At 38.6% G+C, this 249,097-nt stretch overlaps 14 protein-coding genes across 18 annotated transcripts; 5 read left to right on the forward strand and 9 right to left on the reverse strand.

The window, feature by feature from the left end:
* Window positions 1–273: 273 nt before the first annotated feature.
* On the forward strand, window positions 274–3,799 carry ormdl2 (ORMDL sphingolipid biosynthesis regulator 2). Its single transcript, XM_042491660.1, has 4 exons — window positions 274–341; window positions 1,823–1,996; window positions 2,355–2,506; window positions 3,088–3,799. Exons 2-4 carry the CDS (start codon window positions 1,823–1,825, stop codon window positions 3,221–3,223), a joined length of 462 nt encoding a protein of 153 aa, XP_042347594.1. The 5' UTR covers window positions 274–341; the 3' UTR covers window positions 3,224–3,799.
* Window positions 3,800–8,468: 4,669 nt separating this feature from the next.
* Window positions 8,469–15,173, reverse strand: nemp1 (nuclear envelope integral membrane protein 1). The gene is made up of 9 exons (XM_042491911.1): window positions 15,042–15,173; window positions 13,579–13,700; window positions 13,088–13,304; window positions 12,925–12,997; window positions 12,745–12,838; window positions 12,540–12,654; window positions 11,181–11,406; window positions 10,722–10,898; window positions 8,469–9,254 (listed from the first exon to the last, which is right to left on the reverse strand). The coding sequence occupies exons 1-9, from the start codon at window positions 15,151–15,153 to the stop codon at window positions 9,098–9,100; spliced, it is 1,293 nt and encodes a 430-aa protein (XP_042347845.1). The 5' UTR covers window positions 15,154–15,173; the 3' UTR covers window positions 8,469–9,097.
* A 4,083-nt stretch (window positions 15,174–19,256) lies between these two features.
* Window positions 19,257–32,356, forward strand: cd63 (CD63 molecule). The gene is made up of 8 exons (XM_042491693.1): window positions 19,257–19,365; window positions 20,137–20,222; window positions 27,395–27,583; window positions 27,700–27,774; window positions 28,421–28,519; window positions 28,720–28,863; window positions 31,054–31,137; window positions 31,910–32,356. Exons 2-8 carry the CDS (start codon window positions 20,157–20,159, stop codon window positions 31,973–31,975), a joined length of 723 nt encoding a protein of 240 aa, XP_042347627.1. The 5' UTR covers window positions 19,257–19,365; window positions 20,137–20,156; the 3' UTR covers window positions 31,976–32,356.
* A 677-nt stretch (window positions 32,357–33,033) lies between these two features.
* letmd1 (LETM1 domain containing 1) lies at window positions 33,034–40,640 on the reverse strand. The gene is made up of 9 exons (XM_042492611.1): window positions 40,516–40,640; window positions 38,942–39,084; window positions 38,692–38,807; window positions 38,384–38,466; window positions 37,998–38,178; window positions 36,719–36,820; window positions 36,446–36,598; window positions 36,252–36,348; window positions 33,034–34,520 (listed from the first exon to the last, which is right to left on the reverse strand). Exons 1-9 carry the CDS (start codon window positions 40,629–40,631, stop codon window positions 34,444–34,446), a joined length of 1,068 nt encoding a protein of 355 aa, XP_042348545.1. The 5' UTR covers window positions 40,632–40,640; the 3' UTR covers window positions 33,034–34,443.
* An 852-nt stretch (window positions 40,641–41,492) lies between these two features.
* On the forward strand, window positions 41,493–44,835 carry zgc:56699 (uncharacterized protein LOC405758 homolog). The gene is made up of 7 exons (XM_042492293.1): window positions 41,493–41,587; window positions 42,654–42,767; window positions 43,088–43,194; window positions 43,316–43,442; window positions 43,530–43,613; window positions 44,385–44,442; window positions 44,544–44,835. Exons 2-7 carry the CDS (start codon window positions 42,683–42,685, stop codon window positions 44,623–44,625), a joined length of 543 nt encoding a protein of 180 aa, XP_042348227.1. The 5' UTR covers window positions 41,493–41,587; window positions 42,654–42,682; the 3' UTR covers window positions 44,626–44,835.
* Window positions 44,836–54,661: 9,826 nt separating this feature from the next.
* On the reverse strand, window positions 54,662–61,693 carry nr4a1 (nuclear receptor subfamily 4, group A, member 1). The gene is made up of 7 exons (XM_042492033.1): window positions 61,586–61,693; window positions 59,131–59,908; window positions 58,898–59,027; window positions 58,073–58,236; window positions 57,767–57,969; window positions 57,318–57,496; window positions 54,662–55,850 (listed from the first exon to the last, which is right to left on the reverse strand). Exons 2-7 carry the CDS (start codon window positions 59,896–59,898, stop codon window positions 55,594–55,596), a joined length of 1,701 nt encoding a protein of 566 aa, XP_042347967.1. The 5' UTR covers window positions 59,899–59,908; window positions 61,586–61,693; the 3' UTR covers window positions 54,662–55,593.
* A 23,706-nt stretch (window positions 61,694–85,399) lies between these two features.
* On the reverse strand, window positions 85,400–101,234 carry tamalin (trafficking regulator and scaffold protein tamalin). The gene is made up of 8 exons (XM_042491509.1): window positions 100,860–101,234; window positions 96,844–96,896; window positions 95,813–95,867; window positions 93,640–93,742; window positions 91,395–91,488; window positions 88,190–88,256; window positions 86,590–86,656; window positions 85,400–86,307 (listed from the first exon to the last, which is right to left on the reverse strand). Exons 1-8 carry the CDS (start codon window positions 101,055–101,057, stop codon window positions 85,823–85,825), a joined length of 1,122 nt encoding a protein of 373 aa, XP_042347443.1. The 5' UTR covers window positions 101,058–101,234; the 3' UTR covers window positions 85,400–85,822.
* A 1,355-nt stretch (window positions 101,235–102,589) lies between these two features.
* Window positions 102,590–127,693, reverse strand: dgkaa (diacylglycerol kinase, alpha a). Of its 4 annotated transcripts, none has more exons than XM_042491710.1 (25): window positions 127,542–127,693; window positions 120,444–120,498; window positions 119,271–119,370; window positions 118,846–118,922; window positions 115,980–116,109; window positions 115,713–115,787; window positions 115,577–115,626; window positions 115,348–115,422; window positions 114,959–115,075; window positions 113,705–113,822; window positions 113,427–113,515; window positions 113,216–113,335; window positions 111,441–111,539; window positions 111,123–111,209; window positions 110,937–111,010; window positions 110,781–110,855; window positions 109,639–109,724; window positions 109,436–109,525; window positions 109,098–109,258; window positions 108,937–109,001; window positions 108,452–108,542; window positions 108,148–108,334; window positions 105,739–105,856; window positions 105,494–105,554; window positions 102,590–103,557 (listed from the first exon to the last, which is right to left on the reverse strand). In XM_042491710.1, the coding sequence occupies exons 3-25, from the start codon at window positions 119,344–119,346 to the stop codon at window positions 103,483–103,485; spliced, it is 2,196 nt and encodes a 731-aa protein (XP_042347644.1). In that variant the 5' UTR covers window positions 119,347–119,370; window positions 120,444–120,498; window positions 127,542–127,693; the 3' UTR covers window positions 102,590–103,482. The 4 variants fall into 4 exon arrangements, with proteins under 4 accessions (XP_042347644.1, XP_042347645.1, XP_042347643.1 ...); XM_042491711.1 differs by having other exon boundaries at window positions 120,431–120,498; XM_042491709.1 differs by lacking the exon at window positions 120,444–120,498.
* Window positions 127,694–130,021: 2,328 nt separating this feature from the next.
* Window positions 130,022–136,645, reverse strand: rnf41 (ring finger protein 41). 2 transcript variants are annotated; one of them, XM_042491744.1, is made up of 7 exons: window positions 136,558–136,645; window positions 134,838–134,949; window positions 133,299–133,414; window positions 132,929–133,200; window positions 132,497–132,632; window positions 131,700–131,803; window positions 130,022–131,589 (listed from the first exon to the last, which is right to left on the reverse strand). In XM_042491744.1, exons 3-7 carry the CDS (start codon window positions 133,386–133,388, stop codon window positions 131,235–131,237), a joined length of 957 nt encoding a protein of 318 aa, XP_042347678.1. In that variant the 5' UTR covers window positions 133,389–133,414; window positions 134,838–134,949; window positions 136,558–136,645; the 3' UTR covers window positions 130,022–131,234. The 2 variants fall into 2 exon arrangements, with proteins under 2 accessions (XP_042347678.1, XP_042347680.1); XM_042491746.1 differs by lacking the exon at window positions 134,838–134,949.
* A 6,072-nt stretch (window positions 136,646–142,717) lies between these two features.
* ankrd52a (ankyrin repeat domain 52a) lies at window positions 142,718–166,558 on the reverse strand. The gene is made up of 28 exons (XM_042491088.1): window positions 166,376–166,558; window positions 165,732–165,815; window positions 165,553–165,631; window positions 165,285–165,355; window positions 164,866–165,066; window positions 164,698–164,785; window positions 163,172–163,314; window positions 162,191–162,403; window positions 160,256–160,334; window positions 160,039–160,153; window positions 157,968–158,050; window positions 157,735–157,852; window positions 157,555–157,623; window positions 157,301–157,441; window positions 155,528–155,590; window positions 155,298–155,409; window positions 154,870–154,941; window positions 154,586–154,787; window positions 154,370–154,457; window positions 154,115–154,232; window positions 153,218–153,437; window positions 153,032–153,119; window positions 152,852–152,935; window positions 151,440–151,585; window positions 151,206–151,288; window positions 150,408–150,490; window positions 150,047–150,138; window positions 142,718–149,599 (listed from the first exon to the last, which is right to left on the reverse strand). The coding sequence occupies exons 1-28, from the start codon at window positions 166,400–166,402 to the stop codon at window positions 149,328–149,330; spliced, it is 3,234 nt and encodes a 1,077-aa protein (XP_042347022.1). The 5' UTR covers window positions 166,403–166,558; the 3' UTR covers window positions 142,718–149,327.
* A 3,400-nt stretch (window positions 166,559–169,958) lies between these two features.
* Window positions 169,959–179,129, forward strand: coq10a (coenzyme Q10A). The gene is given in 6 exon segments (XM_042491091.1): window positions 169,959–170,009; window positions 170,012–170,115; window positions 172,547–172,696; window positions 172,778–172,970; window positions 173,951–174,052; window positions 174,506–179,129. Coding segments are annotated over 6 exon segments (753 nt in total). The 5' UTR covers window positions 169,959–169,973; the 3' UTR covers window positions 174,674–179,129.
* Window positions 178,550–194,657, reverse strand: cs (citrate synthase). Its single transcript, XM_042491090.1, has 11 exons — window positions 194,492–194,657; window positions 189,868–189,918; window positions 189,481–189,588; window positions 187,961–188,026; window positions 185,943–186,074; window positions 184,422–184,610; window positions 184,096–184,295; window positions 183,410–183,539; window positions 182,268–182,369; window positions 181,679–181,888; window positions 178,550–180,569 (listed from the first exon to the last, which is right to left on the reverse strand). Exons 1-11 carry the CDS (start codon window positions 194,540–194,542, stop codon window positions 180,399–180,401), a joined length of 1,410 nt encoding a protein of 469 aa, XP_042347024.1. The 5' UTR covers window positions 194,543–194,657; the 3' UTR covers window positions 178,550–180,398.
* A 1,571-nt stretch (window positions 194,658–196,228) lies between these two features.
* Window positions 196,229–230,362, reverse strand: LOC121947204 (inactive dipeptidyl peptidase 10). Its single transcript, XM_042492141.1, has 25 exons — window positions 230,275–230,362; window positions 222,765–222,879; window positions 221,005–221,100; window positions 220,712–220,806; window positions 217,680–217,751; window positions 212,643–212,695; window positions 211,950–212,031; window positions 211,342–211,462; window positions 211,059–211,213; window positions 210,468–210,565; window positions 210,183–210,306; window positions 209,763–209,804; window positions 209,251–209,355; window positions 207,700–207,791; window positions 206,211–206,258; window positions 203,628–203,746; window positions 203,475–203,522; window positions 203,045–203,143; window positions 200,184–200,250; window positions 199,869–200,063; window positions 199,724–199,778; window positions 199,295–199,394; window positions 199,135–199,193; window positions 198,910–198,982; window positions 196,229–198,824 (listed from the first exon to the last, which is right to left on the reverse strand). The coding sequence occupies exons 1-25, from the start codon at window positions 230,311–230,313 to the stop codon at window positions 198,607–198,609; spliced, it is 2,370 nt and encodes a 789-aa protein (XP_042348075.1). The 5' UTR covers window positions 230,314–230,362; the 3' UTR covers window positions 196,229–198,606.
* A 1,843-nt stretch (window positions 230,363–232,205) lies between these two features.
* Window positions 232,206–245,711, forward strand: racgap1 (Rac GTPase activating protein 1). The gene is made up of 17 exons (XM_042492511.1): window positions 232,206–232,317; window positions 232,948–233,049; window positions 233,165–233,367; window positions 233,879–234,024; window positions 234,462–234,531; window positions 234,630–234,683; window positions 234,789–234,866; window positions 235,098–235,215; window positions 236,094–236,236; window positions 236,966–237,130; window positions 237,254–237,349; window positions 239,681–239,879; window positions 240,307–240,412; window positions 240,821–240,953; window positions 244,140–244,266; window positions 244,358–244,457; window positions 244,728–245,711. Exons 2-17 carry the CDS (start codon window positions 232,965–232,967, stop codon window positions 244,801–244,803), a joined length of 1,899 nt encoding a protein of 632 aa, XP_042348445.1. The 5' UTR covers window positions 232,206–232,317; window positions 232,948–232,964; the 3' UTR covers window positions 244,804–245,711.
* Window positions 245,712–249,097: the final 3,386 nt, after the last annotated feature.

A 249,097-nucleotide genomic window follows, 5' to 3' on the forward strand; every position in this document is an offset into this window, starting at 1 on the left:
TGTCAGCTTCTACATCACCAAAACATCCTCATAATGATGCAGTTGTAACGTTACATCTTGGTCAGCATTTAACCTTAAGGGAACATTATTTTAAATGGTATTTTGAACATTAGATTTAAATGTTTTCTTTAAAACGTTATTGCAACTTGTAGGTAACGTTAGCCGATGTTGTGAGGACGCTCCCTGCCAGCTGGGTTGAGCAGCTCACCTGAGTACCTGCAGAGGACAGGAGGAGCCGGAGTTTCTGCATCTGTCCGCCGCTGCAGAGGAACCAGACCTCAGGAGGGCGGGGTTAAAGAAAAAACAAGGAATTTCCTGGTGAGCTACGACAACACAGGAAGGTAAAGTTTGCTCCGTGTAAATGTTAAGTTTTAAACCTCGAAATGACGCACGGGCTGGACTAATTTAACACAATTTAACACGACCTTTCAAACCGTCCTGCGTTACCGTTTACTCCGCCGTTACATCCCGATCAACGTTACTTTGAACTGACGTTAGCATGTCAACCTGTAGATAGCAGCTCAACTGTTAGCTAGCAGGCGGACGTTATGTCAGTTAAAGCCAACTGTTAGGCTCAAAGTTAAATAGTTTAGGTTTTGTGTGAAGGTATTACTGTTGTGCTCTCGTTTAATGTGTAAGAATTAAATGTTATTGTTGTTTTGTGGTTGTTTTAGCGCCGGTTAGTGTGTGAATGTTGCGGCTAGATGTAGCTGAGTGATGAGGGGAGTCCTGAGAGGAAGCGCCTGTTTAGTCACACAGAACATCTCACTCGGGCGGAGTCATTTCATAATGTTGATGTTATGTCAAAAATGCGACTTTTTTCCTCCTTCGATTAATCATTTATATCATACAGGAGTGGAAAATGTCTTCTACAAAGTCCCAAACCCCCAGAATGGTAATAGTGCAATAAGACAAAGTAAGCAAATTTGAAAAAGCTGAACTGGTGATAAAATGTTTGACGAATTAAAAATTAAAAATGTTTGTGATTTTTTAAAAATTAAAAAATTAAAAAATCACAAACATTGTCATTAATTAATTTTCTGTCGATTAACTTATTGATTAATCGACTGATTATTTCAGATCTAGCCCACACAAATGTAGTAGAGTATGTCTAATAAATGAGCACAAAATAAGAGTTTAAAACAGTGAAAACTAGAGAATAAAAATAAATAAATAAAAAAAATATAATTACGCACATGCATTTATTTCAGTACGAAATTATGTATTTTAGCTTCAAGTAAGTAATTAATTAATATTATTTTTAATTATATAGAGGTATATACATATATATAATTTGGCACTAAAATACACGTTAATTTCATATCAAAATAATGCACGTGCATACTTTTATTTATTTATGTCACATTTTGACTGTACAATTTTCTCTTCAACATGTGTTTTTTTTGTTTGCTTGTTTGTTTTATTTTATTTTTTACTATTGCAGTACTTGCTTTTATTTTATTTTCTCTTGGTACGCTTATTGTCATGCACGAAATCAGTAAGGCAGATATTGTATGTGAAAATCTACATGGCAATAAACATTTATCGGTTAGTTACAAATGACAAAACAGTATATTTGTAACTGTAATTGAACTTTAAAAATCTGTAATGGGCATTCTTGACTATTTTTTGACATTATATAGACCAAACGGCTAATTTATTAATAAAAAATAATAGCTGGCAGATTATTTGATAATGTAAATAATACTTAGTTGCAGCATTCTTTGGTTCTTTGGTTCCTATTTCTCCAATGTGAAGATTAAACAACACATGCTTGTTTTCAGTATCCTGACCTCTTACATTTTGTGTCTCTGTGTTGAAGATGAATGTGGGCGTAGCTCACAGCGAGGTGAACCCCAACACGCGGGTGATGAACAGCAGAGGAATATGGCTCACCTACCTGCTGCTGACCGTCGTGTTGCACATCGTCCTGCTCAGCATTCCTTTCTTCACTGTGCCGCTCGTCTGGACCCTCACCAACGTCATCCACAACCTGGTCAGTCAAAGACAGAGATAAACAGCAATTACACAGCATTTATTACATATCTGAAACATACAGATTTTATTTCTAGGTGGTTGGACAGTATGATATTTAACATGAAACAACACAGAGATTTAGCCATAGTGTTTATACTGTAGTGTTTATTGTCCATAATATGATTGACCCTCGTGGGAATTAAACCGGACTGCCATATGTTAAAGGAATAGTTCCACATTTTTTGGAAATATACTTCTTTCATCTTCAACAAGAACCTCTGAGTATCACTTCTTGAAAATGTAGCCTGGATGGACACCTGTCTGTCTTTCTGTCCAACACTAGTTGTGATCTCTTGTGTGTGTGTTGTCCTCTGCAGGTGATGTACCTGTTTCTACACACAGTGAAGGGGACTCCCTTTGAGACACCAGACCAAGGCAAAGCTCGTCTGCTCACACACTGGGAACAGATGGACTACGGTGTCCAGTTCACATCTTCGCGCAAATTCCTCACTATCTCACCAATTGTTCTGTAAGTATGTTTGAAAAGTCCTCTGCTGAGTCAGTTTGCAGTTTCTCTTTCATAATGACGGCTAAATCAGCATGTAGTCAGACACGTATGTGTGTCGTTGGCTGGAATGTTTCTGATGCATTCGGTCGGGCTGTTTAGAATAATTTTGGCCTTGTGAGACCACCTGGGAGGGTAATTTACCTGTGCAGCTAAAGATCATGTAATATAACAATAACAAATGACGTGCAGACAGGTGCAAGTGCCTATACTGTGCTCCCATCCATTGTCTTTTTTTTTGTTGTTGTTGTTTTGATTGTAAAGCAACCTTGAGTTCAAGAAAGGCGCTATATAAATCCAATGTATTATTATTATTATTAATTATTATTATATCAATAGTTTCACACTATTCCACTGACCTACAGGTGACAGTAATTTGCCAACAGTTATTAAAAGTTTGTTACATTCATCACGTTTGTTTAACAGCATTTTGGTGAGAAGCACTGTGTGTTAAAATAAGTTGTTTACAAGACAACTCCACAGAGCCCTTAATCGTACACAACGTACCTGTCAATGCTACATTAACACTTTTTCTCTCTCTGCAGTTATATTCTTGCCAGTTTCTACACAAAATACGACCCCACGCATTTCCTAATCAACACGAGCTCCCTCCTCAGTGTCCTCCTCCCAAAGTTGCCTCAGTTTCATGGAGTACGGATATTTGGGATCAACAAATACTGACAGAACTGACCTAACACTGGATTTTTACCATCAACACTGGACTTCTAGTCGTCTGTTACTGCTGAACGGTTTTATGTTTAGAGGTTGAGGAGAAGAGAACCAGTTGGATTTGTCTTTACTGTACAGACTGTGTGGCGTAATGTATGAAAGCTGCAGTTTGTGCTGCCTCTTGCAGCCTGGAAAAAAAACAAAAACGTGTACGCAATGCTGCTGTTTTATGAAAGTAAATGTTTCTTTACTGACATTCCTGATGTATGTTTGTCAAAAAGCAACACACTTTGGCTTCAAGAAAAGCAATTTTGAACTGCACTGCTTTTGAATGTGACATTTATTCATTAGTTTTGATTTCTGTTACAAACTGCACTGGCTGCACGTCTGTAAAACTATTTCTGGTTGTTGCCATAAATGTGAATGAATTCATTGTGGCAGCGTGGTTAATGTTCCGAATGACAAGTTTCTATTTTCCTTCATGCTTTTTGGCTTAATTTACTATGAAGGATTTACATGCAGCATGCATTTACGCGCCTACAATAAACACTGCAGTCTTGCTATCACACACACAATCATGTAAGTTAATGTTTTCTTTAAAAGCTGTTTTTTTTCCCACGTATAAAATGAGCAGTGAGAACTACACAGTGTTCACATCTTATCTCTGTCCCACAACCCAGATTTCAAAGAAGGTGGGACGCTGTGTAAAAATGAATAAAAACCGAATGCAATAATATGTAACTCCTCTTCAACCTATATCCAATTGAATACAAATATACAAAGATAATATATTTCATAATCAAACTGGTGAACTTTAGTGTTTTTGCCTCCGTGCAGAGACATTATGTTTTCGGTCTCATTCTCATGAACACAGTATATCAAGAACGCCTTGATAGATTTCTTTCAATTCAGCACAAACATCCACTTATACTCAGTGATGAATTGATGAGATTTTGGTGGTCAAAGGTCAAGGTCATTGTTATCTAATATGTCCCTTTCTCAATATCTCAAAATTTCCTTGTGAAGGTCCACTTAGACTCAGTGATAAACTGATTAAATTTTGATGGTTATAGGTCGAAAGTCAAGGTCACCGTGACCCCTTCCATCTCATTCTCGTGAACACATTATCATCTCAAAAACACCGTGACAAATTTCTTCAAATTTGGCACATACATTCACTTGGACTCATCAACGACATGGTCATAGGTCAAAAGTCAAGGTTACTGAAACTTTGTTTGTCTCATTCTCATAATATCTCAAGAACACCTTGAGGGAATTTCTTTAAATTTGGCACAGACGTGACATAGACTTAAGTACAGACATTTTACATGAAGCAAACATTAGTGGCCTGTCCTGGTTGGATTGTGGTGGACAAAGGTCATGGTCAGTCTAACCTATTCTCATTATCTCAAGAACACTTTTGGGAATTTCTTCAAATGTGGCACAAACACCCATTTGGACTCAATGATGAACTGGTTCGATTTTGGTTTGGTTTATTTCTAGTTTGTAAATATACATTCATTCTGAATTTGATGCAACACGTTTAAAAAAAGTTAGGACAGTCATGTTTACCGCTGTGTTACATCACCTATCACCTTTGTTTTAACAATTTAGTATGCATTTGGTACACTAATTGTGAAATTTCTTTCTCAAGATTAACAAGCAGGCCCCCCAAAATCTTAAAGATTTAAAGACTGTGTGGAACACAGAGATTAGTTCATTCATACAGAAAGTGCCTTGAAGCTGTCATTGTAATCAAATAATTTTGTATTGATTGAAATTTTACGTTTTGGTTTTTTTTTGTATGTGTAGGTTGTAAACAATTTTATATGTGTAGGTTTTTTTTATTTTACGTGTGTAGGTTGTAAACAAGGGTTTCATTCCTCTTTAGTGCAGATCATTTTACTTTTATTTCATTTTGTTTTATTTTTAAGGGTAGGTTGATTAACTTAATACCAATGTCTGGTCTAATTTTCATGTGAATAGCTGCATGGGAAATATGTTTAATAAAAAAAATGTGTTGAACACTTATTTCCTCGCTGCATGTTGAAAATGATTCACAAATTTGTGTTTTACACAGCATCCCAACTTTTATTGGAATCAGAGTTGCAGATAAGCAGCGTGCTACTTTTTGTGTATGTTTGTAAGAATCAACTGATTGATTATGAGTCAGTTTATTAGCTGTTGGAAACTCCAAAGAGATACTTTACATGAAGCCACCATGAGGGGAACGTCACTGGTGCAATATCGGGGGGATTCTCCCTTCTTCTGCATGCAACGTGGTCGTGTTTGCATTGTAGTGAGGTTTCCCTGTTAGTGATTCATTTTTTAGGGAAGTAGGTCACAGGAAATGCAGCAGCATGTGAATGTGACTATTGTTGAGTGTGCCAACGTGATCCTGGTAAACACATGCAAATAATGCAAGCTGTTTCATGCATGTTATGACATGTTTGAGTGTTTATCATTTGCAACAACGTTATTGGTGTGCTCCCTGCCTTTAAATGCTGAGGACAGTCACATTACTGTAAAGAAGTCAGCGGTGGGATGCAGATGGGCTAAATGTCATCAGATATGGCTCACTGAAATGGAGAGGGGGGGAAGAAAGGATGAACAAAATGTTTGTTTCCTCTGCCTGATATACCGAAAGCTACCTGATCCAAGATAACACTGTTTCTTTAGAAGAGCAAGTTTTCGATCATCCAATGCATTTTTTTCCCCCAGTTATGCTTCCAGTTTCACTTTACTGTGAAATCAGTAAATCTTGAGAGGTAATAGATATATGCTTAGAATTTAAAATTGAGTGCATTTCGTGGCAGATCAAGTCTGTGCAGGTCATCACTTAGTCATCTATTGTAAGGTGTTTCCTCCGGTTTACATACTTATTTTTGGCTGTTTACATTCAGAAAGGCAAGGGCCCTAAGGACACCAATAATAGCAATGTTTATATTATAACATGACTTTCTGGAGGCCATGCTGAGTCACTTTTTTAGGACCTTCCACGCACGGTTCAACCCTATCAACTCTTTCCACAAAGGTGGTCTTTTTTTTTGAGTAAAGTTTAATTTTTAATTCTTAACGTTCTTTAAAGTTTGCTGAAATATGCTTACAATCATTAATGCAATTATTCCTTTGGGCTGTTCCTTTGGGTATAATGTTGCCTGAGGGTAACAATCAGACAAACTTATAGTAAGAGTTAATTTTTCATATTTTTCCTTTTTCGAATGGCATGAATTTTAAACTTTTTCAATATCTTCCACAAGCATTGTAGAAAATTTCAAACACTAACTGTCTTTTCTCATTTGGTACAGAGTTGCTTTAAGGTAACATACCCAAAAGTGTGCCCATTTTATGACAAACAAAAAAAACTTTGCAGACATTTTTTTTACCAACTGGCATCATCATGCATACCATAGAGGGTTAACATTTGAAAGTCAAGTGAAAAGAAATGCCAAAGGAGATGTAAGGGGTTAAGAGCAGATATGAGAAAGGTCAAATTTCTCCCTTGCAGGTGGAAAAACTTCCAGAGAAAATTCTTAGAAAATAAGATCGTATTTTAACATTAAAGATGCAACACAGATGGGGAAATAAACAAGAAGAGGAGGGGATTAAAGTATCATTTGGGATCTAGATAAGAAAAGGGAAAACAAAACATGTCATACATCATGCTGACTTTGAGTGATTCATTTCCCCAAAACACAGATTTAAACTGCTTGTTGCTTCAGTTACAATCAAATGAAGCATCTGCAAGAACAGTGTTTGATCGTTCAGCACTCAAACACTGCTGTTTGTTAAGAGGAAATTCCACTGATTCATGTTTATTTTCTTCCCACTGGTCATTTAATCAACAGCTTTGTGATGCTACTCTGAGATCACTTGCTGATCAGATAAGACGAAGAGTGTCGCGATATACTGGTATTTACACTAATGTTGATATTTCAAAAATGAAATGTTGACATAAGGGAAATCACATATGATAATTTAAATTATTCAGTGTTTTTCCATCCTCACTTTGGCTCCCTCTCCACCTCCCCACGATCATGTTTTGAGTGTTATTCATCAATCATGAATGAGACAAAATGCACAGCAAAATATCAATTTGATTTTTTTTTTGTCTTCAAATTTTCAGTAGATAAGGCTATAAAACCACTATAATGAGTTCTCTCAGCTATGATAATCGTGTATAGGAATATCGGTCTGAAACATTCATAATGTTAATAATTAATAATATAATATTGGCAATGAATTAATAAGTCAAACAAATGTGCGTCAAATTAGTAGTTTTAATATTTTTAGTGATTATCCAAAGCATACAATTTTACACTGCATACTTTTCTGCAGTTTTTTGGACAGTGTTTGGACAGAAACTGTTTTGAGGACATTATCTTGGGCTGCGGTAACTTCTACTGGGCTTTTTTTTAAAAAAACATTTTCTAGACTAAATAAGAATACAGTAAAACTCTAACTATCCTAAGTTATTCTTAAATCCAAAAACAAACCTTGTGGCGAAAGAGGTAGTAATCAGATCTTTTACTTAAGTGAAAGTAGCAGTACTTTAAGGTAAAATTACACAAGTATTAGCAAAACCTACTTAAATGTGGGTAAGGGGGAGAATGGTGCAGCATGGTATCACACAGTTTTGGCAGGTAATATTGTATCAATACACAGATGCTGAGTATCTATTTTTTCATGTTCCATATATAATTGATTTTGCACATACAAATACAAATTTTGGTAGCCTAGCCTTGTGATTGAGATGAAAAGACTTTATCTTATTAGATAGAACAAATGTGGACGAAGTTTTCTTTTGGGGAAAAAAATTTGCAGTTGAAAAAGGTCATGAATCGTAATATATATTGTCGCAATACATCTAAAATCATCAGTATTGTTATATTAGTGTATCCTGGGGTCTCTGGTGATACCCAGCACCCCTGTACATAAGACTATCAAAAGTAAAAGCAGTCATTAGGCAGCAGTGTGGCGCTCATCTATATAAAGTAGCTACAGCTGTCATAAATGCAGCGCAGTAAAAAGTACAATCCCCTTTGACATGTAATCGAGTAGAATGAAATAAATATGCTCGAGTAAAGAAAAAGTACCTCAAAATTGTACTTTAGCCTGAACTTTGGCTTCAGATCATTACATAATCAACCACAGCCACGTGGTCACTTAATTTCCATCGTCTTGTGTTTAAAACCCGATACAATAATGCTAATGCACGTCAGAGCTCAAATTTATTTTTTATTCAAAATACTTCTGAAACACCTCTGAACATTTATGTCCATTTAAATGAAAAAACTGTCAAATACAAACTTGAACAAATTTTCCTCCCCTAGCGCTTCGTGATGTCGTCATGTCACATGATAAACTGTGCATGTAATCTGGACGCTCTGATTACAGTGAGCTTTTAGCGGCTAAAGGCTGTGAACACGGTTTTGAAAACGTAAAACCTTTATCTAAAATAAAAGACAACACAAACTATCACCACACAGTAGAAAGTTCACTTGTTTTGACCTCCGAAAAAAGGTCCCAATCGAGTATCAACGGATCTGTAACCTCAAATTTAACAGAAGCCTTTGTTCCCTAAAAAAAAGAAGAGATCTGGCTTTAGTGCACAGTCTTTGAAACTACACTGTTTCGCCATTTTTAATGCTGATAACAGAAATGACCACTGTTCTGTCTGTGACTGTCAGTCACTTTTTGTTGTGGTGCCTCTCATGACTGAAATCACAATCCATGTTTTTGACCAAATCCAGCCTCGACAATAATCACTCGAAATCAGACCGGAAGTTTGCACAGAAGCCTCGGAGAGCTGCTCTCCGGACACCTTTCTGAAAGGCAATAATGTAACAGTCTTTGTTTTCATACTTGTTATAACACGGTGGCGTCTCACTCCGGTTTCATCATGGGCTTAATGTCGTCTTCCTCGTCGTCTGTGTCAAAAAATTCATCCTCAAAAAAAGATCCTCCAAAGCCGTATTCCTGCGCGTGGACAGACACCTCATTTGGCATCAGGTGAGGAGACCCCTCAATAAAATCAGCAAACCTGTGGAGTGACAACGTCAGCAACAATATCCGTGTTATACAGAGTTTATAAACCATGTGGTGGCACCTACATACTGAACATAGGACTGACATTTGGCAAAACTTCAGTATATGAGATTTTGAATTTTGGATGTATTTCTATTCATCTACCTGAAATCAAAAATGTGCAGACACAGCTTGCAAAAGATAGTTAATCAATCACTGTTAAAAAAAAATAAAAACACCAAATATTACCTCTTTACAAAGACCTCACATCAGGTAAAATCATCTTATCAATCTATACAAATAAAGCACCAATTATTTGATTATGATGCAAATCTTAACTAATACATCATTATTACATTTTTACCTCAGTTTGTGTGTTTGTCAAACACACACACAAAAACACAGTGGTCCAGTATTTATGACACTTTGAAAGGGTGTAGCATGACTTTTCTTTTTATCTGTTTCTCATTTTTTCAAAACTATTTTAAAGTGCATTAAATTGCACTGCGGAGCATCAACTTGGACATTGCTTCGCTCTGCACCTCCTTGCCCCTCTGTCAAATACGGGAGTGTGAGCGCCACACCGTGGAGTTAACAGTCAGCCCATCTCGCACACACACACACAGTGACAGGGCTAACGAAGGTGAAGGGCTGCAGGTTTAATGACAAACGTCGAGCTGCTTTAAGCAGTGTGAGTTTGTTGGGACCATTGACTGCACGTCCTCGATGTGAGTCGCTGCTTCTGTACTGAACCACAATTGAGTTTATGTGTAACTTTAGAGTACTTTATATTTCAGCTTACATCATCCACACATTTTTACCAATGAATTTTCAAAACTTTTCCAGAACATTTCCAGATTTTTTTAAAGTTGTGGGCCTATATCGCAATGTAGCCATACATTATTAACCACGCACTTCCCAGGCATTTTGTGCATAAGCAAATGCTAATAGTGCATGCTAACTTCACTTGGTCATTTGACATTCCCAAAGCCAAACAGCTGCTTATGCTTATAGACCAAAGTGACACATGCGGGCACTTAGAAAATCTAATATCTTATAGATAGATATTAATTTTAATTTGACGTGTGATTGGATTACAATTTTGACAAGTTTTGTGCATTTATTTCTATTTAAAGAAAACATTTTAATAGCCATGTTGAATAATTGTTTTGTGGCCTTGCCTGAACCTTAAAGTATGAGATACCTCAACAAATTAGGGTTCATCATTGTCCCATTGTGAGGTGTCCAAATGGATCAATGACCCAACATAGTGGCCCCATATAGCTTATCTGGACATCGATACGTCTACAACAGCAGCCAATACAATGTATTTTCAAAACTTTCCCCAAAACTTCTATTAATTCCAAACAATTTCCAGGCCTAGAGAACAGTTTTTCTAATTCTAGAACTTCTACAGGAATTTTATGACTGTGGGAACCCTGAACAAATTAGATTTTTAGGAGCTTAACATCACAACGGGCACCTTTTTGGGGACTGCAGTCTGGACACTGTTTTCCACGGACTGAACTCTGGGCTGTTGCAGAGCTTCCTCAGCTCCTCCAGAGCACGCCGCGTCTCTTCCTCCCCCTCCTTCTGATACTCCTCCTCAGTCAACAGGCGACGTGGCTCCGGCTTCCAGCGTACATACCCTCTGATTTTCCTGCACAATACAGCATGTGCTCAGTAAAATAAATACAAAATGTGAAATATCACACTTTTAAATGTTTGAGCTTTTATAGCTTAAGCTCTTTATCTATTTTGTTCAGACTCAAAAACACAAGTGTTCTTGATAATAAATGTGTGACACTCTTGTTTATAACCACATGGCTACATTACACTGTATGAGATAGAAGGAACATCATAGAGCTATTATAGAAGTCGATATTCTGTGTATATATTACTGTACTCTTACGCCACCTTCTGTCAGACTGTGAACACCCACCTCCATGCAGCCACTGCCAAAAAGACCGGGTACTCCAGATGTTTGGAGAGCAAAGCTGCCACGATGACAGCGAACGCAACTTGCTGAATTTGAATTCCTAAATAAATTAGGAGAAGGCCAAACAGCTGCAGTGTCCATGACAAGATGTTGATGCTCTTCTCATCCACCAGAGGACCGTAACGGTAACACACAGCAAAAGTGATGAATCCCACCACTCCGACATAACCTGACAAAAACACACAGACAGACACACTGACTAACACAGCGTTTAAAAGGAACTAACTAATAAAATATTAACAGTTTCACCGTTTTTTGCACGGCTTTTTTTCTGACCTGCAGCAAGTCATACATGCTGTATTTTGGCTCAAAGTGGAGTATATTGTGTTTTGTATGTAGCTTTAAGCATGCATACTTTGGCATTACAGAAAAAAACAAAGGCAGGACACAAATCTGTTTCCACAACTTTAACAGACAGCTGTTCACTTAAAAAGGTGATTCTGAAAGTGACAAATGTAAGGCACGCAAGACTTTCATGCTTAGTGGTCTTAGAAGTAGCTATTTTATATGCTATGTTTAAGTGAAACTTTGGTGTCTTTCAACCTGGATCCTTTTTTCCCATATTTTTGTGTGGAAGTAACTAATGGAGACACAAAATATTAGCTGTATCAATTTTTCCCCCCACACAGTGACTTATTGCAAGTGAAACAGTGGAAACGTTAGTGAGAGTTGGAGAAAAGTGCCGCTATGAGATGTTGTGTTGGAGTACAGAAAGCACAGCTCTGTGGTATCTTAACGATTTCCAGTGTCATGGCTGAATATTAAGCTGATTTCAACAATGTGGAAAAGCCTGAAAGATTTCAGAGCAAGACTTTTACATAATACCAAATAAACCGCATCAGCGACAGGTAAAGAATAACATTTAATTCTCTGTAAGGTCTTTACCATAATGTTGTCAGACACTTCTAATAACAATCTGAGCCTGTTGGTGACAAAAACAAGCACTTTTGTGATTACATCACAGCCTGTCTCAGTGCTGCGGCTGCAGCGGTCTCTCTCAACAGCACAACAATGTCAAAAATAGAGTCTAGATTAGTCACTTAGACACAAAAACATAGGACTATGGGGTCATGGTTGACAAACACCAGAGTTTCCCTTTGATACAGGAGCATGTCAAGCAGTGAAAATCATGTTTCTCAAAGACTACACACCAAAAACATTTTTTAATGATTACATCTCCCTATCATGGGAAAATAAGGTCCATGTTAAAATATACCAAAGTTTTCCTCTTACAGCTTTTCTCTGTATCTTCATATCTCTCTATCTATCTATAAAAAGTTTGTGTAAATGAAGGGTCCGTACCTAATACCACGTTCCAGTGCTCTCGCAAAATTATGCCAAGGTTCCTAAAGACGAGCTGGATGGCATACACAGAAAACGACCAGCCGCCAACAATCAACGCATAAAACGGGCTTTTCTGTGGTAACAACAGACACAAAAGGTAAGGCAAAAGTTATTTAACATTAAAAAAAAATCTTGGATATTTGAGGAAAAAACAAGTTCTTACCTTTGGCAAAAAGCGTGCCAAAATGAAAACGAGGATGATGAGAGAGGCAATCATGCCTGTGCTCATACCAGCAGAGTAGAAGAAAACTTGACTCCTTCAATCATGGGAGAAACATTTGTTAATAACATATTTTAATCCTGTTAAGTCCCACAAAGAAGAAGCATGTGTGAGAAAAATGACCTGCTTAGTGATCCTGCAAAGAGGAACAACAATGCCCCAGCGAAGAATACCAAAAACAGATAGATATCAAACTCTGCAAGGATAAAAAGACCATAATGTTCATCAAGTAATATCTGTCAACATAACGAACAAATTAATTGTGTTCATTTGTTTTTCCACTTACTGCGCAGGTGCTTGACGGTGTACTTAGTTTTGTCAGCAGGATCGATCTTGAAGCATGTCTTCTTGCTGAACAGATTGATGTTAATAGTGGTTTCATTGTGCCGCTCACGTAACAAACTCTGAAACCAGCCCCAGAAACTGAAGCGATCCAACTCCTGCAGCTCCTCCTCACCCTCCACAGTCGCCACCTTAAATACGTTTGAACTCCAAACTTTGACCTGTCAGAAATGTTTGGTTATTGTGGACCTAACTCACAACAAAGAACTGTTAGAATAAAGTGCCACTGACAATATGTCGCTGACAAAGGATACAGAGGCTTCTTTTTTTTCTTGATGTTTATACCACATTAAATTTGGTGCCAGGATTCAGCAAAATAATTCAAAAACAGTTCTCTTTCATGAATGTTATCTAATTATTTTATGATTAGGGAAGTGCATTAAAGATAAACGTTAACAGTCCTGGATTTTGTTGAGCATCAATCATGTAACTTACCTGAATTCTTGTCCATGTTTGCCTCCATGTTGGCACCAAAGTGCTTTTGTAACAGAACCTGTTGGGCCCTGACATGACGTACTCGTCTCCATCCTGGAGATCAGTTATCGGATATTTGTCACCTGTGTTTGAAAAGCAAAGACAAGCATTTAATAGTGAGATTGCATCACAGGACTTATAATTGGGCTGTTTATTGTAGAAGAAACCTGTGACATATATAACAAACTTAAGCAATGTCTGCTGTCTTAAGTTGCACTTTTTTATTTTTTACACTTCAGTTTTCACATTATTTATTTCAAACATGTGTAAGAAAATAGAGAAATTGTTGGCTCGTACAGATAAAATATTTCCCTGTCCCTGGTTTTAATCTAAGTTAAAGCTGTCAGCAGTTTATAACTACAAATAAATATGTTTTTATCCCTGTGCGTGATGGGACATGCTGGATTGGCACCTACACAATAACTTTTATTAATTTCACAATTTACAATGTGCTTTGAAAAACAAAGCAAAGCCAAGGCAATAAACCCCAGAGTTAATAAAACAATTAAGGTTAGTCACTAATGCCAAACAAAGGCCAGATAAGAGTTAAGGCAGAATTAGACAGGGGATTAAGGGCAGAAATGTACAAAAATATAGTAACAAAAGAAGGGCAGCAAACACAGAACATTTATTATAATTATAAAAATGAGCAGGATCAAGACAATGATTATGTATGTGTAAATAGGACAAACATTTGGGTAATTATTTATAAATCATATCTAATAACACTAAGATAAATAGTCATACTGAGATAACAAAGGTGTTATGTGTCCATTAGAGTTCAATTAATTGTCAACAATTTAATTAATTGCCATCTAATCTGATAATCGTATATTCGACTTGAGTAACTTTTTATGGGAATTAAGTTATCTGATTACTGCTTCTTGAATGTGATTATTTTTGTTGCAGACAAAACAAGACATTTGAGGATGCCATCTTGGGCTTTGATAAACATTTTTCTCCGTTATTTGACGTTTTATAGATAACGAACAGACAGATGAAATATTTTATGCAGGGTATAAATATATCACACAGGTGTTCATATTAATGTTCTCACTTTAAGAATATCGTGCTAATATAAAACAAATTTCTGTTAGTGACGCATTGGTTTTATAATTAGCATGTTAAAAATAACCTGAGCAGGGCGAGTCACAAAGTTTAGACCTCAGTTCTCAGCAAATATACAATGTCTAAGTAAATGATAAATTAAATTAAATGCGTCCATTATAAAGAGACAGTCTACGAAAACAGACAGCAGCGAGCAGGCTAAAAGACAGACTCAACATCAAACAGCCCGTGTTCAGTTTCACTTCATCTGAGAAGACCAATACAAGCTAACATGGGTTAGCCTAAACAGTGACACTTGTTCAAAATACGCGTTATAAAAAACGTTTCTGTTATAAACACCAAACGGTGATTCTTACCCGTATCCCGGTCCCCTGAGGTTTGATGTAAACAGATGAGCAGCACCGTGAAAACTGATAATTTAGCACTTGTGAGGGTAAAACCGTTTATCATTTTCATGCATCCCGCCATGATGAGAGCACCGCATCTCCCTCCTCTTATCCTTTGCCCCGCCTCTTCCGCCTCCGACAGCCCGGTTGAATGGCAGGCCGTCGAGCCAATCACAGAGTCACACTGAACGGCGTCGTCAGTGTGCGTTCACCGTCATCGCTCCACGAGCTAGCATGGGAAATTAAATATACAGATAATTAGTGTATAAATAACCAGCTTTAGGAAGTATGTTTCAAGTTTTACATACAATTTATAGATAAAAGCTTGTGTTAGATAGATTCAAGCTGAATACTGATTATTTTATTTTTATTTTACAATTTGATTTTTAAATTATTTAGCAATTGATTTACCTTTATATCTTATCTCTTTAGTCTTTTATTGTAAATCTATATCCTTTAGTTTATATTGCTCTGTAAAGCACTGCGAATTGCCTCATTGTATAAAATGAGCTATAAAGCTGCCTTGCCAGTCATCTGTGACTGTGATTTTTGTAGACTGGAAACAGAGAGTATTTTTTATTTATTTTTCCAATATACACCAGAATGTTTTGGATTGATGTTGTCAATTTCCTTAGAAAAAAAAATTAAAAAAGAAAAAAGAAACTTAAGATAAAGTTGAAATTAAAAAATATTTAATGTAATGCTATGAATTGTGTATTATTTTTGGAAATGTTAATATTCATAAGAGAAAATGATCAGAAACCAAACCAACTTTCCTAAATTTTACTCATGACTTCCAGCAGTATAGCAACATATTAGCTTACATAAAGAACAAAAAGGCTGTTAAGACATTGAAGTTATTAATATCATGCAAAATATTTAAATCTGATTATATATATTTTTTAAACTTATTTTCAGAGCACATTTTGTGCAGCATAGATGGACTTCTTTTGCCAAACTAGTACAAACATGAGCGCCTGCAGTTTGACATTGGTGGAGTGGGTAAATATGAGAAGCGATGGGGAAGCTGCTCGAGGATAAGCTCCTCTGAGAATTTAAAGTTTGCCATTGGATTTGTCAAAAAAACACACTGATGGATGTAAGTATATGAGATTGTAATAAATGTTAAGGTTCAATGGCAAGAAAAATTAATTTCATCTCCATAATAGCACTATGTGGCAGCTACCAGCCTTTTATAAGTTTCACAGTAGCCTTTTTTGTTTTGTTTAAAAACACAAATTCACAATCATCTAGAAGCCAATGACACCATTTTAATGGGAGCGCCATCAAAATTTTTGATTGGTGGCTATCTAATTTTGGATTTACCTCATTTATGTGCAAAGTAAAAGGGACCTAACACTGACTGAACCCTGTGGTGTCCTCTTGTGGACACTCAGAAGACATTCCATCAATGTGAGACATTGAGAGCTTTGTCAGACAAACAAATAAACATTTTATTTTATCTTATGTTGAGCTTTAAGAACATGAATACTTAAAAAGACAAACAAAAAACTATACACGAACTCCGACCCTAAAAGGCCACTGACACAGAAAAAGAAAACCAATAAACCAATGACAAAGGGGCCATTGTCAGTGCATGCCCATATATCCTAAATATATATAACTGTCCACAGCTGCTGTGACAGAAATGTCTGGGTACTTTTACTTTCAATACTTAAAGTGCATTTTCCTGATTATACATGAAGTTTTACTGAAGTACCATTCTCGATGTGGAGCTATTTCTTGTAACAGAGTATTTCCACAGGGTCGTAGTGGTACATTTACTTAAGTAAAAGATGGGAATACTTCTCACACCACTGCTAGCATGGCTGTAGACTTTCAGTCTCTTTATACAGGGAACCATACGGCTCCATGTGGTGTTCACAGTGTACAAATGTTTTAACCGCATTACGTTGCATTTTAGCTGCGTTATCATTGTGGTCTCACACTTTACAGGAGGATTAAACTGAACCTTCTGCTACATATGAGTCACAGAAACCAACCACAGCACTCACATTTGTCCCTAACTGCTTCATAAACTAGTCAAATGAAAAAGTTATTTCAAATTAATTACCTGAGCATGACTTAAACTATGCCGTGAGATGTTTACAGTAAGCAGATACAACCAGTCCATTATGGTGTGCTCAGGGATGTGGGTCAGTCAGGTGTTTGCTTTTTGATACGCTTGTGAGACCAACTAAGGTCAAAAACTTTGTCCACTGCATTCACCTTATCAGCATTAATGTGAGAGAAAAATGCAGCGTGAGTCAGAGGTCCCTGCTGATATTCTAGAGCATACGCTCTATATAGAGTCAGGATGAAAACACTGCAAACAAAAATAAACATGTTTATTTACATCAATGTGTCTACAAATACCACTTCCGGTGAAGCTGGGACGTTGTGTAAAACATAAATTAAAACAGAATACAATGATTTGCGAATCCTTTTCAACCTATATTCAACTGAATACACTACAAAGACAAGATATTTAATGTTCAAACGGAAACAACATGAATGAACAATTAGTGTCCTGAGTTCCCAAACACTTATTGGGGGTTGTTAAAAGGAAAGGTCATGTAACACAATGTTTACCTTTGTGTTACATGATGCAGGCATCAAATTCAAAATGAGTGAATATTACTTGCAAAAAAAAAAAAAGTTTATCAGTTTGAACATTAAATATCTTGTCTTTGTAGTATATTCAACTGAATAAAGGTTGAAAAGGATACACAAATCATTGTATTCTGTTTTTATTTACGTTTTACACGTCTCAACTTTCGAATTGGGGTTTGTGAATTGGTGGAAAACAGAACGCAGTCGCTCTCACGCCATAAAAATGTGAACTTTGAATAATGAATTCTTCCATAGTTTAGAAAAGACTTGTGACTTTCACCACATGACAACAACTTTGAGCCACAAGTTCACTTCGTTCAGACCTTAACGTACCATACATTATGGAGTAACGATGCCTCAGAGTCAAAATAACTTCTGTCTTAAAAGTGAAGCACACTGTCAATGCAACACTCATTTTAAAGTTTCCTGATTTGTGACAAAAAATTGGGTGTCACACGAATTCTCTGAACATGTTGCTCAAGGAGACAGTTATTCAGCAGTGTGAGGAAGTTACTCAGCCTGTAAAAGAGGAAAAAGTTAAGAAATTGGGTTTCCTATACGTCTTTCACATAGTGTCTCATTTCCCGTGAATGTCAAGGAATCACAATCATTACTAAAAAGTGTCTCCGTTTTAGGGGATGGTGGACTGGATATACAGTAGGTGAAGACTTGTACAAAAAATCACGTTTCACAATGGGATTTTTCATAATCTGGCAATCCAAAATTTGTTCTTATCAAGAGGTTATGACTGAACTGATCTATGAGGCATTTGGAAATTAAGACTTAACCCTTTAATAAAGTCAAATTGCTGGAAAAACTGTAATTATTACTTTAGTGTAATTACTTTGCTGCTAATTATTTCAGTGTAAAATAACAATGAGTTTTTGGTCAAATTTAAGTTCTCTTGTTTTTCATAACTATAACATTACTCAGGATTTTACCCTTGAAGTGATTACATTGTTATTATTATGAAAAAAAGTAAATATTTGAACTACATTGTTATTTTATCTTGAGATGAATATTTCACAAAAATATCAAATTTTGAACAACAAAATGGTCATCTAAACTATATAAATTTAAATCCAAATACATTAAAGATAAAGACAGTAAGAAGAAAGTACTGTTTATAAAAAAAAAAAAATACTTTTGTGCCACAAAAATGAGTCTTGGCAGAAAAACTGAGAAGTATGAGAAATCAGTTTGTTCTTCATCACAGACTATGTGCGTTACGAGTTTCATGATTTTATCTTATTTCTGCATGTTGCATTTTGAGATGTTACAATTGCCCCCGGTCTCCCCTATAAGAGCTCAGCTTCAAATACCAATAGTAAACAAAAATTCACAATCTTATCAAAATGTATGCCATATGCATGAACACGGCCAAAATTATATATAAATATAAAATAAAGAATGAAAAGCGCGAAAAATAAGCCTTGACAGGGTTAAATTGTTTTGCTGACCACCAGAGGAGCCGCAGTGGGAGTTTTTTGGTGGGAGTTGTGTGTTTAACGAGCAGACCCTGAAGGCAGCATAAAGTTATGGACAATAAAGGGAGACGTGAAGGAGGTGGGAGTGAGTGAGCCGAGGGAGGAGGGACTATAACAGCACAAGTCACTCCTAAACTTCAACACATTGTCGTCTTCGCCTCTCATCGGAAGATTTTAAAAACTTCATCTGAAAGGTAAACCCAAAAACAACTTCGAAATATCCTGTTTTATCTGTTGATGCTAACCGTTTTTTTCCGTTTATGGCGTTTGAACCTAGCTTGTTAAAGACCGTTTAAACGATCTTCACAAAGACAAAAGGATGTTTTTCAGCTTCATAGTCATGGTGGAAACGTTTTTTTCTGTGTTTGTGTTTACTCAAGACTAACTTAGTTAGAAACTCTAACAAATTCAATAAGAGAAATGTCGCTCAGGTTGATGTAATTACGCGGACAAAGCCGATATTGTTGTAAACTATTAGCGTTGATTAACGGTCTGGGCTGGGCTCCGCTTCTTCCTCAAAACGGCACTTTCTTCAGGGCCCCGACGATGTGTTTTAACGGCCTAAACAGATTTTTTAAGTAGAATTTAAGGAAAAGCCCTGCCTTTCTTTTAAGGCCTAATTATTGTTTACATAAAGTAATAAAAAAAAATCTGGTGGCTATAAACTTTGATTTGTCTTTTAATTATATTTTGAATGTATGCCATCGCCTTGGGTGTAAATAAATGAGTCAAACAACGGGGACACGTGGGGTCCACTAAAGTTTTTGATAAAAAACATAAAGTCTAAAAAAGTTTCTAACAGCTGTCCAGTTCACAGGTCAAGATTTTCTTTTTTATTGTGAAATGAAATGACTCATGTTTTCCACGCAAATGCTGCTGATCATATTTCAGCTGATGCAATGTTCACAAAACTCTGCCTTAAAATAGTGAATCTAACAAAGTTTGTTCACATTTTTTAAATCCAGGAAACAGATCGCCGTCAGCCATGGGTGTAGAGGGGGGAATGAAATGTGTCAAGTACCTGCTCTTCATTTTCAACTTCATTTTCTGGGTGAGTAGCAGCCAACCACCTCTTTTAATGTTTACTATGGAAAGAAAGCAAAGTGGATGCAGATCTAAGCGTAATGTTACTGAGAAGTGAAGGGAGCACCCAATAATATAAGAATTTCCTGAAAATGTAATAACATTTTAATACACAAGTTTGCACTAAACTTGGTTGAAAATGTCATAAAATCCCAATAACCCAATAATTTATTAAACTGACCAATAATGTAATAAAAAGTCCTAACTGTTATTGTAATAACTTTTTGCACAGTACAAAGCGATGCTAACTAGGGGTCGACAGATTATCGGCCTGGACAATAATCCAGGCCCATATTTGGGGTTTTGCAGATTATTTGTATGGGCATTTAGTTTAATTATCTCTGATTAAATTAATTAGTTAAAAAGGTTTGCCGTATATGTTGTTTAAGTCTCAGTTTTGATTAAACATTTGCAAAGGCATTTAAACAAAGTTTGGTGTCGGAGTTTGTTAGATTCCAGATTCTTGATAATGACAGAAAGATTTCAGTTTTATGTAAATGCATAACAGTTCCAAATATCTGTTATTGGTCTCATTAACTATTAATAATCAGTTTCAGTATCGGCCCTGAAAACCAATATCAGTTGACCCCTAATGCTAACTTTGCCTTATTAAAAAAGAAATCAATAAAGGTGCAAAAAGTCTTTTGGTGAGGCCTTTTTTTATAACCTGTTTAAGTGCAATTGAGTGAAAGTCAGTAAGTTTCTACCTTTAAAGTATCAGGCCAACTTTTTTATTCATTTCAAATTTAATTTGAAACCCTTTTTGAATGCAGAAATGTCATAGGTTCAGGTGAGGTGAGTGTTTTGCCACTATTGCACTTTTTTTAATTTACATTTTATTAAATAATTTGTTTTGAAAAAAAGACCCACCTGAAAGGTATGACATTATTGGTAAATATGTGATAACAGTATCAGTCAGAACAATTTATTACACTTTATTACATTTTCAGTCAAATTAAGTGCACATTTTATTGCATTTTCAGACCTTGAATCATTTTCAGGAAATTATTGCATTATTCGGTGCTGCAGTAGCTTGTTTAGGCCTAAATTGAAGCGACGAAGAAGCGAACAGGAACTAAAGCTAGGTTATTTTGTCTATTGTGATGAGCGTTATCTTTTTGGCAGTCTGAAATATGAACTAGTTATGTGGCATTTCTCCTTTTTGCCAACCCTCGTGACTTTGAGCGGGAACTCTGGTCGTGTTATCCCAACACACACCATGTAATCATCTGTAAAATCAGCTGATGAGCAAACACACAACCTGTGACATCCCCTCTTAATTTATTCCACCTGAACGCTCACTCACGGCCCGCGTTTGTCTGATAGAAGTGTTTGTTTAATAGCCATGAAAGCATGGAAGAACACACACAAGAGGACACTCTTCTCAAATATCCTGGATTAACCTGAACGCTTCCTGGATGTCACCTGTTTGCAGTTGATACATTGTGTGTTTGAGGGCTGTGGAGCGAGACGTGGTGATGATGGAATGTGAATCTTATGACCAGATTTCAAAGTGTAACCGCGTCATGTGACCCGTCGTCCACATCGACACTGTACTTTTTCTACCTCTCCTTCAGTGACACAATGCCACTTAAAGCATTACACAGTGAACTCAGCAGCGCCGAGGGAAACACTGATAATCATCTCACACGAGGGAGGAAGTACAGAGTGACGCGCGTGTTTTATCCGCTCTACTTACTTTGTGCACATTTATAGGACTGAAATTAACTATTAGTTTCACTATTGTTTTTTGTTTGTTGTGTTGCATTAAGCTGAGTATCTGCTTGTTGGACATAACAAGAAATAAGGACATCACTCTGGTGTTTTTTACTGATCTCCAACACTTTATAGACTAATCTAATTGAGCAATAACTGAAATATTAATGCGGTGGCTGGTGCATGACCAGATAATGATTAATAAAAGCGTCGGACGTAGTAATACTAAAAAAATATGTCTCTACAGAGGAACTTATTATTTATTTTAATTATTTACAAATACTGTACATTAATAACATGCAAAAAAAAATATTTGTACAATGCCTTTAAATGAAGGGTTAAAGCAATCTGGTACCTTATTAATTTTTTAATGTATTAATGTAATAATGTAAAATGTTTACAGATTATGAAGTAAAATTATTATAATGTAAAATAATAATTGGCTTTTTTTTAACTATATATTTATTTTATTTTGCTGATATTTGGGTCAACTTTTGGCTTATATAGGATCAGTAAAACTAAATCTTGGGGTTTGGCTTATTCTTTTTTGGTTATTAACTGAGAAAATTTGTGTGAAATAATCTTTGTTTCTCAAGATATATGTAACCAAAAACAGAAATTATTTATTCTTTCAATTAAAAAAAAAATGCCAGAGTGACATCTTCACCTATTTTTTGTCCGTTTAGCACTTTGTAGTGATGAAATGCACATTTTTACACATTATACTGTAGTTTTAAGCAGATAAAAGTTTATTTGTTGTTGTTTATTTATGTTTTTTGGCTGGTAAATAACAGATGATGACTGATAATGCAGTAAAACACAGCTGTATTATTAAAAATGAGAGATCACTGTCACACTGTCAGCGGGGGGGCAACACCTCCGAGCCCTCGACTGCTCCTCTCTTGCTCAGACGACACACCTTCGAGCTTCGCCTTACTTTTGATCTCAGCATAAACAGACCTGTAAAGTTTCGTGACTGCGTCTTGCACAGCTGCAACATTATCATGCTGATAAAAATCTGTCCACTGTCAGACATAAACACCTGACAAAGGAATTAAAACAACTTCTGTGGCAGTTTCTGCTACAGCCGTGATGACACACACACTCAAGGGGAAAACAGTACCAGCCATCGGGATGCTGAGCATAGTGGCTTGATTTTTTTATAAAAAAAAACCATGGGAATAGGGTGATGAGCAACTTAACAAAGAAATGCCCAAAAATGTGCAAGAAATTAGTAAAAAGTTACATGAATAAGCACAAAAAATGCACAAAAAAACATACAAAAAAACAAGAAAATTGCTAGGAAAGAATGTGCTAGACTTTTTTTCCCTATATTTTCTGCAACATAATTTTAAATGTAAGAGAATTATACATTCAGTTTTTTGAATATTTTTCTTGTTTGTGTTTTTTTTAAATCTAATAATCCCCAATTATAATTTTTTTCCTCCCTTTTTTGCTTTTTGCAGGACGTGTCTCGCCAAGTTGTTCATTATGTTTTTCCTTTCCTTTTTTGAAGAAATCAAACTAATTTTCTTAGGTTTCAGAAGTATTAAATACTAATCAAAGGCATCTGAATGCAGCGCAAGAAAGATGTCGATTCAGGTGTTAAAGGGTTAATAAACAAGTAAAAATATACTTATATCTGCTTTGAACTACATTACAAGTCGTTTTGTGAGTCTGTGTCATCACGCCAAAATGTGATCTCTCATTTTGTGAGTATTTTGCAAAGTGTTTATATGTCTGTCTGTGGACGTACTTCGTCACTGCAGTAGTAACTGCGTAAGATGTAGCCACAAAACTTTGCAAATGTGTATTTGAGATCACATTGAAGGCCGAGTTTGAATACTCGGGTGCTGGAAGTAGGAATTAGTAACCCCCCGCCCACATTAGTTTTAAGCAGGTCTGATGGCTTTGATGGATAGTCTCTACTTATTTTATAGTATTCTCTTTTCTCTCTCATGTCTTTTGTCTCTGCCCTGTTTGCCTGAGCTGTTCACTCCTTTTATGTTTTCCTAGCTCAGCCATTAGCCACTTATTTGACTCATGCTCAAATATTTACTTTGGTGTTGCCAAAAAGGAGAGGGCCTCACTGCAGAGAGGGCTTAATATGGATAACACACAACCAACTGGGCTGATAGTCGTCTGACGTTAATAAAGCACTGACAGACTCCAGTGTAAACATTTAGTTTTTTACCTTGTAATTTTACTTGAAATTAGTAATCAGACCAGTTTTGCTGGGAGTTGTTGATCTTAGTGCTGCTGTTGATTTGTTAACAGAAAACTGACTGTACGGCTTTTTAATGTTAATTAAAAACTGCCATAGAGAAGCTAATAACCTTGAGCTGAATTTATGACTTAATCCTGTTCTACGTCCTGTCAGGACGTGTTTGTTTTTGCTTGGTGACATAAAGTTAAAGTGATAAGATCGATAAATGAACTCAGTCTGACCCACAAATGATCATAAAAGCATTAGAAAGGATAAAGCCGCCTCTTCGACTATGTATTAACGAGCTGAAGTAATTTATAAGTCAAACAAGATAATATTAATTTGAAATTATTTAAAGGGAGCTTTGCCCATTTTACAAAATTCACATGATTCCTACGGTCATAAGAGTCGATGCTCCAAAAATATTAGTAAACATGAATCATTTTCTTCCTAACCAAAAACCAGGGTGTCAAAAGTCAAACTTGTGATGTCATTAAGTCTGGAGCTGCTTCATAGACAGTAAATGGTCCAATACGACAGTGAGAGCAGCCAGGGGATGTTCTGAGTTTATGTGTTTTCTGTTTCAGGACTGAGAATACTGCAATACAATAAAGCTCATTTGGGTGTAAAAAAGAGAACAAACAAAGTGTGGGTCAACAAAATTAGTCTCCCATTTGTTATCTATAGACCAGGTCCAGACTTTACACTTCATGACATCACAAATTTGAGTTTTATCCAGGGTTCCCGCGGAGCCTTAAAAAGTCTAAAAACGCAATGAATCCATTAATCTAAAGAAAAAAAGGCTTTAACTGGTATGAAATTGACTTAAACTAATCTTTTAAAAGGCTTAAAAATGTTCAGACATAGGAAGTAGGATTTTGTCACCAGCCTGGCAGATTATTGGGACAGATTTTTGACATTTTGCCAGTTATCTGTATCGGCATTTTATTTTAATTGTCGTTTATAAAATTAATTATTAAAAATTGCAAAGAAAGTCATAGCATGAAAGGAACGTTTACTTTGTGAAATCTCAGGGAGCTTTTATTATTTATTCATTTCTTCTTAAAAATGTCACTTAACTTTTTTTAAAAAGTTGCTGGGAACTTGCTGTATTTGATGTTGAAAGTCTCAGTTTTGACTAAACATTTGCTAAAGGCATTTAAGCAAAGTTTTGTGTTGGATTTAGTTATTTTCTAAATTCTAAATATTGAAAGAAAGATTTTTATTTTCATGGTAAATGCATATCGGTTCCAAATAATGGTTATCTGTCTCATTAATTACTAATAATCGGGTTAATTATCGTCCCTGAAAAAAACGATATTGGTTGATCCCCAATTTTTTACACACTTTTCTAGGCTAAACAGTCAATGGAGAAAATAAGAATGTAATAATTTCCGAACAATAGGGAAAATAAACATTAGTGGAGGCTCTGTTTTAACGAACGTTAAGCTCATTGCAACATTATAGTGAAGTCACAATCAATGACACAAGTTTAACGTCAGAGTCACTTGATTTTCCAAACTGATTAATGTTTTTTTTTGTATTTCCTGCCTTGTGGAAAGTTTTTTTCTTCTCCTTCTGTCTTCATGTGTTAATCGCTGATGTGTCATCACGTAGGATGCTGTTCAAAGCCTCATAGTCAGTGTTTATGTACAAATATGTACAAATTATGAGCCCTTCTGCACTTTGTACAGTTCGGCTTGTTAAAGGGAGTCTTTAAGCTCGTAAATCTGATGTTAGTTTTCCGGCTGCAGATCCAATAAAAAAAAACCAAATGCTCAGACACGGTGGAGTCACGGTGGAGTTGAATGGGGCTGCAATTTAAGATTATTTTCCTATTTAATTAATCTCCCTGTTATTTTCTTAATTAATCATTTGGCCCATAAAATAAATCTTATACATATTTTTTTATTAACTAATAGTTTCAGCTCCAGTAGTTAAACCCTTTCTGTCCTAAGATTGATCCCGCCACAGTCATATCTACACTGAGTGTACCATCTGCAGTCAAACTAAAGGACGCGACGTTAACTTTGGCGAGTTGACCCCAGTTGATGGCGGTCAAATGGTCCATCCGTACGGTATTTGTAAAAGATCTCACGAGGTGCTCTCGTCATCCGACCCACAGCAGTGACTCGTAAATAGCACTTTTTTATCATCTGATCGTTTCACATTGGCTGCATAGGGAAGTGAAAACTGTTGCAATTTCCTTTCATCTGTTTAGAATAAGCGCCTAATCATTTAGACAAAGTGAGGTGTTTATACAGGTTTGAATTTTATTAGCAAGTGAATATTTGTTGTTTCGTGACTAAATAATAGAATAGCAATGTATCAGTTTGACATTCATACAGCTACATTTATGTGGTTTTACTTACCAAGTTTAACATTTCCAATAGTGAGTTTGGCTCAATGGACGGTAAAGCTGGTCACTTATTCAGTTCGCCATTTTGGTGCAGACTGAACTGGACGATGAAATAGCTTGTCATGAAATGTACAAACATTCATGGTCCCCAGAAGATGAATTCTACTTTGGTGATCCCCTGATTTTTAATTTCCATCATCAGGTCCAAATTTCTAAGTAATGGCATTCCTGTCAGCGTACTGTAGTGCTAATTAGCAAATGTTATCATGCTAACTCTTAAAACTGAGATCATAAACATGATGAATATTATACACTCAGCATGTTAGCATTGTTACTGAGAACATATTTGCATGTCCTGATGTTAGTGGTTATCTCAGTAAAGCCTCACAGAGCAACTGGCATCACGACTCCACTTTCGCACACTAGAAACATCTAATGAATAAGCTCAGATTGAGCAGTTTGGGATATAAAATTAAAAATCAATTTAATTCAGACACCAACATTTAAAAAATTTCCTTAGACACCTGCTGGAGGGAGTGTGGACCGGTTTCAGCGGACCATGCACATATTTTTTCCATTAGTTTGGACATTTTGGAAAGAGATTGTGGGCCTAAAATCTAACTTTTCTTTGATTTTGGGAAAAATGGGATTGTAATAATGTAAATAAAATAATCATCTAAACCATGTAACAATTTTTACAGTTGTTCATTTGTAAATTTTTACTCAATGGTATCAGATCGGTACTTGGTATTAGCTCATGCACAAGTTCAGGTATCAAAATCTATATAGGAAAGACAAAACAATAATAATATTTGGAACATTTCTACGTCACACCAACCCTGCCTTTTCTTTCTTGCAGTTATGTGGCCTAGCACTGATTATTGTGGGAATCCTGGTTCAAGTGGGTTTGCACAACACCTTAAAGATCCGTGATGCGTCGGCCTCAGGAGTGCCCATCCTACTCATCGCAGTCGGCGTGGTGATTTTCTTCATCTCTTTCTTCGGTTGCTGCGGTGCCTGGAAGGAGAATTACTGCATGGTTACCACGGTAATTCACATAGTGTAGTATCTGCTGAACTACAGATAAACAAAAAGGTTTAATTGACTTTGCAGGACAGAAAATGTGTTCATGTAAATAACTTAAATATATATTATTTCCCCCAGTTTGCCATCCTTCTCTTTCTGATCATTCTTATTGAGATCGCAGCTGCCATCGCCGGATACATCTACAGAAACAAAGTGAGTGCAGAATTTCACAGATTTTTGTGTCACAGTCAGGGTTCCCACGGATCCTTAAAAAGTCTTAAAAGGCATTGAATTTATTCATCTAATCCTTTAGAAGTCTTAAAAATGCTCAGACATGGAAAGTTTGATTTTATGAATAGTTTTTTTCTGACGTTGTGTAGTGACATCTCTACATATTTGGTAACATCTATGTTTTCATTGAATAATTGAATAAATTCCTCTTCTTAAACTCGTCATGATGGTAATCAAAGCAGTAGAACACAAAATCACCAGAAAAACCATCCAGAAACAGCAGATATTTCCCACTTCTGTTGGTAAATCAACACATACTTTTATGATATTGTTATATGTTGATCATCTTTTGTGTGTTTCACTCTAAGGGGGGTTGGGGTTTTTTCCAGACATTTGACTTACTTTTCACTGGACAAAAAAAATATGTCACAATTAACATTTGGACAAAATAAAATTGTCCGTCTTCAGTTTTGGTTAGTAGAAAATTGGTGTCAAACTTAATTCTGAGTGGCATAAAAAAGTCTTTAAAGGTATTAACTCTACCTTGCCTTCAGCTGCAGGAACCCTGATTACAGCATGTTAGACTCTGCAGGTTTGCTTTAACTTCCATGTTGTGTCTCCCCTCTAGCTCTCAGCTGTCGTCGAGGACAGTCTCACTGACATGATAAACAGCTACAAGAACGGCACAGCTGATTTCCAAAAGAGCGTGGATAAACTGCAGGAGGATGTGAGTTCAGTGTAAATTCTCAGTGTCACTGTTTACTCAGTCCGACAACACCTTCACATAACACTGCTGCATCCTGTTGGTCTGCGCTGCACAGTGTGACACTGTTTTTCTTCGCACCATCTGTTGACACAAGGTACATCCTTTTACTGTGCATTGCTGATGCATCCACATGAAATGTTTTTCATTTGACTCACTTGCAGTTGAAATGCTGCGGTGGGAACAGCTCCTCTGACTGGAGAAACTTTGGCCCTGATGGAAAGACGGTGCCTGACTCATGCTGCATCAAAGTCTCTCCAAAATGTGGAGTCGGAGCCATGACAGACGCCGCCAAAGTGCACCAGAAGGTAAACTGTGACTGCTTAACACAAAACACAGCTGAACGATTTCATGTGAAGCAGCAGCAGGAGGAAATGTTTGCAATAGCAGAAACTTATTACAGCTCCGATTGTGCTGTAGGAGAGTGACACAGGATTAAATACATACATAGATACATACATACCATCCCTATCAAAATAAAGTCACATAATGCAAATGACTGAGCCCAGTCCACACTGATACTTGATGTTTTAAAAGAATCCTTATACATATTTAAATAATGTATGCAGGGCATTTTACAGATGAAAAACGATATGATGACAAACAATGATATAGCAACACTGGGCCTCATCCAGCAATATTTTCTTAAATTTCTCTTCGTACAATCGTCAGCAATCAAAATCTGCTCTTACCCAGATGTACTAAATGATGAATCCCACTTGATCATAAGAAACTTATCAGCATAGGTCACACCTATATAAGAGCAGGGCTGTGTTTAGCTCCGATAAAAAAATTTTTTCAAACAGAAACGGTGGTGCATTGAGCAGGCTGTTGTGTTACATAAGCACTGTGTCTTTTAATACAGCAGGGTTTAATTAAATTCCACTCAAAGGGACTGTATCAACCTTGGAAACATACTTTCACTTTGTCTAAACAAGTGTGAAATTAAAAACGTTGTACAATATGTAAAGATCTACCTATCTATTTGCTTTTTAATACAAAATGCTGCTGATTGGTTGACACCGCTGACGCACAGTTTCACATCATTTAGAGGAAACGTGTCGTTCGTGTTGTGCCATGTGCAAACTCTGGCACATGCCCAGGAATGGGAGAGATGCCACCAAAAAAGGCTGCAAGAAGAGCATCTGCAATGGACATAATGTTACATAAACTTTAACAAAGTAAACATGTGATGGCAAAACATTTGTGATACTTTAAATGTTGTGTCAGCAGCAGTGGGAGAAGAAGTGCTCAGATCCTTTTAACAACTAATAAACTTCTTAAACACTAATACCACACCGTATAAATAATGTGTTACTAGTAAGTTCCTGCAATGAAAACGTTCGTAAAAGTATGTAAGTACAACCGGGGAAATGTATATAAGTATTTAAAGTAAAAGTACTCATGCAGAAATTTTTAAATCAATCTAATAAATTAAAATAATTAAGAGGAAAGCCAACAAATCCTCGTATTTGAGAAACTGGAATCATGAAATGTTTTTGCAGACTTACAATTATTAAATAAAAAGTTAGCTGATGAATTGACCAATTGTTTCAGCTGCGCTTGTGTATTTTCATACAGTCTGTGTGCAGAAATCTTAATTTGTAAAATAACTTTGAGTTTAAAGTAATCAAGTACATCAGATTTGTACTTTAGTACAGTACTTGATTAAATGCACTTAGTTAAATTCCACCACTGCTCAGAAGGACACTGTAATTAAAATTTAAAAAAAAAGTTTTTAAAGCAGTGCTTTTGGCAATCTGAAACAGCTGAGGAGCCTTTCATACGTCTCATCAACACGTTCTCGGCATCAGACCTGCGAAAGCATCAAAGAGCAGTGTGAAGAGAAAGAGGCTGAACATTGTGACAAACATACAGAGAATTATGACCCAACTCTTCATTCCTGCTTTGCAGAGGCAGCAGCAAAAACCTCCGATATGTAAACTCACCATCATCTACACGTTTGACACCAAACAGCCGACAAAGTTTAAGACTCGTTGCTTTAAAAGGTCAAACATCAACTGAGCTACAGAGACAATAGTTAGTTTAGACCAAACCGGAGCTGAACAGAATGTAAATACACACACACACCTACAGTTTGTGTGTTTAGCGAGTCCCCACACAGGTGCTTGTAAAAACATCTCTCACCCTAAACTATAGATAACGAAGACCGTGTAACAAATTATTGATCAAGTATTTCCTTATTTGGTGTGACAACTTCTCTTCAAGGTCATTTTTGTATTTTGTCACCTTAATCAAATATGCATATCGAATTCATGAAACAGGGTTGCCTCCTCAATACTTTTTTACATATTGGGCTTTAAGGTCAAAGAGCTTTCAGGGTGTGTGGGACTTAAGACGAAGAGGAAATGACTCCAAAGTCAACAAAACACGAACGTTAGTAAGAAGTCAGTGTTTGACAAAGAGTCAACAGGTTTCACATAACACTCAACCAGTGAAATGTTCATATGAAATCTAACTTTCTTTTGTTGTCGTAGGGTTGCCATGACTCCTTTGAGGCTTTACTGAAGAAAAACCTCCTTTGGGTGATAGTCGCGGCTCTGGTCATTGCTTTCCTGCAGGTACGTGACATCAATAAAAGAGACGTTACTGTTACCAGACATGAAGAACTCCTTATCAGTTTATCTTTGCTGCTAAAATTAACCTATTAGAATTATTTTACTTTGTCATTTTAAAGTTACAGCTGGTAACTTATAAAAATAACTTTGTCTTATTTGCTGAAAGTGTCACACCGACACAAAAGTGCATGAGACAGACAGACCAATCAGAGCCGAGGAATCTCTTAAGGCCTTTAAACAGTAGCTGCATTTACATGCACATTTTTTTCTCAATCTGATTGAAATCAGTCTGATTGATTTCAGGTCAACTGTTGACATGGGATGTCCTCTAATAGGATCTGGTGTTTACGGAGCAGCGGTGTGACGTGCAAAAAATATGAATATAGTAACTTTGACACTTAAGAGTAACAACTGACACATTTCACACACTCTCACGCCACAAGTACATCTTCTCAAAGTGAAAAATAAATAACGGATAATGACAGCAGCACAGCGCAAGTGAGTTACTATGGTTACGGAGCCGCTCGAGTGTCTTGTCGGCCGCACCCCCCACTGTTGACAAAGTTATTTTCATAAAAGTTACCAACGAAATCTTATTTTTTATTACATTATTTTCATGTGTGGGGTTTTTATCTTGCTTATTAAACTGTTATAGGATGGAAATAAAAGCTATTTTATACATCATTAAAAAAATCTATTTTTATTGCAGGCACGGAAAAAAAATCTGTTATAAACATCCGTTAACCTCTCCCTCTTGTATGTGATTGTTTTACAGATTTTGGGCATCGTGTTCGCCTGCGTGTTGATGAGAGGCATCCGCAGCGGCTACGAAGTCATGTGATTCAGCTCCACACCTGAGTAGCTCGTGTCGCCCCGATTAGGAGCTTCATTTGAAAACTTTTAATATGTTCATCCTATACTTCAGATATAATGCACAGAACAATATATTTTCACTTGTTTTGATTTTGGATTATATTTTCTTAGGTTGATGTCTCTGCTTTGAAACTGTACTTAGGAAACTGTAGGAAAGATGAATGTCCAAATTGTTGTCAGCATTTTTTCTTGCTGGTTGTGAGGGATTCTAACATCTTAAACTTTACTCATGTTAAGAGACTTAAGATCGGTTTTTATGTTTTGCTGGTTCCTAGAGTCTGCTTTTATTAAAGACTCTTTAAATTCTGTCTGAAATTTGAAAATTGTAAATAAAAACAGGGGAAACTAATGCACCGTAAAAGGCATTTATTTCAGACACAGTTCCATTACATCGCGCTTAATATTGGCACAATATTCAAAACCTTTTGAGCAAATAATATCATATATTTATTTAAAAATCTTTAACAGAAAATAGCTTTTGCGACTCATATTTTAGGAGTGTTGTGCCAACCCTTGCAAAAGGCACAGGAAGCAAATGACAGTTCCTATTTTACTCTTTACAATACCAAACGCCAGCATACGTTCCTCTTCGTGCTGTTTGAGTGAAATTCTGCGCTGCTGTTGGTGGTCTGACCAGGATAAGTTATAATGTCATTTTAAGCCTCCAAAGCAAGAAAACATCAAGTAAACAATAAAGTAAAGTGCCGTCACAATTCTTTTCAGACAGCTTGTAAATGCTGCGCTGCACACAAAAAAAGGACATTAATCTACCAGAATAAGTTCAGCTTCTTATGGAGGACCAAATCTTCCATACTTTTTTTAAAATGACTCTAAAAAAATAATTGCAATAAAGAAGAACAAAATGTAGAAATAAAAGTTTCCATTATCTAATAAATATGCAGATTTATTTTTAGAAATAGATAAATAAATGACATTCATTTATTTGACAAATTATTTTGTATGCATTTATTTAGTTTTGTATTTAATTATTTCCCACTTCATTTGTTTCAACATTTATTTCTCTTTTTTATTAATATCTGTATTCATTTATTTCCGTATTTAATTATTTTCTGCTTTATTTATTTCTTCATTTCTGTATATGGTTATAAAGGCGGCATGTCTTCATGTGTCACTCAACAGCCATTGGTTAATCAATAAGAGTTCACAGATCGATTTTACTTGTCTGAGGCAGCAATACAGGCCACTGAGCAGACCTCCTGGTCATAACCAGAAATTGCAAGAAAAGCTTAATACATAATACATACAAACAATTACATAAATAGATAATTTGTCAAATAAATAAATACTTTTTTTTAAGTCTGAGAATTAATTCATTTATTTAGAAAATAAAAGTGCATTATTTATTAGATAATTGAGAATTTATAGATTTCTTTCTTTATTATTTCAATTATTTATTTATTGAGTCATTTATTGATTTAAAAAAAAGTATATAATGGTATATTTGGTCCCCCTTAGCTTATTGACACCCAAACAGACTTAAATGTCTTTGCAAAAACAAACTACAAACTAATTGGGCTTTTTTAATGTAAATTTTGCTTTTAAAGGACCCCATCGTGTAACCAACTGATTGTTTTTGTTTTTCCATATTTGACAAAACTATTTTCTTCTCTTGAGACACAAAATTCCAATTTGACCAGTGTTATTGTAAAACAAAAAGCTTAGCACATATTGAGGTAAATGTATGAGAAGCTACAGGATGCGCTTGCTGTGAATATATAAACACTTAAGACGCCCACATACGAGTGACTTTATGTGTATTTTTATGTGGAATGAGTCCGAACGTTTGTACCATTACACCAGTGAATTATTAACAGGACACAATGTGCTGCTGCACTTTTACTCAACAATATCCTCTTTGTTTCCCTGCGTGTCTTTGTAGCCGTGTAATGATGCATTAGCTTAGAAGTAAACAAATGACAAGCCTGAGCTCAACAGTGGTAACAAGCTGAAAATACAGCGATAAGTAATCAGATTACCTCAACATCACCTTTTGTAATAGTTCAGTGCATCAAAATCAATTTAAGTCCCTCGTGACGGTCTGAAATACATAAGAATTCCACAAAGGAAGATTTTTAAGTCAAAATACGCCTGTCTCATTGTCCTCATTCATGAAATCCAATTCCATACCGCCCCCTCTGATAAAAACATTAATTATTCATTCAATTTTTCAGAAGAATTAACCGGATAATTTGCAGTTCTGTGGCGTCTAGAATTAAAGTGATCGTTTTAACTGCAAACCTGCTGCAAATTTAGACTACAACTTTTTTTTTCTTTAATCTTATAATCTTACCAGGAACACTTTAACCCCCCCCCCCCTTTGGCAAAAAGGAGGTGTTGGCCACCCAACGGGAAGTTGTGCTGCCCAGTGCAAGTAAGAGAACATAATCGCAAAAGCAGCTTGCCTCAGGCTTCCTGTCAGTGTCGGCTGGCTCCGCTCGGGTAATTGGCAGACAGAAATACAATGCTGTGCAAAAGCAGTGACACTTCTGAGTCTGCAGAAAATTAAACAAGAGAGGCATAAAATACAATGACATTTTAGACTACAAAAGACATGTTTAAAGATAAGTGTAAAGGAATAGTTTTGGCATTTTGGCAGAGAGATGAGAAGATTGATTCTCCACATTGATGGTTTTATGGAGTAATGCTACATAACTCAAATAAAGCTTTTTAAAAACACTTTTGCATAAACAGTGAATGTGCATTACTCATCCGTGCATGAGACTGTTTATGCAGAAGTGTTTAAAATGGTAACGTTTTAGTGAAAATGCATGTGTTAGGGAAGTTCAGCGCATACGACTAATACAAACTTATATTCTGTACCGCACAAGCTGTGTGAGAGTTTGTAAACAGATGTTTTGATACCATTTTGCTGTTGTTAAACGTGGACCCCTTTTACTCCATCTGGAATTTTATCCATTTTTGGATTTTTCGTGCACCAGAGGCAAAGTTTTCTTCATGAATTAAAACACAACACAGGGTGAGTAATCTATGTACATATGATTATTTGGGGGGGTGAAGTGTTCTTTCAAGTCAGCATTGGATTGCTCTGAAAACTACAAGTGCATTGTGGGTAATGTAGGCACATTGACAGAGGGGAAAGGAAGCATGTAATAAAAAACACAATATTTCTGATGGTGCTTCATTGATTAAGATCTTTAACTGTTCAACGCGAGACTGACAATTTAGTTGGAGTACGACTCTAAATCGGTGGCATACTCTCTTAAATATGAAGCTGGGCTTGGCTTTGTATAAAGACTAAAAACGGGAAGATAGCCCCAAAAAAATACATAATTCCCCTCATAGGTCCAGTGTTTAGGAAAATACATTTGCAGAAATGGCATATAGTATTCATAACTATGTTTTCTTTACTTTATATTCACCTGAAAATAAGAACTGTTTTGTTTTTGTTACCTTATAATGAGCTGTTTATATCTACATATGGAGCAGGTCCTCTTCCACAGAGTCCGCCATGTTGTTTTCTACAGTAGCCCAGAACGGACAAACCCAAAATGCTGGCTCTAGAAAGCACTGTTCGTATTTTTCGTGTTGGCCAAGGTGTTTTTCTTGCATGTTTGGTGCACAGGAGGAGTTTCAGTTGGTTGCAATCTGCAGCCTCACTGCTAGAAGCCACTTAATCCTACACACTAGACCTTTAAAACCACAAACTGTCATTTAAACTTTGTTCAGATTAAACAAATAAGTCATAATATGTTATTTTGTGAGTTTTAGAGGTGCTAGTAAGCTGACCCAGGCAAGCTGTTTTCCTGTCTCTTAAAGCTACGCTCACTGTAACTTTAAATCTACAGTACAAATATGAGAGTGGCATTAATGTTCTCATCAAGAAAGCAAATAACTCTGAACTATTCCTTTACATACTTGATAAAGCTGAAATGTCAACAGGGTTGCAGGACTAAACGCTGCAGAGACTTTTCTGCCTGCTGCCATGAGACTTTTTTTAAAGAAATTTTATACATTACATAGTATCTGTTATTATTGGATATTTTTTTAAAGTGAGTATTTTTTTATTATTTATTATTTAGTATTTATTTTTAAGATTCTTTTTTTTCCTGTGAATAATAACAGATGTGCTTTTATGTTATTTGTGCTTGTGAGAGGTTAGCTGAATGAACCGGCATAACAAATATAATATCCTGTGAAGGATTATTAAAATATTTATCCTCATCATCATATATGAGATTGAGGGCGCAGTAAAATGGAAATACCTTTGAGTGAGGAGGACACCTGAAGCCACTGGGATAACCACTCGCGACACTGGTTAGTGTTGAGACTGTGAGAACTGAGGCCCCTGACGTAACAAGCCTGAAAACAGAAAAATATTTCTATATTTGTGATGCAGCTCACAGATAAATACATCATATAAATCATATCTGGGCAGCGAACATGAAGTGTGACTGACCTGTCTGAGTTCAGAGTCACTCAGCTGCTGAGGGCCCAGCCTGCTGAGGGCCCGGTCCAGCTGGAGCAGCTCCAGGCCGTGGCTGCTCAGCCGGCGGCCAATCAGGAAACCCGGAAGGTGCGGCGTCAGGAAGAGCAGCGGACTGATGTGTCTCTGATTAGACGGGAGGACAGCCGAAAAATGGTGTCCGGGTTCACCGAGAATTTTGTGTTTCGTGTTAACTGAATGAGTGTTTGTGCAGGAAGTTAGTGGAGAGTGGAGGGTGTTACTCACCATCTGAGCCACGCTCATCCTCTTTATACCCAGAGGAGGTCCAGAAAACAGGCTGCGAACGGCAAGGATTTCAGACACTTTGGGGTTTTCTCCACTTTGCACCTGAAAATGTAGAAACTCAAGTTTATTCCACATAGATGGAATAATGAAAACAGGTTTAACTTGTTGTTTTATTTATACATGCAAACATGGAGAGTTATGTGTGTTTAAGGGTTAGTAGTGTTCATTTAAAATGAGTAACAATATAAATTACCTAAATGACATTATATGGCCGTTTAGTCTTTTTTAATTTCAGATAAATTGTGTATTTTTGTGATTATATAATTAAAAATCTTTGTGGCGGAAAGTAACCAAGTATACTTACATAAATGACATTTTGAAATACTTTAACTTTAATTACACATTTGTACTTAACCCTTTTAAACCTGCACAAATTGGTTTGATTTCTTTAAAAAACATGGGGGTCATGGACAATGACCAACTTGGCAAGAAATGTCCCACAAACTTAAAGAAATTACAAAAAGTTGACAAGAAAATGACCTCAAAATTAGTTGAAAAATAATATTTACAATATTTTAATATTTAAAATTGTGCTGACAAAGTTATACATATATATATATTTTTAATTATTTTTGAGGGGTCAATTTCTTGTTTCTATAGCTATTAGTTACTATGATGAGTTCATAAAATACAAAGAAAGTCTGGTGGTTTCAATGAGCTCCAACAAAGAGAAATTTCTCCTCTAAACTTTACAGATAACTTCATCTCATGACTGTTTGAGGCCACAAGAGGGAAAAAAATTTAGCATTACACAAATACACAAAGATTAGAGAAAAGTCCAAAGAATACAACTTTTTTTCTTTGCTCCCTCATTAATCATCTCACAGCCTCTCAGATGTATCTTATGGTTTTTTGGATGTGCCGACTCTTCCTGGAAAACACTAGATTCACCTTCACAGCTGTATATATATGAGTAGAGACTGATACCATCTCAGCCAGATAAACAGTAAAATGTTTCAAATGATAAAACACATTAATCACGTCTTTTTAAAGTTATAATATTAATATTCAGTCTGATCCCTATTCAGCTTGATCCAGTCACACTAAACTTTTGTACATGTGATTTTATACACTGTGAATTTGTTTCATTCATTTATTTAAACAGTTGTTACACGAGAGCAGATGGTAAAACTGTGCAGAGATACAAACCATTCTGCATGTTATCACATACCTCCTCATCATAATACTGTATTCCTATCGCTAAACATTTCTGACTTACCTTAGCACACAGGTCCTTCAGGCGACTCTGGAGGTGTCCGTCTTTGACCTGTGCGTTCTCGAGCCCTTTGAGGACTGGCTGGTGGTGCTGCACCCTGAGGGAATGGTACAACGCCTGAAACTCCACCCGCTGCTTTGGAGTCCAGAAGTGAGGGATCAGGACCTGCCGGGGGAAAAAGTACCTGGAAGTGAAGAGGAGGGGATGAAAGCAGAGCGAGGAGGGACACATAGAGGGGCGGTAAAATATGTATCAACGAGCCCAAGACATGATGGAACACAGTCATATTTAAGAGGGACGTGAATGAACACGACTACCAATCATTTCCGCATGCTTTGCTGAATGTGAATCAAAAGGTGACGACTGAGTGATTTTTCAAAGTAACTCACATCAAGACAAAAACCAGGTAGTTGGCAAACGGAGGGATGGATATCACCACCAGTGGAATGGCCTTGATCATGTCTCTGCGAAACTGTGAAAGAAATGCAAAGTCAGTGAAGCTGCCGTGAGATGAAAAACATGACAAAGCTGAAATTAAACATTAAAGGCAAAGTATTACATGAAAATGCTGATGAGACGTTTGATTTAATCTGATTTAACTACAGACTGCACGTAAAGATGGACGAGGTGGCAGCTCAACCGCCATAATAAATGTGACAATATTTTGTATGTTTTAATGGTGGTGGAGGAGACCCACCTGTCTGAGCTTCTCCATCTCCCTGTAGGGCAAATCCTTGACCTGCACGCCATCAGAGAACATTTTTGCTTTTATCCTCCGCACCTCTTTGGCATCTCGGAACAGAAGCTTGAATCCTGCAATGATTAAAAAATTATGTTTATGATGACCAGAAATAACAAAACATTTACAAAACGGAAAGTATCTTCAGTATAAAATGTTTGTAATACAGTGCTGAGGACGTCAGAGGTGAGTTAAGAGATGATCTTACCTTCCACAAACGTGTGATAGAGCTGATAGAAGCGAGGAAACCGCCTTTTGAGGAAACCTTCATACTTGGTATTTAGCTTCTGGATATATCGACCAATACCTCGTCTAACTTTGGAGGACGAGTAGTGTCTGCACAGGGGTAGCCTGAAGAGAACAGGTGAACATTAATTATTTCTGTCCAACTAAAAAAAGATCAGCAGGGGACTGTTTGTGATTTATAAGACGGGAGGTATGTCAAATATTTTTTTAAGCACTGTGGAGGCCCTTATGTTTTTTATTTTGGCTTAAGGGAGGGGAAGACAACTTTAAATGGCTTTGTAGAGCCCGACCAATATTAGATTTTTTTTTGTATACAAATATTGGTGAGTAAAAAAAGTTTGATATTGATATATCGATTTATAATATTTTATATAAATGCATCATGCATTGTCATTGCTCCTCAGATATGGTCATCAAATACTAATATTTTACCAGTTAACAGTAGATTTTATTGTCAAAACTAACATCAGTGCACTGAAACAGTAAATTCGATTGGGAATGTGCTAATTTAAAATTACTTTTATTTTTTCAGTATCATTGTCTGTTACAAATGAACTTTATGTATCATGCATACTGCACAACATGTAAGCTGATGGATATATCTGTGATGGGTCAACATCAGCCAATAAAACTGGCTAACCGATAAATCAGTCAGGCTTTAAATTATTTTACAGCCAATATTTAAAGAAAACATGCCACCTGAACCCAAAGACACCAAAATTACACCATTTATCATAGAAAATAAAACAGATTATCACTGGATTTTCAAATTTATGACAGTCTTTGAACACATAATGTGGCATAAACTCATCCATCAGACAAAAAACATCTAATAAACACTAATAAACTAATAAAAACATCAAATCTGAGCTGAAATAGTAATATTTCATTAAAATCACTTTATTCTATGTCTAATTGTTGCCCAAAATATACCATTTGCACTAACTAACTAGTATGCACTGCAAGAGTGAAAGACTGAGTTATTTTCAACTGCGGGCAGGATTTTGTCTTCAACTTTCAACTTTCAATCATCAAAAGGTAAGTTATTAGAATATAACAAATAATTTACGATACTAGGAGAGTCATGCCTTTTTTTCATATTTCCTAAGTCACCGAGAGACGCTCAATGAAACACATATGTAGCCTCGAGGAGGATTAAGAAAAAGAAAGAGAGTGTGGAAAAAAAGGACAAGTCACACACCAGCCACCACCTTCCCTCTCATAAATAAACAACAGTCCCTAATTTGAATGAATTAAAAGGCGGAAATCATCTCCATTCTTGGGTGTTTAAACACATTAACGACATAAAACAAATGTAGTTTTGAGTAAAACACACACCCATGACATTACAGAGTACCACGACTTAATAATAAAATAGATAACTCATTTTAGACCATGAAATGTGTGTCTAAATGTTTATCAGACATTAACGGTTGGGCGCATCCTGATGGGCAGCGAGCTGAAGCTAGCATCGGTTTCAGGGAGATGCTACTGAAAAATAGCGGACATGTGACACATAAAGAGTTTTAAACATACCTGGACTGACAGGACACATAAGGGGAGTAAAGGCCATTTGTTATCCTGTTCGTCCTGAGACCACACAGTCGGGTCAAAGACAAATGGCTACACAGGCTGGAGCAGGACAGCGCCATGTTTGATGCGGTCAAGTTCCGCATACGTTGCCGTAATGACGCTCATACACCGCAAAGCCAAAAGCTGCTCCTTTACCGTAATGTCTGATGTATACGTAATGGACTTGTCCTCATAAAGGAGTATTGCTATTTTAACCCTTGTGCTGAGTTCAGACAACTTCACAAGTATTTAAACCTTCAAAATCTGAACAAATTTTATATGTATATGTGACACATGCAAATGTATGGTCATAATTCAAAAATTACTTTGTGTGTTAATATATGCGTATTTACATATATATTTTTAAAGGGCCACATTGTGTGTATTTATGATGTTTGTAACACTTTTGAAGGTGCGGTTACTCATACCACCTCAGGCGGGCGCAGTCACCATTTGTTGTAGAGTATAATTCAGGGGTTGTTGTTTTTTTCACTTTTTAAAAACGTATTACACAAAACATAAAAGAAGTAGAAAAATATTGTTAATAAAATGTTTTAAAAAGGTGAAACATTTGAAATATTGAATAAAAGGAAAGTGTTAAATGTATACTCTAAACAGGCAATGTGTGTTGGGAGATACAATTTTTACTTTGGAAACTAAAGGTTACGCATTAAAAAAAACACACACACAACCTAAAATCATGTTATTTTAGCCTAGTTACATGAGAAAATGGCAATTAATTAATTTTACATTTATTTGTGCCTGCCTATTTAAGGGTTGAGTGAATTATTTGAGAGTTTCCTCCACCACTTAACACAGAAGATGTAATTTTTCTTTAATGCACATCTTCAGATATTAGTAACGACTAAAGTAACGGGAATGTAACGATGTGACGTCACTTTTAGAATTGTTTGAACCGGAAGTCACGTGACCTCGTGAGATTGACTTAAAGTTGCTCGGGGGCAGGGCAAGAAAGTTATCGATTAGTCTCGCGCTGACCACCAGCTGCAAGAAAAGAAGGAAAAACGACCGTGAGGTGATTTCTCGGTGTAACTCTTTACAACTTTATAAACTTTAACTTTAGTATTTCCGATGATAAACTGAGCTCAGGTAACCTGAATTACCTTTATTACAGTTACTCATTTTATTTGCAAACTTTAGCGACTTGCTAACTTTTGGCTTGCTCTGATTTTCCCAGAAAAGCTTAAATTTAAAGAGCCTCAAACTGTGTATATGAATTTTAAAACGCGGTTATTAGTTTAATACATTTAAGTGACGTTTAATGTTGGCGCCTGATCGCCAAACCTTTATTGCAAACCTGTGGCGTGGTGCACCGTAATTTAGACTACAACTAATATGTACAGGCGCTAAAATTAATCAAATTTAAGGGTTTTTTGGGGTGGGTAAATTGTTACTAACTTAAAATAGCGTTTCCCTGTCCTTTTCTCACTCTCAGAAGAGAAAACACTTTAAATTAGTAGATTGTTAGTAGTAGTATTAGTAGATTTTTTCACCTCATTAGTCACAATTTTAAAAAAAAATAGAAATAAATACCTGCTACCTAGATTCGAGATTTGGTTTGACATTTTTTATATATATCTGAATATGTAAATATATAAAAACAAGATGAAAAACTGTTATCCCACCCCAAAGCAACAGAAAATGACAAAATATATGTTAAAACAACTGTTTATATGTTGTTAAAAACAACCCTACTAAAACTAGAGCTACAGGAAAATTTACAACTTAACATACATATCAGCAACTGAGCATTAAGTAGACCCAATGATCCTGATTGATTTTTTAATTTTACTTTAATTTTTGCATTAAATTCTTAAACCAGATGTTTTTGGTGTAATGTTCAAAACAAACCTACTCCAATAAACAAACACTTTGAGGTGACTGATAAATTTGGAACACCTGTTGGAGAGAATCCTGCAGATGAATCATCTCATTGGCTGCTGTGTTTCCTCATTTTTTTAAATTCTGCATGTGCATCTAGCAACTTGTCACAATTTTTTTTTTCTAAATTCTTGTCAACATTCTTTTGTTTTGTTTTGTGCAATTCATCTTAACCTGACCTGTAGTTTTGATCTCCTCAGTTGCTGTCCTCAGTAAATCCCAGCAAGAAATGGCGACCACCATCAGATTTGGATCCACCAGCGGTCCATGCAAGACAGCCTCTGAGGAGAGAGCACAGTTGACAGAGGAAATAGGTAAAACTAAAGACATTCTTCCACATTTTTAACATTTTAGATTTCTTCTTTTTTAGTAAATATTGGTGGATTAAATGTTGTAGCAGCCCAGTGAATTTTTCTCAGCTTAAAAAATAATAATTCTAAATATCAGAATTATTTTGCAACATCTCTTATTAAGTTACTCATTGCCTTTTTCCCTTGTTTTTCAAAAGAAAACACATCACTTTGCTCAGGGTTCAAAGGTCAAATACTTGTAAAAGGCATCTGAGAGCAGCACGAGAAAAGTGATGTTGCTCCAGGTTTGCAATGTACTTATTTGTTCTTCTCTGATTTTAAAGATGAGAAAGGAAAGTGTGACCCGGATAGACTAATGCAGTGCCCTTTTGACAAGAACCACCAGATCCGGGCCTGCCGCTTCCCTTACCATCTTATTAAGTGCAGGAAGGTGAGCTGACTGTTTGTTTGTTGCAGCTAACACCAGCAGGTGTGGAAAACAGACTGTAGATTTACATGGACATCATACATAATTTAACTTAGATTTTTTTCTCTCTCTCACGCTGATGTAGAATCACCCGAAACTGGCCAGCGAGCTAAGAACCTGCCCCTTTAACGCTCGCCACCTGGTTCCCAAACATGAGCTGGCATACCACACTGAAACCTGTGAGGACAGAATTTCTCTGGAAATTGAAGATGGTAAAATTATCGCTCAGTATCATCTTTTTGCTCCGCAGAGTCGATGCGTGCTTTCTGTGTTTCTGAGTTGAGTTGTGCTGTTTACAGGTGAATATCCAAACGAACACTGCAAATTACAGGTGCCAGTCAGCACTTGGGTGAACCCAAACATGACTGAAGACTGGGATACAGGTATTTAAATAACCACAACAAACTCTACGCGCATCCAGATGACAAAAAGACCAGGTGCTGGACAAGAGATAACACAGGAAAAGAAAAAAACAAAGTACACACACTAGATTATGCTCCAATAATTATTTAATTTAATTTCCACTGAGGTGACGTTTTAAGCTAAATGGTCTTTATTATTTATTTTAAATTTTCATGGGAGCGTAATCTAGTGTGCAGTCTTTTGCAGAAAAGAAAAATTAACAAAAAAGGAAAGGCAAAAACAAGGAAATTAATTGGAAAAAGTGCTTAAAAGTAATTCTGTCATAATTATAATTATAGTTTTCTGGACATTTTTTCCTAGCTTTTAAAATAATTTTCTAAAGGTGTTTATTTTTGTAATTCGCGGGACATTTCTTGCTAAGTTGCCTTTTTCTCATTTTTGAAAGAAAATAAAACCACTTTGCTCAGGGTTATGTAGCATTAAATTAGCTACAGAGCTAACATTAGTTTCAAAATACTGTTGTCATGGAAACAAACTCAAGCGCAGTATATCTGGAAGAGCTTTTTTGTGAAGCACAGGGATGAAGCATTCACCAGCACTCTACCACTGCTTTTCTGCTGAATGCTATATGGAGTGTTTCCCAAAATGTCTTAACTATACCTGAAAGTAACAACCAGTGCTCACATTAGAAATATTGCAATAAAAAATATTTTCTTGCCTTTGTGTACTCTGAATCAGACTTTGAACACATGGAATTTGTGTGCAGAGCTGACAAAGTATTTGTCTTGCAGAGGCTGATGATAATGCTGCTCCATTTGTTTGGGGTGTAACCACGTCCCTGAATCAAAGGTAAGTGGTCGGCTCCACACAGTCAGCACAAGCTCCTGACTCTCATTGGTGCATATATATTTTTTGTTTTTTAACTGTCATTTTGTCTTGTTTCTCTGCAGAGTGGAGACGGCGAAGCCCACCAACAACCTTGGTCCAAGTTTTAGGACTCCTAACAGCCTCCCATGGTCCATGGACATATAAAGGATTTTTACTGTATACTCAATAGAACTGAGTGTAGGCTTATTGCATGCATGCATGTTTTTTTAATTTGTTCTTAAGCGTTTGAAATTTTGAAGTTGTTCTCGGGCATTTTAGTGGCATTTACACATGAGCCTTGTATTCCCCACTGGTTCAAATGGCACTGGTTGAACATTGTGTGCTAGTTCATTAAAAGTGTTTGGTTCAAATAATTTCTGTAGTTCTGATAATAAGAATTTAAATAATCATGTGTAATGCGCAGGACTTAATAATAGCAGTTTGGCAAAATCTTAGGATGGGACTGTGCTTTCCCTTTAATGTGCTTTTAGAAAGATAGTCTATTGAGGCTCAGTGACTTACAAAATTTAAGGGAACTGAAATTGGAAAAGACGTGAAAACCGATACGGAGCTTTCACAAAATAGAAACTAACCAATTAATTTGCACTGGGAGAAGTTGAACTACAGCAGAGCTACACGAGGGAGAAATATAGTTTTGTTAAAGCAAAATAAAAATAAAAAAGGAGTTTAAACTACTTTGTAAAACAAGAAAAAATCAAATGAGTAATATACACATAATGTAAAATTATAACAAAATATAATACAAAATTTGCCACTCAGTTATTTGCATCCATCAGTCGGACAGCTGCCTTTCATAAAGTAGAGTCCAGGATGGGAAGTATTCAGATTCAGAAAACTTTACTGATTTCCAGGCTGAAAAAAAACTGCTTTTATACTATGAACATGGAGAAATTGAGAGTGCACTATGCTACAATATATGACAACTGCGTACAGTACCAACTTGTAATATCTAAATAAGTATATTATAAAAATAAAGTAAGAAATAGCAATAAATGAAGTATGTGAACCATGTAAATATGTGCATTGTACACAAGTGCAACATATAAATGCAAGAGCAGAATAGTGAGTATTGTACAGTTGTTACACTGCACAGCTGAATTATTATTGCACAAAAATGTTGGAGGTTTCAAGTCAGTATTACATTGACTAAATTTGCAGTTGACCAAGCGGTCAACTAACTGACCAGGTTGCACTGAGCAGGATTACCCATTAGTGAGGTATCTTGTTAAATAGCATGCAAAAACTTTTCTGAATATTTGTTAATGAATAGCAATAATCAATGCTTGAGACTAATTGACACCTAATATATTTAAGTTTAGTTTTACTTATTTAGATTATGAACTTTATAAACCATAGCCAAATGATGGTCACAGGTGAGCTTAATTAATTTGTATGCAAATGTATTGAAAATTTTAATAGTTTACGATAGGAAAAAATGTCCTAAGTAAATTAACTACCTGAATGACTGCTGATAGGAATCTGGTTTAACTACCAGCGCCACTGCGAAATTAAGCTCCGAGTTTAATTGCATGAGTTTGCAACTCCCCAACACTGGAAATATATACATACACAGGCCTATTCTACAAAATATTATTTGGTGTTTGACTCACATTTTTTTTTTAAATTTATGCTGAATTATAATAGACTAGAGTCCATCTGTAGGCTTCACTGGAGCATGAAAGCAGCTGTTAAAACACAGTAATGACACTTATTGACCACTGGGAGGCAGTACATGTCAACCCAAACACGTCTTTGAATCTCCTTTTGATTGATGTAGCGCCTATATATTAATGTACATATATATATATATATATATATATATATATATATATATATATATATATATATAAAATAATAATAATTACTTTTTTGTGCAAAATTTGTACATCTTTGAAACGGTAACAACAAAGTGTTGCCAATTAATTTTTCTGTCAATCAGCTTTTTTTTTTCAGCTGTACTTGTATTATTAACTGCTGGGTAACTCAATTTAAGACACAATGTTCTATAAGTAAAAAGAATAGTATTTCCCTCTGAAATGTAGTGGAGTTGAAGTAAAGAGTGTCATGAAAATAAAAGACTTAAGTACAAGTACCTCATGTTAGTACTTAAGTCCCATACTTGTGTGAATGTAATTCTACCACTGGGCAGTTGACAAGAAAATGTCTCCAGGTACAAACTGAGTGACCTGAGTGTTATGGGTGATACGGGATAAGGAGGCCGGCCAGCCAGAGCACTCTGTCATATCTAAGTGGCATTATTGATTTCATGTGATGACTGGCTATTTTAGTTGTGGCTATTATTAGAAGTGTTCAGACGGGCCTCTGTGCCGCCCTGTCACTGTCTGTAAGAATGAGATACGAGTCCTCTGAGCAGAGTACGAGCACGAGTACTGCTCTCCTGAGAGCAGAGGTCCTACATAATTTAAAGGCCCAGCGTGCAGATTTTAAGGGGAAATACTGGCTGAAATTGAATATAATATAATATCTATGTTTTCTTCAATGTATAACTATCTGAAAATAGAATCTAGATGTTTATATCTGCAGAGCATTTCCTAGTCTATGGAGATCGCAAACCAAACACTGGCTCTAGATAGTGACTTTCAGGTTTTCACCATGGCCACTATAGTTCGCAACCCCTCTGCAACAAGCAGCATTGGAAAAACACCAGTTTTTAAAATTTGAAACTGCTTTATTTAGTGTGTTTTTTTTTACCGATTTTAATCATCTGGCCTGTTTGTTTTGAAGAGAAAGAAACCTCTGTGGTATACTTCACCTCACAGTAAAAAAAACCCAGAACAATAAACACTTACGAAATTCTAACTGGAAAAAGTTTCAGCTGGTTGCAATCTACAATCTTCACCACTGGATGCCACTAAATCCCTAAAAATCTTCTACAATGCTCCTTTCAGACAATCAATATTGAAGGTGTTTGGCATGCTTTTAACTTCTTATACATAACGTCAGCATGTGTATGTGTGTCTACAAAACAAAAAATCTGTGATTCTTCCTCAATAATTTTCAGCAAAATCTTTTCTGCCAAACAAATGCTGTTTCCTCAAGTATGTAAAAAAAAAAGTTAAAAATAAAAAAAGGTTCAAAAGAAATGAGACAAAATAAGTCCTACTGTCCCCCAGAAATGACACATTAAAATGTGTATTTTCAAAGACTTAAAGTTAACGTACACTTCTAAAAACTCCATATAAATAAGTAAAACTTGAATAAATAAGAAACAACATATGGAGAACCAAAACAATTTATATATTTCTAATGTTATTCCATGAAATGTGTTTGTCCCCATTTTGTGTTGCTTACACACCTATGTGTGTTACATCACTAAAAAGCCTGTGATATTCTTTACACAGTCCACAAGAACGCAAACAGATCACATGTATGTTGTTTGAGAGAGCGTAAATATGACTTGCATCGTCTCAGGAGGCCACATAAGGCCCTCGTGTATATCGAGGAATGGTTACCTCCTCTAAGATCTGCTGTATATCTGTTACTATCCATCAGCTGAGTGACACAGAGAGGCTCATGTTAGTTTTGAACTCTTTAATATGTCGCTGATGAGGCTTAAATGTCACATTATGCCCCTGTGAACTAAATTTGTGACATTAACTGGTACCCAACTGAACCCACAAGTCATTGTGTCGTACCTGCAGGAAACCAGCAGGAGCTGATTCTGCCAGTAAAATATGATTTAATATCTGATAATGATTGAAAAATAAAAATAAAATGGCACTGGGCCAGATATATAAATAGCTCTTAAGATATTCTTCGATTTCTGCTGTAGGTGTTATCACTGACATGTACTTGTAGAATCTATTTTGAAAGATGTGTGTCTGATGTACATCAAGACTTTAAGTTATAAATGAAACACAAGGCAACATGGAAAAAAACGTAAATAAAAATTAAAAGAATACAATAAAATAAAAGATGATAATGAAATGAGGAGTACTGCTATTAAAATGCCACTACAACATATAACAATCTTACATTTGAAATAAGTACAGAGGTACTACCAACAAGATGTACTTAAAAGTATTAAAACTAAAAGTACTCATTATACAGAATGCCATCTGCCAGTGTTATCTTATTATATACTGCTTTATATACTGTCACATAGTGTAAAATATGATCATACTTTGTCAACTGATCATATGTTTTTTGTGTGAAAACTTATAATCTGAAAAGCAACTTGAGTAAAAAGTAAAATATTTACCCTGAAATACATTAAGTATGAAGTAGCATAAAACAGAAATACTCAAGTACAAGTACAAGTACAAGTACCTCAAAACTTCACATAAGTACAGCTGAGTTACCTTTCACTTCTGGTAATATCGATATTATACATATAAACTTACTGAAATGTTAGTCTAATCTGTAATAAAAAAAAAAAAGGATTTGGGTGTTTGTCCAATGCAAGAGACTGTATTTCCTCTCAAGATGTCTGACCAAACCTTCTTCATCCAAAATTAATGGTGCCAGGGCTATTGATTAGCAATCACTAGCAATTAGCATCACTGACTAAAACTCTTTTTCCCTCTTTGGCTCGAAATCTAATGCCAAATCCGTTTCAGCACTCCTGCCAACCAGCAGCAGAAAATGAAACTAAATATCCTCAGTACATCCTGTCCCAGACTGAGAGCACAAGACAGTCAGAGGGAGCCACACTACTGAAGCAAAGAAAAACTGCATACTGTCAGTTACAATCGAAACTTGATATCCTCTGTTATTTCAATATTTCAAGTTTCACTGTTCACGAGTTTCACAGTTGGTGCATGACTTTGATCAAGACTGAAACTTTGAGGCTGAATCCTGCTGACTTTGATGTTCACCTGACTTTTTCTTTGTGTTAAGATTAAGTTCATATTTGTGATTACGGCGCAGATGTCTTTATAAGTATTAGATGGATGGAACAAAATGTGTTTCAGCCATGCAAACCTCCATCAGAATTAATTTAAATCTGGGTATTCCTTCACTTTTCGTCTGACTCCATTATCAGGTCAAAACGGACTTTGGTTTATAACCAAAGGCTACCTGCAATACCGACGACATTCACATCAGCTTCAAGTCGGTGGCTTGCCGTCTTCAGTCATTTCAATGAGGGAAGGTTTCCAGCACAGTGGTAGGAGTATGAAGCAGTTGCCGCCAACATGCATGTGCAAAGATATTTCTCTGCAGCGCAGATTTCACCATGTTGAACTTTTGGCGGTTGCTGCCTGGGTTTGGCCGATCAAATAGTGTGCATGGAGTTACAGTGCTAGCAATATATAAGGACAACCAGACGAAAAACTGGGCCTGGGATAACAATTCCATCAAACCTCAGATGACTGGTAAACTGTCAAAATATGTAGGAATCATCTGTAATGAATGTGATTTCCACTCCTCTATATGCCATACTACAGTACACAGTACATCTACATATTACATTTTACATATCCCTCTGCTCTTTACGTTCCGGGATGCTGCTACCATGATGTCAACAGATGCACATGTTGGGATGACGCTGCACGTGTTTATGTTCACACAGCACAAGCACATGGCAGCCAACACCGGGCGGTCAACAAACACACATGCTGGGCACTGATGGTTAGAATTAGGGGAAAGAGGCACATGGTAAAATACAAATTCAAACAGTAAGCGAACACCAGACTCCTGCAAGAAAGTCTGGTAAATTGTGTGCCAAACACTGCCAGCTGGGTGTTTTTTTGTCTGAACAGCAAGAGCTGAAAAATGCTCAACTTTAGGTAAAAACACTGCGCTCAATAATGTCATTTCAGCCATCCAGTCACAGCGAAGGAGGGACAGACAACATACCACATCTGAGCAACTGAACAAGAGTGCTGAACAACAACAAGACTGTTAAACTGTTAATATAAAGAATATGTCATATACATGTTTACTTCCGGGGAATATTCTGCATCATAGCAAGCAGACGCAGCGAAAGCTTCTCAGATGAAATAACGCTGTGCCTCCAAAGTGCTCTCAAACGCTCCCAGCCAGGCATTTCTTAACACGTGCCTGGCATTTTTGGCTAAAAAAAAAACAAAAAACACTTTGGCAGACAGAGGGCCTCAGTTTAGTTTTTAGTTTGCAACCTCACCACTAGATGCCACTAAATCCACAAACTGGACCTTTAACCTGAAATTATATTTCAATATGAAATGCATTTCTGGCTGCTTGCCTGGATAATTTACTCTCTTTAAGATTACGGTTAATTTGTTTTTATAGCATTTCTATTCTCATTGAGATGTGACCCTCAAAAGACCCGTCACGCTCTCCAAACAAGTCTGAGGCACGCAGTGTAACCGAAGCCTCTGCGTTGATCTTCTTTTATAAATGTGACATTCTCATATTCTCACAGACACTAGAGTCCTGCACAACGTTCAGCGGGCAGTTTGGTCTCTGGAGCTGCCCTCTAATCCTGTAACTCTGTCTGAAGCTTGTGATCCTCTATTATCACTGGCATTTCATGCCGCACTCAGACAAGCTGCATTCAAGTTGCTCTCACTTTCCTGTGTTTCCACTGAGGCACTATCATAAAAGAGCTGCCCCGCCCACCTTCTCCTTAACAGTGTACCATCACCCACATACACTCTGTAATCAGAGTGATTCTGGGTTCATCCAGCTGCTCTTGTTGCACAAGTTCTACATTTGCAGCGCTATAAAGTCCTCCAACTTGTATATTGAATTACGTAACAACACCAAACAAATGTCAGAATCTGTAACTCAAGAGACGGTGACACTAGCTGGTTGCTGCTTCAGTTAATTTAGCTGTAAGTTACCTCTAAATCCGAGAGCAAAGTCTATTCTCAATGTTTGATATGACATCACAACAACCGCAATAAATCTACAGGAATTCATCTCAGTGACACTGAAGCACACTGATGGACCCACATGTGATGAAATGCAGGCCTACAGCACAGTGTACATTACAGTGTGACTACAGCTGAAGATGGATGCGCACTGAGCGACTCTTGATGGTCCGATGTGCCGGTGGACAGAATGACATGTATGAAGTTAAACACCAGCGAACTATAAACACAATGTTCTGAATGCATATCATCCATACTGGAGCCCTTTCATAATAACACACTGTGAAATCAGAGTTGGGCCAACAACATATTAGGTGTTAGACATACAAACAGACAGAAATATAAGCTATTTATAAACAGTGTGGGCGGCCAGATGGGGCCACTGAAAATCTTGGGGTTGCACACGAAAAACCAAAAGCCATAACTGAATTTCAGGAATTCCCTTATGTTGTTTTAGTATAAAGGCTAGATGAAAACTATGTCAATCTGGAGACTTAAGGAAGCACATACTGATATACTTATTTTTAATTTTACAGATAATGTTACTAATTATCTGATGTGCACAGACTACTGTTAAAATTTTGAGTTCCATAACAACTCTGTTTGGATGTCTTATGTATGTAATTTAAAGGCGTACAATGATTGTACGGAACAACATACTGTATTTACCAGGAACACGCCATCTCAAGCTCAAAGGAGACTTGTGGGTTCAGATTTCTCAGCCCGTTCTGATTTCGAACTTGTAAAATACTGCAGCTTTAACTGTGCTTTTGACGTAAGACCACTGTGATTGCACAGTGCTGCTGGACTGTGTCTGGTAAGAAGAATACAGTCAGTTATTATTTAACACTGGACAGCTGGACAACATCTGCCGCATCACTTGTGATCTGAACATGCCGCTGCCTCTAAAAGACAGTTATATCGGCCTTAAAAATGTTTTCACCAGGGGGGACAGTGGAGCGATTGCAATTGTTTTTAAGGCTTTGCAAGTTTTAACAAATGGCTTTGTTCTGTTTGGGTTTGTTTTTCAGAGCCCCAAATTTGTTCTCATTAATGCCTTCTCACTGATAAGTCAAATGTGTCAAAATGTACGTGACCCTTATGGGAACTTTCTTACTGAGCTGTATTCTGGTTCCAGTCCTCTCTGAGTTGTCTACATTTTTGTATTTTTCAGTGATTAAGTCTGGTGTTGTACTTCACCAACAATTTTGATCTCCTGATTAAGAAACTTATTGACGTATCAGAGCCCAGCAACTGGCATCAAGAAGGTCATGTCTAGATGGTAAATCCATGTTACGAAATAATTTTAACCCAAACTATGATCTTTTCTTAATGCTTACCAAGTGCTTTTTGTTCCTCAACCTTACCAGACCGTAACCACATTGCTGCCACATCACAAAACAACAAGGAAGCAGTTTGTGAGAGTTTCACAAATCTAGATCTGGCCACCACCTGTTCAGACTGTGGACGTCATCCTCCTCCATAGATAGCTAATGACATCCATGATGAAAAAATAGCAAAAGAAAAATGCTAGCAACCATGTTCTAGGATATCAACTGTAAATAACATCAATAGGACGAGCAGTTCACTCATTATTGATGGGTAAGAGTAAACCAAAACTAAAAAAATCTCCTGAAAACACACTGTAACATGTCAGGCTGCCAAGGCGTGAAATACTGCCACTTTGTCACGCCCCTCGTCATGTGATATGAGTGCCAAAGGCAGTCTTTAGCGTGTTTATGAGGTGTACAGGGCTTTTAAGTAACTCTAATGTAAACCCATCCACAGCAATGCTGAGAGCTACTGACATGGTGTGAAGAGCGAGTAAGTCCACGTAAAGCAGAAGGTGGATGCGTCAAACTCAACAAGACTTTTATCCAGAAGACAAAGTTCATGTTCCGTGTGAAACCAAAACTCAATGTTGTTTAATGTAACGTTACACAATTAACGTACAGTCATTGCACACTAACGTCAGTCAAATGATGTATTTACATCACATTACTGCGTACCGTAACAAATGCACATACTTCACCCAAAACATGATCTTTTTTTTTCTAAACCTAACCAAGTAGTTTTGTTGCTGAAACATAACCCTGATCGTTTCCAGTGGCTATCCCTGATTCTGGAGGGCCTTAGGCAAAGACGCCCATAGGGCCGTACACACCCCCCTATACAACTGCATTAAGTCTCTTCAGTCAAAAATGCATTTGGTGAATTTTGCTTGATCAAATTTCATAATCTCACTATTTAGCATCCAGCTAAAGGGGCCCCACTTAGTTTTAGGGGCAGCAGTGGTGCTATGTATAGTGCCTTAAAGGAAGGTTTAAGGAGGTTTAAAGTTGTCATTGCAAAATGTGTCCATATGGCCATCGAGGCCCCTTTTCCTGTTCCTCCAATTATGGCCAAGACATGCACTGACTGGGACATTTTACGGTTAAAATATAGACTTGTAATGGAGACACTGTTTTATGTGACCTCAAATACATCTTTAACATTTCTGTGCTGCACTGCAATATCTTGGTACTTACAGGCCACCATATACGGCGACACTTAAATATTGGCAATAACTTAATGTACTGGCCTGGCTTCTTTATCAGTCTGGCTCTATGGTCCAGACTAAAATATCTCAACAACCATTAGATGTACTATTTTGAAATTTTCTACACACACTCATGGTCTTCAGAGGGTGAAGCTTTATCAATTTGGTGATCCACCTTCCTTTCCTTCCTTTAGCACCACCTTGAGGCTGATCATTTTGTGTTTGACTGAAATGTGATGATTTCCTAAAACCTTGGTGATCTTCTAACTTTCTATTAATGATCCTGTGCCTCTGTATTCCTGCTGACTTTCACAGAAAACCGCAGAGACCCACGTTAACAGGTGCACCTGAGTAATCTATTACTTATCATCTATAAATAGTCTTTTATTGCCCTGACTTTGTCGCAACATTTTCTTCAAGCAGTACAAGGTGTGCAATCATAATGAGGCACAAACACACACACATGCATGTGAGAGTGTGACACTACACAATGATGAAGTAGTCTGAGTCACTTGAGACCGGACTGGGAATTCCACTGGTTTCTAAAAAGAGCCTAGCACATAACTGGGAGGGAGGTGGACGGGAGAACATTTTGCTGGAGTCTGTTTTGATTCGCTGCCAAAAGAAAAAGTTACACTTGACTCAGGCTTAAAGGCTGCTGGACACACAACATATACACACAATGGAAGACTAGACAAAAAATTTTGGTAATTCAGTGTTTGTAATGTGTAAAATCCAAGCACAATAGAGACTCTTTTTTGTCGCATGTTTCAACATGCTTCTCTAGATATTTTAAACAAAAATGACAAAAATGGCTGAAAAGTGAAGTTGTAAATTTTATTTCATGTTCAGCTGCAGTAAAATATAACTTCTTAGTATGTAAAAATAACCCAAAACAACATTACATTTTCCCCAAACTGCAGTTCACGTGGCAACAACACCAGCAGGTTTGAAACAGATTCAAAATAATCTACATACAGGACCAGTGTATAAGACTGTACTGGATGATACACAGTATATTAGCTGCTCAGTTTAATGTCTATTCATGATACATGAATGATACCACTGAATGATTCTGTAGGTTTAACCTACTTTCTGATCACCAAATACAAATGGTGGCATTAGATACAAAGCAAACTGGAGCTCTGAGGGACTTGTGCTTTGCGTATTGATATGTGTGGACATTAAATGTGTATTTGAGTGGTTCTGTGAAATAATTTGTATGTTTAAGGACATCCTGGAGCACCTCAAGTATTTAAACTAAACAGAAGCATAATGCCGATTTTTAACACTTGAGCTAAACATATCACAATAATGCTATGTCTGATGTTTGTGTGCAATTCATAAACAAAAGATTGTTACAAAAAAAGCAAAATTATTGTGCTCATTGCATCCTTGAAATGATGGCGCAGGTATTATTTGTGCAATCGTCTTCCCTTCATCAGAAGTGTTTCCTTTCATGGTACCGTGTTGTATGTAAACAGTCAGCTTTTGGTCCATGAGCTGGCCCATCTGCAGAGTACACAATGTCTTGTAAAAACAAACTATGAAGAGCAATTTGTGACGGCTCCACATACACGCTGCTTTGGCAAGTTTTATAACTCATTCACTTTATAATTCAGAAGTAGCACTTTTCCTCTGGAGCTGCATAATCCCTTCAGATTCTTCTTTGCTTTTTGCAATTTCACTTGTCTGTTTTCTTTGGCTCTCGCATGAACTCCAGATTTTACACATCACAGATCTTCTGTCTCAAACTCAAAATGGAAGTGTATCCATGAAAATTTTCTCCACAATTGGTGGCGGAGGAACAAGATCCTCTAATTTAAGATAAAAGATGCGCTGGAGGCCTTGAGTGCACAGAGTCCTGAGCTCAGGCAGCTTCCCGAGAAGTCTGGACAGATAATTGGGCTGCAGCGAGCCGGAGCCGCAGCCAGAGATGTGATCTTTAAGGCAGGTAATGAGCTGGTTCTGCAGGTCCTCCACACGTTTGGGCTCCTTGAGACCATGTCGGTCTGCAACAGAGATTAAGATGTATGTCAGTCATGAGTAATGCTTAATATTTTGATTTTATATAGCACACAAATAACAAACATTGTTAAAAGAGGCTGCAAACTTTGGAACCATTAGGGGACATTTAATGGTTTTATGTTTTGATCCAATAAATTCCTCTTCACTCATTTGATTTTAATCACCTTTAAAAAGTACACAACTCCAAGTTGAATTGGGAAAATCTTTCTACAAAACATTAACTATATTAAAGATCCGGTGTGTAGGATTTAGGAGAATATATTGTAAGACACTGAATATAATAAGTATTTTTTCTTTGGTATATAATCACCGAAAAGTAAGAGCTGTTTATATCTACATATGGAGCGTGTTTCTACTGTTCTACTGTTTCTACAGTAACCCAGAATGGACAAACCAAACATTGGCTCTAGAGAGGGCCACTCGCATTTGCAACCAGCATCATTGCACATGTCAACTATTGAGGTGACTGGTGTTGTCAGTCGTGTTAATGCAGCTACGCTGGAACAATTCCTTGGCTTTAAATGTAAATCTGCTCCACGGTTATGTTTAGTTTGCTGTCATATACATGTTCTCTGGGCTATACTGTACGTGAGGTCGTTTTACATTCTGTCAAACACCTGTCGTGTCAGTCTTGTGTTGTGTAACAGCTTTGTATTGTTCACACCAATCAAACCTCCTCCTGCTAACTGTCCTCCTCGCTGAATAAAAATAACTCTACCGGGCGTAGAGCGGGTTGAAGCCCATCTCATCATCTAAAGGTAGATGAGTTAAATTGTGCTAAAGAGATACTTGACACACAAAATAACAATTTGCATAGAAATAAGCAACAACAGCAAAACAACATAAAGACATACTTTTATAAAGACTCACACAACTTTTGCAGTTTCACTCAAGTTTCATTTAGCCAGCTGTATAATCAGTATTTCCCAAACACACGCTTTTTCTCTAAAACTGAACTGACAGTAAAAGAAAAGGGTTTTTTGCAAAAATGATGGGTAAATTATAAAACAAAGCCTCTTTTTTTCCTGCCTGCTGTGTTTCTGCTGTGTTTCAATTCATTTGTGTCTCTTCACGGTCATTTTTGAGTCTCTTCCTTGTCAGTATGCATTAATTTGAGTGATATTTTGCAGGTGAAGACCAGGGGGCTCCTGATATTTTGGGCCCCTTGGCTGATCATTAATCCATTCATGATGAGAGTGCATGTGTTTGGAAATAACTGAACATATGACTGGATAAATAAGACTTAGATTATACTGCACAAGTTGCATGAGAGTTTGTAAACTGAGGTTTTGATATAGTTTTGCTGTTGTTAAACGAGGTCTCCTTTTCCATGGAGGTACGCGAGAAAAAGTTTCCTTCAAAAAATTCAGGTAACACAGCATAACTATTTGATGTACAAGCCGTCACTTTGGAGGTGGTGTATTTCTGTAAAGGATGACTAAAGCTCTTACCAGTGATTATGACTAGGGCTGTGAGACAGGAGAAGGAGGAAATGTCCAACTTCATGCGATGAAGGCTTTGAGAAAACTCCAGGATTGAGTCAATCCAGTCGCCAAAGCCTCGGACACACTGCATTTTGTGCAGCACGGCCCCGTTGCAGAAGATGAGCTTGTCCATTTCCGGATTGGAACTTTAAAGAAAAAAAAAACAACATAGTTTGTTGATTTTATCCACGCTGGGTGCATTTATACTGTGTAGCCAACGTCATTAATTTTTTTAATCTTTTTTTTTTTTAAGATTTTTTTTTTGGGGATGGGGGAGGGGGTGACATGCAGCAAAGGGCCTATGTTGGAATCAAACCTGCAGCTGCTGCAGCGAGGACACAGCCTCTGTACATGGGGCGCCCACTCTACCAACTGAGTTACTGGGTGCCCAAACATCATGAAATTTTTGCACTCACCGATATGCAAGACGCAAGATGAAGAGTTCGACAAACGCAGATTCCAGCAGCAGCTCCTGGTCCTCTGAGCAGAACTCAGAGAAACCTGGGATGCTTTGTGCCCACTTCCGGATCACCTCCATGGCGGATGTTAGTAAGTCGTAAAACTGTTTGATGTCATTAGCGTCCTCTTTCTGGTTCAGATTGACATCTGTCTCATCGTACTGAAATTGCAAAGAAGAAGAATTTCAAAACAGATGCCAACACTAAGTGGGTAATCATACATTCCCAAAAGACAAAAAAGAGGGATTATTTTTGTTTTTTTACCTTTGAATAATCCAATTTCCCAACGCCGGGGTTTGAGTCAATGTGGGCCCTCACAAGTGAAGCGATCATGCTCACAGGAGACACAGTGGTCGTGACCTCCTGGGCCACTTTAGGCTTCGAAGGCAGGCGACCTCTTCGTCCTTTCAGGCTGTCCGTTCTCACAACTTGAAAAAGAATTTTAATCTACTGTTACTTTCAGTTCAGCTTCACTGCCTGATCAGAGTTCGGAAAAGTGATGAAATTTGCAAACAGAAATTTCCAGACCTGACAACGTTTTGTAAAATTAAATATGTATAAGTGTTTATGTCTAAATAAAGTTTTGTCATGAAAAGTCAATTCATGGAAATACGTTTCATAAACCTATATGTTAACATGTCCAAAGACTGTTGGAAATGTGAAAATCCAACAATTTCTGTCATTACAGTTTCTGTTTGTGAACTGGATTGCATGTTTTAAAGAACAAAAAATTGCTAAATTGTTTCCTCTAAAAAAATGGCTGAAATGTTTTCTTTAAATATTGCCCAAAATGCCCCAAAAAAGGAAAAAAAGACGTTTTTTTTAAAAACACCACCCAAAAAATTCAAAATGGCCAAAATATTTTCTTTAAAAAAGAAGTTTTGTCAAGAAAAAAAAAGCCACAGTGGCCATGTTTTCTTCAAATACTGGTAGTAAACTAAATATAAAATAGTCCCTCCCCAGTGCTTTTTTTTACATGCCTCCCTCTTTTTGCCTCAAAGGGAAAGAAAAGTTTCTGAAAGGTCATTGAAGTTTATTGGTAAAAGCATGTATGAACCCTGTCTAATTCTGGGTTTGTGCTGAACTCACCTTCTCTCACCATCCCCACAACTAAACACTTCTGGAAACGGCAGAACTGGCATCGATTCCGCCTCCTCTTGTCCACAGGACAGTCTTTGTTGGCAAGGCAGACATACTTGGAATTTTTTTGTACTGTACGCTGTGAAATAAAAGAAAGAATTACAAATACTGGCACAAAACAATTAGTCAGATGGCATGTTTCTCTGTTTAATTGGCTGCACAGACAAGTCAGATCCTATTACCTTGAAAAACCCTTTGCATCCCTCACAGGTGCGAACCCCGTAGTGTTGACAGGAGGCGTTGTCCCCACACACGGCGCAGCAGCCCTCATTTCCACTGGGACTTTTTAACTTAGGTGATAAGCTCCCATCCACCTGCTCAGCACCATCGAGGATTCTGGCTTGCTCCATCAAGGTCAGTGCAGATGGGTGGGGGTGGGTCAGAGTGAAAGGATCCTGCTCTCGTACTTGTTGACCCAAATGAGACATATCCTCCATAGAGCCAAAAGTGAAGAAAGAGGGCTCTTGTGGCATTGAGGTGTCCTCTGCCACCCAGTATCCTGGACTGGGTGAGTACGGCCCGAAGGCTGAGTCCCAGTTGGACGCATGCTGACTCTTGAACCGGGGGGTTGAAGGGGATGAGGCTGATGCGGGGCTACCAAAATAATCTGACCCACCGGGAGACACAGCCTCGTCCGGGTAACTCAGCGTGAACGCTCCAGGGTAGCAGCCGTACACCTGGAGGTCGTCCAGCTTGAAGGGAGTCTCCTGGCCTGACGATGGCGTGACGTGGGCGGGGGCGGCAGTGAACTGGCACGAATATGCGTCAAAGTCGCCCACGTGAGTGTCCACCAGGGAGCTGATGCTTGGCAGGGATGGAGCAGAGAGGTGGTCCTGTGGGCTGCTCATATCCACTGCCAGCCTGGAGATAAAGTCTGTGCTCTGAAGCTCTGCGCTGCCAAGGCTGTTCTCGTAGGGCTGAGATCCATGCTGTGGGTGGATGCAAGTCATGGCTGCAAGACTGAAAAAGACGTAATCAAAGATGTTAGAACTAAACAAACTTGATTTTAATATCTTTAACTAGCTCTGGCAAGTTATTGTGGCTGGGCCCTTTTTTGTCTCTCTCCGTACACAGTGTACTGTAGTCATATGCTGGAATATTACACATTTTAAAAATTAAATTAAAGATCCAGTGTGTAAGATTTAGGAAAATAAATTGGCAAAAATTGAATATTATAATATGCAAGTATTAGTTTTCTGTAGTGTATTATCACCTGGAAATAAGGAACATTAGGATGAGCTTCTTATAAACATAAAGAGCGGGTCCTCGTCTACAGAGATCACCATGTTGCATCGCCACTGATTTTTTTTTTATGTGAAACAGCTTTATTTAGTATTTTTGCTAGTTTAAATTGAAAGGTCTGTTTGTTTTGGAGAGGAGGAGACCTCTGCAGAAGAGGTCCAGATGTTTAGGTCCTCCTAAACATATCTGTGACAAGCTGAATGGTGTCGCAAAAACATTTACTTTTAATGTGAAGCTGCTTTATTTAGGGGGTTTATATGTTTAAATCACCTGTTGCAGCTCCCCATAGAACGTTTTTTTACGTCAGGGGCCTGTTGGGGGGTGCTGGTTGGGGGGGGGGGCGGGGGGGGGCAATGTGTAAATCCTTCACATTGCTCCTTTACATTTTTATTTTTACCTAAATTACCATAAACCAATTACAACACAGTGAACCAGAGATTTCCCCTTAGGGAATCAGCACACTGCTGCATCTGCCCCTTGAGCACAGAACTGCACACAAATGAATTAGCATCCTACACTTAATTAAAAAAAAAAACAACTATAAAGTGATCTGCTGCTCAGCCACAGTGATAAATCTCTGTGGCATATATTACTATGTTGTTAATTCTGTCAGCTGCACATTCCTAGAAAGTAAAGTAAGTTGGGATTGACTTTCAAACAGGGCTTAATGCCAAGAAATGAGAGATATGTTACATGTATAAAGGCTACACTTACAACTTGAACTCTATTTCGGTACAGATGCAACTTATTTTGCATATCCATATCATACCATTCAACCTGTATATAACTTAATACATACCTATCTACACCTTACTGTTTATTCCATACTCCACATGGATTCTTAATATTAGTTTATCATGAATACTACTTTGCACTTAACTGTTTTTTTTTTTTTTTTTTTTTTTGCACCTCTGGTTGAATGTTACACTGCATTTTGTACTAGAGCTCTGTGCAATCGCACTAAAGTTTGATCTAATTAGAATCAGGTTTATTGCCTAGGGGGTTTGCCTTGGTGCTTTCATGCATTAGAATGAACACAGTAAGTGAAAATAATAATAACAAAGTAATCTCGAGCAAAATAAAATAAATAAATAAATCAAATACTTCCAAACATATGCCATACGTCTGCTTTACAGATAAAAAATGCACAGTTGTATGCAAGAATGTGCAAAATGTCCACCTAATCCAAAATGTTAATGCAAGTTTGCACATTTTTCTTGCATATCCCCCGAATATTGACACATACAGGAGCTGTTGAAACAACACCTGTAACTTCGCTTGCTCCCTGATCAATAAATGAGGAAGGTGCGGCAGTAAAATGATGCGTTTCCGCATTTAAATGAAACTTATTTGAAAGAAATTAAATTATATTAAAAAAACACGAATATTTCTTACCTGTTGTGCCCGTCTACACGTGTTTTTAACTGTCTGTACTCCACAAACGACCATCAGTCATCCTCAGTGTCTCCCAGATGAGGAGCGAGTCCCTCCGCGTTCAGGTCTCCGCAACACTTTTATAGGATCCGCGTTGTTGTACCCATGACGTCAGAGAAAGGTTCCATACAAGGCCGGGCAGTGGGCGGGGAGATTTCCAGCCCCCGGCCAATCACAGCGCGCGTTTGAGAGAATAGACGTTCGATGACGCACTCCGGGATTCCGTTGACGCGCGTTGCGAAGAACCGCAGCATTGTTCTCCCAACACACACACACACACACACACACACACACACACACACACACACACACACAGCTAAATAAAACTCAATAAAGCTGAATATAACTGAATATTTTGAGCAATAAGAAGCCCATATATCGACAGTTTGCACAAGAGTCTCTTTGTGGAATAATACAGTGGCTTTTGCTTGCAAACTGGGAGATGATTTTGATATCTATTAACAGGAAGTCACACCATCTTACACTTTTTTTTCTATATATAGGTGGAAAAACTATTTTAATGCCTGTTGTCTTATGGTAAAAGTGAAGATAAATGAGTCGTCAAAACGCCGTAAAACGTCACTTCAAAAACAAGTCTTATCTGATGTGTGATGATAGTATTACCTGTACCTGCTTCAGAGGCAGAGCTGGGTAAAGTGCTTAACTATCCCAAAGCTAGTTGTCAGAAAATATGCAAAAACCGTAATATCTTCTAAAAACGATCCCTTTCTAAACCTAAGCAAACCAGCTTGATTTCTTTGAACCCAAAAATGACCCAAATATTAGCAAAATGTTAGTCAAAAGTACAAGACAATGACATGAAAATTAGCAATAAGTAAATGAAAATAAATCATAAAGAAAGTTTTGAAATTTGAAAACTCAACAGCAATGTCTCTTTCCAGAACTCATGACCTGGTTACTCAAGATAATACACAGGCCTTGCTGTGAGCAGTATTTTTTTCTTTGGAAGTATCATATAAACCACCACCAAATATAGAAGGAAGTGTGCATTCACTGATGGACAGGAGGCTGGTGCTCGTGATGGCGTAAGATGTGAACATCAATTGTGTTCTGCTTGGCTAAGCTGTAAACATGGATTTTGGTACTGGTATTGTGGTATCAGGAGAGACAAAGAGAAAGAGACATAGATTTTGAGTTTTTCAGATGTGTGTTTTTGGCCCTTTAAGTACCATCAAGTTCCATAATATTAGCAAGAGAGCAGACATCTCTACGGCCGATACCTCAAACACTCGGCAACTCACACTAAAACAATCAAGACTGATAAATAGCAAATAACTGATTTGAAGGTGAGCTGTCCTTTTTAGATTGTTCCTGCCATGAAGGCTTGCCTTAAAAGGTCCCTTTGTCAAAATGCAATTGGTTCTTTTCAGCATTTTCCTAAATTAATTCATGTGTAATCAAATGATCGCACAACAGGTATTCTAGCATAGAAAAGCACTGTACTCATTGTGCAGAGAGTGGGAGCAAGAGCAAGGGGATTAAAAGGAGCCCAACTGGGTTATTTAATCCAGCCATGTGCAGAGGTGAAAATGCAATACCACCTGTACGACATAATGCAATCCACTTACTGTATGCCTCATAATAATGAGCTTTCTAAAGCATAACATTAGATTATTTGAGACAGTCAGACCTACTAATACATGGTCGTTTTAAGAGTAATATTTTGTGGTGTATTGTTGCAGCAATGCTCCTTTTCGGACATGTTCCTAAAGCAGTAGAAAGAAACCCACGTTTATTTGCACACATACTCTTTGTAGCTCCCAGACCCCCACTTCTTTTCATTTTGAACCCAGAGGAACTTAATGATCAATGCTCCATCAATGCCATTCATAATAGAAAGAGCTTTTCACACTCTGCTGAAACAGAGAGGCCGCACAACACACACACACACACACACACACACACACACACACACACACACACAAACACACATGTCAAGTAGAAATTGTGATGAAAAAAATGCTGAATATTTCAATAAAGAGAGCAACACTGTGATCCTCGCTCTTTGCTGTCTGTTCAAGGTCATTCTTGCGAGAAGATGAAGAGTTAGTTATGTGGCTGCCATCAGCGCACAGACAAAATTCTTGGATGGTACACATTTTTGGCTCTTGAGCCCGAGTTGCAGACTGCAGTGGAAAATAATCACCCTCCCATTGAAGTTCTCTGTGAATGACTGGCTATCTGTGATGTCATGCCAGCACTGACTGGGCCTCCCTGCTGCATAGAAACTGATTTCACCGCTTATCTGATGTGGGTTACCGGACACAGGGCACATTCTGTGACATCAACATCCTCTGGGCGCAGATTCATATGAAAAAGAACAACTTCCATCTATTTTTCCGGAAGTACAAAATTGTCAAAACCAATACAGTTATTGTTCAATTGTTATTTAGATTTTACTGTGTTTCTGTGTGTTGTTTTTTTTAGCTGATGTGCAATAAATGTGTCCTTTATGTGCAACTGTTCTCACACACATGCACACACACTGTACTTGTTATGTATTAACACGTGCATGGCACCACCGACCACCTGTTGCTCCTCCAGAGAGCTATTTTTGAGTTGAGAAGATGTTTGTCATTGTGGAGAAATCCTTTAGTACAAACTTATTGTGCCCTGAAAACAGGTCCGTGTTTGTTTCTGGTGAGATTTCACCAATCAAATATCTCATTAAAGCAACCAGGAGGACTGTGGGGAGTCCACGAGGAAGATGAGCGTTGTTATGATCATCAGATAGACTGACTTAAGCTCCAAATCCAACAGCCGGAAAAAAATTACAGCTGTTGGAGTCAGTTGTCTGTTGGCTCCCTGGTAGTTTGCATACAGATGTAAATGAGACGGAGATGATGCTATCAGTTGTGCTTTGCATTTTTCCAAACTTTAGAGGATTCCACTGCTTGGGCACGGTTATCAATTTTGGATCTTCATTCACTTGTTATATAGCTAAGGTTAGTTCTTTCATTGTTAAGCCTTTGTACACAGCAGGTTATTGTATGAACACACCTCAGGGATGTGTCGTATCTGCTATATGTGTGAGTGTCATCAAATAAACTCAGAGCATTTTTCACTAAATATGTAGACATATCCGATATAAGGCAATCTGCTAGTGCACTAGCTTGAAACAGAGAGATTTGTGAAATGGTGTGATGAAAATGATCTTTACTATTAAAAATACAAACAAAAACTTGCAGATATCCTAAGAGGTCCATTACTCTGCTTTCTTCTCACACGTACCCCGGCTTTACACTGACTGAAAACACAGTGTGTCAATGTGACATTAGTAACGCAACACCTGCCTCTTTAAGCCAGACATATACTTGCTTTAAACTACATGTTCACATGCACATGATGGTAACCTTGCATATCCTGTGACCATTTTGAGCACTGGTTGTGCATGTCCTCAGAAATGAACTCTTAGGGCCCGCTTTAATATTACACACACTCGTATCGCTCTCCACACAAAATGTGCTTTTCAAAATTAAGCTTTAAATATATTATACATTAATAATATTCTTTACTTTCACTGAGTTATTCTCAAGCAACATCTATCAAATATTCACTAATTTTCAGAAATATAACCCTTTAAATGCCATGGTTTTTTTTATAATACCACTATGTTTTTAGACAACCCCCCCCCCCCCCCCCCCCCCCCCCCCCTTAAATTATTTTCAATATACCACATGCTAAGTAGATTTTTTTTGATTACCACAGCCTAGGATATGTCAGTGATAAGCAGCAACATCGATTTTTAAATCTTCTTTTGTGTAGTGTCAAAGAGTCACACTCATACCGCTCTGCACTGAGTGTTTTCATAGAATGCGCAACAAAAATAATGTATGGCAACAAATAAGTCAGCAGGTTTCCCTGCGAGGTGTTTAGCCAATTCGGTGAATGATTTGCATAAGACATTTGATTTGCTATTCATGTACTGTATTTGTTACACAGCTAGCATGCTACAATGCTTTGTTAAACATGCCATAAAACATCTAACTTTGATAAAACACATAAAAGAGCAGTATTACGTTCATCAGTCTATTAGCTAATTCGTTTTTGTGCTAATTTCCTGTGGCACAGTGCACACAACCTGCTGTAAAAGCCCATCGATCCGGCAATGGGACCTAAACAAATCAGGTTCCCAGTACAGATTGGGTTGTGACATGCCTGACATACTATCTATGATGGCGTTGCTGTCACTATTTCTGGCCTCAGAATCAATAATGTGGTAATTTTCTACATCAGTGGTTCCCAACTGGTGGGTTCTGGTCCAAAAGTGGGTGACTGGTGAATGTGTCAAGATTGTCACAAAAATACTTTATTTTGAAGTGCAGACCTACAGACTTTGTTATGAGCCTCAGTTATCACGACAACCTTTTAATTTCCAGAACAATAATTTATTGAAATTAAATAATTACCCTGTTCTATAATATTTGACCTGCTAACATGCTGTGCCTTTACAGCGTCACTTGTCTTGAAGCAATAATATGCACTTTATTGGTTGCTGTTTTATTTAAGTCAGCAAATTATTATTACATTATTACATTATTTATTCACTAAGTTTCACTAAGTAATTGCATTTTACTCTTGCATTATGTTTTATTTAATTGTGTTCCAAGTCCAGATGTTGTTTATATTTTGTGAAATTAAACTGAATATGGTAATTTATCTTACATGTAGACCTTGAGCTAATGACTGAGGAGAAATCTGGACCCTGAGGCCGAACAAGTTGGGAACCATTTTTCTACGTTACTGCATCTCTGATCGGTTTCACGCAGCTCATCTGCATCCAAGCTATCAACTTCTCCCAGCGGGTAGAACATCGGGAATTCCAGTGGGAGGTGATGGGGTTCAAACATGCCTTTGTGCCCACTGGCGTCTTCATGCTACACAGTCATACGGTTTATAGGGTGTGTAGGGTGTGGATTGTTAGGAGCTTTGCAACATGATATGAAGTCATGTTTGGGTGCAAGTGTGAATCTGTATGTACTTCCTTGTGTGTTTTATTTAGACCTGCACTTGATGTAATATTTAGTTGTTCTTATACGCTGAGCGTTCTGAAATATAGAGACACCTGTATGATGTAATGCAGTGCAACAGCTCTGTAATAAAAAAAGTTCATTTTAAGTGTACTGGACTTGATTCTGTGATGTATTTTGAAGCTGTACTCTGTGGTTGTGCTGGTGTATTGGACAACATTAGATTTAGGGCTATTTCTAATAATTTGCCGACTTAAATTACATGATGGTGCCTTGTTATTGGGATATGTAAACAATATGACAAACTACAGCCTTAAACATTACCAGAAAGCTGAACATATTCAACAACAGTTTAAGAATGAAAAAGTTAAAAGTGTCACAAAGGTGGCATTAACAGGACTGTTTTTTCCAAAATGACCTTAAGATCACCAATTTTCTATTCATTAAGTGTAAATTAACAAGCAGCATGGACTGATGTCAATGAGACAGCCACGTATAAAGTCAAAAAACCTGCTTTGTGAGACTGCCTGAGCACAGGGATTAACTGAATGCTAGCATGCTCAAAATGACACACATGCTGATGCTAATACGCTTTTTCCAAAAAAATAAGCGTGTGCATGCAAGTTTTTAAACACGAAAGAACCTGCTAAAAAATAGGCTCCTTTCGCATTGCCAGTACACCAGAGCCCTGTGCAAGGCTCTGCAGTAGATGAGTATGCCTTTCTGGTTTTGTTTCTTGTGTCACATGTCGACATCACAGATATCATCACACTTAATTATCTTACTGATTCAGTCTTTCTTTTAAACTCAGTGCCTAGTAAATTTGGAACGATGTGCTTAGACAGCAACAGACTGTATTATGTGGCGACCAACCATTGCATCCCAGCAAAGGGGCTAAAATTAGTTCGTCCAACCAGCTGCCGTATATACATCACTGCCGATCAGAGCTGATCTGGAGCCAATAAATACCAGTGACTTCTACAGAGTAATTTGTTCCTGGAACGCATGCCAATAGTAACCTTTCCCATCAAATACAAAAGCCAGATGTTTTCAGTGGGTAGTAGGTTAGATGTTTGTCACAATCGTAGCTAATACGGACTAAACACAAAGTAAGTTACGAAGGTAACTTCAGAGGTCACCAAAGGCATATGTCTGTATCAAAACTGATGGCAATCCACTGAACTGTTGTGAAAATATTTCACTTAGAACCACAAATATCCACCTCATCACGGCGCTAGAGGACACGTCACCAAAGTCATTAGAATACATCATCTGGGCACCATGAATATCTGTACTGAACTTCAGAGCAACTCATCCAACAGTTATTTAGGCATTTCACTAAAACCCAAAAACCCGAACCCTCCGGTGGCACTAGATGAAAGGTCGGGGTATCACCAGACAACGAATGCCTCGATAAAAAAATTTCATGCAAATCCATCAAATATATTTGGTCTAGAGACCAATTTGATGGGCTGATTCGCGTCTTCACGCCAAAATGGAGACAATTAACTTTATTATATTTGTGACTGTGGATTATTGTAGTAAAGTATCATTAACAGTCTGGTATGATCTGTTTTAAATACAAGAATAACAAAACATTTTTGTTAATGCCTCTTTCACAGGAAGCTTTTGACTGTTAAGTAAAAATACAATAAAACTAAATTCTGGCCATCTGCATTCTCATAATAATTTTGTTGTATTTTTACTACACCATAAAATTTAAAAAAATCCATCCATTGTGTTTCTTTTGTACAACAGACATGAAATTTAAGAAAATGTTTTAAGGAAATGTCTGAGATAATCCATATGCCTCCTTAAAAACCACAATATGGAAAATATTGCAAAAGATTTCAAATTAGAGACCGTGTAATTCACACATTTGGAGAAGCCGCAGCACCCATGACGAAAAACATGACTAGGCCTCCCTGTGACTCTTCCTCTTTTTTTTGACCAAACACGTGAGACAGTTTTCTGTTGCTCTCACATTCCTCCGTGTGGCTTAAGTCACCACTGTCCTTATCAGGTTCCACTTTCCAGTCTCAAGTGAAAAGATCAGACATTGCACACAGTAAAGATCTCTTATATTTATCATCACATAAAATATGACCTCCTCCACGTCTCCTCTCTAAGGCCTTCACTGTCCTTTTGTTTGACTCATTGTTGTGTTTAACATCAGAGCTACTGTTTTAATTAGCTGTGACAGACTAATGCAAGATAATTTATTATCAGACACTTAAATACAGCAGCGAGTGACATGTTATCCTTTATGTCTGTTGTCACTCCTAAGTTCTCAACTTCTGCTGAGGTTTGCACAACCAGGAGGATGTTTCATGTGCTCTTTGTGCTCCATCTGGTGGTGCAACACAGGACCATGACACTTAAGCGTAAGGGGGGTTAATATAGTTTGGTTTTGGTCTTGACTTCATACTTGTTTATTTAACAAACAAAAAAACTAGACTAGGAATAAATTAAAGAATGCTAAACCAGAGAGCGTGTTTGATACTGCTGTTTGCGATGGAGGAAGAAAAATTCCTCATGCAAAACACACACCTTCACACACCTCAAGCCAAATTTCAGCCTTCTTGGGCAGAAACTGTGGCTGCCATAGGGTCAAGAAATTTTTGTGAACTAATCAACAAACTAACTGACCAACTGACAGAGCGACCTATAGAGAGGCGAAGTCCCTCCCCTTCTCGTAGACCACCATGAGCTACGTATCTTCTTGCAGCAGTTCTTACGCTTAACGGGTCAAAACACAGGAACAAAAAACAAAAAAGCAGGAAAGGCAGAGCTCAGGTTCACTGACAGCGTGGCAGGGAATGACTGTAAACGGGCTGGTCAAACAGGGCTGAAGCGGGAGAGCAGAAACAGGTGAGCATGTGGATGAGAGAGTTTGGTAAATGGGACAGGTGAGAGAGTCTGAGGACATCTAGTGGATAAATGGAAGCAGTGCAGTGGGACTGGGGACGTGGGAAAGTCTCAGAGGAGAGGCAGAATGGAAGAAACAGCACAGAGGCCGACTGTGACATCGCTTAGGAGTAGAACTAGAAAGTCAAGTAGAGTACTTATAACTCACTTAAGCAAAGTCATAAACTGTTTTCCATCAATGACTACAAAAAGTGGTTCCTGTTTATACGCCTGGAAGATTTGTACTGAACTACAAAACAAAATTATTCACATTAACATGCTTGTAAAGACTTCTTTGCCTCGAACACAGCTCTTGCAGAATAGAATAGAATAGAATAGAATTACAATAGTTAAGAGCCACTAAAATGTTTCTCTGTCTGTTTGACAGCATGCTCATTAACACGCTCAGCCTGTGTTGACTTTCAGGTTTGGTTTGAAATTCAGCAGTTGACATGTCACTGGTGTCAATGCTGCTGGCCACGGGTCTCCTCTCACAGTTCACAGATTAATATTTGTTTAAGCTAAAAAAGTTTGAGCCTGATTAGTTTTATGTCTGTATGTTAGAGACAAAAACGTCTTAACATTGAAGCTTTACTTTAATTTATTCCCTTATGACATTTATGGAAAGACATTAACAATTCTAGTTCCAGGGGAACGTTGATGTTTAATGGTTTTATAATGTTTTTATTCGTTTATGTCTTTAAATGAAAGGGATAAAATGTCAATATTAGTTGTAGATACAAGACAAGGAGAAAGATACCTGACTAATAATGACCCTTTTTTAATAAATATATTTAAATATGTCGCAGTATAGTCCTGGTTATGCATTCTGGCTCACTGTCACACTGGGACCTAGTAAGCCATTGTTAGTGTTATTAGTGACACCTGTGCTTTTCTTAACATTACAAGCCAACAATTCTCTTGAATAAAAAGCTTAAATTTTGCTTGTATCCAACAAAGCCTGTAAACATAACCCCCCAAAGAAAACAGTGGTTTTGTATTGTTTGCAGGCCTACATTTGAAAAGGGGGGCACTAACTGGCAAAGATGGACCAGTTACATAGATCAAGATGCTTAACAGTAACCTAATTATTTAGATACGGAAAATCGAGATATGGTACTTTACTTTTGGTTCTATTTTAATGTATATTCATTATTATACACCTGCCTTTTTAATGACATGATCAGCGCCGCCACTGTGCAGAGAAACCAATGGTTGTGAACTAATTTACCACTGGAGGGCAGCATCCTGACATGACTGAATGACTGCATCTCTGTAAATGTCCTGTTTACTGGATTTACAAAAAAATGCTGCTCTGTCTTGTTGTTGTTGTTGTTGCTGTTGTTGTTGTTATATATAGAAACATTGTGATTTTTTCTCGTTTAATTTTGACTGCATGATTAACAGCTGAGGAACGTCACGTCAGTAATTTTAGAAATATGTTTAGCAGTACTAGTTTTAATAAGGTAGTCAGTTAAGCTAATTGCACTGGTAAGAAGACATACAAAATTAAGTTATTTTAAAAAGGATCATCTTACACAAATGAAAAATACAATGACGACAACTAAAATGATGATGCATCAAGGAAAGGGAAAAACAATAAAATAACATGCAGCTCACATATGATGTAGGCTTATAATAAATAAAATAAACTGCCACAACAATAAACACCAGAAAATGTATGTTGCTGCTAACAGGCCTAAAATACAAGTAGAAAGCGATGACTACAATATACAAAATCAAATTAACTTTAAGCCTGAATTTAAATTTTATGTAAGAAGATGATTATGTTAAAATATGGTATTTATTCCATAATTTAGATCTGTGGGGCTAAGAAATTTGTTTAATATCTTTTGGTATGTAAATAATAACACATCTTATGTTTTACATGTGGATATGTTATTTAAATATATTAAATGTTACAGCCAACACAAACTACAGATGCTGATGTGCGAGTATCAGAACACTAAAATTAAAATAAAACTTTACAAGCTCATGATAAACTCAGCATGCTAGCTGTCAGAGTTGAACTTAACTCTCCATCCAGATTACATTAAGTGAAAGTGACGCAAGTCCCGGCTGTGCTGTCATCAGAGACATTTCATCACAGCACAGTCCGAATAATGAGCTCTGTCTTCATCTTGTCTTTGTCACTAGAGAGGACAAAATCTTTTCTGTCGTCCAATTGTAGGTCACAAGAATGTCCCCCCTTTGAGTCTTCCCACTCTCACATTCCTCCCTCATCTGCTGCCCACATACACACTGGTCCACTGGGCCACACACTGGTGTCCAAGACTGTTTCCCTGTCGATAAGTGTCTCCCTCTCTTTAAACCTGACCGATTAGTTTTTTATGAATTGATACTTACAGCACGCAACACTTAATATGTTTTAATGATTTTATTTTTACTAAACAATTACAAAATTTTATTTAAAAATATTTATGTATTTTTTTTAGCTTTTTAAATCTATTTTTTTTAAAACATATTTGTTATATTATTTAGTCCCACTTTTACTCTTTTTTTAAGAAATATTTATTTTACACATTATATATAATATACTATATTTTAAATTACCTATTTTTTGTTAAATATTTATTTTACATATAATGTATTATATACTTTATTTTATGTTATTTAAACTGTCATTACTACAACTTTGATCAATGTACCCAGACAATGGTAAACAATAGGAGCTTTACAACTGACCTTTCATCTGCCCCTCCTGAGCATGTGGACCAAAGCACGTATTATTTATTTTCTTTATTTAACTACAAAATATGGTTTCCATAAGAAAACGAGGTTTGTTTTTTTTAACTCACCTGGTCCTCGTGCCCTGCCTAAACCTAACGACCAATGGGGGGGGGGGGGGGGCACTACGCAGAAACAACATTTGATGGGGGACACATTTGGACACTGGCTCTTAGTCGCTGGGACACAACCACTGACAGTCTCGTGGCCCCATATACTGTTTTAGTTCAGGACTGTTGACAATTGTTCACATAATAAAACAGTGGTGAAAATGTTTGTTACTCACGTGCGTCCATATGAAGCAGTCAGCAGCCGGTTAGCACAAACAAATGCCAAAAAGTTAGCTTCAGTCTGTCGCTCGGGAAACTCTAAAGCTCACAATACACTTTAAATAAACACTTTATATCTTGTTTGTTCAATTTAAAAAAACCCGAAGAGTTTAAAACGATAACTCGCGTTTTTCGGGGGGTTGTGCGCGGTGATGTATCGGACTATGTATTGGCCGGATTTTAGGTAAACTAACTTCCGCTCTGTCTTGTCTGGTTGCCTGGCAACTCCTCCGAGCCAAGAAATAGTGCCAACTAGTGCACGAGAATAAAAGGCTCTGGTCCCAACCACAGACTGTATATAAATATTGGCTATATCTTAATATATCATAAATATATATCCCTATACATAAATATATGTCTTTATGTATAGTTTATGGTCCCAACACTTATGTTAACTCTTTTAATATGGTGAATTGTAATTTTTACATCACTGTTTTTGTAGTTTACTGATTAATAAAACATAATTTTTTGATTTGTAGAATTTAAAGTTGCATCTTAGCCAAGGGTCGCCAAACTCTGGGTTGATAATTATCACGTTGGCTGATTATCGGGGCCAGTTGTTTGCTATTTTGCTGATTATCTGTATCAGCGTTTTATTTTGATGATTGCTCATAAAATTGACTGATTACAAAGTGCAGCATGGGAGGAACTTTTACTTTGTAAAGCCTCAGGAAGCTATTCCTATTTAAAAGTTTGTCCACTGATAGGCAGATTAAGAAAGTTTAGAGGTGCAGGTAGACAGATTTTTGTTACTTGTTCAGGCTAGTGTTAACTGCTTCCCTGCTCCAGTCTTTGTGCTAAGCTGACCAGCTCTTGACTGTAGCCCATGGGTCTTCAACAGGGGGTCCGTGACCCCTAGGGGTCCTCAGAGTTACTGCAGGGGGCCATCAAATTATTGTTTTGAAAAAAAAAATTCCTCCAAAAATTAAAATATCTGAAAATACACATTAAAGTGTATCCAACATATTATTAGTAAAAAATAATAATAACAGCTTAAGATACTGTATAAAGCCACATTTCCACCTAAAACATTTGGTATTGTACCTTTGGAACCAAAAGTAAGCCCTACAGGGATGTGTCTTGATCGTAGATCTGTGTAGCATTTCCACCGCAGATAGTACTCTTAAATGTACACAGGGTTGTTGTCACATCCAGCATTCGCCATATTTCGTGCTCATTGGCGATGCAGAGGGAAGTCAATGGGATTTTTAAAAATAGTGGTGAACAATATTCCGGCATGTTTTTTTGTTTGTTTTTCTTTTTTATCCAAGTGAGGAGTAGAATATATGCATTTAAAAAAAACAGTCAAATTAGTCATTTCTTTCTTTTCTTTCAATTCTGACAGTGTATCTCATCAATACAGACAAAAAAAAAAGATGTTCAGAGTTGCCATATTTGTATTTAAGGTGTGTTGATGGATTCATGTCATCAACTTTTGCATTAGTGGTAGTAGTCCAAATAATGTCGTCGAAATAAACTGGTTTTTAATGACATATTGGATCATTTTTCCTCTTTTGGTCTTAAACTGTTATATAAATGAAACCATCTGCGAGGTTTAGAGGGGGAATGTCTTTTTGGCTTAACTAATGGACATCTGAAACCAAGTAAATGCTATAGATATGTCCAAATAGGCCATATACTGCTTGCTTGAATGGAATCACAAGTCAAATAGTTTGGAAATTATTGGTTTCTTTACCAATAATCTATATTGTGTTTGCGTTTTAGATTATTTATGTTAAATCTGAGAAGTAGTTTTATAGTAGTAAAATAAATGTAGTGGAATAAAAACGAGCAATATTTTCCTACAAAAGTGACATAAAGTTGAAATACAGTACAGTACTGTTACTATGATTTCTAGAGAAGACAGCGAGTTCACAGGAAGCACTAATGCTTTCATTCAGATTTTCGTGTCTCCTGGTTTTCAGGAAATGTCGTTGTGGTTGCGGTCATCTCTGCTGTCTCCGAGCAGAGGTGTGGACAAGGGTTGGGAATGTTTTCGGAAGAAAACAGTCAGGAAGTATTACATGCGGCCCAAAAACACTTGGTCCAGCCAAAATGCTGGAGACAGCACTGAACACCTCCAGGAACTCCCTATCTCCTCACAGGCCTGCACGGACGCCCCCGTGGGCCACTGGTGCTTTTGTTTTGATTCCTCTCCAGGTCTGGGACAGTCGCCATCTGTGACTCACACATATTGGCTCTTGGCTGACTTTGGCCTCTTTTCATCCGAAACTTTTTTTTCTTCTATGAGTTTCCTCTTGTTTTTCCAGATACAGTCCATGGATGAAATAGCGGCGTTATTGTCTCAAAGTTTCCTGGACCTGTACAAGGTCAGGAGCCGGTTGTTTGAGAGTAAGCAGGGGGACTTTATGAAAGAGTTTGTGCGTGCTCTGGGGTTGATTGCACTGATGCAAGTGAAATCCCAAACAATACAAAACCTGGCTTGTCAGTATTAGACAGGGATTGAAGAAACTTGTAGAGAGTGGAAGAAAAATGTCAGCTGTTACAACCACAGCTGCCATTCAGCTGGAAACAGATAATAGCTTTGCCCCAATGTGCTTATGTTTGGTCTCTTTTCAAATCACAGTGAATTCCCCCGTCTCATCAGCATGCAGAGTACAGTCACTGTCTATTTCTGTGCTGAATTCAGCTCCACAAGCTGCTTTCACATCACACCAAAGAGACCAAATGATGAAACAGGGAGTCATAAAAATTATAAGTCTGAGTGTTAAAGATTAACCCTTTGAAATCTTAGCAAATTGGCTTGATTTCTCTCAAAAACATGGGACGAAGGCAATGAGTAACAAAAAAGGAAATGACTTGAAATGATCAAGAAATGAGTAAACAATTTTAAAAAAAGGCAAAGAAAAAAAAAAAAAAAAGAGGATATGGCCTATAGAAAAAGCTTAAAATGTATAACTCTGTAACACTTTACTTTTAAGATAATAATTATGAATATAGTTTTTTCCCTCACTTTTAAAAAATAATTCTCTAAATATACTAATTTCTTGCCATTTGTGGAACATTTATTACCAAGTTGCATAATGCCTTTCTCCAAGGTCTTTAAAATAAATCACACCAATTTGTTCAGAGTTCAAAGGTATAAATGCTTGTGAAAGGCATCTAAAAGCAGCACAAGACAGTGATGTCGCTCCAAGTTTCAAAAGGTTAACCGCTTGAAATGTGGCTCAACATCAACATTAACATCATCATCATCATCATCATCATCGAAAACATGAGGAAAAAGAATGAGCAACTTGGCAAGAAATGTCCTGCCACTAAAAATTAGTAAAAGGTTACAATAAAATGACCTGAAAAATAATATAAAATTGGTAAAATTTAAAGAATTCCAGGGGAAAATGTCCAGAAAACTATATACTTAATAATTATTTTACATTTATGTTAGAAAAAAAAATTAATGTATATTTTATTTTATTATTTTTTAATTTTCGGGGGGTCTTTTTTTCTTGTTTTTTCTTATTTTCAGGTAATACTCTCATTGCTTTAAAAAAAAAAAAAAAAAAAAAAAAATCTAATTTCCGGCTTATTTTTGGACCATGTTTTGTTAAGGTGATAATTCAACAAAGAAGTCAAACTGACAAAGAAGTCAAACACAAGGGTTAAACACAAGATATTTTTTAGTAACACCGACATGACCTTAGCTCTAAAAAGAAGCATGCTGTGAGATGTATTTTGATAATCATGTGATCTAAAACCAAAAAAGGAGAACAAGCAGCCGACGAACCACGTAGTGACTAGACAGACGCACAAACTTCCTCCTCTCCCATTACGTTTCATAAAAGAAGTGTTGATCAGTTAGGGTGGTTTTAGCAAATGATATCACAACTTGTCTCTTTCGAAGTCGTCATTCGCGTGTCGCCAGCCCCCTCAAAACGTTTTCATTTCAATATGAAATGTGTGTGCGGCTCTTCGTCACCGCAGATGAGTCAGTTCCACCTTCTTGGACTGAGAGTGAAGGACTTTGAGGTGGAGTGCGTGTGGGCAAAAAGTGAGAATATTTTCTACTGCATCAAATATAAAAGCAACTGTATGTACACTCTTACAAATAAATGTTCCAAAAGGGTTCATCCTGACGTGCCGAGAACTAAAACCATGATTAGTAGGAGAGAGGTCTATGAGTAATGTAGTCAATAACTGTTTTAGACCTCCCCCGGATCATTAAATGATTCTGGATAGAACCCCTTGGGTGGGTTCGAGATGACACCCTTGAAATGTGAAAGCAATCTCTAAAGAACCGACAGAACCCTCTGGGTGGGTTTTAGATGAAACTATTGGAATATAAAAAGGTTCTCGGTAGGAACTCCTCTTGTTGTACCCTTAGAAGGTGGAAAGGTTCTGGATAGAAAACCCAGAGAGGGTTCTGGGTACACTATAGAAGGGTTGTCTGTAGAACCTCTCATAGGGGGTTCTGGTTGGAACCTTTCACAGATGCTTCTTGGTATCACCTTTTATGTTGGTTATGAAGATCCCTCTAAAGGGGTTCCAGTTGGAACTGGAAAAAAAAGGTTCTACAAGGAACCAACGAGTTCTCCTGTGGCAGTGATACTCAACTTACGGCCCATGGGCCAAACCTGGCCCCTATAGGGTGACGGGTGGCCCCGCAACCATTTTCTAATTCACAATAAAAATACAATGATTCTCACTGGGAATTATTTTTGTACTGTTAGTGTTAATAAGGTGCTAGAGTGCATAAAAAGCAGGTCCTGGCAAAGCCCCTAATGTCATAAAATCCCAGAAATCTCCTAAAATTGGAGAAACATGTATGGGGCTGCTGCAACTGGCCCCTGGCCTCCAATATTTTGCAAAAGTGGCCTCCAAGCAAAGCAAGTTCAGTATCTGTCACCAGTGGAAACAAGCTGAAGAACCCAATCTGGTTCTAGTTAGCACCTTTTTTTTTATAAGAGTGTAAATGATGTACCAACATACTATATTACTAAGATCTATTATTGAGCTTTATGGATACTCAAAAAATTTTCAGACCACACTGTTTCAGGTGGTTTTCATAATGGACAATGAGCTGTTTGTGACGTTTCTAATAGTGATCGTCAACAAAAAGTATAATGTCATCTTCCTACGAACGATAGTTTCTGTTTTCTGGGAACACGGTACAGTATCTCTGGGCTCCATCCTCTCTACTTTCCTGGAGCTGGCTCTCGAAAAAACCCCGGTGAGTCAACATCCTCTCTACTCTTGACTTGGACAAACACCACAGCTCACAGCATTCCTGCAGCCCAGACGCTCTGCAGCTCTCAGCCGGGCATGCTGCTTTCATTTGCTCCAACGTGGTGGGAGATGAGGACAATATGCTGTTGTCGGCTGTACTGTTCAGTCAGTGTGGATGTGGTGGTTGTGTTTGTTCAGCATCCCCTGGAAAGAAAAAAAAAGACGTTCAGAACAGGGTGATCCCCACCACTTCCTGTCTTTGGAGACAGGAAGAGGTTATTGTCGCCGTTTTCTGTCTTTCAGCCCACGTGTGCATGTCTTCAGGTCCACACGTTGCTCTGACGTTACACACATCTATAGATTCAGGCTTTATTTAAGTGAAAAACGTGATGTCCGTCAAAAATAATTAGCTGTTAAAACTTCTGGGTAACAGATTTCAAACTGAAGCCACACTGTGTTTGAAGATATAACCCCATGACACTTCCTGCCATTGTTTCTGAGGACTTTCTCCGGCACACTCACAGCTGTCAGAGGTTTTATATAACAGCATTTCACAACTTAATCCTTACACGCAGAGAAAGGTTGAAAACAACTTAGCTGCTCTGTTTTCTGTGTTTGTTTGTTTGTTTGTTTGTTCTTTGGGCAATAGTTTTGTGACAGAATTAATTCATATTAAAGCTATTCCTCAAAATCTTTCTTTCTTTCCTTTAATTAAGAAAATATTTTTGTGGTCTATTTATGACCTCAACTTTCTATAAATGGGTTAAAAATGACCAAAGTGCATTCTGTGTTTATTTTATTAGAAGAACAATGCAAGGCATAAAAATCACAGACCACCCAAGCATTCCTCTGTTTATTTCCTGTTTTCTCCCCTAAACCTCCCACCCCCCGTAAACAGAAATAAAGGCAATAACGTAAATCACCCCGATGGCAACAATCATGATTCAAGTGCATTTCTAAGCATAACTTAGAGAGATAGACTATTTGCTAATTTAATAATTTAGGCTGAAATGAGAATTAATGATTAATTAATGAATTAGCAGTTATAAAGAAATAAACTCTTTTTTTGTTATTCTGGTGTGGAATTTAAGAAAAAATATTTTTTTAAAAAAGCCTATAGCATGGATATATCATTTACAAAAACAACTGATTCAAATAGCCTACATGTGGTATTTTGAAATCTAAACACTATAGCCTAAAAGTTGAACAAAGTATTTCTAAAATTTCCAGTGATGTTTTCTGTGTGTGGATGAGTGGTTGGGGCAGAGTGGAAGCAACTGAACACTGGCAGGTGGTTCCTTATCTGACTTTTTGTTCTCAAACATCGTAAAACCATCATGAAAAAGAGGAACCCGTTCAATAACTGAGCGCTTAATCTGAGGCCTATCGTACACCATCTGTCCACCCACTGTGTACAAGTTTCACATCCTGAAGAAAACCATCTCAAATACCCCAAATCAAAGAAAAATAACCTGCAAATGATTATGCTTAATCCAAATTTAACCTTCCAGATTTGTTCCAGATTTGATGCATTACTGATGCTTTTGTAAGCAGGACAAAAAAGACAAAGATGCAGCGCTAAAGCCAAACACGGTCACATGTGTATTGTATTAAGACTAAGTCCAACACTACCTACTGATATACAAATGATTCATTCATTCATTCATTCAACCCTGAATTTACACTGAGATCGGCTGCATGCAGCTGGTGTGTTTTCTGTGTTAGAAATAAAGCGAAATTGTCATGACTGTCTGACAGGTAAATAAAATCATGTTCAGTGACACAGACATTCATACCTGTCACATACTCTTTAAAACCTGAGAAAATTATTGGTTTTTTTTTTAATTGGGAGGAGGTATTGAGCATCTTGACAAGAAATTACTCAAAAATTTGTTGAAAAAAATAAATAAATAAAAATAAAAATAAATAAATAAAAAGAACTGAAAATGAGCACAAAAAATAAGAATAAAATAATGTCATGATTTTATGTAAATTGTTATTATATTTTCTGATTTTTTAAAGAAGGTTTTTAAAACACTCTCTCTCTCTTTAAAACACAAACAACAGATTTTCAGGTAATTTTCTTGGTATCTTTTTCCAGTTTGCCAGGCACCTTGCTTTTTGCCTTTTTTCCCCAAATATCTTCAAAAGAAACCAGTCTCTTTTTTTCAGGTTTCAGAGGCTTACAAAAGGCAACAGTAGGCAGTACAAGAAAACTGATGACGGGTTCACAGGAAATACGTATACAAGTATTTGCATCTATGTGTGTGTGTGTGTGTGTGTGTGTGTGTGTGTGGTTGGAAAGTCATTTAAGGTCTCAGAGATCCCCACATGAAGAGATATGATGAATAGAAAGTTCTGCTACAGTAACTGAACACATTATATACAGTCAGTGTTGTCATTGCAAACAGTTTCACCTTCGTCAACTAAGATGTAAGACAGAAATCTAGCAGATCCTGCAGTGACTTTCCTTTTCCTCAAAACAATTAAAAACAGCTGTGCTTTATAATGAAAGATTTATTCAGTAAAACCCAATTTTAAGTGTCTTTCCCACATAATCCTTTACAAAAAAGCCATTTAGCACTGAACTGTCTTTAGGTTTGGCAGATTAAAACAAATGAATACAGCAAAGGCTGACATATCCCGACTTTTAATGCATATCCTACAATTGATGCTGCAACAAAATGTATAGCATCTATTATAAGACCTCCCATGTCGAGTAAACGCCCATGTCTTTCAAACTGCACCAGCAAGTTTGCAACTATTTGTTAAAAATGTGAAGCAGAGTAGGAATTTCTGGAACAAAGAACAACTTTACTGTATTAGACCTTCATCCAGTCACTATACAACAGAAGTAAGGTCATACAATGCTTAAGCCGTTTTTTCCCCAGGTTATTTACTTTAAAATCAAAGTTAAAAATTTAGGGTTAGGGTTAGGGTTTTTACTTTCATTCTTGCTAGTTTCCAGGCAATTTCTTGTAACTTTTACTTATTTATGGGATCATTTCTTGTAAAGCTGCTTATAACCTTCTTCACATATTTTTGAAAGAAATTAGGTTTATTCAGGTTTCAAGGTGCTAATTTTTTATTAGACCTAAAAAAAACAAAAAAAGGCTTCTATTTTATATAACTGATGTAACTCTGCCTCTAGTTTCCAGTACAGGAGTCCAGCGTACTGCAGTTAATTTTCACGGCAGCCTTGTCCAACCTTTGTTGAATGAGCTTCTCTCAGAAATATTTGTATTTATCCTAACCTTTTCCATGGAAGACATTTTACCATGCCACAGGAGGAAAAGCACAGGTGTATTTGCATGCTCGTTTCTCTCGCTGAGAGACTTCAGCAGCAGAGAGCCCTCGTTAGTGTTATCAGTAACACCTGTGCTTTTCCTGCTATGACTAGTCAAAATGTTTGCTGTGAAAAGACCTATTGTGGTAGATTTAACAGCTGGCCTTCATGTTCCTCAAATACCCTGTGATACAAAGACATTTCATTTCCAAACAATAAAGTCCAACTGATCCAATAACTGGTTTTGTTTTGCAAATTAGTGTATGTAAATCCCTGAAAACTTATATTTCTCCATAATGTTGCATGACTGGATAAGAAACAGTTGAAGTGAAAGTTAGCAAGAAAAACATCCTTATAAATACACTCAAACACTCAGCTTATCTGCCTCATCAGGACTGTGTGGGTGTTTTGTTTGATCAGATTTCACCGATAGCGTCTGGCAATGTGCAAACAAACCACACAGCTGCTGTCAGATATATTCATTCAAATGCTGCTAAACTGTGACCTGTGCATGGAAATATATGTATATATATAAAACACCTTTTATTTCCCATTAAATCCCAATTCACACAAGCAAGAAGACCACAGGAGAAAAATCACAAATGCAGAAAAAATTCATGGAAAATATCAAAATCTGGCTCATATTAAGAAAATAATTGAGAAAATGTGTTTTCAGAGCCTATTTGTAAGCTGTTATTTTATGTCCCGATGAGTCTTACTATATGCTAAAGTGTGTTTTTGGATCTTGCAGCTACTGGAAAATTTTTTATGGACTGTAGCTGAGGGGTTAATAAAACACACATCTGTCCAGTTATTAAATAAGAGGCTCTGACTGTTTGACTGAGCTGTCTATTTACAAGCTGCTGGGTGGAAATTATGAGTAATAGCTTCAGGAAATAAGCTGTTGTAGCCACAAAGACACAATATAACCTTTAAGGTATCAGCTTACTGCTGCTGCCGCAAAACCTAATAAAGAATCTTTATCTGAGATGCAAACTGTGTAGAGCTTTTCTCTATTTGCATTTATTAAAAAGATGCTGTAGCTGTTGAGGGTGACAGCAAATGTCGATTCATCCAATTCATACTGAACAGTTTTGTTTCCTCTAGTTGGTGCTGACGTTTATGGACTCTTTTAGAGGTGAAAGATAGTAACTTTTGACGCTGAACTCTTCATGAATCCACACCTGTCGTCTCCCAAAGCAGATGTCCAGTCTGGTCTTTCTTATTTTACTGCATGTCATCTTTCCTCTCTCTTTGTTAACCTTTTCAAACCTGTGCAAACTGGCTTGATTTCTTACAAAAACATAGCAGTGTGACAAGAAGCAACTTAATCATCATTTTAACAGAACATAATTTTAAATGTTTAAAAGATATATTTTTTGGATACTTAACCTATTTTTTGGATTATTTTCTGATAATCCTCCCTTCTTTTTTAATACTATTTTTTGGTAAAATTTCTTTAAATTTGTGGGACATTTCTTGCCAAGATTTTTTTGTCTTTGTTTCTTTTGTTTTTTCAAAAGAAACCAAACCAATTTGCTTCTAAGCAGCGTCTGAATGTAGCACTAGAAAACTGATGACAGTTCAGGTTTCAGAGGGTTAAGCGACAGACAAACATGGAAATAATCGCAGGCATATGATGCCTGATGTCTTTTTTTAACCGTCTTAATCTCTTATCTTTATGGTGGATTTCCGGGACATTTGTCACCCACATCCTGTGTCTTGACAGCGAGCTCAAGCTCCTATCAGACACAACAAAATGTCATCCACGCTTCATGGCACAAAACTTTCTGAGTGATATTTCTGCTTCAGGAAGGATTGCGTGAGAATAACATTTGTGGGTTTTGTCTGGTGTCTTTTATGTGCACTTGTGTGTTTAAAAAACGCTGCAAGTGTTGAGCACAAACCGCTTCCTTATTTCTAACCAACCAAAGAACATCTGCACTGATCCATTCATTTGACCAGAGGCTCTAACGGCCCATCACAAACTGTGACGCACGCCATGCTTGAGAAAGAGCACGCTGGTCTGAGCAGTTTCACCACACAGTCTCAACCATGTCCTGCAGGCTCTTCTGCTTCCTCTTCTCTGAGCTGCTCGCTTCACATCACTGACAGGCTGTAACAGGAACGGACTGGGAGGTACAGTTTCTTGGCAACTGTGTCTCAAGACTGTAAGTTCAGTGATCAAAACTTCACATTAACCCTTTGAAACCAGTGAAAAGTGATGAGCTACATTACTTTTCTTGTGCTGCTTTCAGACGCCTTTCACTAGTAATTCAATCTCTGTGAGTAAATTGGTGTGTTTCGTTAAAAAAACAGGCATGGAGAAAAAAGGCAATGAGCAACTTGATAATAAATGTTCCTGAATTGATAGAAAATGTGTAGATTTAGAAAAGGATTTTAAAAAAGCTAGAGAGAAAGGAAAAATCTAGGGGAAATCTATACTTAAATGTATCATAAAACATATGTAAAATTCTGATTAATTCTCTGACAAATTATGATACACTTCTCAAGCACTTTTCTTCGGTCATTTCCATGTTTGTTTGTTTGTTTGTTTTTATCCTTTTCTCTTATTTTCAGAACATTTTCTTGCACTTTTGACTAATTTCTTGCAAATTTTTGGGTCATTTCTGCTTTCGTTGCTCTCTGCCTTCTTCCCATGTTTTTGAAATAAAATCAGTTCAAAATAAAGGGACACTGCAGACTGGCACCAGGTGTTTCAGCAGAAAAATGTGAGAAAAAGAGTCACAAATGCAGTTTTGATGCAGCACTGATAGACATAAAGAGAGAGGGTGTGACATGCAGCAAAGGACCGGGGCTGGAATCAAACTTGCGGCGGCTGCAGTGAGGACACAGCTTCTGTACATGGGGCGCCCACTCCATCCACTGAGCCACCAGGCACCCTCCATTTAGCTTTTTTTAAAATAAATTTTATACATCTACTAATTTCTTGCCATTTGTGGAGCATTTCTTACCAAGTTGCTCACTGCTTATTTTCCCATGTTTTCCAATGAAATTGCATCAATTTCTTCAGGTTTCAAAGGTTTAAATACTTAATAACTTTATCATCTCTGGATTTTTTTGCATTGTGCCGTATATTACTCATGTGATGCTTGTCAATTTGAACGATCATTTTAAGGTATGCACCGATTTATCAGCAGAACATCTGTATCGGCCGATATTCGCCTCGTTGACTGTCATCTGCCAATCAGAAAATAAGATGTATTTCTGTTGTCTATTGTCTGCTGTCTAAGATGCAGAGTCAGACCTTCCATCTGCAGTTTGCACTCAAACTGCTGCTGTAAAAAAATCTCCACTTAGTGTTTCAGTCAACACTGGTGTTTTAGCAGTAGGGCGACATCCCAACAGTTGCAACAGTATTATTTACTAGCCGCCCCCCTGTACTAACGGCCCAGTGGGTTAATTGCAGAGCGCCCTCCTTGTTTGGGCCCTCTGTCTCTGGTAAATGGCCCTTTCACACATTGTTTTTAGTGCACTCTCATCTTGAATAATTATCCCCTCGTTATGCATTCAGCCCGTTCGCTCTAAACCCGTGTTTGGAGCACCGGAAAGCTTGCATAACAATCCCTTCTGTCACCCCCCCCCCCCCCCCCCCCCGCCCTCCCCCCCTCCCTAATGTGCCCACAACAGTCAGAGGGCTCGGCTCCAACACATGGCTGCATACCATCGCTCACCATCATCAACACTCCTGACGCATCTGTGAATGAGCGGCGGAGGACAAAAGGGATCAGCTCTGGAGAGAGTGACCACCATGACCTCATGGGTCAGCTGGGAGCCAGGAATGAAAAGACTCCAAACGACCCCCGCCCAACACACACACACACACACACTCAGAGTGAGCAGTTGGACAACTGAAGCTGCCATGGGAATATGGGAGCGTGGAAGAGTAGGAATCAGCATTCGTCTTCAAGAGCTGAAAGAAAGCGGTTGTGTTTGGAATTTTGGGTCATGCCTTTCTCCGCACATTCCTCGCTCTCCTCCCAACAATAAACTGTGTCATAGCCGACACAACAGCCTCCATTCTGGATACCTTGTACCAAAAAAAGGCCTCAAACCATCCGAAGCTAGACGCTAACCTCCAGAACCTGAGATAACACTCTGAGAGAGTTGTAGAAGAATGAAGATCTGCTATATTTAAAAACATCACATGGAGCGGGACACATCTCCAACGGGGAAATTACAAACAGACTGTGTGTGCACTCGAGGTCGGAGCGCTAACTTCAGTTTGGCAGCCACGATTCCCACAAACAGTTGTGGCTTGTGGAGCTTTTTTTTGCAAGTTCTGCACAAAATAAATAAGCGTATAATCTGAAAATGACACATATTTTATTTTTAGGAACCGTGACTTAGGCGGAAAACAAATAAAACAGGATCATTTTGAATCATCTAAAGTAGGTATCAAACTCTTACAAAATGTCGTGGAATCACAAACGGGTTATTTATTCAGCTGTCAAAATAAAAGTGGGTGCATGCAGTAAAAACTCAAAAATCCTTCATTCTGTACATAAAGCAAACATGTCAAAATAAATAAATAACTTAAAGGAAACAACAAGTATGTACAGCTGTGAAACACTGCGGCCTCCAGAACGCAGTCACGTTTCCTGGTCAAATGTGGCGACTGCAGAGCCATCACACTTTGGTCTCTTCACTCTTTGGGGACTTTTTTACTCTTTGGCAGTCTAGTTCAACAGTCAGTGGTGCTTTAAGTCTCAAGTCTGTGAAGTTTCAGTGCTCACAGTTTGCTCTCTTCCTCCTCCAGCGGTCGGTTCAAGCCCGGGATGAATTTTAAGAGACGCCTGCGGAAGCTTTTCGGTTTGGGCTTCCTCTGCAGCGAGTTGAATCCTCCCTGCTTCTCCCCCGAGGCGGACGATGTCGATGAAGATCCCCTCATGTAGCTGCGTGTGCTGGCGCTGCGGGTCAGCTGCGTCTTGGCCGACGTGAAGAGCTCGCTGGCCGGTCGGAGACGTTGCTGCTTCTTCTTCGGCTGCTCTTTGCTTTTCTCTGCGTTGTCCGAGTCCACGCTGCCGTCCACCTGGTACATGCAGGTCTGGTAGAGAGGGTCGTCCTCGGTGGCCGTGCTGAGGAAGCTGGCACTGCTGCTGGTGCTGCCGGTGCAGCGGAGGGCTCTCTGAGCAGCGGGACTGGGAGTGCCGAGGCTGCCGTACACACCGGCTGACTCCAGGGACTCGTACACTGCAGCATCACTCAGCACAATGCCTACAGGGAAGAAGAGAAAGGTTAGGATGGTGGACTACCAGATATTTAGTAGATTGTCTACTTGGTTGTTTGGTTAGTAACCAAACATACTACAGAGATGGCAAAAAGTTAGACCGGAGATTTGTGACACTCACTTTGAAAACAAAGAAAACAATGACAAAAAAATTAAACTGGATGACTGCAAGATTTTAAATGTATAAACTTTGATATGTTTTAAATGTACGAGCATGTAAATTAACACTGGCACTGAGTGAATAAAGTGATCAAACACATTAAACGTACCATGAACAAGCCTCTGCTCCTGCACCATCAGCGACCGATACTCATCCCATTTCTCATGAAGAGTTTGCTACAAAAAGAAGACATGAGATTTGTTAAATGTGTGTAAATCTGTGCCAGAAAACCACAACAAACAGGCTGTAAAACAACTCATGAAAAAGGACTTTTCCCTCTGAAGCAATTTAAAAAAAATGATGCTACAACAATGCCAAATTTTCTGTGTCCACACTGCAGTTGCAATGACCAAAGTTTCTATTTACGTCAAGCCCACAGTATGTGCAAGCCATTGACAAATAACAGGAGTTGCAGGCTCCAGCTAACAGGAAGATGACGTAGCGGAGGGCTTTTCTGTACACCACCAACTGACATGCAACCTGATATGAACATGATTGTATCAGTTGTTGTCGTGGTGATTAAAGTAGTACTTTTTAGTCAGTCTTTTTCTGTCTAATCCAACATAAATGAGTCAACAGCTTATGTCGTATTTAGTGAGAATCAAAAAACAAACAGGACACTGGCACTCACAGCTTAATTGACTTATTTAACCCTTTGAAACCTGGAGCAACATCATTTTATTTGAGCTGCTTTTAGACGGCTTTGACAGTGAGCAAATCGGTGCAATTTCATACACATGTGACAAAAAGCAACTTGGAAGAAATGTTCCTCAAATTGCAAGAAATTACTAGATTTATTTCTAGAAAAAATGTAAAAAGCTTGGGAAAGATTGCATTTATAACTTATCATAATTACATATTTAAAATTATATTACAGAATTATTATAATTTCTATGCAATTTTCCAGGTCATTTCCCTTTAAAAAAACAGATTTAATTATTCATGATTTTTGAAAATTAATTTTTAGGTAATTTTCTTTTTTTTTTTTTTTTTTTTTTTTTTTTACAAATTTCTAGCTAATTTTGGGATATTTTTTCCTTTGTTGCTCACTGACTTGCTCAGGTTTCAAAGGGTTGATATGGGCAAAATAAACAAAAACAGACTCATTTTCATCTATGAAGCCATCATCTGTGTGTGCCATCATCTGGCTGAAACACATCCGTTTCTTTCCGTTTTATCAAAATAAGTTTTATCTGTGACTGCTGGTGTTTGTTTTTACATCCTCCCCAAAACCGTGCACCTCTAGATATTGTTTAAGTTTCTTGGAGTTGTGCACAGTGCTATTTTTCATCATGTTTTAATGAGAAATCAACCAACATTGCACACACAGACACACACACACACACGCTGTGCTGAGAGCAGGTTAATCTTTAAAACGCTGGATTAGAATATCAGAAAGCGCCTGTGCTGCAGCGCTCACACGCTGGTGGATTAGAGCGGGACAGCTGCTGTAATCTTTGGGGGGAAAGCTGGCAGCTTTTTAACAGCCACCAGTTTGAGAATGTCTGCAGCCATCAGTGAACTGCTGATGCAACAGGTGGTGCTGCCGGGGAGACAGGTGTGGAGGGAGGGGAGGGGTGGTGTCTATATCCAGCATGTAACATAATGTGTGTGTGTGTGTGTGTGTGTGTGTGTATGTGTGAGGGTAGTGGACACACAGAAACAGGCTGAGTCACCGCTGACAAACAGTAAAAAAATGAGAAGCTCACCTTCAGATACTGCAGCCGGGCCTCCAGCTCTGCTTTTCGGATGGAGTCACTGTAAACCGTCTCCAGCCTATAAGCGTAAAAGCAGAAGGGAGCAGAGTTAATAAGCGTAACAGGAAGCACACATAAAAACTACAAGGGCAGAAAACAGCGATAAAAAAAGTTTGACCATATGAAAGGCTCTTTTCATCAGGCGTCGGTGGGAACGAGTCTGGAGTCACACGGTTTACAGGAGCGGGGGAAGGATAAGAACATATACAATTTCCACTCAAGACACTTCATCCTTTGAATTACTCGAGTGGGCGAACTGCTTATGGCGCTCATTTTCACTTTAACAGTTTATACAGACTTGTAAGTATAATTTCATGATGTCAGTCTATAAAATCTGTGCCTACTCTGCCCCTCTGATGCGGTTCACCTCACTTTTTTCAGCAGCAGCTCTCCAAGCTTTCAGACAGGGGCCTCGCTAATTGTTCTTTTAATCTTTTACAAGTAGAGGAGGTTCAGATTAAACCTCCCTCAACACTCAACTCTACTGATACTGAATCCTAACAGCGATGTTTGAGATACTAAAGCTATTATTGACTAATCTTACATAATAATCTTGATTATTTATAAAAATTTTAAGCTGCCCGAAACCGGCGATCTGAAATTAACTACATGCACACAAATATTCCACTATTATTCCAAATATCGTCGGGTGCAAACCCCCATCTCCAAAATTGCTTTTTTTTCAGGAATTAGAAGAAAACGCAGTGTTTTTAAAAGGGTCCAATGGAGATAGGAGGTTTAGTCACAAGCTTTTTTAAAAATACATTTTATTGGCTGAGAAATGGTAAAAGAATAAGAAAAAAAGAATAGCAAAATGTGAAGAAACAATGTTTGCGCCCGACTACAATGATATGAAAATATTCTTTGATATGGGTCATGTACACAGCATTATTCTCATTGTCTGATTTTACTATTCCCAGTTAGCGGTCCAGCATTGCCTGTCCATTTCATTGGCGGCATTTATCTTTATTTTTGGGGTTTCTTTTTCTTTGCATTTCTTGAAATCGCCTGATTTAATTTGCCTAAATCCTGCATTGTTTTAAATCTAGGTGCAACCATGTAAAACGCTTTATAAATAAAGTTTATTACAAAGTTAATTTTTCCTTTGGATATTCCAAACCAAGCCTTTTTTCCAAATGAAGCATTTCCCAATAAAGACATGTGGGATATACTGGTATTTTTCGGGGTTTTGGGAGCATTATTTGAATGTAGACACCGCAGTTTGTGACACAGTTTTCTGGTTTACGGTCCGTGCGTTGTCATGGATACATTGTACACAAACTGAGGTGGAGATGCATCCTCAAAAGAAAAGACCACAGTTCTGGTCAAAAAGGAAAAACACAACTTTCCTTATGAAAGACATGATATCAACAGGTTTTTGGATACGCAGAAATATTGCTACACCGAACTTTTTGAGAAAGCGATCAAAGGAATGAGAGAGAGACGATTGTTCATGTGGTTAAACAAGTCAATCACCGTTGGGAAACATAAAAAAAAAAAAATCATATTTTGAGGCAATGAAGCAAAATGACAAGCCAGCTGTTGCAATTGTCCATATTTTGACGTGATAAACTACATGTTAGGGCACATTAAATGTAAAGTATAAATGGCTGTTTGTAAATGGGATTATAAGTGGAATATAGATTTTCATAAGGGATGTAAACAGCTTAGTAGGAATATTGTCTTTTTGCAGAATATGACAAAAAGACAGAATATTTTGTGCATGTAAACATAGTCACACACACCCACTTCACATAGGACCTTAATCAGGGTTTGAACTTCTCTCTTTGGCTCTTTATCTCCACTCTTTACTGTTTCTGTGGTTCTTTCATGAGTGCAACTCTGCTGATGTCCTCCAGGAGAGATGGTGTGAGAATGTGCACCATTATTCCCATATTTTAAACGCTCTCTCTCTCTCTGTTCACCAGCTTTTCAATCCGCCTGTGGCCGTTACTATAAATACTTTTGCCATCCTTCTTTCCAAGCATAAGCCGGCTCTCGGACTATGAAATGTCAATTTTTCACAGCCTGGGGCAACATCTTCCAATTGTTACTTTTGTCCAAACAACAGCCCAAACACAACATATGCAAAATTAAGAAACATTTCAGAAGCTGGAACTAAAATGCTTATTTTTTTGGTAAGTTAATAACTGGTTCTCAAACGTTTTCTCTCACTCTGCCCTTTGGAAGTTGAACTAATTTATGCTCCCATCCATGTAAACTGGATTAAATTTTTATCGACCATTAATAAAGCTTGTAACGCAGACTTGAATTTATTGAAGTCACAATATCTACAACTACGGAAGCCTAGAACAGCCGTGTTTGCATTTTTTTAAACACAATTATCAAGATCACGAGTTAATTATTTTGTAATTTGGAGAAACCAAATTAACTCATTATCACAAGAAAACGATCCTTGTGACCTCATGATAACAGCATTACATAACGAAACATACAGCGACATTATGTTTGGTTGCTCTCAGGCTGACAGCTGTACTCAAACAATATAAAACATTAAATGAAAACTAAATTTAAAACATGAAAGCACGATAAAAGTGACGAAAAACCACAAATAATTAGATGAATCAGTGAAAAACATGAAGCATGGAGCATAAATAATAATAATAATGATATGATGATATAATGTTAATAAGAAATGAAGGGTGAAATATCCATACATAAATGGGAGCAGCAGGTTTAAAGCGCATGTGTTTAAATATTTTAAAAAGTAAAAATGTAAAGCATGGCTGTTCTCTGCTCCTGTGTAGTACATTACATAGTTTTTAGATACAGTAAACACCGGGCTTTCCAGTTTGAATTTGATATGTTGTCACAATAAGCAACACCTGTTTTTAATTTCCTTCCCTTTAAGACAAGCTCTTGTTGTAATTAACATTCGGTTTTCCTCTGAAAACATATTTCTAACATACGTTTTGCTCTGACAGCCTGCTGAGCTTTAGTTTGGTTTTCATTTCCACATGAATCAGATTCTTCAGAATTTCAATAAATAATCAGCTTCCAATTTTCTGTCACATCATCTAATTGTTTCTGCACCAGAATCAGTTGATTATGTTTATTAAATAATAAAAACCAGAGAAGCATTACTGACAACAGAAATGTTTCCAGGGCTCGTGTTGTTTTCTGAGCGTCTGTGTACCTGAGTGAGTTGCCGCAGGCTCTGATGAGCTGAACGATCTCCTTGTGCCGAAATCCCTCCACGGTGGCCTCGTTCACACTTGCGATGGTGTCCCCTGCACACACACACACACATACACAAACATGTGTGTCAACCAGCAGCCATCAGCTCGGGATGCTCTTCAATCTGCTGTGGCTTCAGTTACAACAAGCTGCATCCAACCCTGAGCCTAAATTAAACCTCGACACATGTGCAACACAAATGTGGACGGCGATGCGTGTGCAGTCGTGGCTCCTTAATTAACTGCAGAAAAAAAGTTTATTTAAAACATGAAAAAGTGTGTGTGGTTATCTGCGTGCGTCGGTTCCACTTCAGTGTTATTAGATGTGGTGTGAACTCTCGTGCGTGACAGCAGCCTTTGTGAGGGTTCAGAACAAAGCCTATTTTCCTCTTTTCAAAAACCACCGCCTAATCTGCTTCATGCGATGAAGTCACCGTGTTCGCAGTGAGACGTGGGGAACAATAGGGCGAGCATGTGAGGAATGTAGGAAGTGAAACTGTGTGAGTGACATACGCAGGTCAGATGAACGAAGGAGGCGGAGAATCACCTTCCTTCATTTTTGACACACTGATGGAGACCTGAACGCTGAGAGCGGCCGGTTTGAAAACCAGAAACAATTTATACAAGTAACTGCTGCAGTGCTCTTTAGCACGACATCAAGCACTTCTTATCATCATCATCTAGGGTTGCAATTAATTATCATTTTTAGTGTCAGTTAAAGCTGAAGTAGGCAGTTTAATTTTGGCGTCTTTGGGCCGAAACCTGTTATAAACATTAGGTGCTCTGAGAGAACACGGCACCTCTTCTTTGCTCTGTTCTCAGGCTTCAATAATCTAGACCATGATGGGAGATTTTGGCCAATCACAGGTCACCTCAGAGAGAGGTGATTCCTGTTGACTGTTCTATAAATGCAGATGCATGTGGACGTCTCCTCAGTGAAAGCGTAATTCACAGGCAGAGAAAGTTACTGCCAACACTGCAAAGCAGCCAAAAAAAAGGAAGATGGACTTATCTGGAAGAGAGTCTGAAAGATAATCTGACATTAAACAAAAAACGTGTCAATATCAACAAAGCTTTTCAGGAGGCTGGTTTCTGCTACAGATTTGCGCAAAACTAAAGTAATAATTTTGAAATGTCGATCATACACAATTGCGAGATGACTGCGTTTCCATTGAGTGATGTTATGCGACGTTTCCTCTTATGATAACATTACCAGAAGCCTGGATGATGGATGTTCAAAACATCAGCAGATTTATTTATATTGCAGCCACCGCACTAGCCGTCATTATTTCCAATCGAAGGCAACGTAGGCGTGTTATAGGAGCGATAATGGAAAGGCGAGCCACTTATACTTTGGAGCAGCCACATGTGAGGGATTTCTGGGAGGTGATAGTCCACGATTTCACAGAGGAATTGTGGATTCATAACTTCCAGATGATCCGCTCAACTTTTAAAGAGTTATGCAATACAATAACGCCTCTTGTAGCGCCTGCTGCATCGTGAGGGAGCCAGTTTCTACCAACAAGTGCATAACCATAACATCATGTGACCTATAAGAGTGAAAAAAGTGTTTCCACTGCAGTTTTGCGCCTGACAGCAGTGATATATTAGCTTCTCTGTCACAGCGAAAGAATGAAACCAGAAAATATTCACATTTAACAAGCTGAAATGTTTTTTTCTTAAAACATTACTCAAATTAATGGTTGACTAATTGAAAAATCATTGCACCTCTATTCTCATCTCACTTTGATCAAATATTTTCCTTTATATATTTCCTCTTTTAAAATCCCTGTCATGCACTGTTTCTATCTTTGAGGATTTTTTTTTAAAGGACCCAAAAGGAAACAAGACCTGTTTGCCAAATAAAAATAACACTTCCCTTCAAACTGGCATTGGAGAGGTTGTCTTTGCTCGACACTCTCTGGCACGTTGGTGAGAGGAGATGGCAAATACACGATGGCTGAAACAGCCGTTCACTAAGTTGTTTGCTGACTGGAAAATGAGAAGGCAAACAGTCACATTTGTACTTCCCTAAACAGACGAGTGCTTTTGCTGAGGTACAGTACACGAGTGTCAGCTGGCAAAAAGAGGACAAGCTGAACCTAAGAAAAAAAAACAAAACTCCTGACACACTCACTTCCCCTCAGGTCTATTACGAGTGTTTTCCAGGTTATTTTAGGCTTCAATACAAAAACACACACTCACCAACTTTAAGTCCTGCTTGCTGGGCCGGGCTGTCATCGTGCACTTTGCACACAAACGTGCACATCTCCACAGAGTTTTGGTCTTGATGGTGCAGGCCATAAGTCTGAAAGAGAAAGAACAATGACTCTGAAAAAACTGTAAATACTTCCTCCATCCTTATGTATAGGAATTGTTATACACAATGTGATGGATGTCGGCAGTTTTTAAATAATGTGCCCATACACGACAAAACACAACACAACAATGATAAAGCACTATATGGCGAGCTGAGGGAGTCGTGACAGACGGTGGAGGAACAAAGATCATATCAGTGAACGTGCAGAGTTGTGGCGCCAACATGCAAAGTCAGAGGCTTGTCTCTGTCTGATTGAACAGAAACTGCTGGTAGGGTTTTTAACATTAAAGGACAAAGATGCATTTTTTAAAAAAAAAGTACTAAAATGCCCATATGTGCATTCTGAGTGAAGCTCCATTGTAAGGACACACCAAGAAGACAGCCAAACACTGGCCAGTGGTGTTTTAAAGGTCCATTGTGTTGGATTTAGAGGTACATATTGGCAGAGATGCAATATAAGAGAATAAATATATTTTCTTTAGTGTATAATCACCTGAAAAAAATGTCATGACAAAACCTGGCATTTAAAGGCTTAAATTAATGAATATTTGATATTTTTGATTAGGAATGATTGGGGATAAAGCAGGCGCCCCATATATGAAGGCAGAGTCTTTGCTGCAGAGGCCGTGGGTTCGATTCCAGCTTGCGGCCCTTTGCTGCATGTCATCCCCTCCCTCCCTCCCCCCTTCATGCTAGCAATCTCCTGTCCTATCTAATAAAGGCAAAAATGCCAAAAAAATAATCTTTAAAATTAAAAAAGAATGAAAAAAGGAATGATGTCGATTAAAAGCTTGATTTTGAAAAGCGTATTTTGTGCGCAGAGCGATACTAGTGTGTGTAATATTCAAGTGGGCCCTCAGGGTTAATAAAACCGGAGTATTGTTGTCAGCAAACAAGATATCACCTCCTTATTATGCATCTAATATTTTGTTGTCTTGGTAACTGTTGTTTTGTTACTTCCACATGCATTTGCATGCTCTTCCTAGTTTCAGTAACCAAAGTCTCTCTGCAGAAGGTCAGAAACTCTCCAGGCAACACTCAGACTTCCCCTTGTCACACGAGCGTCTGTCAGTCAGTCGACATGCGGTTGAAACCTTTGAGGGCCTTTCCCTCAACAAACACGTCCACAGACTCACACAACCATCAGAGTGTCATAAAATAAGTTATCAAGCTTTCCATCTGCTGCAGTCAAGTGTTCCCATTAAAACATGGATCTGACTTGGACGAGTGTCTCTTATGGAAAATTTTCAATGATTCAAACGCGCCTGGCTCGCTTCCTCCTCAGCAGAGTGAAAGATAAACACGTAACCACGCAAATGTCGTTCAAACGCAAATATCACATTTGCATTCTGGATCCTCAACTTCACATCCGCGTTGAGCTAACAGGCAGAGAGGGCGGAAAACCAGCAGGAAAACAAACTCATCCCTCTCCACTGAGCTCCAAACTGACCCTCATGATCTCACTTCCTTCTGGTCACAGGCGGGCAGGAAGGGCGGGAACTTACAGCGAAACTGTAAATAGAACAAACTGTCTTTTCCTCCACTTACAGAAACTTGATCGCACAGATCAACATTTAAACATTTCAGAAAACTATTTAAAGAATGAGCTATGCAGCACAGAGCCGACATTGTGAGGCTGCAGCGCTGCAGGGCGACGCAGAGAGAGATCCGGGAGATATCGAGGTCAAATGTGTGAAGCGTCTGTCTGCTGAGAGGGTGAGAGCGAGGCAGGTATTACATGGCAAGCGTGTGAGCAAAACCACACGGCTTAAAATAAAAAAAAAAATGCTGGGAAAAAAAAGCAACATCTCCTCTTCTCTCTCGAGTCATGAGACCAACACTCAACTAGTTATTCGACTGATGCGTGACCTTTCACCCCCGCTGGAGCAGGCAAATGCTCGGATTAAGAGATTTACAGGATAAGAAGTGCACGCTTCAGTCACTCAAGTTTCATCATCTGTTGACAGAGATGCGGACGATCTGGGAAATCCTGTTAAATGGCACTCGAGAGGTTAAGAGATCTCCCCCTCTCTGATGTATCGCTGTTAATCCTCTTACCTGGATCTCAAAACCAAACGTCTCCTCTTCCTTCTTCTCCAGGACCACCACTTTCCTGAAAAAGAAGAATGAGATGTTGTCATTTTTTATTTCTTATTTTATTATTTTATTTATATTCTTACTTTCTTATTTTGCAAGAGATTGTCATGATACATTAACAGTCGCAGAGATATTATGATTTCACGGTTTCCATATTATCAGCTACAATGACTCTTGAAGGGATGAAAACAGACGGTATGTTTGTTTTTTAAAGGAAGTACGTGTAAAAAGTCTGGCAGGCAGTCGGGGAAATACGAATTTGAGATTGTCTGGTTGCTTTATAAATGATAATGTACACGGGATGATAACCATAAATCGAGGTATATTGCTGCAACCCTAATCACATCGACATTTTTATCATTACAGTCCCTCCGAGTCTTCTTGTAAAATGAATGTGAGCTGTGTAATTACGTCACTTCTATCATCTATAGAAGTTACTGCCTATCATCTAACTTCTAACATCTATTTTGACAATCAATCAGTTCCTCTTTAAATCGAATAAATGTTAGATTTTTCAGTCTGTACATCATTTTTTAGTCTCATAGCAATGATGATATTCAAAGATTTATTTATCTAACAGCATTTTTATACATAAAATTCAGGAGGTCAACAAGATGTTTATGTCCAGCTCTGGATTCCTCCTTTCAGTGTGTGTCCTTATCTAAATCACATAACGTGACATCTCCGCTGGCTGCACAGGACTCCCTCTGTGTCCAGCAGCATCTGGACATTAAACGTACAGTAGATGGGTCTGTTGGACTGACAGACGTCAACACAGCGTCTCACAGAGGGACAGTGCAACACATGAAAATTCATGACAAGCCTCAAAGAATCATCATGCATAACAATGAGTGCCAGGATGACTGTCTGAATGAGGGGCTTTCACCATGAGGCTCGTCATCATTGTAGGAGGAAGACGAGAAGATGAAAGTAAAGACAGAAGAGGAGTAAAACAAAAAAAGTCCACAGTGGACGTCAGTGAGTGATTGTACCTTTGTGGTTCTGGTGTCAGAGTTAAGGGTTTCCACTTCTGGAGGCCGCCACCCTGCCAGGAGAAAACGAAACAAGTCACGAAGCGTGTCAGACACCTGGTTAACGTAAGACTGCTCATTATGAGGGTTTTCCCCTCAGTTTCCAGTATAAACCTTCTGTACACATCAACCGGTCCAGCGAGTCCTGAAGCTGCACGCGTGCTCCGTGCTGCTTGTTTGTGTTTTTAAGCTGCTGAGCCATCACGGCGGTATGAAAACATCAGCGGTGAAACCAGAAATGCGTGTCTGGCTGCTCCTTGTTTACTTCACGCAGTCACAACATCACAAGAAAACCTAAATTTAGCTTTTATTTCGCACCAACTCTGCTGCCTTCAGGCACCCAAACTGTTGATCTAAGCGAACATTTAGATCATTCAGAGCACTTTGTGCAAATTCCAGCCCATTAAAGAAACAAATAAGACGCACAGGGCTGGGATAACTGCTACAATAAGTGCTTTGAGTGAAAACTGAAGTCAACAGCAGGTCAGGACTCGGCCCTACCTGACTGTGTAAATAAGGAAGCTATCTGTCCAGCAGGCTCCCCTAAATCACTTACAATCAATCCTCGTCTGTTCCAACTCAATCATTTTCAAATGCTGCTCCTGTGAAAGGCCGCTTTGTGCTACAGTCTCTCTGGGTAGTAAAATGTTGCTTTCTTTATGTCCCAACACTTACAGAATTGTCCCGCTGCCGTCTCAATGAGTGCATTTATTCCCAAAAACCCTCAGAGAGCGACGGGGGAGGCTGGAGCAGGATCTCCGAGCCTCAGGAGGGCACAATGCGCTGTTGTAGCCCGACACTGCAGCCAATGTACACTTGTATGGATGCAGGTTTTGGGATAACTGTGTCTTTCTTTACTGTACACTGTTACATACGTCTGTTTCAGATTGGGATGCCAGAAACCCCAAAAGGAAGTAAGAGCTGAGTCAAGCTTTATGAGAAACACAATAACCAGGAGAATGAGCCGATTGACCCAGGAGCAAACTTCAGCCTCAATTATGCACACCGGCTGAACTGGTGTCACTCTGGATTAAGGGTCCACAGATTATCAGCCTGGGGCCGATATTTGACATTTTGTCAAATATGTGTAGCACGTTTTATTTTAATGATCACTGATAAAATTAATTAATTTTAAAAAAATGCAAAAAAAAGGAAGGGGCAGCATTGGAGGATCTTTTACTTTGTCAATCCTCAGGGAGCTATTTTATGAATTTATTTTTAATTTAACGGTCAGAAATTTGTTACAGTTTTCTTGCTGTGTTCAGACACTTTGCACAAGTGTTTAAAACCTTTGAAACCTGGACCGCTGCTTTGATTTCTTTCAAAAAAGGCAATAAGCATCGTGGCAGGAAATGTCCTGCAAATTGCAAGAAATTACTGAAAGGTGACAGAAAAATTACCTGAAAATTATCTTCAAAATAGTGTGTCAGAAAATTATTAGAAAGTCTAGAAAGTATCAGCCCTGAAAAACCAATATCAGTCGACCTCTACGCTGGATCATTAGTGAAAGAGGACGTCAGTCTTGGGCTTCCTCAATGATGGTTTCACTAATCCAGGCGAACACGCTGTTATCAGCATGAAAATGTTTGATTTGTTTATCTTAGATGATGTTATCTACACAGTGCTCTTATTCTGAAATAAGTGCACACCAAAGATACTCAACTTGCTTTGCTCAGGGGCCACTTTTGCATAATAACAGGAGGCTAGGGGCCAGTTAACAAACAAACATCAATAATATTCATCAGATAAAATGAATAAACGCAGCAAATCTAGTTGGAGCAGCCTCTCACAGGTCACGTGTACACAGGGCCGTTACTGCGATTTGAGGGCGTTCGGGGCCCAGCCTGCGCCTCTGTCAGGGGGACCGGGGGGGATCCTCCCCTCAGACGTTATTTCCATTATAAACAAGCTCTAGTTCAATACTTTTTATATCTCTGGCACTCAGGCCAAAACATTTGATTTGTTTATCTCAGATGGTGTTATCTTCGGGGCATTTTTATTTTGAAAGGAGGCGTGGCTCAGGCGTGGATACTTAGGTTGTTTTACCCCGGGGCAACTTTAGCAAAACAACAAGAGGCCAGCAGCCAGTTAATAAGCAAATATCAACAATATTAATCAGATAATTAATTAAACAAGGCAAATCCAGGATTTAGACACAATACTTAAGTCACAATAGCATTTCGATTTTAAATTTTTTGTGATATGCCGAGTATTACAATAACATTTTTCCATTTATTAACTTTTTTTTCGACTGCAAATTATGTCCTGAGAGGAAAAACCTTTTAAACATCTGTTTTGTCCTCATTTTGTAGCCAATTGTATTTAATAGACTAAAAAAACAGCTGATTGTATTATTCTAGTAGGCTACAAATGTTTACTTTATATTTGTAGTATTTATAATTTATCTGATAAAAAACTCAATACTGGTCATCAGTGTATCATTTCGATATTGACAGGCAAAAATATTGGGATACTATCCCTCCCCCACACTCATTTCAATCCAATTTACAGTCTGCACTCATGATGTAAGTACATTTCAATAATTTCCCATCTTATGACCAAACTTAAATGGCTTTAAATGAGAAATTTTGGTCTTTCCACAGCTAAATAACTTTTTTTTGTCTTTTTCCTCATTCATGTTTAATTATGTTATATATTTTAGCATGACACAGCACCACTTTAACAATTACAATAAAAGCTGCTAAATTAGCTACATGTAAATCATCTTTAAGTTCATGATCATGTCAGCACTTTGAATCATTTCCCCAAAGGAAAGCATTTAAATATAAAAAATAGTTTGTCTTGGGTTCATGCTCCAGCAAACTTTGACAAAACTTGAACTTTTGCAGGTTTTCACTTTAAGGACTTGCTGCTCATTATAAATCTTCACTTTAATTTGCCCACAGATGAAGCTCGGGGCCCTGGTGTACCTGACACACCATAAATCAGACTCAGTGTTTGGGTGGTCCTCACTTGCCCCCTGGATGGGCTACTGTTGACCTCTAGTGAAGATACCCTCTGGAGATACAAACTGTAAACCAGCAAATGTTTTCACATCAAGAATCACCAGACAGACTGAACACAGCGCACCAGAGTGGACTGCATCACATACAAGTAAAGATTTTCTTACTTTTAGATAAAGAAACACAAAGTTAATGAGTTGTCTAGACATACAAGTTCCCTCCTCCTGCTGGAAGGTGAAATTATCATTAAAATCAACAAAAACTGCTCATATAGCTGAGCAGGTCCCTGTATATCATGTAGAGTCCACTTTCCAGAACCAGAATCATGACTGTAAATAAGTAAATTAACACTTTTAAACCTGGCTCTTCATCACTGTTCTTGAGCTGCGTTCACACGCCTTACAAGTTATTAAATCTGTGTATAATGACCAACTTGGCAAGAAATGTCCCACATATTTCAAAAATAATTTTTAAATTTAGAAATTTATTCTGTTTTTTATAAGCTAAGGTAAAATGTCAAGACAACTATATTTAGAATTATCACAATTATTTTGAAATAATAATTATTTTTGGGCACTTTTAAAAAAAAATTTCCTTGATTGTTGATTTTTCAAGTGTTATTATTTATTTTCTTATTTTATTTTATTTATTTTTTTTAACTTCCCTGTGTTGTGTTGTTTGTTTGGTATTTTTTTATTTGTATTTTTTTGCTTATTTCTGGGTCATTTCTTCCTAAGCTGCTCATTACCTTCTGTCCATGTTTTGGAGGGAATTTAGGTTTTAAAAGGTTAAATTATTTTTGCCTCTTTAGTGGAAAACCTTGATAATAAACACGCTCAAGAGTCTTGTATTAAAATCACATCTTAAAAGTTTCTACACAATGAACAAGTTTAAGTGTGAAGTTAATACCAAATACTCACTAATAAATATGTCTAACGTTAGACTGTATGACCCAATGAATGAGGACACAAGAGAGAAACATGGTAACAGTGAGACATTAAATGCACTCCTCACCTTTTTGAAGTTCCTGGGCAGCGTCCCTCCAGAATAAGCCAAAGTCTTGTAGTTGTAAACCTCCGAGGAGTGACTGGGTAACTCCACAGTCCTGCAGCTGTCCGACTTTGACGAGGGGAAATAAATGTCGTTGTCTTGAGATGCGGGTCCAGTCTCCGGCCCGCTGGAGTTCACCTTCTTCAGCCTCCTGAACGTCATGGTGAGGGGGGGTAAAAGTTGTTGAAAATACAGATAACGAAGTGTCCTGTTGTCCTCTGAGAGACAAACCGGCGGGGAGAGATGCTGACCGAGTTGTGAGTCTCAACGTGGAGCCAACTGCAGTTTGACTTGAGTGTCTTCTTGTGAATAGGCTGGAGGCGGGGACTTTTGTTGTGAAGGACACGAATGAGTGCCAATAGAGATGTTGACGTGCATCCTTTGTGCTGCATTCAGGGGCGCCTCGGACATTCCTGTTGCACAAGTGCAGAGCTGCAAATGTTCCTTTTTTGAGGTCGTAAGTGCAGCAAAAAGTACTGGTTTTATTTCAGAAATTAGCAGTATAATCCAGAGGAGAAAAGGTTATCATTGCAGAATGATTAGTCTTCACTAAGTGGCAAAAAATCAGAACTTATTTTAAATATTACTGTTAGTTTATAAAACAATGAATGATCTACAGCTAAATATTTAAAGATTAGTGTTAATTGTCTTTTACTGTATTTTTTACATTTATTTTTTTACACACTTACATACTCAGCATATTTACATACTTTAAATATTTACTATATACAGTGCTAATTGTTTACTTTTAGTGTATTTCTATTTTATATTTGAATAACTTTAGTAATTTATTGTGCCATAAACTACTGAATCTACAAACCATTTTGGACCAACAAAGCAAAGGAATTATATTTTATTTTTATTTCACCATTGCTGCTCTATTACAGAGCCGCTTTGACTCCTGCCCCCCTTACTGACCGCTGTGAGGACATGCCCAGACAATACATTCATCAGGCAGAATTTTTTAAAATACACTTGTATATATTAGGCATCGATTATTCAAAACTATTTGTTAACAAATGTTCAAAGACTTTGTTGCATGCTTTTTATAGATGACCTTGAAATTTTTTGTGAGATGCCCCCAAATAAGATTTTGATTTATTCTTAAAAGTGATGGAATAATATATTGAATAATAGCATATTAATGTATAAAATATTACATTTTATTTTGTTTAAAAGACAAATTATTATTCAAAGCTGAGTAATTTTATGTCCTAAAAAATGTCCTAAAGGGCTCTTAAAGGCTTGAGTGTACATCCATCTGCTTAGACCAGTTGTTTCTTTCCAAGGAACATATGTGACATTATTCTTTAATTTGGTGGCTTATTTTATTGCAACAGTTGTGTAAATCAATCTGACCAGCAGCTGTTGGCAGAGTTTCCAAACATTCAGTATGGAAGTCATGATTTGTCCAACTGCATATGAAGGCAGCATTTGTTTTTGGCAGACCAACCTCTCATTAAAACTTAAGAGTTATATTACTCTAAAAAAATATATTTATACCAAACACAGATTCTCACTTTGACGACAAGGAGATTAAGTTGCACAATGTAGAGAAAAGTTTTAAAGAACCAGAGGAAACAATAATTTTGGGTCAGAGGAGGAGACCATGTTGCACAGATTAAAAAGAGAATGACGCCCCCTTGTGGTAGAAGGAATAATCTACCATATAACAAATAAAATATACCAAACACTGAAGTCCAGATGATTTATTAAAATCTTTACACAGTGTGTATTTCAGGCATATTACATGAACATATTCCAGATATATTGAAATGATATGATAAAAGCATTTAAATAAGAACTACATATATTTAAACTAGTCTGAACCAGTAATTTCAAATTTAACTCGTCGCAATTTATAAGTTATAATCGAACACATCCCAGCTTTCTGCCCTCACACACACACACGCACGCACGCACGCACACACACACACACACACACACATACACGAACAGTAGAGTAGACTGACTGCTGCAGCCCTTTTGGCAATGATTGTCCCGTTACTGTTCCCCAAAACGCTTTCAAGTATCTTCTGAAATGTTACGAAAAAAAAAAGTGAAATAATTTGAAATGTAATCTCATCTAACCTTCGCTTTTGGTTGCAAATTGACAACAACATATATCTGGCTTTAACGGCGTCTTTACAGCCACAAGGAAAACAGCAATACTACGTGGTTTAGTGCACGTCTACACAGAGCTCTGTAAGTCTTCTACCTTTAAGCCGTAACCACAGAGAGCAGCTTGTATAGGCACACGGAGCGGAGTTTTCTTCTTTTAACGTGATATTCACTTAAGTTCCTACAGAGCAGCATTTCCACTAACTGTGAAGCACTGAGATGGAGGCAGCAGGATAGTCGAGTATTGATAAAAACACTGAATACATTTGGTCAAACTCATTTTGCCACGATGCAAACATGTTACCACAGTGCCATGCTTCAGGTTACGTGTTACAGAGATGCAGTTATCCTAACTTTGACAGTTACCATTATTCTACAACATTCAAACTGATTTTATATATATTTTATACATAAAAAAGTGTCAGTCCTCTATTTACAATAAACGAGTGGTTACTTCTAAGCAGTTTTATTTGAAAAAACCAGATGATTTGGCCTGAGGCGCCATCAACATACTGGCTTGATTCTTGTGTGTGATGTGAATCTGAAAAGGAAATAAAAGAAAGAAAAATGCCCAGTAAATTACAATATAATCTCCTTTTTTCAAGTCTAAAATTTCATTCTATTATTCTATTAATTCTATTTTTATTCTACTGATTTTATTCAGGGCTCCCACAGTTAAGATTCACTATATTCTCACTATATTCAGCGTTAACGCGTTTTTAAATCCTGTTCGTGGCCGGCTGACATCCCTGTCTTTAAGAGACTGTACTGGGCAGAGTTTTAAAAACAGAGCGATGATACTGGTAGAAGATCTGAGGAATCCAGTGGTACCGACCATGTCACGCTCCAAAATTAGGCTAAGTGTTGACGATGGAAAGATTTTAGTCATTTCACAGGGGTCCCTTGATCTCTGACCTCCAGATATCCGTATGAAAATGGGTTCTGTGAGTCTCCACTTTACAAACGTGCCCACTTTATGTTTGTCCCATGCAGTTCCTAATCAAGACAATCTAGTAAGAATTACTTTATCTAGTCAATATGACCTTCAAAACTGTTATGTAAAGCAAAATAATGGAATTGTAAACGTGATTAAAAAAAGCAATTAATTGTGATTAACTATTGAAATTCAGCAATTAATCACAATGGAAAAAATAATAGTTTGCCAGCCCTAATTTTAAGATATTACTGACAACCTTAAAGGCCTATTTTGGACACACATGTAAGAGCATCTCAGATCTTTTGACTCCTCATGTGACCAGTCGTAACCTTAGCCAACAATTTAATTTAAAAACCAAGGATCACTGAAACAACCTCATACAGGTAAATCCACTTAACATGGGCGATTGCCTTCATTCCCACTGCCAGTAAACACACCTCTGCACCACACCAGTCGGCCTTTCTGTCAGCTAAGCGTGTGTGTGTGTGTGTGTGTTGTTTTGTTGGTGTGTCCATGCGACATCACAGACAGGTAAACAGGAGACAGCAGCAGGAACAGAGGTCTTTGAAAACTTTTCGGAAGTCTCTTCTATTTCTTACTTATTCAGTCTCTCTCTCTTAAACTCGGTGCAGACTAACTTAGAATAATATTTGAGCGCTGCTTAAGAGGAGACGGACTGTAATCAGTGACGGCACATCATCGCATCTCGCTGGTTTAAGGAGCTGAAATCATCCGGGTGTTGTGTTCCCATCAACGCCGATCAATGCTAGAGGCAATAAAAACCGAGTCTACTGCAGAGTCATTTGATCCGGGTGTGAATGCCGATCAAACGCATTCCCATTGCATCAAAAAGCCAGATGTTAGCTGGTGTTAGCGTGTTTTGTGCAGTGGGAATGAGGCTTCACTGAAGAGCTCAGATGGGCGCGTTCCTTATCCTCTTTAAAATCTCATTAAAAACACATTTTAATAAATGTGCTTTGACAGGGTTTATGGCCTGAACTCACTCTCATATATGAGTCACTTTTTAAAACCTATTCATATACAAAAAAAAGCCTCTTAACTCTTATTTTATTGATTTATTTTTTATTTTATTTTATTTTATGTATTTAACTCTGTCCCGTGTTGTTTAACTTTTAAACTGTTTTTCATGGTTTTTTTTTTAGTTGTTGTTTATAATTTTCTGCTATTTTATATCTTTGCAAATCACTTTGTAAATTTGCTTTTAAAAGTGCATTATAGAGAAAGTTTATTATTGTCATTAGTATTATTATGTGTCAAAACGCAGCGTGAAAGCCTCCAATCACATGATACTTATGATATTTTTGGCCATTAAGGATTTTTATGAACATACTTTAAACAATGTAAAGGTAAAACCTTTTAAAACATCTTAGTAATTACAAATTACCATTTACAGGCAAAAAAACAATTTTCCTAATTTCAAGAAATTCATGACTGTGGGAACCCTGTTGATTTACAATAAGGAAATATCCTAAAACATTTAATTTCTGTTATTTAAGCAGTGTGTTTGTGAGTTATTTACCGTGCAGGGAGGCTGCATCCACGGCTCTCCGTCTATCTGCATCGGTAATGCTTTCTTCGTCCTGGAGGAAAAGTAGAGACAGATCAGAATAAGTGACCATAATGTGTAATTAGAATACTAAAAGGAAAGCCAGCACACATAATAATTGTTATGTAAAGAACCAGAGGATCATCCTCAGAGTCAACCACAAGCCATCAAGACTTAGAGCCCAAAGAGGGACAAGTCTGAACGTGTCTGCTTCTCACCTGATGGTGATCTGTGAGGTTTTCGCCAGCCTCACAGCGCTCTTCAGACCCGTGTATATCTGTCCCATCTCCATGGCTCCCTCGAGGCCGACCACCTCTAATCGGCGGTCACTGAGATCTGACAAGAACACACACACACACACACACTGAGCATCCAACACACAAAGAGGCAAAATCCCTCAGTCTGGGACAGTCATATTTATTCTGCATCAGAAATGCATGGGGATCAATAAAACTAGCAAAATCATGTTGTGCATAACTGATTCCATTACATACATTACTGGACGCTTTTATACGAATATTAACCCTTTGAAATGTGTATCGACATCAGTTTTCTTGTGCCACATGAGATGCCTTTCATAGACATTTAAACCCCTGAAGCCTGAACAAACTGGATGGATTTTTCTGAGCACATAGTAAAAAGACAAAAAGCAAGTTAGTGATAAATGCTACATAAAATAAATAAGAACAAATGATAAAATAATGAAATGTTGAGTAGAAAATATATCTTTAAAAATATGTTACAGAAAATGAATGCATTTTTTTAGCATTTCTTTCCAGGTAATTTTCTTTCAAAATGTACATATGTATTTTACTTTTCTTTTTTGCTTTTTTTTCAGTTGATTTTATTTACTTATTTTTAAATCCCTTTTTTGGCTAATTTTCAGGTAATTTATTTATTTTATTTATTTGACGGAGAAAGTTAGCAACTACATGTTTAACATAGTGGAGCATTACGCAGCTAAAGAGAGACACTTCTGTTGCAGGACGAGGCTGTTCAGCTGAGAGTGAAGGCTCTGTAAATGTAGCTCATGTTCAGGTGTCCTTATGCTGTGAGACTGTTCAATAAGTTTATATCTTCAATAATAAACTAAACTATTAACGATTAACAATTTCATTTAGTCTCCTTCACAAAAATTTACAAAATAATAACAATAATAATGTAGTGCTTTTCTAAGTACTCAAACTCAAAGACGCTTTACATGAAATGTAAAAACAAATTCAAAATACTGACAGAAAACATGAAACAGAAGAACAAATATAAATACAAGAGCAGAATGTAGAGGATATGGCAGTTCAGATTTGGGAGTGGGAGAAATTTTATATTTGAACTTTTTAACATTTTCTTACACCACCAAAACAAGAAGGCCTCACGACCCTGGTGAAGCTTTGGTGACCTCTAGTGGGGGTTGGGACCTCCAGATTGGGAACCCATGAGTGAGACCAATGCTTTCATCACATGAGAGCCGGATTCATTTACTGCATTTAATGATTTGAGCAAATGACCCTCTTAAAGCTGCATTAATTGATTCTGTGGGCACTTGGGAGCTGCAGATCAAACAGAAAATGAAACATCTGACATTTAATCTCCTTCTTAAGTCCTTCAGTGAAGCATTTCAGCAAACAAGTTGCTTAATTACACATCCGGCAGAGTAGAGTTATCATTTATTTTCCATCTTGTATTTGTGGGTCTTGTATTCACTCTCCCTTTAGCATTGTGTGTTTGTGCTGGACAGGTACAGCAGGTGTATTAGAAACTGTGGGCTATAAACAGCTGCCTGCTGCAGAGTTGAAATGAGGTTAATGAAAGTGAAGTTTATGGGCTGTAAAACCAGAATAATGAGCTGAATACAGTTAATAGGCTTCATGCAGCCGAGGAAAACTGCAGACACAAAATATTGATTTGAATTTGGCTTTAAATCGACTACAAGGGGGCTGTTTTAACCCGTTATAAAACAGTCTAACTATAAATATAACTATAAAGAAATAGCCAGTCATCAGTGAGATGACTCGCTATTTTCTTTATAGTTATTCTTACAGAAATTATTCAGGCACGAAGACTGGAAGAGCCTGCGTATACATGTTCAGAGGCAAAGTTCAGCAGTGAGAGGTATGCTGACCAGTTAAAAGGAAGCAAGAGGAGATTTTTCTTTTCATTTTAACAAAATTTCATATTATTCCACAATTTTTATTTTTTATTTTCAGTAATCCGCTTGAATTAAAAAAAAAAAGTCTATTTTATTTCTGAAATACACTGTGAGACGTGGTTTCACATCGAAATGATGCTGGTGGATTAAATTAAGTTTACTTTGTTTCACCGTTGTCATATTACTGTTATTAATCTAACATAGCCACAAACAGATACATTACCCAAGTGTTTTGCATCCTGCAAAAAAGAAAAACTGTATTAAAATCATCCTGATCTTTCTTTCACTCACTTCCAAAACAAATGTGCACTCAAGCCAAATCTATATCTTTATGACACAAGGCGGTGGTGCTAATGGAAACAATACCTAGATGGGGCGCCATTGAAACACTAAAAAAGTTCCTTGTATTTGCTTTAAGTCTTAATTCTAATAATCTCCTCGGCACCCTTGTCTAACATCGTTTTTCTAAGAGAAAAAATACCTTGGGAGGTCACTTTTAGGATTTCTGGGTCGACGATCACCTCGGGCTCCTCCTGACTCGACTGTCCCTTCATGTCTCCTTTTTTGGTCTCACCCCACAGGTTGGACCCACCATGCATGCTGGGAATGTTTAGGACAGCAATCCCTTCTAGAGACAGGCCACTGAGGTCCAGTGGAGTACCAGCGCACTGAAAAAGAAACAGCAGCAGATCACAGAGCGATGTAAAGCAACAGTTCTCTGTCTGTGGGAACAGTTCTTTTGTTTCAAAGACAAAATACAAATGTGCAGAGCTGATAATTCTCACCTCAATTGTTAGACTTTCGCTCAGTTTCTTGCAGGAAGCAGAGATGGTTTCTGAAGTGGCGAATTCAAAATACCACAGCTTGTTCTTCATTCTGCAGTCATAAAAAAAGTGTGGGGTTTTTTTCAGGTTTAAGTGATATTTCATTTTCACAGAACATTTTCTCCTTTCATCACACACAGCTCTTCTGAGGGAGGAGGAGTCAAGCTGCAACGCTTGCTGCAACAGACATCTGCCGCGGCCACCTGCATTTAGTCTTTCTTTTTCAGCCTGAGAAAATCTGTCGCTGCAAACAGGAAAAAATAACAAGCGACAAAAAATTTAAAGTGCTCCCCAGGTCTGCTTTGTTGTCATGTGGAACATCTGTTGGAGGTATGATTTTAAAACGGTTGTGTTTCATTACAGAGCGACATACTGTTGTTTGTTTGCTGTTTCTGCAGAGCTGCCATAGAAACTGAATATGTTCCATCTGAGAGTGTAATGCGTACCTGCTGTTGAATTTCTGGGGATGTTTCTCCCTCATTGTGTGAAACCGGTGGGCAATAGAGGCATCCTGTAAACACAGCACAACACAACACAGACATGATCCAAACACAAAAACTGAAAAAATAAACACTTCTTCTCGTGTGATGTATTTTGAGAAACTCACAACTCCAATGGAGAAGTAGTTGTTGATGATTTCATAGGGCACCGGGTCGCCCTTCTCCTGATTCTCGTCTGTGATGACCTGCACACTCCAGCGGTCCATCAGCACCTCAGAGCTCCCCTCGATGTCTTTAAGAATACGACTCAGATCCTCACCATCATATCCTTCAAAAAGAAAACACACACAAAGACCAACATGACTAATCAAGACAAATAAATAATGAAGCATTTGGAGAACTTCTCCTTTTCTGAATCACAGTCAAACAGACACATAGCAACAGAGCACATGCAGCCAACTGTTTCATTATTTTCATCTTAAGCAAACACTCATTCATTTCTCACCTCCTCCCCATCGCAGACATCGCGCAAGGTCATTTCCTGTACCCAGAGGAAGCACCGCGACAGGTGGCCGTACCAGCAGATTGGCTTTGTCTGATGGCAAGAAAAGGAAAAAGGGAAGGAAACAGGAAGTGCGTTTTAACAGTTTTCACAAGAAGCTCATCATGTTGAAGCTTGCGCATGCCATTTATAGAGCTCTTCTTCACCTATTGCGTCTAGAATCCAGCCAACCGTGCCGTCTCCCCCGCAAACCAAGATCCTGTAATCCTGCAGGTTTCTGAAGAAACTCAGTCTGAAAGAAAGATAACAAGAACGGTAACAGAAGAAAAAAACTGTAGTGCACACATCTCCAAAATATAGCTGACAGCGTAAAAAAGATGTATGGTCGAGGCGAAAATCAGAAGGAGAAATACCACTTTGCTCATTTATTTAGGGCAAACGTGGACACAAAGTCTTTTGAGCTAAAAAGTCATCTTCTTCAGACCACGCTGGTCACGCTGAAGACGGTGTGTACAGGCTAATTATCTTATCATGAAATAAAATGTTAGAATCAACAATGTATGTCATTAGAAGTTAAAAGTTGAACTACATAAATTGCAAAGTATCAAAAGTAGAGCTTTTGGGTTGAGTTCCGTCTCTAGTGAGCGCAACCAAGTCTCCATGGTAACGGAAAATGAGCAAGAGGATCAAAGTTCAGGGTGCAATGCTATGAAGAAGTAGTATGTCCCAACTGTATGCATATTGCATGCAACAGTGCAAACTTCGGAGGGGGCAGCCGCAGGACCAACTTTACGTAAAAAGAAATAGAATGCAATTCGGAGTGCCTCCACTATGTTGAGTAACGCCCAAAAAAAGTGTTTCTGCAAAACAATACGTCACAGTCAAGTCGACCTTTTAGATCTACAATGTCATCACTTCCCCATTTTCATCCTATTAGACATTTGTATTAAATTTTGTCAGAAATAATAGATGGATTTTTGAGTTATGGCTAATTTTTTCTAGTTTTTACCATCAAATTCTAATCAGTTCATCCTTGCATCCAAGTGGACGTTTTTGCCATATTTTAGGGAGTTTCAAGGTGTCACAGTGACCTTCAACTTTGACCTTTGAGCATCAAAGTCTAATCAGATCTTTGCTGAGTCCAAGTGGACATGTGTGCCAAATTTGAAGTAATTCCCTCAAGGCCTTCTTGAGATATCGTGTTCATGAGAATGGGACAGACGGATGGACAACCAAAACACATAATTCCTCCTGCCACAGCTATTGCCGACGCAGAGGCATAATGAAATCAATTTCCATTCATCCATTTATTCCCATTTCATGTAGACCATTATCGGTTTTTACTCACCCTGGTCCAGGTCCGCCGTTGGAAAGGTTGTTTACCTGCCGTGGATTCAGCAAATACTGAAATTTATGCAGGACTCTGAAATAAATAAAACCAGGCTAAACAATGTGCATGTACAAGACATTGTATTTTTCTTGGATATAATATTTTTGGACTGACCTCTCTCCCTGTTTGCCGCCACTTTTAGGGTTGACAAACACTAGAAGAGGATGGGTGTTTGGCACAGGGCTGATCTGTTGAACGATAAACAAATGTTGTAGTTTGCCTGAGTTGTTATTGCAGCAAAATCCAATTATCCCTGTAAATATTCAGCATTGACAAAAGACTTCTTTTAGTGAATAATACCTGAAGCACTTGCCCATCAGGAGTGGTATTGAGCTCGCTGTCATCTGTTGAACCTGAGCAGCCATTCTTTACATTGTTTGGTCTCTCCTTTAGGGACAAAAACAAAAGCAGAGAGTGAATAAACCAGAGAAAATGTAATAGATTTTTTTTGCCTTGTGTGAAAAAAGAAAAATCTCTACAAGCTGTACCTGTCAAAACGCCAACACAGGTGAGAAAGGTTTACCAAAAACAAGAAACACCACTGAGCTGATGCTGAGTTCTGCGTTGGTGTGACAGACACTGTTTATACTGCACAAGTGCCTGAGGATAATTTTGTACCTTTACAACAGGATATATTGCCCACGGAGGCAGGATATGGTCTCTGAGCGGCCCACAGGTACACTCTGTTGGCTCTTGGTCAGCACATTCATCATGACGCTGTAAAACATAAACAATGACACATTCATTAAACTCCCAGCACAACAGTGACGACTACTGACAGGTTCCAAATTAATCATTTTAAAAACTTTTTTCTGCATTTCTGGAAAGTGAGTCTGGGACTCCCTAAAAACTTGGTATTTCACCTGGAGGGACATGGATTTGCAGCATGTAGAAGTGCATGCTTCATGAACTCCCTGACCCTCTCAGCCCATGAGTGCATGTTAAAACTCCATAAAATACCTGTGTGCATCTTTGCAAGAATGCAGATCAAAAATCCTGATTTATCTTGGTTTGATGAAAATAAGAAGTTGGACTGAGTGGCAAAGCATGGGTCGGTTTTATTTCTAAAGCTTGAAAAATTTGGCAAACTAGACTGAATAGTACTCAAGTATGAATGCATATAGGATGTACTATTCATGTTTTCCTATAATTTGTGTATTTGGTCTCACACCCATAATCATGAAAATTGATTGCCTGCCTTGTAAGTCTGATTGACTTTGGCTCTTTGGATGCTTGTTCCTACATTAATACCAAAATCCAGACCCCCCCCCCCCATCTGAGTAGATTTTTGTTGTTGATACAAATTTGGTTCATTTAAATAAAGCTCAGCATGGCTCCAACTTTTTAAGCTTCATTCATTCACACTCCGCTCACTTCCTCTAATAAACTGATCATGGGCGTTTACCTCTCAGGTAATGAATCAAAATGCTGCCACAATCTCTATCATCCAATCATGTTTCTACTGTCAAACTTCAAATCTGTTGCAGTCAAGCTGTCATTTTAGGCATAATTGTAGCACACTCCTCAACACCATTCACCTCCAGTTGCCATGTCCAGAGCCCAGGACGAGCGCATCAAAAGCTCACTCTTTCTAATATCCAGATCCTTATCATCCTCTTCATCTCATCACCAGCACTAGACTCCACAGGAGATTTCCTGTTCTACTACAGCTGCACTACCCTTCTTAAAAACATTACATCACAATGGCATCTAATCGCACAAAAAACTATTTACATCCCTCATGCTTAGATGCCCACGTAATATAAATATTCTTTTCAGTCAGAATGAGTCTCTCCTGATTGAAATGCTCTCAACATCATTGAAAATGAGGGCTTGCCCTCAATGATTCCTCAAGATTTAAGTAAAGGTTGAATGAATGAAAAAAAAGTTGTTCATATTCCCCAGCGTGTTGTTATGATGGCCAATTGGGAATACATCAGCCATCAGATAAATATTTGAAAATCTGCAGGAAAATCTAGTCACTGTTGCAATCATGCCAGCAGTACAAGTAGCAAAAATCTGAGTGTATCTTTGTAAACTGATGATCTAAAAATAATAAAAAGTCATCTCTGTTTAAAGGTACAGTTAGGCATTACGTCTCCTGTAGGATTCATCGATTTATCTTGGGGTAAAGGCAAAGATAAGGGTAATAAACTACTTTTTACATCAAGGATTTGCTGGCTTGTCCAAAAAGTGCTGAGAGCACCAAACTGAGCTGACTTGAACATGCATCACACACACAATACTTTGTGTTACACATGAAGTAACTGCCCCCTGGGTGATATACCAAGTTTTTGGGGAGTCCGATTTGAGCCAGAGAGCCACATTTTCTCCTCACTGCTCATAAACGACACTTTCCTAAAAATCAGTCACACAGTGAGATGTTTCCTCACCATCGTGTGGCACCACACACAGTGTTTCCCAGTTAAGCCTTGATAGCTCTTGATCTTCTTCTGGCATTTTTCACACTTCCTAGAGTCACAGTTCCCACTCACCCAGTCGTGTGCTGGAACCTGTAATGTGGGATGAATGTTTCAATGTCCACGTAAGATATGTTTAATATAGACTTTAAGTATAAAGGTTGTCATGGAGACACTGGCATACCCCTGTTTCTTTTTTTGACATCACGTACGTCCTGGTGCAGGGGGCCGGGTTCCTGTTAGCACAGCGCCCGTGGACTGTGTATTTGCAGCCTACACAACAAGAAGCATAACCAAGCTGTCAAATGATGTTTACATTAATATTAATGACCCTGTCAAATGAAAGACTGACAGATGAGTATTATTCTAAAAAGCATCCTGCAATTCTCAGCTTTGACGCCGCACTGTCAGAGATGGATGTCACTGCAGTGTCGCCCTCTTCTGGCGAGTTCAGGTACTCACAGGTGCAGCACAGTCCTTGTTTCCTCAGACCCAGCAGCAAGCTCTGGCACACGTTGCAGTAAACGGGCTTGTTGAAATGTTTCATCCTCCAAAGGTGCTGCCCATCCTTCTGGGTCATCTGGTTGTCGATCATTGAAGTCAGCGATGCAAGAAAAAGAAGAACATCGTGGAAGATCTTTGTTACTGTGTGAGCTTATTTGCATTGGACTAGAAAAATAAGTGATGACAGAAGGAGCTCACCGGTATATTTTTTTCCTTTGATAAATTTTGGATCAAACTACACAAATCCTTTAATAAAAACACTGTGGGCAAGGCCTGCATTTCACAGTTGTTGTTCACACCCACTCACAACTAACCTTGCCTTAATGAGCTTGCTGATTATGCATTATGTAGTGGCTCTACATATTATGACATACAGTGCAGCACCATGGATATTCAAATCAACACTGACTACAATCTCAAAATCTTAACTAAAGATTATAAGGCTGCTTTCTATCTGTGTATAGAGCGACCAGCACTCTTTTATGTATTACACGCTGAACTGTTTTCCCCGACATGATGCATCAGCCTATCACTTACTGCGTGAGGCATAGCAGGCAGGCCGTGAAAAAAGCTCACAGCAACTGTGAGGGGGCTGAATTCATGCACCCCAGGCTTCAAATGTCCATTGCTGGCTAGAAATAGCCTGGGGGGGGGGGAAGTCCCTGGCATTGTAGTAGAGGCCAAACCCTGTGGCAGAGTCCAGCGCATGGTTTCAGACCGCAGAAGTGAGCATGCAGTCTAACAATAAGTGGCTTTTAAAATCCTGGCAACCCATTAAAACAAAAGCCTAGACACAAAATTGATCTGTCCTTGATTTAAGACAACCACTTCTTGTGAATACAACCAATATTAAAATTTCTTTAGTCAAATATGGTGCATCAGCTTAAAGATTGCTCTTTAATGCAAGTACTTAAATATGGGCACAGATTGTGCAGAGTAAATGGAAAAGACTAGAGCACTCCGATGGTGCAGAGCTTGCATGAGAGGAGATGACATTACCACACCCTGTAACACTGAGTCGGCAAAACGGCCCTTATGGACGGGGAGGAGGCAGAGGACAGAGGAGGGGCACGCAAAGCCAAGCTTTCACAAGAGCAGTAAATGTGGGTTTTACCACTTTGCCTGACATATGCTGTAAAAATGAATCATATCTGAGTTTGGCTTTGGAGGCCAACATTTAATGAAAAGAGAAACATGCTGCTTCTAAAGTACCTTCAGACCCAGCAAGACCAGCAAGGGAACGTTGTTCATGCCTCCCTCCACCCACTCCTCCAGGGACACCGTTCCGCTGCTGTCAGCATCAATTGCTGTCATCATGTCCTTCAGAACCTGATGAAATGACATTTGATTGTTATTATCCAATGAGCACACAAACCTCCGTTATTTATAAAACAGCATATGTTTTCTGGATCCAGTCATGTGTGGGAACTTGTTGATTTCATGCGTGAAGGGAAGCTTATCATTGACCCTAGCAAATGAGTAACAAGCACACCCATATACAGCACTTAATGTTGTAACAGATATCCTGTGCTCACAACTGTGTCTATCTATACGTGCATTTACAATACTGTCAAGGCTGACATTAGCAGTCTAGGACTTACCGGTCTCAGCTCTGACACATCCCATCCGAGGTATTCTGCAGCATGCATCATCTGAGCAATGATCCTATCCACTTCCTGTTTGAAAAACAACAAAAGACTAATTAAAGCATCAATGCTGGTATGACACAGTACTTTTAATTAAATTGAGATTCAACCTTGAAATTAATCAAAGCCAGATTTTTTTATTTGATCTTGACAATCACACCTACAAGATTTTTGAACAACTTACAGAGCTGTCAAGGACTCCGTTGCCATCTCTGTCATAGAGCTTGAAAGCAACTAAAGAGAGAGAGGGGAAATGAAAATGCAAGTGCTGGACCAGGTCACTCAAACTATCTTAGGCTGAAAAGCAACAAAGGACTCACACTCCAGCTTGTCTCTGGGCTGCCCATCCTCCAGCAGAGAGAAGTAACATGAAACATCCTTCAGAAAGACCTCCTCTACAGGGGAGACGGAGGACAGAGAAGGATGGCTGTGAATACTCTGGTTACATATCTGCACAAACGGTAACTCACGGGCATGTGGCGATAAATGAATGTATGCCAAATAGGCCATGGCGTAAATTGATAAGCGCCTGCTGCAAAGTAGCATGGAGGCAGTGTGTTGTGTTAATACTTGGTGTATAATCTCACTGGCACTGTCTTCCTGGGTGGGTTCAGAGTTTTGGAAGGAGCGGAAGAGTCGCTGGCAGAGATCCACAGGGAAGTCCTCCACTTCTAAATATGTCTTCAGGAACAGACGAAAGCCTTCTTCATTGATGCACTGGGAAAAAAAATGAATGGTAGAGTCATGTTTACAGCATTTTGTTTAGAGCAGAGTTGTAGTCAAGAACACCTAAACCCAGACCAAGTCATGACCAAAACCAGAGTGTATCGAGACTGAGACAAGACTGTTAGAGATGGAGTCACGACTAAGACCAGTCCCACACTGCAGGAACCCACTTACGATAAAATGTGAAACATGCAAAACATTGGTGCTCCTCAAACTGATCTGAAGGATCCACATCCCCATGAAAACACCCACAGAAAACAAAAGAAGTTTCCTCTTCATGCACCTCTTTGCATGCATACTGTATATGTGTCTGTGTGTATAAGTGTATCATGAGAAATGTCTTGATAAAATAATCAAAAGCTATTGCAGAGGTGAAGTTATGTGTGGGACTTTTCCATAGACTGAAAAAATAATGGCTGTAGCTACCGTGAAGTCACCCATTGGTTTGTGGACTTCTGTTTTGAAGAATCGAGTTCAGCATTTCAGCCATCGCCATCTTGGTTTTTAGAGCCAGAAGTGACCATATTTGGGTGGGAGGCTGGGACTGTGGAGGAGCGAGGGGTGGATCTGACTGAGAAGCCAAGAATACTATTGGCAGGCAGCTTGTGGCCCGCCCTTAATTATGCATAAGTTTGAGTCTTAATAAAATGCAAAAAGGTGTGTTATATAAAAATACCAGGCTGTAAACATGTTTATTTCAGCTGAAAAGCTGGCATTTTAACATTGGGGTCTGTAGAGTGCCCCTGGAATAAGTGCTAAAACTCAAAAATCTGTTAGCATTTCAGCACATCTGGTTCCCTCATCTAGAAGTCAAAGGGTTTTTTTTAATGGGTTTTTAGTTAGAAGCCCGAAATAAGGTCTGTGGTTAACACAAGCTGAGAAGACTGTCATGTTTTGTTCTATGATGTAAAATATATGAGTACATACCCCACTTCTGAACTTTTAAGCTTGTAAGTGTTAAAAAAGGCAGTTGCTAACGAGTGGCTAAATAAGACAACAGAACATCATTAAGCAACCACGGTGTCATTCGTTTATCGCCTAACTACATCATTACATTTACGCTTCAAAAATCCTGAAAGTGGTGTTCATTTGTGTTGATTATCTGGCTGAACAAAACAATAAGTACCATAAATGTTTGTTTGCCACAGAGATTATTTTCTACAATGATCCAAAACTCAATGAAAAAAATCATAGAGGCTTCATTACCAGGGAACCAGGGCAATGCTATGTACTGTATCGGCATACAGAAAAACAGAACTGGGGAACTCTATGGGGGTAGACCTACTTCTGGAGCCAGCCTGAAATGCCCTTCCTTTTTTTTTATAAGCAAACAAATATTACCGTATCCAAGGAGCTAACATCAACTAATCCATCTCCATCCAACTCTCCTTTGTTGAACAGGCAAGTAAATGATATCCCTGCAGTTGTGATCTTTACTGGTCTTGAACAAAATCCTAAGTCCTTTTTGTCTGAGGCCACGACAAAGACAGTAAAACAGTAAAAATGTGGTCAAGTCTAAGATGAGACCTTCACCAATTTCAAGAACTAAAACATTGGTCTATCGTGCTTCTGTGAAATAAAGAATGAAATGTTTAAAAATGTTGAAATGTTTTCAGTGTGTCTCTGTGAGTGTTAACTTCTGCATTTTCACCTCTTCCAAAAATAAACGACAATGACATTCACCGTGTGAAATCTGTATCTGACATGTTATGTTTTCTCAGTCATGTTAAGCTTGAGAGTCGTACACTGTACGTGCATCCAGTGGGGGCTGAAAGCTTTCAAACGCTGAAGATGTTTCTCTGAGACACATGATTGAGTGGTTGCAGGGTTTTTCACCTCAATGACAGAAAGCAAAAAACAAGCTCCTGAATCAAGATTTCACCCCATCTGTTTGGCCTGGTATCTGTCTTTCTCACATGATAATATGCTGCAGGGGCTAACAAGCAATAGTCCCTCGATAACGGTGAACCACAAACCCAATTCTTGTTGACATTATTCCATTTCCCTGGTTGATACCCTGCAGAGCTGCCCCAGTAATAAATAATGTCCCCGCGAGGCAGCCAGATCCCAATAACAAAAGAAAAAAAAAAAGCTAACAAGAGTCAGACCACTGAAACAGAATCATTTCTCCACACACACAAATCAACATTTACAAATAACTTCATTGTTGTGTGTGTTTTAAAAGCTATCAACTAACACTTTATGGCAGTATTTATGTATTTTCCCATTAAAAAAACACTTCCTTCCAATTATCTAATTAAACTGTATGAAGCCAAATGATCCATCTGAAATTACTGCATTTGCTTCCTGCACAAATTAGTTGGCAGTGTCACCCAGTGACACTATAGTATTGGAAAGATCTTTTTCAATCACATTTGAGCTTACACTGCATGAGGGCAGCCAGCATACTGTTCAGCACGACATTGCTGCGTGGGCAAAACTAAGGAGGTAATTTACATTTGCAACCTCGCTTGAATGCGCTGAAGACATTTCTCTCGGACAGCTTAGTCAACATGACCGATGGCTTTGAATCTAATTAATCAGCTCAGGACGATTAGTAACTGCTCAATGTACATAAATCAAACGCTCATTTCTCATTAAACTGCTCTGCCGAGGGCAATAATTCAGTTCAGTTATGTGCCTATGTTAACTGACAGCATTGTGAGTGAATGTGAGTGAGTGAGTCTTGGATTTGATGGTGAACAGCAGGACACACCGTCCCCTCACCTCTCCATGTCTGTGCCGGGCCAGGCTGCCATCTGCATCAAATTCCCTCAGCACGTCTTTCACCTTCAAACTGCAGTCTGGAAGCAAAGACATGGAGGTCACACTGGGATACACTGTACTTCTGCACATGAGGGCAGCTCTCAAATTTTGATTTTTCACATATTAGTTTACTGTTCCTGAAATGTCTTGGATACATGATTACACAATGAATATAGATCTACTGGTAAAAAAAAGAGAAAAAAAGACCTGCATGCTTTATTTGCAACAAAAAAAGAGAATGTGGCAGACTGCAATCTCTTCTAGATATGAGAAACCATGAGCGGGTGTAAAGGGGGGGGGGGGGGGGGGGAAGGGGGAGGGGGGGGGGGGGTGGCGTTAAGCACTGAGAAAGCTGCCTGCCCGCCCGCCCGCCTGTCTGTACTCACATTCAATGTACTGCTGAAGCTGGATAAAGTCGACAGGGTTCAGTTCCTTCACCTCTGGGTTTGTGGGGGTGGACATGGTGCCTGCTTCTGCACTAACTGCCTGCCTGTGCGTAAGCGAGAGAAACAGTGAGACATAGACGGAGAGAAAAGAGAAGGTGGGTGCACAGTAGCCTGCCTCTTTGTAAAACATAAAAGCATGGCTGCAAGCAAAAGATAGCATCTTCCATCTCGCTCTGTAAAAATCCATGATTGTAGACGGGAGGGAGAATAACACTTAACATCCAAAGTTTGAGTGAAGCAGAAGAGAGGCAGTAACTGCGCAGAACATCTGCTGTCAACACTGTACACATTTGAAAATGTCTTTACCCTTTTGGTGAACACAATGAATAATTATAAAAGGCTTTTAGCTACCATTACATACATCACTGTGGTCCCTGCTCATAAACCCACACTCTTTCCTTGACGTGTGTCTGGATAAAATTATTTCCTTGTATAATCTAAAATGCAGCTTCACTGCCAAGCATGGACAAATTTGTGTTTGCACATCTATATACTGTATTTATTTTAAATCTCATAACACCAGTAACATTTGAAAAGCCACTAAAAAACTGGGCCAAAAGTCTGGTATAAATGATGTCAGGCTAAAGGTACCCATGATACTTCCACTCGAGGGATTTTCTGCACCCAGAATCTCTTTCCATACGCTCACTGGCCCAAATATGGTTTATAAAAAACTAGATATAGAGAGTGTTTGGTTTGGACGATCAGTGGCTCAGTTGGTAGAGCAGGCGCCCTGAGTAAAGAAGCTGTGTCTTTGCTGCAGCGGCCGTGGGTTTGAGTCCGGCCTCTGCTCTTTGCTGCATGTCATCCCCTCTCTCTCTCCCCCTTTCACGCTGCGTCTCTTCTGTCTAGTAAAGGCAATAATGGCCCCCTAATATATATATATATATAAAAAAAAGAGAGTGTTTGGTTTAGTTTAGCACACTGACATGTTGAAATGAGGAAATAAATAATAAAATCTTGCAATGAGGTAAAAAAAAAAAAAAAAAACTGGCTTGACAAGGGACCTCCCCTCCAAACAAAAGGAAGAGACGTAAATGTCACACAAAGCTAAAAGCGAGCATGAAATTTGAATTTGACACAGAAAAAGAGCTTATTACAATAAAAACTGGCCTTGGATGTCTTTCTGAAGGCTGAATCACGAAATGTGGATGAACATTTGGTGGGTCTGTTGAATATACTTTCATCAGAGGCAAACAAGCACAATAAACATGATAAAAGGAGATTCCCTAATGACAGGAAAACAAACAGACAAATATATCCATTAATCATTTCAGAAAGAGAAGTAACTAGTTAATGGAGAGGATATCGTTGCAAACCTGACATCCTGTGTCATGTTAATGTTAGATGCATGCTGATATAATGTTGCAAAAGGTAAACTTGGGAGAGATCGATGCAAAATGTATAGAATGACTAATGCAGCTGATAATCAATATGTAAAGCAATATGTTACCCAGGAAATTTGATCTTTCCGGACAGGTCTGCCGTAATATGCATCAAGAGATAGCACACATGCTTACCTGAGTCAATGATGCATTTTTAAATAAGAAGAGGCATTCTTGTGTTAAAGCAAGACCATGAAACACTACTATACAAAATATCTAGGGATGAGGGAAAAAACAGTACAGTGTGGTTTATGATATTTTGCGTGGCAATAGTGTATTGATACACAGCCACCGAGTATTGATTTTTTAAAAATATAGAAAGTATTAATATTGCAAATAAAAATTAACCTTTTGCTAACCTACTAGAATAATAAAATCTATTGCTTTTTCAGTATAATAACATTTTGCTTTGATAAAAATGATTGATACCATTTCTGCAAATAGATACTCCTAAACACTGCACTGTGAGGCAAAAGTTTGACTTGCTTTTAAGGACAACACTGATCATGCATGATTTAAACCATAAATACTTTACTTAAGTGCAGAATATTTTCCAATCTCTGCTTGAGACTTGTCTGACTTGTGTAATCCATCACAGCAAAATGCATTAGGTTTTGTCTAAAGTACATTCCCATTATCAGGTAATGCAGTGGAGACTTCCCAAATGAATCTGCACTTCACCTACATTACCATGCAATGATAATGGACCTTTCAAAACAATAAATTTGGTTTTTATATTACTCTGTTGGAGTGCACATGTCAAGAAAATTTTAATAGTCTGTTGATTGATTTTAATACTGTATGGAAATGGCACCAGAGGGCTGAAATGTAAGTGGGAAAGGCAGACTGAGAATGAGACACTCTGCAGCATGCTTTGGAACATGGTCAGTATTACTGAATAAACTTAAGGAAGTAAAGCTAAACGTTAACATTGGTATTATCTGTAAAAAGCAGCCTGTTGGCTTGAAACCAAGTGCCCAGTCGCACAGCTGGCAATTCTGCACTTAAAGGAATACTTCACTCACAAAATATTGTTTTATGTCAATTACTTAACACCTTACCTCGAATTGGTAAAGCAAATGTTTTTCTCGCATGCTTTCATGGTGAATGGAGAATCCAAAAAACATTCTTGATTAATTAAGGTTCACAAAGACTGTGTTTAAGAACAGCAAAGCTATATCAAACATCACTTTACAAACTGTCACACAACTTGCACAGTATAATCCAAGTCTTACTGGTATGATCAGTACTTCCCAAGCACATGCGTTTAACAACGTTATTCAAAACACGTCAGTAAAAATGGTCTCTCAGCTGAGCAGCGTGCACACACTTAAAACTCTTCTCAAGAGAAGCTCATAGGCAAGTGTGTGCTCAGTCATGCTCAGGGTGTGCTACTCCTAGGCTGAAGTGTTTTATATTAAAATGTTTTAGCAAAAATCCATGTGTTTGACAAGTATTGAGCATAAGGCTAGAAAAATGACAGTTGGATTTTACTGAACAAGTTGTGTAAGAATTTGTAAAATGAAGTTTAAATATAGTGTTCCTGTTTTTAAATGTGATTCCCAAAAGAGTGCCCCACGAATGTGTCATAATACGTGCAAATTAGTTAGCATTTATGCACTCTGGGTTCCCTTGTCTTGAAGTCAATGGGTATCTTGAATTGGTTTTTGGTTAGATTCCTGAAAGAAGGTCTGTGGTTAACCCAAGCTTAAGAGACTTTCACATTTTATCCTACAACATACATTAAATCAGTAAATACCCCACTCATGCATTTTGAAGCTTTTAGGTCTTAAAAAGGTGATTGCTAATAAGTGGCTAATGCGAATGCATTTTCACTTTAAAAACAAAGTGGAGTTCATTTGTGAAAATTATCTCATTGAACAAAACATAGTAAAATACATGTTTGTTTGCCTCAGAGCTTAATTTCTGTAGTCATCCAAAATCCAAAGGAAAAGCTGAAGTATTCTTTTACCAATGTGATTTTCACGAAAGGAAATATGAGAGGAAGGACTTTAAAACAGCATAAATATGTGAATGCTAATGAGCCTTGCATAACAGTTTTGAAGCATTAAAAACACACAGAGGCCAGTGAAAATCTGATATCATGTCTGATATCAAAGGCCATTCTGGGAACTACACAAAAGTGAAGCGTACAAAAGATTTTCTGGTGGTTTTCAGTCCAGCCTGATGAATAGGACCTCACTGTAAATGTGTTGTTCACACTGTTGTCTGCAGGTGTTATCACACATTAAAGTGCAGCCAGTGCAGGTATCAGTGACGGCTGCCTGCACTTAACAGAAAATCTGACTACTTAAAGGACAAAGACCGTACTGAGAAAAAGAAATAAAATAATCTGAAGTAACACCCACTCTTCACATGTGATTTGTATCCATTTGCTGCTTTTGGACTGTGAAAGGTTCACACTGTCCTCACTTAATTCCCTCGAAAGGTCAGTGGCGTTGCCTAGCAGTTCTGTTTATGCAGCTGATCAGGTGGGCCAGGTCTGTATCAACACCAATGTGACACATGATGGAATCACGAAAAAGACATCTGTTACTGCTCACCTGATTACAGCCTGAAACTCTTCAATCTAAAAATATGCCCTGACTCCATCTTCAAACACTGTCATACAAACAAACTAAAAATAATCATAAAACACACTTCTTGGTTTAGATAACTCCTGCGTCTTGTTTTTCCTCTCCCTGTTTTTATGCTTTCCAGAGTGTGATGTCGTGAGCAGCGTCATGTCTATTTTGTCTCCTTACCAGCTGAGCATCATCATCATTATTGTCTGGTTCAACAAGATCTCAAGCATATCTGAGTAATCTGATTCCTCACTTCCTGATTAGATAATGATTTGCATGCACGACGCAGAGTGGGAATCAGGACTAGTAAGAACAAGGAGCACAAGAAGAGGCATTCCCTGCACTTAGAGGAGGGGAGATGAACACGGTAATATACTTCACTCTCAAACATAGATGGAGTTTTGAAAAACCAAGGCACCGTCTAAATGAGCTTACTGGAACATGTATAAATATTTCAGGTGGTGTGAGGAATGTTTAAAGCTTGTTAAGACTTAATACAGACCATGTGACTAACTGCTTCTGGGCGGGCTCTCAATACACTTTGACGGCTGGGCTAAAGTTAAATGTTAGATGCTTTACGAGGGAACTGTTTACGTTACAGAAATATTTATGCAGTAGAAACTCTGTTGTATAGACACGAGAAAGATTTAAATGTGGAGTAACAGAAGTCACATAACCATCACTCAGTGTGATTTACTTTGGTTCGCTCTACTGACAGACAGTCTGAGGTATAATTCTGTTTGAACAAAATGTCACTCCATATAATCAGCAGAGAATAAATGGTGAAGCACATGTTCTGAGAAAAAAAATCACAAGCGCAACAGCCTCCTGTTTCTACATGGTGCCAGAAGTGCTTCTTGAATGAGCAGCAAAGATCGATTTTAATGTTAAACTGGTTCTCCAAGTAGCAACAGCTTGTTAAGGCAACATCTACTCCCCCACAAACCTCTGAAAAACCGTCTGTTTAAAGCCTGACACTCGCCTTTGCTTCTGACCACTCAACTGAAAAATACCAAAGAAACTGCTTTATAAAAACTCACACGGTGCAATAATCAGAGAATTAGAGTGAACAGTTCAGTTGGCATTTTCCTTCACACATGCCACATGTTTAATCATGATCCCTTGATGTCTTGATGTACAACTGTCAACAACCATAAAGCACTCTCTTCACAAGAACCATTTCAAGGTACACTTGGGGACGACCTTTTTCCATGCAGGCTAATATTTGTGCAAGCTGTCATAACGCCCACGCCTTGTGTCAAGGAAATCTGCTGTTTTGCAACACTTGCAGCCGTGCAACTCATTGACTGCGTCATTCTGTGGTTGGAAAACACTGCGTAGGTTCTCTGAATAAAAAATTGAAGTCTGCATCTAATGCCGGGCATTTGTGTATCTCCTGAAACTACAACAATTTTCTTCAATCAAGTGTGTACAAATTGCATCAGGTTAACAGAAGGGGGAGGACAGACATGCTTGGTTGCTATGGAAAGTGTTTCCCTCCATCAGCTGCTCTCTGTCAGAGCTCTACTGCGGGTGACTAACAGGTAGGAGGAGGCACAAGCAGAGAGGGAGGCAGCCAGGTCAGGGAAGGGGGGAGCCCAGTCAGTGGCTGTGAGTCTTTCCCCCTGCAGCTTCACCTCCTCCCACGCTCTGAGCCTCGTTTGGCCTTCAAAAACCAGAGGCCACACTTGAAATTGCATTCTACATGCAGATGCTACTGTGACTCATTGCATGAACACGGGAATACTCCCTTACTATAAATGGATTGTTTGCTCAGCGGGTCACCTTGCAGACCAAGTCAGAAGTTTCAAACTAGCAGTAATATTTGACTTAGTGGAACTATCAGAGAAAAAAAGGCTACTTTTATATATCCCTATAGCTACAGCCTGTAACCACTACTTCCCCCTGGTTGTTTTACATCTTCACTTTAGTTCAGTATGGTACATAATGCTGTAGTGTGCACTGTAAAATGTGTTGTTGACTGTACTGAAAGCACCCAGGCTAGGATCAAGCTAATATATTTCTTTATTAAATGATGTTATGCATGATCCTAGATAAAAAATACAGTTCTAGCTGGTGTGAGATCTATCAATTGGACACTGTTTTGGAAATAATGCAAAACGCAGGTCAAAAGCAAAGAGCACACTCTGAAAAAGGGGCTTCCCCGTGTGTGAAACGGCATGGTAAAATTTGAAGAACTGAATGGTATGCAAATGACAGCAGGCTCCAGTTAGTAGAAACACTGGAACTTGAACACAATAAACATGGATTATAAATGAGAGAAAAGAAAGACATTCACCACAGTATGAATCACAGATTTCTTGGAAAATGTAGGCGAGGCTTTGCTCGCTCCATGGCTTCAAAGTGAGGACTGCCCATCACTCTGGGTTCAGAAATGAATGTGACTTATATAATAGCTTTTTTGTGGAGGCAGCCTTGTAGAACACCATGCTGTGTTCAGAGAAAAAAAAACCTCGAACCTGCCCAGACTTGTGAGAGTGCACACTGTCATACAGCAGCTACACTGCTTTTATGGTGTAAGTGTTAGCACGTATCAGGGAGTCTCGCCTGGTTCGCCCACAGATCTATACACAACTGAAAATTAAACGTTAAATGTCACTTTTTTTTTCAATGATTCAATCTGAAATGAAATCATGTAGTATTCTCCACTATCATGCCACTAATTCAAGAAACGGTTGTCTTCAGGGAGCACTAACGTATCCGATTTTATAATTGTGAATTATTTTGAAATATAAATGGATGAGCCTAACTTGAAGAAAATTACTGATGTAAGTTAATTATTTGAGACTTGAACTGCGCTGAGGCAAATCACTTCATGACGTGACAATAAAGTATCAACTTATGAGAATTAATTTGTGAAAGCCAGAGGGGTTAAAATCATAGTCATTAGTACAGGATTCAAGCTGACTTGAGGGAAAAATATAATAAGGGAAGTGAAAGCAAAATGGATGATACAACGACTGTATTTAGTCAAGTGAAATAGGCTGTAAACAAAAGCATGCCAACTACGCCATTTATAAACAAAACCACAGATCACAAAAGGGGTTAAACTCTACTTCATTTACAGCCTCTAGCATTTGATGTAAACATTAACAATGGGACAATTGACCTGACTACAGCATTGATTGTGTGTGCCTGAAAACTCTGTTGCAGCTAGAAACTGATGAATACCACTGAGACTCAAAATGAACACACAGCACAACCAGGAAAGTGCCACCCAAAAAAAAAACCTTGGAACTGAAAGTTCAGGCAAAAGAGGGAAAATTGCAAATCTGATAACAAGTATCAAGCCTTTCCTGTATGTTTTGTTTTACCAGTTAGGATGAGGGCTGAATGTCATATTCACCATTTGCAGTCGAATGACAGTGAAAGAGGAGCTCTGCGTAAACAATGACCACACAGCAGTAACAGTGCCCACCAACGCCCACAAGCATCTACTTCACACTGATTTTATCCCACAAGTAACAAAAACACAGTGAAAACCCTCTGAGGTGTTTCATGTCTATCTTGACTGAGGTTTCACTGTCCCCGCTGGAATAACACCATATCCTGCAACAAACATAATCTCAGATGGGTGTAATTCAGATAAGAAGGATCATATCAAACATGGAGCAATAACACTATAAATCTTGCACTTGCTACATGCACTCTGGTTATATTAATCTGTAGCATGTGTTGACTAGTTTAAATAAATCATATAGTGGAGTCCTTTTCCCCAAAGTACTGTCAGACATGACAACCCAAATACTTCAGATACTCCTGAATGGTCACCAGTCTCTGACAGATGAATTGCTCAATCCTCCAAATAGACTAAGGGTTCCCCCGCAGGTAACTTAATCTGTCTGACCTTACCAGTTATGACACACGGCAAAGGGAAGTGAAATGAGGTGGCATAGTTTAAAAAGGAGGCAAAAGATCGTGCATTAAAATACAAACTGTCCCCCCTCCCGGCTGTTGTTTGGCAGAGTAAAATACTCTTGTTATTAACTCACGACTCACTCTCTCTTGAAAAAAAAAAACACATGCACAGAGCAGAGAGCAATCAATTGCCAGATGCGCATTCTAGGATTTTACATTACATTTTTGACAGCAGCACACAAACAACAAACAAAAACGACCCCCTCGCATTTGATTGTCGTTTATCTGCAGCTGAAAGCCGTCCAGGGCTGCACAGAAACTTCGATCAATAGTCATACTGACGTTTTTTAGGAGTAATTTACCTTAATGTCGCCACTCTGGTGCTCGTCTTTTAATGAGATCGTCGTGATGCGGTTCAAACCCCTGCTTTCAGAAGTGGTCGTCAACTTTGAATGGACGCAGCAGGTCCGCGGAGTCGAGACAGTGAATGCAGGGCAGAGACTGAGTGAGCGGATCCCTCCTGTCAAGCACCGCCTCAGCTGCTCTGCGCCCTCTCTGCTAACCAATACACACTCGTTACATCGGCGTGCATCCATCTGCAAAGTTGCAAAGTAATGCTCATTAAAATTTTGCAGCAGCAACTCCTATCAGTACTTCACCCTGTCAAAGAAAATCAATGCAATATACAGTGCTGTGGAAGAAGTCTAAGGGCACCATAGATGTTGTTTTAGCAATGTTCATTCATTTCTCAGTCTCATTATTAAGATACAATATTTTAGTAAAAGTGACAACTAATAAGTAAATATGCATGGTCATAATAACCATGCTAAAATAACGAAGTTTAAGGTGGCCCAAGATATTTGCACAGGACTGCACACTGTGCTGCATTTTTCTGAGTAATGCTTAATTTAGTAGCTCCATTAACATTGTAACTATGGAAAAAGGTTTTAGTGCTAGAAGCAACTTGCTGAAATGTTTGCAATATCATGCTAAAAAAATAAACCTAATCTAGTAACAAAAAATATTTTCTTCGATATGTATGTCCTTTATGCTAGGCTAGGCTAACATTAACCACTAACTTTGAATATTTTTGATAAGATGCCATAAGCTAATTTAACAAAATTAACTGTAATACTGTAGTGCTGGGAAAATAAACTTTAACATTACTACAAATAATCGCAGAAATTAGCTTACTAGGCCTCAAGTTAAGGAAAATAAACAAATAGCCTCACAAAGATGTTAGCTTACTTACTGTAAATACAGTGGTTAGCTTAGCTAATGTTAGTTAGGAGGACTTCCTTCTTTCCCCATTATCAAGACGCCTTGGTTTAGCTGTATTTTTGTGTTTAAAGCTAGTTGCCATTATCACTGAGCAAATTAATAAATGTTTATAATATTTGATGGTATAAACTAAATAATTCAGCTGTTCGTTTTTCCCCACCAGGTGTCATTGATCGCGCATTGATTTATAGTGTGATTAAACTCCTAAGATTAACGGTCACCTGCAGCCAATCAGAAACGAGTATTTTTACTGCGCTATCTTACAGGGAGTGGTTGGATGTAATAAAGTAGGCCAAGTTACAAAAATGCTGCACTGAAGAATAAATTAATGCCATTTTATAGGTTTTACTTTGCTAGCTGTATTTTGCAGCTACGGCTACTAGTTATTTCACAAATCAATAAGATTTTACAAACAAAACATATGATGGGATTGTAAAATGTAATGAATTTTAATGGATTTAACTATACAAGATTGTAATTATATGTTACATTATGCCAAAAATCCTCCTGCTCAAAACGCATTTTCAAAGCAGCATTTGTATGTCATCTACCACCAATGTTGGGACGATTACTTTTAAAATCTATGGATGACAGCTTACTAGTTACCCTGTTCAAAATGTAATCAGTTATGTGACTATTTTAATTACTTCATCAAAGTAGCCAAAAAAAGCATTTATCCTGGCAAAAGATGCAAAGCAACAGAATGACCGTCACATTCTTCATATAAACTTTTTACTGAAAAGAGCATATTTAGATGTAACCCTAGTTTGATTAGTAATTGTGATTTAATTGCATATTATTGCTCAGTACCTGCAGTTACATTTATGTTATTAAGTTTAGTTACACCCCAACACTGTAAACACTGTACTTATACAGTGTGGTATTGCTAATTTTGCCTTATCTAATCTACTTCCTCCACCAGGCAGACAAGCCTAAAGTATTTCTTTTGTATATTTTATATGACTGTGTTGCTTGTAATGTTTTAAGGTCACTGAAACAAATCCTTGCACATATTCTGAAGTATATTTAACATGTGGCACAGTACAGGAACCGCTGAAGACAACGCCTTGCAGCACCCAACCACATCACGTAATAAAGTGTTGCAGACAATAACAGAGCCACAGTATTTGGTAAAGCACATGATTTCACATTCCAGTGACCACAATGGCGAGGGATTAGGCTCCACAATGAGGACGAGGCTGCGAGGGAGGATAACAGACATGGAAAACATGTGGGTGTCTGGGTTAGACAGAGAAAAAAGGAGAGTGAGTCAGGTCAGTGCAGTCACAGTTTTGTGGTCAAACTTTTCCTCCTAATTTTCTTAACCTGAATGGGCAGCATTTCACATCTCTTCCTCACTGCCCTGATTTCTTAAAAGCAGCAATCATGTTCCCTAGCTAGACACAGGTTTTTACATAATGTGTTGAGCTGATGTGCCCTGAAGAAATGTACCTCCCTGCAGATCTCTGATGACATGGTGTGGTTAAAATAAGGAACTGCATTTTTTCCTAATTAAAATGCTAAATATAAAATCTGGTTGTCCCACTGAGATGATACATTCTTTTGGGATGAAGTTTGACATTTTTTATTACTTTCTTGTCTGTACAACACGGTACATAACAGACACAAAACAAACAAAAACATTAACAGGGAAAATAAGAAAGGGCACAATCCAAACTTTTCTGTTTACTGCACTTCCGGACGTTTGAAGTAGTTTTTCTTACTACAGCAATAAGTGACGAATGGTGAAACATTTTACCTCTCAAAAGCCATAAGAGTGACTTTACAATTTTTTAATTTTTTTTTTACAATCTCAAAGCTATGGTTTGTAGTGTTATGTCAGTGAACAGATGTTTGTGCAGGATGAGATCAATGTCTATTTTTTAATAATCAGAAAAGACATTAAAGATCACCTAAATATCAAGTGATCTGTTATGATTTGTCAAATAAAACTCATTATACATAGTTAAATCCCAAATGTTAAACCTTAAATTTAACACGTCACGTGGACCCAACATACAGACTATATTTACAACCGAGGCAACAAAGAAAACACAAAATCAATTTTCTTCCTGCAATGAACTTCAAATGCACCGAAAAAGGCAGATTTCCATACATCAAATGGTAACATCTTCAAGCATGTCTGTGTGAAAGGCAACACAATAAATAAAACAAATGGCACAGGAGGTTTAGACAATCTAAACTCAGAAGCACAATGTCTTGTGAAATATTCACAGGAAAACTAAATACTAAAGCAAGCACGAGAAACAAACAAACAAAAAAAATCATCCAGGGTCGACGTCCCTGCTGACAGTAACACAAGCTGACTGAACAAAACTGAGATAAACAGAACAAAAATCACAATCGAATTACAGTGAGAGGAATAAGAGAATGACATTTATAATTCAATATAGTATTTGTATTTACAAGCATTTATACAACTGAGGGCATTAAACGGGGGTTCAAGCTTTTTACTATATTAGGACACGGAGCAGAACAATCAGATCATATAATGCACCAAATATAAACCTTGTAAACATCACATCTCACCTTTTATCTCAGATATCAGTCACAATAAGTTTCTATTAGCCAGGTTCATAATATATTTGTCCTTACTTTAAGGCATTGGTATCAAGCTTGGGAGTGAGCCTCTTAAAAGATTTTAATTTAAATAAGCCAGATTTAACCAGAAGGTTTTGCTTCAACGAGGAAAACTCTCAACCCCCCCCCAGGCAAAACGTCCCCACTTGTCTCTGGATCGGCTCGTCGTAAAGTTATAAGATCTCCTCCACGCCGTGCGCAAAGATCATGACCAGGCCGGGCTCCAGGATCATATCCTCCCCCATATGCTGATTCTCGCAGGCCATCACCACCACTGCCTGCTTGCCAGGGATACGCTTGGCAACGTAGTTCTCATAGTAGCGCCTGTTCATCTGCCGCGTCTCGAGCGTGGCCAGTCCCTGTGGCCAGTTACGCTCGTGGGCGTTCTCGATCAGGTCGTTCACAATTGAGAGGGGACAGCCGCTGTCGATGAGGGAGCGCTTGATGACCGCCTGGAGCACGGCGTCAGGGGTGGAGATCATGCCGCCCCAGCGTGTCACTCTGGCGGGCTGCATGGAGTTCACCCACCTGGAGGGACGATGACGTAAAAACCACAAGAAAATTACGGACTGAGCTGCAGCTCCCCGATTAAGTTAATATTAGAATAAAGGCAGGAGAGAAGATGAATCATCACTCACTCCAAGATCTCATTGTACTCGATGCTCTCCTCCAGGTTCTGCAGGTTAGGGTTAGCACTGCGGATTGCTCTCATGTAGGCTTTTAGCAGCTGAATGTCCCGTTTCTGGAAATTAAAAGGATTATCTTCAGTGACTCATTTCACAAAATCTCCTGAGGCTAAATCGAAATGTATAACTAGAGTGGTGGACACCTTGAAAAGCTGCTTATATCAGTATATAACACATTTCTATCAGTTTCTTCAGATCCACAGTTCTCCCCTTAACCCTTTCAGCTTTGTGATATCCACTCAAGCTACGAAGGAAATACAGTATTATAATAATAATAATTTATTTTATTTGTAGAGCTCTTTTCAAGTAACTCAAAGACATTTTACAGAAGTATAAATAGAATACATTATAATACATAATAAAAACACACACAACATTACAACTCATATGACATTAATAAGATGTTAAAAGCAGTTTTAACTTCTAATCAAATATAGTGTACTGTAATAGCTAAGTCATGGGTGTCCAAACTATTCTTTTAATGGATTAGATAGTGTGAAAATACCCAGGGCCAACCACTCTAATAATTTTGGCTATTTGTACAAAAAATAAAAATCCTATACTGATAAGAGCAATGGTTTCATCTTTCAGTGAAAAATAATTTGCTGTAGGACTCTTTACTGGCAAGAATCTGGCGATACAATACTCTCGGTTATTTCAAAACCTTTTCCACAGACAAAAATATTTTTCAGGATTAGGCTCAAAATGTTTTTTTGCTTATGCTTTAATGAACAGGCAAATGCTCTTACTTGTTCCCCCAACTGGTGTTTATGCTCTGCCACTGTTTTCTCCAGCTCTGAAATCTTTGTCTGCTGCTGCTGGACGACGCTCCGCAAGTGTTTGATGCAGTTATGGTTGGGCACCTCATCTTTGGGCATCTCAAGCCTGCAGGAGTGGGTGTGATAGAATAACAGGGGAGGAAATAGAGGATTTAATACTATACCATACAGAGTACACGTCGTACATTTTTGCAAATCATATATTTATGATATTTAACTGCACAAACATTAAATGGTGATTATTAATCATTAATTTTTGGTTGAGGGAATGTGGTTTTCTAATTAGCTTCACCTGTTGAGATGCTATGAACCTAGGTGCTGGTTCAAAAAGTTCATGAGAAATTAATAATCGATGCATCCACAGCACAATGTTCATTTCTGGCAGAAAAAAAAGCCACTCACCCACATCCCTCCTCGCAGTTGACAGGCCTTTTGGGATTGTGCTCACAGTCCTTGAGGTGCGACTGCAGCTGATCGAGTCGCAGTGTGGCCGTGCAACCGAAACCCGCATTGTCACAGTTGATTTGAAGCTTGGACAGCATGTTGCGCATGATGCGCGGCACGGGCCGGAGGTGAGCAAGCGTCACTACCGTGCGGTCAACAGGACATATCTGCTGCTGGGCAAACCACTGTGTTATACAGGCATTGCAGAAGGCATGCTCGCAGTGTGGGGCCTGAAATGAAAAGGAGAAATCACAGCCAAAAACATTTAAATATATTTTTAAGACGTAGATCAAATTAAGGGTGGGTAATCTTTGAGACAGCCGCTTGCCTGCACTGGTTCTTCGAGAACTCCACTACATATAGGGCACAGCAGGTCTTCATCCACCTCCCCTTGGAACCTCGTAACGTCGTACCCCATGGTACATTACTGGGATCCACAACCTCCTGAGAAACACACAACCAAGCAAATGAGATTTTCAGCTTCAACTTCACTGCGTCAAGATATGACTGCAGATGTTCCCCAGATAAATACAAACACTGATAATGAAGAAAAAATAAGGGAGTGCTGCACTTGCGTCAAGACACTAGGGGCCAGATGCATAAAGCTCTGAGTAGATTTATAACTATTAACTGTGTCTATGCACAGTGGCAGAAATATGCAAACTTTCCTTAATCAGATTTATAAATCCATGCGTACGTCTGACTGTTTTATAAATCTCAATCATTGCGGCACTAGGCGCACAGGTGTCATTTCCACACCCACACTTCACCACAAATGGACGTAGAAACTCTATTAAATATTGACACGTGTGCCCCTCCACCATTCATTGTACCTGTCAGTGCGAAATACAGAAAAGAAAGTGCAGTTTCACCAACTGTGTTGCATCGGCAGGTTCTCCAACGGTGCCAGAGCAGCTGTCATTATGCACCGCTGTGGATATTTGTAGCATCTGTACCGCTCATTACATTTCAAACCGTTTTCTCTGTGAAATCTCGATCGTCATTATTATTAAATGTCAGAATGATCAACAATTTATTCATAGCGCTCATGTGGAAACTAACTTCACAAAGTACAATCACCAACAGGAAGATGAATGTAAACAAAAATAATGCTGAAATGTATCACTAATACATTAATTAAGATGAACTTAAACGTAAATAAATAAAACAATCAGTGAAGCTGGCAAACCACCTCTCACTCTCAGCTTATATTTAATCTCCTTCTTATCAAATTACCCACAACTATCTCAGTGAAAACTGTGTGTACGCCTGTTCTCACTGCATATTCCTCCTTTTTTAACACTTGGGAAATGTGTTTGGGAAAACGTGTACGCATGTTTTTTTGTGCGTACACATAGTTTATGCATCTGGCCCTATGTTTAGGTGATAGTTTAAAAATACGGTGCTGTTCAAGGATAGAGCAAAGAGTCACATAGGGTTAAGAAGCAATGACTGTCCAAGCTTAGAGGTCCGTGACATGTGCTGGCAGTCTAAAACGGCATCTGAGGCACTCTGATTATAGTTACAAACATGATTATCCATGTGAGAGTAAAGGATTTTTAACTATAATCTGAAAGCCCCAGATGCCTTTTTTTAGACTGACAGTCCATATCACGGACCTCTACACAGAGTGAGCTGAACAGTCGTTGTTTTTTATCATCCTGTGGCTAAACACAAACACTTTGACCGTACCTCACTCACGAAAGGGCACCTGCCACCCACTTCCATAAGTTATTTCACCCTTTGAAACCTGAGCAGCTTGGTTTGATTTCTTTTGAAAACATAAGGTAAAACATCAATGACCAACCGACAAGAAATGTCCCACAAATTGCAAAAATTGTTTTTTTAAAAAAGGGAGAGGATTTACCTCACTCACGAAAGGCCTCAATTGATTCCATTCAGCTCTTGATGTAAAGCTGATACGTCACATCTGGCACAAACAATCTGTCTGGTGAAAGAGACACAGACACAGACACTGCCTGCAGAAAAAATAAAGGTGCTTAGAGCTGCGTCATGCTATTTTACCTAAACCCACAATAATATACAATATACATGCAGACAGATATCTACAGACATATGTAAATGGCCTCCGCATCAGTGACTTTAAGCCTTTGAAACCTGCATCGATATCAGTTTTTGTGCGCTACGTTCAGACACCTTTCATAAGCTATTTAACCCTTTGAAACCTGAGCAGCTTGGTTTGATTTCTTTTGAAAACATAAGGTAAAACGTCAATGACCAACCGACAAGAAAATGTCCCACAAATTGCAAAAATTGTTTTTTTAAAAAAGGGAGAGGATTTACAATAATAATAATTTAAAATTTAATAATAATAAAATTTAGTAATAATTTTAAATTTAAAATTAAGTTACAGACTTTGTCAAATGTCAGGAAGCTCTTTGTATTTATTTATTTTTAAGTTAAGTTTTCACTCATCGTCAAAGTTTAGTGTAAATATTGACAGAAAGGTCTTAAAATTTCATTGTAAATGCATACTGGTTCCAAATACTGGTTTATCTATTTCATTAATTACTGGTAATTGGTATAAGGCCTACAAAACTAATACTGGCCGATCCCTACTTTATGATTTATGGATGCATTGCTGCTTGTTTTTGTAACCGTGTCTTGTAAGGTTTCCTTCAGTCACCTGAAATGTTTTTTCAGGAAAAATCTTTTTTTTTTTTTTTTTTTAATTCTTTTTACTGTTTTTTAGGCCATTGCCTTCTCCCAATGTTTTTGAAAGAAATTAGCCCGTGTTGCACATTTATCAAAGGGTTAAAGCTGTTTCATTATGATCAGGCGCAAACCATGCTCTTTACTAGGATAATAAAAGGTAGAAACGAGTGGAACATTATCTTTAAATATATATATAATATATATATATATATATAATATATATATATATATATATATATATATATATAGTATTATTAATAAATAAAATAAAAAACTAACAAGGTACAATGACTCAATAAATTTGAGCACACCATATTTCAGCCATATTTCAACACATCCGAGAAACAGAAAGCGACGTCCTTGATCCGCAATAAAGTGCGATTATTTAACGTCAACATGTGAAACCGCACCAGTCGAGCTCCAACATCCGAGGGGAGCATCCTGTTGTCCCAGGTGACTGGTGGTGGCTGACCTAATTTCGGTGAAAGCAGCACACACCGGTCTGGAGGCGATTTAACGTTTCAGATCCGTTTTCCTCCCATCGCACTCTGCATGCCTTGCAAACAAGCTAACCCTCCATGCTAACGTTAGCTGCGCATATAATGTAATTCCGCTGTTTCACGTCGCGCTAAATCACAATACTTTTGCGCTTACAAAGGGCTAAACTGGTGTCATCTTGAATAAAAACCACGGTGCTTGAGTTCAGACGTCAGTACACAGCCTGCTCGCCATGAATTAAAGGTGGCTAACGGTTGCTAACTGGATAGCAGCTACGGGTGCCGTTGGTTTCCTCTGGATTTTAGCCACCGAGCTAACCAGACAGAGCCCAGTCTGGGCAAAGTACACCGACAAATGGCTCATTACAGTCAGCCACATTGAAAGAAAACACCATAACGGACTGATATACTTACTTTAACATGTAGTAAAACAGATCCTAATCACGATGTTTTATGTATTTTCGGACGTCCTACTGTAACTTGTAGCTCGCTAGCCACGTCCTGTACTACATCCTACACCTCTGCGTCGTCGCTACGCAGGCGGGCGGAACGTCATGACGTAATGTAGGAGCTTTTGATTGGTCCGTGGAATCTATCTATCTATCTATCTATCTATCTATCTATCTATCTATCTATCTATCTAATCTATAAATAATAAATACTACTAATAAAATACTTTTAAGTATTTAATTAATTAACGTTATCGTTAATATAATTAATTAGTGGACATTTTAATGGGCAATATAAATAGGAATTATCAATAGAATTAACAAATGAAATAATAATCCTTCAATAAATTGTTTAAATTAACAAGGGGTTTACAAAAACAACATAAAAGCATCTTAAATGCCTTAAATAAATCTGTATTCTTAATTCAATGTCTATGTCTAATCAATATGTGCTTCTTTTTAAACTGCATTTTCCAATAGATTTTTAAATTCCATTATTTATTTATTTATTTCTGGGAATTGTTTAATGTATGTTTTAATTATGTAGGCTTACTTATTGACTGTTTTGTGGGTTTTATTTGTAAATCCCTTTTTAATTTAAGCAGTTTGTTGACAGATTAACATTACATGTGAATATTCATTTTATAATTCCTGTTTTTATTGCACATCAAGAAATAAAGTAATGAATAGCTTTTTATTTAAAAAAAAAAAACCAACTAATTTATTAACTCCTGTTTTTTACTGTACTTGCTTTTTCACTAATTTCTGTGACATTTGCAGTCCTCCATAAATACACAGATTTCCTAAAAACTGACAGATATAATCAGTTAAATATCAGTTTGTTTTGATATGTAATTATCGACTTATACTTATATTACTTAAACTTGTACTATATTTATTTATTTATTATTCAGCCTGCATGGCTGAGAAAGGGGCTTTTCTGCTGTTGCATTTCTCTGTATGTGGCAGATGGTAAACAGGAAGGAAATGAGCAGCAGCCAGCATGGAGAGAGTTGATGCTCTGCATGAGAGGATATGGCTTAACAGAATGTGCAGCACAATAAAAAACACAAGTCTTCAAATGATACGAATGTGACTGCATATTCCAACACTGATGTTGTTACAATGCACACACCTGTTAAAAATCCAGCCCCAGGCAGTGAAACTTTTATCACAGTTAATGTACAGAATATAAACGATAAAATAGGCAATAAAATAGAAAAAAAAAAGTTGACGTATAGGAAGAAATACAAAAGGAAATATGGTATAGTACCCATTTTTTTCAGTTGGCCTGCAGCATAGTTTATATCTATATCAGTTTTGTGGTTTTATTTAATTTTTTAAAAAGTTTGTTTTTTGTCCTTTCTTATGACAGTTATGCTTTTTTAAAATTTCTTCTTATTTATTTTTTAAATCTATTTGTTGATGTACAGCACTTTGGTCAGCTCTTGTTTTTAAATGTGCTTTATAAATAAATTTGGATTAGACTTATTACAGAAAAAAATAGTTGCCAATGTCAAATAAAATTGGAAATTAACCCTTTTTTTAACATTGAATATTTTAATGATTTTGACTGCCTAACTGGAGGTGTCCCTGGCTGTCATTTTCTAAACCTGGTCACCTTAACATCAGCATTTTCACGTCCATTTGTGTATGGTTCAGTATTTTATTTACTGGAGAAACATCACACGGTTCACAGGAGACAAATGCGTGGACTGTTTTTGGTTGTGTATGCGTGAAGTTATTATCCTGTAGATTTAAACATGATTTTTTTCCTCTCAAACATAAACCACCACAGCACGAATAAGTGAGGTGTAACAGCGCTGCAACAAACACTTTGGTTTGGTTAATCCAATCAAGCTCTTCCCTTTGCTTCATCATCTTTATCAGTTCCTTATTTGAGTCAAGAAATGATTTGATTCAGACTTTAACAGATAAAGATGTTGAACTTTCTTTCCTACTGTATTTGGCTTCATTTAGCTCCCAGCTATTCCTGTCAATTTAATAAAATAGCTGATTCAGTATAAATCCTCATGTGAGACCTACGTGACCGGAAACATTGATTCACCGTCAAGAAATAACTCCAGACTCAAGAAAATATTTAGCAATAGCACTTTATTGAACACAAACAACCCTAAGCCACAATACTGAATGACAAGACCAATTGGCTGCAGCAAACATTTTATAAAATAGATTCAGGTTTAATGTCACTAAATTGTTTTTTTTTTTCTTTTAACGTCAGAAAGACAGATGCAGGTTTTTCCAAAACAGTGAATGATCTTTTACATATTTAACATTTTGTAACAAATCATCATTCACATGTTCACACAAAGGAATAACAAGGCAAAGTGCTTTCAGGATTGCATTGTCGAAAAAACAAAAACAGAAAAATGAATGGCTTGAGGTTTCGGTGAGACAGTGGGGCGGGTGACGGGGGGAGTGGGGCTGGTCCTGTCCTGGATTAGGGTAGTTGGGAAGTGGGTGGGGGGCCCTGGTCAGAAAACCTCAAACCGTTCACCTTGTCCTGTACCCCTTGAAGTCAAACTGAATGTAAAGTGTCGGGGCAGTGTGGAGAAAGATGCCTATGTAGCAGAATTTGGTTCGGAGTGGACAAATGGATTCGAAGGCATACGGCTCGTAAAGAATTACAAATCCACCTTAACTATCTTCCTCGTGACAACCTGTGGTATTATCACAACTGCAGGGCAATCGATGGCTGACCCAGAATGAAGCTGTAAACGTTGAAATAATGCATACTATAGGGCTAGACAGGGAAGTATACGAACAAGAGGAAACCAAAGAAATAGATGGTGTTAAATAAAAAGCCAATGCATGATTACTTTTTTTTAAAAAAAAAAAAAGGTGAATCCTCTGACCATTCGCCACTGAATGTTAAAGGGGATAGACTATCATCATAATCTGCATCATAACATTGTCTGGCTTCACATTCCAGTGGTATTTTGTCGTATAAATGCTTCTCATAAATATTTTTTTTTCAACGTCAAATAGACATATACACATACAGCACAACCAAGCACACTTCTTATGTATAACTACCATTGCTTATGATAAATCTGTATTCCCGTACTGTGAATAGACTTATTCTTTCTTTTTTTTTTTTTTTTTTGTCAGAACAGGTGGAGAGACAAACAATACTCAAGGCTGCAAAACAAGGAGGTAGGAGAAATGCTACTGAAAAACAGCAAGTGATGCTAACATGATCGTTCACTTAAATAATCGTGAGATACACCAAGACTTCGGCTCGACTTCTTGAACCAGGCTAGTGCCGACAGTTGCTACTCCAGTCAGCGTTTAAGGAGCAACGTGTAACAACTGTAACGCTAGATTTTTAACCTTTTATTATTCAAAGGAAGTGTGTAAGATTTAGGGGGATTTCGTGAGATCTAATGGTGAGGTTTGCAGATTGCAAACAGCTGAATCTTCTCCTGGTTACAACTCCTTCAGTGATGAGGAGATTTTTACTGGAGCCGAATTATTCACAGAGGTGTCTTCCTCCTCAAATCAGACAGACCTGGTTATTCAAATTGGTTAAAACACAGATTAAAGCAGTTTCACGTTATAAATTACTATTTTTCCGACACCACTCGGCTTACTGCAGAGGCTGATAGCCCAGCGCCTGCTTACCATTTTTCTCTGATAATTTTAAGATCCAGACGTTCTGGGTTTTTTTAACTGGGAGCAGAATTATTCGCAGTATTTTCTTCAGCTTCAAAACAAAGGAACAAGGTGATTTAAACCAGTAAAAACACTGAATAAAACAGTGTCATGTTATAAATGATGTGTTTCTTCGATGCTGTTTGGCATGTTGGAGGTGGGCCGCGAGCCTGGCACCGTTATTTCGTGACCTCGTGGACTGTACGAGTAGAGGGAGCTGAGTGAGCTCCAATCTCCTGTTCCAAACTAAAACTCTGCTTTCAAGTCAGCTGCAACCGCTGCTCCGCAGTGAAGCTATTTTTCAATTTTAATATTCGACAGACACTCACTCCAGACCCTGCAGCATTAAATTTCAATTTTCACCTGATGTCAGCAGTAGGAGGACGGTAAATTCACCTCCGAGCCTTCCAGTTTATTGCCGGGGGCTGACACAGACTGTCAATTGTATGATTAACAGAACCATGTCTGCAGACGTTAAATACGCAAAGTATGTCCAAACATTAAGGTCCAGAAATTTGGGAGGTTTTTACAGGGAGATGAATTAACTGCAGAGTGTCTCTTTCTCTCCAAAACAAACCGACCAGGTGATTTAAACCAGCAAAAACACTGAACTAAGCAGTTTTAGGGTGCTGCTGGTCATGGAGGGACTGTTAACAACGATTGCTGGCAGAAAAACTCTAGAAATGCAAAGTAACGTAAGTAGCCCTATCTAGAGTCAGGGGTTTGGTTTGGTCGTTCTGGGCCACTGTAGAAACATGGTAGAGCAACACGGTGGACTCCAAGGACGAGGACCTGCTACCATGCAGATATAAACTCCTCATTCTAAGGTAACAAAAACACGCAGATTTTTATTTCAGGTCATTAACACTCAAGAAAATATATTTAATATATTATATTCCATGTCTGTCAATATATCCCCCTAAATCCTACACACTGAAGCTTTAAGACACAAAAATCTAAAAATTGTATCTGCTGCTCTCCTGATGGCTCCAGATGCAGACTGGTGTAGCAGCTGTGGTCATTTACTAAAGAAATCTTGGAGGCCCATTCTGTCTTTAAAGAAGAAAAGAAATAAGTGTCTTAACCCTATATTTCCAGACTGGTCATATTCTAAATTGGCTAATTTCAACAGAGTAACTTCATTGGTCCTGTTGTCATCACAGGTGTAGAGACCACGCTGCTGGTGATGGCATTGACTCCTTTACACACAGTAGAATAGTATATTTGCAGATTTGTAAATGAGGTAATCAGCGTTAGGCTAAATAGGGAACCCTGTCATTGACACACATGCCCACTTCATTCACCAGCAAAAAGCAAAAAAAAATAAAAAGTTTCCCCCAATCAGCGGGACAGGACTGTGGAAAATGAAATCAACTTTGGAATGTCGGGCGGACGAGCCAACTTTGTAATGTTTTTGTGAAGGTGCACTGTGAAACTATTTGATTGTAACTCATCACATGCCCTGATTCAGAGTCCTTCCCCTCGTGATAAGGGCTCCTTTGTATTTCCCCAGATAAGCCACTCAAAGTAAAACAGGCAACCTATTATCATTTCTTTTTTTTCCTCAATTTTCAATGAATTAAGGCTGCCGATCAAGCAGCAGATCAATGCCTGCTTTAAGTCCAGTTGTGAGAGGATTGTTAATAGCTTGTGAGTTGCAATGAGGTGGCAACATCTACAGTGAAGCGGACTAAACATAAAAACATGAAAAGGGACTACCCACTACTAAAAAAATGTCACAGAACATGCAGTATTACATCCTTTCCTACAGTAGGCTATTCCTAATAGCACATTCAAGGGGGCTCCTAATGGGCAAATTCTCTGATATGGCTCTGCGTTAGAGTAATCAAGCTCGGTGTGAGACTATTTCCATCGTGGGGCTCACAGAAGGAGCTCGTCTATAAGGTGCTCCATCAGAAGATTGCTGCCTTATTTCACCTGTGTCATTCAGCTCGACAGGTTCAAAAGTAAACACTGGAAAGTGTTCCTAACATTTGTTTTCCTTTGTGTAATTACATTTTTTTCCCCCCAAGACGCATCCTCTGCTGGTGAAAACAAACGGCACTTTCAAAGGGGAATGTTTCTCTAAAACCACAATCACAGGACCTCCAAGTAACAAATTCTGAAAACACATAGGCTATACAGTAGATATAAATCTCATGAGTTTCTTAACTGTACACGCTTTAGGCTACACGCTGAAAAGGGAGGGACACCTAAGAACCCCTAATGCTTTAACATTAAAAACAAATATAAGGCATTTCATATTTCCTTTTATCCGCATACGTCACTGACAGCAGGTCTAAATATTTTTTGAGAAAACATTTCATTCAAGGAGGAAGAGGATGCATATACACATCTACACATGCAAATGAACATGTCTACCGGCTATAAACCAGAAGCCCAAACTACAATACCATCAAAGTCCATCCTTAATTTAAAAAAAAAAAAAAAAAAAAAAAAAAAAAAGCACCTACTCAAATCTATCAGTCAACTTGTGCACAGTCCATTCTGAGCAGGCAGCTTTTTAAAGTCGGATATTGATCACAGTTTTAAGAATGGAATATCAAACACTCGCACTATCAAACGCCACCTCTCTGAATACAAACAGAAGGACGACTTGAAATCCTTCATTTGCTACAGATGAGTGACTTTTGGTGTTAACAAAAAAAGGGCATATTAAATAGTTTTTTTTCAACAGAGGAAGCAATGATAAACAAAAGGTTATTGCACTTTTTATCTTTTGTCTATTTCAAAACGAGGTCAGCTTGAAGAGAAGATGATTCATGCCTTAATGTCGTGGTAAGACAACAAATGTTACGTCACTTCTATAGTATGATCACACTGTTATTAACACTGCACACAGCTACTACTGCAACCCCTACTTGTAGTCAGTCTACCCTAAATAACACAAAGCAATCTCTACAATCAATTCGCAACACAGTCACAACAAACAGCCTAAACTTGATCTTGAATGCAGGTACCGCATCGCTTCGTTACTAATTGTCGATGAATACCAAAGAGCTGAGAAGAACAATCAGAGTGAAGCTCTGAAACTCCAGGTCTTTCTACAGTTGATGTGTTACTGACAGTCAAACCTCATGTTCTCTGCACTCAGAGGGATGGTCTTCCTCTCGTCTTTGCCTAAATTTGGTCTATAGGCTCCTTCGCTCCTTGGTGTTTGGAGAGCTAACCGAGCCCCGAGGTGCCTTCTTTGGATTTGTGCTTTCATACTTTTGATCCGTTCAGTGTTTGATGTGCCCTAAATCGCATCGGTAATGTGCAATTTATTCCGCCACCCAAAGGGAGCACTCAGTCACTGGAAATAAAAATCCAGACGAAGATATTTAGGCTTTTTTTTTTCTTTTTTTTCTCAGATCACATAGGGTTGAAATAATCACGCTCAGAGGGAATAAGAGCCGATCTACTGTAGTCGTGTACTTTCAGTGTAATTTCTTTTTCCCATTATAAGGCTTCTGGGAAATACAAATGGAAGACCGTACCTTTCGGTAGTAATGAATAAAAGGCACCATGCCACCACTGTGCTCGATATTACACAGGTCCTATTGGTGGTGGGGGGGGGGGGTGGGGGGGGTTAATAACCAAGTGTTCAGGCAGGGAAGGCGGTCAAACTAGCATTAGTCATACAGTCAAATTGTATTGTTTTGACTTACAGAGGTAAAGTTTTATAGCTACCTTCATTCCCCACCTTGAATTAGACTGCACCCATCACCCTTTATGACTCGATAACGTGTTGGTTGTAATGAAGAGGGTTAACTATGCTTTTAAAAAAGGGCATGTTTGTGCATGTTTAGGTTCGACATGCATATATTGAAAAGTCACTCACACACGCGCTATAAGAGAGAAATCTACACGACTGGCATCAGGAGAAACGAGGAGAAATCACAGAGGGTAAATGTCAGCGTCGTCACACGAAAAGATCACTGATGAGGTAAAACTGCAGGTCCAATAAAAAGTACAAGGTGCAGTTGGCTGCCCCTCTGTAAGGTAGGAAACATGAGACATCTGCCGACACTAATCTAACACTTCTGCGTGGATACATCTCTGATTTAGGCTGGTTTAAGCAGAATTACACTACCCACGACAAGATGGACCACAAGATTTTGACTCTTTGTTAGCATAGCTGTACAAGCACAACAATTTCCTTCCTGTCCGACTATTTTTTTTATTTTTTTGAGGTACACCACTTTTATCCCCAGTGTCATTTTGGCTCTGGATGACGGAGAAGCCAAAGTTGATTGTTTACGAGTGAATTCTGAATTCATTCATTCACAGTGGCAAATATGGCGATATCCTAACCTCTCACGACAATCTCTGCACCATGGCAACCTTGAGCTATGTGCTACCTCAATTGATTTTATGTGCTTCTCGACACCCGACTATGTCTGTAAGACCAAAATTAGCCAAGAATTTCTTCTTTTTTTTCTTTTTTTTTTTAGCAATCCAACCAAGTAGCATAACTCTACAGGTGATGCAACTTATCAGGTACTGCCAGGTATCATTTCCTTTTTTCAGCTTTTAAGGCAAAAGGCTCAACAGTGGATCAGAGAGTTGAATTGAAATTTGCCATTTACTTCAAGTAAGAACCGAGACATCCATTGAGGCAAATCAATTCTATACTGTATATACCATGCTTTTTTTTTTTTTTTGGACATCAAAAATGTATTTCTTTTTCCCACACGCACACACATTATAAACCGTCTCGTTAAACAAACACACAACCAAGGGATTGCTTTGCCAATACCAAAGGGAACTAACTATAATCTTCAAAAATGTCCAATTATACAATAGACTTCTACCAACACCAAATTTCAACAGAATACTTGCATTTAAGTACTAATATCCCATGCAAATATTTATATTCTTTGACTAATATAATTGGTGAAAAGACATGCAGCTCTGAACACAAAACTGTACTAATCCTGCCTACTTTTGAATAAGTTACTGACCAAGTATGATTTATGTCTAAAGGCAAATAAAGGTTTCTATGGCACTAAATGGGTGTAGCTTAGGTGCATTTTTGTCAAATATAGGCTATTTTACGAGTATGTGTGATCGTATCTACTGTAGACCTTTTGTCCCTCTTGTTTTACTGTACTGTAAGGCAATCTCAATGGAATGGATGATGTTAATTTCATCTGAACTCTTGTCCTCTGTTTACCTTTGTAGGCTACACTCCACACAATTATATATGTATAGAGAAAGATATTCTTCAACAACAGCAGGCCTATACTCCAACAATAATGCCAAAAAAAAAACAAAACTATCCAGACCCTCGATGCAGGAAGACTACTACACATACTGTATAATATGTAGAGAATTAGGATATTACATGCTACCTGTATAATCATATCTACGCAAGACAAATGAAGAGCAACAGTTTAAAGTCGGGAGAAAGCAAATTTTCCTTCTCTAAACTGACCCTACATTCATTTCAGTCAGAAAAATTCATGGCTCAGATTTGATGGTCAGACTGTAAACTGCTTGAACATATGCATAAATCCATTGCTGCTTTTCTGAGAGGGTTCCCCCCTCTCGACACATTTTGGCAAACAGGCCTTATTTGTGACCAAAGATTATAACATCTAACCCGCATTTTAAATCTTCCATTGGCATTTATGCTATGATTTACTGAATTGGCCTAAATGGATGGCAGTGCAATATTTGTGCTGCACACTATTACACACACTCTCTATTGCTACAATTGGACCTTTCATTGCTTTCCGACAACCAGATATATTGTATATATGCTCCGCTTGCTTTAATCGCCGCTATATCAAAATTTGTGATCTAGCTCCATGCACAATCACTCACTGGTACACACAAATAAAAAAAAAGCATGTATAAGAATACTGTGATACAACAAAAGGATTCAGTTACAACTTGTATAGTCGCAGGGGCAATGGCTCCGTTTACTGGTCAGATAAGGACATCACAAGAGAGAGAAAAATCCCTGCCCGAACAGACCGGTCTGACAGCACCTACAGATGGCAGAGAAAGTGTGTAGAGTATTTCGAGAAGCCTGCCTGAGGTGTTGAAGCACTGGACTGACTTTTAAGTGACTTCGGCTCTGTATTATTAACAGTAGGCTGGGTAATATAACCTTGTCACTTTTTTTTTTTTTTTTTTTTTTGAGCCCGGTCGCCCAGAAATAGATAATGCAAAAAAAAGTCAGTGGGCAGTGGACACTGTCCCAAAGAGACACTTTTTTTTTCAAATAATGCATTAGAGTACAATTTTGTTGCAGCCTTTACTTGCCTTTTGCAACTCTACCTTCCTGTATTCAGCAGCAACACACATGCATGTAAACATAAGTACATACATTACATCTGCTCCATTTTGCACACTTAGAACCTGAATGTACTAAAGTGCGTGCTTGACTATCTAATTAAGTGCTGTGGGATTAGGGTTAAAAAGGAATTAAATCATGGAACATCCCATCAGAAAAAAAATGTAATCATCCTGCTGAGATCTGATTGGATTAATAAATTCTGCCCGCTGCTTCAGCACAGATCCTGAGATTACAAAAAAATATATATGTACCTAAACCTAATGTTAATACTAATATAAGTGTCCTTGTGAAAATTAAAATTGATCAAGAGAACAAAAGGCTGGGGATCACCAATTAGTTCCACTTCATTTCAGTCAGTTATGGAGGTCAATTGAAACTACGAATCTACGGCACTGACTCTGAGAAATCACCGCTCTGAAATGGACTAGTAAAATACGACAACGTGAAAGGGGATATTAAACGGCATCGACTAGTCTAGGTCCTCATCTCTCATCCAGTCAACTAATGTGTGCAATTGTGCCACTTCATTACCAGTGGATATGAAGTCATCACACCAATGAAAACAATCTGACTCAGTGTAATTTAACCACCAGCAGATGGTCTTAAAAAAACAACAAAATAGCATAGATATAACATCTAAAAGTCACAAACAGCTCTAGTGGTCCGATACAATCATCTTTAGTACCAGAAATGGGATGAGGAGACAAAAAAATGAACACCAAAAAAGCACATATTTGGATTTCTGCTATTCCTGAAATCTAAACAACAGGTATTGGCCTAAGCAAAGATCCCTCTCCTTTTCCTCTTAGCCCTATTTGCCTCAATCAGGGATATATCAACTCCCTGGTCATTGATAACGCCACAACGTATAAAGATACGCCGGGTTTCTTTTCTCCCACTAGATACTTGGGGTGCAACCGTGGTTCAATGCTGTTGCTACCAAACGGGTGGAAAGATACTCGGTCTCAGGGCTCATCTGCCATTACGCAATCCAACTGAAATGATGTGTTACGGAAGGCATGGGTCAAAAGGCATTTCATGAGATGCCATAAAGGCGATCCAGTGCATTTGTGTTGACACTGACAGTAAAATGCCCGGCACACACAGAGCCATTCGTTTAGTCTTTAGGTAAATTTTTCATGAAAAAAAAAAACCAAAAAAAAAAAAAAAAAAAACACATTCCAGGGAAACAAAAGCCCTTGTGACAGTGATTGTCTATTCAATAAACAAAAAAAAGGCCAAAAGAAAATATTGCTTGAAAACTGCCCAATAAAAAATACTTTTATCTGATCAGAGTTGACCACCGAGAAGTTGAAGCTATTAGATGTTTAAGACTAGTTCACCAGCTCCGAGAAATACTCCTATAGTGTGAGCTCTTTATAAGCTGATGGCCGGTTCAACTTCAGTAACACAAGAAAAACAAACAACAACAACAACAACAACAAAAAAAAAATTATGAGTGCCTAAAAACCAAAAACTGATTGCTCTCTTTCGATAATTAGGCCATTCGAATTCTGAAATCTGCTCCAAAAAACACTGTTATAAGAGATGGGAAATAAATTGAAATGGCTTGTTCATTTATGTGCTCAGATATATGATGCTTTGATGAGGTGTTGTTGGCAGATATTACTAGTAAAGCCTTCATCTAGAAATAAACAAGGCCTCAGTCAGTCACTATCCTACAGTAGTTCTCCAGTCCTACAAAAAGAGAACATTTAGGCCTACGGACCCTGGGTGAAGATGAAGCAGCTGCTAAACGAGTTGACGAGGTATATCAAGATCTATTGTCTTTCTCTATACAGTACAGTTCATCTCAAATAAATAATTTATAGCCATAATAGTGTTGATCAACTTTGGTCATAAGTTATATGCTTAGAAACATTCTAGCTTAACAAACACTTATTTAGCATCTTTAAAACATGAAGTCAGCATTAAGAACAAATCGGTGTTAACAATGCCGACCCGAACATGGCTCTCCTTCGGAAGGAGACGTGCTAATGTATTCAGCAGCATTACCAAATTATCGTAAAATGCCAAAACGATTCTCGGCCGTACGTTTAAAGTACACTATGGAATTAACATCTTTGTGACCCTTTTCCAAAATTTCGGATTGTACTGTAGTACACAAGCATTGCACTCTTAAGCAAAGATTTTAGATTTTTTTTCCCTTGTGTGGTTCCTTCATAAAAATCTAGGCTAACGGACAATTACAAAAAAAAAGGAAATAAAAAAAAAAAAAGAAAATCAAAAAAACAAACAAAGAAACTCTTTGATCATTCTTTTGGGAAGGCTCGATGTTCCTCTACAAGGTCACTGCAACTAATTAACATGATATGACTTTTATATCGAGTGATATGACGAGAAAGATACAAAGGTTTCCATGCGCTTAGATGTCGGTTATATAATTATGTCGACATGGTTTTAAAGGGTTAAATGGTTTCGAGATGGCCAGATTGCTAGTGTTTGTTTTGGATGCCACACTTCATCCGAGTGACCTTGTAGAGCAATCTGCCTCTACGTATTAAGCACTACTAGGAGATGGAGGAATGGGATCTAATTGCATATTAGGTTTGACTGCACCTCAAGAGAAGACCAAACACTCACGCACACACAGACACACGAACACATACATACACAGAGAACAGACATGTGGGTGGGTGCTCTCCTGGTCCTCTGGGGCCATGTTAAAGGGCGTCCCCCCCTGGTGGTGATGATGGTGATAGCAGCTGACTGAGAGGGGGCGCATGACCTCACTCAGACAGACACCCGTCCAGGCCAACCGGTGCACCGTGACGGTCTTTGACGTAGCCGTTGTGGAGGCCGTTGCTGGGCAGGGGGGCGCAGGTGGCGGTGATGCCGCAGTGCTTCAGCAAGTTGAGACCCGGGGAGGGGGAGACGGTGGGGGAGGAGCAGGAGCAGGAGGAAGGGTCCCGCTGGGGGAAAGGCTTCATGGTAGAGAGGATCAGAGCCAGGCAGTCTGCCACGTCCTTATTAGGAGCACAGGCCAGCGCTGGAGTGTGGCCTGAACGGGAGACAACAAACCCACATTAGTGCACAAACACAACCTGAACTTCACATGTGAATTACATTAGACAAACTTTTTAACGGGATCACAAGTAATAAAAGATAGATAATTAGCAAAATGCCAAAATCTGCCTTATTTATTAGTCAGGAGGACAAGCTTAAATCACCAACTTTAAAAGGGCAGCCCTGATGTAAATATATCTCTGACACATTCACCATGCGAATTTACAAAGGTGATATGTCAATGCAGTGTTTCACAGCTTATTATTTGCATCTGAAACTATGTTGTGTTTTGGGAAACAGCGAGCAGAGAAACGTATATGGTTTACAGCAAATGAGCTAAAACATAAGATTCTTAGAAAACTCCAAACTCCTAATTGTGATTTAACACAATATTTTATATGTATTTATACTGCATGGGTAACAAAGCATCAAAAGGCCTCACCTTCCTCATCCACAGCCAGCACAGTGGCTCCTCTACTCAGCAGTGCCTGCACCACCGTCGCCAGGCCATTGCGTGCTGCAAGATGGAGGGGCCTGGAGGAGAACGGAGGAGTGTGAGAGACAGCTGGCAGACCTGTTATCCATCAACTAGTCGGCAATTTAACATTTTAACATGTGAAGAATACCTAAAACCCTCCAGCCTCTGGGTAGTAAAACGACTAAAAATTATCATGTTCCAAGGCTACTTTCCTAAAAGAGCTTTTGTAGACATATACACTCACAATTATTTACAGAAAAAACAAATAAACTTTACATTTTTGTCTTTTTTTGTTGATAGCTTAAAAACGTCAGTAGCTTCTTACATTTGCAGAGCGCTGTTGGTGGCATTTATAAGTGTGGGACTGTGGATCTCCCCCAGAATCAGCAGGGCACACATCTCATGAGCCTGAGGGACAAAACAAAAAGACAATTAAAAAACTGCGTGGGCTTCTTTTTATCAGCACTCAAAGAAAGTGCACCAACATTACAATCAGGTGTTAATACCAGGACTCCTGCAGCTTAAGGCAAGTCAGATGTAAGACTTTTTTTAATGCCACTTGGAATTAATTTGAGGATTAATTTTATAGTAACCAAAAATGGACGAATGACAATTTTATTTCACCCAAATGTTTAGTATGACATGAAACGAATGAAATGCCTATGGTTATATAATTTGCATTAAATGTTGAAAAAAACTAAACAGCCCTTTCTAGAGTGGAACACATGTAAGACAATGAATAAATTATATTACCAAGTATCTTTTACATTATCGAAGTGGGGAAATTTTCATGGTGATTTTATGTTTTTCACTGTGAATGTGAGATTTAACTGCTTGGATTCCCATCATGACGAGTTTAAGAAGAGGAATTTATTATATTTTTTCACAAAAAAAAATAGATGTTACCACGTATTTTGAGATTTCACGATGCAATTTTTAAAAAAAACCCATAAAATCCTACTGGCCATTCCTGAGCATTTTTAAAACTTTTAAAAGGTGAATTTAAGACATTTCATACCGATTAAGGCCTTCTGTTTAGATTTATGATTTCAACACCTTTTAAGACTTTTTAAGAATCCGTGGGAACCCTGGTTAATACTCGGCACAGTGGAGCTGTGTGTACCTTGCTGCAGGCCAGGTGCAGGGCAGTGTTCTTGTTCTCGTCCAGCAGTGTCAGGTCAGCCTTGGCCCGGTGAAGGAGGATGGCTGGACGACATCAAGACACAAAGACATTTATTCCTGCGGCTACAGATGTCCTGATCTGACGATTGTAATCAGGGCAGATGCACTACAGAACTGTTCAAGCCTCGAGTGTGACAAACCGCCGAAATATTGTCATACAAGGTCAAAGACTTACCCACGGTGCCACTGTGTCCCTTGTCAGCAGCTACCATCAGAGCAGAGCGTCCACTGTTGTCCACTGCGTTGATCTCTGTCCCATGGCGAAGCACCAGCTGAAGTCCCGCGACATCCTCAGCAAATGCAGCAGCATGCAGTGGGGTCCTACAGGCACAGACAGAGACGGTCCAAACAATTCAGCGTTTCACTTATGTAGACTGGCCTGGCGGATGGGCCGGCGAAGGGTTGGGGGTGCTGAGACAACTAAGCACTCATTCTGACACACCAAATTCTGTTCTCAAATTCAACACTCAAAAGTTGTTTTTTTCTTCTCAAATTTTCAGTTAATCCACCTTTCAACATGTTTATTACTTTTTGAAATCGACATAAACCACTCTTCACCAACATGAAATTGATCCACTGTAAGACATTTCCCCATGACAGAGAGACAGGGGAGAGGGAGGGGATGACATGCCGTAAACGGCTCTGGCCAAATCGAACTGAGCCGCTGCCGTAAGGACTCAACTTAAATGGTACACGCTTTACCTGATGAGCTACCAGGTGCCCAGCAGCACTTATTTTAAAGCTGGTTCGTCCATTAATCCCATTACTGCTTTCTTTAAAAGCAGTGATGAGGAACACCAGGACCAAATGCTAGGAGTAGAGAACAGCGACTGCAAAACAGCATCTAGGTTGTGTCATAATCAAATATTCTTGCAATTATTGGGGAAATGCATTATTTTACGATCAGTTGTGCAGCAAAGGTTCCTACTTCTTATAACAGGTGGGATTTAAGACATTTTAGACTTTTTTTTATGTAACTTGGAATCAAATTTAAGACCATTTTCACAGTAGCCAGAATTGAAGGAAAAAAAAACATAAAGCAACATCAATTACTTCGGTTAGGGAGAATTCTATTTGTTTTCAAAATAAATAGTGTTTTAAAAGATTACTTTTTAGTGATTTAAGTGCAGGAGGAATTTTGAGAATCCTTCCTCTTATTTATTTTTACAGATACCAATTATGTTGAGCTTTTGAAATGCAATTTCAGAAAACAAAACATTAAATAAAAATCCTCCTTCAAATGTCTGAGCATTTTTAAGACTTTTGAAACATTGATCTAAGACATTTTAATGCCAATTGAGGCCTTATATTAAAATTAATGGATTCAATGCCTTTTCAGACTTTTTAAGGATCTGCTGAAACCCTGGCTGCAGCTTTAGGGGCTGTGGCAGGCTTTAAGTATTAGGCATTTCCAGCCAATTACTTGATAAGACAGGAGGAGGAAGAGGTTTAGGTAACAACACCAGCTCGACAATGATGGAAAATACATTTAATATCACTATAAAAGGATATTTCTTTAGGATTTACTCTCTTTCTGGATCACTTTTGTACCCAAGTGAAGTGAAGTGTTTTGTTCTGCAGTCTCACCTTCCTTTGGCATCTCTGGTGTTAATCATGTGGACCCCAGCAGACTCCAGCAGCCTCTCTGCAGCACCGCTGTGGCCATTCATCCTACAAACATGACGCCAGAGTTAATGAAATTGTGCTGTTTTTCTGAGTAATATGTTTTGACACGGTGAGACAGAAGAAGAGCGTATTCATACTCACAGAGCACAGTGCAGGGGGGTGAAAGGGTTTCCCTCTTCATGGATAAATGTTTTGAATTCAAGTAAAACCTCCAAACAGTCTTCATGCCCTGAGAACAAACACACGCAGCATTATAGACAACAGATGTTAGTCGCTAATTGCAACGTTTAGGGATTAGCCGTTTCCAGTCGATCAAACTGAGCAAACCTTTGTAAGCAGCCCAGTGTAATGGGGTGTATTGTTTGTTGTCCAGCAGTTTATCGTGTGGGTCTGTTGCCATGGCGGCCTGCACCAGACTGGCCAGGATCTCCGTGTGGCCTCTGGATGCAGCGTAGTGCAGCGGTGTCCTACCCTGGATGTCCCGACACAGTGCAGAAGCTTTGTGCTCCAGCAGGGCTGTCACACAGTCGTCATGGCCCAACACCGCCTGAAAAAAAACCCGCAAGGTCTGATCAGATCATTTCCACTGATAAAAACATAATAACTGAGAAAATAACAATAATAACTTCTTTATTTTATAGACAAAAAAAATCCCTCGCTCCCTCGTTATGCGCTCCAGCACATTTATAAGATTTAAGCAATGTTCTTATATTGAAGTGAAGAATTTTATTCAATAGATACGTCATTAGATTTCTTTTTTTAAACCATGACTAAGCTACATACCTGTCCAGGAAACTAGCCACCTGGCATGCCTGGACTGTGTTGCATTGGTTCTTATGACTCATTGACAGATGGTGCCATTAAGATCTTAAAAAGAGCGTTAACCATCATTCTATTCAGTTTATATTTTACTTTTTTGCTGGGAATGTGCCAACATTACAGGACTCAGCTTAACTTTATCACCAGGCAGGTGACCATTTAACCTGTGAATTTATTATGCAAACTACTGTATTTGGCAGTGAGAATTAAAGTCTGTCTGGAATCCTGTTTTGAAGCCTTGAGATCAACATTTCAGCCATCGACATCTTGGGTTTTTTTTAAGCCAGAGGTGAGCATATTTGGATGATAGACTGGAGTCGTGTCAGAGCGAGGGTTGGATCTAACTGAATCAATGACTGTATTTCAAACCAATGAATGAAGCCACATGCAGTGTTTTTGACATACCCCTCTGTGCAAAGCTGTGCTGCCCCTCTTGTCCTTGGCATCTGGCAAAGCACCCTTCTCCAACAGGAAGTGGACACAGTCAGTGTGACCTCCCAGGACAGCTAGCATCAAAGGGGTCCTGAAGGGGACAGAAATTATAATAAATACATGTTTATGTGCTGTATGCTTATTGATCAAAACAGCTTTTGGCATTACACTGATTTAGAAGGCTTTAAGTTCAATCTAAAGTAAAGCTTTCCAAAGAAAACAACTCACTGGCCAAATTTGTCTGCAACATTGGTGAGATCCCCCTCCTCTCCATAATCAATCATCATGCGCAGGCAGTCTGAGTGACCATTGGAAGCTGGCATGAAATAAGATACAGGAGAGAGAATTAATATATGAAATGGTAACATTAAATTGAGTCTATTCATCGTGGTAACAACCAGAAATGATGCTTTGCCATGAAATCTTCAGCAGAGAGCAGTATACCTGCAACATGGATCGGAGTCCACATGAGGCGGTTGTCATTGAGGAGACAGGAGGCCCCCTGAGCCAACAGCACCTCCACACAGCGGGCAAAGCCTTTCTGAGCAGCCAAGTAGAGCACAGAACGCCCTGCAGCGTCCTGCATGTCCACATAAGCTGCAGTCTCCGTCAGCACACGCAGAGCCTGCCAGTGACCCTTATCAGCCTGAGAGAGCAGAGGGGAGCCGTCACAACATTGCACATCTGTGATTTCAACTGGTGTCCCAGAGAGTAAATGTGACACTTACAGCAAGATGCAGTGGACTGACTGGAATACTGCTCTCTATGTCTCCTAGTGCATTGAAGGACATCTCCAGGAGCTGAGCAATTAAAGACAACAGTTGATTTAATTTCATTTACTGAGGATACACATCTTAATATCAACTAGAAGCTTTACCTGAACAATTTTTATCATCCACAACCTGCAAAAATGATTCTATTAACTAATTATTTTGACCAAACAGCACTTCTGGAAACATAATTCAGTCAGCTGGAGCTCAGAATAAGTAAATGTGTTGACCTAAAAAAATGTCTTACATCGCTCATGAACCAGATTTGTCACATCTGCTTGAGTGTAAAATGTGCATGAGTGCATGCAATATGTAACACATGACTGATTAAATTATGTGCCACGTTAAACTGTGAAGTGATTTCAGATTAAAACAGAAAATCTCACCAGCTCCAGGTTCTGTTTGTTGCCGTGGTAAGCTGCATAGTGAACAGCACTGTAACCCTTTGAGTTGACCATCGAGGGATCAGCACCATTGTCCAAAAGATGCTCCAAGCAGCTGTGTTTAAAAAATGACATGACATGTAAACAAACGTGGTGTCAGTTTATTGAATCTGAAAGCCCTGATTACATTACTCATGGTCTGATGCACGAGTGGAAAATTAACAACAACTCACAAGTACGACTCCTTCGCCTCATCCTCATCATTCTGATGGTTCCCAGAAAAATGACGATCAACTCTGAAAAGAACCAGAAACACTTTAATTTAATAGACTTTGACGTCAGAATAGCACAAACATCATTGCAAAACCACAAATTCCTTGGTGTGCTGTTTAGATAGTTACATTGCTATATAAGAAAGCCAGCTGTTGCTCAGTAGGTGTGTCATGAAACCAGAAATTTAGTACCATAACAATACCAGAAAAATCCCATGATTCTCAACGCCCAATTTAATACCACTGTACAAAAACAAAAAACCAGGACACCACCATCACATTATCATCTACCACAACATATAGATTTTCTAGTTTTGGAGCTGTGTCTTCCTCTCTCTGCAGAACATAATATGGGTGCAGACAAAACTGCAGAGTGCCAAGCACAGTGAAAAGGAAATGCAACCATTCATTAATTGATATAATTTTTTGTCTGTACGGTTGCGCAATTATGACAGTCGAACCAAATTTAGCAGTTCAATACGAATATTCTACAACTTGTTTTGTTTTTCAAATGAAGTTTTAAAATTTAACTTGCTCCGCAGGATGTTTAGTATGACAGCGGCATTCATGTAATATATAAACCAAGCTACAGCGCTAACAATGGGTCGTAAGTGCGAAACACCATGTTTTGCCGATGCTAGGTATCAATCACAAGCCACAGTGTATCTCATTTAGTTGCAGTGAGCTGCAAATTCAGCGCTTTCAAGCAGAAGGTCTCTCCTCTCTCCTCCGTGCTGATGTCTATACACTGTCTGAATGTCAGCAGCTACAAATCAAGAGCCCTCACTCTGCAGCAAAATCTAAGGATGAAAATGTCCCAGAAGTACACTGCACAGCATTGAGTAACAAAAAAAACCAAAAAAAAACGCTCAACTTGAAGGAATCTCAGTGGACTGAGGAGTCTTTGACTGATGATCTGAATCCCCGACTTTCGAGGAGCGGCCCTAGTTGTCTAAAGGTTTTCCAACCTACTTTAGATGTGACAGGCTGCATTCAACAGGAAACTGCACACACTGACGTAAAAGCAGAAAAAGAGAGGCAAACGTGCAATGCTTAGCACAAAATAGATGCTCAGAACATCGTAACACTGCTGGTGTTTGTAGCATAAATACGCTTTGCTCCTATTGCAAAGATTACAAATATTTAACGCTGGGTCAAGAAAAAACTTTTTTTTGATGAGTCAAGGTGGAGCTGTTGCTGCAGCATCAGCTACACTTGTTGCTGTTGTTGCCGGTGTTGTTTTTCCATGCTAGCAGGCGTTCTCCTTCCTTTGGCATTTAACAGCAGACAACAACACCTGTGGGCGTATATGCTATCCTGTCAGGTCCAGGAGAAGTGCACCCCTGGTACCTACGATACTGGAGAAAACGTGTATCGACACGTTTTCAACAACTTGGTACTAAATTGCTGGCACTTGTGACATCCCTGTTGCTCAGAAGTGAATTCAATCAGACTATGAAACCAAATATTCAGTAAACAGCTTTAACTGAATAAGTATGAGTAATGGAAGAAAACACAAAAAGCTGAGAAAGACAAGGTCAACAAACAAAGTATTTTTTTGTTCACCAACTGTTTGAATTTCATAATCCACCTGCCGATTTGACAGTTTCATCAGTCAATCAGTGTTCTGGAACAAGAGCTGACTTTCTGCCAGACTTGAACAGAATTTGGTGGCTTGTGTTACTGCTGGTGATTTTAGTAAGAACACAGAAGGAGAGAGAAACGTTTTCCAACCTGCTGAAGGCTTGGGAGGCGGCAGAGTAGTGCAGGGGAGTACAGCCTGTCTGGTCAGGCTCGTTGACCTCAGCGCCAGCGCTCACCAGGGTCACAGTGCACTGGTACCTCCCATTAGCAGCCGCATAGTGCAACGGTGTCCTGCAGGGAGGATGCAAAAAAACATACAAGTCACACAAAATAGTAACATGTATCAGGTGGCACTTTTATTACAGTCACATAAGCAGCAAATTAAAAAATGAGGGAAAACTCACCTTCCCATTATGTCCCTCTTATTCAAGTCGGTACCACTACTTAAGAGCAAGTTCAGACATTCAACATTTCTGTAATGAAAGATGATCATTGTAAGGGAATAAATTTTAACATGACATGTGAGAGCAGAACATTTTGCGAGATCTTATTATTCCAGTGACAAAGCAGATTCTGCATCTTACCCTCCAGAGGCAGCAGCGTGTAGACAGGTCCTCCCAAAGTTGTCAGGGGTGTTTATGTCAAACCCAGCCGAAAGTACATGCTCCTTACTCATGGATGAAACTATACTATACAGCTGACCTGTGGGGTGATGAACAAACAGCTGGCGGTAACAGCTACGTCCAAGTGTATCGATATAAACAACACAGATAGTGAAGATTAAGTTAATCAGCATAATCATTTTTATGGAACAAACCTGAGGAGAGTAACTTGCGACAACAGTCTGAAAACCCGTACAGCACAGCTAAGTGCAAGGGGAACATTCCATGGATCCCACGTCTGCAAAAAAACATACAAACAGAATGTTAGAAACAGTCGAAGTTAAGAATAGGGATGCACAATATTTGTTTTTTGCCAATATCCAATATGACGATATTTTCTATTTCATTTTGGCTGATTGTCAATGCAAACACTGACATGTGCACAAATGTTTTGTTTGCTCTCCTGTCGTGGAATAACTCCTGTGGGGATGGCCCATAAGTGGCACATGTAGACATAAAATTCAATGCTTTTCAGAATATGCACATTCACTGGACAAAAGAAAAAACTAATTTAACTTTAAGGTTACATGTAAAAAAAAAATGCCATTGTTATTAGCCACTAAAAGAGGCTTGGATGATGCTCTCCCTAACACAATCCTGACAATAGATTAAACCAGTGCAAATTTGACCAATTTTAACTAATTAAAATTGCATAATTAAAGCCGTTATCTTGTCAGTCTGTAACATCATTAGAAATTTTCATTTCAGATTGATGCCATTATTTCATTTTAAAGCCATTATCTGCAGAAACTAATAACAGCGATATTATCGTGCATCCCGAGACAAAATGTTATCCCATTTAAACCCAACTGCCTTTTTGCAAAAGACATAAACATTAGGGTTGGGCCTGTGTAAAACTGTCAAAGCTACTTATTATTAAGACAAACCTGGGACCAAAATGAATCAGCAACAAAATTTTCCAGTTCCACATGATGCAGCAGCTGCTCTGGAGTGCAACATAATGACACTGTGTCCTAACTGCAAAGAAGCGTCTCATTGTGGTGTCGCAATGCGTAACATAAATGTACTCTGTCTACATTAACCCATTACATATGTACATGTGCTGTCATGTAAACAAATCATGTATTTATCAGCTATGCACTCATGATCAGACTGGAAAAGTAATCTCTTAAAAGCTGGGTAACTTGCCATCTTCCCATGTTTGTGACAATAATAATGAACTTTATTTATATAGCATCTTTCATACAAGAGATGCAGAGATCATGCTTCACATAAAAACAAAAACAATGAACATTAAATAAGGCATCAAGGCAATTCAGCATAAAAGGATATTTAAAAACCGTGAACAAAACCTTGGTGCTTAAAATCATAACATCATAAGATAAAACCATCAATCATATCAAATAAGATAGAAAAATTTTAAATAATTGCTGTAGTCTGAAGTGTAAAAATAAGAGTTTGACCTTTTAAACTGAAAACACATATTTATATTGTGATATTAACTGGAAATGACATACAATACAGTCTGCAGCTGGTGTTATTAGCAATGGTCAAAACTCTCACATGACACCTACTTATAAATAACAAGGTGTCATACAGATAAGTCCTCATTTTAACTTCATGAATCAGCCATTTCTATTCCATTGCTGCACTTTAAAAGCAAGTGACCAGAATAAATAGAAACTGGGTGTTTGACAAAAGCTCAGCTCAAAACTGCAGCGCTGCGTTGCTAGTGGCCAGTTATGACACTACCTTCCGTCAAATCTAAAATGTTGGCATATTGGTGCTGTTGTATTTTTCTGGGAGACTAATTCAAACAACACTATCTCTCTAGTAAAGCAAACACATCTCAACTCTGGCCTTGGCAAAAAAAATGTGCATTGTCTGTCAGTCACTAGTGGCTCTGTTTGGTCTATTTACAAATGAAAATATCATTATGTTAATCACGTTGTCTTATGAGTTATTACCAATGCAATACAACTAATTGGATTTACTGCTGTTAACACCGTCAACACTTGCTGCTGACATGTACTGCTTTTTAATTTGCAAAAACGTGTCATAAAGACAGATGCTGGTTCAGCCAGTTCGCATAAAATTAAAGTGGTTTAAGCTCGTACACAAGACCTTACCGGCAAAATCCGATATCGACCCAACTGTAATATACATTAATGGTTCTTTGTATTAAGGGCTATGCTCCACTGTGTTTTTCCAACCTCAAAGCACAACTATACACATCAGCAATACCACTTAAAGTGTTTTCAATACCTGGCCGTGTCTGCTCCGTTGGTCATCAGAGTGCTGATCAGCAGTTCATGGCCGTACTTAGCAGCAACGTGGAGAGGAGTATTGCCATACTTATCCACACAATCAATTTCCCCACCTGATGGGAAGCAGGGAAGAGGGAGTCAATCAAAGAACCATTAGGAGGAGAGAAAAGCCAACATTTTCTCATGGATCAGTCAGACAGAACAGTCACAGTTACCATTTTGGATGAGGATCTGAGAGCGTGTGAAGCGTCCATGAATGGCTGCCATGTGCAGGGGGCTCTTCCCTTCTTTGCTCTGAAAAACAGAAGATAAAATCGTTTAATCTTGACTGTTGTTAAGAGATAGTTACAATTAACTGATTAGTGACATTTTATGCTTTGAGAGAGCCTCAGAAAGCTGCTGCAACTACAGTGAACCAGATCGGTTTGACAACTGAACATCTCCAAGTTAAAATTAAGGCTAAAATGCATGTTTTTACGTGTTTGAGTCAGTATTTCTGAAAGCACTGGCAGCTAACAAGTAGTTATCACTCCAACTGTCTGCCTTTAACTCAAATTAATAAAAAATTGGAAGTGTCAGGTCTCACTTTCCACTCAATCCATTTTCACTAAAAAGGCAGACTACTAAGGCATCATTTTTAAGGTCTTTGTAAGATATGAAAAAGTCATCGATAACATAAATCTGTAGATTTATCAGGACATTTTCTCTCACACACACACTCCCGTTTCACCCATCATATGGAAATGTTATTTCTAAGAGCTATATGCATGTGTGACCCCTGCACATTTACAGAAAAAAGAGTTTATATAGGCAGAAATAGAATGTGTTTCCCCATTTATTCTCCATATACGCCATGAGTTAATTAATTAAATAAATTTTTTGTTAATTTAATTACTTGGGACCACACCTACAATATGAGCACACATGCTTTTCTTCAAATCTTTAATTTGAAATCTGGTGTCCTAAAAAACTAAACTACATCCAAATGACCTTCATCTTAAATAACAACCTTACCAAACAAAATTTACTACTATTCAGCTCTAGGGATGTCATAAAAAAAATGTATCACGTCACTGCCAAAATTCTTAAAAAATGACATTATTCATTTCTCTCCAGAAATGTAGATACTGAGGATGTCATTCTTTCAGACTTGACAGGGCAGCAAAAATGCTTACAAGTGTTCTAGTCTGCCGTTAACACCGAAGGAAGGAGGAAGAACATGTGGAAAGCAATGACCATGCAAGTGTCCCCTTTGATTCATCGAATGCTTAAGTGTTTTTTCTTGAAGACACTGTATTTTTTAAATTCTTTGTAGTGGGAGTGCTGCATTTTTACACTGTCCTAGAAACACGAGCTGCTAGACGAGGCACTGAGCGTCTATTCTGCTCTGAGCGGTGCACGTTTGGCATTTTTTCTGGTTGCAGAGAGGTAAAAAACATTCAACTACAGGGAAAACGCTGTACTCATTACTGTCGCTTCTTCCTACGTTGAGAAATCACAGTGGAGAAGGTGTTAGGACAAAAGCCTGCCAAAAAAAAGACCAACAAAGTCACCTCTTACATGTACAAGTGCTGAACAGCAACAACAATGGAGAGATATGTTGATATACTGTCGGCTGAATCTTAATGTTTCCTCTGCCATGAAATGTCATCAACCCACACAGACTTTTGAGGCAGATGATCAGAGATTAACAATAAAGTTTGAATCAAATGTAATTTAAATGCCTTTGTTAATAAAGAAGTGTATGTTTCAGTACACTGGACTTATTGTTTAGTTTTTGATTTTTAGCCTAGTACTGAATCAAAAATCATGGAATTTTCACTAGTACTGGTATTAATTACTACATTTCTGGTGTTGTGGCATGCCTAAACACATCTGTACTTTCAGGCAGGGTTGTAAATAAACTTTTTTCAGCCACTCAGTACATTACCACTGTTTTTTCGGCTTTTGAGTGAAGCAAATCTACAAACCACTTGCACATTTTACCAGCATTTGGCTGGTGCTTATTTCCAACCCTGCTTTTAGGGGAACAGCAAATGTAATAAACACTTAATCTTCAGCAAATCACGATTACTAATAACAGGAACAAATAAGAAGTAGTGTCAAGTGTACAGTCATTCCCCATCTAGACTCTTCAGTGCATTTCATACCTGCTGGTTGACATCTGCCCCATTGTTGACCAGCAACTCCAGACAGAGGGCACCGTTGGTGGAGACGGCGGCCAGGTGCAGAGGGGTGTAGCCGCACTTGTTGGGCTGGTTCACGTTAGCTCCATGGTTCACAAGCTCGGTAGCCACAGCCTCCTGACCCATGTAGCAAGCCACATGGAGCGCGGTGTTTCCAAAGCCATTGGGCTCATCAATCTGAAAGTGAAAGAAAACAAGCACAAAATCAGACTGAGCCTCGTGCCTGAGAGGAGGGAGTCCTGGACGTCTTAAATAAGTGTAAGTGATTTCAGCAGAAGATGAATGCAGGGTTTCTGCAGCTTATGGCAAGTTAGATTTAAGACTTTTAAGAGTTTTTTAATGCCACTTGGAATAAAATTTAAGACCTTTTTTTAACAACCAAAATTGCAGAAAAAACATGAACCCTAACATCAGTTACTTAGAGTTAGGAACACTTTTGCTCAGTTATTAACTTCACTATAAAACTAGTTCAAATTAAAAAGTTAGATGGTTTACGTCAAATGCTAAAAAATAAATGAATAAATACTTTCTGGAGTGAAACACATGAAAAACAACAAAACTATGTTATCTGTTAGTATCCACTCCTTGAAAATAGTTTGGTTATTTTTCATTTAATTGGATTTTGCAAATGTTTATGAGGGTTATTGGTTCCTCTATCTTATATGATTGACATTAAATTCTGTACATTATTTAAAACACGTATACTCACAATTTTTTTGCTTTTTTTATGACTCACATCAAAAAAAGAAGAATCATACCTTTGAGAAATTAATTTGAGACATTTTGATAACCAATTGAGGCCTTATCGATTCATGAATTTAATGCATTTTAAGACTTTTTAAGGATCCGCGGGAAGCCTGGATGAACGACATTAAATGAAACACATAGAAGCGGAGCTTAATTTGGCAAGCTTAAAAATCAATATTTATAATTAAAATCACTCACCTCTGTCCCCATCCTCAGTAGGTACTTTACAATTTCGATGTGACCACTTGCAGCAGCAGCATGGAGAGGTGTGTAGCCCTGCTTATCCTTGCAACTCTTGTCTGCACTGCGGGACACCAGCAACTTCACAACCTCTGAATGCCCTATAAAATATAAGGAGGAGATGTTTTCAGTATCTCGAAAACATTTTTTTTTAAACAATATTTTTATTTGAGTTTTTCAATTACAACAAATATTACTTATAAATAAAATAGTCAATCTTGGCAGCAAATATGGTAAACCATCAAATGAAAATTCAAACAAAAAAATTAAAACAGGTGAATAAATAGATATTACAGTAGTTACAATGTACAGGATCTTGAAGATCATTTGGGCCATGAAGCTCCCCCAGATGTTTTAAGAAACTGCCAGCTTTCCTTTAGCAATTTATGTCAGTTTTTTAGCAACACATGTCGATAAATGCTTAATATATTGCTTTATACTTGGTTTGTTCACATCTTTCCATCCTATAGCTATTGCTCTTTTTACAGATTCCCTTACAGGAGACACGAGTCTATTAGCACAAAGGCATTCTTCTTGGTAATAAAATTGCCTGGATAAATACCAAACATGCACAACTTTGGCCTGAAAAAGGGATTTTCAGTTTTGTTATCTGGCTAACTATGTCAAGTCACCCCCTCCAAAAACTTTTCACAACATTACATTCTCGCAAGCAGTGAAAGAGACTGCCTTTAGTGAGGAAGCCCCTTGAAAGTCGGAGATTCGAATTATCACCTCAGTTGACTTTTCTATGTGAAGTGTACTTCTGGGAACATTTTGGTCCCCAAATTTTGCTGCAGAACAAGTGCTCTTGGCTTTCGCACGCTACTCTTTGATACGGAGGAGCTGCAGACACGAAGGCAGCACAGAGGAAGAGAGGAGAGACCTTCTGCTTAGAAGTGGTGAAATTTCAGCTCACAGTGACTTAATAAGAAACAGTCTCTAGCTTTTGTTTGATATCTAAAGTCTGCAAAAAATGTTGTTGACCATTTATGATCTGTACTTAGCACTGTTAGCTTGTTTACTATATTATGTGAATTCCACTGTCACGCTGAATGTCCCGCGGAGCCCGTTCAAACTTTAAAACTTTGAATGGAAAACAAAACATTGTATTGAACGTCTGAATCGATTCGACTTGTATAATTGTGCAATGGGTACAGCCCTAGCCTTTAGCATTGTAACACTTCAAGCATGTGTCTGGCGTATTGGGATTAAAGTTGTGTCGATTCTAAAACATATCCTATCAAGTTTTGCAGAATCAAAGCAACAATGCCCATAAATAGAGAACTTTAAATGTATTAGACATAACAATTGGACCATTCAGTGATAGTAGTGTCTTTTACCCCCCAGAGAATGACGTGAGGACTTGGCAGTGTAATTGCTCCTCATCTGAGTGAAACTCGTCATGAACAATAGGAGCATTTATTGCTATTTGACAATGAAAATTTGTGCTGCGCAGCATTGGCAAGAAAGTGATACTTGCTTACCCAAGTAAGCAGCACAATGGATAGGCTGTCTTTCCTTCTTATCGATGGCACTCAGGTTGGCCCCTTTGTTCAGCAGCAGCTTCACCATCTGTGAGACAAACAAATAAAATTGTAGTAAAAAACATTATTTAAGAAAAGCGCAAGATTCAAAAGGAGCCGATAACTCACCTCCTGGAACCCACTCTGAGCTGCGTGGTGCAGGGCAGTTCTGCCGGTGCGATCTGCCATGTTCAGGTTGCTCAGCTGGGTCAGCAGGGCCTCTGCGCAGCGCGTGGCACGGTTGGCAGCAGCCACATGCAGTGGTGTCTGCCAGAACTTGTCTCGTGCATTTGCCTCTGCTCCGCGCCTCAGCAGCAGACCCACTGCCCTCTGGGGAGAAGGAGGCAATCACAAGGAGCTTAAAGCATATATCATATCTGCAGTTTGCTGCGTTTCCTTCAGTCAGCACAATATTTTTGGTGCATAAATCTTAATGAGTTCTGTAATCGCTGTGGGTGAATACATAATGGAATTAGAGGATGAAGTCATCTGACTGAGAGATAATTGGACTCCTCCAAATGGCAAAAGGATATGAGTCTATTGCTTACTTCATTCCTGGAAGCAGCCGCCCTGTGCAACGGGGTCAACCATACATGGTCTTTAGCATTTACAGTGGCACCTGGCAGACAAAAACAAAAACATTTTAAAGGGTAACAAGGATACTACAACTGAAAAGAGCAAAACAACTGCACTGCAAACTGACAATGAGGGGAGACGGTTTATTTTGGGTGGTGACAAAGCATAAAGCATGCACCACGTTTCACTAACAAATCGGACCCCAAATTCATATGTGATGCACTACAATAGCTCACTCACCTGATTCAATGAGGAGGTCCATTATATGGACGTCACCCACACAGGCAGCAGCATGAAGTGGCGTACGGCGCTCTTGGTCCTGCAAAATGCACGTGATCAATTACATGACGTTTAATCTTATTTTTTCCCCAAATCCTTCATGGTGTGAACCCGTATGCATTGCAGCAAATCAAACATACCAGTGCATTGACATCCTCCTTTTTGTGCAATAATAGTTGAACTTCTTCAGCATTACGATTGAAGATGGCCTGGACCAGAGGAGGCTGCAACACAGAAATACCTGCTGAGTTACGTTTCACACAATTACGTTGATCCGGAGCGACGAGTCCTGTATGTCCGTCACCCTAACACTTCTGTCACATTCTAGTAGAAACAAAACATACTCAGTAATATGGTTTAAATGTGCTATCATGGTGTCAAATTTTGCATTTAGTGTGTTTACTGTAGCGTTAAGTAGCCGAGTGCGATTCTTGTTTCTTCCAGCAAATACACAGAGCCCTGGCTGAGGCCTACAGGCCCTTGTCTCTACATACGTCAGCTAGCCAAACGGCTGTCGTTAGCTAGCTCCAGAGCTGGCCCCGACCCAGAGCAGGGCCCAGACAAGAGCAGCCACAACGTATCTATTAACCTACAAACACCGAGCATCACTAACCACAAAGAATAATATCATTTTAATTCCGATATCCATAAACATGCACCGCAAATAGGCTATAAATTAAACAAGTTGCTCCGCGATGTAGACGTAGTATGCTGCGCACAAGAGCATTCCCAGCAAATAGACTGCGCCAAAGCACAAACACGGAGCGCTTTCTTTCAGCGTTACCTGGTCTGCAATGTTGAGTACTCCCATCTCCCAAACTCAGCCAGGACGGAGCTCCTTCATGAGGATAAAACTTCGAGGTATATTGCGGTGCGCTACTGTATCCACTTTTCAGACTACACCCATAGCTGGTTGCAAACAGAAATGCGGTCTTGATCTGTCACTGTTGTTGTCTGTATCCAGTGTCTGGTCTGACGGTGCGGGCTACGACGGTGCTGGTCCGCCTACAGGCGTGGCGGTCTGTTTTCGGCCCTGTTCGGGGGAAATGGCGCCACCGTGTGGAAGAAGACGGTTAATGCATATTATATATATATATATATAAAACTTATATAAAAACTTACTTATATAAAACTTCATCTAAAAGCTATTATTTTCTTAAATCACTGAACTCAACAGGTTTATATTTGGGACAGGAGTCTAATTGGGACGGACTTTTGATTTCCATTTGCACAAAACTGTTGCTCAACAAAGATGTGATTTTTTTTAATATTTATTTAAGGTCAAATTGTCTATTTCACCCAAAACATGGGAAGAAGGTAATGAGAAATAAAATAAGAAATTACCCAGAAGTCAGCAAGAAATCTCGAAAAGTACAAAAATTGTCTGAATTCCTGGAAAAAAATAAAAAATAAAAAAGAGAGAGGTAGTACAGCAGACAAAAACAAAAAATAGCAGAAAAAGCAAGAAATTACCTGGAAAGAGCTTAAAAAATATACTAATTCAGCAAAATTATTTTAAATATATAATTATGAATACTGTTCACTGTACATTTTTCCCTTTTCTTAAAAGAAAGTCTTCTACATTTACTAATCTCACTCTCTTTTTTTTTGCATCTCTCCTTTTTACTATGCTGCTGATGCTGTCTGCTTTGTGGTCATGGTTTCAGTTAAATTAAATGAATGATTAAATTATGGCGAATTTTACCACACTAACATTGTGAGTCGTATGTCCATACTGACAAAAGTTTAAACACATATGATCTAAACAGCTAACTAAACATTATATTCAGCAGTTAGCCAACAACCTGGTTTTATACATCCAAAGAACTGCTATAAAAATGAACTGCATGGCAACCAGACCGGGCCTCTAATTGAGACAGGCCTTTATTTGTCAAAATGTGTTGACACACTGAGGTAGTAAAAGGGACTGGGCGTTTAACTGGGACTAAGCTTATATTTTAGATTTTTTGGCACATATATTTTTTTATCATATCCACCTGAGACCGAACAATTTTTAGGTGTCCTCTCTGGGAGATAAGTGATCAAATTTACAAAGATATATTGTTTCTGTTCTTCATATGGATGTTTTTTTTTTTTTTTTTTCATTTAAGAGAGTCTTAACAATATCATATTAAGATTTTAGACATGTACATTAATTTTAAGCCTTTCAAAAAATATGTTTTAAACAATGTCTTTTTGGGGGACACTGGGACTTTATCTAATTTTCAAACATTTTTCATACTCCAGAAAAGAGGAAAAACTTTAGAGCCAGGGAGAAGATTTTGATATTGATATTATTTTTCATTTGCACACACAATAGCATGCACAGTAACTTTAATGTAACATTTCTTTAAGGTGAATTTAATTTTATAATGTATATGCTATTGGTTACTGTTTTTAAATGTACACTTATTTACTTATTTTTTTAGAAGAGATTTACCTAATGTCCACTATGGACGTTATAAAACATTAATAAATAACATTTTTGAAAAAATCTTTGTAATTTGATTCTTACACCTCAATTACCTAAATTATAGGTCTCAGGAGGATATTTCAAATATAACCCTTTGAAACTTAGATTGACATCACTTTTCTTGAGCTGTTTTCAGATCCCTTTTATGTTTTATTGTTTGCTTGTTTTTCACAGCTGAGTTTAACCATATAAACCATGTCCTTATAGTGTCAGCTTATTACATCTTGATTAACTGAATATTTGCAATAAACACATAAATAGTACTTTCATTTGTTTATATGTTTCAAAATAAAATGAATGCAAAAATACAAAAATTGTATTTTCTACAGCCAGGTTTAACCATATAAACCATGTCCTAAAGGCCCAAGTCAACTTTGTAAACTGAGTATTTTAAAATAAACAAATACAAAACTTATTTTCTTCAGCTGAGTTTAACCTTGTGAACTGTGTCCTTTCTTAGGCCTATAAGTCATCTTAGTTAAATGACTATTTTGCAGTAAACAAATGAATAAAAAATAGTGTTTTTGTTTGCTTATATTTTTTTCGAAATGAAATTATAAAACAGAAATTAATTTTTATTTTTTACACCTGACTTTGACCATATGAACCATGTCCTTTCTAGTGTCTGTCTATGTCATATTTTTAATTGAATATTTTGCAGTAAATAAATAATATAACTGTTTTGTTTGTTTATTTGTTTCAAAATGAAATTACGAAACTTATTTTTCACAGTCAAATTTAACCATGTGAACCATGTCCTTTAACTGTGGGCCTGTGTCATATTTGTTAACTGGTTAGTTTGAAATAATCACATACATAAAAGAGTACTTTTGTTTACTTATAATAATAATAATGATAGTCGCAGGTTCAATTCTGGCCTGGGCCCTTTGCTGCACGTCATCCCTTCTCTCTCTCTCTCCTCTTTCACACTTGTGCTGTCCTATCAATTAAAGGCAAAAACGCCCAAAAAATATCTAAAAAAAAAAAAAAACCCAAAACAAAGTTTACAAAGCGTTTTGACAAACAAAACAAAGCAGAAATGGTATTCACAGATGCCAATACAACAACAAAAAGCCAAATAGTCCTATTCAACACAAGCAAGAAAAAACTAGGGTAGAGTTAGGATAAAATTAAAACCATAAGACAAATAATGTAAGGACGTAAAATGTCAGTATAAATACAAAGAAATGGACCAAAAACAACAGAAACAACAAAAAATCAAACCACAAACAAAACGGGAAAAAAAGACAAAGCATAAATTAAAAATAAAAATAAAAATAAAAGAGAAAAAAATATAATAAAAATTATAATAATTAAAAAAGTCTCAAAATGAAATTACATAAATAAACAAAAAACTGTGTTGAGTTAACCTCCAGCACGGTGGGGGGCAGCATTTCACCGCAGAGTGAACCGGAGACCAACCGAAAGCAGAAAGAACAGTTTGTCCCACCGGCGTTTTATCTCGCCGCGGAAGGTCGTTCACAACCGGGCAGTATTTCACTAATCCCAATACCAAAACCAGCACAAATAATCCTAATTTTGTTGTAAATTTTGGAGCTCGAGACGCGGAGTGATGTGAGTATTGCTGGATAAGAAAACAGAGGAACGCGGCTCGTTATGAAACCTATGCTAGCTAACGTTAGCTAACGTTAGCAGCGGTGTACCGTAACTAACGGGAGTTACGCTGACAGCTGTCGCAGCGGTTGTTACGGTGACAGCGGACAACCAGCCGGTGAATGCTCGTTATTCTGGATGGTCCGAGTGAGTTACTAACTGTACGTGTGATTTAATATACCCGGCACGGAAGCAGGGTGGACCGGAGCTTTGAATTTGTCTACCCGGTGTTGGAGCAGACCCCCCGGGGTCAGTGTCTCAGGATCCCCCTCCGCTGAAGTGAGTGGCCGGTTTGATGGCAGCCACGGCCGGAGCCCGGCGGCTGCCCATGGAGGTGTGCGGACATTTAGTGACTTTCTCCACATCGCCACCGTCGGTTCCCCTCGCTCTTCCTGTCGTACAGCGGTGACAAGAGGATGCATGCGGCAAAACATCAGGTGAGCCCGTCATGGAAACGGCTTATTATCGTGCTTAACGGCACGAAATGGCTTATTGTTTTGGTTGTTTTTCTAAATAAATACACAACAGTTTTATCTTTTAATCAAATCAATCAATTTGTAGGACATTTCTTGCCAAGTTTCTCGTTGCCTCGTCCCTCAAGTTTGGAAAAAAATCTAATTTGCTTAGGTTTTAAGCGTTAAATAGCATCTGAGGGTAGCAAAAGAAACCGATGTCAGTCCAGGTTTCAAAGGGTTAAAATGCATCTTGACTTGGACATTAATTTGTTTGAACGCGTCACAGCTACAAGCCTATTAGCCTCTTATTTAACAGCTTTTTTTTATCGATAATCGCTACATTGATGCATTTTTGTGATCACACGCTTCAGCAGATCTTGATTCTTGTTATTATTATATTATTATTAATAAAGTCATAGAGAAACACTGACACTGTGTCTCCTTATGATCGGAGGGTAAACAGTGAGAAACCTTCCCACATAAGTCATATTTATGTTTTTCGTATCTCTGAAGTGTGACGATTGTCCATTAAATACATAACTTTGATAGCCAGTATGACAATCTTAAGTTAATTTATAATCAATACATGTTCAAATAGCAGACACATATGTTAGTAAATCCCATCACCATTATCATGTACTGTGTCACCAATATTGGACGATATTGATAATGTGTTTGAAAGATTCCAAGTACAAATGCTTTTCGGGCATTGCTACTACAAGATGGCTTATTGTTTTGTTTTTTTCTAAATAAATACACAACAGTTTTATCTTTTAATCTGCCAGATGAAATGTTGACTCGTTTCTACTAAAAACATATGTTCAGAATTAGTCAATCACAAGAAATTACTGTAGTGTGGATTGTTAAAGCTGTTATCAGCGGATATAGACAGTATATTGATGTTATGGGTGCAGCCAAAATTGGAGGTATATCATATTATATCACACCACATCATATATACTGTATATCATATCATGCTTGATCATATTGATAGAGTTTTTATTTGATCGCAGTGCACAAAGTCTATGTTCAGTAGAGCTACAACGATGAATCGATTACTTGTCATTTATTAAATTAATCTTCTGCTAATTTGATAATTGAATAATTTTATGAGAAAAAAGGCAAAATTCTCAGATTCCAGCTTCTTCAGTGTGATTATTTTCAGGTTTCTTTACTCCTGTATAACAGTAGACAGAATATATTTGGGTTGTGGACAAAACAAGACATCTTGGGATGCCATTTGGGGCTTTGGGGAAACACTGATAGATATTTTTCACCAACTGACATTTTATAGACCAAAACAACCAATCGATTAATTTAAAAAAGTATCAACAGTAAAAAATAATCTTAAGTTGCAGTCCTAATATTAAAAAAATGGACATAGAAAGCAAAGGGACCACGGTAATATGTAAGCTTTGTAAGAAGACAAAAAGGGGCAACAAAATTAACCATATTTTACCAATGACAAATGACTATTTATTGTAGCAATTAACAAAGAAACATTTCTCATGGTTCTATTACATCATCATAACTATCTTGCAATATATTATTTTAGGGCAATAGGAGCCGAAATGTAGATTTTAGCGCGAGCTACCCACGTTTTCACGGTTACTTTCACATCCGGTGTTGTAATTAACGGGGGTGTGGCTTCACGTTATTTTACCTGTTCACGCGCCGGTGTGCGGCGGCGCTCGGCGGAAGCGGGTGAGTTTCGCTCCGGTATTTTCCGTATTATCACGCATTATTAAGTCGTTTCGTTTTTCTTTTGTTTAATTTATATTTCCTTAACCCCTTGAAACCTGAGAAAATGTGTGTAATTCCTTCCGAAAACGTTGTTAGAAAGCAGTAATCAATTTAAGACGTGGCCAAAGAAACCGCAGAAAATTAGTTAATATATATTTCAATCAATCAATCAATTTGTAGGACATTTCTTGCCAAGTTTCTCGTTGCCTCGTCCCTCATAGCATCTGAGGGTAGCAAAAGAAACTGATGTCAGTCCAGGTTTCAAAGGGTTAAAATGCATTTTGACTTGGACATTGATTTGTTTGAACACCTCACAGTTACAAGCCTACTTAGCCTCTTATTTAACAGCTTTTCTTTATCGATAGTCGCTACATTGATGCATTTTTGTGATCACACGCTTCAGCCAGATTCTCCAGGTTACCTGCAGGTAAACAAATGTTGTGGTACAACAATCCTGAGTGTGTGTCACATTACTTTGTGTTTTGTTACACACATAAAAGGTCCCACACAGAAACTACCAGCACAGTCACAACAACACAGAGACCTCCTGTTACAGCCTGTGTGTGACTTCAGTATCTGGAAACTGGACTGTAGTGGTCCTTTTTTGTTGCAGACATGTTGCACTGTTTCCAGAATGTGTCTAACAGGACATTTTCCTCTCACCTTTCAGACACTTGTCTTCATGCGGCATTTTGATGACAAGATCTCCCAGAGTGCTTTGCCTTCAAGAGTGGGACACAATGTCAACTGTTCCCCAAAGCAGAAACTTCATCAGTCTCACCAACAAAAGGAAGGAGTACTCCGAGCGTAGGATACTTGGGTAAATATCCAGAAAGCGCTCGCCATAACCCCTTTTCTTATTTTTTTATTTTTTTCCTAACCTGTCGATGCTTCCTGTCAGCTTTTCTATGCAGGAGATGTATGATGTTGTGGCCAAGGTGGATGAGTACAAGCACTTCGTGCCGTGGTGTAAGAAGTCCCAGACCATCATGAAACGAGCCGGCCACTCTAAAGCCCAGCTTGAAGTGGGTTTCCCTCCAGTGGTGGAGAGATACACGTCTATGATCACTTGTGTCCGGCCTCATCTAGTCAAAGTAAGTGTCAGTAGCCGTCCTGTGAATGGTGATTTATCTAGTGTTGTCAAAAATATCGGTACTACTTTTTCTGTGTCTTCTCTGTGATAATGGATTGACCCACACACCGGTGCAGTGTCCCCGTAGCTCCACCTCCTCTGTCAAAGGCTTTTGCAACTTTTTTTTTTTTTTTTTTGCTTTTTGAATATATTACAATCTCAGAGGCTTTTGAGCACATGCACTCCCACAAGAATATTGTTTTCAGATAATTATATACAGGATGTCAGGGGAAAAGGATGTGTTTTTGAAAGTTTGAGGACCTTTCTTGGTCAAACTCCCATAATATTTTTGAACATTTCTCAGATACAATGATAGTTGTATCAGGGAACTCTAGGCTACTTTTATGGGTTTTAAAAATTTTATTATTAATCCTTTTTTTTTAATCTGGTGTATTTTGATGACTTGTGCTCTTAAGATTTGGTATTCTGGACGACAAGGTCAGGTTTCCTTTTTGAGTTTGTGTAAAACTACAAAGTGACATTATATGGATATTATGATATTGTAAAAATACCTCTTTTGTAAGTAAAAGTGAATTAAAAATATTATTTTCATGTATGTATTTTTTTTAAATGAATGTTAATGTTTAATATTTTTATATTTTGTCATTTTGCTGTTTTCTTCTGCTTGTCAAGAAAACTCATGGTCATGTTATGGCCTTTTTTTTCACTTCAAAAATCTCATTTTTCAATATCGTTTTTTTTTTCACCATAGTATTGAAAAAGTTATCGTTAAGTTAAAATTCCAGTATTGTGACCACACTTTATATATCTGATGTTTGATGAAACTTTGGATGACAAGTGTAAATGACAGACTAATCAAAATCAAAGCTTTCTGAGACACCGGCACACTTTTTAAAAAATTTTTTAGTTGAAGCAAATGTTTGTCAACATGCACTCATTGCTCAAAATTCCTAATCAGAGTTTATCTTTCGCTGATTTCAGGCTGTGTGTACAGATGGAAAGCTGTTCAATCACCTGGAGACGATATGGCGCTTTAGTCCTGGCATTCCTGGTTACCCTCGCACCTGCACGGTAGACTTTTCTGTAAGTATCTTGCACCTTTCTGCTGGTTAAAGTGGGAATAGTTAAAAACATGAACTTTACCTTTTGACGGAGCCAGTAACTTGTCCCGTATCACTAGTCCTGTTCAGATCTCTCCCTCCTCCAGCACAGCTGATTCAGACGATCAGCTCGTTCTGAACTCCCGAAGCTGCTCCGTGACGAGCTGCTGATTTAACTCAGCTGTGACTGGTGGTGCTGGAGGAGAGGATTGGTGAAACGCCACATTATGCTGAGCTAACTGTCTGCTAGTTGTAGCTTCATATTTATTGTACAGACATGAGAATGATGGTAACTTTCTCATCCTGAAACAAGAAAGCAAATAACAGACGTTTACATCAACTATCCCTTTTAAAACGAATGTATGTGACCTTCTGTTATGAGTCGTCTACTCCCTCTGTTACACTGAAGACATCATTATCTTTGTATTTTTAACAGATATCCTTTGAGTTCCGCTCTTTGCTGCACTCCCAGTTAGCCACCATGTTCTTCGACGAGGTTGTAAAGCAGAACGTCGCGGCGTTCGAGCGGCGAGCCAGTAAGCTCTACGGCCCAGAGACTCGAATCCCACGAGAGCTGATGTTTCACGAGGTGCATCAGACGTGATCTCAGCAGCCGTATGTTCTCATCTGGCCTTAAACCATACCAACCTTTTATTCCCTTTATCCACATCGACCTGCATGATGCTGCTTAGTCGCCCGAGTCTCCACCGCCGCGTTAGACATCATGCCTCCCGAAGACCTTAGACATCCAACGCTTGTAACCATTAAGTTGGAATTCCTGCCTCAACAAATTTTTGTCCATCTCCTCCTCCTTGTGTCCACTTTCTGTCTACCTCCACTCACAGGTTCCTTGTTTGAAAAGGAACCCCACATCGCTCTCGCTCCACGGCGGTTACAAGCTGTATTTATGTAAACAAAACAGTAAATCATTGCAACATCAAGTTACCAGTGGTAGAGAGTCGACTATTTTTTTAACACCGCAGTGACACTCAGCAAAACACTGATAGAAAAAGGCACAGACGAGTCCGAGTCGGCCCAGTTCAAAAGTAATCTGATCAGATATCGAACATCAGTTTGGATCAAATTTTGAAAACAGTTTGTTCAGAACAATAAAGGTGATTCTGAAGTTAGATGAGATTATGTAATCTAGGTTTTGATGTGGATTAAACCTTCAGTTTAATTGGGATACTTTTTCTATCAAAAAAAAAAAAAATCTGAATGATCCTAAACCCAGCAGAAAGCTGGATTCAGGATGAATTTTAGGCACAAAATGTTAAAAAAAATTCAGTTAAATGTTTTGAACACCTGGGCCCAGGTCATCTGTCACGCAGACACGGTATCAAGTCAAAGTGTCCAGTTTTTAATGTTGACCACCTTCAGCTGCTTACTGTATACTGTATTAGAAAAACCTATTATTTGCCTTTACTTTTATCATTTAAATTTATTAAAACGTATTATTTTCAATGAATAGTGAACTTGGTGCAAAACAATAAATTTCATCCTTTTTTAATTAATTCATCAATAGTTTAATGTGGACTTTTGCTGTTTTATTTGGGTAAAAATAAATGTGCCATGTTGTGGACATTAAGAGTGTCACTTTGTTGTGACAATATCATTAAAGTGCAACCATTGAAATGGAATGAGTGCAACATTTTGCAAAGGGAAAATGTCTTTAGTTATTTTTTAATTATAGTCATTGCCCTCAATTGAGTTTGAGCTTTGGGGAAATTTAGCTTTAACTTGGCTTTTTATCTTGTGCTGTGAGAATTGTGTTTTCGGACATCGAGACTTGGCCTGCCAATTTAACAATGCCTTATTTTACAGCCCAGCATGAGTCACTGTTTGAGGTGAGGGAATCTTAACTTTTGCACAAACGAGCACCTGAATGAAGCCGTGGACAGGCTGGAGAGTACTGTGAAATACTGTAAACCCATCATATAGAATAACTACAGCTTTATATTTAAAAAAAAAATAGTTTTCAGATGGTCACTGGATGATCCGCTTTAAATCATGGACATTTAATTGATCTGATAAGTTCCAGCTATAAGGATCCATTTGATCTGAAGCAGTGTTAAGAAGCACATTTCTGTACTGTTTTTATTTTACAGTCCATCTTCTGAAGGTAGTCGGCTGAATTTACTTCGTCAAAAATACACTGGTGGGCTGTACAATAAAACAACCATTGTCTGTGGGTTTCATGCTTATTTTTTGGGATGTGTTAGTTTTTATTTATATACATTATGATGCATGGATGTAACTAAAAAAAAATAGTCTACTACATTTCCTAGTGTTTATGTGTTGTATTGTTTGGGCATGACTGCATTGAGTTTATGTTGCCTGTGGCTTTATTCCATGATAAAGGGCTCATAAAGTTCATTGATTGTATTTGCTATTTTCAGAGGTGACATATTCAAGTTGAAAAAGGTCAACGGATACAGTCAGAGTGTGTAACCTTCCTCGTAACAGGCAGTTCATGAAGTCCACATGCTCCAAGTCTCATACTCCAAATAAATTGATTTTTAAAGGTAGATTTTGGCTTCGTAGCTGATGAGGTTGTTCGTTATTGGTGAGGTGATACAAGGATAATTGATGAATGCATAGAGTGTTTGTTTATTGAATTAAATCAGTCTATAATTCATTATTACCTAAAAAGAAAAAAGTTATTAAAAGATTGTCAAGTTCCATTTTTGAGTGTTATTTCTTTGAGGAATAATAGATTAAGTTAAGTAATGTTGCATCATGTAAGAATCCATCTTCAACTTTTTTTTTGCGTTAGTTTTATTTTCAGTATGTTGCCACAGATTGAATTTCCCGCCAAGTTGAATTATTTGAGGTGCCAATATTCTATAAAAAAAACCATTAAAAAAAAGGAGACGATATAAACAAAACAATTAGAGCGTATTATATGACTGCCTCAGGCGTCCGTCCCACCGTATATTTCCACATTAATTGTCAAACTGCAGGTATATAAATAACCTTTGTTAGCGGCAGCTGAGTATGTATATAGGATGGAGACACATTATATCACTGGCTGAATAGTTATACCGTATTGCCATCATTTTGCAGTCCAACCACTTTTTTGTTGCGAGCTAAAATGTATCTTTGTAAATACTGAGTGTGTATTTCAGAGCTCTGTTATTTAAATAAAGCAGCAGGTGGAATTTGTTTCCTTGTGTGAAGCGTTGTTATTTTTTTTCTTTCTGTGTGTTTTTGGTTATTTGATTGCAAACAATCAGTTTTTTTTTGTTTCGGATCCCCCAAAGTACTGAAATCTGAGATATTTGTGTGTACAAGTTAATTATCACTTGGGAACAAGATATTATCTGCATGTGGGAACAAGTAATTTATGAGCACAACATAATAAAAAAAAAAGGTTGCGCGCAAATAATTAGTTCCCACAGGACAATTAACTTGAGTTCTCAAGACTCTTAACTTGTGCACACAGAATAACTCGTTCCCACAAGACAATTAACTCGCTCAACCTTCGACAGTGTGAGTACATGAGGTCGGACACCGCTCTCCAAAAGGCAGCTGACTGTCACAAGAAACCAGAGCGGGGCGACGGTATGTGGGCCAGTTATTAATAACAGCACATAGAAGAGGTGGATACTTGGACCTATCTTATTTCTTGATAATGTTTATTGTATTTGTTACATAAAACTTCAGCCTCAGCTAACCTATCTCATCACAGAGGAAGACAGGGCTGAATGAGTGAGACGGCTAATGGTTATTACCAGAAAGAATTACGTTGTGTCTGTGTGTCGCATTAAAAGTGTCCCACGTCTGACGCTGCGTGTCTCAACAAGTGTGTTTTTAGGTTGCAAGGTCGTCCTCATATTACAGACACGACAGGAACTCTCATAAAAACCAGAGTGGAAGAAATCATCCATCAATCTGGTGGACACTGACCTCGCTCTTCAGTGGTTCTGGATTTGTCTTTTTATTAAATGAGAACTGAAAATTAGTTGAATGATAATAATAAAGTAAAAATATTTTCTCAAATATTATATTTAAAACAGTGGTAAACATTTTGCACGGGCTGCATGCTCCAAATGCCACAGAAGCATTCTGCTTATATAGTTGGTTTATTTTAAGAAAGTCTAAATAATATTTTCATTATGTTGGAAAACACATTTTCTATATTCTATATTTTGAGTATCCCCAAATAAGAAAATCTAAAGCCAGCTTATTATTTTTTTGTTTTACTTAAGTTTGTTAGTGTCTGGTTTCCCTACTTGTCTTGTTCTGTATTGTATTTGTTGTATTTTTGGTTTTCACTTTGATTTGGACATGTATTCCACTATTTGTCATTTGTATTGCGGTGTTGAATTTCATGTTGCACACTTGTATAAATAAAAAGGAAAAGAAAAAAAATTGGGAGCAATAGTGTGGAAATTTTTTCCATATTTATCCAAACCTGGAAATTACTAAAATAACATTCAATACTGCATAGGAACCCCATTAATAAAATGAGACCAAACAAGTTAATAAAAACTTTTATTTTTCTTTTTTTTGTTAGGTTTTCCCATATTTGCTCTTCAAGCTTTTCTTGCCCTTTTGACCCATCCAGCCCCGTCCCCCAAGTGTTTCTCTGACGAACCCATCTGCAATGAATTCTCCCAGTTACCACGTACAACCTCTATGCTCCTCTACGATCAAAATAACCGCGTCTCCTCAGCAACCCGCCACGAGGAAGAACACTACAATAAAACATAAACACGTCTGATAAAGCCAGAAGGATGATGGAAAAAAGCAGAGCGGGGAGAATAAAACATCTGAGACTAACACGGCAAGAAAAAAAGAAGAAAAAAAAAAGATGCGTACACGAAAATGGAGTGCTGACAAACCCAGATCTTAAGAGCAAGCTTGAAACGTTCAAGTGAAACACCTGAAAAACAGCACCGGCTAAGCCCACAGAGCTAGGCAAGAAATCATGTATATACAACATAGCTGCGGTTTTTGTTCGTTGTCAGAATTTCACAGTGACCAGTGAGACTGAACGTTACAGTGAGACTGGACACCACTACACTGTTGGTAAACTATGGTAATCATTGTGGTTATTACAAGCAAGTGATCGCACAGAGCTCATACATTCAAGCTATACATATATATACCTATGTACACAAAGTATAAATAAAAACCACATCATGAGAACCCGAAGATTATAGTTTTTTTTTTACATATTCAACACCAACAAAAAAATTCTGTAAAAGGGACACAATCAACCTGTGGGGGTTTTCTACTGCTACAAATTAGGAAATCCAATCAAGCAAGTGCTCATTTTGGAGTAGATGATGTTTAAAGCGCTCTCCTGTGGGGATTCATTAACAAACATACACTCAAATACGACAGGGCTTTCACGTGACAAAGCCCCTTATCCCACTTTTGAATTCAAGCTTGCTCTTAAGGATTCACTGCAGGCCGCCGATTACAACACCCTTTGCTTAAATCTTACTGTAAACTGTACATTATTATTGATTCTCTACTATTCAGAAGACCCGTTGAGTTTAAAAATAGGACGTTAACGAAGAATAATTTCTACATAGACAAGTTATTTTGATCATAGAGGTAACGCAGGTCATTATTAAGAAAAAAAACTACAAGTTGGAGAAAAAAGAGGGACCCAAAGATTTAAAGCGGCAGTATCTTTTAACCGATTTTCATGGTTTGTTTTAATGTACATCTGGTTGATTTTATTTGTAATGAGGACCTTTACTCTTAACTGGAGTGTTCATTAATGGGAGTGAAACGCATGGATAGACCGGGTGGGATGACGTCTGGGAACATTGCATAGAAGAAACTAATTGAGTCTTAATTTGGGGAAAGAAGGTCTTTTCTTTGGGGATATCCTCTAAAATAAATCACCGCATTAGCCAAAAGCAGCAAAGGTTGAGTCAGGTATTTAACTATAGATCTTTAAATGAACACAGAGGAAGGGTAGTTCACTCCCACAATTCCCTTTGAATGCCACTGCCTATTCATAGTTCAGAGCCAGTGCCCAAAGACAAACACGCAGGCACTGCACAGGGGAAAATCTTAGCGATGCTAGCAGACGTATAATGGTACATAGTTTGAGCCTACTATTGGTTACATGTATGTGTCTGAAGTTTTCACGGGAAAACTTAAAAACACACTCAAACACTAATGGTGTGACGATTTAAAAAGGCCCTTCTTTCGTGAAATGACATTAAAAGCGTACTGTCTCTTTGAATCCCATTGAATCCCTGGGGTTGGAAAATGACAGGGGGTCAAACTCACGTCTGCTCTTTTTGATGTTTCCACCTCCTCCCACCCTTCACACTAACCCCCAGATCTTCTCAGGTGGTCCTTCAGCCCGACTTGGCTCCCACCAGTGTCATCAGTCCATCCGTGCTCATGGACTTGGGGCGCTCCAAGGGGAAGCCCAGGGCTCGACTCCACACCAGCTGAGCCAGCACGCCGAGGGCTCGGGACACGCCGAACAGCACGGTGTAGTAATTCATCTCAGTCATTCCATAGTACTGCACAGACAGAGGAAACAAGAGTCAGGCATGTCGAGATCTGTGTATGCCAGCACAGGATGACAAATCCGTGATTAAAAGCAGAAATGCACCGACTGCAAGTTTCTTAGCCGATTCCAATTTCTCAAAAAAGTCTATTCTGCTGATTCTAAATTTGGCTGATACAAAATGTATCTCTTTCCATTAACTGTAACTGGCAGCATACTCAATAACTTTTGGCTATGAGTTTCGGCTGAAGATACACCCCCGTGAAAAAAAGTCTAAAGCCTAAAAAAAAGTATCAACATGGGCACGGCATGGAGGCGGGGCTGAGATACGAGTTGGGTTGACTGGTGACAAGAGCTGCCACTATATTCATCTCCTGCCGCAAGATCAACCAACAGGAATATTCATTTGCAATGGTGTTGATTTAAACCAGTAGAGGGCAGTCACTGTGCATTTGATAATTATGCAGAAGTCATTTATTTTGCATTAAAATGTCAAGATTTAGACCTGAGTCCGTAAACAACAATACTACACACCCACATAGATTGGCTTTCAGCTGAAAAAAGTGCATTGTGGGCTTGGTTAATCTTAGAAGACAGAACTTGTCTGTACCAATGATGCCTAAACTAGAGAGAGTCTGTAGAGAGTAAACTATTATCTACTGTACTATTTATGAAGCAGTATCCATTTACAAGAATGTAAAGGTGTATGTAGAGTATGTCATAACTCCCTCCGGCCTGCCTCACTGTGTCTGCACAGCGCTAGAGGAGAGACGCTGTGCTGATGGCAGAAGAACGCGTAAGAATTAATTACACCTTTTTCCCCGTAGTCCAAAACGTTTGTCTCTAGTCACTTTTTAGAATTAAAGTCGCTCATGAGGGTTGTGACAAAGCGTCAGTATTTGAAACCTGGGAATGAGAACGGGTTGCAGAAGCTGTGATAATAGTCAGACAATAGTGTTACTGTCTGTGCCGCAGCACGCCAATGTGAACCGTCGTGCAACGCGTGCATGTTAATATAACCCGCACAGAATCTGCCATATCGGAGACTGAGTGGTTGGTCACTGTGGAAGCTGAAAACGAGCTGACTGCGGTCACTGGCCAACCGTTTGGTGAGTCTCTTACCTGCAGCAGCACTCCGCTGTGGGCGTCCACGTTGGGCCAGGGGTTCTTGGCCTTGCCCTGCTCCAGGAGCACGTTGGGCACAATCTTGTAGAGCTGGGCAACCATCTTGAACATGGGGTCGTTGGGCAGGTGCTTCAGGGCAAACTCACGCTGGCAGGTGTAACGTGGGTCAGTCTTCCTCAGGACAGCATGGCCATAGCCTGGCACGACCTACGAAGAGAGACGGGAACGTCTTCCTCAACTTACTGATCTGTGCTAATCCCTCTACTAACTGTAATCTTTGTATTTTAGCATTTTTTGAACAGTTATTAAGTGCTAACGAAAAAAGAAAAGAGCTCTGTTAAGTCAGAATTGACCTATAGAAGTCTATAAAATTTGTCTCGAGTTTTAAACAGTGCAATCTTCGGCTGACAAAAGGGAAAAGGCCCAATCACTTTTGGTTTTGGAAAAAGCTTCCTGAATTGAGAAGGAGGGCCACCCTTAAAAAAACATAATGGCAGATAAAACTTGCAACATCCTGACTGGGTTTATGCCGACATAACTAAATGTGAGTGCAACACTTTGCTCGTAATAACAAGTGTGCGTTTACCCTTCCAGACTTGAGCGTGTTCCAGATGTAATCCCTCATCCTCTCATCTGACACCTCTCCGCCCAACTCCTTCTGCAGGGCGGTCAGCCACACCAGCACCTCCTGTGAGAGGCAGAAAAAAACGACATACATCGACGAGTTATAGCTATTAATTTCAGTCATCACACACAATCAATATAAACACTAAGTACATCATTATGACATTATTTCATGACACTATCTCAGCTGCTTTTCAGTAAAAATATCTGAGCAGGGGCGTGTAGCAGAAAGTAGAAAACTGTTTCACACACAAACTCTCCTCTGTGTGAGCTCTGTGAATTTTAAATGTCAGCATCAAGTTGTTTTATTGTAGAACTCTGGCAATATGTCAAAATCATCAGTACGTGAAAAATTTAAATGAGAGCCAAAACTGTCATCTTGAACGCTTATTAACAGAAGTGGCTTGAGCGCTGTCAGACTGTGTGAAACACGCAGCTGAACCGTACAATTGCATCTAATCAGCTAATAATCAAACTGATGGGAAAATTTATTGAAGGTGATACAGAGAACATGACAATTTCTTAGCCTAATGAGGCAGAGACGAGACCCCATCCCCGTCCACACACACAAGGCAAGCAGAGGGGATTAACAGTCATTCAACTCAAAAATAAGCTTTACAATTCATAACTGTGTGAAAACTGAAAGCTGTTCTTCCGCTGTGTCATTATTTTTGTCGGCAGTGCCGTTCAGCTGCCGTGCAGACATGTCACACCGCAGAGGCAGGGCAAAAAACCTCAATCTTGAACTGTCATATCATGCGTAAAAAGCACCAATAGGAAATTGTTCCAAAAAGTTTTTTTTCACAGCAGACATTTAGAGAAAAGCCCAGGCGTCACTAATAACATCTAAGCTCCAGTTTCCCAGTGAGACGTGAAACTGTGACTGTGAGCCAGCATGTACAACACCAGGACACTGAGGCCAACGCAATAACATGGATTCCCATTCTTTCCCATTTCATCATGCTTTTCCTACTGTGACATGTCAAAATGTCCTTTGTTGGGAGACAACCTGAGGGATATCGACCCCTGAAAGCAGCAAAATTACATCTCCCATATCTGAAAACGGAGTGTAATTCAAAATAACAACTGTTTTGTGGAACGAACCTGATTGGCCAGACCATGCAGAGGACCAGCCAGACCATTCATGGCAGCGCTGAAGGACAGGTAGGGGTCAGACAAAGCGCTTCCCACCAAGTGGCTGGTGTGGGCACTGACGTTGCCTCCTTCGTGGTCACTGTAACGCCACAGAAAAGGAAAAGAAAATGGAAACAAGTTAATGCAGCGATTTTCAAAACAAAAGCAACGCTTATAAAGCAGTATGAAATCTGTAACCTGTAAATACTCAACGAAAATAATTAATTTTAAAGTTAATAATTCACTGATTAATTGTTGGAGCTCTTTAGTAGCTATTTACAAACACTTGCGTCTGAACAGCATATTTCTGCGTTCTTCCACGTGCCTTTCACATGTGAGATATATTCACCAGTAAGGACTTGCAACACTGCCTTTACTTTGATCGTGTCAAATTGATTTCACAGGCTCTGCTTTTTGTGCAGGTTTGATGCCTAAACAACATACAGGTTGTGTAAAATAACATAATCTGCTATTTATTAACTGTACCCCTTTCAACTCATGTGGCAGGACTGTTGTCAGTTTAGAGACCGTGTCCACTAAAGCGTTTTGTTTTTTCCCCCCAAGGCCAGGGTATTTTTTAAAATTCTTTGCAATGGGAGCACCACCTCAAAAATCAAAGCTTGTTTAAAATCTGACAGGTCTGTTTGAAGCTGCACCTGTGGATGGTGAGGTAGAGCCTCATGAGCTCAGTGAACTGGGTGTCGCTGTAGCCCAGCATGTTGGTGAAGTTGTGGGACCAGTCCAGGTTTGGGTCGATAGCTCCGATGCTGCTGCCCTCGCGGTACAGGTTGCGGTAGATCTTGGCGGCAATGCAGGGCAGCTTGGCAATCAAGTCCATGGAGTCTTCATAGACAAACTAAGGAAAGCAACATAAAAGGATAAATCTACTTAAACTGCAATGCATCTAATAGTCAAGATATCTCACTTTGGGTACACATTTTCATCCCAGTGAAAAGGTAACAGAGTGTGTATGTGAACTCACCTCCCAGTACTTGGTCTTGTGGACACCCTCGGAGTATGCCCGTGCGAAGCTGCTCTCGCTGTTCAGAGCTGTGATGGCAGCACTGAACTGAGACATGGGGTGAAGGTTTGTGGGGAAATTATCCAACATGGTGACAACGTGAGAGGGAAGTGCTGCTCTCTTTGCCCACTCTTTGGACACCCAGTTCACCTGGAGGAACAGGAGTGAACATTGTCAGTTTAGTGGTGCTTTTTGCTACGTCATAATTAGATATGCCTTAAACAAATCTTTAAGATTGTGATTTGCTAAATTGAGCAATACAGAGCCTGATTCCAATCCTTTGTTTGACGCTGGCTGTCAAGTAGGTGTTTTTTTTCACACAAATCTTTCATGCACAGCCTATCGTAAAAAACCACAAACAATAAACGGCAGCAAAATGAGATCATTTATTTCTTTTATTTATCTGATTTGAGCTCAGTGTGAGAGAGTATCTAGTATTTTTCTCTATTCTCTATTTTTTCACTAATGCTGTAAAAACAAAAGCACCATGAGCAAAATGCAGATAATAGTAATAAATATAAGTAATTAATTGTCATAACTTAATTGTACTTTAAGTGGACTTGGTATCAGCAGATACTCGATACTGAATGACTGAGATCAGGTGCAAAAAGACAGACATCCCTATTGACAATATGTGCAACCACAGTGTAAAGGAAGGGCAAAAAATATGAAAATAGTTTTTTTGGGAGAAGATATTCCAATATACTTGTTAATAAAGGTAAAGTAGTCTCTGCTTTTTAAATGTTTTTTAATGTACACGTTTTTATTGATCTATGGAACCGATGTGTGATTTTATGTGAGTCTCATGGGTGTGAATGCTTTTTTTTCATGTTGTTTGAGCCCCTAACTGAAGGCAATTTTCTGCCACTATATGATAGACGATTAAGTTTTTTGAATCTTAAATCTTGAACTAAACATCTTTGGCTGATTGAATATTGAAGAACAAAGGGTTAAAAGGTAGAAACTAGTCTTGGGTGAAAACTAGTAGTCAGCTAAAAGGAGAAAGCTTATCAGTCAGGTTATCCTCATATCAGTCTTTAAAGGCCGCTGGCAGCAATAAAATGTCTACTGAAGGTACAGGCCGCGTCTGGTTCCCCAGTTATAAAACAACTTCTGGTTTATGTAACACAGTTTTCTGGAGTCATACATAATTGAAAAAGTCATAGCCAACGCTTCTGCTGCCAAACATCTTGTGATTCACTTTCCCATGTTCATAACAAAGCAACAGTTATCACGTTGAGTTCCTCTTTAAACTGATCAGAAGAAAATATGCCACTTTTATCAACATTTTTTATTCTGCAGGAATATTAATTTTGAAGATGATGAAACACTGCTGGGAGATTCTGTCAAAACCTGACGAGCAGTGTCGGAGTTACCGGCACTGACAGATGGATGAAGAGGATGAACATCTGCACAGCGCTCCCTCATTACGACTCTACTGCACAACTATCTTTGAAGCTTCAGCGATTCTCTCCCACTCACCTGCTCCTCAGTGGGCACCTGTCCTGTGACCAGCAGCCAGAAGAGACCCTCGGGCAGCGGCTCCTCGCCTCCTGGAGCTTTGGGCAGCAGTTTCTGACACTCTGGGATGCTGTAACCCCGGAAACGGATTCCCTGTGTGTCAACGGAGAGAGAGAGGGAGGAAAATACATATTCAAATTATCCTTAAATGAACCATCGACTGAACGTTGGCAAGCGGCCAACATGAGCTCTGTCTCTGACAAAGAATTCGGATGATTCATTGAGCAAGCTTTCCACAAAGATAAGATGTTGCTATTCTGGCAGTAAAAGTTCAAATTTGGAGGCTTCTGGCACATCCTGCCACTATTTGATCATATACAGCGATCTTTATTATTGCACACTTGAATGAGTTTGCCACCCTGACTGTAAACAAGCAGTGATTATAAAGGTTAATTAGGCTTCTTGCATTTTGCATTTTAGCCACACTATGGTAAAAAAAACTGGAATATTTATACCACTGCTTTTTCTGTCCACATTTGAACTGGTAGTGGTTCTGGTGCCTGAAATTAAGTACCAGTACGCAGCACTACTTTTGTCAGTACTTACTTTCTCTGTAATAACAAAGATTTAGTTTTTGAACAAACTTCAGGGGTGGCTTAGTAGACTAACGTCTTAAATTAGTCTTAATGTTACCCACATTTTGAGCTTTTTCAATGCAATGTCATAAAAAAACTGAATAGAAATCCCACCACCAATGTCTGAGCATTTTTTCAGACTTTAAAAAAAAATGTATTTAAGACATTTTAATTCCAACTAAGGCCTTATTTTTAGATTAATGTATTCAATACCTTTAAAGGCGTTTTATAAATTGTGGGAGCCCTGTGTAAGTGTGTCTGCTCGTCTAGCAGTAATACAAAGCTGTGATTAAAATAAAATTTAAAGTACATCAGACGTCGAAACTACTGCTGGGGATCGACCTTCGGGCAAAAGTTTTGGCTTGCTGGAAATCAGACGGAGAGAAACAGCAGAGCTCTGTGGCTGGCATCTGACTTCATGACGCTTTGTGGCACTTCCACCTCTTGTCTAAACCTGGCCTTCTCACCCAGGGGCGCTCCCAGATACTGAAATTTGGCACCAATGGATTTAAAGTGAATCAGTACTTAGTAGTATCAATGAATCATTTAATTGGTACACTTAATAGTACTGACAGATCCAAACTTGTGTTAATAAGATCATTAGACCTTAACATTTATCTTTTATTTAATGACGCTTTCACTGTTACTTTGACAATATTGCCTGTTTTGGCAAGTGTTTGTAATGCGCCCAAGAGATGGCTCTGCTGTCAAAAAGCACAATGTTAATGAAGACAGTTAATTTGTTCATTCATTTGGCTCATAAATGTCTGTATTGTATATTTGGAAAATGCGGCACTCCCAGTGGACTTTTAATGCGTGCTGAGCAATAATAAAGTTGCTGCTTGATACTGAAGCAGCCTGGCCAATGAGGATATCCCCTAACTGGGCAATCATCGAATTCTTAATGTGTTTTGTCATTAATTATATTTCTAATATTTGTCAAACACTGCAGCTGACTCTCTGCTCTCAGACTCTCAGCTGAACAAACATACAGGAGCATTTTGTGGTGGGATTGTTTCAGACAGAGGCATGTCTTTCTATCAACATGCTCACTACGTTTTGAAGCGGATGCTCAAGGTTGTAAAATGTACATGCATGGCAAACCACAACTTGCTAATTAAACAAAACAGTTTTATTAGAATCGAAAACAGATAAAATAAAATAGCCGTTAAGCTGACAGCCAGTGCTTGTTGAAAGCTCTGAATATCTTGTTTTGTGTTGTGGCCTTTTCACAAGATTTACGACAGCAATGCTGATCAGTCACTGGAAGCTCTCAGCTTCAGTTAGAAAGCAATCAAGGTAAGTGCCCATGAGGCAGGCTAACCTCCAAAATCCTGAAGGTGTTTAATTTAAAAATCACTGTAAGATTCATAACGCTTAGTGCCACTTTAGAGGCCTACTGACCTCATCAGGATCCAACACAGAGGTCTCGTACACCAGACCCTTCATGCCCCTCATACCTCCATAGACCTGCGGATGAAAACACAAACATAGAGACATTATATACTGAAAACACTATTTACACTAAATGTGCACAGCTGTGTGTTTAGAGTTACAACAGTCATATGACACTGGTCGTTGGATCTTCAAAGGTAAAAAGACCCTCTGGCTGAACTCAGCAATTCCTAATTTAGGTCATTAATGGCTGCCAAGTCTTTCACAAGAACAGGAAGAAAATCCATAAAACTAAATTTAATAGCCCTGGCTTCTATTTGCCTCAGCCTCTGAACTCAAGCAGAGTGTATCTGAGGCAGCCCTTTAATTTAATTATCTTTGCACAAAACTCTCACCAAAGATCGGAAATAAAATCAAATTGTTCATTTAAACCAGTATAAATATTACTTAAGAGAGAGGAGACAAAGAGACAGAAAACGTTTATGGTAGCATGAGGAAAGGAGAGGGGGGGGGTAAAACATAGAAAAGTCACGTCATCAAAGACACTTCACATGAAAATATACACAAATTGGATTTTTTAAATAAAAATGTTTTGAATTTTTTATTGACGGAAACTTACAGACTAAAAGAATATAAATTATCGTGGGATGGACAGATACTCTGACTTTAACACTGCTTCAGTGGTAGGGAGTCACCTATTGTTTCATCCGACGTTTACCATGCTGGTAAATTTGAAATAATTATATTTTGGTACGGGTGATTTCAGGAAAATGAACTCAAAAATTGAATCATGAATAATCTAACCAAACTAACAATGTGTTGCATGTTCGTGTTGCATGTCCGTATTGACAAAGGTTCAAGCATTTATATTAATATGTGCAATTTGAGCAGCTTAAAAGTAGCAGGTAATTGACAGCCGACATCTAAGTGAGATCTGCGTTGATTTGTCAAAACTTGTAGCCACACCCCAGCTGCACGTAGCCTATTTAACGTTAAGTGTGTTACCATGAACTGGAGTAAGAAAATAGACTTTAACACTAATCATAAACATATTTACATAACAAGGATGGGCCACAGTTGAACGCTTACTTGTTGAGAGTGAAACAGACCAGAGTCAGGATCCAAGAGCTCTTCTAAAAGCATAATGGCAACTAGCCAGAGGTGTAGTGAGCGATAAGCCAGAGAGGATGACGCAGTGGTTGCATTGATGTGTGTGTTTATATGGGGGCTGTGCGACTTGGCAGTGTATGGCAGAGGTTTGAGTGACTCAGCTGAAATGTTTCTGTGCAGCTTCATATTGTGACCTCATGGGGAGATGACCCAAGAGTGATACCTGACACAGTAAATACGTCTGGGCAGGCTGAGACGGATTAGGCGAAGCCAATATGCCACGTCTAATTCACATCACTGTCAATGGCTCACTCCTCCCTAAATTAATACAGTGGATCAGAAGATTCTGTCTTTGTGGTTCTCAATTTATTTTGATCTCTTGACACGTTTAACCATCCAGCTTCTGGAGGGTGACTCACCATGTCAACAGAAATCTGTCCTATGTTGGTTTTGCCATACTGTTGTTTAAAGTTCTTGATCCTGGTCTGTTCTTTAGGGATGAGGTCAGTGAGAACATCCTTCAGATTCTGTGAAGACACAACATGTAATCAGTCACTTCCATCAGATCTTAAAAATAAAAGAAAATCTTCCAATGTAAACTTGGGTTAATTAAACACACTTCATGTAAACATTTTAGGAAAATAAATTGATCTATCGCTCCACAAAAGGTCAGCGTGTTCTATTTATAATCACGAGAACGCAGAGTGAAAGCCAGTGCACTTTAAAAGTGCCACTAACACTACAGAATAATAACCAGGTTAAAATTTGCAGCACGCAGACGACCTTGGAGTGAAGAGCGTACTCACTGTTGTTGATGCGCTGGCATTTCTGGCAGCCACAAGGAAGTAGGTGGCATTCTGTGGAGCAGACAAAGAAATAATAGGATTTTGAGTTTCAGTAGCACAACCGCAAATCCTAATGAAATATTTAAAAGGCCTAGGAAGCATTTTTAGGCTGCTGAAGCTTCTTGTATATGAACTGAAACAACCTTGTAGCAGATCAAAATATTCTGGATAACAACTGAAAGTCTATTAGCTTGCAAGCCCTAATAAGACCAAAATATGGTTTCAGATGACATCATGCACAGAGAGCTTCAGATCTTTTGGTTGATGGTCCTACAGCTAAAAACATCTATGGACTAAATAAACCACTTTAAATAAATAATCCATAAGTTGTCAGAAACATCTACAAACCAATTATAGTTCTTCAAATCATAATTACAGGCGCTTTCTGATCATGTTACATCTCTCTCTGACCATTCACCCCACAGTAAATGCTTGGCATAAACGCTTAGCACTTAATTAGGAGTCTAAATTATTCATCTGTCCTTCCTACTATTGACAAGCACTTCATTTCTACCCGCTGCATGGCCTCAATTTCTCTGGGCATGCTGTCTAAAAACGCATCAAGTAATCAACATGTCTCAATTTTTTAAACCTTTTCTATCGTGTTGGCTGGTGGTTACTTTCTCCTCCAGTTCATACAAATAAACTGGTGTCTGGGCAGAGAGCTACAATCAGCTGCAACAAGTAACAACTGGTGAGGACGACGCCTTGACATTGCTCTCATGACGCATGGAGGACAACCATGCTGGAGTAATCTTTATTTGATTGCAAAATTATTTGAAAATGTTTTCAGTCATACAAATATTGCACCACATCAAACAGCACAGCGTTTCACTTAAAAATTTTTTTTTTTTAAAAAAACAACGAAAAAAAAAACATGCCACAACCTGTCAACAGTGTCAACATGTGTATTGATTCATGCGCTCATGTGGTTTCCATCTTTACATAATTCCACCGCTGGTGTCAAAAAAAGACAGTTTGATAACATTTTCTTGTTTAATTTTGTGTGGCTGCATTTCTATCTATGGATTTGTGGATTATTTTCTGTGGTTGTACTTTGGATGTTTTTTTTTTCTATTTTAACTTTTAAAAAGTTAAAATAAAAACCTGTAGACAGATGTTTCATTAAAAACAATAATCGTAGTGCATGTGGTTGTTTTGCATAAATGTACAATTAAAGTACTACTGTCCATATCAAATAAAACATAAAACATAACTGAAACAACTCTTTACTCAAAGTGAGCCCAGATTCTTTTTGCTACAATATAAACGTATGCCACTGCAGCACACAGTAACAAACACACCTTTAAGTCTTAGTCTTTTATTATTTTAGATTGAACTCTTGGTAAAGCCATTCCATAAGCCATATTCCAGGCATCCCAGTTTAAAATCCAGAGTGATTTAAACCGTCACAAATATTAATATAAATCTAATGCTAGTTTATTAAACATGATTCTGAAATGTCTGCTCAGCAGGGCTGCATGATTAATCAAAATATAATTGAAATTGCTAAGAGTAATATCCAAATTGTAGGAGCTGCAATTTTTTGTTCCAGACAAAGGGAAAATGTTCGTGTGATGCAGACCCCAGCAAAAATAACATTATCTTTTTTTTCCAGTGAAAATGAAATGCAATTATCTGTTATCTGTTGTTTTATGACTGTTAAGCACTTTGGTCAAAGGCAGTGGATTAAATGTGCTCTACAAATATTGTTTGTCTTGACTTGATTACAATGAGAAACAAAATATTTCTGTATAATTAAAGGTGCATGGTTTTGTAAGTCTTAGACTGTTGCTGAAACTTGGACAAGAATAGGGGATGTACGAGAGATTAAAAAACTATTGGCCCTGACTATGAAAGTGTTTGGAGGCTGGTAATCTTGTTGGAAGCTCAGTAATGGGAAGCTGAACCTGCTGCTGCTCACCAGTGAAACAGGACTCCTAAATCAGCTTATCAAAATATATCAATGGGAGGGAGGAGTCTGGGGGACAGCTGGCTCTGCTCCCAATGGAATACCCTCCTCGTAACCAGACAGATATGGCCGTACACACAAGGCCCACCGAAAAACAAAAGGTAGGATCTTGCGTCACCACACACGCTCCACACAGCTGAGAGAGAGATTATGTAACAGCCCAGGGTCTTAAATATAGAGCGGCAGGTTCACTCAGTCACTCCCAGCAGCGTCCTGCCTGGGAGAAAGGTTATAGCAGCTACACTGCCCAGAAGGGTAAAGGAGTCAACGCAGAAGTATGTGAAAAAACGTGTTTATCAGTGACGAAAAAAATATGTTAAGTAAACAAAACTAAACCTACAACCTGGAGAAGGAAACTCTGTTGAAAGTAAACATACATTATATTAGTGTGCTGTCTGTTAGTGACAACTTATCCTAAAACAAAAACAAAAAAACACTGTTATAACCTTAGATAAATACTGTATTTAGCATTTGTTGAATAATTTCCACTCCTTGCTTTTTTTTTTTGCAATTTTCAAGTTCTGGCATTTAAATTTTTGGCCACACACACAAAAAAAGAAGAATAAAAAAAATTACACTCAGATAGTCATCTCTGTCTTATGAAAAACTGGAATCATCTGAAGCAAAAAATTATTATTAGACAATACTGTCCTTGTTCTCAATCTGCGAATCATGTGATTTTTTCAGTAACAGTTGAGAGACAAAACATTTTATGGTGACAAAAAATATGCAACTACAAAACAGCTGGTCAATAAAACTTCTGAGCAGCTAACAACTGATAAGAAAGTAAGGGTGAGTGCGACCCAGGTTATATCTACATATTTCTAATTACAAGTCTGATAACAGGGACACGATACCCACCTTTGTGTACAGAGTTCAAGGAAAGCATTTAGTCACTGATTATCATTGCTTGCTTGAGGAGAAGAACATCTAGTAAGTTATTATTCATGTTTCAGTAGTTTATACGAGGGTTATTTGGTGTCAGCACCAGTCTGGGGCTGAGAGGTCAGTGGAGTAGGACACTAGATTACAGTCAGTGGAAAGGTTACAGTCAGCATGCTTTGTCATTGATTATAAGTGTTTTAGCGGGCTGGCCAAAGCATACAACAGAGTTCCTTTAATTAAAAAAAAGTGGGATATAAGACTTTTTTAATGCCACTCAGAATTAAATTTAAGACCAATTTTACAAAAGCTAAAAATGAAGGAAAAACACACGAGGTGACATCAATTACTTAATGTTAGAGAGAATTTTACCAAAATACTTACTGTAACATTAAACATTACTTTTTGGTGATGTTCATGCAAGAGGCATTCTGTAAATTATTGTGGTGTTTTTTTACCCATCAGTTGAGATTTTACAACACAACATAGAGAAACGTTTCATAACGTTTCACTTCCCATGTCTTAGTATTAAAGACATTAAAAAGCTCAATTAGAAACATTTTATTATCAAGTTCTTCATTTTCAATTAACAAATTCAATTCCAAGTAAAAGTTTTAAGGGCTCCGCGGCAAACCTGTATATGTAAAACATACTCAGTACAATATTTAAGGAAATTTTCAATCACTTGCTCAACTCTGTCAACTGGGATTACATAATCTTATAGGACACTAGATGTCTGAATCCAAACTAAAATCAATTGTTTCTATAGTGATAATTAACATTTTGAAGAGCACATTTTGAAGGTATTTTTATTTTGAAGACTTAATTGAATGATCTGAGGTTAGATATTTGGCTGAAATCTTAACTTGAAGGTCAGTGGGGGTGGTGAAGACACTCAGTGGAGTAGGACAATAGATTGGAGTCAATGGAAAAGTTGCAGTAAGCATGTTTTATCACTGATTTTACGTTTTTCAGCAGGCTAGCCAAGCACACATCAGGTGGTACAATCATGACAAACTCAGTTAAATATTAAAGAAAATTTTCAAGCACATGCTCAAATCTGACAACTTGGATTACATAATTTAATTTGGTGCTAGGTGTCTGAATCCACATTAAAAACACTTGATGACATTTTGGGGACCATGCAACATATTTAGGGGGCGACATCAAATGATGTGATGTTAGATTTTTGGCAAAAATTTTAACCTGAAGGTCAATGGGGGTGGTGAAGAAACACAAAGTTTAAACTCAGTTAATAGAGAAAAGGGCATTCACGCCGTCTGTAGCCGATCGATATTAGTAAATAATCTCTATTTATAACACCGAAAAGAGACAGGACAAGTCGTGCCGTCAAACCGAGTTAACGCGATCTGGTCACTACTGGTTAAAGAAACATGTTCAGGCGGTGACAATACCAGGCCAACACCGGGAGCAACGGTTCCTGTGCTAACGTTAGCTCACAAGTCACAAGTTCGCAAATAGCACAGTTTCAACATTATAGCATCCCTACATAAAGTAAGAACAAATTAAGGCTACTGTTATAAAGCCGTTATACCGGTTTAGCGATTATTAGCTTCGCTCTTGGTTAACGGGGCTACAATGTGGTTGACTGGGCTAAGCCAGCTATTAGCCTACACCGTTAGCCGGCTAACCGAACGTTAGCTTCCGTTAGTAACGTCCAACAACTTTGACTTCTAAAGTGGCCTCGAGGCCGTTTTAAAGCCCTCTTACCTTTGAATTGAGGAGTTTAGGCGCTAACCTGCTGACCGTCAGGAAGGACATTGTGTCTGTGTGAAAGTGTTATCTCCACTTATTCTTTACAACTAGGGAAGCCGCTGCCAGTGCACCGCGGAGCTGGTTGAAGGTGCCCCTCCAGAAAGCAGAAGGTTGAAGAGGGATTCAGGCCCGCAAGTAGCGGCGCTGTTGATTGGACGATGGGCTGGATAGGCACGACAGCGTGAAGGGATTTGATTGGCTGGAGGGCTGCTGGGTGAACGCTGATTGGACAGAAGACCTCCTTCTATGTGTGACGACAGCTGGAGATCAGGGTCTGTTCAAGAGCAAATGTTTGGTCTAATTTAAGTTCTTATGTTTTAAATAACTGTAACATCTATAATGATTTTATCCTTAAATATATAATTTGTAATTATGATGATACAAGTAAAAAATATTTGAACTATTGTTTTTTTCATTGTATCCTTGTAATCCTTTATTCATAAACAAACATTTTATATAAATCACTTATTTTTATACTTGCTTTTGTTGTTGTCCATTATATTTTTAATTTTATTGGTAAATGCATTGATATTCGAATTATTTATTATTAATATTTATAATGTCCTTTGTAGAATGTCAGTTACCTGTGCTCTCATGTATGCTGGTGTTCTTGTTTGCCTGACAAATTTTGTACATATTTTTGTTAAATAAAGCTGTGAAAAAAAGAACAAGCTTTATAAACCTCTCCCTTTCTCTATTTGGCTGAAACAACACTACTGTGATGCATTTAATGAAGCACCTGTTGTAGCGACCCTTACCCTAGATAATGCAACAGGGATTCTCCTCTGCAAAGATCTTTATTAATCAGGAATAATTAATATAATTAATATTAATAGTGCAACCACTGTACAAACCCTAAGCATGTTTCGAGAATTTTATGACATTTCTAGGATTTCAGGACGTTTCTTAGATTTTAGGGCATTTCTATGATTTTATGACATTTCAAGGATTTTAGGACTTTTCTAGGATTTGGGGACATTATAGGATTTTAGGATGTTTCAAAGATTTAAGAGTGTTTCTAAGATTTAAGGAGATTTCTAGGACTTTGGGACAATCAAGGATTTCAGGACAATTCTAGATTTAATAAGGTTTCTAAAAAAATAGGGAAATTCTAGGATTTTAGGACATTTAAGATTTTATGAGATTTCTCTGATTTTGGGAAGTTTCTTGTATTTCAGGACAATTCGAGGATTTAAGGACATTTTTAGGATTCATCATACACACTGCTCCTTTAAAGGCAATCTTGCATTCAATGGACTCTGAGCTTTAACCCTCAAAATATGGTATCAAGATAAATGAGCAACATTAAAATGAAGATATGGTTACCTGAATTTAATGAAAGTTTAATCTCTGATGGGAAAGCAATAATAAGCCTATGTTTTTTTTGCCAATTATCCTAAGATGCATCTATATATTATTCATATCTGAAATATGATATGTTTGGCATTCTCACAAACAACTGATTCACAGATTTGGCAAGTGGTGATTGAACTTAATATTACTGGCCATGATCTTTGTAGCCTTTTACAGCAGTAATAGCAGATAATATTTGCTGTAAATACCTCAGCGGTACTTTTACACAGATCAAAGTCAGTTATTTCCAAGTGTCTATGCATGATAGATCATTTTTTTCCCATAATTATAAGTTTCTTAGACTACGGCCATGATGATTAGTGAAGGAACCAAGGTAGATTATTGCTGTAAAACAAGAAGTTCAAACTTTATTGTCAAGGATTGTTTGAAAAAAAGGAGTAGCCGGTCGTCTAGACTCAAGGGCATTTGTTTTCAAACCAACTGCATGCAGTTTACCAGTATGGTTTGGTTGACAGTTTGATGTCCAAGCCCACTGTCCAACACCTCTGTGGACTGGAATGCAATGGCTCAACAGTTTGTTCGAAGAAATAATTTAATTCTGCAATACACAAGAAATGCCAAGATGTACCAAAACAGAAACGTTCAGTACTTCCAGATACAGTAAACAGACAGACCTACGTACACGTTCTTGCGATCGTCCTTGAATCAGAGCTTGTGGTGTAAATAGTCACAGTTGCATACTCATTCTTAATCACATAATGCAAGTAATGCTAATAAAACCAGTGGTCCACAAAGTCCACAAAATGTATTTGGCACATTTAGAATGATCCTTATGCTTCATTTAACTTTATTCGAGCCGGGAACACACTGTGCAGAAGACCTAAAATAACTCTGATTTTACAACATCTTATAGATAACGAGGCAGCTCAGGAGAGCGAGCTGGAGGGCCAGTTTACACGCTATCTTAGTGTGACAAGCCCTTTTAACATTTAATCAGTAGTGGTAATAGCAGTTGTAAATCAACAATTGCTTTTTGACTATTTAGATTTCCAAAACACATCCACAATGTGATTTTGACAAGTCAGAGTTGATTTTTAGATATCTTTAACTCCATTTATGACATCTGTAATGTAAGAATAATTTTAAAAATCTACAATGAACATTGCAATGGTATACTGCTATGATAAGAAGAATTAACATTGTGACAAGTGAGTATTGAGTTGTGGATATAATTAATTAGAAAAGGAAAGAAAAAGTCAAAATTACACTATGGATAGGTCAGCTTGGAAGTGTAACATGTCAAAACTGAATTATAGATATCTGTTATTGAGTGTCAATATATGTCAATGGGTAAAAGTGATTAAGTATTAATTAAGTTAAAGATATTCACAATGGAAATTTCCACAGGTAAGAAATTAATTGTTGATGTCAAGAATTAACATTTTGACTAGCGAGAAATCAATAGTAGATATCTTTATAGAATTGCGGCTAGTCAAAATTAAATAATTAATATGTCAGCTTGAAACTGTAACCAGTACAAATCTAATTTCAGATCATAATCATAAATACAACTGTCACTGTCAAAAATTACATTCGTACAAATATCAATTATATTTGAGATACCTACAGTTCCTTTAATAACAAGTCAAAATTGAGCTTTAGATACTAAAAAAGGGATTTCTACCAGTCAAAAATGTCTTCTGGATATCTTTAATAATGCTCGTATATATATCCGAAATGAATATGCTAATTTAAAGAGGACCGGTGGGTTTTGGGTTGCTAATGACACGATGCCTACATTTCCAAAATGGTTTGTTAATATGCCGAACATATCAGAAATGCATCTGTTGATATCTCAAATGGGTGATTACATTTCCATTAGTCAGGTCGTTTTTCAACATGTTGAAATTGAATTGTAGATATCTGTAATTGTTCTTACATGTGAAAATGGAATTCACAATGATATCTATATTGAAAAATATCTGTGAATCAGATTTGACTGGTTGAAATGCAATTTCTACCAGTGAAAATATACAAATGAAAATATATTGACATGTCAAAATTGTTTAATAGATATCTTAAATTAACATTTCAATGCGTCAAAATGACATTGTGACATGTTGAGGTATCATCATGGTATCGCTACAAGCCAGCTCTGTGGATAAGATGTTAAAAGGGCTTGCCATAATCTCAGTTAGTTTTGGATTAAAATCTCCTTTGTCAGTTTTTTAATCCCAATTGTTACACTTTATATGACTGGAATCTGCATAAATCTAACTGTGAGCCTGTAGTCTGTGCTGGTTTATTCAGAAATCTGTATGGAAAATCTTGAAAGTTTTTGAGTCTTACGATGTGTTCCCGGCTGTTGGCAGATTTTGCACTTTTAACCCTGAAGGGCCAGTTTTCAATCTGCAAAACACAGAAAATGCAATGTAAACTAATCCACATCATGCAGCCGTTACGACATGCATGTTTTTAAAACCTTTGTAAACCTTTGGCAGAATCAGTAGCCTTCAAGTCCACGTCATCTTAGTGGATTCTGTAAACAAACAGGGCCTTAAACATACAGTATAACAGCAGAAATAATTGTGTGCAACAAGGTATACAGTACATCAATTTTTCCAGAAGTTGCAGGAGGTGATCTGATGTGTTTGGTCCCCACTCCTGTGCTCTTGTGCCTGGTAATCCGACCCAAAGTAATGCATAAGATGGCATACAGTCCAAAGATAGTCCGTCCAGACGGAGGGGCTCTGGGCTCAGTCGTCTTCCTCCTCGTCGTCCTCTACAGGATCTAGGAGGATGCTGTGCTTCAAGCAGGTTTGGAGGTAGTTCACCACAGTCCGCTGGAAGTGCTGGATGCTGCGCGGCTCTCTCAGGATGTGGCCCTCGTCTGGGTACAGCTGCAGCGAGTAGTTGGCCTCCACCTTCACCAGTCGGCTCAGGAGCTCGGCGCTGTGCTGGAAGTGTACCCTCGCTTTGGACAAACACACAAAGATTGAGATTAGATGTGAAAAAATAACCAAAAGAATTAAATGAAAAAAAGATGAACAACGTCTCACCATCTGCAGTTCCATGTAAAATAAGGAAGTTCTCATCTTTCAGCTTGTTAACCTCCTCAAGCAAAGAGGCAGTCTGAAAAGATATAACATCCCAATATTATGGGCACATCTAGCTCTAACATAAGCAATAAATCCAACCTTCATAAAAGTTTAAATGTTTTTGATGAAACTGTTAGACTGCACTGGTTTTGGGTGATAAACCTGAGAGTATATTCACAGCCTCACCGAGTACGCGTGCTCCTCCTTTGCTGGAAGGCCTAGATACCTCTCTGAGAATGCAGCACCTGAGAAAAGTGGAATAACTTTTACTCAGATACCTGAACTGTGCCTCTGTTCCATCCATGGACTCAGTGTTTGAATAGTTAATGACATGATTTCAACTCACTGTAAAGCCTGAAGTCAGTTATCGGTGCCACAGCAGCTGTGCACTGAAAGAGCTTATCTGTTGCAGCCAACATCTTGAGAGATAAATAACCTCCAAATGCCTGTAAGGAGAAACAGAAACAGCTTGGTGGTTGTAGCTTGGTCAAAAGCAAATAGTTCCTACATAAAACTGCTCACAACAAGGTTTGTGGATTATCTTGAGTCATGATTTCTAGAAAGAGACATTGCCGTTGAGTTTTTCAAATGAATTTTTTTGGCCCTTTGAGCACCACAGGCCGAATGCCATCTACTTTCATTATATTACAGAGAAGGCAGACATCGCTACAATCGATATTTCCAGCACTCTACAACGTATTTTTGATTTTGTCAAATGTCTCCTTAATGGCTTCAATAAGAATATTGAGTTTCTAGGGCTAAAAAATGTTGTAACCTTGCCATAGAGGACCATCCGACGGTCGTCAATGTAAGGCAGTTGCATCAACAACCTGTGGAAATGTCAAAAAATCCTGTTAGCTAACCACACCATTCTCACGTGTTAATCATACAGCTGTATGTTGTTGCATAACTGCACTGACTCGACAACTCCCAGATAATCTTTGACTCTAACTGAGCCAAGCTTGCGTGGATCCACAGCGGTGGTCTTCTGTCCACGGCCGACCCCGCTCCTGCCGTCCACCCAGGCCAAGGCCACATTGTGTGTGCCGGAGAGGACCTGAGGCCAGTCGAGGGCAAATTCCTCTGTCACCGACTGACTGCCGGGTACGCCATCTCTGAGCAACAGGACAAACAGGATCAGCAAGTGCGATGACAGATGTTGGGCGTGGCAGAGCAACAAACAGGTTAAAGATCAGGGGTTGCAGAACAGGTGACATTAAATAAGTGACGCTTACACGATGATGAGGAGAGGGTGCAGGTTGGCCTCGTAACCCTGAGGTAGAGATAGTTTCAGGTGTAGATCTAAAATGAAAGCAAACAGAGATTAAAGGTCAGTTGTTGCAGCTACATTTAGAGCCTCTGCCTGAAAAACATCTGAACCTTTGAAGCACAAAAGTGTTATCTTTAAAAAAGAGGAATGTTCCAGTACACATACTACCACACTACTCAGTGCGCCAGAAAAAGATTTTGTATGTCTGTATGACAAATAAAATAAGACAACAAAAATAAAATATAACCAAGAAAAACGAAAACATCAGAACGCCCAGCAGGCATATTCAATAAACGAACACAAGTATTTTATGTCCGAAAAGGAGTAGGAGGAAGTGAATACTTATCCAGTCCTACACCTACATACACATATACATATTTGCCATACACACCTTAATCTAATCAAACAGGAATTAAGACAAAAAAAGTCAAATTTGCTAAAAATACCAAAATGTTGTACCGCATCTGATTGTGGAAGCCAGCATGTTTTTCTAGCTATTCTGACCCACAATCCTCTGACTGAGGTGCTGACGGACGACAGCTCAGTCAATCAATCGATCAATCAATAAATCAATCACATAGAATCTGCAATGTATTAGTGTTGTCAAAAATACTGATTTCAAAGCTGAACAGTTGAAACATTTTCAATACTCATTTTCCACACTATCGATTCTTGCCACCTTTCTCGCTCTCTTATTGAATATTTACCACACTCCTTCTGTTTTTCTCTAACCAAAAAAAGAAAAGTCACAATTGTCATGTTATGCCCTTATCATAATTATCATTTCATCAATATGTTAAATAGTATGCCCTCCATGCTAATTTTCCCTGTGCTATCAATGGTATAGAGTACTTTTCAAGATATTGCATCAAAGTTAGAAATCCCAGTATCCTGACAACACTGCAATGTGTGCAGTTAAAACTTAAAAGTTAAAACTACAAACACTGCAAAGAGACAACAGCAAAGATCTCCCAGTTGATCTCTGTCTCTGGCGAGCTCTATCATTTTTTTTTTTGAGGTAACTTAAGATCTGCTGCATTCAAAACCACATACTTTTTGTTTTTACTTTAAAATGTTTTCTACAGGCTGCGGTGGATATATGAGCAAAATCACACAAGGTACAACTTGAGTGAAATGTGATCCTGTCAGCTACTTCAATCTGTGCATCTGTGCAGTCTTTTTTTTTTGTCTCCTCTCATATTGTGGACTGCTGATTTATAAAGCTTCTGTATGCCTGTTTATGGCACCCCGATGGTCCTTGTACTCCGCATTCATGTGGTGTGGAATAATCTGAAGTTAATCTTGAGTTCCTGACTGGGGCAGTTTATATGCACACCGCCTCAAGTCAGACCAACAACTCACAAAGTCGACTGTCACGTCTGCTCCTCTGCAGCCTCTCCTCACACACCTCTCCTAATCAGCCTGATTTCGACGAAAATGTTGGTGTATGAGTTGCTGGTTGGATGTCATACATGCCGAAACATGGCATATAAAAGTATATGATTGGTTAATGGTAATGAATTTCTTATTAATTAACACATTGCGTGTCAATTTTTGCTCACATATAATTTCTAAGATGATAATCGGTTGCAACTGTTAGCTGCTGTCCGCATAAAGCATCCTGGATTATTATTACTCAGGTAAAGCAATATTTAAATAGTTTTAGAGGATGTAGGTGCAGCAACATGTCTGAGATAAAATCACTTTGTAATATAAAGCTTTAAATCGACTTAAAGTTCAGAAACACACACCAAAGTCAACTCAGGATATGGGACCATCAGAGGAGCTCGTGAATGCAGCAGTAATCTATGGTTGCTGATTTTGGAATGATTTAACCGAACTAGTGTGTCACAATTACTCCATGCAACAGTAAATACTCTGTAAGGGCAACTGCAGTACTGAAAGTGAAAAGAAAAAGTGTGTGATTTTGAGCTTTAATCCTCAATCTGAACATGAACAAACATGCACAATCACTCTCTGAAAGAATACTTGGCGCAGGTCCTATACCGAATGTTCTTTTTTTTTTTCCTCAGGACAGAAATGACTAATCACCTAACGACCAAATAAAGAAAACAGTTGGTACTTGACAACATTTGTCCCTTCCAGGCTGAGATACTTGCAGCCAGTGCTTTTTTTTTTACTTCTGCTGCTTTTCACAAGCACTTAAACCTCTGAAAACTGAAAAAAAATGTTTTTTTGTTGTTGTTTTTTAAATGTGGGTATAGGCAATGAGCAATTTGGCAAGAAATGTCTCTAAAATTGTGGAAAATGTAAAAGGTGACAAGAAAATTACATGAAAATTATCTGTGGGGGATTATTAGATGTTATTAAAAAACTAAGGGAAAATGTCCAGGAAATATAACTGAATGCATAACAGAATTTCTTTCCCCCTGTGCATAATTACAGAGGTGCTTTGTTATATGTGGTTGTGTGTGGTTAGCTGTGAATGAACAGCTGTAACAAATGCAATATCCTGTTAAGGATTAATAAAGTATCTTTCTATTGAAAAAAAACCAAAGAAACATATTTTTCAAAATTATTATTAGTATTTCTTTCAAATCCTTTTTTTCCTTAAGGTCGTTTGTTTTTCTTTTTTTCTCTTGTTTTAGTTGCTTATTTTAAGTAATTTTCTTGTATTTTTTTTCTTGCACATTTTTTGGCCATTTCTTGTTAAATTGCTCATCGTCTTTTCATGCTTTTGAAAGAAATTGAGCCAATTTTAAGGTTTCAAAGGGCTAAAGTCATTTGACTGCCAGAGAATGTCACTCAAGGTGTATACTCAGTACCAAATCACATGAAATAGAGCCAATGTTTTCTTAGTTGTACCGTGGTTTTCTGCTGGGAGCGTCCTGAACAGGGTCTCAGGGAGCCTCTTGTCCTCCAGAGCTTTAGATAGAGGGCTGTTATCCTCCAAGACGACATATCCTACAGGAGATTAAACGCCAGTGTGTCAGATTATGAATTATAAACATCAAAACAGACACATGAGGCCATCACATTGTGGGCTAAATCCTGATTATTGCCATTTAGACAGCTCTAACAGAGAGTCACGTACAGAGGGCAGTGTGTACAAGCCTGGAATCAATGAATCTACAATGTGGTGTGTTTTAAAATATCGCCCTCTGCAGGCTGTAGCAGGAAACTACAGTCTGTGTGTGTGTGTGTTTGTGTGTGTGTGTGTGTGTGTGTGTGTGTGTGTGTGTGTGTGTGTGTGCGCGTGTGATTATGTTATTAGACAAGCAGTTGTAACACTCACTGGAGGGGTCCTTTGTACTGTGAACTGTCACTTTAGGGATTCCTGGGCCTGGGGAGTTTTTCAAAAGAAAACATCATAAAGCCAACTGTCTGAGCAGTGTGACGCTTCAAAGCACATTCCTCGCTCATGTGTGTACGTCTGTGTCTCATTCACCTAGACAGTAGAGGTTGAAGTGGGTTTGATTGGGACTGAATTCGGCTTTAAAGAAGCGACATCCATCTATGAGGTTACAGGAGACACACCGGCGCTGAAACACTCCGTCAAGGTCAACACTGGGAAATAAAGAGTAAAGGGTTATTGACCACACGTTAAAAGAATGAGACAGCCTAAAGCGGTTTTGATTTGGTCCAGGAGTGGGTCAATTAATTGCCCGAATATTAAGGAATTGTGTCAGTGTCTAGAGACAAACTATTCCAGCAGTTGACTTTTAAGAAACAAATGGGGTTCAATAAGGCTCGACACAAAAGCCGTTATACAGATTGCTCTGTTAGGCGGTGTCGAGTCTCTAAATGACCCTCTCCACTCCGCTGCTTACAAATTTCATACAGGATTAATCACAGACCGAGTTTAAACAAGCCATCGTCCCTCCTCCATAATATTGTGCTATCTCCTGAAGCCTTAAAGCTATGTGAGCTAATAAAAAGATATGAAAGCTTGGAGGTTGATGAGGGAAGAGACAAGTGTGTTCATCACAGAGGGGACCATAAGTCTCAGAGGTCCTTGTCAACTGAGAAGGTTTTTTTTTTAAAAAAAAGTGTCAATTCAGCCCTGGGTCTCAAAGTATCTACTGCAGACACGATAAAGATTCACGTCAACACATCAGTGTGCAGTTGTTCTTCTGAATGCGTTGTTGTCATGCTAGAGGCGTGGCTCCAGGGCCATGGTAATACTGGAGAGTCGGTCCGCTCAATGTTTCAACATCTATCGGATACGCGGCAGTACAGATATTCAGAGTGTCCTGAGGATGAACCCTGGAGACTTTGAAGATCCTCAGTCTTTTTATCTAGAGCTACAAGCAGGTCAAAGTTTGCACTTATTACATTGACACACATTTTAAACAGATATTCATGGTTCCCAGACTATAGGTGGGTTTCCATTAACTCTCAAATTGCACAAATTGAAATTACAAATATAAAATATGCCAAATGGAATTTAAAAAGATCCTCCCATTTATTGCAAAAACATTGTAAAGCTCGTATGAGGTGGTATTTTAGGTGATTCAAAAAAGCCATTATTTGCAAAACAGCAATGGAAATACTTTCTTTTGGCTTTAATAGGTCACATGATGCTATGGCTATGCACTTGTCAGGGCATGATGCAGCTATACGACGTGTTATTGTATCTCTGAACTCTTCAAAAATTGTAGTAGAAGCAGAAGTTTTGAATCCACAATTCCTCTGTCAAATCGTGGTCTATCACCTCCCAAAACTCCCTCATATGTGGCCGCTCCCATGTATAAGGGGCTTGCCTTTCCATTTCCAGCTCGTATAACACATCTACGTCGCCTTCGACTGGAAATAATGACAGGTAGTGCGCTGGCTGCAATAGAAATAGACTTGCTAATGTTTTTAACATCCATCGCCATGCTTCAGTCATCACGCGATTATGTTTTATTGACATTTCAAAAGTATCACGAATTTTATGCCCAAATCTGTGATGGAAATCTGCCTTATGACTCCTAATGACTTTGGTGGTCCCTTGATTTTTCCTGTGATACGACAATGAGGTTAACATTTGAGATTTTGAGTAAAATTAATTGTTCTTTAAGTCAGTGGTTCCTGACTGGTTCAGTCATGGGGGTCCACATATCTCTTTATTCATTAGTTCAAGGTTCACAAATTGTAAATACCACATTTTATTTCACAAAATGTGAACAACACATTGGCTTAGAGCACAATAAAAGAAATAAAACATACTGCGAAAATAACAGAAATTGGACTTTAACATAAAAGCTCTCTGCCAGAAATTCACTGTACTTAAAAAATAAAGTGTTTTTTACAAACTCAACACATTTGCCAGTCACTTTTGGACCCACTAGTTGGGAACCACTGCTCTAAGTCAACTTTGGAAGAAAAATTACTCACAGTACTTTGTAGGAGTACAGAGATCTGCTCTGAAAAGTGACAAATTAAGATCGCTTTCTTCGTGAAATCAAGGAACTGCTGGGTTACTGGCTGTCAACTGGCAAGTTTAAATACTTAACTTGAGCTCATACTTTAATCAATTTTTAAGCTGGCGTGAAGGTAGTGGTATCATAAGACAATCTATGGCATGATTCAAGGCTAATCAGTGCAAGTTTCCTCTCATATCGTGCCTTAGAATCACCTGAGAGGGCTTCAAGATAATTGAATGCCATGTTGGCCTCAATATTCTTCAATCAAAATGTAATTACAGGTTGTGACATTCACCAGAAAAAGATTTTGCAGAGTACAGACCATAGAATACACACCACTTTCCTCCAGAACAAAGGTAGTGTCAATCTTTTGACGTCACAATGACTTAAGAAATTGAATGAATTGACATGAAATTTTTTTAAAGACATTATTGTTCCTAAACTTTTCATGTACACAGGCCAAACTAAAAGATCAAAAAAAAATTCTTCCAAACATGGTTTCTGTCATTTAAATTAGTTCTCATCACCCTGTTTGTTTATCTTTAATTAATATTTGATTAATTATTATTAATCAAATAATTAATTAATAATTAATTAATATTTACACAGGAAAGCATGCTTACCTGTAAAGGTGTCTGCTTTGTCTGGACTCCTCTGTGCTCAGGAAATAGCTGATGATGAGAAAAATGCAACACAAACAGCAAGTTACTCAACACTATGGAAGAACTGCAGATCACCTTTGGGTTTCTTAACCTCATCATAATTATTCTGGTTATCAATTATTCAAGAAGATAACATACATCAGCATGCTTAAAAAATCAGTGCATCACATTTAATTTGTAAAATACGACAGAGGATTAGGGCCATGTTAAGAATATGTAATATTACGTGAATAAAGTAGTAATTTTACAAGAAGAAAACATGTAATTTTACCAGAAAGAAATTGTAATTTTATGAGAATAAAGTGGTAATTTTGCAAGAAAAAACTCATATTTTTACAAGAAAAAAGTGGTAATTTAATGACGGTAACCTGACTGTGTGGGGAGGGCACAACACACAGACTGACAGTGGTTGCCAAGGAGGCTGTCTGTGCTCTCGCCTGTTTTATATTTTGCTGGCAATATGTTTATTTCCATAATATAATATCCCCTTTATCCTAAAAATACAACTTTATTCTCGTAAAATTACGACATTATTCTCATTATACTACAACATTATTCTCCACAAATTCTGACTTTTTTCTCATAAGATTACAAATTTTTCACATAAAATTGAAACTTTGTTTTCGTAATATTACCACTTTATTCTCATAATATTCAGATTTTTCTAGTAAAACTATGACTTTATTCCTGTTAAGTTAGTTTTTTCTCATAATATTATGACTTCATTCTCGAAGACTATAATAAGTTTTTGCTCCTAAAACTCAGCTGTAGTTAAGCACCATTATTGGAGGTGAATTGAATCAATTGTAAAGTGGTTGTGAATCAAAGCATCATACGTTGATTTCTATATGAATTCTATATCCATTTCTATATGAATATAAATACTGTGAGACAGACTGACTTGTGCGGAGGCAGGGAGTGGTATCAACCTGAGGGCTTTGGGACTGCAAACGTTTGACTAGATCAACAATTGACTTTTCTTGACTCTCTGTGATGCTCACATCTCAGTCAGTTGGTTCATGAGGGGTTTCTGCCCCCAGCAGGATAAAGACAGATTTAAGTGATAATCTGTGGTGTTCAAGTGTAAGTAATCCTTCAGCCTCCTCAGTGGTAAACACTGCCACAAGCACAGTCAGGGTTAAAGCTGTTTCCTGTGGCTTTTTCACTGAGATCAATGCTACATGTGAAAATGTCCCTTTTAGTTATTTTTTAATGGGCAATCTTGTGTGTACTATAAACCACAAGTCTGGGATAACAAAGGAATTTGCTCCTCAGTAGCTGACACGTTTGAAATTTGCTCTCGGCTTACAACAAGAGATGATCATTTTAATGATGGCCACTATTCAACCCCACCCCCCGCCCTCCTCCCGCCTGTCACTTGTACATTCATAGTAAGGCACTGCAAGCTGCTAAAGGCGCTGAGAGGTGATTCACTTTGGCTCTCACATACATTTTTCCAGCCTTCTCATCAAGCGCGCAGAGCACGGTGACGTCCCAGCTCCCCGATGTCAGGAAGCGAGGGGGGACGGAGGGGATGGCAGGCTGTGTTACACAGAGAAAGAGATGAAGAGTGGTGTAGAAGCAGGCAGATATACAGAATAAAAATAGGTGCAGCAATACGGCAAGTTCGTGTCAGGGAGTCGGGGGGGAAAACTGAAGATAGGTTCATAAAGTTAAAGCACATGAAGGCACTGTTGGCTACAGAGAGAGCTCAGAAACAGTGCTTTTTAATTGTTGTTCATTTTGACAGTGAAGTTATAGAAACACAGGAGGGAACTTTGGATTGATTCTAGATATGATGGATAACAGAATGGGCCAACTGGGCACCAGTCCAGGCCCAGGCGGCCAAATTGCCAGGGCCCCTCAACCCTTCACTTGCAAAATCTCACTCAAATTTACATATAATGACCAAGAAGAGACAGAAAATTACCACAAAGAGATGCAAACCAACAGCAAAGAGACATAAAATGACTATAAGGCAATTCCAAAATTACATCAGAGAGATACAAAAAACTACAAAAAGATGCAAAATTACAGAAATTATTTGAATAAAATGACCTCAATGAGGCACAAAATGACCAAAAAGACACAAAATGACCTCAGTAACATAATAAATGACTTCAGAGACATAATACAACCACAAGGACACAAAATGACTATAAAGTGACACGTAATGACTACAAGGAGACAGAAAAAAAACCATCAGAGAAACAAAATAAACCCTAAAAAGACAAAAAAACCCTCAAAGACATAAAATAACCTTAAAAAACACCTACAGAATGGGCAAAACAACCACAGAGACCACTACAATTCAATCCCCAAATTACCAATAAGGACACAAAGTGACCTTAAAGAGACACAAAACGCCCTTAAAGAGATAGAGGCATAAAAACACAAAAAGATGCATGTCGACTAAAGACACCACAAAGTCCGTGTGTCTTGCTCCTATGTAGGAGAGTTGGTGGGGCCATTTACATATCAAAGCCCAGGGGCCCATCGTCTCACAATTCACCCGTGTTCCTAAACCACTAATGGTTTGCATTGACCTAAACATGCAATACTTTACTACCAAACAGTGATAAAACATGCCTCTTTTTAATACCAAATTTATTTAAAAAAATAAAAAAATAATGTATAGACTATGTTTCTAGAAAAAAAAAGAAAAAGCATCATTAAATGTTTTAATTGCCCCGCTGGGGATGGATAAATTGCTAAATTGAAAAGAACTGAACTGTATTACTTCCATAATATGAAGTGCAAACGAGCATTAAAGTAATAATGAGTGAAATGACTCTGACGATAAAGGTGGTGTTTTAGGAATTAGGGAGAAACACAAATGCAAACAAACTGCTTCAATAACAAAAGGGGAGGAGGAGATGCTGCTGAGATCTGTAATCAAAGTGTTTTATGTACCCCCTGTTAAAATTTTATCGGCCAGTTTTATCAGAAATTATTCAGGGATGACTTGGGGAAGTAAAAGTTAACTGCCCTCAAAACTGACCTGAGCTGAGAGGCCGGCGATGTGGTGAAACTCTCCACGAGCGCCCTGTTTGGCCGGCAGGATTGTATAAAACACGGAGCCGTCGGTTGAAAACAACGGCACATCCTGTTGGAGAAAAAAAAAAATCCCCATTTCAGCTAAAAAAAACTTTTAAACAAACCAGATTCATTCTGTTGTTCATCAACAAGTTCTCACATCCCACCATCCCAATTCACCCGTTCATCACTCGTATCTCTTCCCTCACTCCCATCCCTCGACCTTCACCCTTCTGCCCTCTTCCCTCCACCCCTTATCTCTTCATCCCTTTATCCTCATCCTTTCGTCCATCTTCAATCACCTTTATCCATTGACCCTCATCCTTTCACCTTTTACCCCATCCCTTCCCTCACCCTTTCATCCCCTCATCCCACGGTCCTTCAGTATTTTAATCCATCATATGTAATAAATTAATCTAAATCTTTATCTTACGGTCTTTGTTAGTAAAAATGTTATGAAAGAGGAAAAACACAAACCTGCCGTTGGTTCTGCATGATGTCCATCGCCATTTTGTGTTTCTATTGATATCACAATACAGAGAAATATATTACAAAACACCATTCACAAAGCTAAAGCTAACTCAAGCAGCACTGTCTTAAGAAAGCTTATTAATTATTAAATACAGAAATAATAAGACATTGGCAGTAGCTAAGTGAAATCTGTGAGGATTTACAGAAAGGGAACAAGCAATAAAAGACTGCAGTACATCACTGAGAATTCTTCTCATGCAGCAAATGACCTTAAATATTAATCCAGCCAGAAGACGTCTGAGGGCTTAAGGAAATCAATCCCAACTCCCAACACAGCGTAAAAGAAGCACAAATTCTATTAAAGCCGTGTATTGCAGCGGAGGCCGTTTGTGGATTACTAATGTGGAACGACTGATGACCGCTCACCTCCGAGCAGGCCCCCGTGGTGGCCTCGCACACGCACAGCACTGATTGGTTCTGGGCGCGATTCAGCCAACGAACCGCGAGGCGGGTGCTGCTGATCCAGGTCACCATGGAGATGTAGCTGTCTCTGAAGAGGCGATGCAGAAAATGATACATGGGGAAAGTGATTGGAAAATGGTGCACAGGAATGGGGGAAAAAAAGACGATATGAGTTATAAAATCTGACAGGTTGTGTCTAACGTCTTTAAGTTTTTTTCTGTTTTTATATTCCACTCAAAGACGTAGTACCTGGCCCTGAGGGAGTCTGGAGGCATCATCTCCAGAGTGTGAGCTGGACCGTACAGATTCACCACAAACAGACTGACTGATGGGATGCTTGAGCCAGCCTGTGAGCACAACAAAATTAAAAAAAATCCTAAAAACTTTATGTTGTTTTTTAAAAAAATCTCCTTAGCCACAAAATGCTAGTCTGTCAGTCCAACACTTTGGTCCTGATTGCAATGTTTGAAAACGTTTTGATAAATTGTCATGAAAATTGGTGCAGATTTGTTTCATTATACCCAGAGAATAAATCCTAATGACTTAATGAAGATTGAAGTTTTAATTTTTCCATTACTGTAGTTTATAGCTAAATACCTGCAAAACTAATGGCATTCCCATTAGGCTTAGGCAGTATCACAGCATTACAGTATACCAGAGTATTTAGAAATCCCCAAGGTGTGTTTTTTAGTACTGTCATGAAAACAGGCATTCCTCTTTCTATTAATCTCACTGTATGTAGAGCACAGCACGCATCCCCACCAGAGCTCAATCTCTGGTCCCTACTTCTGAAACAGGAAGCTGAGCTGAAAGACACAACAGCACCTAGTTACATGTTACCTTAGGGTAGGGGAAAACCACATTGGAGGGGTAGAGACCACCTAAGAAGTGAGGTATTTCCATCACAGGCGTGTTAGAGTTGTTGATGGTGAGGTACGCCAGCCGTGCCCCGTCCACGGACCACCAGTGGGCAACATATGTCAAGAGCACCTCCTCTGTTTTAAAAGACACGTGTAAGAAGTTGTTATCTCAAACTCAAAGCATTCATCAGCTGTTCATGATTATTGTTTTCAGTTTTTTTTGGCAGACGTTTCTTTCCTCTAAGTGCTGGCAAACATCCTACCTTCGTAAGTCCAGTCAGAGAGCCCGTTCACCACATTCTGCTCCAGGTCAGTGGTCGTGAGACGCAGGGCTTTGCCGGTCACACTCGGCTTGTAGTAGATATCGCCGTCAAACACATAGGCCTGGCATGGTTGACACAGACAGACAGTGCCAATCCATTATATCAAAGACAGTGCAATTGAAGGCTTTATCGCTGGCCGCCTGAATCGAGCACCGGACGCCGTCCAAGAGTAAATGAATCATGGGCAAGCACATGCACGCAAGTGAGAGCCAATACATCTTTACTTGCCAGTTAATATGCTGCAGATGAACACCGACATAGCAGCAAAAGCCAATTACATTAGTGGGAAGTTAGATGAATTATTTTATGAGTGTAAAACAGCCCTATTATAACCACACGCTCTCTGCAACCTCTACGTTGGAGTTCATCTCATAAAGACAGTGACATGATATCATTGATGTTATCGTTATGAAAAGGATGTCTATCGACTTTGCTATAATGGATTGTAAAGGCTGAGAAAAATCAACCTATCATATTGACAGGTAGCTGATTCAGGTGACACAGACAGACAGACATTGATCAGGTGACTGAGTGAGCGTCTGGCTTACCAGCTGGCTCCCCTGAGGCCCCCAGGAAGCGTACTGTAGCGCTGTCTTCTCCCTCTCTGGAGGGTTAAGATCCAGCAGCTCCCTGGAACACACACAAACACTCAGACATAAGCCCTCCGTCAGGGAACAGTCTACTGCTTAAAGCCCTCTGAGGTCCATCCATGCCCTGGCCTTGAGCCTTGCTCGAGAGAGACACTTTTTACTGTGAGGACAAAAGAGCAAGATGCAGAGAGGGAGAACAAAACAGAGAATGGAGTTGGTTCATGCAAGAGTGCAGAATTTCTTATTCCCATATTCCTAGCTGCACTTGTTTTCTTTCTCAGGACAGGCAAACATTTTCCTCCAAGGCATACTCAGGCAACGATCAATACTGCAGGTCCTCCTGAAAATCCAGAACCATTCCTCAAAAGCTCCAGGGATCATCCACAGTTTTTCCCACTGATATAATGCTGAATATGAATCTCAGGCAGTGAAATCTGAATTACAGTACAAACCTCACGTCAGGGACATGGAGCCTGGAAAGAACACTGACGAATGAATGCATGTCTGACGGAAACATGAGGCTCTGAATCGATGGGACACACTCTGGAGGGGGGACGTTTTTTGTTTTTTTTTTCAATCCGCAGGTCTGCTTGCATTGGTGACGCTCATGCCCAGTGCAGCCCATGCATTAGCATTCATGATTCCACCTACCCATTAGCCACATTGTAGATAGCATAGGAGGCTGTGAAGGACTGAGAGAACACCTGAAAGAGGTAGAGGATATCATGCACACAGGTGTGCTGCACTTAGATGACAACACACACATATTTCAGTGCTCAGACATGCTCATACATGTGTATAAAAAAAGTTAAACGCAAATGAAGGTTATGAAGGACACTGCTGAGACCAGGGCTGGGTAATATATTGATATCATGATATTAGATTAGATATTGCCTTAAATGTTGGACATCATAAGTGTTGTCTTTTGCAGGTTTTAAAGGTCCAGTGTGTGGGATTTAGGGGATTATATTGGCAGGAATGCAATATAATGTAATAACATAAACAAACAAACATAAACAACAAAATATCTTTTTTCTTTAGTGGCCAACGCAGGTTGTCTAATCTTTAGCAAACACTACAGATGAGATTTTAACTGGGAGTTTTAATATTTGGGAACAGTAGTATCCTAGCTAACATTAGCCTCAAATTGTCTGGCATCACTACAGCTAATGTATCACAACTCTAATCATCAATATTTTGAATCCTGAACATCAAATATAGTTGAAATTACTGAGGTGGCCCTGAAAAGCCTGGGACCAGTGTGGGAGGATTTAGTCTGGATCTGTAAACCTTTAACATTTCCAGATAATCTGGGCCAAACGTTGGTACCAACCAGGTTCTCAGATCGGATTTGTCATCAGATTATTGAGAGGGATTAATAGGGGATAAATCAGCTATAACCTCCTGTAGTCTGAGCCTGGTTTATTCATTTTATCCACAAAACTGATGATTATTTATAAAATTGTGTTTAATTTTTTTGAATTTATACTTCCAATAATGTAGCAATATCAATATCCAGGTATATTTGGCTAAAAATACTGTGATATTTGATTTTCTTCATATCACCCAGCCCTCGCAGAGACCAACCTTACAAATAAGCAATAAGCAACAGGAAGCTGTGTTTGCACTCTCTAATGTCTGCAAAGCACCGTATCAAGTGGCTTATTGCTTTTTTAAGAGGGCAGCAACATTATGTTACAAAATTACAAAGGGAAATGTTCTATGGACCCTTTATCAGTAATTCTTTCATAACAATTTAATGTTATTCTTCCACCTAAAAAAAGCATAGGAAGCAAAGTATCTTTGTGTTCATTTTCAAAAGACAGTATTTTAGCTTTGGTTGTTACTGAGCCAATCACAACTACTTTACACTTAATTTATTCGAGTCATATAACCACTGGCAGCCATTTCATCCACATTACATCATTATTGTGATCGCATCTGAATAACAGCAATTCAGATCACAGGGCGCCCTTAAGACTGAGCAAAAGCCACAACATTAAAGATGTGACATGTGAAAGGAAGGCACAGCAACTGAGACAGACATGCTTATTAAATAGCATCATTACGGCTAATATCCTTCCCACTGAGATCTACTGTGGCTGGCAACTCTGTCACAACCCTGACACAGGCATCAGCAGCTCGATGAATAATTAAATTAACACGCTGAAGAAGACCAGAATCAATGAATGTGCCGCGTGTGTGTGTGTGTGCCTTAACCACAATTGATCATGGCATTACCTGATGAATTCTCACTAATATATTGATTTTTACTTTTCTTTTTTTCCCTCATGCAAAGGGTTGGAAGCAGGCTATTTGCCCACTGGCCCCTGAAAGCATGACCCTGCTGGAAAACCAAACCTAAAGAAATTAAATGTCACATCCTCTACACAGCACACTTAGTGGTGAAATTGGATTTTTCCTCAGTCTGTTGTTAGAAAATGCATGGATGGAGTAAAGCTGCAAGGATAAAGGAGGGGGATATAAATTCTATGGGTATCTAAATGAAACCGAATTCTGATTGCAAAGTCTAAGCATGACGGGGTGTTCAGGAAAACAGCTGTTACAGTTGTGGCAGAAAATAACGGCGAGGACAAATGCTACACAGTATCTGGGATCAAATACACTTGTCTCTAGTTTCTATAAAACAGCAGTCGTGTTTTCTTTTTTGTAAAGTGTTGTATATTTACAGGAACTACTATAAAAACCAAGCAACTTATAAACATCAGAGTGAAAATGGGAAGGTGGTTGCAAAAGAAATGTCATCAGTAAATCTAAGGAATAAGTTTTATTTCGTTTTATTTGTTTGTTTATTTACTTTATATTTACCTATATATTTATTATTTATTTTAATGGCAAAGAGGATAATTTAGGCTCCCCAAATTCCAGTAGACAGCAGCTTGGATCAAATTAATACAAATACTTCTGAAGAACACAAGTGGCTTAGTTCTCCTATTTGTCTTGTGTTGTGTTTGTTTTCATGTTGGTGATGTTTGACTTAATTTGTATTGCACTATTGCAGTGCTTTATTTTTGACAACAGCTCCTTTTTTTGTAGCAGAAAGGGAAGTTTGTCCCAAAGCTTGCTGCTGTACAGTTACACCCTACACCATGATGAAGTGAGCTTCATTCAGCTGTGAAGGTGACTGCAAACCGAGTGACACTCCGAGACGGAGTTGGAGTGAGTAGGGTCCAGTTTTGGAAAGGCCCCCCACAGCTGACAGGTCGACACATAATGAAGATCTTGAATTAGCGGACCAGCGGGTGCAGCATCACCATGAGCGCCGGGTTCGATCAGCGGTCTATGATTTGTTAAGGAACCCTGAGATTCTGCTCATGATTTAACATCATGGAGCTGGCGGCAGGGGCTGTACATTATTGTGTGTTTGTGTGTGTCAGTGTGATAAACAGACGGAGAGAGTGAGAGCATCTGTCTTGGAGAGGCAGAGTGAATTCTAATGTCGCTGCCAGTAACATATCATAAATCCTCCAGATTGCTCCGCTCCCTTACCCTCCTTTACAACCCGCCCCCTCCCCAACCCATGTCGCCAAAACAAGGGAGGGGGCATAAAACACAGATTAAACACTCAGAGGATAGTGCGGGATAATGTGACAAAGGAAATTTACAGAGATTACAACACCCTATGCATGTGCACAGATATTGGGATATATTGTGTGCTGCAGGATAGACAGTAGAGAGATGATAGCATCAACATTGTTCCTGCCTCACAAGCATTTCTTAGCAGCCCCACTACGCGCTGCCTTTGATACCAGCACCCATCGGCGTTTGCTGCAGAGTGCAGACACGACTCCGCTGGCATCTTTTTTGTCCCTAAACTGCACTCTCTTGGCAGGTGCTGGTCCGCTTGCCTCCACTCATCAATCCCAAAAACCTCCTCTAAAGTCGTCTAAAATGTAGGTCCTTTCTTCCTCCTCTTGCACACTAACCCGTTTAATACAAACAGGCTTTGAGGAAAGGCATTTTCCTGTCAGAAATCTGCTTTCTCTTGTTCCTATGTGGCCAAATCCCCAACTCACTTCTATGTACACGCTCTTATCAAAATCCATTTATTTTCACCCACCAGGCTCAAAACCTTCCCCAAAGCCTCCAGAGCTAATACAAAATCCGGAGAAGCCTTTTAACTTTACCCACAGCCTGCTCATCCATTTCTCTCCGCTGCAGCTTTCTGCTTTTAGCATCCCTGTCATTTCTTTGATAACCATTCTGATTGATTTCAAATGGGCAGTGTATTGGAGGGCAAATGGTGCATATCCCATTTTTTCTCCCCACCTCCCTCCATCACAAGTGGCTTCCCCCACTGCTCTCTCCTCTCTCTCGTTCTCTGCCACTCTCAGCAGCGCGCCGCTCCTCTTTCGAACAGCAAAAGCTGGCGCCTGCCGCAAACTGCTTCAGTCAGCACAAATCCCCCCAGAGATAGATGGAAAAAAATGAGTGAGAGTGAGGAGAGAGAAGGAGGGAGCTGGGAAGACAGGGAGGATGGAGGAACAGCTCCCTGTGCACACAAGATGCCAAGCATACAAACATTTCTAAATATACTAATGATTCCAGGTGGCGTGCCCACTGCCTCTGACTTCCTTAAGTGTGAGTACACACACACAGCATACAGATGAGAGAGACAATTCTTGCTGACATCAAAGCAAGAATGCTAATGGCATAAATCAACCCACAGATTGGACAAAGATCTAAGACCTTTCTCTGCGGAGATACGTGAAAACTGATTGAACGTATGTTAACCGCTCAATAATTCAGTTAGAATGGTTGCGCTGACGAACGCCGTAACACAGCAACAGGCTCATTCATTCCCCCCACACACACAGAAAATATGATATGCAGTGATTATAGCACATCTCTGAAGGAAACCCAGAGATTGAGGAACGAACGCAAGAGAGAGAGCAGCAAAATCTGCTTTCAGGTTTTTAATAAAAATGTGGGGGAAAATGTGCTGAGGGCTTTCATTTCCTCCTAATTCTGTTTTCTTCTGTCGCTGATTACTTGCACATTACACGACTTGCCTGCCCTTTGAGGAGCGGCTGAACTATTTATTAATGGCACGGGTATTTACAAAGTGAGACGGCTGGAGCTATGTGGTGTTAAAGCAAAGGAAGCAAAAAAAGATCTGTGTTTAGTCTCTACCCTGACGCTTATCTGAAAACCACCTGCGATTGTGATTCTCGTCAGCTCCTCATTAAAATTCTCCACCGAACTAGCAGGGGCGATTTCATTACTGCAGCTCCAACTTTAGCTCTCCATCTCCTTGATCTCCCCTTCCCCCCTCCCCGCTATCACACTGATCACTCACTCTAAGCTTTCCTCAACCCCCTGCACCTTCCGCCATCAGCCAGTTTAAATATTCAACTCCCCATATGTTATCCCAGTCATTTGGTGGGCGGTGTTACGGAGCTAAAGACTGCTGCAGTAGCAGAATCAACACACACACACACACACACACACACCACACACACACAGAGCACTTCTCTCCAACCTCCTCCGTCATGTTCTTGCTCCGTCTCTGATTAAGATGCATGTCACCGATGGTTTGCAGCCAGACATGTCGAAGGGTGTGTGCCTTAAGAGCGTGTCTTTGATATTAGATGATAATTTATGACTTTGAATGTCTACTGAAGTCATTTCTGGAACAAATCAACCTGGCATTCAGAGAAAACTTACCGGTCGAATGTTATACGCCAAGAGGACAAACCTCTTGTCTGCGGACACTTGGAATTTAGTAGTGGTCAGGTCCTGCAGACAAAAAGAAGAACCATTAGACGAGAAATGATCCATTTGTTTTCCTGTGAATAAGGTCGTAGTGCTGTAGTACTCGACATTGGTCTTGGTCTTGAGACCGGTCTCATAACATCATAACGGCTGCCAGCCTTCATAGAAATCAGAGGAAAATTGTTCATACACACACATAAAAAATATCACTGTGAGGCATGAAGGAGGTCTGCGCACTGTTTAGCTCCACATAAAAAGTTTATATTATTTCTTCTTGAAGGCAATGTTTTGATCTGCAAGATCTTCCGGCCAAATTATGACTCAATATTGACTCAGTATTCAAAATATGAAAGACCATAGATCTGTTCTACAGCCCTGTTATTTTCAATCAAGAAAACACACCTCGTCTTATTTTTCCTCCAGCTTGATACATGATCAATTCTTTAGTCTCAACACATCTTGAATATTGTATTGCTTTGCATCATTGTTCAAATGCACAAATTTTACTGGATGTTTAAAAACAAAAACTCATTCCCTTCTTCAAAAATCAAATCCTTCTAATTACTTAAAAGACATTTCACAATTTTGCTCCACCAGATATCAGTGAGCTGATCACTGGTCCACTAACACTCTCAAATCAGCCTGGTCTCAATCCCAGGGTGTGAAAAAAACATCGCTGAGGCAGCAAAAGCTCTGTGTCAGATACAGATGCACAATGCACCCTTTAGCGTCTGATTGAGACACACCGGGCTTTCAACCAACTACATGTAAACCCATCACATAATTATTAGACAGTCAGAGATGGATGAGACAAAGGACCGGTATTCATGTCCTGTGTGACACTATAAGTCAGCACATTTTGTCACATCAGTTGTTGGTCAAACGAGTCATTAGTATGGCTGGGTATCACTTAAAGTATTATAATGCTGGGGCGCCCAATAACTCAGTTGGCAGAGCTGGCGTCACATGTACAGAGGCTACATCATCGCAGCAGTGGTCACGGGTTCTGGCCTCGGCCCTTTGCTGCTTGTCGTCCCCTCTCTCTCTCCACCTTTAATGCTCGATTTGTCCTATCAATAAAGGCAAAAAACCAATAAAAATATTCTTAAAACAAAAATTTATAATGCTTGTATCAGTACCTGTATGCTTTAAGTGATACCAATCCCAGATTCCCGGTGCGAAAAGAACTGAAAGCAAATATTGCTTGACTAGAGACTTTTCAGGTCTAGTTGGTACTGGGTTATTTTAGTCAACACCTTAAACATATCATAAACTGAAACCAAGCCTTAGTTTTTAGTGAAATGAGTCACTAACGGCTGACATGACTAACATTAATCACCATGTTTTCCTAACAGTAAGGCCGTAACACACCAAACTGTCCGTCAGCCGTCGGCTTTAGTTGGGCTGACGGCGTGCGCCCCTGGCCCTCACCAAATCTTGTCTGCTTTTTTTCAGCCAATTCAGCATGTTCAATTGCCGGCAACAGTCGTTGAGCCTGTCAGTGACGAAATCACTCTGATTGGCCGTCCAGTGCACGATAAGATCGCTTTTCTTCTGCCACTGAGCTCTTGACAGACACGTTACCTGATGGACTGCGTCGTTGTTCACTGGCACACAGTGAATATGTTTTGTTCTCTCAATATTGGGCTACATTGTTGATGTGCTAACTGGCCAACGACCGCTGTCTGCTTGTATGGAGGGGTATCTCCTCTCAAGCAGTTGCACAACGCACGTGCAGGTTTGCTGTCAGTTTAGTGTGTTTCTGTGCAACTTTTTGGCTGAGACACGGCGATGTGAGGTGACGCAGCAGGGGGCTTTCGTAGCTGCTAGTTCTCGGATGTCGGCTTGGTGAGTCACGGCCTTACACCTAACTGTTGACCCATCCCCCTCAAGATACAACGCAAAAGGCTGCCAAGGCGTTAAAATATGACGAGCAGGGATGAGATCTCAGTGCTCAAGTGATCAGAACAAAGGTTTAAGTTTAAGACTCGTGCTGAACGCACTTTTGCTCTCCTGTCCTCCAGGTCATGAAACAGTCCCCCTACTGGGTGTCACATTAGTAATATCTGACAATATTAGCTCTATGTCTTCCTCTCCCATGAGTGTGCAAAACTTGCCTACCAAATAATGCATCAAAATGACAGTTGTCCTGGTATCCAAAGCGGTAGAATCTTACAAGTTTTTAACAAGTTGAGGTTTTGGGAAATTCCAGGTTACACTTTGGTAAAATCCTGTGGTGGAAAAAAGCTAAAACTCTGTTGAATGTTTTAAATCTCATTTCAAAACCTGTTTGTTCTCAGTGGTATGTTATTAAAGTTTCCTTGTCCTCATTTGTTCTTATTCTTTAACTTTTTTTGGTAGTTTTTTCTATAGATGCTTTTCTTTTTTTGTAACTGTGAAGCACAGGTTTTAAAAAGCGCTCCCTAAAAAAAAAGTTTTACTCAATACTGTGAATTTCCATCTCAAAGTTTGACTCTATGTGTAGCTAAAACTGCCTCAGCCGTTCACTTATTTAGGGAAACCCCATGTGTTCTTGGTATTCATACAGGAATATATCTTTTTCTGGAATTAGCAACAGCGGCGGAGAAAACAAACCCTATCAAAACGCAGAGGAGAGGCTTGTTCTCAACCTGACAGCACAACCCTGCTTTAAGCTCCTCTGCGATGACCCATATAAGTCTGTCAGTGTCGCGCAGAGGCGGTGTTCCAAATGATGCCCTTGCTTAGAAAATTCTCTTTGAAGGCACATGTTGAGGGCTCACAGAGCAGCCAGATTTTGGGGGGAAAGGAGCCGATACTGTCATGCCGCCAAATCTTTTTTGTCTCTCTTGAGTGTGGGATGTGGAACAGCGGGACTCCACAGCTTCTCACTCTCAATCTGGAAGCACTTTTGGTCGGTCAATTTGTCCAGCTGTCTGTGGACAAGAGCCAATCAATACTGAAATGTGTCCTCTGTCCTCAAAAGATGTGTTGCTGTAACTCACCAGGGAGCTGTTGTCCACCAGAGTCGAGGTGAGGTTGCTGTTGAGGCTGAACGACAGGACGTGTCCCTCTCTGGTGCGGAGAGCCACTTCGTTTTCTGACAAGGTTAAGACAGTTAAGGGAAGAGAGTCCTGTGTTATTACAGTGATGACATAAATCCACAGAGGCAGTGATGTGCTGTAGGTCTAAAAACCAATGGCTCAGTTTCAGCCCTGGGGGAGATCATCAGATTTTAAACTGCCGTGAGCACTTTGTAAGTCAGGACTAATTTGTGAGACAGAGCAGGGGTCCTTACCGTTCAACCATGCCACACAGGGGTCATGAACTTTGAACTCGTCACTCTCCAGATCCTCCATGGTGAGATGGGAGCGGAGTAACAAGTGAGACTCATCTTCAGACGCAGAGAGACAGGAATTAATTAGTTCATCAGGAAGTGTGTCATGTTTACAGTAAAGCAGAGTCTGAGCCTGCTGGAGTCTGGCCTATATTTCTGCTTTGAACTTTTTTTTTTTTTTTGCATTTTAATGTCACCGTTAATATGTTTGCAACATTTGTAAAGGGCTTGCCCACATAAAGTCTCCCTTTGAAGCAAAAGTCAACATTTTGGGAAAAATGCTTATTTGCTTTCTGGCAGAGAATATAATGACACTCTCATATTTGTAAAGTAAATATGTGGCTACTGCCAGCAGCTGCTTTGCTTAGCATAAAGACAGGAAACAGATAGAAACAGCTAGCCTGGCTCCGTCCAACGATAAGAAAATACGCCTACCAGCACCTCTAAGGCTCACTAATTGACACATTACATAAACTGTGTAAAAAAATGGACATAACCACTGTGACGTCACCAATTGTTTTGTGGACTCCCATTTTGTATCAATCAATCGTGGATTTTTGGAGCGAGAGGTGACCATATTTGGACGAGAAAGTGGAGCTGTGGAGGAGCTATGGATGGACCTGACCCATAACCTGCACATAGCCTGTTCACAGCAGGAATGTCGCTCTGTGGGTTAGGATTAGGGGTCCGCCCTGTGTGAAAGGTACAGCTGTGACATGGGGGAACAGATTTGTTTCATCTTTAACAGCAGCAGAGGTACTAACAGCACAGAATTGACGTCTGTGTAAAAGTAGGGCGGGATGAGTGTGTTGATTTGACGATGTGTTGTGTGTGTGACCCTCCACAGGGAGATTTAAAATACATCTGGCAGTAGTTAGCAGCTAACTAAAAGAAGAACAACAACAACCGGAAATCTTAACAAAATTCAGAGATAATGAGGCCTCGGGTCTCCTTACCCTCTGAGCAGATGACGGGATCAACCGTCATATGACATGGACAACACATATTGTTATTGACCTGTGTTGCAACCCTTTTGCAAAATCTGTGTCAAAAAAGGCTCAAATCTGGAATAAAAAACTTGCAGATAGCCTTTTACTCAATGCAGTCACACCCTTATTTATGTAACTTAAGCCTTAATTGCATTGGAACAGGTGCATATTATAACAATTTGACCTCTGTGCAATTGTAATGAACAGAGAAATTAGTTATGAAGACCAAAACAGTTTTTTGCACCAGGTTGTAAATGTGTTTATTTCTGCTGTAAAGTCAGTCATTTTAACATCGGAATCTGTGACTATCTTTTGGAGTCAGCCCCAAGTGGCCAATAGAGGAACTGCGTTTTTTTGGCACTTAAAGCTTTGGCTTCATTTTTTAAGCCTGAGAGGTTGTTGTTGGGTTACGTCTCATTTGTTTAATAACAAATTTGTATAAAACAAATGAAATGGTAAATTGCCATTTTTTTACGCAGTGGTTTTAGCACAAATAAAACAAACAAGATATAACATGTTAATCTAAAAGCTTTGGAGATGTTGGTATGAGGATTTTGTAAGACAAAGCCAGGCTAGCTGTTGCTGTCCTACAGATATAAGAGCGGTATCAAACTCTTTAAAAAAAAAAGAAAGCGCTCCTGTTTTCTAAAATGTCTAAGTATTTCTTAAACTCCCCACATTACAGCTCCTCCATGCTTTGTTGCTTTTACTCCTCAGATCAGCCATCCTTACCAGGCGTGAGCAGGATGACAGAGAGGATGACCAGAGACATAACAGCCAGGATCACCACCATGGCAATCCCTATGCCTTTCCAGTTCCGCGGGGGACCGTCTGAACTCCCCAGGTCCTGATATGAAAAGAAAACACAAACATGGTGATGAATATGAGCACAGCCGAGGACGAGGAGGGCATTAGTGCTGCCTCATTTCTACGCTCTCACAGAAATTTCTCCCCGACAGGCACATCAGCGCACTGAGCCTCAGGGGGGATTGAGACCGGTCGTCAGCATCACGCAGACCTCGCTGAATTACTCTAATTTTCCATGTGAGAACTGCGTAAAATTGTTGCGAGATCAGACTTTAATTGCGGCGGCAATTTTGGTCGCACCATAATTTTTCTTTATCATCGCCTCATTTCACCTGTTACATGACTGATGGCCCAATTACTAAAAAAAAGAGGTGGGATGGGTGAAGTTATGATGAAATGTGCCCGAAATGACTGCTTTTTTTTTTTTATAGGAAAAGCTGTTACCTTTTGCTTTGGTGGATCAGGATTTATTCAACAGCACTGGATGAAGTTGTTAACGAGGCAATAAAAATAAGAAGTAGATGGGACCGTATAACTACACAATAAATTATAGACAAAGCCACAGTTACTCAGAGAGCAAAACTTTCTTCAAGTCCTTGTGCATCCTCTGTATGCGATCAGGGGGAACTGATAGAATGAGTCGGCATCAGTATCAGTAACAATTAAACACAATTGCATGCAGTTTCCAAGCTGCGCTCCACTCCCTCATAATGAGCGGCTGGCACTGCTGGAGCCACGTGGCCGCTGGAGTGTGGGAGAGTTCAATCACAGAGCAGCTATAAAACTCAGCCTTCATTATGGCTGCCCACCCCTTTGGCTTAACCCTCGCACAGCCTCGTCTGTCCTAATCACCTTCGTCTAAGCCTTTAGGGAGGTGGGCAGCGGAAGGAGGGCATCTTGGCTCACCGGTCAACAGATTGCTGCTCCTCCGCGCTCCCTGGCTGACACCAGCTGTCCCAGAGTCTGTTCTGTTGGTCACACCGAGCATTTCCTCTCCAAAGACATGCTCTTCTTTGCAGGGTTTCCACACATTTTCAAGGACAAAATTTCCAAGCTTTCCAAGGACCCATTTTTTTTCTTGCCCCATTTTTTTCACAAATATAAGATTCAACATTTCAGCATCCCACATGAGGTGTTCAAGAACCGCCAGAAATGTGAAAATCCAACAAGATTTTCTGTTTTTACAGTTTCTGGCTGTGATAAATTGTGTCATTTTGGTGAGTTTTAAAGAAAACATGGCTTTTGAAAAATTTAAGAATAAAATGCCCCATTTTCTTTTTAGGATTTTTGCTATTACAAATGGCCAAGGCATTTTAAAGGGAAAAAATGCCCAAAAAAAGAGAGGGGATTTTTTTTTGTTAATGCCATAATGTTTAAGTTTTCTATAAAAATTGTGTGGTTGGTGAGGAAATAATTATAAGACAGCAGTTTAAAGCTGGTTGCCCATCCCCTAAAGATAAAAGGGTTTAAAAAATGATTTGACATGCCTAGTGTGCATGACCCCAGCTACAGAAAATAAATACACTGTTATGAACATTAATGCAATTTAATTTATCACACATTTCTATGTTTTTTCCAAAACTTAAAATGAGTTTAACTAGTTTTATGACTTTTCCAGGCCTTGAAAATGGGATTGTGAAATTCCATGACTTTTCCATTTTTTCACCGTGGGGGTCTCTATTTCCCTTGACCATCTGACTTAAAGCTGCCAGCACGTATTGAAGTGCTAAAAACTGCACTTACATAACTGGAGTCAAAATGTCTTAAAAACCCATTTCAGAAAAATGAAATATTCTGCAGAAACTGAAGAGTAAAGGTCAATGCAGTTGAACCAGAAGCAGAGAGGTTTCTCAATTTTCTTTACGCCTCCGTGCACAGTTTATTTCGTTAAGATAAAAAATCCTCCATGCACACTCTTTTTTTATGACTTTCAAGAATCCGTTTCAGAGGTTTTCACCCCTTATTATAAGAAAGCAGGTTCACTTTATACCCAAGATGAATGGAAGACACACGCTCTATTTCGACTGGTTGCCAGCGCAGAACTCCTGCCAAGGTCTCATCTTTAATAGATCTCCCTGGCTCGCTGTATCATAGCATGTTCAAATTAAAACCACTACCAGTTGCACCTGCAGGGAAAACCTTTGAGTAATGCTTGAACTCTCAGTGCAGGCCAGAGCCGGGTGATTGATGTCCACCGCTGTGTATCTACTGGCCTCTGTAACGCTCTGTTTTGTCTCCTTCTCCTGCCCTCTCGGCACACAATCTCTCACTGAACCACCATTATCCTTCCATCAGATAAACAAACCTACAGCAGTCTATGAAGGCGTTGGGAGAATACAGTCGATACTGAATCATACTGCATGTTCAGCACTTTCTGTTTGACTGAACTGTTATACATTTGAAAAATCCCAAAATGAATCTCTCCTCTCATTTTCAGCGGCAGTTTTCCAACATTTTAGTCACTCATGCATTTCACTACAGTAAGTTCAGCGTACAGAAAATGACTTCCACTGTACTAAATTATTTATAACCCTACTTTGAATATTTGGATGTTATTCCCAATATTACTACAGCCTCTTATTCTGTTCGACCTGTGTGATTTTTTTATATTTCACTTTGCTTTGAATAACATCTTGCTGCTGAAGTAAGCAAATTTCTCCACCAATGCTACAAATTAATCTCATGTAAAATTAAGTACATCATGCGTAGTTCTGTTGATGTTATATGTATTTAAAGAAGTATTTCACAGCTGGAAAATGGCCTTTTCATGAAGCTGGGTTGTCTGTGCAGTAGAGATGCAAATACTTTTGAAATCATGCTGCATGACCAGAGAAAACAGAAAAAAACGGCTGTGGCATTTACTTTTGCTCAAGGTATAGAAAACCTACAACTACCAAAATGCATTGTGCCGAACCAGACCAATAAACAGTACAGCTGGTGGGTGACGTAATGCGAGTTTGTCCATTTGGACACGCTAAAACAATATGGCGACCTGACAGGAACAAACTATGCTTCACCACTTGATCACAGTATTTTCATCCTGCATTTTTACAATCCAGAAAACAGTATGACATCCACTTCCTATTCAAAAACTCTTATGCAGCAGCCAAAAAGTGCACTAAAATGTGTTTCTGAAGACATTTTAGCTGAAAATTCTACACTACAGTAACATAATCTTTTATTCATATTTGATCAGCACTGCCTAGTTTTACAGTTTGAAAGAGAGAGCGACAGAGAGAGAGAGAGCGCTCTCATGATCCATTTCTATACTTTTAGTGTCCACGGTGGCTGAAATACAAAAATGCAGAAGTACATTCTGTAGTTTGGGCCCTAAATCTAGTGAAAATCCGCCTTGTGACGCAATCTGAACTGAGAGATAAGCAGGGAGATCTCTGAACTAGTAAGATGGAGATACGTTTACCAGAGAAAGAGGCAGCTGTCTCTCTCTCTCGCTCTGCTTCTATACTTTTTGTGTCCGTGGTGGCGGAAATACAAAAATGCAATATCTGTATTTTAAGCAAGAGCCCTAAAGCCGGCGATAATCTGCTGGATGACGTGATTTGAGCTGAGAGATCTAGGCGCTGGTAAAATGGAGGGATGTTTACCACAGTTCATTTACACGATACTACCCATGTTTTTATGACACAAAGCTGGTGGAAAATTAGTGAAGTATCTATTTAACAAACTGGGTATATGTTACATCCAACTGCAATCCATGAATAATAAGTATCATGGCTGCATATCATAAAAAAATATAATGAATTACATGGTGATTCCAGGATCTCATAGTAAAAAGGGACATTTTAAATTAAATTCCTCCACTTGACTGATTCCATCACACAGTGTTTTCATTTCCAAGTCCTCCGTCTAATTACTGTGTGCAACGTGAGAGCTGAAACATCCTTCTAATGGGATGCACTGCTCCTATCCTTCCCCTGAGCCCAGACATTAGACCATGCTTCCAATTAAGGTCGCATCGCCGTTGCGAAGGACCGGGAGAATCCCATATTCGGGCTAGTGAGGAGTTTTGTCATACTTGCAAATGAGGTACAGATGTGCTGGGAAGAATCCCCAGAGAGTTTCTAAGCTGCTAGTGTCGACCGGTTGCTGATCACAATGCATGAGGGAATCAAAATGCAGCACAAACTGCAGGCGCAGGTGATGAGCTGGGCTGTGTGACAGACAGTGCTAATGTCAGTCAGCACCGGGATGGACAAGCAAATATTTCAGTTTTCTGCTGAGCCAGATCAAAAACAAATCACAAATAAACACTGGCCATGAGTTGGAGTAAAAGCCTTTATGAAGCGTCAGTCAAACACCAAAGGGTGCGAGTATGCAAATCAGAGGTTGTTATGTTTTTTGATAACTCTCCTGATGGAATCCCCTTGAGAGGATTTTTTTTTGGCGAACCGTGCAGAACTGCAACAGAGAAGAGAGAGCTCTTCTGTTTGCCAGCGGAGCTCGGGGATTTTCACTCAACCAAATGAGAGAATCGATAAGGTGTACAGTTGTACAAGGTCCAGAGGGAAACAATTAATAGAGGGAATACAGCCATAAAGGAGACTTTTACGAAGACATCCTCAGTATGAGACCTCTGTGTGGATCATCATGACATGTTCTGACCCTTCTTTCATCATTTAAACCTAAAAATCACACTTATTAAAGTGCACACAAACAGATCCCGAGTTAACTGGCTTCTTTTCCTCACAGCACTGCACACAAAATCAAACAATTCCAACTGTATTGATTGAGTTTGCACACTAAAAAAGCAAGCCACACTTACACACAATTACTCAATCTACACAGTGTGCAACACAACTAGGTTGTGCAGAATCCGGGCGGTGCTAAGAATTCATAAATTAGGCTCCGGAGACCTCCTTAACTCCATCTTCTGTGTCTTTGAGGCAAGGAGAATCCGACAATAAATCACATGCAGAGAAATGAAGGAACCAGTGTAGGCTGTTTGGGGATGCTGGTTCTCAATTTGCATACCTCTAAAGCCCCCTTTAACATCAGGCAAAGATGTTTATTACTTACATGACATTGGCAGACGCATCAATGAAATAAGTGCCACCATAAAAAGGGGGAGATCTATTGGCAGACATATGCAGCCCTCAATATAACCTATATGATGCTTGTTTTAATGATGCATTATAATTGCTCATATGGGAAAGCTGTAGATTAGTAAGTAACCCATGTATTACCTTGTCAATATATCTCACTGCCTCATTTAAAATGAAGGTCATCATTAGAGGAGGCTATAACTTTAGCATGGTTGGAATAAATGGTAACCAGTCTGCTGTAGTAATGAGATACCACAGCTCAATATTGATTCATATCTAGACTATCTTTCATGGCATCCAGAGGAATCTCTGTGCTCCATACTCACTGCACCACCATTTCTCCCTTTGTGTTTGTTTAAAAAAAAAAAAAAAAAAAAAAAGAAACAGTAGGAGGTATAGACACCATATGGGACTAACTGGGTAGATTTTTTGCCCTCGAGGCTCCCGCCAGACAATGCAGCACACAGCCTTTGTGAAATGAAAGACCCGCCGCTTTAGCCTCTAGTGCTGCAAGGCTGCCCCACTGTCTTATTCTTTTCATGCTCCCCCGTCACGCATAAGAAAACGACTGTACAAAAAGGGTCCTGTATGAGGGTGCTTTTCCTCGGCATGTCCAGCCACTCACGGCACTGAGTTCCTGCCTTTAGGAAACAAGCAGCATCAGTGAAACACATGTGGGAGAGCTGCGGGTGACATGATAAAGTGTTACAGTGAAAAATGAGAAACAGTATGTCATTTTTTACCGGGCTGGGACTCTACAGGAATACTCTATCACCAAATAAAAGGCTTATAATAGGTTCACTATATCGAAATTCACTGTGTCACATCATCAGTGTTGAGGATGAATGTTAAATGGCCTTTAAAAAAATAATTAAATCTGTTATTTTCTTCCTTAATTCCAGGGATTAACTGAACCAGAACCAAAGCATTAAGTATCCTACCATGAAATTGTGATGTGAATTTCTCATTTGACGGCACCACAAGTCATTCATGTCGATTCTGCAATGCTCTTTGCTCCTGCTGAATCTAATATTACGACACACAAACGCATGACACAACCCACGTTATCCCATAAATCACCGCATCTTCACACCAAAATGACAATCTATCACCCAGCTTTGCCTCATCAATTGCTTCGTACTGTATAGTACATTGATTTGAGACTGTGGCATGAGGTGTTGCAACATTTCCAGGTAATGGATTGCCTTTAAGCCCCGCAGCCTTTTGTGGCCCTCTCCAGGAGACAATAATAATACTGCAGGATTACCACACAAGATGCTTCATAACTAAGATTTGATCACATGTGAGTCAAGGAGCTAAAGGTGAATGTGTTGCTTAATGTCGCCGTGCTCATACCAATTAGACATCATTAAAGTGCTCCTCTCGTCCCTCAAACACTTTCTCCAGCAGAGCAGCTGCGTGCTAATCATCTCATGATTGAAACTGCCTCCCAAGAAGAACGACAGTTTGATTAGATCTGATAATTAGTTGACTTGGCAAGGTTAAGTTGTAGCACGGAGGAGAAACAGAAGCACCCGTGGGAACATTTCTGGACAGTGACTGATGCGTGACAAAGTTTTACTGGAAGAAGGAAACACCGTATATTAGTTATGCATTAATATTAGTCATGTATTTAACAAGCAAGATGTTTAATCTGAGCATTTATTACCACTAGTTTTTTAACATTAAACCATTCATGACCGGACTTGAAGTTGCACAAGCTGCTCCTGACATGTCTTTTAAATAAGGCACAAAAAGTCACATTAGAGAGGACATGCACGCTGTAATTGAATGGAAAAGCTGCATTAAATAATAATTCACATTGAGTATATTTCACTAAATGCATTATCTATCATCATTAGGGATGATAGTTAATTGTGTGAGCAAAAAAACAGAAGATATTATTCAATGATAATACACAGCAGAGGGATAATCAATCATACAGTGCAGGCTGGAGGTTTTAGCCTCTTTATCACTGTGCACGTCCAGGCTGTGTGCTGGGACAAATTTTTATATCTGAATATTAGAATACAAAAAAAGCATATTGTTAGTGCAGATATGATGCTATAAAAGTCTGCATGGGACAGAAGGACAATAAGAATGAGAGGCACCGGACGTCGAGTTACCACACCATCCTGCACCGCAGTGCACAGAGTCAAAGCAGCCCAGGAGATGGATACTGACGGGAAAGTATGAATGGGCGAATTGCTTTAAGCACTAATCGATAATCATCGTATTGTGGGCACACATGAGGAATTCCCCAACTGCACGTCAGGGGACTCGCAGATTACACACACACACATGCACGCACACACACTCTGAATCTGAAGGAAAACTAAGTAGGGATAAAAGAATTAAAAAACAACACATACCAGCTCAGTGGTCATGTTTTGTTGAGTTGTGGCAATCATTGTTAATCCGCAACAAGCTCTGCTGCCTCTGTAGCTTCAAAACCCGCCGAGCAGCTGCACTGTTGTCTTGCGGAGCTTTTTCTGCATGCTCTGCTTCTTGCAAGTTTGTCCTCGCTGGTCTCTCTCTCTCTCTCTCTCTCTCTCTCTCTCTCTGCACGGATGACTCTCGCTCACTCATTCGCCTATTTCCAATCTTCTTAGGCTATTGATTGGCTCAGAAATTAATCATGACAGGAGGTTGGGTGAATTGCGACTTCAGCTGTTTCAGCATTCCTAGAGACAATCAAAATGGAGTAATTAGAAATAAACAAAATTCGCGAGATTGACAGCAAATTTTATCCACAACTACATATATTTCTGTGTTATTACTGAATTCCATTAATATAATAACTATAAATCCATCATTTAGTAGTGTATGCAATAATATAATAATACACTTCATTGTATTATGCAGTAGAAATGCTGCAGTGACTTAATATTTTGCAGTATACATTTCAAAACAATAGACATCCACGGACGTATTTTGAGACAATGGGCCCCTGCCCTGGGCAGAGATACACTAAAGGCCCCACCACCTCTGCTCCGTAGGACAAAAAAAACATTTTTTATTGGTATTTAACATCACATACCATCTCTTACATTGTTTTCAAAAGCTTTGTACTGCATTTATATGTCTAAAATGCCACACTTTAAAAAGAAAATTATGATAGAAACATAAAAGGAACAATGAAAAGTGTAAAACACGTGGGGAGTAATCTTGTCTTTACAATGTCATTATAGGTGTGTAAAAATAAAGTCTGGCCTGTGGGGTGTTATGTTGTCAACCCATCTTCCCCAGCATGGCATTAATAATTCCAAATTTAAATTAACATGCTTTGTGATCTTCTCCATTTTATAAATCTCCATTGTAATGTCCATCCATGTATTTAAGGTTGGGCTCTCCTACGATAGCCATTTCCTTGTAAAGGCCTTTTTACCTCCTACAAGGAATATATTCAATAAGTGTGTGTCTCTTTTCGCCCATTCTTGAAGTATGAGACCAAAAGAAGAGTTTTACCCTCCAGGGGCTGTTGACATCTGAAAATATCTTGTATAGCATTATGTATCTCTTCCCATTTTTTATTTATTTTTTTGATAACAGGGCAATCCCACAGAACATGATAGCGATCTGCATTTAGGTTTCTAAATTTTCTCCAGCAGGCCGGTGAGTTATTGTTACAGTGGGATTTCTTGGATGGTTTAATGAAGAACCTTATCAGACATTTCAAGGTTTGTTAACTGGTACATTTCCATTGATCCAAAACACTTTTTTGACAAGTCACTTAGCTGTAGAGCTGGACTAACAAAATATGGATATATTGGAATAATCAAACAAAAGTTCTGATGCTCCTTTAGTGCTATAGATTCAGAAAATTACCTTGTAGCAGCAGAATACTGAAAGCATGAGCTAAACTTCATGAATTGAGCTCACAGCTCCTCTGAAGTCGTTATTTTTCCACTTGCTCACTCCAAGAAATGACGGTTTCTTAGCTAGTTTGTTTGAAACTTGTGACCGGAAGTCTAATGTTCTCCGAGGCTCTCTTTTTTTCTTGATTCCTGCTTTTTCGTTCTTTATTTGTTCGTTTCATTGATTTTTAGCTAATGAATAGCATTGTATTTTAAAAATGACATTCAGCATTCGTTATTTATAATACTTATTCCAGTCTGTTCGAGCCTTTTTGTGGTGATACTCTCGTGACGAGCGACCGTTACAATCGTTTATTTTGAAAATGCGTCCTCGGAAGTCATTTTCTCAGCTCTGTCGTGACGTCAGCGCGGTGCTCTTCGCTCATTGGCTAGCGGCGAAATTTGAAATGCAACGCGCTCACCGTGGCTGTGGCTGCGGAAGGATGTAGACAGAGACACAACAAGGTGGTCGCTAAAAAAAAAAAAAGAAAAAGGAAAAAGCAGTCCGTTAAACCACACCGAAAGGGAATTTCTCTCCATTTCTCCAGTGCTGAGAAGGTAAGTAACCGTTGCTAGTTTATATTTTGTAACGTGTGAGACGGAACAGAAGTTAACGTCAGCAGCTGAAGTAACCGTCGTTTTCTTTTCAGTTGTGTTAGCTTAATTATAGTGTTAAAAGGAATTCCCTGGAGATGCTAAGCTAGCGAGGACAAAAACAAAAAAGCAGATAAATAAACGCGTTAGAAAAAGAATAATAACGTTTAATACTGAAGTGAACGGCGCTAATATTTTTTATGTCTGTTTTTGTTTTTAATCAGCTACGTTACACTGAAAGCAGCCTTATATCATTCCTATCTAACGTTATAGTTTAGTTTAGTTTAGATTATTTGCACTTAACATTACAGGGGTATAAAAAAGACAGTAAGAATTTAAAACGTTTGATCATTGTGCAAGAGAGGTCAAAAGTCCAAAATATTCCTTATTAAATAGCAATAATCATACACAACAATGAAAAAATATAACAAAGATGGCATAATTGAACATAATTTCAGGTCGAAGCAGTAATGCAAAATTGATAGAAATGTACAATTGAAGTTTATATCCAAAAGTTGAGATGTATTACTAATGAATCAAAAAACCATAATCCTTGTTATGCTATGAATTTTATATAGTTGGTCTCTTTCAAAGGTCTTCAGGTATAAACCATGGAGACTGCTGTGCTGAGCCTCCAGAGCTTATATGATAAGCTGAGGACACAGGTTGACCTTCTCAACGAGAACATTGAACCGAGTGAGTATTTTATGGTTCTTACTTTTATCTTTACCATCTATCATTTAAGACATGTGCCTTAGGTCCCTGTAAAGATGCCGGGCTGCCACAGTACCATGTCAATCCTCTTTCCCAGATTTCATCCAGATGGCACAAAACTTTGAAGACTGCCGGCGGAAGTGGCTGAGGGCAGAGCAGGAGCTAGGCTCTTGCAAAGAGGTGCTCACAAAAGCAGAGACAGAGAAGGGAGCCTTGGAGGTCAAACTGAAACATGCCCGCAACCAAGTAGATGTGGAGATCCGGCGCAGACAAAAGGCAGAGGCTGACTTCGAGAAGTTGGTATGTTTGATCCTTTTTGTTGATATATGTTAAGTTAGTCTCCTTTGTTTTTCCAACTAATCCCAGCAGATCCTTTAAAAAGTCTTAATCAGTCTAAAAATAAGGCCTCAATTAGTCTTCAAATGTCTTGTCTTAATGTCTTAAAATAATTTTGTCATAAGTCTTAAAAGTGCAAAGACATAAAATATATGATTGTATGAATCTTTTTTTCTGACAAAGCGTTGTTAAATCTCAAAATAATAGGTAACTTTAAAAAAAAATGAAAAAAATCACAGAATACCACTTGCCTTGCTGTCACCCAAGTCATGTTTTATATTAAAGCAATTATTTAGGCAGAAATTCTCCCTAATCTTAAGTTATTGGTGTCAGGTCTTTTCTTTCCCCCCAGTATTGGTTGTAGCGAAATCAGTATTAAGTTTCACCCTGAGTGGCAGTGAAAAAGTCTTAGAAAGTCTTGAATTCCACTTGCTGTAAGCTGTAGGAACCCTGTGCTTGCATTTCTACAATACAGGAGCGTCAAATTCAGTTGATCCGGGACCTCCTGACCAGTGAGGGATCCTCTAACAGCATCCAGCTGAGTGCAGAGCAGCGTTCAGCCCTCGCCTTCCTGAACGCAAACTGCCAGGCAGCAGCAGCCAGCCTGAACACCAGCCGAAGGTAATAAATCTGTTACCTGTTGTGGGCGCAGAATGGTATAATGCAGATTACAGTGCTCCTGGTGATTTACAAGGAACATATAAAATATGTTTGTTGTTCAGGTTGTTTACCTTGTGGGTGGTTTAATTTGCATGTAGGAACATCTGACACTTGAGGCTTAGGTGCAATACAGAATTATATTCAAAAGCTACGTTTAAACTGAGAAACTAATTTTCTCCCAGGCTATACCCGTCTTCATCTATTTATTTCTACATGAATGCACTGTTCAGACACTTTCAATCCACTCTGAACTTGCAAGTGCATTTCCATTTTTAAAGGATAAAATGGCAGCTAAAACACCCTGCTAAAATGTTTTGGGTGGACACAAGTGTACATAAATGGGAAAATGGGAAATACTGCCGACTGGCCTAACACATGTTTTCTGTTGCTCCTGGTAGACTCACGACAATCGACGAGTCTGCCTCCATCTTGTCTGATATCAGCTATGATAAAACTGATGACTCTCTTGTAAGTACCTCCTTTTTCACTCTCATGTTGAGTTCAATTAACATTTTATATAGTAACAAAAGATATCATTTTAATTTAAATCTTATGATCTGTGATAGGACTGGGACTCCTCCACTGTGAGGACAGTGCGACTCAAGAAAAGAGAAAAAAGGGTATGATAAACGCACCAACATTTTTCTCCTAAATTATTTGTTTATGGAAGAATGGCTTCATGTTTTCTGGAGCAACAGAAGTCATGTCTTCTGTTTTGATTTCAGCGCTCCTCAAGAAATCATATTGATGGTCCTCCAGTTGCCTCCAAACGATCTCGATCAACAGGCAGAACTTCAGAAAGGGTAGGGTTTTTATCTCTTTGTTTTAATCACTGGATTATGTGGGGGGGTTTTGCACAACATATATAAAAAAATGAAGTATGGCAACTAAAAATAAATATTGACAGTTTTGGCAAGCAAAAGCAGGCGTTTTGTTGCAAGCCTGTAACCTGTAACTCGAAAAAAAAACATACCTTTGTGCCCTGACGTAGTTTGCTTCTATAGGGTTATTCTAAATTTTTAAATTTGTGACAGGGAAATGAGACCCTTGTGACAAAGACTACAGTGACTGTCCCTGTGAATGGAGGACCTGTGGAGGCAGTTTCTACCATTGAGACTGTGCCTTACTGGACTCGCAGCAGGAGAAAGACCGGTAAGACTTCTTGTTATGATGCAGTGTGTAATGGGTAGTGCTGTTACAATACTTGAATTTCTGTCTTTGATACAAAAACTTGTAAAGATCTTTTTTGATGCCACAGGGAAAATTTGACATTGAGGAAATAAAACCTAATATTTTTTATTAAAAGATAAAAAATAACCAGACCAGATCATGACAAAGACAACTTTTCTTTTCTTGGTTAGTAACAGAGAACAGCAGAATGACTGTAATAGGCATTAACAATAAGAGAACTGCTACCAGTATATCGATACTCTGGAATATTAGTGTTGAGACAGTTTCAAATATTAAGAATCAATATGTATTGATAAAAATATATTTTTGACAGCACTAGCACTAGGCCCCTCTAACTAGATTCCTCAAACACAAGTTTAAAGTGGATTTAGAGTCAAGTGATTAGCTTCTTTCAGCTGACTGTGGTCAAATGTATTGTCATTTTTTGCTGTCTAAGTCATAATGTAAGAATGCTGTTATCACTTCCTGAAATAATTTTGTTTATCCTAAGTGAAATCCTTCTTAAAGCAAGGTTTTATTTTGAAATGAATGCAAGACTATAAATTTTAAGCCATTTAAAAATAATTGAGAATTCTAGCCTCATCATCCACCATTTCGATCTATTGTAATTCTGTTATAAAGATATGAAGAGGGCCCCCTTGTGATGCAGCCAAAATAAAATCAAAACATAATTTGATTTGAGACTGTGCTCATCAGCCCATTATTTGTAATGTTCTCATTATTTTTTTATGGATATCTTGAGTCTGAATATGCAGCAGCAGTGATTTGACAGTATAACTTTTCAGAAGCTCAGTTCTCATGGCATGTAACTCTTAGGTATTTATTTATCTCCTATTCAGCTGCCATGGAGTGGGACTCTGAATCTGTCAAGTCTGAGGATGTCTTCAAGCAGCCCGGCATCCCCGAGGGAGAGAGAAAAGCAGCGCCTAGCACTCCGCAGAGCCAGGGGGGTGTCCGTCATCACGAGTTTGTCTCCAAAACTGTAAGAGTGGCATTTAATCTGACTAAAAATGCACATTCTAGCACTATTTGGAATTAGGGTGAAGCTACTTTTGCCATGAGTTTGATCAAACGTGGCACTGAAGCTACCTTACTTGTTATCATGTTAGACTTTGGTGCCTGTACATATGTCAGGGTTCCCGCAGATCTATAAAAAGTCTTATAAGGCATTGAATTATCAATAAGGCCTTAACTGGTATTAAAATGTCTTAAATTGATCTGTCATAAGTCTTAATGCTAAAAGAAAAAACATTTCCTTATTCCTTATTATACCTTAACCAACAACACATGTACCACAAATTACAAATTAATCTTTTTTTTTTTTCCAAGGACAAATGCATACTTTTATAATGATATGGTTTACATTTGTTTCACTTTAGAGGGTTTGTAATTTTTTGGCATTTTAAGTAGCTCTTTTTAACTTGACTAAAAAAAAGCTGTGTTTATGTACTATAAACATTTTGACAAAATTGTTCCTAACCCTAAGTAACTGATGTGGGTTCATAATTTTTTTCTTAAATGTTCATTATTGTAAAATTAGTTTTAAATTTCAATAACAGGTGCATTAAAAAATCTTAAATATAACTTGTCTTGAGCTGTAGGAACCCTGATATGTAATGCACTAGTTCATTTTTCAAAACAAAGTTTCGGCTGTAGCTGTGGAGCCCTAATCTTTCCTATCCACCCGAATGTTGTTGAATGTCTTTCAAAGGTCATCAAGCCTGAGTCCTGTGTCCCCTGTGGAAAGAGGATCAAGTTTGGCAAGATTTCATTGAAATGCCGTGACTGCAGGGTGGTCTCACACCCCGAGTGCCGCGAGCGTTGCCCTCTGCCGTGCATCCCCAACTTGGGCGCCACACCAGTCAAAATCGGGGAGGTCTGTGAGAAAACTTTTCAGAATGAATTTCTCTGTCGATGTGCAGACACATACACACATTTATTACATTCTGAACATGTCTCAAAGAGCTGACAGCTTACTGAATTTCTCATTTGTTTCCAGGGTGTGCTTGCAGACTACGTTCCAGACACGTCTCCTATGATTCCTCCCCTGGTCGTCCACTGTGTCAGTGAGATTGAGCAAAGGGGTCTGCATGAGGTGAGCCGTATTTTCTGTCCTAATAATCTGCAGGAATGTGAAAGATAGTAAAGCCTTACACCCCAGTATTATCTTTGATGTCTTTCCCTAAAGCTGCGACTGAGAGCTGTAACTAAGATTTGACCGTCTGTTCCTGGGAGATTAAATTCGTAATTGGGCTGTGGAAGGGATCCAAATCTGCTGATTGCATTATGGTCATGCTGCTGTTTCTTCTTTCTGTTGTTCATTGTTTTGCTCCTTCCTCACTGTTTGTTTCTTTGGACCAATTTATTTTGTTTATTTTCGACACAACTTGCAGGTATACGTCAACCAAAACCTGCTGTCAATATCGCAAGACATAAATATCAGGGCAGTGAAAGACAGGTTACATTTTTAAAAAAGGAAAACGACAACAACATTGAAGATAGTAACAAAAGAAATACATTCTTTGAACAAATAAAATAAATAAATAATACATCTCTAATGATGTACAGGGGCAAAAGAATCAGCATATATCCAGACTTAAGCGTACATACCAGGAAACAGACGAGTTCAAGAAGCTAATTATGAACCTGCGAAAAATTAGGGTAAGGAGTCAATTTTTCTACCCGACCCCAAGTTGATCGTGACGTTTCAGGACACTACACACATCTTTTCCACAATAGAAGACTTATATGAGAAATATATCAAATTTGCTAATGATGAAGAAGCAGATGCCATGTAAAATGAGTAACGGAGATGATGACGGTATAGTTTCATGATGAACTCCTGCCTCACTTTCTAAAGATGGATATACTTTCATTTCTGTGCACCAAGTACGAAGGTAGAGCCAGGAGACAAATAGCTTAACATAAAGACTGGAAACACGGGGAGCCCCTATGCCCAAAATTAAGCCAACCAGCACCACTGAAGCCTGTTTATTAAAACATATCTTTTTGTTTAATTTGTGGACAAATGAAAATTCAAAAACTTGTTGTGGTTTTAAGAAGTTATGTGCTGAAAGTAATTCTTGGAGGCCAGTGGCCTGGGCACAGTTACTTTACTTAAAGGGCAGGTCAGATGAAAACTCCCACTCAGTCGCTAGCAAAAAGCGGTGATGTGGGTTACAGCGCTGATGCCGTCCCTCTACCCCCACACACACACCATTAGCTGACAGCATGAGCACTGAGAGTGAGGAAAGTGTTAGCTTAGAGGTGGAAGTGGGTGCTATTTTATTATTATTAAACCCTCATTTAACCAGGTGAAGACACATTAAGATTCAGTGTAATATAATACTGCATTTTTACTGTATAAACACATTTATAGCTCCATAGTCAGCATATGACCTACAGTTGATGGTGGTCACTTTGCTCCAAGATGGGAGAAGCAAGGGGAGGTAAAATTGCTGTTTCTTACAATTGAGTGTGGTGGCTGTAGACAGGGGCAGCATCAAAATGCATTTTAACCTCCACAAAAAAGGACCACTTAAAAGATGAGTCTTATCAGTTTAAATGTATGTATTTGTCATATGGACATCATTTTTACTGCTTTACTTGGTCTTCAGAAAGTGCTTTTTGAAGAGAAACTGAAGGCGTTACATCGCCCTCTTCACAGACACCTTTGACCAAAACTGTTATTTTTTAACTTGCAGCACATGGGAGTTGCTGGTCAACCTGCTGCCTTGATTGTTTAGTTTGCTTGTTATTTCATTACTTTAAAACCCAACTAATGTGGCGTCCACAGTAGGGGTGCAAATCTTAAGTTTCATCTCTGATGTTACAGACAGATTGAGATTCTTTGGACAAAGACATGATATTTGTTGCCATCACAGTCTGCTACGATACAATTTTGTTTTGATTCAATTTAGAGACTTGTGATCGATATATAATATCATTAAATATCCTACATTGTCTTTTTTTGACTTCTTACTACTGTCTGCTTGGTATAGGCCACTAGCATTGTTTAAATGTTCAGGAAGGAGGTGCACTTGGATGGAAATGGTGACAGACTTGCCATGGAAATTTGACGATCAGGGCATATTTTACAGAAGATTATAAATATCCAGGTTTTCTCTTTGTGTCTTTAATATTGGAGTGGGAATCACTGAATCAATATATCGATCCAGTCTGATGTGATGTTACACCCTAGTCCACAGCAGTACATATGTTCATATGATACTCATAGGTACTCGTCTCATAGGTACTTTAGAAAATTACAGTTTAACACTAAAACGTATATACTTAATTTAATTTTTTTGGATTAGATCACATAAGCAACACTACAGGGAAAATACAGAATGACATAAAAACTCAGTTAGTTCACTGAAAAAATTATATAGTGTATGGTGAATAATTGTATTTTCTTCACTCTTAGGCTGGACTGTACCGTCTGTCCGGTTCTGATCGCACAGTGAAGGACCTGAAGGAGAAGTTTCTACGCAGCAAAACTGTTCCTGTGCTCAGCAAGGTGGACGATATTAATGCCATCACCGGCCTCCTCAAGGACTTCCTGAGGAACCTGAAGGAGCCTCTTCTCACCTTCCGCCTCAACCGTGCTTTCATGGACGCAGCCGGTACGTGAAAGAGAGACTGATTCAAAACATGTTAGTGTTGTTGTTAGCTGTTTATGATGTGGAGAGCTCTATAGGTAAAAAAATAATGGTACAGTAAATAAAAACAATTTATAACATGAAATAACTTCAATTTTGTGTTAACTTCTCAATGGATGGTAGAAATTTACCCAACAGACCCATTAAGTTCAGGTTTCATAAGTGCCTCGGTTTTGTTTTTGCAATTTGTTTTAAGCAGTGATGGAAACCTCAGGCGTGAAGTTGCCTGGAACAAATAAAAAGATTGATCTCTCCGTTTGTTGGCCTCTTTAGAATTTGTTTGTAACTGGAGTCGGATACATTTGCTTTCAAGTTGTTAATAAATCAACACAACCCCCTCCCCCTTTTCTTAGTCTCTGCTGACTAAATTGTTCTCTCTATTCCCCCTCAGAGGTTTCAGACGACGACAACAGCATCGCTCTGATGTACCAGACCATCACTGACCTGCCGCAGCCCAACAGAGACACACTGGCTTTCTTAGTCCTTCACCTTCAGAGGTTTGCATCTCTGCTCTAAGTCTAATACTTATTTACCTATTAGAGCTATTCATGTCCCAGTGCAGCTGATTAAAAGGCGTTCACTCTGCTTTGATGCTGTGCATATTCCTGCTACAAACTTAGTGTTGGGATTTGCTGATATTCGCAGAAATCTGTAGTCTCTCTGTAACTGACCTTTTTTGAATTTTGCTGTATCCTCTAAATTTAATTGGGTTGAACTGCTTTAGGCGAAGATGTGCAAAGAATGTAATCAACACCTCCACTATATCTATCTCATTATCTGATCTTAGACACAGCAATTATTTGGTTTATTTGAAGTGAAACACATTTTAAATGGTGTATATTGTATTTCATGAAACATCAAAGAGATTATTGTTATATTATTATTGTGTCTAATGAATCTTTCAGAGTTGCTGACAGTTTGGACACTAAGATGGACATCAGGAACTTGGCTCGGGTATTCGGTCCAACTATCGTGGGTCATGCAGTTCCAAACCCTGACCCAATGACAATTCTGCAGGATACCAAACGACAACCCAAGGTAGGCCTAAACAGTTCATCGCTTTTATTTTAAGACTGCACAGTATGTCTTTTTTATTATTCTATCTATCTATACTTTTTTATTGGTGTTTCTTGTGTTTAGTTCAAAGCTGAATTTGTTCATTAGGAATGTTTGAAATGATTTTCTTTACATGCTTTTTAATTCAATTTCTTGTATTACAGTATACTAAAAGCAGTAGAAAGGCAGACTGAGTACACTTTAGTATATGTTTAATAAGCCTGGTCTCACTCCCAGGGTTTTAAAAAAAATGTAGTTTGGGCAGAACAGTTTTCAATTGCAATAATTTTGCTTGATGTTACAATGGGGATATGTTTTGCAAGAACAGAGGGAATTATTTTAATTGGAAAACATATTAAAAACATGGTGTGATTTTTGAGGGGTTCTGCACCAAACAAAGATGTTTTCTTAAGTCTGTAAAATAGGATCCGTAGGCCAGGACGTCTCTGCAGCTCAGTATTTAATCTACAGTAGTATTTTGAGTCACATTTCCTCTTTAACAAATATTGTGCCTTCTGCGAATTTAAAATTTGCAGCAAGCCATATTGGGATATTGATAAAATTTAGATTGTCAAGTGTCTGAGCATTGTTTGTGTCATTATGTATTTATATGTAGAGTGACATATGTAATCTTTTGAATCCTGGATTATTTATGACCTCCCTGATAAAAATGAAATTAAAAAAAATAGATTAATTGTGCAACCCTAGCAGGGGCCGTTGGCAGCAGATATAGACACACAATCCATCCTTTAGCATCTTCATGAGATGCACCAGGCTTTCGACCAACTCCAATGCAAACCCATTCGCATTATTATTAGACCTTCAGAGCAATGGGCAAAGTATAAAGAGTGCAAAGGTCCGTTGAGGGTGGCTGAGACAGGGAGTGATTGGGTCCAACAAGCACAAGACTTTGACCCAGTAGACTAGTGTTTATGTCGTGTGAAACTACAAGTCAGAACTGATTTATTTTCTAAAGCCAGTCATTAGTCGCCTGAGTTGACTGACGTGACTAATCAGTCTTTTACCAACACCGTACCAAGTTGTTTTGTTGCCTAAACTTAACTGCTGACACCTTGTGTCAACGTAAAAGGCTTCCAAAATGTCAAAAGCTGACAAGTAAGGATAAGATCACATTGGTTTATTTATTGCAGGCAGTATCGTCATTGCAATATTCAGCAACATTTTTACATATTTTCCTCATATCACGCAGCTCTTGTATGTTGTGTATCATGTTTCTTTAGTGGTTTGTCGCAATAATTCCCCTACACGGAAAACCACAGAAAAACTACAGGTCCCAGGTTTCTGAGGTTAGATTAACCCTTGTTAAGCAGCTGTATTATCAGAGTTACATCAGAAGAGCAGCTGGTGTATCTGTTCACAGTGTAGCCAAACAACCTTGTGTTGTTGTGATAAAGAAGCCAATCAATAACTGGCCCCTTATCCATCAAGGTGTCATGCTGAGCACAGTAAAAGCAGTACGTGACCTTGCTGAGAAGTTTTAGTTTTTGGTGCAGCCTGTCACCAATACTGTGGCTGCTCCTTCTTATTCTTTTAGACTTTGCAATATTTAAAAGTGTCAGAAAAATGCAAAATGACCACGTCTCACACTTGCTTTTGATCTGTCAGCGTTAACCTTGGTGATGAAGACACTGCGTCTCCTGTGACTGCAACAACAAAAGCCACCCTATGTTTTGCCGGTTGAATGCTTTTATTGTGAACTAACTAACTCAATGTAAATAGCGAGGCAGATATTAATGAGATAAAATTAAAAACAATAACGGTGGAATACACACACGCATCATTTCCTGAGAGTCTCTTGTGCGTGTGAAGGCAATTTGAATGCAGTGCAGGAATAAAAGACTCTGCCTCTAACAATAAAAGCTACCATATGGAGGTAATTACAGAATGTAAATGTACTGAATAGCTTCTGCTGGAAATTGGCAACATTAAATTAAAAAAACTGGGCTTGACTTTGTGAAAATCTTTAGGATTCTAACTTAAACTTTGTCAGTGAATGTTTACCATTAGACAGAGCTCAAGTCTCAATGTCTAGATGAGATGTTAATATTTTTTAAAAGTTTTAAAGCATTGTTCAGCAAAAAGCTAAACAGTGTTCCCACAGTCATGGAAAACCTGGAAAAGTCATGGAAGTTTGCAATCACATTTCCAGCCCTGAAAAAAATCATGGGGTTAGTTAAAATCATTGAAAGTTTTGAAAAGTCATGGAATTTTGTTGCATGTAATGAAACTGTTACGGTGATCTTGTAACATCATGTTACATAACGGCAAACTAATTCTCTGAAGCTGTCGACGTATCGTAGCATCAATGTGTATCAAAGTTTTGTTTATAAGCACCTACGTTTTTTAATTTTCTCCACTCATTTTGTCACCTCTCTTCATCTCTGCCAGCTAGATGAAATTTTGTTTGTTTGATTTGTTTTTATTTCACACTGTCTGGATTTTATACAATTTTATGTGTGCAAATAAGATTAAGTCACGCTTAAGAAGGCTAACCAGGGTTGACTTGTTGCAGGAAAAAAAATGGATGAAATGTTAGTGACAGTTGGAGAGAGGAATGCTGGGATTTTCAATGGGATGGCTGAATATTTAGCTGATTTCAACAATGTGGAAAATAAAGATAGATAGAAGGAGACTTCTCCTTGAGCAAGACGCACAGTAACTAAAGGATCAGGGAAAGGTGAGATAAAACATTTTATTTCTCTGCAGGGTCTTTTCCATAATGCTGTCAGACTTATAATAACATTCTGATACTGTCAATGTCAAAACAAGCCCTTTGAGTGGTCGTACGCTGGCTGTTTTGCTGCTGTGGCTGCAGCGATCACTTTCAGTACTGGACCAATTTCAGACCAATTACTCACTTAGACACAAAAACATTTTTAAAAAAATAGGTTTTTAGGTTCAAAAATACCAAACTTGTCCTACCTGGCTGATGTAATACAACATACAGAAACCACCAAAGAGCTATTTACTATATAATACAACAATTCAGAACATCATCACAATACCGCTGACTTTTTAGTAATTCCCCTCTGTCTTGCCTGGGGCGTCTACATAATCAGCTCAGCACTGCTGGCTGAGGATGAGGCAACACACTGAAATAACCCTGATCTTTTGCATTCTTGCTAATCTCCCTCTCTCTCTGCTCAGGTTGTGGAGCGCCTGTTGGCTCTGCCCGTGGATTACTGGGGCCAGTTTGTGATGGCGGAAAGTGAGCAGCCGAACTTGAACCATCTTATCATCGAGAACGCAAACTGCTACGCCACCCCCGAGAGAAGTATGAGTTCACTCTGCTTTTTGTGTGTTGTCCAGCAGTGCAGAGTTTGTTTGCCGGTTGATCTTTCATTTTAATGTTTGTACTGTTGCAGTGAGCATACTGGGACCTCTGACGACTCCAGAGCACCAGCTCAATAAAACGCCCTCATCCAGCTCCTTGTCTCAGCGTATGAAGTCCACTCTGACTCCCAGGTGAACACACAAGCACAAGCCCCTCCTGCCCTGTTTTAAAACTGTTTTCTTTTGTGTTCTGCTGAGTCGAATGTTTAAGATACTGCTGATTTAAATTTTAAGAAAGCCATAAAGAACTTCTTTTAAGATTTAAAGAAAAGCTGACTCATTCAAACATCTTTCATAGAAGTTAATCTCCTGTAAAATATCTCATTATCCTCCATTGACTGTTTTATTGACTTAAGACTCCTAATTCCATTAAATGCCATTATGTGCGCTCTTTTGTTGCAGATTTGGAAGCAAGAGCAAATCGGCAGTTGGATTTTCCGGCCAAGGAAAATTCTTTGCATCTCCTCTCCTTAAATAATCCAAAGCAGCTACACTTAACCCTTCATTGACACCACAATAACAACCAAGAAATCTTTTTTTGTATTTATGCATAACATGGTACACCTTTGATAACAGATGTAAACACCGCCATCTTAATCGTTTTAATATTTCACAATAGAAAGAGTTGTATTTTGATGATTTTACATGTTTGTGAAAGGATCCTTTTTTTTAACCAAATAGTAGGTTTTCCTATCTATGCACACTTGTGTGTCTTTAGAGCTGATGCTTTTTCTAAATGTTCTTATTTCACCTCTCAGAGGATACATCACCCAAAAAGTGGCCATTTATTTATCATGTAGTCATGCCGTGTTACCTTGAAATTGTGAAGAAAACCTTTTTTTTTCTTGCATGCCTCCACAGAAATTGGCCACATATTGATTATCTGATTGATTTGGGGACGAGGGTTGGAAATTATCTTATTTGTGGCTGGCAAATTCCAAAATCTACTAGCCACTCAATAAATTACAGATGTTTTTTTTGGCTAGTAAGTGCCGCAAATCTAGCTGCTGCTTGCAGATTTTACCAGCATTTTGCTGATGCTAATTTCCAATCCTGTTGGTGACCATTTTTAACAACAGCAAAACTACATCAAAACATCTGTTAAACTCTCACAACTCGTGCAGTATTATCCAACAGTCATTTATCCAGTCATATGCTCAGTACTTTCCAAGTGTTGCCTGATACCAGACAGAAATGTCAACGTGTTACTCTACATTTCTGTCTTCAATCTAACTGATTTTTCTTAACCAATCACTAGAGACACACATATCCGCTCCAATCTAATGCCAACACATGAAGAGTAATAACACCCACATACTTCTTTTGCCCGGATTTAAGAGTGGAGCTGTGTGAATTTAAAAAATCTGCGATGTCAGGCAATATTAAGTAGACATGTAGATTTACAACAGCTTGAAATAACGGAGTCTATCTTGTCTGTAGTAGTTGCCGTCATTATTACTCCTCATTGATTTGAGCGCGTCACTGGCTAATCCAGTCCCATTGTGGTGCTTATTGGTTGTTTTTATTTTAACTGACTGTTTCATGTCACAATGCCAGACGAATACGTCAACTCAAACTCTGTGGACTCGGTAGATTCAAAGGTCTGCACTCAAACATGCATTTTCACCGAAACTTGAAACTGAACTTATCTTCAAGACAGACTCCACTACTGAGGTTTGTTTTTCTTTTTTGTGCCCAAATGCATGTGTTTGGGAAGCACTGAGAGTACGACTGGATAAATGAGACTTGGATTATACTGCACTAGTTGTTTGAGAGTTTGTAGGAGGTTGTTTTGACAAAGTTTGGCTGTTGTTGAATGTGCACCCCAATCAATAAATCAATATGTTCCCCTTTTTTACATGGAAAACCAAAATTTTATTCTTGAATTCAAGGTAACACGGCCATGACTAACTGATTTACACATGTTCATTTTGTGGATGAAATATTCACTTAACACGCAAGACTGTACTGTATATTTCTACCTTTTTGAAAATTGTGTGCATAGGTGAAAATGTGCGGTTTTATTGTGACCTGCTTCTAAATTCAGTAATTTGACAGTTTTTCAACTCATGTGTCACTCAGAAGTTGAAGAACTGATTCTTAGGCATTTCATTGTAGGATGTAATTGAATGTGTGACTGCTCGTAACATTAGCTTTTGAGGGGTTTTTTTTTATGTTTTCATTTCTATCAAGTTTTGATTGTCATCCTCCATCCTCCATGTTTACAATCGTGCACGCCCTTTCCTTTTCTTACCGTTGCTATAAACAGTCGTGAAGTCCTTGAGGCAGATCTTCTGTCAACATCTGCCAGCTGGATTGGGTGTGATGTTTGTAATTGGCATTAGTCTCTTAAAAATATCTTTACTGCCAGTGTTTTGCTCTGCCAGTGTTGATCAGGAGCACTGTTCACTGGTTTATGTCACAGGCTGTGAGCTCAGTCCAATCAGATTGCTCCTCCAAATGTTTATTGCTCTGTGTAATGTTTGTACTGTGGGAGGCTGCTTGTAAGCAATCCCATGCAAAAGGCAATTACTTTGTAGGATTAGCCAGTTGAGTTGCCATGGCATTATTTGATTAAGTCTAAGCACAAATTTTGTACACAAGTACACACTCTAAAATCCATGTAACTTATAAAATACATTTCTAACCTTTACCCAAAAAAATGTCACGTGTCCTTTCTGTTGAATGCTTAATCTGTTTCCTAGCCTGAGTATTTTTCACTGTTTCACTGTTTTTTCATACTTTATGTCTGAATGGATAAAAGTTTTGCTAATTGTTTCAGTATTCAGATTGCAAAGTAGATTTAGACAAAAAAGATTTAGTTTTTTTATGCTTTGATGGCTGTGGGACCAAAAATTAAGTTTGAATGGATTTCAGTGGCACATTTTGTTGCACTAACAGTATGAATGTAGCAATTCTGTTTGCACAGTGTATTTTAGATTTATTGTAGGAGCTTTGCTGGGAATGCCAAAAAAATAAACAATCTTGCCTAAATTTGCGCCATATGGTTGAACACAAGCAGCCAAAATGATCAAAGAATGAAAATGCGTGTAAAAATGAGACAAACAGTCCCTCAGGGTTAAAAAGAAAAAAAAAAAACTGCATTTCCCACATCTCTATTTGAGCTCCACTTACTCCTGCACATTCAGTTCCTCCCTGCGCCAGCACAGCTGATTCAAATTATCAACTCGTCATGAACTCCTGAAGCTGCTCCATGAGAAACAGATCAGAAAAATGCAGCTGTGCTGCAGCAGAAAGAGGTCTAAAACATGCAGGACAAGCAGTGCTCAATGAGAGGTTTGCGAAAATGCTGAAATAAACCAATAACCAAAATCGTGAAATATATAAAGCCTGCGGGCATTAGGAGATTATTTGGCAAGCAAAACTCTTGGTGACCTTTTGTGGAGGTGTTCTTTAATATTCCCAGCACTTAGTTTTTAGAATAAACAAAACCACCCAAAAACAGCACAGCAAAAGCATTGAAGTCTCAAAAGGGGTCTAGAGACCAGAGTTCCTGGCTGACTGTAAAGTCTGCTAACATGAGGTCTGCGTTTGATTGAGGAAGGATCAGATCGTTGGGGTGTGCATCTCCGCAGCTCCCTGAAGCCATTAGAAAGAGCCTCGTTACACCTTGATTAGCCCAGAGGGAAAATTTACCAGGCTGCTCTCAATTCTGTGCAAAGGTGATCTGATTAACTCTAATCAATTCAGGAAAATTGTGACATCCAGCTCAAATGAATTGAAAAAAGAGAAATGGCAAATAATCAGAGACGATGCACAAACAGAGGAATAAAAGGGTCCAGGCTCAAACAAACTGAAATGCTCTGAGTTGGAGGTTGGCAGGAAGATTCTGCAATCCAGCTTGTGGTAGGCTCTGCTTTGACATTTGCTCCGCATCCATTTGTAAAATATAATCCAAATTTGTGAACGTATTTACCTGATATCAGACAGAATAGTCAACATATTACACGGACCCTCTGATTTTCTGTTTCTCAATTTTTGTTTTTTTACAAATACAAAATTAGAAAAATGACTTCAAAGTCTTAATTCTACATTTATAGAAATTTAAATTAGATTTTCTATTCTTCATTTTTGATACGGAAAATTGAACCGATAAGTGTTGCACGGACCGTACTATTTCCATCTTTAGAATCTTGAACTCAGTTGAGTGGGCGGATTTAAAGGTCTGGACCCAGGCATTAAATTTATAGATCTAGAAGTATCAAGTCAAAGGCAATCACTCTTGCTTTTTTTGCTTTGAATAGACACGCAGGGAGTGCTCGACATTAACCTCTGTAGGTCACACACACCTCGGAAATGGCTGAGGTCACATGTGGGTCACCAGTTCATCTGGCTGTTGTGAGATTTCTCGCTCGTCAAGGCGTGAATGGGCTTTAACCCTTTGAAACCTAAGCAAATAGATTTGATTTTTTTCAATGATGAGGGGAGAAGGCAGCAAGCAATTTAGCAAGTCATGGCCCAATAACTTTAAAAACTTAGAAGAAAATTACATGAAAATAAGGCAATAAAAAAAGAAAGGCAATGCCCTAAAAAAAGTGCTGAAAGCGAAACAAAATAAAGAGCTGGTGAAATGTGTCTGAATGCAGCACAAGAAAACTGATATTGATCCAGGTCTGTGGTCGATGTGAGGGTCTAAGGACAGAGGGATGTCGTGTGCTGTAACACCCTCTGAGGAAAACTGATTTGTGATTAAGGGCTTTTTTTAAAAAATCGACTTTACTTGACTTAAACGTTGTTATGCTTATACTTGA

This window comes from Plectropomus leopardus, chromosome 8, assembly GCF_008729295.1.
Source record: "Plectropomus leopardus isolate mb chromosome 8, YSFRI_Pleo_2.0, whole genome shotgun sequence".
NCBI lineage: Eukaryota > Metazoa > Chordata > Actinopteri > Perciformes > Serranidae > Plectropomus > Plectropomus leopardus.

Coding starts and splice junctions, on each gene's coding strand:
- LOC121947204 (XM_042492141.1), bottom strand. CDS start 230,313: ATGATTGCCACAACTCAACAAAACATGACCACTGAGCTG. Junction 210,307..210,467: donor CCAGACTCCCTCAGGGCCAG/GTACTACGTCTT, acceptor TCGCCTCTTCAG/AGACAGCTACATCTCCATGG. Junction 209,805..210,182: donor CCACGGGGGCCTGCTCGGAG/GTGAGCGGTCAT, acceptor TGATATCAATAG/AAACACAAAATGGCGATGGA.
- zgc:56699 (XM_042492293.1), top strand. CDS start 42,683: ATGGCGACCACCATCAGATTTGGATCCACCAGCGGTCCATGCAAGACA. Junction 42,768..43,087: donor ACAGTTGACAGAGGAAATAG/GTAAAACTAAAG, acceptor CTGATTTTAAAG/ATGAGAAAGGAAAGTGTGAC. Junction 43,443..43,529: donor TTCTCTGGAAATTGAAGATG/GTAAAATTATCG, acceptor TGCTGTTTACAG/GTGAATATCCAAACGAACAC.
- ankrd52a (XM_042491088.1), bottom strand. CDS start 166,402: ATGGGAGTACTCAACATTGCAGACCAG. Junction 163,315..164,697: donor CCATTGTGCTGCTTACTTGG/GTAAGCAAGTAT, acceptor TATATTTTATAG/GGCATTCAGAGGTTGTGAAG. Junction 149,600..150,046: donor GCTGGCTGTGGATGAGGAAG/GTGAGGCCTTTT, acceptor TCTCCCGTTCAG/GCCACACTCCAGCGCTGGCC.
- letmd1 (XM_042492611.1), bottom strand. CDS start 40,631: ATGGCGCTGTCCTGCTCCAGCCTGTGTAGCCATTTGTCTTTGACCCGA. Junction 38,467..38,691: donor AGATGGAGAAGCTCAGACAG/GTGGGTCTCCTC, acceptor TTTCTTTCACAG/TTTCGCAGAGACATGATCAA. Junction 34,521..36,251: donor GGTGTCCTCCTCACTCAAAG/GTATTTCCATTT, acceptor AATTTTCTGCAG/ACTCAGAAGTGTCACTGCTT.
- rnf41 (XM_042491746.1), bottom strand. CDS start 133,388: ATGGGGTACGACGTTACGAGGTTCCAAGGGGAGGTGGATGAAGACCTG. Junction 132,633..132,928: donor AACTGCGAGGAGGGATGTGG/GTGAGTGGCTTT, acceptor CCACTCCTGCAG/GCTTGAGATGCCCAAAGATG. Junction 131,804..132,496: donor AACACCAGTTGGGGGAACAA/GTAAGAGCATTT, acceptor TTTAATTTCCAG/AAACGGGACATTCAGCTGCT.
- tamalin (XM_042491509.1), bottom strand. CDS start 101,057: ATGACGTTCAGGAGGCTGAAGAAGGTGAACTCCAGCGGGCCGGAGACT. Junction 93,743..95,812: donor CGTTTGGTTTTGAGATCCAG/GTAAGAGGATTA, acceptor TTTCTCTTTCAG/ACTTATGGCCTGCACCATCA. Junction 86,308..86,589: donor GGAGCAGAGGCTTGTTCATG/GTACGTTTAATG, acceptor TCTTCCCTGTAG/GCATTGTGCTGAGTGATGCT.
- nemp1 (XM_042491911.1), bottom strand. CDS start 15,153: ATGGCGGGATGCATGAAAATGATAAACGGTTTTACCCTCACAAGTGCT. Junction 13,305..13,578: donor AAACATGGACAAGAATTCAG/GTAAGTTACATG, acceptor CATTTCTGACAG/GTCAAAGTTTGGAGTTCAAA. Junction 9,255..10,721: donor AGACTGCAGTCCCCAAAAAG/GTGCCCGTTGTG, acceptor GTCACTCCACAG/GTTTGCTGATTTTATTGAGG.
- dgkaa (XM_042491709.1), bottom strand. CDS start 119,346: ATGTCCACCCCCACAAACCCAGAGGTGAAGGAACTGAACCCTGTCGAC. Junction 115,627..115,712: donor GCCCAGAGACAAGCTGGAGT/GTGAGTCCTTTG, acceptor CTCTCTCTTTAG/TTGCTTTCAAGCTCTATGAC. Junction 113,823..114,958: donor TGGTCTTGCTGGGTCTGAAG/GTACTTTAGAAG, acceptor ATCGACAACCAG/ATGACCCAGAAGGATGGGCA.
- cd63 (XM_042491693.1), top strand. CDS start 20,157: ATGGGTGTAGAGGGGGGAATGAAATGTGTCAAGTACCTGCTCTTCATT. Junction 27,775..28,420: donor GATACATCTACAGAAACAAA/GTGAGTGCAGAA, acceptor TCTCCCCTCTAG/CTCTCAGCTGTCGTCGAGGA. Junction 31,138..31,909: donor TGGTCATTGCTTTCCTGCAG/GTACGTGACATC, acceptor ATTGTTTTACAG/ATTTTGGGCATCGTGTTCGC.
- ormdl2 (XM_042491660.1), top strand. CDS start 1,823: ATGAATGTGGGCGTAGCTCACAGCGAGGTGAACCCCAACACGCGGGTG. Junction 1,997..2,354: donor CCAACGTCATCCACAACCTG/GTCAGTCAAAGA, acceptor TGTCCTCTGCAG/GTGATGTACCTGTTTCTACA. Junction 2,507..3,087: donor ACTATCTCACCAATTGTTCT/GTAAGTATGTTT, acceptor CTCTCTCTGCAG/TTATATTCTTGCCAGTTTCT.
- nr4a1 (XM_042492033.1), bottom strand. CDS start 59,898: ATGACTTGCATCCACCCACAGCATGGATCTCAGCCCTACGAGAACAGC. Junction 58,237..58,897: donor TGTGGGGATGGTGAGAGAAG/GTGAGTTCAGCA, acceptor TTCTTTTTCAAG/TTGTGAGAACGGACAGCCTG. Junction 57,970..58,072: donor GGAAATTGGATTATTCAAAG/GTAAAAAAACAA, acceptor TTGCAATTTCAG/TACGATGAGACAGATGTCAA.
- cs (XM_042491090.1), bottom strand. CDS start 194,542: ATGTCCTTCCTGACGGTCAGCAGGTTAGCGCCTAAACTCCTCAATTCA. Junction 189,589..189,867: donor ATGCCAGCGCATCAACAACA/GTGAGTACGCTC, acceptor GTGTCTTCACAG/AATCTGAAGGATGTTCTCAC. Junction 180,570..181,678: donor ACAGCGGAGTGCTGCTGCAG/GTAAGAGACTCA, acceptor CTGTCTGTGCAG/TACTATGGAATGACTGAGAT.
- racgap1 (XM_042492511.1), top strand. CDS start 232,965: ATGGAGACTGCTGTGCTGAGCCTCCAGAGCTTATATGATAAGCTGAGG. Junction 240,413..240,820: donor TTAGTCCTTCACCTTCAGAG/GTTTGCATCTCT, acceptor TGAATCTTTCAG/AGTTGCTGACAGTTTGGACA. Junction 244,458..244,727: donor AAGTCCACTCTGACTCCCAG/GTGAACACACAA, acceptor CTTTTGTTGCAG/ATTTGGAAGCAAGAGCAAAT.